Here is a 288,358-nt window from a genome sequence, read left to right as displayed (position 1 = left end):
TTGCCCATCTCCTAACTTTGGAAAAGGGGGAACACCACATCTGCTCTGAGCACATGTGTGCCAACATCTGAACCACACACCACCATATGTTCCACTGGTTGTTTCTCAAATCACTGCATTACTTCTCTATAAAAATCAGGAAATAGTTGGGAGCCTTGAAACAATGAGGGGTGTGAGTCAAGCCTTTATGTGTAAACAATTAGTTCTTGGCTTAGAAGACTCCTATCAGCCCTTACCTGACTTTTGCTGTTCCCTGTAGCTGCCCTGGTTTTGCTCTAATAATTTCAGCTTGTGCAGTTTGTGCGTTGTGGTTGAGCTTTGTTAAACCCAGAGTGCAGAGATCTGAGTCGCCGTGGCCTGATTAAGCAGCCACCATGTCCCACCCTTTTCCTTTTAACTCCATGCTTTCTCTGTGAACTTTTGGAAATGGGATCTGAGGGGTTTTTCCCCAAAGAATGAGAACAGAAGAATCTCAGTCATTGTGCTTCAGGACAGGGTGTCTAATACTGAAACAGTGGATGAACAAAGAGCGCTTGCTGGAGACCATTTGTCTCTTGAGAGCTGTGTTCATGTTACCTGACGTTGCTTACCCTGGAGCAGGAACTCTGCCACTATCACTGAAGCTACTGGCTCATCCTGGGTCCCTGTTCTTGGCCAGCCAGTCCTCTTTTCAGCTGTGGGAATTCCTCCTTTCTGCCACAGTGTGACAGCTATTAAATTGCACATTTTCTGCAGTCCTTGCTGTTTCAGGCTTGCTTTTGTTTGGCTCAAACAGAGCTACTCAGTTCAGAGGGGAAGATCATCTTACAGACAGCCCTTTAGCAGGGCTGATTTTGGGAAAGCTTCTTTGAGGATACATTTGGTGTGGAAGGTGTCAAGCTTTCTGGTTCCTTTGTGCATCTTGGAGAGTATACCCAAACAGTTCACAAATCCTGTCACCAGTAAAAAGCCTCCTTTGCAAATTGGAGTTGCTGAGTTTGACGATTGACAACCCCATTAAACTAGTCAGGACATTTTTCAAAGGTGCTTGTGTTCAGATGGGAAGAGAGGGATAGAGCTGCAAAAGGGCAGCTCAGACTTGCCCACAGGGAGTCAGAGAACAAACTTCTAACAGGTCTCCTTCTGGGGTATCTGCCCCAGTCCTCCCCTCCTGCCCAAGCTGGTTTTCATGGTGTGAGAGGCTCTGAGCTGGTTTGAGATCCCCTCCCGTCGCTGAAAGGTCCGTGCTGGCACTTGTGTCTGTATTTGGGGGAGTAGTTGAGATTCTGTGCTCTGTCCCCATGTAATGCAAACAGCTCTCTAATTAAAAGGCATATGGTGTGGAGCAGCCACAGGGGAGAAGCAACATTTACCTCTCCGATTGGTTCTCGTGCAGTTAATTTTCTTTCCTTTAATGCTTTGTCCTTGTGCGGATTTGTTTCCAGTCTTACACGAGGCATCAAAGAACAGCGGACAGTGTAAATTGGGCTATTGGATGAAGGTCGTTGCTATTTTTTTTTCCATTTTTTTTCAGGAGGCTTTAAGGTTTTAGGCTCCCAGTAGATTCCCCCATGGCTTCCCTTGGGCAGTGGAGCAAGAAGAAATAACCACCTTCCTCCAGTAAGGCAGACTAATGAGACCACTTCAAAATCTTACCAAACACAGACCTTTCTGTGGATGCAAAAGCCACCCACTGCTGCCTCTGTGGAATGTGTGCTGGATCAGATCCCCTCTTTGCAACCAGTAGCAGGGAAGCAGCTCTGTCAAAGGCCTCTAATCCTGCAGGCACAATTTCTATGTGAAAAGAGGCAAAAAGTATAAAAGATTGTCACAGAGTAATAGTACCAGATCATTTGGACATTGATACCTCCTTAAAAAGCTTATTGGAAACCACTGTTTTAATATGTGTGCTTCTGTATGTATTTGCTCTGGTGTTGAGGGAGGCATTTGGATAAAAAGTTGAGGAATTGTTCTGAAATTAGTATAGAGCTACGCAAAGAAAGCACACAGAGCAGTGGAAAGAGTGTTTTTTTCTTGGTCACCAATTCAATCTGTGCTGAAGGCCGAAAAGCATTCTTGTCCAGTTGATTCCTGGACCATATGAACTATATTGGTCATAATTTCGCAGATGTCAGGGTTTTTTTCAAGTTTTATGATGGGATTTGCTGCACATCTTCAAAAACGAGTTATTGGAAAGCTAAATCCCATCCTCCATATGTGCTTTTTCTCATCCCACAAATAGAGTTTGATTTGAAGATTTCCCTCTCCTCTTTGCTCCTTTAGCACTTTCTTTCAGGACGGCAAGGGGAATTTGCAGGGGTTCTGTGATCTCTGTGATTGAGCTAAGCCATTGATTCATCTGGCATTTGGCACTCAGGGATACTTGAGTAGAGAGCAGTGAAGTAAAGTGGGTTACAGACAAATGTCCCCAACAAACTGGTGTCCATCCCCCACCACAGAGCACTCTGTGGGTTGTTTTGTGTAATAAGAGAAAAGACATTAAAACAGCTGCAAAAAGAACCAGTTTCTGAAAAGGTAAATAAAATTGTTAGCTTGTTAAGCTTATTAACTCTAGCGAGACTCATTGGGGGATTTCTTGTCAGCTTCAATAGGAAGCTGAAAACAAGTTCTGAATAAATTCCGTGGTGCCTTGCACATGAAAGGCTTTGAAAGCACTTCAGTAATCTGGGATATCAGCAGTGACTCCTCTCCCTGCTGACTTGCAGCTGTTGGAGGCAGCGAGTTCTGCTCTTGCTTCGCTTGCTGAGCCCAGCTGGGGGAATTTCACAACTGTCCAGGGCGATGCGTGCCATGCGACAGCCCAGAGCTGGGGAAAGAACTTGGAATTTAAATGCTAGTCCTGATGTCAGGCTCCTAAATAAATACTGATAAAAAGTTTTTCTTGGGGCAGATTGAAGCCTCTGTCCTTCCTGTCGGCTGAGTGAAATTCCTCAGTTTGTTTTCCCTATGGATTGTCATTTTTCCTCTAACAGCAGCGGCACCAGCAGAACACAGAAGCAGTTCAGGAATGCGTCTTCCAAAGTGCTCTCGAAAGGAGAAAGATTTATGTGTAAGGAGCAGTGGCAGGCTGAGGGAAGAGGACAGGAATATTTATTCAAGCATTGTGAGTCTAAAGGGCTTTTGAGAGCTTGCAGGATGTTTGAGAGGAAAGATGCACCACATGTAAGGGCTGGATTCTGGACTCATCCCTTTTTCAGGCACTGATAGCACTGAACTGTAGAGAGACATCTTCAGCACAGTTGCAGGGCTCAGCCTTTGATAATACTCGAGTTTTGGGAGTCTCTGTAAAATATGGATTACACTATTGGTGCCTTCTCTAGGACTACATCCTTCCCAGATCCTGACTGCATGTGCAGGTATGAATGGAGCATGGAATTGTTCTGTTTGTTACTGCGAGGTGTTCACTCTCAAGGGAGCAGCTCTAATAGATTTTTTTTCCAGTGAGAGCTGCAGGCAATTCTGGATGATGCTAGGTGAATTGTAGGGGTTTATAGCAGCTTATTTTTTTTTTCCCCAGCAGGCAGCAGTGACAAGTTGTGTGTAAATGGACGGGTATCATTTATCCTCATCTGAAGGGAGTGCAAATCACCAACATAGGCAGCAGCTCACTGTAAATACAACAGATTGCCAAAGCTTTGGTGCTGCTGTTAAGGATTTCCCATAGGCCCACAGCAGGGGAGAAAAAGAGACAGTCAAAAAGCAATTTTTGCTGGGTTTTGAAGGCCAGTTCTTTCCTGATGCTACTGTGACAGTTGTGGCAGAGCACACCGTGTTCTGCTGCTCTTGCTGTCCTATGGGAGGGCTCTCACCCCCTTCCTGGAGTGTAACAAGTTCCTATTAAGATTTTTTTTTTGAACCCTGAAGCAGTTAAAGCAGTAGGGTGTCAGGAGCAGCATCCATAGCAAAGAGGATGGTCCCTGTGTGTTGATGGGTAAGGAGCGCACTGGTGTGTTAAAGCTCTGAGGTGCAGAATGTGGTTTCATGTGCCTCCCTGTGCACATTCCCTCCTCTGCTCTGCACAGTGACTGGCCACAGGATCTTCCAGAGTCTGGCCTTTCTCTCATCTAACTCTGCTTTTCTCCTCCCTTGGTATCTCTTCTCCTGGCATGGCAGGAGACTGCTGGAATTAGTAGCAATCCCAGTGAATGATGCTGCCTTCTCCTTTGTGGACATTGGGGATTTTTTTTCCTACTTCACACGTGGGTTCTCATCTCTGCCTGTGAGTAATTTTAATTGCAAATCTCCAGCTGTGCTAATTCTTCTGCTTTCCAGGTAAAGCAGCTCCGTGGAGCGTCGGTGCCCTGCAAGACATCATTCTGCTGTCGAGGGACCTGCTGAACCCATAACTGTGAAAGGGGAGGCTTTCATCTCTGCAGCATTACAACCAAACCAAGCCTCACCGCCTCGAGGTGCTGTTTGTACAGCAGGCTGTGGATCTTCTGACTAAAACAACACCATTTGGTTCCCTGGTGTCCCGACTCCTGCGTTGGAATGACCAGAGTTCCTCTTTGCAAACTGGGCTCTCTCGCTTTAGGAGGGCTGCATTGTCACCAAACCATGACAAAGTGCAGCTCCTTACAGTCTAAATAAGTTTTGCAGAAGGAGGAAGACAAGGAAGATTAAACCAAGCTGCCCCAGGGACTTATTTTCTAAAATCCTGATTCAACGCTTTGGTCACTGTTAAACTTCGGTCATTGTTAAACGGATCGTGTGTTTAAAAAAAAAATCAAGAAGTATTTTTGGGCCTTACAGAGGTGACTTAGGACTTAAGATGGTAAAATTGTAAGCCATGCTGAAATGCCACACTATGTTTGGTGTAGGGGTTTGGGTGGGAAGGGGTTGGGAGGTTGACTCATGTAGGAAAATTTCTTGACTTGCTACTGATCTTTTTTTTTTTTAACAACAATTGCACTAAGTTTTCATGATGACACTCTCATTGTCCCAAGGAGCTCTGATCAGATCAACTTCAGTAAGTGAGACCACAGGGAAATAGGAAGAATCAGGCATGCTCTAAACTACAACAATCTTGGATTAAAGAAGATATATTTTTGTAATTTTCTGCCCTTCCACTGGGAATAAAACCAGTGTTTTGTACTGTCCTGTGCTGACTGTAACTTGTCTACAATTCATTACCTTTTTCTAAGCAAAGTAAGTCTTCATGTGGAATGATTGGATTGCAGAGAGAACATGTTTTATTTTTCATGGAAGCTTCATGTAAGTGATCTTATTCTCTGTCAAACTGGAAGTTTTCCCTTACTACCTGCTCGACAAAGCTCATTTAACTCAAGGACTCATTTTTAGCCGTTGCTCCCTGCTGTGCTTTGTGCTGCAGAGGTCAGAGCTGTGGGATGACACTGTGGGAATTAGGTTGCTGCATCTGGAAAGGTCGGGTTTGGGAGACCACAGGCATCCAGGCATTCCAGGCCAGCAGTAGAAAGGGCAAACCTAACTGGGTTAGTTTCTTTACTTTGTGGTTTTCCTTTAGAGTAACCACAGATGAAGTTCAGACTTTACTGTTTAATGCACTCCTTAACACCTTCTATTTTGGGGTTTTAAGCTGGCTGGAACCTTGCTTTTCTTGGGGAGCACATATTTTCCAGTGGTTTTAGAATTGTCCCACTGTTTGCTTGACCCTCTCCCAGCCTTTCAGTTGCAATCCCTCAAGGAGACTGCAGTTTCTGGCAGAGCACCAGCCTTGCAGCAGGCTGCCACTTTAGGGACTTTTATCTTTTTTTTTTAAAGCCCTATTGAGATTTGAGGCTTGTTGAGAAACCAAACTGCTTTGTCATGACACCACGGCCTGTGCCAGTTCTGTGTGGTTCCCCTTGGCCCTTCAGTGAGTAAAAGGAGGTTAAGGGGGATTTTTTTTTTTCCCTTTCCAGCAGCCTTGTGCATTCATCCCAGCAGCTGCCATACCCCAGCTTGCTTTCCCTAGCTGTGACTCAGCAAAGGCTTTGCAGACAGCCAACTCAGCCTGGATGGAAAAATCCCAAAGCAGACTGTTGTGTTAATGTTAGTCATCAAGGCAATATCAAATGCTCTGTTATTTTCATTCATGGAATAGTTTGAGTCATTCTGTGCCACTGTTACCAAGCAATATTTGACTTGTCAGCTGTGAGGTGAGGATGGGCTGGGCAGGTTGTTCTGGCTGGTAGGAACCACAGGGAGCAGAGAGAGGAGCAGTGCTGCAGGTTGAGGTGAGGTCTGGAGCTTTTTCTCCAGCTCCGTAAAACAGGTTTCAGGCTCTAGGCTGGAAGCTCCAGAAGGAAATTCTGAGTTTCTTCAGGGCTGCAAGACTTTGAAGGCTGGGAATTGAATGTTTTGGGCAGACCAAGGCCTTTTGAAGTCAGAGAAGTGGCAATGCTGAGAGGAGAGAGGGAGGTTAAAAGCCTCTGTTGGCATTTGCGGAAGGAGGGGACGGGATGAGGTGGCTGCCCTGTCTGTGCAGGCACCATGGCAACGTGTTCATGCCCACTCTCCTGCCACGCTCATTAAACTGAGCATCAGGCACTCTCAGAGTGGGGGACAGGGAGTGAAACCACCTCTTTTCACAAAAGAAAGGCAAGACCAAGTTATGTAGGAGAGAGAGGAGAAGAAAAGATGTATGAAGGGCACTTCTCCCTTCTGAGGGCAAGTCAGTTCCTAAATCAGTTTTTCCAGCAGCTTCAGGTCACTTGCTGAGTTAGGCTGGCAAAGGCCTTCTGCTCCCCTTGTAGCTTAAAAAACAAAACAAAACAAACAAACAAACAAACAAATTCCACTCTTTTCACAACATGGCCAAATCTCAATGGTGGACAGGGACCATATATTTGAGATGTTGATGATGGAGGTGCTCAACAGCAGCTGGGATTTCCTGGCTTCTTGGGGAAGTCCCAAACTGTGTGCCATAAGCTGAAAAGTGCTTACAGGGAAGCAGCAGCTGCTTGGTGGAAGTAGAAGGTCAACCTGACCAGTTGCTCGTGGTCATGAAAATAATTCAAATGCTCCATCTGATACTCAGTTGCTGGTGCAAATGTGAGGCAATGTTTACCTCTACAAAACTTGCTGTATGTGATTTAAAGTGTCTGGTTAAATATTCTATAGCTATATTTAGTTAAGATTTTAAGAGCACTTGACGTGACTCATCTAATAGTATATATATATGAATATTTTTTTAATTGTAGAAATCAGTTTAAAACATAGCTTTAATAATTTGAACTGTTTGGTTCAGGTAGTTCTAGGAGTTCATCAGAGAAGAAATAGCCATTAACCACTACATGAGTTTTTTACCTTAACGTTCTGTGTATCTTACACTGCAGATTTAATCTGATTGTTACTGTAACGTGTCTTAGTATCTGCTGCTATTTTGTGTTGCGTAGTCAAACTTGCTTTGTTCAAGAGCATTTCAAAAGGCATATTTTTTTGTTACAGAAAATGAAAACAGAAATGTTATTACAGCTGTCTGCCTGTAGCTCACTTACTGCTTACAGAATCCACCAACTCCTGGCTGAGGCAAGCAGAGTATGTGAGTCAGAGGCTTTTCCCTTTCTGCGTGTGGAGGGAAAACCCTGCACAGAATTGCAGCTGCTTTACTCCAGCCACAGCCCTGTCACCAGAGATTCCACTTGAGCCAGAAATCAGTGTGCCATGCTTACCTGCAGAGCTAAGTACGCAGAGAGTTTTGTATTTGCATTTTTCCCCCCTTTTGTACTCTGGAAGCTGCAGAGATGACTGCAAACACTTGTTTAGCACACTGACTTTGTGATCCCCTAGTGTTTATCTTAAGGCCAAACTTACTTGTAAGAGTCTACAGGCACTAATGAAGCTTGAACACATAGACACTAATTAACTCTAACACTTGGTTTGTAACTGTTCCCTCTAATTCCGTGTACGTGGTGTAATCTCTGCAGGGTGATGGGCTGTGGTTTTTGTTAAAGATTTCCCCTTGTTAGATGAGTTTCTGCTGCTGCAGTTTGTGTGTGAGGAGGTATCAGGACCATGTGTTCAGTTTTGTGCAATTGCTTTGAAGTTTTTTTTAAAGAATTTGTCATTGTGACCAAAGCTTCTTTTTTAAGGAAAAATTGGTTGCATTTGAATGGACTTCATGTGTTTCAGTAGAAACTGCCATCATTAAAAATGTTCTTGAAATCCCTGTGCTGTATGTTATGTTTAAGGCAGAGATGGGAAAGGGATGTTGCTTTTTGGAGTGAGGTGGATGTCAGAACACCCGTGTGCCTCATTATGAGAGGGCTGCAAGTCCCTTTGTCCTGTGACTGAACCGGAGCCTGACAAGGGAGAAAACTGCTTTTAGCAGCATGGTAGAGGAATATTTTTAATCACACAAGGTTTCCATCAACCATCAGGGAGCTGGGCTTACTTCTGGGATCAAAAGGCAAACCTCTCTGCAATAGGGAAGGGATCTCAGTGCCTTTGGCTTTAGACTGTGTTTGGTACCTCAGAGCCCACAAACTGTAGCCCCGTTGTCCCAGACTCTGAGCACCCCTGGGCCAAGCCCTGTCCCCTCCCTGGGGTGGCCAGGTCACACCACAGCTCTTCAGCAGACTTCCTTCCCCTCCAGACTTGCTTGATAAAGGTGCCCATCTCTGAAGGAATTCTGCCTGGCTGCTTTCAGGGCCTGGCAAGATGCTGAAGTGCTGGGGATAAGGATCAGGGCAGGCTGAGGCTGCTTGTTCCGCACTTTGGCAGGTCTCAGAGGACTTTTCCTCCTGCATAGGAGAGCAGACACTCCTGGTCTCTGGAGCAGCTACAGGACAGACTGGTCCAGCACCCTGTGCATGGTTTAGCTCTGCCCCTGTCCTCTGCCACGTACCACATGATCTCTCTGCCTTCATGTCTTCATCTCTTCAGGAACAGTCTAAGAGTAATTCAGTGCTGCAGACAAGAGGCAGCTGCTGTCCCGCCTCTGCCTTTTGAATTATATCCTGCCAGCAAAGTGAAGCTCAATCTAATTCAAAATACCCCCAAAAATGCTGTCAGCCTCGAGCCAGCTGTTGAGCAGCTAAGCTGGTTTGTGTAGGAGCTGTAAGACCCCTCGAGGTAAGCCCTAGCCTAACGCTGGCTAAGCAGGACAGGCTGCTCTAAGCACAGGCTGCAGGAGTGAGGATGTGACAGAACAAAAGGCAGAGGCTGCCGCCGCGGGTGTCCTTACCTTCCTGATGGAGTCTCGAGTGGAAGATGAGCAAATGAGCTGTGGAAATGATGACCTAAGTAAGAGCTGAAGAGCTGAGTTGATGAAGGTGATTGCAGCTGAGGCTGTGTGAGGAAAGGGCAAGGCTTGGCTTAGCCCTTTCTGAATTGTGACATGGGGAAGCCCAAAGCTGCAACAAAGATTTTCTCAAGCAAGTCTTAATGCATTTTTTGTTTCCGAAATGGATCCCATTAAGGGGATGTTTCTGCAGTATCTAGAAGGGTTCTGCATGGACCAGAGGACAACACAGCTTCCACTCTCCCGTGGGTGGCTTTTACCACCCTCGTACAAGCTGCTGCTCTTATTAGCAAGTCTGTGTGCGGGAGTGAGGTTAAGTGAACAGAGCTAATTCACATTTAAAACCCTGGAAAAGGCAGGGGGGTGGTGTCTTCCTTGTGTCTCAGTGTCAGTGATCTTTGGGTGCCTTGATACTGACAACTGCAAAATTGTCAGCGGCGTGTGGCAAATGCTATCAGAGACGGGAACTGAACGCTGAGATGATTGGAATCATGCCTGACAACAAGCTCTATTAAGAGTATGAAACGGGAACAACTCTAATTGCTATAGACCGAGTAGTCTGTAACTAGGCTGCACAGAAACATTGAGGGTAGTTAATCTCCCTATCAGCTGGCAATTACCAATTTTGAAGAGGCCAGAAACTCTTCCAGCTCTGGTTTCAAACAGACACCCACTCCAGGCTGGCTCACTTCTCCCGTGGCCATTTGCTTCACAGCATGTTAGATGAGCCAAACATATTTCAAAACAATACTTCTAATTCATGGAAAACAACTCTTCAGCTCAAGAAAGCAGCATGGAAGGTGTGGCCATTGCTTATAACTCCAAGAGGCAAAGGGTGTTAAAAATCCAGATGCAGATTTTGATGGCTTAGGAGGCAGAAAGCTGGTTTCTAGGCTGCTCTCTCCCCTCATGCCGGTGTCTCCAGCCACCTTGTTCCCTCACTTGCCCCCACCTTGGGGGGCCAGCAGCACAGGGGAGCCCAGCTCCCTCCAGCTCCATGGGGAGAACCCACTTAGGCTGCATATGGACAAGGAAGGCAAAGGCAGGTCCTGAGGAGCTTGAGCAGCTGCTTCAAAGCTTCAACCAGCATGTTTAATCTCTGTCTTGGAAGATGTTACAATCCTAATTGCCAGTCCTGGCTTGAGAGCACGCTCGTGGTTGTTGCCTGTCTCTGCTCAATCCATCCTGCCCAGTGATGGAGGGAACCCACTGATGTGAGTGTGAAGCAAGGACAGGGACTCAGATTCCCTGGCCAGGGTTTCAGCTCTCATGTGCAGATGGGGACTGTTGGTTTGAAGGATGAGGAGGGATAAGGATTACATGACCTACTGCACTACCTCAGCCAGGGCGATTTATTTTAAGGTTTTTCTGTGAAGGGTAACACATCATCTGCTTAAAGCTCATCCTGATTCCTCCAAGCTTCTTGGAGTAGCTCTTTCAAGATAATTTAATTCAGTGTTGTTATTCTGTCATATCAACACCAGATACCAGTCTAGCAGCAGATACCTGCCCAGGTCCTTTACCAATTCCAAAAGCCAGATAGATGAACCAGTTTAAACATCTTCTCTGACCTGTGCTGAGCAGCACAGATCATCCTTGGGGACTCCTCTGCCGAGTCTAAATGCCAGTGAAATAACTGTGGTACAAATCCCTCTTACATCCAGATTGGAAAAAGACTCTCTCTGGGCTATAGGATCACAGAGGCCAACCTCCCCTCCAGACTGGCCCTGCTCACAGTGAATCCTCAGTGAGTTTCAGATGTGCATTTCTTGCCAGGGAAGTCTGTTAAAGGGGGCTGTGTTGATGTAGCTGGTCCTCATCAGCTCTGTTGCCAGCCCAGAATAACCACTGCCATGCTGCTGAGCAAAAATAAACACTTCGTCACCAATTCCTTGAAGCATCACTTCCAAATCCTTTGCCTCCCCCAGCTGTTTCCCCTCCATGGATTTCCAGACTGTCTGCACCCTGATGCAAACATATTTATCTGAAGAGAAGCTCTTCTTTACAGACACATCTCTCTCCCTCTGCCTTCAATTCATAAAGGTTTAAGCTCAGGTCAAGAACATTTGACATTTCCCCACTTCATTTTTGCCTGGCTGTCAGAAGAGTTGTCTCAGCTCCTTTTGGGCAGTGTCTGAAATTACCTGGCTCTCTCCATCTCCTTGCATAAGGACTTGCACATCACAGGTCCTGTGATGATTCTCAGGAAAACAGAAAAAACTCCATTCTGTTTAGGCCATGTCTCCTATTCCCTTTGCTGTGTATAACTGTTTTTGGGATCAGACCAGTTCCTCTTGCTGGTGGTGCAGCAATGCTTTCAGAGCTCAGCAGTAAATGCAAGGGTCCCTGCCCTTTTTCCCCTCCTGCCCCTTTTGCCATCAGCTTCCCATGGTATTTCTGCCTCTAAATTCCCAGTTTCCTGACTCCCACCTCCAACCGCTGTGCGTTACCTGCGGTACAGATTAACAACACCCTTCTGGATAAAGCTGTGGCAAAGGAGAAATAAATCTCTTTATTTTGGACTAACGAGGCAAAACATTGCTGCAGCAACCTACTGATGAGGATGGGTCTTGCTAGAAAGGCAGAGGTTATTCAGAGCAATGCTGAGATCCTCAGGAATTGCTATTTCCCACGTCCAACCCAATGGGCAAACACACAGAACTGGGTGAACTTTATAATGTCCCTTTCAACCCAAACCACTCTGTGATTCCGTGATTCAAGGTTCCAAGCTGAGCTCCTGTAGTGAAGAGGCAGGAATATTTAGGTGCTCTTAGCACTCCTGAAACTTGCTAAGCTTAAATAAAAGAATGGTCCCTGCTCAGGGTGCTCGCAGACAGGGCAAGGCTCTTGCTGAAGGGCTTGTGTTTAATGAGCTGTTCAAATGAAGGACACGCTCTGTCCCTCTGCCCGTACATAATGTTTTTAAAGTCACATATTTTCAGTGCATTGTTCATCGCTGTTCAAGGAAACAAATGATTTGCTTTTAACATAATCACTATCAGAAATAAGTTATTCAACGTTTACTGCTTGGAAGTTAAAAAGGGAGTCTGAATTTCTTTTGAGTTCCTGCCTCTTTTTTTTTATAATAGATATACAAGCTGCAGGGCACACTTTTATGCTCCTGTAGCCAAGATTTTATAGAATTGACTAATAATCTATTTTGCATATTTATAAACACTTTATTATTTATTAATGGTGCATTTCAGGAGTAAATTTATAATCCTGCCATGTGATCTCAGCCTTTTAGAGAAAAATGGTTGCTCGTGTCAAAGAGCTGGAAATTAGAGCTGGCATAACAAAGAAATGAGTGAGAATATCTCATTAGTGTGAGAGCAAACAGTCAGGAGCCTCTGCGAGGATGAATACACGCACACGGAGATGTCAAATGCAGAACACAGCACTCAAAATGTATCAATTCCTGCTCTGGTTGCTCTAAACCCAAAGAACACAGCACAACCCTTCAGTCCTGTAAAAGCACAGGCTCAGTACACCCAGTGCTCCCTGTCCAAGCTTCATTACTGCCCTTGGCCACGCCACCTCCAGGCATTTTGAGCTTCAGGATTTTGAAGATGTCCACCTTGGTGGGTTCAAGCCTGAAGATCAGATGCAGGTGACCAATCGCCTCCCTACGGCTGGAAGTGACAAATCCCTCACCCATTTCCAGTCTCAAATCCGGATGTCTCAGCCCCTCTCCACCCTGAGCGTTATCAAACCGCTCAGAGAGGGCTGCAAGGAGCAAACAAACACATGTACAAATGTAATTTCTGATACCAGCATTTCACTTAAAACCAAAACACCTGCTGTGTACTCAGAACAAATCCCCTGAGCTACTTTTTCTACCTTACCTGTCTCTAGGAAGCCCCTGGTCACCTGACCTCTTTGGTCAGGTGTGGAGCTCTGCTGGTCTCCACGAGCTCGTAGTTGACAAAACACTTCCTGACCACCTTGTACCACTTGCAGTGACTGCTCCCCTTGTGCTCTTTATCACTTTCTGGTCCTGACCCTTCCTCCCTCCAGTCCCCTCAGGTGACCAAACACCTGCCAAGTGCTGTCCTTTCTAAAGCTGCTCCTCGCACCCCAGTCACTATCCGTGGGGCCGGGTGCAGGAGGAAGCCCAGTGAAGAAGGCACAAGGCTGCAGATCCACACAGAGCTGGCAGCTTGTGTAATGACATAGCATTGGCCTGGAGGTTTCTTGCTTATTCAGATTCACCAAATCACATTTCTTTAAGTGCAAGGATGCCGAGGCTGCCCCAGTGCTTGGCCCGTGGCACCATGGCTGTGCTTCTGGGGAAACGTCATTTTTGGAACCCCCGTGTCCGCAACTTCACAATACAGAATCCTCCAGCAGCGTCAGTGGTGCTGTGTGCTTTTCCTACCCCTACAAGATGCTTTCTCCTGGCTCCTTCCAGCCATAAAATGAATGACACTTCCTTCCCCAGTGCCAGGCCAGGGTTATTCAGCCGTTTAACTGTGGCTGGGCTTGGAATCTCTGCACGGCTGGCTGGCTTTCCATCAGGCTGGGCTTGCAGCTTGTGCCAACCTGGGAAGACCTCTCAGAGCTCCATCCCTTATCCAGGGCTTCACCAGTCAGCTGGGCCATCACCACCATGCACAGAGGGCTGCAGAACCTAAAGCTCCCACAGCCTCAGGTCAAAAGCCTGAGAAGAGCATCTGTGTCTTTTCTCTCCAAAGCTGGCAAACAGGGAGTGTGCAGCGAGGTCTCTCCTGGTGAGGGAGAGGTGATTAATGAGTCTGGCTCATAAAAGCTGGGAAGGAGAACTGAGGAGACCTGCCAGGCTCTTCATCAGCAGAACAGGCAGCCGGGCACAAGGTGGGTCTGCTCCTGTCACGGGGAGCTGCTGTGCAATTTGCCCTGTGCCAGAGGCATCAAGGTGCTGCTGCTGCTCTGGGGCAAAAGCCTCGGAAAGGCGATGTTTCCTCTGCTCATTTTATTTTATTTTGTTTTTCTGAAAGGAACTCGGAGCGCTTGGAGTTTCCTTTGATAGGATTTTCAGAGGAAGCAGAGCAGACCGGCTGTGCCTCACCTTCTGATGGGGAGCAGGTGGGGAAGAACAGAAGTGGAGGGGAGAAGGTGAATGGAGCTGCTGTTTGGCAGATCTGAGTGTAGCAACGTGTCATTAATGCCATCTAATTGTTCCCTGCACCTCGAATAATGTGAAAAGCATTAGCAGTAATAGCAGCTCCGTTATGTTCCTGTTTTGATGTGCTGTCTGAAAAGGTGAAATCTGAGGAAGGACATGAGGAACGTGCAATTTTAGGCTTCCTTTGGTCTTTTGTTTTTGTGCAGGACCTGAAAATACTTCATTTCAGCCTATTGAGGGCTAATAAAAATGTGTGCAAACAGAGGAAACATTTATGGAGCTCACAAATATCCAATGTTCAGCAGGTGTGGGGTTAGTCAGTGGTTTAGGTGCTGCACTTTTGTACATCATGTCTGTGACCCTCCCAAAAAACATGAACTGCTAGGTCAGAAACCAAGAGCCCTTGTTCAGAGCTTTTATTTAGCAGAACTAATTCTACTGGCTTAGAAGCCTCATTGGGATGGAAGTAGAAGGTGCAGGGGAAACAGCCTGGCTTGAAGCACTGGGGGAAGGATCTGTTCCTGCTGTTGTGGAGGTCAGCCCAGCCCCTGGTGATGCGTGTGCAACGTGGCCAGTGCATTAAATCATCTGCCTCAATGGCTCCAGCTCTGTCCCCATCACACTCCACTGCCTGGCTCTCATCACTGGGGCTTTGGAAATGTGCTGTGGCACCTCCAAGCACACAGAGGATGTCACAGCTTGGTGTCATTCAGCCTGCATCAGGCTTTGGTGCAGCACATACTGACCACGAGGGAGGGAAGGAGGAAGGGTTCCTGCCAAAAATGCAGCTGGTTCAGCTGTGGCTCTGCTGTGCTGAGATGACACGAGGGTGGATTTCCTGTGCTGCCAGCTGCCAGCCAACAAGCCCGTATTTGTTATCAGTACATGGATGTGTTGTTTTGGTTTTTTGACTTTGCCCACCCAGCAGTATAAAGCCAGAAGGATGGACCCTGCTCCTGCTGCCACCAAGACAAGTGTGGAGCTTCCCCCACTGCTTGCAGGAATTCAGTGCCTCGTGTGCACAAAACAAACTGATTTTCCTTCCATTTGAGTGCACAGAGGGGAGACACCCAGGAGAGGTCTCGGGGGTGGTGGATGGGTGGTTGCACTGAAGGTATTCAGGTGCAATGCAGGAGTTTGTCACACCTCACCCTCTTCTCCTGCCCGAGGCAGCCTGCAGCCCACAACGTTCACCCTGTCACAGGGCATTTGCCATTGCTGCTGCCAGGAGATTTCCTGCCACTTGCTGGGGAGCAGGGGCTCACTGGGAAGGAAGAACTCAGCGTGGCAGCAGCCTGGAGCCATGGGAGGTGAGAAAATCCCCTTGCACATAAGGCAAGAGGCCAAGCTGCGATCTCACAGTTTGCTGAGACATGGTCTTAGCAATGACCTACATTTGTGCATGATCTGTGGGATGCAAACATGCTCGGGACATGATGGAAGAGCTGGGGAAGGGTTCTGGGAAGGCTCTGGGAGGCTGCGCTGGTCAGAGCCAGACCCTCAGGTTTGGGATCAGTGCTGCACCAAGTGTGCTGGTCTTGAACCACCCCAGGGTGCCTGGCCTGTTTTCCATCAGCCAACAACAGCGTGAAACCTGTGCCAGATATGGCTCTCCCTGGGCAGCCTCAGGAGGCTGTGGGAGGCAGGAAGAAACGAGGAGCATCGGTAGAGATTTGTCCAAAGCACCTCAGTCTTGAAATAAACAGTTCAGGAGAGAATTTGGGCTATTTCTGTCCCCCCAGCTGTTCAAGCTGTGCTGTGTCCTTGATGCCAGGCTATCCAGGATTTGGAGACATTCCCAGGGTGAACATCATTGCCCTTTCAGATGTTTTTGTGTCGCTGAAAGGCCACCAAGCACAGCTAGGAGACCTGGGTGGCTGCTGTGAGCTATCACAAGCCTTCCCCAGAGCATGTAGGCACCAGGAATGATGTTATTTTTCCCATGCCTTGTCTCCAGAGCATACAAGGATGATGCTTCTTCTTCTTTCCCTCTTTTGTCATGCCATTCCTCCTCCTTCAGATCTGTCTTTCATCTTTAGCTGGTGAAAGGAATTGCTAATAATAATCTAGGACCATTTAAAATATCCTCCCGAACTTAGAGAAAGTAACAGGCATGTGAGAGCTTTTCCTTTCTCCCTGTGCACAAAATCCAGTCAGTATGATTCATATTTTCTGGGTATCCTAGGTGTGGAGGTGATGTGAAGGATGGTGACAAGGTCTGAAAGGATCAGTGAAAGTGGCACTTTTGTGAAAGACAGATGAAGCATATGAAGAATTCCCTTATGCACAAAAAACACCTGACAGTTTCTTTTTCCTCACCTATGTGAAGAAAGAAGAAACCTGGAGTGAAGAACTTGCCTCCAGTGAAGACAACAGCAGGCGTGCTGCCAGTGGCAACCACGGCAGGACATTTTTGGGTGCACACAGTTGATCTGAGGGCTGGAGCAATTCTCCTGTGAGTACAGACTGAGGGTTGTTCAGCTTGGGGAAGAGAAGGCCCTGTGGAGACCTCATTGTGACCTTCCATACCTAACAGGGGCTTCTAAAAAAGAGCGAGACAGAGATTTTACAGAAGCAGATAGTGATAGGACAAGGGGGAACAGCTTTAAACGTTAAGAGGAGAGCTATAGATTAGATATTAGGAACAAATTCTTTATTGTGAGGCTGCTGAGGCCCTGGCACAGGGTTGTCCCATCCCTGGAAGTGTTCAAGGCAGGTTGGATGGGGCTGTGAGCGACCTGGTGTAGTGGAAGTTGTCCATGTCAGGGGGGTTGGAACAAGATGATCTTTAAGGTCCTTCCCAACCCAAACCATCCTGTGATTCTGGATTCCATAATCATTGCTGGAGCTGCTGCCTGCCCACGGCTCTGCCAGGGGTGCCCCTTCCTCTGCTCCTGCCAGCCCTATCCAACTCACTGGAAAGACAACAGGAGCGCTAAAATTCCTTTTGTTGTCCATCCTTCTCCTGCAGAGCATAAGTACAGCTAGTGCTGAGTGAGGAGGTGTTTTTGCAGAGTCCTGGGTTTGCTGTTGGCTCAGGCAGGGCCTCTCTGCAGCCATGTGTGCAGGACACACGTGGTCTGGGCAGCATCTGCTTGGGCACGGTCATAACTTCCCTCCTTGGACACCCAGGCAAAGCAGGGCACTCATGTGTGTATTCCAGACTCAACCTGAGGCTAGAAAACATCAACACTGGCGAAAGGGGCTTATTTGGAGCTGTGAATGTAGGTCGTGATGAAGAGCAGCGACCTACATTTGCCAGGTTTGAAACTGCAGAATAAAGAAAGTCACGGTCATCGATCCCCACAGCGTCCTGCTGCTGCCCCTGCCATGGGGAAAAGCAGCCTCAAAGGTCCAGAACAGCAGGGACATGGCCTGTTCTAGGGAAAACTGAGGTGCTCTGGGCTGCCCTGAAAGAATTACAGTTTGTAAGCCAGTACTGTGTTTGTGCTGAAAGGGCTGTGAGCACCCTGGAGCAGCCACGGGGTGAGGAACCTGGGGTGTTGGTGGGAGTTGTCCATCTCATCCCTTCAGCAACAACCAAGCCTCACTACAATGGGAAAAGATAAGTCTTGCCCTAGGCCAAGCTGGTTGTCTTTATCAGAACAAGGAAGTGAACCAGGATCTCTCCCTGAGGAACATGAGATGCTGAGTCCTGCTCCTCTCTCTGAATCACAGCTCTGTGTTTCCTCCCCACCTGTCTCTTCCATGTTCTGCCCTGCTGCTGCTTCTGCCACTCCTCAAGCTCTCAAGCATCCAAAAGTCAAAACACTGGCTTGAAAGGGTTTAAAAAATCCCAAGTGAGGCTTATTTTGTTTATTCATTAGTTCTTTATTGTGTTTTATATAATGTTGTCTCCTAATTATCTTGAGCATCTCAGTGGGCAGCTATTTACACACTTCTCTGCACACCCTACCACCTGCAAGGTCTTCTAGTCTGGGGTTTGGAAGTGAAAAATGAGCATGGACTCATACTCAGGAGCTAGAGCTGCAGAAAAAAGCACTCTTTGAAGGCACATGAGGCTCAGAGGAGGATCACAGTCTTCTGAAGAGGTGTGCTCAGGTTGTAAGGGCATCACATGAGAGCCAGAGCTATCCTGCCAAATGCATCCTCCTGGGGTGTGTTTGATGCTGGAGAGCCTGAGCACGCTGGATTCCAGGCTGTGTGGAGGTCAGGAGCCAGGGCACAAACAGTGTTCTGGCAGATTTGGGCAATTGGCAGCAGTTCTGTGTCCCCAGCAGCTTGAGCTGCTACCTCTGTGCAACCTGGGTAGTCTCATCAGGCTTTTCAGCGTTTGCAATTGCCAAAGCCTTAGCAGGGGATCAAGTGTTAGATCCCCTGTTCACCTGCCTTGACGTTAACTGAAGAATTATTAGTATGATAAACATTTAACTTTTTTTTTTAAGCCTTTGGTGCAGGACATTTTGTAGAATTTGACGGCAAATCCGGACCCCGTGGCTTCTGTCAAAATACTAAATACTGAATTCTCTGCTTGCCTCCCTTCTGACATCATTAATGATAATAATCATCCCCCACAGCTGCTAATCCTCTTTGCTGAACGCTCTGCCGAGAGCCGAGCTGAGTCTCCTCTGCCCTGCATATTCTGCAGTCATTTGTATCAATTTGATACGCCCGTGGAAACGACCTGGTGGGACTTCAGGCTGATGGAAAGGACCGTGGAAGATGCAGGGCAGCAGAGAGGAGCACTCACCGGCTAGGGATGGCTTAAGCAGTCAGTGAAGTTTAGTGGCCATGGAGTGGCTGCTGCCCCTCAGAGTGGGGCTGGCACAGCCACGTCCTGCTCTTCATGTGAGGAAAACCGCGGCAGGAAGCCACGAGCAAGGACGTCCCCAAATCCCACCTCAGCGTTCCAGGTGTTGTCCTGACTTGCTTTTATTTTTAACACGGGCAGAAATCGAGTCCGGTTGCTGTGCCAAGAACACACCCAACCAAAGGGAGCCTGCAGGAGATTGGCCTGACCCCCTGCCTGAGAAACCCATTTGTTTTTCACATCCATCTCCTCTTGATGTGCGGGCGCTAAGTCTCAGCTCATTTCACGCTCCCCGTTAAAATCACCTCTGAAATGATGGGTCCCCTCAGACTAACACTTGAAGCAGTGATTGCAGTGTCTCTGGGACAGCCTTTGCCACAGCCTCACATTCATCAAGCGGCAGTTTTGGTGCAAATTCAGCCTCACAGGAGAACGGCAGGACCTCAAATACTCCCTTGTACGACGGTAACAGGGAGCTTTTATTTCATGCTCTCCAACAATCTGTCTCCAAGAGCTTTAACAAGGTGGGCTAGTGTTTCTCTCTCCCTTTGGAAAATCAAGAGCTGCAGCAGATACTAAATTATGTCCTCAAGTTCACACATTTTAAGGGCTGCCTAGCACCACCAGGGAAATAATTCCCGTTAAATATACTTCTGATGAAATTTTCAATTCTGCGTGCCTGAAGTTTTCCATGGGAATTACATGAGTTTTGCAGATGTTCTTCACTGGGAAAAAAGTCAAGATGACCCAACCTGCACATTTCAGGTATGTTCATCCAACCTGTGAGCTGCCTTGTGGACCCCACAGCCCCAGAGAGAAGGAGAGGAGAACCCAGGATATGTTTGATCCGAACTGTGGTGCCAGTGGGGCTTTTCTTCAGCATGTTGGACATGTTGGACAGGCTGGAACTTTTTTAGTCAGTCCAAATTCCCCCTCCCTTATGTGTATTTGTGTCACTTTCTCATCTTTGAAATGTGTGGCTTTTGTCTCTGTTCCCCAAAAAGGCAAATGCTGAGACACTGTAGTGGAAATGCTCCTCTGCCTGGTGAGTGGGATGGGATTAAATTGTCACGGGGATGGAGCACACGGATTTTCCTGCTCACAGGTCCCCTGCCTCCTGCAACAAGTCTGTGCTGTAAAAAATTGCAAATTTCTGTCCTGTCTCAAGGTTTTGTACTTCCCACTCACTCAGCTTTGTGATAATTACTGAGATGTCCAAAGAGAAACAGCTTTTCCTTGTGGTCTGTAGAAGATCCCCAGTCTTAGTACTTTGGCACAGCCTTTCCCCATTTCTCCCTCTTGGTTTGTCACAGCCCTGAGACAAGGTCTACAAGGCTCCTACTTCCTTTTTTTTTTTTTTTTTCTTTTTTCCTTTATTAAATACCTCGTGCTCCTTGTATCAGCACACTGTAAAAACTAATCATAAATTATTAAAACTACAGCTGTCAAAATGAATGGCTGAAGTCCATTTTGGCAATGCCACGAAATATTATCCTAGCAGGCTTTGTGGGGGCAGTTGGATTTTTGTGTGCTGGCAGCCGGAGCCTGGCAGTGCCCTGCAATCAGCAATGAGTTCCCCCGTCATTAGCTCAAATCAGAGCAGCTCTGATGACAAGTCCATGGCAACTCCAAAAGCTGAGCAAGGTGCAGGCTGACCATCCTCGTGAGCCGAGCAGAATGGCTCCTTTTGTCCCAGTTTCTGAGCAGAGGAAGGGCACAGAGCACTTGTGTAACGCTGTGTTCAGATGGGTTGGCAGCAGGGAGGGGAGGGCCAGCACGTGGCTTTGGTCAGAGAAGCAGAAATTCCAGCAGGAGCCAGCAAACTCCTGGCGCCTGGACAGGGCTGGGGCTTCCACGTGTCCTGCAGACCACGGTCCCACAGTGCCCTTTCTTTGGGCTTCACTTCAGATCCACCTTCTCCTCATCTTCTCCTTCCAAAGCCAAGCTAGGGAGTTATTTTTCCTGCAAGTGAAAACAGGAACTGGACAGATCCAGCGGTGTGATGTGTGAAGCAGAGTTTCATCCATCCTACAGACCACAGGGCAGGGTGGGGCAATAGTTTCATTTTGGGTCTTGTTTAAAACTGCTGTGGGAGGCTCTGGTTGTCAGGGTCTCTGCTCCCACCAGTTCAGCAGCAAGAACAAGCTCATAAGATCTCCTGAAGCTCTGGTTTCTCTCCCAGCCATCAGGCTTACTCCCTGGCTTCTGCATGTCCTGACCCAGGAGCTGCAGCAGTGCAGGAGATGAAAGTGAACTGTGGGTGAGAGTGGGATGTGAGCTCCAGGTAAAAGCTGAGCTCTGCTAGAATGGGGGAAAGGGGTGCTGTGAGCCTGAAATAATTCTTTTTATGGGGCATGCTATTTGTGGGGTTTTTGAAGTCACAGATGTTGAACCTGAGATTATTTGGGATGCTCAGCTTTCATTAATGCAACAAAAGCTGTGAGTTTCTAGCCCTCATGGTTACAGGGGAAAAACTTGAAAAGAGACCCTGAAAACGAGAAAAAAAACATAGTAAAATTAAAAATAGATGGCATACAGGAAGACTCCCACAGGTATTACTTTAAAAGTATTCCCTGCCACTACCTTTCTCCCTGATCTGTGTTGGGTCACTCAAACCAAGCCACCCCTCCCCTGTAATGCCAAAAATGTTGTTATGTGCCAGCACTTGGCCAAACTACAGAGCAGCTGCTATCACTGGACTCCAAGCCGCATTTTTAAGTGCCTGGATTTGGCTGTGGAGATGACAGCACCCCCCTCCACGCCCCTGTTTTCCTTCTCTCTGGAGTGAGGATAATGGCATTGGCTCATTGTCACAAATCACACTGAGCCCTTCGTCTGAGGTGGGAGGGGACGTTTCTCAGAGAACCTCAGGCATTTTGGAAGCACAAATCTTGGAGAAAATCAGTTTGCAATTAGTCTTAGATGATTTTAGAAACTATTATTTCTCTGCTAGAGGGTGAGGTCTCATTCCTTACACGGAGTTATTACTTTCACTCCAGAGCAGGAGCTTTTCTTGCAAAGGTTTCCCCCAGTTCCTACCCAGCTGCTAAACAAGCCCTTCTCCAGGTCCTGGAGACCTGAGGCTGGACACACATTTCATGGATCCAGTGCCCTCATGGGAGGGATCTCTGGGCACTGCCGATGCTGCTGCCTCCTCAGCCAGGAGCTTTCCAATCACTGCTGCTCTTGGATTTCTCTCCCTTCGTGGATCTGGCTGAGCCCTGTGAGTGGCTTTTAAATGCCACCTCCCCTGGGACTTGTTAAAGTGCTTTATCAGTGCCCATCTTCCTCTGCAAGGATGACCTTTAACTCATCCCTGCTGTTGCTACCTGACTCAGATCACCTTGGAAGAAAGGTTGCCATGGCGATTTCATATTCAGCTCAGCCAAAAAAACCCCAGCTTCTGTATCTTATTAAATGCTGCCTTTTGAGGACCCTACACATGGAGAGCCAAGGCCAGGGGTTTTCTGCTTTCATTACAGCCAGGAGTTTGGTCACCAGGAGTTTCCCTGCCAGCCAGCCTGGCTGTTCCTCACCCCTTTGCCAAGCCAAATGGGTTGTTTGGGGTTTTTTGGGTTTGTTTTTTTTTCTTCCATGTTAGGTTATAAGCTGGGGGTTTGAAGCCATTAGTATTACTATGAAAACACTCCTCTGCAAAATGTCAATCTGCCTTTTCAAGGGGATTTTTCACCGCTCTAATCTCAAGCGCTCTGTCAAATGTCAGGAACGGATGTTTAATGAGGATCAGTTGGAAGCCTTAATTGGATGGGTATTCAATGGGCTTCCTTTTATTTTTGGTTGTTGTTTTATCCTTGGGACGCTGTTTTCACTGAGATCCTCATTAAATTTTAGAAGCTAATCTCCATTTAAACTACAAGCTCAGGGAACCATGGTCCTTGGGGGCTGCTGGGAGCCATGGCTGTTGTAGACTTTCACTGAATTCATCTGCAAGGCAGAGAGAAAACCCATCCAGAATGCTTCTGTGGGAGCAGTGAGGACCAGCTGGGGCTACAGGCAGTTCTGTTCTTCCAAAAATCTAAGTAACACACACATGGAGAAAACAGACTAAAGGCATCAAGGTCATGGAAGAGATGGAGAAAAAGCCCAGGATTGTTGTGGTGGCTGGCTCAGGGTTCCCTTCTCCACTGAGACATGAGGAAAGCTCACAGACATATCCAGATGCATTCACCTCCAGATGGATTGGGCATCCCAGCAGTAGGCAGCAAACCCCAGATCCTATCCAAGGCCATGGACAAACCCAAACCCTCATAATCCCATAAAAGCAGCCAGAGATGATGCCTGCAAGGCCTGCAGCCGCCTCTCTGGGCCTCATTAACTCCCTTCCATCCTGTTCCAGTGTTTTCCTGCTGTCACCTCTGTCAGAGGCAACAGGTGCTGCACAGTGAGATTTTAGTGTGCCTGTCACCAAGCACAAAATGCATCGTGCTCTGCCATTTCAGAAATTACAGCTGAAACTCCTCTGAGCCATCCAAAGATCATCCCAGCCCAAATCCAACATCTTCCTCATCCCACTTCCTGGCATGTGATCCTGCTCCCAATCCTCTGGCATGTACCATGCTTCTGGCAGACAGATGTACCTGATGGAGAAACAGCCACTTGGCAGATCCCCACGGCAGCGTGGAAGCCCTCCTGCTCTTCACTGTCTGTGCAGCACGTGCTTCCTGACAGGAAAACCTTTCCCAGAGGCTTTATTTCTCCGTGTGAACTCAGTGTCCCCAACTCCTTTACACGAACAATTGTTCTTTGATTTTCTTTCCCTCCCTACAAAACAATTTATAACAGCTGATTGTTAAAACATCCTGCTTTCCTCTCGTCGTGCTTTTATTGCGTTTTTAATTAAAACCGTGGGAAGACCATAAAAGACACATCACAGATGCGAGTGTTTCCATGCCCTGTTTCACATTAAACACCCATAAATACCCACACACCCCTCCAGCACCTCCCTGCCCCCTTTGGCCTGTGGCACATTCAGGGGTCCACGTTTTTACCAGCCCCTGTATCTTGGAGCTGGCTCCTATTCCAACACACATGCAACACCTTCCCTCCATCCCTAATTGCCTTTCATTTAACGCACGCAATTACCAAAATTGCTTCTTCCAAAAATAAACCACAGAATGTTCAGAGCTGCCTGGCTTCTCAGACGGTTTTTGGCCAGGAAATCTGTGCCCTCCCAGTCTCTCCTGGGAAGCCCAGGAGGAGGCTGGCATGCTTGTAAATCTGCCCTTTCCATAAAATCCCGAGGAAAGGTGCCGTGAAAGCTGTGCTCGAGGCAGGTGAGACGCACAGGTTACAAATCACAACGCCTGCCCAGTCATTTCTAGCCATTTGTTATGGTGTCTTAAGTCAGCAACCTCGACAACTCCCCTGGTCTCCAGCCAGGAATAAAAGTGCTGAAGGAAATCAGGCCACGGTAATTTCCCCAAACCCCAGAGCTAACACGCATGGCAATTAATTAATTTAGTGGAGAGAGGGGTTTTTTTTTCTGCTATGAGCTCTCCCAGGGGCTGTCACAATAGCCCATCCCCTTGGCGGTCATCCCATGGCTTTAATCATGTGTCCCACACGGTTCTGCAGGAAAATTCAGCAGAAATGTTTCCAGCATGGTGCCTGAAATTCAGCCTCTGAGGCCCATCTTTCAAAGCAGAAATGTGACCCGAAAAGTGGATGAAGTCGTGGTGATGCTGGGTTGCAAGTGCCTCTTGATTTCAGCGAGGTCAGGACAAGTCCCACCACACGCTGGCTTCTCAGTGCAAGAAACAGCACAGCATGCTAAGACTTGGAGTCTTTTGGGGCTAATGATTTGTTTTAAAAGAAAAGAAAACATCCAAGTCTGGAGCTTGTGGTTAATAAAGAGCTTGTAGGAGCAGGGTTCATTTTCCCTAGAGTTGTTTCAGTCATGGAAGAACTTCAAGAGTTCTTTCTCCAGCTTCCTTGAATTTGTCATTGAAAGTCGCCTGAATTATGCCTGCAAACATCTTTAAATCTGATCACAGATGGAGCATAAATGCCATGTTATTGAAGCTGAAGGACACAGCTTACTTTCTGGGGAATAATACATGGGAGGAAGCTGATACAGAATTACTAGGATGAATCTTGTTTTGTTTTCCTTTAACTATGTTTCCTTCAAAGCTTCCATCCACAGCACAATACTCACCCACCCCCGTAACTAATTCATTATTTTACAGCAAGTAAAATCAAACAGGAGACAAATGATTGTTGTTTAGTGCCATTAGTTTCAATGGCTTTGCACAATATTTGAGTCATTGGCTCTCATCTTGCTTTGGAGGAATCCCAAATCTGGATGAATCTATGCGCATTATAAACCATCCATGGGGCCAGGGCAGGCCTGCCTGACAGATGGAGGTCCATATGCTTTGGCTCTGCACCCATATGGAACACTAATATGCAGTCCAGGAACAGACCATGCCTCTTCTCCTCTTCCTAGCAATCTCCAGCCCAAAGTTGTTTCCAGACACAAGCCGAGTTAAGCAAGTTCATCTGGAAGCGCTGCAGCAAGACGCTACATGACTGATGGCCCAAGCACAACGTTTTCCTTGCTCTGTGGTTCCTGCCGAAGCCTAAATTGCAACATTTTCTAGAAAGTGGCGCGTGAGGCTTTCCAGAGCGCTGGTTAAAGACCTCATTACGCTGCTCTAATGTGCTTTAACCTTTGCTGTCTGGGTCGTGCGGGAACACCGAGTGCTCCGTCAGCCCTCCACGGGGCAGCTTCTCCAGGCAACCAAGCCAGCAAAGAGCTGAGGATATTTCACAATGCCCGGGAGGCTTTGTTTGCTGGAGGCACGGGGTTAGTGTCAGATGGCCTGCCACCATCTCAGCACAGAGGAACTTAAGTTTCATTGTTGGCAGCGTTCCTCCAGCAGAGCCCTGGGTTTGCTCTGGCCGGGCACTTTGAGAGGGGATGACGATCCCAGCTGCTTTTTGGCGTTCAAGGACAGTGATTTTTCCTAATCCATGCTCGAACTCTGTGCTTTTCTCCTGGATGCAATCAACAGATACTGCTCACTTCTATTTTGAGCATGAGAGCAGTAAATTCACTGCCTGCACTGTGCAGCCTCCAAGGAGTTTGGTATTTCCTTTAGGATCACATCTCCTTGACCATGCCTGGGGTCTGTCCTCCTCCTGCCTGGGCCTTCTTCAGGGGGCTGGAGATGGCTGAAGATTCCTTCATTAACCAAGCAGGAGATATTCCCATCCGTGTTGTTACTTCACATTTCTTCTCAGCTCACGCACGAGGTCTTGAAGGCATCGGACAGTGAGTGCTGATCCTGGTTCTTGTAGGGGCACGAGTAGATTTGCTTGGAGATGATGTTCAGCAGCCACAAGCATCTGCCTGCAGCTGGGCTGTGAAGGGAACCAGCCTGTGACAGCTTTGCTCATGCACTGGGTTAGGCTGGATGAACAGGAGTTCATCAAACAGGAATTATTCCAGCTAGAAAAGGAGCTTATTGCTGAATGCCTTGATATTGCTAATACTGGGAGAGAAGTCCATCCTCTTGGGTGGATGATGGTTTTTTTGGTTATCGTTCAGGCCTCTGTCCAAGGCCCTTCTCAGTCATTTCCTTGCCTACATGGGTGATGTGCAACCATCTGGGGGGCACAAGTAAGACATGGAGTCCATTCCCTGCTGCTGGTGGTGTCCACAGGGAGAAGATGACCCAACGCAGAAATTGGACATGAGCACTACTGGAGCTGCAGACAAGATTTGCCAGCTCAGAGGTGCTCAGTTGTTTTCACAGAGAAAAATAAGATTAGGGAGTAGTGAAGAAGAGGAAGGCTAGAAAGCTTTTGATGTGGTGAAAATGTGAGAAACATAAAAACTGAAGGAACCAAAAGAGCTGAAAAATGTATGATTTGACAAAGCATTACATTGGAGAACATGGTTATGTGCCTGGTTTCACCTCCTGACATTGTGGGGCACTCTGGAGGAAACCAAACAGCTTCCCTGTTGTCCCCTGTGGGTCTCTCAAAGCTTTAAGCTTTAATCTCCAGTTTCAAGCCTCTCTAGCATGAAATTGGATTGTTTAAATTTTGAAAAGGAGTAGTGGATAAAAAAACCCAATATCTATGTCATGATTTGTAGATGGTGCGACCTTTTTCAGACTATTTTGCACAAAATTAAAAATGAATTTGTTTTGGGATCAACTGAAATAATTTGTATCATTTGGGACTGTCTGAAGTGCTCGGTTCTATTCCCAATAAGTACCCAAAATGCAATGTAAAAACGCAAATAACTTTCATTACACCTTGAATACAAAATATTGTGTCTTTCTGGTTTGCAAGATGGGTGTCTCAAAAAAAAAAAAAAAATCCCTTTTTTTTCATAGGTCTAAGAAACTCCTCAGGCAGCTTGAAAAGAAATTAAAAGGTAATTTGAATCACAGTGACTATTTGCACTTTGCTCACTAATTCTCTGGGCTGTGACTGAAGCAGAGGTTTGGTTATTGACCTGCAGCAAGTCCTGGCTGGTGGAGAACGGGAAAAGGGACAAACTCCATTCCTGTCCTGTGAGGGTGGGAGGGAAGTGGTGCCTTGGGCAGCCCTGCCTGGGCAGGGTGGGGAGCAGCCAGGGGATGCTATGTGCAGCTCAGAGGAGCTGCTGAGACTCAAACCACCCCAGCCAGCTTTAAACAAGGCAGTGCAGGTATTAAATATAAAGGATGTTGGCAGCAGAGCCTGCAGACTCTGCAGTCTGACCAGAGGAGATGTGCTTGGTGTCAGGGCCAGATATGGGCATGATCTCCCCCAGGAGAGCAAGAGCCATGTCACTATATATATATATTTATATATATATATATTTATATATATATATATATGCATGCCAAAGTTGTGGCAGACTCCAAGGCTGGGATGTAACCCAGCAAACCATGGATAAAATGAAAAGACAGCTGGGCTTCTCACTGGTGTGGGGAGCAGGAAACACACAGCCCTTATCCCCAAGCTGCTGTACCCAGAAAATGCCCCAGAGGCACACGGTGAGGAGAACACTGGTTTGGCCAGAACCACCTCTGGCCATGCTGGGAAACTGCCTCAAACCCCGGGCTTCGCCAGTTGGAGACTCGAGTTTGCCTCTGTTTTTCAAGTTTAGGTCACTTCTTGCCCGCCAGAGGCCTTTTGGCACAAATGTGCCTAACCCATGGGAGGGAGCTCCCCATCCCAGAGCCACCAGCAGCACCAGTTTGGACCAGCCTCGCTGCTGGAGGGAGTGGTGGGATGGAGGAGGGAAGAGCAAGGGGAGCTGCTGCTGCTGCCATTCAGGACAGTCAACCACATTCGTGGTGCAGCACTGCACCTGCACCTCTCTGCCTAAGTAGCGTCAATACCCTCTTTTGTTTCGCTCTTGATGACAGAAGAGCCTTAATTGGGCATGAAGAAATCCATCAAGCAGCAGCCTGGTGCAGCCCCGGGTCCCCACAGCATCTGGCAGCTGCTGTGCTGCTCCAGGGCTGGCGGCTGCCCCAGAATAACCCAAATATCATCCACCCACCCCGAGCACTGCTGCAGGAGGCGAATCTGAATCTCTGCTCCTGCTGCTCGTGAACAGCACAAGGGCTTTACGGCTCGCTGGGGCTTGGTGGAGCCAGGTCCCATCTATTTGCTGGAAACTGAGATGATGAATTATGTTTCCACCTGAGGAGCTGCCCAGAGAACCAGACCAGGGGGCTTGACACAAAACACTAAAGCAAGGGGAAATTATTAGTTTTTTTTGGTTTTTTGGTTTTTTTTTTTGTGCATATAAACACAGCAGAGACCAGCCTGCATGGCAGCAAGGTGAAATGGGAGCTCAGCCAGGGATTTCAATAGCTGCAGGGTCTTGCTCATGGTTTAATGCATTTTTACAACCGGGGTGGAACAGGACCCATTCTGGGAATAGAAACATCACCAGCAATTTCATCCCCCTGAATAATTTGCCTAAAACTTGCATGTGCTTTGATGCAGCAGCTGCTTCAAGGGCACCAGAAAAAAAAAAAAAAAAAATCCCTTCTCCCATCCCCTTTCCACCCCCTGGCACACCCCTGTTTTGCTGCTGTAGCTTCAGCTCAGTAATATCTGTAGGCACAGTGAGAACATCCCAATGGCTTTGGATGTCTCCCTGGCACAGCACTGACATCCACCCCACGTGGGCAAGCAAGCCCAACCTTCCCCTCTCCTTCACCACCAAAAAGGGGTTCCAGGGTCTCCCCATTTAATCCCATGGCACTTCGTGGTTTTGCCTCCCCTCTTGCCCTTCTGTTCGATGAAAATACAGAATAAAAAATAAAACCCCTGCACATTTATTTCATTTCCTCTATTTTTATTTAAAAAGAAGGTTTGCTAACAGCAATCAGTACCATGGCCCAGCCCCCTCGATACAACAGCTGGCTTTAGCAGTGCCTGCAGCTCCAGCCCTGCTCTGTCCCTCCCCCGTGCTGGGGACAAACCTGGGAATTATCTGGCTTTAAGAACCACTCCCGAATCGTGGGAAGCTCCCTGGGATTGCAGATTACTCCCATCCTGCAGTTTTACTCTCTTAAACTGAGGTTCACAGCCAGGTTTAGCTTTATTGTGAAACTAAAGTCAAGTAAAAATAATACAAAAAGGGAAAAAAAAAAAAAAAGCTTAAAAAGCAGGTTTTAAAAAAAGAAAGACATGAAAGAAATAATTTTCTGGTGCTGGAAAGAAACATCCCCTCAGTGGCAGATTAGCCCACATTTATCCACTATAATGTTGCTTATACCTTAATCTTAGCCATCTTCATCTGACACTAATTAGCAGGCTGGAGGCTCCTATGGGTACAGTAGCTTCTACAGCCCAAAACATGAAAGTGAGCTCTTCTTTTTACCACTTGAAGCACTCAGCTTTTAAAGAGACAATGTCAAGTATTTCAGCCCCAAACTGCACATTTCTTAACTTAAAAAACACAGCAGCAGGAGGAGGCCCAAAGGTGATGATACCCAGCCATGGCAGCAGTGAAGTGCATGCCTGAGGTCTGCCTGTGCAGTGTTATTTACTCTCCCACAAATTAAACCCAAACAGCCCACGCTGAACCCTGGACTCACCTGAATTCTGGCACTGAGTGCTAATTAGGAGACAAACAGAACAGGCTACAGAGGCAGAAAATGAAACAGAATCATCAGATCAATCTAGTTGCTTCCTTCAAAACCCCCCAAAATCAGAGAAAAGCAAATGCGGTCATAAAAAATTCTTTATATTATGGGTTCTGCCTGGCAGAAAAAAAAATGAGAGAAAATGAAAAGATTATTTCTATGATGTTCATCACTAGGCAAGCATCCCATCAAGATCCATCTGACATCCTCTTTAACTGTTGGGAGTGAGAGCTAATTAGGGCTTGAAAGGGCTGGCAGAGTGGGACTCCAGGAATTCAGTGCTGTGTGCTGGTTCTTCAGGGAGAAACTGAAAATAAATTATTTAGACTTGAAAAAGTCCCTTGAAGTCCTGTGGTCTTTCTGCTTGGCTGGGTCTAGGCCTATCACCCATATTTTGGCAGTTTTTCGAGGGGGAAAGAAGGCAGGCTGCTTAGCAGGTAACAGTTGGGGATTAGAGGAATTAGAGCTGGATATACTCATGGTTTTCACGAGCCCTGACAGATGCTGAGTGTCTTTGTGACACAGTGAGACCACTCAATGCTAACGGTGCTGGTTTGTGGCAGCAAAGCTCCTTCCTGCCACGTTCCAGCAAAGGAAAGAAAAGGAAGAGAAATACACATTCAGCATCCTCCTCACCATCCCCCTGGCCCAGCGCTGATGCTCTCATTCTCTGGAGGCCCTCACATGTGTGAGTGTCACTGGGATCAGCTTAGCTCCGCTCCCTGCCGCCTCCCGGAGACCCAGCTGCAGCCCCGGGCGCTTCTCCTGCTCCGAAGGCCGTGCCCAGCCTGGCTCTCTGTGTTTGGATGGATCTGGGCACTGGTCCCTGAGGAGCAGGACCCGGGTCTGGAGAGCCTGGGCTGTGAGAGCCGCCAACAAACCTTCCCTGCCCACCCCGCTCCCTGCCCCTTCCCCTCCCCGCCACGAGCACGGGGCCAAGGACGCGCCTCGCCGCCCTTGGCCAAACGAACTAACTACCACCCTCGGACCAGTCACGACAAATGGCTCACGTTTACCCATCACCTAACATACCCTCAACAACCAAGGCCACCTCCACACCTTCCAGATGTAAGGCAAACCAACACCCTCCGAGTCCAGCAAGCCCCACGGCAAGGGGTCTTGCCCAGGCCGGTCGTGCGAGACGCTCCCGCACCTCTCCTGCCGCTCCCTTGGTGAACACCGAACAGTTATAATACTCAGGTCAATATATATAGGTACCACGTAGATATGTCTGCGTCGCTGTCCCGCGCGTTAACGAAGACGACCAAACCCCACCAGGCTCCTCTCGTCCTTTCTGCCCCCTCCCCTTCCTCCTGTGGCTGTGCAGGAACGCGGCCGGGGACCAGCCTACGTGGCCCCGTCGCACTCCCCCACAGTCAGCTTCAAGGCTCCTTGCTGGTGCAGCGTCTTTAAGGCTTTGAACTCCAAGGGCATGGTGTGCGGGCTGGCCTGCGAGGTGTAGCCGTACTTGAGGCTGTCGTAGTAGTGGTACTTGACCGGGTTCTGGTTCTGGTCCAGGGGAAAGGGCCAGAAGCCGTAGAGATAGATCTGGTTGCAGAAGCGGGTGGCCAGGGTGTACATGAGGAGGCCGGTGGTGGGACGCTTGATGTGCACCTTGTTGGTCAGCCAGTACCTGCAAAGGGACAGCGCAGCCTGTTATTCACCCCGCTCACCAAGCCCGTGTCCTGCGCGTTTTCCCTCGCCAGCCTCTGACTGAGGTGTCCTGGTGATTCAAAGCGAGAGGATTCTGACTGGCAGAGTTCTCCACGCCAAGGAAAAGCCTCTCTAGGGACTGCATCCCCCTGCTCTCTGCCGGTTACATCACACTTGTTGCCATGGCACTGAAGCATCTCATGCCTCGACAATCCTTTATGAAAAACAAATTGCTTGTAACAGTGGCCTTCGGTACTTCAGCCTACAATTATCCTCCAATCAACCCCGGAGATCAATACCACAGACCAAAGCATCCACATGTCAAGTAGACTCCAACAACCCCTCGAAGCAGACACAGTCAAACGCACGCTGATGACTTTCATTGATGAATGAAGGTTTTTACTCTGACAGCAAACACCACAGGGCTGAAAAAACATCTGCCTTGGAACAAAGGGTCACCAGGCTGAAAGAGCTAAAATGCACTGCTGAGTTCCCATTACACCCAGCGACTGCTGCCGTGATCCTGGACCAAGATACATCACCACACCCGGCAGCATGAGTCCTTCAGACACACAGTATGGCACACTGCAATGTAAAATGTGAGATACTGAGGTCAGCTGTGCTCCTGCCTGGGAAGAACGTTAGTTTTTGGGAGGGATGGCAAAAAGCACAGGGATGTAGGGATGTAGTGATGCACCAGCAGAAATGGTATCAGCCGTGGTATTTTGGGCTGCTGATAAAAAGTTATTGCAGCATCAACATCCTGTAAGAAGATGTTTCCAGTGCCCCATATTTATTGCAAAGGCAACTTATCTGGTTCTCTCAGCAGAAAAACACTGTCAGAAGAGCACAATCAGAAAGCAAAAGGTTTGGGGAGGAAGATGATATCCCCATCAGGCACAGTCCCTCCTCCCCCAGCAATGCCTGGTGCCAGCACTGCCCCAGAGCAGGCAGGGCTGGTGCAGGCAGCACATCCCACTGTGCCACAGCCTGTCTGAGCCCTTGGATTATTTTTAACAGATATTTCCAAGGGGCTGAGCACAGGTGAGTGACTGGCAGCACCTTGGACAAAAGGCACGAGGAAGCAGAGCAGAGCACGTGGCATTTCTGTGCTCTCACCAGATGTCTGGGTTCCTGAGCTGGGTCCTGCAGTCACAGTGGAGCCCCAGAAGTGTCTTGCTCCTCATCTGCACTTTCTGCTGGGCACCTGATGGTCTGGTGCTCAGACAGCAGGAACCCTTGGGAGAGCTGAGCCTTAATCCTGCAAATTAGCTTTTCACGAAAGCCATTCAAATTTAGCAACCAAGGCACAAAACGTGCTTGCTTGTTCTCAGCCAGATAAGAGAAAAAATTGACTTTTCTGGTGAATCAAATTCTGGAAGCACAGTGACTGCCTAGGCGTGTGCAGGAAGGGCACAGGGACAGTTTTTTGGGGTGGCACATCCAGGGGTGTTCAAGGGGGCTTTGGCAAAGGACAAATATGATATTTTGGGAAGGAAGTTTTTGCCTGGCTCATGCTGGCATCCAGCACGAAAAAGGAGCAGGAACCTGGTGGCAGTATCAGCGTTTTCTGTGCTTGCCCAGCCACAGGGCTGTGCTGTGGGGACCCAGCAGAGCTCGCTGCAGTGCCACTGCTCCCACAGGTAGGCATAAAGCAGCCTCCTTGATGAGTTTATGGGTAAGCACATTAGACCCCCTGCGTGCAGAGGGAAATGGGAGATTATCACAACCATTTAACGCTGTGAATTAGGGTATCCTCATGCAGCAGGGAAGCCACCTGGGAAGAACTGTCAAGTCATATTAACCAGCTGGCTTTGGGGGAGGACAACTGTCTGGGTTTGTCCTGCAGCTGCTTTAGCCTTAAAACTCTCCTTTCTATCAATTTACCAGCTGGAGTACACAGAAAAATACTGGTGACTTCTTGCCCTCCCAAAACACTAACTTCTGTGTTTTGTTGAGAGGCTGTAAATACTCTATGAACATCCAAGGACCCCGACAGCAAGATGAAGTGATTCTTGCACAGAGGCATGGGCCATTCATGTGACCACCAGTTTCCTGCATATTAACAATGGGAAAAATGACCTGGGTCAGACACTGAAGCACATGCTCTGCAAGCCAGCACACACAAAAAACCTGACCAATTCCAACAAGTGTGCATGAACATCCCAAAACAGCCTTACCACAACCAACCCAGTGTATCCCCCTCACCAAATGCAGCTAGTCGGCACTCACTTGATAATACTGGGGTAGGGAACACTGACAATTCATTTTTTTAATAGTGAAAATTAAACCCTGGCTCTTTTGTCTGTATTTCCCTTTGTTGCAAAAACCTCACTCATGCAGCATTATAAATTCTCAACACTTTGAGAGGGGGTGATGGACTCCAGGCTGTCCCAAACCACCCACACAAATGACATAACAATAACACATAATGCCCAATCCATAAAACAGGCCATGCCACAGCTCCTGCAATTTGTTTCCTGGACAGTGAAGGTGGGAAATCCTCTGATGAGGTCTGGGAAATACTTTTTAACAACTGGTTTGTGATGGGAGCGTCAGAGCTATGCAAGACCTTCCTCTTATCTCGCCCACCACTGTCCAGCTGAGACAGCAGCCACAACCCTGGTGCAGGAGTGAACAGCTGGGGATGGAAATAAAACCTAATTAATTCTGTAAATCCAAATGAGGTTGTCCGGGCGCACATAGGATGCTGTGTCAACAGCACACCTTTAATATGTGAGGTCCAGGATTTTAATTAGGAGGAAAGATAATCTCGAAGCAGGCAGTAATTATTTTTCGAATTGGCTACACCAATCACCATAACTATTAACTGCAACATTTTATGGAAAGAGACAGCAGTTAAAAGGGAAGAGCAAAGAGCAGTCCTGAAACCCAACACCTCTGTTCTCAGCGCTGTTCTCCCAGGGAGGACCTCCTTCAGAAGCTGGTGCTGTGTCTGTAAACAAACCCTCAGGTGTGGATGCAGCTCCCAAGATAGGCAGGAGCCTGAGCAGGATGTGGCTCACAACAGGAACCACGATGCTGTCAGGGAAAAATTGCCTGAGACAGCTCTGGTTTCAGATCTTGATAGTGACAGATGGAAAATGCCAATCAGATCTTCAAGGCCATCTTTTGTAAGGAGGCAGCCTAGACACAAACCCTAACACCTTCTAGAACTGAGACTTAAGAAGAACAGCTCAGAGAGTCTCACCTTACAGCTGGGAGGTGTGCTTCTGGTTGCTGCTCATCTCCTAACCCTCAACTGGAGATGATCAGAAGTCTCCTAAGCAGAGCTGCTGCCAGGTGCCTGACCATCAGTGAGTGCCTCTTGTGAGAGCCACAGGGAAAGGAACTGCTGTACTGGGACCTGGGAAAGAAACTGCTGTACTGGGAGCTTAAAGCCCACTGGGAATCCTCCAGGAGGCAACACTCTGAAGCTGCCCCTAGGAAGCCACAGCTGGCACCGGAGCCAGGGAAGGTGGCAGCCTCCCCACTGCACACCTGGAGCACACTCAGAGTGCTCATCCTCCCCCAGCATCACTGAATTTGGGGAGAAGAGCCTGGATCTGGGCTGGAATGCTAAGTGCAAAACTCCTCCCTGCAGGCAGCATTCAAGGACTGCTAGAGAGGGCAGGGTCCTGCTCTCTGCTTACCAACCACCTCCTGACATGCCTGAGAAAAACCTAAAAGAACTTGTACCCTCCCGGTAAGGGTTAACCCACAGGATAAAATTAACAGAAAATCCATTGCCCTGATGAAATGAATAAAAGACATAGGTCAATGAAGAAATCAAATTTCAGCAGTATCAGAGGCATTATTTCCTGATACAAATCAGAATAGCTGAAATAATGCAATTTCAGACTCTTTTAAAAGAGCTAATTCATAAAAGTGTGATATAAACACAAGCTGTTGTGGAGGTGCTAGTCCTCGACTGGCAGCAGTGTATTATCAGTGTGCCACACACATCCTGCTCCCAGTAAAACCAGACACAGATAACCAGAGCAAGTGACTGAATTTGGGGCAGGTGGGGACAGGACCTGCTGGTGCTGGCTGGGCACAGAACATACCCCAGTGCTGGGTGGATGGAGATGAAGTGCTGGAGCCCAGAGAACAACTGATGTCCTCCCATTCAGCTTCTTCCAGCCCTCTTCTGTCCAGTTTCCAGGATCGAGTTTCCTCTGTCACCTCCACCCGAAGAGCCAAGGGTAGAGCAATGAGAGCTCAGCTGGACAAGCAGGAGTGGGCATGTCCCCATCCAGGTGCTAACACTGACTCTAAAAACTGCATCTGGTGTCAGCTGGGCTTTATCCACAGGCTGGGCAAAGCCCAAACACCAAACCCAGCCTGCTTGTCTACACTGGATCCAGACTGTGTAGCCTGGTTCTGGTTTTGGTGAATTGGCACAAGCAAATCAACTCTGAGCCACAGATGAAAAACTCTTCTCCCCCAGATCTTGAGCTCTGTGATGCCTTTTCAAACATATATGGTACTCAACACCCTCAAGGTAAAGCATTTCCAAACAGACAAAACAGGAAAATAATTGAGAATAACCTTATTTCTTTCATCTTTCCTTTCTATGCCCCTTCACTTCTTTTGAAAAAGAAAAGACTACATCTTCTGGATTAAAAGGAACAAATTAACTCTCTTGGGCCCCTGGTGCAGACACCAGAGCTCGGGTTCAGTGTGCCTCAAGTGGAGAAGAGGTGAGGACAATAGCTCACACAAGGACTTTTTTGCAGGATATCCACTGATCTAACCCACACATGGCTTTATGGGGTGTTCACAGTTCCCCCTCACATCCCACTCCAGTCACACCCTTGTGAATGGATGTTTTCTGTCCCTACACCCTTGGGACACCTTTTTCCCTCACCTGAGTGCAGGACCACAGTCCTTAAGCCATTTCTTTAATGTTTAGGGGAAGGGCTTTAAGGCACAAGACCCCAGGGCAGGTATTTCATGAAACTCCCTAAGGGAGGAAGCAAGAAGCAGCTGGTTTAGAGACGTGGGTGATGCTGGCCTGACACTGCTGAGTCAAACTTGAGACAGAGGGTGAGAAAAGCTGGGCTGGGAGAGCCGTGAAAAGAAAAAGCAGGAGCCCAGGTTTGATGTGTTAGAGAAAAGCAGAGGCTGTGGAGGGATGAAAGAGTGCAGTCAAAGCATCTGCACACACGTCCTGTGTGGCTGCAAGTGGGGCAAAGGATGTTGGAATGGATGTGGCACAATGGGGACACGAGGAGAGGAGGGAGCAGGGGTGGCTTTCCACCACGAGGGTTCCACCGGGGCTGATGGATGGGGAAGGCATCGTGCCCTGAAACCTCACGTGAAGGCTCAGCCCTGTTTGGGCGTGAGGACCCAGGCAGGCACCCGAGGCAAAGCTAGGGATGAATGCACCCTGTGTCCTGTCAGGCTGCAGGTGTGAGTGCCCGTGGCGCCCTGCTGTCGCTGTCCTGGAGAGCGCACGCCAACCTCACGGCAGCTTGGGTGTTAAACCTCATGGGAGACCAAGCCAAGGAGGTGGAAGCTTTATTGATTTCTAATTTTTTTCTTTTCTCTCAAGAAGCCCTTAACAAAATCTTAGGGGACTGGAATTGGTTGCTGCCGAGAGACCCTTGTGATGGACAGTGAGAAATGCTGGGCCAGATCAGACAAAGTGAAACGTGTCCCTGAATTGGCTGCGAGGAGTGAGAGGCAAACCTCCAGACACAATTATTTTCCCTCTCTTCCTGCATTTCATGTTATTTCTCCAACGAAAGCTGCTTGGCAATAGGGATTACAAGGCTAACAGGAGGCACTAACAGGCAACTTATAAGGGGCTTGCTTGCTCCCCAGCCAGGTGGGGAGCACGGGGCTCGCCACAGGAATTGCTCAGGGCACGTTTTATGGAACTGCTGCGAAGTAAAGCACGAACACACCCTGGAACACACAGCACTGTCCCCAGGAATTGGCTCCCTGCCACCGAAGTGCCCCCCTGCTCAGCCCTGGCTTCCTTCTGAGCTCCTCCACTGGAATGCTGCAGGCTCTCTCCCCTCCTGGTGTGAGAAAAGCCTCGTCCTACTGCACCTATTACCCAGAATCAACAACAAAGAAAGCTATCAGCAAACATTTAAAGCACCCTCACAGCTAGAAAGGTGATGTCTTAAATGATGCTGTTAAGGACAACAAAACTAAACGCTTTTTACTTCTCTCAGCAACGCACCCTCCACAAATGCCCCAAAATGCACTGAAAATTATAGGAAAAACGCTCAATTGCCACTGAAATGCATTTTGGTTTAAGGGAAAGCAGAGCAGGACAATAAATACTGTGGTTCAAGGAGGAGTCAAGGGCTCACAAATGTGTTTTGCTAGTAGTGGAAAAAGAAAAGACAACGTTTTTGTGGCCAAATTGAAGCTGGCTGAGATGTCAGCCTTTGTAGAAAGTGCTATTCCTTGGAAAAAAAAATATAAAGGGGTGCCTTGGCTGAAAAACTTCCCCCATTTCTCATTTCTCTGTGACTTCCAAATCAACTCAGGGTAGATGATAAAAGGTAGTTTTATCCCAAAAGGGAGAAAGGGGAATGGGAAAAGGGACCTCTCTGCAACAGCAGCCCACAGGGATGTGCTGTGGGGCTTTGTGGATTATTCATTCTCTGCTGCACACCACATGCCACAAAAGGTATTTGTTTCACAAATCTCAGATTTGTCCAGCAAAAGCACAGTGCTATGAACCAGCACAGAGAGAGCTGGAGAAACAGAGGGTGTTGCTGGAGACCATACCCCTCATAAGTAAAAATATGGGATGATCATAGGAATTGGACAGTGACACAAAAGCTATTAGAATAAGTAAACTTCTAGTGATTCTGGTCCCTTTGACCTGAGGAAGGACTCCTTCACCCCAAACCACGTCATATCAATTACCTAGACAAGACAACCCTATCAGTACCTGAGAGACTTCCTACACAGCACCAAGAGCATCAGCCACCTCCCTCAGCTGTGCCCAGTTCACTCAACTCTGCCTGAATCACTCCCAGATCCACCCAAACCTGAGGAGGCAGCACCAAGGGAGGGGTTAACACTGACTCCAGCCCTCCCCCAGAACCGCACAGCCCTTTGCCCCTCAGGCCTGGGTGACCCCTCTGTGAGCTCCTGGGCCAGCACTGAAGTGCTCCCATCAGTTCTGGCTTTCTGAGGGGGTTGCAGCTTTCATTAGATTAATTGCTAATCAGTAGGCACCCTTGTCTCCTGCTGGTAAGTGTGAGAGCAGGAGGGCAGGACAGGCAGCAGCTCCCTGGCTCAGAGGGCAATCCCTGACCAGGACTGGCACTGGCCTCTGTGGGTATAATTGAATGAGTGCTGCCTCTGTGGTGCCAGGTGCCACCTCCTGCACTGCCCCAGCACGGTGACCAGCCCAAGGGACAGGATGGAGGTCTTGGCCGTGTTCCCAACCAGGACCTTGGAGTTTGCCATCAGCATCAGCCACGGGCTGGTGCCATTCATCCCCGACACCCCCAGCTCACTCCAGGCGCTTGCTGGTCTCACTGCTCGCACGCCTCTGAGCCCCAGGAGGTTTTGGGAAGCCCAAACCCACGTTCCTTGCACGAGAGCCCAGTGAAGTCCATGGTTACGTGAGAACACGAGCAAAAGGAAGACACTGCCCTAATCCATGGGGGAGAGCATGAACCCCTGGGCTTCTCCCCAGATCCCTGCCTCTCCTCCAGCCAGGCAGGTCCTGCCAGCCACAGGAGGTGGCTCCAACCCTGCCCTGCTGGAGCTGCACAGGGACAGCCAGCGTGGCCAGCCAGCCCAGCTGTGGCTGTGACACAGAAAGGCCAGGAAGGTGCTGTGAGCTGGAAGATAAGCTCAGCAGCTGAGCTTGTGGAGGCATCCTCCTCTCCCAAAGGAAAGCGATGCCTGACCCTTGCCAACTCCTCTGCAAAGCTTCCTATGGGAAGTTTCTGGCACTAGGAATGGTTGCCAGCACAGGATTAGAAGCCTGTTGATTTAGAGGGCTTATTACAGGAGCTTAATTCTATTTTGACAGATGAAAGTAAGTCAATTATAGCTAGAAATAGCTCTGAATTTGGGTTGTGGGATTTTTTTTTTTACTTCCTGTCTTCCCCTTCAGTGAGTTGTGGTATGATTTCCCTTCCCTTTCTTTACCTCAAAGCTGGTGTTTTCTGTGAGATGCCTCTCTGGCCCAGGGAAACCTCTAACTAAGGCATTTGGGGCAGATGTGGTACTTGCTCATTACTGCTGCCTGTGAAGCAACCATGGCATCACTCCACTCCTCCCAGCCCCCCCAAGGCTGCCCTGGAGCCCCTCCTTGGGCTTGCCCTGGCAGAAATGACCCCAAAACCTGTTCCCTACCTACCCCCAGCACTGACACACAACCTGAGCTGGGACAGGAAACACCCAGCAAGGACCAAGTGACCTGCAGAGCTCAGACTCAGACGTGTGCAGGAGGAGTGCTCAAAGAAATCAAGGAACATTAATGCTGAGGCTTAGAACTGGGAGCACCAGCTACACAAGGAAAGTCCCATCCTGTCAGTTTAACGGGGTCTAGCCAGGATCAGAGGACAACTACTGCCATAAGTCATCTCCAGCAAAAGTCACTGTCTGCCTGAACTCCCTAAATGCCTAAGGAATCATAACCTTCCTAGAAAAATAACACACAAAAGCAAGAGCCTACCCCATTCCCAAGTCATTTTCATGAAAATCTCACCCCTGGGGCTCCTTTTCTTTTACAACCTGCTCATCCCCACCACAACTGTGTCTCCTGTGCACCTGAAGATGCAAGCAGAGACCAGAAAGACCCTTTCCTTCCCTCAGAGTAAACCTGGTCACCACCACCTGGCCCTGTTCACCTGACCAGCAGGTCCAAACCACGTCACTCCCCTCCCAGCCAGGCTCACACACGAGCTCCCTGACTTGAGGAGCTGTGTCAGAATTGTGTCACTGAAGCACAGGGTGACAGATCTCATTGCCAGCTCAGCGCACACACGTCTCTCCAAGGAAAGCCATAACCACAGGCTTGGCAGTCACGGTGACACCCCAGGAAAGCCCCGGAGCCTTGGCTATTGCTAAAAGCCCTCACACTCACAGAGCACAGCGAGGAGCCCCTGTTCACAAGGTGCTCTCCAGCTCTCATCTAGGGACCATCCACCACCCCATCCCCATGGCGTGCAGAAGGAAACGACTGGTGCCGTTCTCCTCCAGCAGCGTGCAGCGCAGGGAGCACAGCAGGGAGGCGCTCACCCTCGGACGGCGTGCAGCAGGCGCAGCGAGGGGTAGGCAGTCCTGACGTTGATGTGGTGCTTCAGGATGAGCTCGTTCACCCACTCCACTCGCTCCTTGCCCCCCTTGGCCATGAAGGCCGGGATCCAGAGGATGCTGCCGTTGAGGCTGTGCAGGCGCTGCAGCAGCTTCTCCCTCCACGTCTCGTTCACCAGGTCCTCGAAGGCGCGCTGGATCACCGAGGGGTTCATCGTCACCAGGTCTGTCTTCATGCCCACGTCCTGAGAGTACTCCTGGACGGGGGCCAGGTTGCACCTGCAAAGGGAAGCACCCAACAGCCCCGTTCAGTGGCCTGGGAGAGGGCAGTGACAGGCACGAGGGGGGCGTGATGCCGAACGCCAGCGCGGGTGACGACGCGCCCATTCGCCCTCGCTTCTGGGAGGAAGAGGAGGGAGAATGACCCTCTGCAATAAGTTAGTGATGATGAGCCATCTCCATCTCAGGCCACCACCCCTCAGCATGGTGGCACGTGCACACGTGTCCCCCTGGGACAAGGCTAATGTCAGCCACAGCTGCGGCGTCTCGTGCGTGGTCTTCTGGTGCCGCTCAAAAATAACAGCAGCAGCACAGCTCCAGCCTCTGCTCCCATGGCAGATTTTAGACAGAACAGCCTTTTCCACTCGAGGAAAGCACTTGCCTCTTAATTCCAGCCCTGCTGGAGTAACATGATCCCAAAGGCCTTTTCTCCTCCTGGCCAGCCTCTGCGAGCAGCAGACCTGGTGGCACCAGTGGTGACACTAACACCAGCGGGAGGGGGATGCCAGGACATGATCTCCACAGGGCTCGGCTGTCTGGAGGCTGTGACCCTCAAAAAACACCTTTTTCTGTAGTGTTCACTGGTGCCTCCTCTCAGATTGTACATATGGAGCACGGGCCATGTACCCTGAGCTCCTGTGTCACACCAGCATGAGGGCTGAGGGCTGTGGGACAAACTGCCGACAAATCACCCTTGTTAGAGAGTGGTTTCTACAGCTCCTTGAGGGGGTAATCTGTGTCTGATGGGGGAATGCAGAGAGATGCTCCCCTAGCATCCTAAAAACCAGAGGGGACCCAAGTGTTTGCACACTGAGTGCTCTGCTGGGGTGTGTGACAGTGAAGTCACAGTATCTAACCAGCAGGAATTGCATCTTAACCATCTGCCTCGATAATCAGCCATTATTACTGTTTTCCCTACTTATAGATGGGGAAACTAAGGGAATGGTGGAAAGAAAATCCAGCTACTGGCATGGGGGCCCTTTGATTGACCCATCACAGGAGTGAATTCAGTAAAAATAAACATTGGATCTGTATCCTGGACACAGACCCAACCACTGGCCACTGCCAAACCTGCTGAAAAGGCTGCCTGGATGGAACAAACCTTCCTCAGGAAATGCAGGTTCCAGCAGTGGCTCAGACAACCTACAGTGGGAAGCGTGTCTGTGCCAGACCTGCACTAGCACATGGCTGGGGAGAAGTTGCTCAAAATTCCCATCCTCACATCCAAAGGAGCCTTTCTCCTGCCATTTCGCTGCCTGACACGAATGCCCCTCACTAAACTTCGCCAGAACCACAATAAGCAGCTTTTCCCTCTGCTCACTTGTGCTCCAGTTAAGGATAATGCTCTGTCCCCTGTGGAAAGGCTGGAGCTGCCAGCAGCCAGGCAGCTGGAGCAGCAGGGTTTGAGTGGGGGACAGAGGTGACATTATCCTCATTCCCACGTCACACCAGCACCGCCTCTGTGAGCTGCTGATGGATTGGGCTGTCCTCGTAATAGACTCACCAGAAAACAAATGTCTGCATGTACATAAATCATCTGTGGATTCCACAGCCTCCCAGCTAACAGGGGCTTTGGGCTGGGAGGGCAGGAGCTCCTCCTCTCCACTTCAGACACCTCCAGCAGTGAATCTGGTGTGTCCCAGCAGGGCTCAGGATGTGCTGCTGCACGTCCCTGGGGCAGTGCAGCTGCAGGGACAGCACTGGGGACACAGGGGACACAGGGGAGCGAGTGTCAGACCTGGACACGCACAAGGCGCCAGGGCATTGTGTGGTGCACCCTGTGCTCAAGGGCAGAAGTGATTTGGGGAAGAATCAGGCTTGTGAGAGCCCAGGAATGGGGTTTGCTTGCAGGAGGACAAAGCTGAGACAAGAGGAGGCTGGAGGCTGGCTAACGGCGCACCGTGAGAAGAGACAAGGTGCACTTGCAAGAGCATGTGCGGAGCACACAGAGGTGAGCAGAAGGGTTTGCAGCAGGACATCTGCACAGGTGAACTCTGGGTGCACGTGGGGAGCACACAGAGGTGAGCAGAAGGGTTTGCAGCAGGACATCTGCACGGGTGAACTCTGGGTGCACATGTGGAGCACACAGAGGTGAGCAGAAGGGTTTGCAGCAGGACATCTGCACGGGTGAACTCTGGGTGCCCGTGGGGCTGTGAGGCCGTGCTGCCCCAGCTGGGCAGGATTCCAGCCCCCTACCTTATGACGAAGCTGTGAGCGTCGATCTCGGGGCCACAGCCGCTGCTGAGCAGCACCCCCGAGTTGCCCACGATGGCACAGGTGGGGAACTGCTTGCCCTTGAGGGGAGAGGTGCGGGGCAGCAGCTCGTAGAGGTTCTGCGAGACGTTCATGGTGCTGTCCCTGTCAAACACGTAGTGGATGATGTCCCCCGGCTTCAGCGTCCCCTTCAGCACCGAAATGTCCTTCTCTGCATCCAGGAACTTCAAGATCTGCTTCCTGAGCACGGGGAAGAAAACAGCCTTATCAGGTGGGGTACAGAGGTAACCTGGGTCAGATGTAAGGTGAGCTCTTTCCCCCTGGCCAGCCCATCTGACCATGCTCCCCAGGCACAGTTTACAAAAGGACATCTCCATCTCAAAGCCTGCTGCCTCTCCACTCATCCCTGCCCGGGGCAGGCTACCACGGTCAGCCCACCATTAGTGAGGGTCCCTGAGTTTACCCAGGCAAGAAGCTCTGCTTCCCTCTGTGACCCATCACCTGCACACACAAATCCCACTTGGCCTGAAAAACAGGGGCTCAAGTGCTCCTTGTTTTGTTGTTGCCAGGCTCAGCTGGGAATTCATTTCCAAACGACTGCTTACAGATATGAAGCCTAGCTCAGTAGGAGATAAGTCTTTTTATTTCTTCCTTGACTTCTTTAGATGATACACGGAGGCAATTTGCCAGCTTGCACTGGAGAGGACCAAATCTGTCACTTCTCCTATAGGTAATTACCAGTACCTGATCTTCAAAGAGAGTGTCTGGTTGTGTCTCCATTTGGATGAGGCTGGTTTAATGTTGTGCTTAATGCTTTCATTACTTCTGTCAACAACAGCTGGAGACGAGGAATCATTTATTACTACTTCAGCTCTAGAGAAAAGAAAGTCGGGGAGAGGGAGACAGGATCAGTTAGCAACCCAATGGCACTTCTAATCACCGTCTTCAGCTCTGGCTGCTGGAATTCAAACTTCATCAGAAAAGCAAAATTGTACTTATTAGCTAAACAAGAAGTGAAAACCTGCTTAGTAGTCTGCTACACTCAAGCAGCCAGACAGAGATCCTTAAATACCCACTCGCTTCCACGAACACAGACTGACAGCCAGGCACAGCTCCACGGGAAACACGCTATCACACACCGAGCTGCAGGAAGGCATGAACAAAAACACACACAGTGACAGGCTGCCAGATGAGCACTTGCAGACAAGACACCCCAAAGCCCCCAAAATTCACTAAGAAACTTCCTAGCTAAGGTGACTGCCCTGTTTCCTCGTGGTCACATACGAACATCCCAAAGAGGAGCCAGCTCAGCTCCTGGAGAAGATTAAAATCCTCGCCAGAGAGGAGCCACCCTCTGTTCACCCAATGGAGAAGTTAATTCAGCTGAGCTGCTGGGTGCTGCTTGTGAGACTTGGCTGAGACCATCCTGTACTAAAGAGGGGCAGGCTGGCTCACTGGAAACTTTTTCCCTGCTTCGAATTGAGCACAAGGATTTCACCACCCACATCACCTGTTCCAGACCAAGAAACGAGCAGCAGCCAGATGCTGGAGATTGCTGAGACACCCCAGCATTTAATCCCTGCTCAAAGGAGCAAATCAGCCCCACCATTTCTGTGACATTTAAATCAAAATGCATGAATTGAAGGAGCCTCCAAATATTTGGTTCCTGCCAGCTGCCCTCCAAAAAGAAAAGCCAAGAATCTCATCAGAAAGCTGCGTGTGTATCTGCAGGCCCAAAAAAGCCTTCACACTTCAGAGCACTCTGAAAAATACACAGCCAAAGCACTCGCTATCAGCTAAAGGGAATCTCCCTCTCCACTGCAAAGGGCTTTTTCCAGCTGGGAAATGCTTTGTAAATAAATGCATTTATATAAAGCGTGTAAACCCCAACGAGGCAGCAGAGTGAGAGATGGGGCAGAGGTGGTAGCCCAGGCTCATGGATGAACATCCAGCTCCTGGGAACTTATCTCCAGCCCAGGGAAAGAGCTCCCCAGGACATGCTGTGGCTCACACTGTATAATGTTTCAAAAAGGCAAGGAAATGTGTTTATAAATGCTGGCTGCCAGTGTCCTGATGTGTGTGTGTACAGTACCTCTCCAGAGGCTGCCAGTCTGCTGGATTTGTTTGCTTCTTGCATTTTGCTGCATCACTCATGTCTTGGAAACCTTACCTAGAAGGTGTCAAAAATCGTAATTCTGGAAGTAGGGTAGAGCAATCCCAGGAATAACTACGGGTTTTTTTGTTTTGTTTTGTCCATTTTCTGTGCTTTGATCACAGGTGGTGACATCATCACAGAATGATATCACTCTTCCTTGCATGCTGGCACTAAGCTTTTCAAATGTGCCACTTGGCAATGCTGGGCTGACAGGGAATCATTGTAAAAATAACACAGAGAGACACTGAATGGGGCTGGGATGCCAGGGAATGACTCTGCCACGGAGGGATGTTACTGGAGTGCACTGCAATAAAACCGGAGTTGTGATCCCAAACACGGTGATCTCTCCTCTAATAGCATTTAAAACTATGGAAAATAGCAACTCTATCACTGACTTATTTTCACAATAAGTAACTCTTTCTCATCCTCTCAATCACCGCAACTTCCAGATCCTTGGTTATTTGCAAATGATTATTGCACTAAGCTGGAAGAAGGAGGGGGAGAAATGATTAAGAAAATGCAAAGCAAAAGTGAAAAGGAACAGATACATTTGCTAAATAAGAACAGCACTATCCAGCGAAGAGGAGAAGCAGATTAATAGCTGCCTTACAGCAAAAACAAATGAACACAAAATCTAATTTACAAACCTATTAGATTTGCTATGTAAGCTGTTCACAGCTGATCTGATTGTACCTCTGCCTCCAGAACTCCTGCAAGACAAAGGAAATGCATTATTTATAAATCCAGCTCCTTTCTGCCAAGCATTGTTCAACAGTGAAGAGATCCTGCTCCGAAGGGCTCCGAGCTGAGACACTGCCACGCTGCCCTGTCCCACCCCATGCAGAAGGGAGATGTCCTGATGCCTCTGAAGGGCTTCTCATCCCTTGTCACCACTGTCCTGCTGTGCCTGTGAAACCATTCCGGCCAAGAACAGCCTGAGCCACCCCAATTAACACCTGTGTGATCTAACCACCATCACAGACAGCTGCTCTGGCTGCCACGGCAGTGTGCGCCCTACAGCTGCAATAAATACATCTCCACTGCTCCTTATGAGACAGGTGTCAGCAGGGCACACAGAAGCTCTCCTCCATCTCCAGGCTGCCAATGGACTTCCCCTGTCCTTTTCAGGTAGGGACTGAATGATCTGCACAGGATTCCCACCACTGTCTTCACCTGGGATTTTAGTTGAGAACGTCCAAGGTCTCTACTGATTGAATGACCAGCCTTCTTGACTTGTGGAGACCTCAAAGTGTATCCTCTCCCAGCTCCCAGGGACCCAGGCCAGACCCAGAGCTCCATTCCAGCCCACTCCAATCCTGTGAGTGCCTTCAAGCCCCTTCTCCCCACCTTTGGTGTAACTTGGCTGAAGCTACAAGGCCAACAGTCACTCACATGCTGGAGCTGAGACCTCAAGTGACAGCTGTGTCACTCCCATGGCCTGACACCCCCATGCAAGGACAGATGCCAGACCAGTCTGACCAAGACCTGTGGGAATGAACAGCCAAGGCTTCCAGCACCTCTATGATGCTATGTTGAAGAAGAGGTTGCACCAAGTCCCTTCAGAAAACTGCACCATTCACACGAGCTGTGAATCCTCACTTAAATACAAGCAAGTATTGGTCTGCATCGAGCTGGCTGCAGAACTCCTTGATGTAGTTTACTGTTTTCAAAGGGGTCACAAAGAACAAGTCACCCACCCACCCATCACAGTCCCTTGTGATGCTCAAGGGAGCTGGGCTCCCATTCAGACACATTTTAACCACCACCTACTCATTGCTCTGTTTTATTTTTCCCATCGCACAGATATCCCAATGAGCACACTCATAAAGAGAACCAAATTCTCTTCCAGCAGAAATATTGCTACCCAGAAATATATACCTTAATGAAAACGTATCTCAGGAGGATGTATTTTTACCAGGTCTGAAAAATATCCCAAATGCATTAGACAGAAATGAAAGAGAAAAAGCGTGTGTGAGTGTGTTCGGTGCCATTAAAAAGGATTTTCAGACCTGTGGGATGCGACATAAATCCCCTCATTAGGCTGAGCACAGCCCTCAGCACCACGTAACATCAAACCCTTGGAAATACCACGATGGTTTTCCCTCTCCTCCCTCCTGCCAGACACCATCCATGGCCGAGTCAGGGCGATTCCTGCTCCGGCGCTCTCCTCTGTCCTCTGACAGACCTGAGAGTCTGTGAGCTGTTTCATTTTTTGGTGCATCAAGGGAACAGCAGGACTGGCTCATTCCTGGAGCCTACTGGCATTTAACAAGGCTCCACATTAATGGGGTTCACAGCAGGGTGTGGGAGCAGACTGGATTAGCGTGCAAACCACGCACCTGCTCAGAGATGTCTGCTCAGAAGGAGCCTTCCAAATGGGATTCACACTCCTTCACACTTGCTGTAGGACAGACAAAGCTTAGAGAAAGAAATGGGCTTTTTTTTTTTTTTTTTTCCCTGAATACGTGCTGGTTCACATGTGAAAGGAAAAAAAGGTAAATTAGGAAGTAGAGAAGAATATTCCCTAGGTGTTAGTTCCTACCTCATCCATGTTTTGTGGCTACAGCAGAAGGATTCAGAGCATCACACCGTATTATTCAAATGCATTTATCCAGTCTGGCTTTACATGCCCCCAAGCAACAGGTTCTGTGTGTCTCCTCCTGGAATTAAGGCAGGTGTTGGGGCTGGAGGTGCTGGATGTGAGGAAGACAAGTAGAGAGCACCTCTCCCAGCTGCCTGTGTGCAGCCTGGTGGGGAGGGGGACGGGCTGCCAGCTGAGAACCCCTCAAGGACAGCGTCAGGGGTTTCTCTTTCCCCCTCACACACTGCGAAAAGCACAAATATTGCAATGCAGACAGAGGCACGAAGGGTTCTGCTGTCATAAATGAACGTGGAGGGGGCAGCTTACTGGTGGAGGAGAGCAAGGCTCTGCTGACCATCTTCCCATGGCACTGGGATCACTGCTCTGCTGGCCAGCAGCAGACACGATGCTCTCGTGGACACCTGAGATGCTGGCAAAGACACTGCTCCCTGTGCCAGGCTTGTTTTCTCTCTCCAAGACAAGGGAGACTGCCCAAAGCTGGGACATGATACTTGGCTGAAGGTCTGAGCTGGTTCAGTGGATCTTGAAATGCTGGAAACTGTCAGTCTTTTGGTGCTTTGTCTGCCACACTTCAACTTCAGGACGTTTTCCCTACAATCTCCCTCTCCAGTGGAAGGCAAGGTGTGCTGTAGGATGCTGTGGGGTGTGTGGCCCTGCCCAGCCATCCTCCTCAGCTCTGCCCATGGTGGGTCCCAGCCAGACAAACCAGCTGCTCTAAACACTGCAGCTGAGCCAAGCACAGTATTTCCCAAGGTCTGACATACTCCATTACCAACAGGCAAGCCAGCACCCCTGTATGCCTTCACTTCCCCCACGTGGGAAGAGGAGAACATTTAGAAATGGAGGGTACTAATTAAGAAGCACATGTTAAAAAAAAAACAACAAAACCTCCCCAACAAACCGAAAAAACCCAGCCCATTTTATTATACCTTCCTGACCTGGAGTTTTAAATCCCTTTGCTTCCAAAGGCAAAGACCAACCTCGATTAAAACAGCAGAGATAGCATTGATTTTGAAAAGCTTTCTAGCGCTACACTGTGTTTGGACTGAATTGCCTTATTAATCTAGTTGTTATCAGTTTCATTGTATAGCCAGCTCCACAAAGTACCAACCTGCTTCCTAATCCTATTATTTACAAAACATTTTTCTTTGGGCTTCTGTTGGGATGTTTTCCAGTGATAAGTTGCATCTATACGTGCTAATGCCATCTTACTGACTTATGCCATCTTTTCTCATTCTCGCCGAGATTTTCAGCTGCCACTGCCACTATCTAAGATGTTATATAGGTCAAAACGTTCTGTGCTCAGATGTAAAGTGACACTGATTCATATATCAGAGGACGCAAAAGAAAAATTGCCTTATGGTTCAGGCCCAAATTTTCTTGGATGAATAATTTGTGACAAATCAGGTATGCAAAGACTCTTCCATTCACCCCCTGTGAATGGGGCTGTTTAGGAGCTTTTGCTTCCCTTTTCATCGTCTCCCTGCTCCTTAAATGCTTCTCTTAATTGTTGCTAGGTGAGTTTGGTCTCGCTTGGAGGCAGTTCCACACGTGAAATCAAAGCTGCTTTGACTGAACAAGTAGGTCACAGAGCCTCGTTGAGCGAGCGGATCTCTACGAGCAGGCTCCACGTGTCACACGTTCCCAGGCTCCCAGACTGGAAAATGTGTTTTCTGTGGGTGTTTTACAATGCCTGCCCACAAGTCCTGCTTTCCCCCAGCACCTGTGGCAGGAGATACACATGGGAAGCGGGCACGAGAAACGGGAGCTAACTGGAAATTTCAGCCGTACCCAACAGCCCGTTTCATAGCCCAAGGAATGATTTGGGTTGCAAAGGACCTTGAAGATCACCTCGTTCCAACCCTCCTGCATTTAACCACATTTGTGAAGCTCTTTCCTGGTGGAACAAAACCTCTGCCTCTTCCCGACCTTGGGCAACCCAAGCCTCCTTCTCCTCTTCTCCCGCCTCTACATAAAAGTTAGATGATAGTCCCTTGAGGGGTTATTAGGCTGAATTTATCCACCTGAATTCCCCAGGAAGAGAGTTCAGAGTGCCACAATTTTTACCTGAGGGGTTCAAAAGACTAACACCTACTAATTAGGTTTTCACAACCTGCTTTTATGTTAGGTACATTTTATGATCCTTGTTTTACAGCTGGGACACTGGGGGTGAAGTGGCTTGGCCCTTAACCAAAAAATGAGTTCCACAAGCCAGGAGCAGGCACTTTGAGCTTCCAGCAGACCTGTCCTCTTGAAAATGCTGCTCTTTACTTGCTGAGAGTGGATATGGCTCTTGCTGGGTGAGATCTGCAAAAGTTCCACTGGCCCAAGACGCAGAGGCAGCCAACACTCTCGTGAGATGGCTGCAGACTGTGCCCATTACGGCAATCTGTATCTATTTAAAAAAAAAAAAAAGATAATAATAAAAAATAATATAATAAAATAATAATTAAAAAATTATAAATCACCACCTCTATTTACTTTGCTTTTTAAGGACTGCTCTGATGTTTTCCTCAAGACCAGGACTGCTATTTTCTATCTGAAGAGCACATGAGCATGATGCCAGGCCTGGCTGGAGCCCACCCACCCACAATCACTGTGCAGGGGATGTGGAGTGGGATGTTCACAGCCCCTCTGCAGGTTCCTGCGTTGTGGCCAGAGACCCAGTCACCACAATTAACACTTCTAGGGGAAAGGATACTCTGCCCAGCCACTGGAAATAAAGATGTAGGCACCCCTCCTCCTCCCAAACTTTAGAGACTTGCTCCTGCTGATGCTCACAGTGCTGTGAAATGTGGATCAGGACACAGGCTTCAACCCTTCCTTTCCCCTTCACTGAAATTCAGGGTTTGTGTTGAGAGCAGCAGGACTCCAGGGCTTTTAGGGAAAATTTGTCACATTTCCAAGTTGTCTATGAAAGAGAAATAATTGGCTTCCAAATGCCAACCTGTCCAGCCCTACCATGCAGGGTGGACAAGCAAAGGTGTCCCAGGAGCCAGAAGTGAGAAGAAACTGAGCCCAGGATCTGACCTGGATTCCTTGGGGACAGTGTCCTGGTTTTTCATCAGTGTGGCTGAAAATATGGAAAAAGGACACATTCATTGATAAGTCCCCTTGAGGGCTTCTGACTAGACACTCAAGTGGTTACTGTGGATTTTAGGTCAAAATCCACCCATATCCATCAAATGTTCTGCTGCCCCTGGAGAGACAAACTCGAAGAGGAAGGGCTGGTTAGCCCCAAGGGTAAATCAATCTGCAAATCAGAAACAAAAGCCAGAGCCAGACGAGAAGTGACGGGATCAGAGTTGTATTTCTGAACCTTGAGATCCTGCACTCAAACAGTCCATTGTGCACTCTCCTGGCACTGCTCCCCGCTCCAGGAATGCTGCTTTTCCAGGCTCCAGCATCATCTCACCTTCCTGCATCCCATCTCATTAAATACTGGGGGAAGCTGGGACATCAGGCCCTTGCAGGCCATTCCTGTGACATTTCACCAGCTGCTTTGGAGGCTCTCTCTGGGATGTGGAGGAGACTGTGATGAAGGGAAGTGGTGGTTGCTGGGTGGTAGCTGTGGTACCCACACTCCCCAGGCAAGCAAGGGACTAATTGGGAAGACATTTCTAAAGCAGCTGTCTGCTAGGACAGAAGATCCTGCAATACATCGTGATGAGATGTTCGAAATCGCACTTCAGTGCGTTTAAAAAAATCTCACTTGAGTATATTGTCACAGCTTGGCAGCCCAAGTGTCAAAAACTTCCTAAATATCAGGTGCTACTTTTAGCAGTTCCAAGCTTAATTCTATCAAGTCATACAATCGCATTTGGGAAAGCGCGCCCGTATCACGGCTTTCAGAAACATCACCTGGCCCAGCTGGGGTCCCAGTGCACGTCTGGTACATGAGGAGCAGCCAGGCTGGCAGAACAGCATCTTCCAGCAAGCACCAGGGAGGCACCAGCCAGTGGCCTCACTGCTGCTCGTGGCACTTGGGAAGTGCAGCGCTGTCAGTCCCACGCAAAGCAGCCTCGTTAATTTGGTCACCTCTTCCCACAGCCCAATCCCACCTCCACGACATCACCCACCCTGCAGCCTCCTTCCCAGGGACCACAAGAGGATGGGAAGGGGAGGGGTGCTCAGCATCCCTGCCTGCCAGGTGGTGACAGTGGCTTCACATCAGCTCCTGAGTAACTGTGAGCGGGGTTTGACCCTGACATCTCTGCCTGGCTGCGAGTCACGGTGTGTAACCACTGCGAGTGTCTGCTGAGGACAGCAAGGAATGAAGACACATGGGACTGCAAAACAGGCATCTATTGCTTAATAAGGAACATGCCAATTAGTCTGAAACACTTATGAGACAAAGCCCATGACGAATCAGCAGGAACGGTGCAGCTCTCACAACGAATGGACACGAGGCGACGGCAGCCTGTCAGCAGGACACTGCTGGGGATCACTCTGCACTGGGGTCACCAAATCCCTGTCCCTGCCTTGAGCTCTGGGCCCAGCCCAGTATGAGCTTTATCTGAGCCAGAGAAGTGTCTCTGGCACCTGTGGAGTGTCAGCTCTCACATCCACGTGCATTTACCACAACATCAGCACGGCCTGACTCAATCACCTCAAGATGCTCTTGTTCTGTCATTGCTCTAAATACAAAATACTCATAGGGCTCAAATGTGAGACACTTCCCCTCTCCCCATCCCATGTACTGGCAGGACCTTATTCCCTCCTTCATCCTGAAAACACTCCTGGCATCAGCTCTTTTTCTCTGGCTGTGTAAATGAAATAGCCAGCAAAGAAACAGACATTGAGGCAGGCAAAAAGGATCCAGTGAGGGGCTTGGGACTGGGCTGTGTATCTGTGTATTTTGAATATATCAGTGTAATTTATTTTCTTTCTCTTCTTTCCCTTCTGGAAGGGAGGGGGTAAAAAACCCAAGAGTGCAGGGAAGATCTAGAAAGTAGCTGAGACAAAAGCCTCACTGCTTACAAAAATATGTCTACACTATATATTTGTCCTGAGATAATTTTTTCTGCTAGCAGAGCAGAGCTCTCAGGGAGCACAAACAGCAGAGCATCAGGCTTGCAGCAGACGCCAGAAATCCCAGTGGCTCCTGCAGCACCTTGGGTGCCACATACCTTGGGAAATGGTACAACATGAAACATTATCACATGGAGCTGTGGGTCCTTGGGCTCATCCTCCTACACCCCTCTCATCTCTTTTCCCAGTGTACCATACTGGAACACTGAAGGCCTCATGTGGCTTCTTCTTGCACTGGAAGCTGAGGACCTCTCCTGGGCAGAGACATCCTCCTGGGGCAGCTCTTCTGTTTGAGCATCCTCAAAATAACATCTGCTGCCCACACAAAGAGGGCTGGGAGTGCTTGGGTGAGAGCTACACCCCACAACCAGCAACAGAGCCATGCCAGCACCTTCACAGGGATGTAGATCCCAGATCACAATGCTGAGCTGCCAAATACTGGAAGTCCATGGTGGTTCCAGAGCTTGACCTCCTCTCTCCTCCCCGTCTCACAAAGCTACACCGTGGAAATCCAGGCAGCAGTAAGAAGTGTAATTACCCAGTGAGCAGCTGCTGGTGCCAGTTGAGTGTGCTTCTGGGTGCCTGAAAAGGTGCTGCAGATGCCTCATGACGATGCTTAACCTTTGCAGGAGAAACACGGCCCCTGCTGTAGCCGTTGGCTGAGAGCTGAGTGATATTCCTGAAGGGGCTGGCAAAGCCTGGCTGCCAGAACCATCCTTGGATTCAGAGCTGCCAGACACATGGGGGATCCCTGGAGCCCACTGGGATGCTGTTTGGCTGAGGATGCCTTGATAGAGCACTCCAAAACTGATAAAATGTGCTTTTCAAAGCAGCCCTGCCTATGGAGAGCACTGCACAGGGAGGGACAGCGTGCTCAGCCTGAAAACAGCGAGCCTGGGGTTTGTGTGCGTTCGGGATATTCCCAGAGGATTTCTGCATGCAATAACAAGGACCTGATCTGCAATAGCAAGAAGCATCCAGACTTAAGTTTGGAAGGAGCTCTCACCCCACACCACTGTCACTGCTCTGGCAGGTTTCAGCAGTGCCGTGCCCATTCCCTTGGATCAGTCCTTTCACTTCCCAATTGGAGCCAATTCTGCTGCTGTTGGTGAAGATGCATCTCCCAGACAAGGATTCACAGTGGAAACGTGAAGAAAAAGGAGCTGTAAAGATACTCTCCTTGATTCCTCTTCCTCTTTTCTTTCTTTTTCTATAGCATTGCAAGTGACTGAGAAGCTGACACCTGTCCGCTCTGCAGTGGTGTTTGTTGAAGGACACCTGAAACTCTGCACCTCCAGTGAATTTATTTTGCCAGGGAACTTCCTTGTTTCCTGAGGCAACTGGGGATGGAAGCCAGAGAAATGGCAAAATAATTATTGTCTAATGTTGTACTTTGGGCTTATTTCTTGCTGCTGAGCATGACCCAGGCCCAGGGAAAACAAATGTGGGAGGCAATTAGAAGAAGTCTGGTTTGGAACAACTTTGGTTTTTACAGCAACTGTGCCTGGTGTATTTAAATAGTGCTATTCTCGAGGCTGAAAAAGCAAAATACCTATAGAACATATAGGTTAAAAATATCCCTTAAGATCACCGAGTCCACCAGTCAACCCAAGACCGCCTAGTCCAGCATGAAACCATGCTCCTAAGAGCCACATCTACACAACTTTTAAATACCTCCAGGGATCATGACTCCACCACTTCCCTGGGCAGCCTGTGCCAACGTTTGTCAGACTCCTCAGCGACAAACTCCTTTCCTCAGTGACAAACTCCTTTCCTACCATCCAATCTAAACCTCCTCTGGTGTTAGTTGAGGCCATTTCCTCTTGTCTTAACATTAGGACAGCCTGAAAGCCCAAGGAGAGATAAAGGCACTCCTGTTAAATGCTTTCCCTGGAAGATCAAAAGCCCATTTGCCATGCCAGAGAAAACCCACCCCTCGAGTTCATCCATGCCTGGGGAAGGCTGGGGGGCTGCTGATGCCTGAGAACGGCTGGGAGGGGTGGTGGCAGCAGCAGGATCTGCCGTGTCACTGCTGGCCCTGGTCCCAGAGGAGCTGAATCTCTGAATTCCCCGTTAGCTGCTCAACAAGGCTTCGCTAAACGAGCCGACACTCGCAGCTCCTCGTTCTCTGCTGGGACAGAAAGGCTTCCTTTGCATTCCCCACTGGAATTGTGCACTTGAAGGGTGAGAGGTGGGACACAAAAAGCCCACCTGGGCAAAAAGGAAACGTGAAGCCCTGCTAGGAACTGCTTTACTGCCTTCATTGCTCTGGTCACATGAACTGGCCTGGCTACAGCAATACTGCACCCAAGAAGGGCTGGCTGGTGATTCGCAGCCTCCTACCACAGCTCTCCTCACCACCAAGGCCAGAAATTTCCTCCTTGGGGGTCTTGGAAGCTGCTGACAACCAGTACTGAACTGTGGAGTAACTTTTCAACAGATGTACTGGAAATCCCTCAGCACTGCTTCTCTTTTCTTGTTCCACTGGTTTGCTTGGGGGTCTGTGAGTGCTTTCCATCCTGCTGCTCCCAGCGCTCCCCTCAGGTACCACTGCTCCCACCACTCCCTCAGAGCTCAGCTTAAGGAAACAAGCTGTGGACATTTTCATCTCCCTCAGCCTGCTCCAGGCAGGAGCACAGGGGTTTGGGGATGTTTTTGTGGCAGCCTGCCCTGCCTCTGTAGGGCTGCAGGAGGTGAGGGAGTGTTTCATGGGGAGGAGAAGGAGCTCTGCAGCCAACCTGAAATCGGCTGCTTGTGCTCAGGTTATTGTCAGAAGAGCTGCAATCAAAGCCTACCCCGAGTATTTTCTTACTCAAATCAGTGCTCCAACACTGCTTTTATTTTCCAGCCTGACGTGTCACGGAGCTTTTATTAGAGCCCTGCCATACCCAAGGAGTACAAAGGTCTCCTTTGGCTCCATTTCCATGAATACTTCCAGGATGTCTGCAGGCTCCTGTCCTGCCGGGAGCTGTTCCTCCTCCAGCCCAACCTGGATAATTGTTGGCTTGTGCACACCCACCGCGTGAGCGCACAAAAGCGACTGCTGGCAGAATGCAGCACTTTCTCCGGCTAAACTTTCTGGTGGAGAGCAAGTCTTGGACTAACTCCGGGCTAGGTGCAGTAAATCACAGCCTGGAGGATGTAAGCAGGACATTTATACCCCGTGGACCATCCCTGGCAAGAAGCGTTACGACTCCAGCCCGCTCAGAGCAAGCGCAGCAGCTTCCATAAAGGACACAAAAATCTCTTTTCCCGAGCCTTTGAAAGGCAGGCGTTAGGAAAGGGCACAGGAGAGGGAAAAGTGGCAATTTACTGACAAGCTCCCCGGCAGGCAGGCCAGCAGTATCAGCGACTCCTATTCGTCACTTAGAGCGAGCAGAACATCATTCCTCCTGTAATCAGGATGGAGAGGCATGCGGCCCGGGCTAGCACGGAAAAGGTTGACTCGTATTAAGACCAACCCATTACCAAGCGTCAAGTGCTCCCTAAGATGGCTCAGACCTAATTCGAGGAGTCACCTGGTGGCAGCGGGTCACCAGCTCCCTCTACAGACAACCAGGACACAGCCGGACCCCTGCAGAACTGCAACAGCAGGCGCAGAGTAACAAAGAGAGTCCCCCGAAACCGGAGCAGAATTCTCCTCATCACCGGCAGTAATCATCCCCGTCGATGCCGAGTCCTTTGTTCCCCTCTGCGGGGACGGGTCCGTGCCCTGCCCTATCCCGGCGCGGATGAAGAAATGGCTGCGGTGGCATCAGCGCTCCCCAAGACAGACGGGAGCGCGTCTTTTGTTTCCTGCCAGCGAAACAAAGAGCGGGAGCGGTGCATGGAAACACAGGCGCCACCGGGCTGCAGGAAAAGTTCAGCAGCCCGGAACCAGCTGGCTGCTCGGAAACAAAGTGCCAGGACCATTCACACCGCGGCAATACTTCAACGGAGCGGCACACGCCGGCGAGCGGGGCGAGCGTGTCCCTGCCCGCCAGCATCCCGCCAGCATCCCGCCAGCATCCCGCCAGCATCCGCGAGCCGAGGCACACACCCGCAGGTGACACGTGCAGACAGCGACAAGGATGTGGCACCGGGAACAGCCCCGCACAGGGGTGGCTGCAGGGTGGGAGGAAAGGGCTAAGCAAGAGAGCTGCAGCACCAGGAGCGAGAAACTGCTGGATTCTCATCCTTGCCCCAACACCTCTTTGTTTCAGCATCTCCTGGCTGTGGGAGGTGGTATAAGGATGTCTAGAGGAGTGAGATGGGACTGCTTAAGGCACAAACATCTTTCTCAGAAGCCTCTGGCAGGCAGAGCAGTTCCAGCTGCCCTCGGCTCCTACCTCCCTTCGCCTGCGATACGGGGAACTTATTGTCCAGAGAAACAACATGGGTTCGGGTTTTTTTTTTTTTTTTTTTTTTTTTTTTTTTTGGTTTTTTTTTGTTTTTTTTTGTTTTGCCAGTATATTCTCTCTTACTTTTTACCTAATGAACATTTTGCGTTTTCTTTCTGAAATTTCTCAGCGTTTGTAGGTGAGAGAAATCGGTTCCTCCCCACTCCCACCCGTACGAGGCACGTTCTTCCAAAGACAATCCAAACCGCAGGCAGGGGGCAGGGTACGTGTAAAAGTGGGCAAGCTGTTTGCTCCTCACGATAATTAGAGAGTGTTTCGATGCCAAGGAAAAAGAAGAAAAGAGCTGCACCTGCCTACGTTTTCCAGCCCCCCTCGGTGCCACCAGCATGCCAGGGGACAGCTGGGCAGCTCCTTCCTTCCCTGCTGCACTGACCAAAGCGAGGGTGGTCTGGGGGCTGTGTGAAAGGAGGATGCTGAGCCACACAATACAACAGCCAAATATTCCTGATATGGGAGAAAGCTGCACAAATATACAGCATCTCCCAAACCTCTCACGGAGAGGAGCTGCTCCCTCCTGGACACACAGAGAGCTCCTGGAAAACTTTGGAAGGGTCTCTTCTCTACACTGCTGTGCACTTTTGCTGTCACACAGTTCTCTTTTACCTACAGGACCTGTTAACAGAAATGCTATTATGTGGCCCCCATGGCTGAAAACCCTCTACCATCCCCTGACCTGATGCAGACCAGGCACTCTCTTTTTCCATGTCACCACAGCAATACATTTCAGCCAGGTCAGAGCACTGTGCTCACCATTCCCGGCACCATGGCAGGACACAGGGATGAAGTGCCCACTGTGCCGGGTTTCTGTGCAGGGTGAGCAGAGTTTGGTCCCTTACTGCATTTGGGATGCAGGAGCTCATCAAACCCAAAACACTCCAGAGATACAATGGGTAAAAGTGTGTGGGCGAGGACAAAGCAAGAGAAAGGTTCAGTTTGCTTGACTACATGATTAAATTATATATAATTAATACAGCAGGGTCCCACCTTTGCTCTGTTTATATGGGAAGCACAGCTGATGTGGACACTGATCTGTGAGAGGTTTGGTGATCCCGTGTATCACAGGGCATGGGACACAGGACCCTCCTTCACCCCTGGGTGCAGGGTGCTCCTCTCCTCTGCCAGTTCCCTCCTGCCCTACCATTTCTGATGCTGTGTGGAACAAGCTGCTCGCTGTTCCTACAGAACTCATCTGACCCTGCTGCTGTCTCTGCCGCCGCACCGCTTGGCAGTACTTCCTTGGAGGAACTACAGCAACAAACTCAGATGCCAGGGTTTGGAGATAAGCAGCCAGCAAACAGCCAATTTCCATACAATGTACAGAAAAGAGAGGAGAAAAAAAGACACAATACTGGGAATCCCTAATGAATCAGGATGAAAAACAGGACAAGTAAGTAACAAAACAGAATAGATTTTCAATAAGGGCACAGCAAGTTCTAGTGGGTAGATCTAGCAGATAGGGGAGGAGAAAGAAGAAAGAACAGAAGCCGGAAAAGGAGAAGGGAAGAAAGCAAGGGGATCAGAGCAGCCTGTCCAATGGGGAGGATGCATCAGAAGACTTTAATTTCCTTTATTATTATATAGATAGTGCCAGCTCATTGCAGAGCAACAATTCATCTACCCTGGTAACCCACGGTCTGGAGCTGGATGTTTCTGGACAGGGCTACTGACCTTTAAGCACTTCTTGCCTGTGGTACCCAGCATAACATAACAATGAAACAATAAACAAACATCAGCGCATTTCATTTATCATCTCATAAAGGTGTTTGTTTTGGTGTAACACAGTGGACAAAGCCAAACTGGTCCCAAACGGAAAGACCTTTGTGTCATTTGGGTTCCCCGAGCGCACACCTCATTACTAAAATTATTTGTTTTTCCACAATGCTGTAGCAAGTTCCTCAAGTTAACGCAAACCCTCCTCTCTGCATTTCTTCCTCTCATCCCCTAAATTTCCAAGCAGACCTCAGAGATGGGTTTTATGGGGTGGGAAGGGTGTTGCTCCTCAGACTGATAGGCTGCTTTAGCCCCTGCCATCCACGGCACCTGCAGGTAAACACTGACCATGACAGTGATCAGTAAGGGGTGATCATGAAGCCCCTAATGCATCCCACAGGGACACACCGGTGGGTTAAGCTCTCTGCTCCATCACCCCAACTGAAATGATCCCTGCTCAATCTCTCCTATCCCACAGACTGGTCCCTTATCCACCTGCAGACTGGTCAGTTATCCATCACTCCCATCAGATGGTGCCCTCTCCACCACACCCATCTGGACCAGCAGTGGCACCCAAGCCCCCTGGGCTGCAACTTGCCCCAGCATCTCTGTCCAGCAGACCACTCACACCGATATCCCACTTAGGGACCTGCTCCATCTGTCCATCAGCACCTGAGCACTGCCCGTACTAAAATCCCTCTCTCCAGACCAGGATCTGCTCCAACATTTCTAATCAGACTGGTACCCACTCCAGCGTCCTTACCCAGACCTGTACCTGACAGAGCATCCCTGGACTGATACCTCAGCCTCTCTGAAAGGACCTCCACGTCTCTAACGGGAGCAGTACCTGCTCCAGCATCTCTGCCCGGACTGATACCTCAGCGTCCGTAAAGGGAGTGGTACCTGCTCCAGCATTCCCACCCGGACCGGTACCTCAGTGTCTGTAGCGGGGCGGTACCTGCTCTGGCATCCCTATCCGGACAGGTATCTCAGCACCCCTGAAGGGACCGGTACCTGCTCCAGCATCCCTACTCGGACCGCCACCACCGCGTCTCTAGCGGACAGCTTCTCGCAGCGCTGCCCGGCCCGGCGTGGCTGCCCCCCGGCCCCGTGCCCCATCCTGCCCCGTCCTGCCCGGGGCGGGTCGGTCCCGCCCGGGGCTGCCAGCGGCCCCGCGGAGCTGCGCGGGAGCGCAGCGCGCTCGCTTCCCACTCGGGCACGGCAAAAACCGGGAGAGCCGGAGACAAAGAAACTGTCCGGGCGCCCGCCCCCTCCGCCGCCGCCGCCGCCTCCTCCGCGGTCCCCGGCACCGCTCCGCTCCGCGCCCCCTTCCTCCGCGCGGGGCCGGGCCATTTACCCGCTCTCCTCCTCGATCTCCGAGATATCGGCGAAGATCAGGAAACCGACGAGCAGCGTGAGCAGCGCCAGCGTCCAGCCCCGGCACGGCAGCGGCATGGCTCCGGGGCTGGGCCGCTCCGCGCCGCTCCGCGGGGTGCGGAGCCCGGCGCCGCGTCCCGGCTCGGCGCCGCCGCCGCCCGGCGGGGCCGCTCCGCCCCTCGGCGCCCCCGGCCCGCCCCGCCGGCGCGGAGGGGAGGCTGCGGAGGGGGCGGGGAGGGGGCGCTCGGGGCGGGCTCGGCCCCGCCGCCTCCCGCCGCTAAAGTTTGCGGCGCGTCCCCGCGGCCCGCGCGTCCCGCAGCGGCCGCACCGCGGGGCGAGAGCGGGGGGCCGGGAGCCGCCGCCTCCGCCGCGCCCTGCGAGCCCCCTGCCAGCCCCCTGCGAGTCCCCCGCCAGCCCCCGCCAGCGGGCTGCGCTCCTCGCCGCCGTGCCGTCTCCTCCCCTGCGCCCACCGCGCGGTGCGGCGGGGTCGGTCCTGGCCGGGGAGGGGGTGGGCACGGCGCAGGCGGGGCGGCTTCTCCCCGAAAGGACAAAAACTGGCATAAAATCAGAGGACGGGAAGTCCCGCGCGCGGTGCCGGTGGCTGTACCTTCTCTTCCCTTGCGAGGGACGGGCAATAACAGAGCTCTTGGCATGGAGCGCACTCCGTCAAAAAAAGAAAAGAAAGGCGGAACAGCACATCGCACCCGGTTCTATTACTATCAATTGCTATTTTAGCGACAATGATTCCTTACACCCCTATAAATACTGGCCGTCATAACCGCACTGGTCCTGCCGTGTCTCTAGATCCCGTTGGAGTTTGAGCAGGCGGAATTTATTTAAGAACAAAACTGCAAGGCAGGTGTTCTGCTTCTGAGATGCTTGGCTGCATCTCAGCCACGTTGCAACCCCTGCAAACATCCTCCTGCAGGCTATTGGCACCCTTGAGTTTTGTTGTGGAGAGAAAAATCTGCAGTTTCTACACAGAAAGTGTGTGAAAGCTGCGAAAAAAACACAAAAGTACTGGCTGGACCAAAGAACCATCCAGAAACCACCAAGAGGTGCTTTCCCTGTATCCTGTTATCTGTTAGTCCAGTGACAGACATGGAGAGGAGTGGCTGGCTGTATCAGGGTTTAGGCAAGGCCAGCCTGGCAGAGCCAAATCCAAGCACAACTCTTTCAGACCAGAAAGTTGCTGAAGATCAGAATAGCTGGTGATATATGCACTGCCGAGCTGGAGAGGCACGCGGTAGATTTATAATGCAGCAGAGAGGAGCAGCACAGATGTGTTGAGAGCGAGAGATACTAATTGCTTACATATTTAAAACAGCATCTTTAGTCTGAATGGGAGGCACCATTAAGCAAAACAGAGCTATTAACTGGGGCCACTTGGAAAGCTGCCATTTTCCCTTCTGTGCACGGCTTTTTGCATCAATTCAGAAGTACAGTGTGATACCCTGCCAGTGTTGTGTGATTCCTGCCGAGGTGCCTTGCACCAGGGTGAAGCTGTCCATGTGTACAGGGATGCCTGACACCAGCATCGTGAATGGGAGGGCACAGTCGGCACAAGACTTTTTATCTGGATTAAATGGTGGAAGGAGCGTGTTATGGCCCATGTGCTTTCCTGGGGATTCTGAAACTCTTGCACAAAGAGGAGAACAAACAAATCACCATTACATTTATAAGTAAAAAATACAACGCAGGTGAGTCTGGTACAATTATACTGTAGTATATATGGCAAATTTACACTCCATTATACAGCTTTTATAATAGAGCATATTCAGGACCCTGGGGAGAAAGCAATTTTAGGTGGCGTAAGTAGCCCCATAATTTACCTTCTGCGTAAATCTGAGAAAAGCCTCATTTTCCTCCCGTTTTATTCATCTTGGGCTCCTTTTGCCCACCCCGTTCTGGAGTTTCACAGCGGTGTGACTGGCCTGAGGATGAGGAAAGAGGCTTTGAGGTGACCTTGCTGGTGCAGGGACTGACATTGGGGCTTCCCGAGATGCAGCGGGGCAGAGCACCAGGCAGTCCCCTGTGATTCGGGAGCACCACACCGCAGCTGGCTTCTCCTCCTACACGTCCTCGAGAATACAGATGGAGATATCTGCTCCTGCACTGTTTTCAGCTCCATCCCAGGTGGTGTTCCAGCCTCTTTTGTGTGATCTTTGTGTTTCGGTTGCCAATCACAGTGTCAACGTGCAAGAACAGAAATCTCGATGGAGGCTGAGGAATAAGTGGGGGGATCGTTCAGTGCACGGTGGGAGTTGGTTTGCCTGGACAAGGACTCTCAGGGGCAAGGGCATCCTATCTGCTGAGATGCTGCTTTTGCTGAGGAGTAGCTTTTCTTAAAAGACATGCTGGGATTTGGCTCTGCTCCTGTGTAAGTCAATGGAAATGCTGCTATTAACTGAAATAACTGAAAAAAATAAAAATCCTCCTTGCAGGGTGAGCTGAGAGTTAAGCTTGATGCCCTTCACTGGAGAGCTCCATTGCTAGAGGCTCACACAAAGAGCTCTGTGAATCCTCTACTTGGTGTCATCTGTTGCTTTATTCCTCTGAAAGATGTAGGTCAGAAAAAAAGGTCATTCTTTGGCTGATTGGGCTTCAGACACAGGGACCGGGACCTTGAAGTGGCAGCTGGTTTGAGGTGAGGAGGCAGCAAGCTGGATAGAAGATGCAGGAACTGTGCAGCTTGCTGAATTATTTTGTAATCAATTAACAAAGCTGTATAACACCACCAAGTGTGACTCTGCGACGAAAACCTCGAGATCTCATTGCACTGCTGAGGACTAAATTCTGCACAGTCAGAAGTCTTACTGCAGTGATAAGAGGAAATTAATATAATAATACTTACTACAGAGAGGACAGCTTACTCTGCATTCACTCCAAGTCCATCCTTTACAGCATCCTGGCCAGATTTGGGGGAGAAGCAGATAATGCACCCTGATAATGCACCGGTTTCTTGCATTGCTCTTTATCCCGAAGAACTGCAGACTGCTTTGGAGCAACTGCCATAGTTCCTCAAGTGTTAGTCATTCTGCACATTCAATTCACCACGAATCTTTACATGATTCAGCTTAAACAGGTGCATAAATGTTGCAGGATTGGGTCCATAAGCATCCACAGCCTCAATTTTATGTCTCATTTGTAAGATGGGTTGCAGGAAGATGAGAGCAAACTGTCGCAAATAGACTGTTGTGGTAGAGTAATATGTTCTAAAACAGAATAAAAGCTGATTATATCTTCTAGTTCCTAATAATTTGAGGAAGTAATTCTGTATCTGGAACATTTGCAGTAAATACAATAAGGTCTACTTAAAAAAAAAATAAAATGTTAGCTTTGCAGCTAAGGTAACTGCACCAGAACAATATTGCATTTTCGGCTTTGTAAGGAGAAGAGAAAAGAAACGGCATTTTTACATTTTCCTTTGGCCTTTGAGAAATATCAGGAATATGTAATAACCACACTCACCGGCAATAGCTCAGAGGATTCAGAGAATAAGAGTCAAACACCTGGGGACATTTACAAACAACTGGCAGAGAGGTGATGAATTTAAGATGCGGGTATGAAAGGCACAGAGAGTGCAAAAATAGTACATATTTAAAATGCTTTTAATCTGTGTGAGAGGCATCATTGAGGTGGGCAGTGACTCCTGAACAAGCAAAGGAGGGGCAGGGAGGATGACCCATGAAGTCCCTGCTACGCTGTGGCAAACGCTAGGACCTGGTGCAGCGAGAGGTCTCAGGGGGCCTTTCTCCATCAAATCCGTAATGCTGTAAAGCACACATAACCTTTATCGTACCTGTCAGCCAAAATGAGCAAAGTTTACAGCCCGTTTTATACAGCTGAGCCCTGCTCTGACGTGAGGAGGGGGCACAGGAGGCTGTGTTACCCAGGGCTGTCACGTTCCATCGCGTCGCTGCCGACACCGGCCCTGCCTCTCGCTGCTTTTGCCAGCGAAACCCTCCCACGAAAGAGAGGTGACTACCAAGGGCCATCAAGTGCCTTTTCCTCCCCAGCAGGTTCACTGGCAGGAAGGAAGGATGCTGATTCAGTAGGTTTGATGCCCTTCATCATCTCCTGAATGCTCTTGCTGGTCTCCATGCTGAGGAAGGGGTTGGAGGGTACCTCCCCAGCAGATGTGCTCGTGGATGGAGGGTGCTGGTCACCACCCAGCAGCTTCCAGAGCCTCCAGTCTCCTCACCCGGCTTCTTCTGCCCTTGGGTAAATGTTTTCCAGCTGGATCCTGGAGTGGCTACGTCCATTACTGGAGTGCAGTGACCTGCCTCCTGGAGGAGCTCCCAGACACTGGACAAGCTGTTTGTCCCAGGCTGGGGAATATGAATAGGGACGTTTTTATTATTATTATTATTTTTTAATCAGCAGAAAGCACTGAGTTGCAGTTGAAGCAGAGGAATTTAGGCCTGTCCTAAAGTCAGTGAATCTGAATTTTTCCACATTACAGGAGCCTATAACTTTCTGTGATCTGTCCCCTGTTGAAATGGATAAAGAAGCATCCCCTGCTCCTCATCTTCTTAGACAGGAAGGGAGAGGCTTAACATTCTTGGATGAGGAACCAAAACCCTCCTGATTTTCTCTTTTCAAGGATTTTTGCCATTGGAAGGAGGATGCCAAGTCTGTCATCTTCTTTGTACCCAGATTGGTGTAGCAGCAATAAGAAAGCTCTGTTGGTTCATAAGAAAGGGAGAAGAAAATTAAACTGTATTAATTTCAAGCTCTATTAGGATTTTAAGAAAGTAAAATCAATAGAAAAGGATGGGCTCAGTAGGGAATGTGACCTTATTTTCCCAGTGTATGAAGGGGAAGTGCACACAATAGAGAGATAAAAATACATCTACAAAACCAGATCAGTTTCTTTGATGTTGAAGAAAATAAGTTAAAATGCTTATGTGAACTTGCATCACTTGACTGGCATTTAGGAGAAGTGTCTTAAAGATAAAAAGAGCAAAACAAAAAAATCCCAAATCCATCAAAACATCCCCAAACCCCACCCCATCCATTAGTCCTTTCTATTTCTTTCTCTCCAGCACTAAATTGTAAAAATGGTGTGATCCGTGCAATGTTTCATCAAATATGACTCGCTGTTGTCAGAGCAAAATGTTTGATATAAAACAAGAATGATATTTCTTTTCTTTTTGGTCAGATAAGCTGGTTTGGATTAATAAAAATGCCACATTCACAATGATATCGATAATTTGCATGTGAGAAGCCTTCCACCTGGTAATGAAAACAATTTTTCAGTTTTGCCACCACTAGTCAGGAGAGATAAGGTCTGCCGTCCTCCCCCTTGCAATTAACCACAGGCACACACAAAAAAAAAAAAAAAAAAAAAAAAGAAGGAAAAGGGAGAAAAAAAGGGAAAAGGCAGAATATGTGTGATAATTGCAAATTGCCTGTTACCTGAACCCGATGCCAAGGAATTGATATTTCCACCTGCAGCTGCACAGCTTGCTCATTGCTACAGCCTGGCCTGCCACGCCGGGCACCTCCAGGGGGGGAAGGCAGCGCTGGGTATGCGTTTGCATCAAATTCGTACACCACGTTAATGGCATTTAGGGGAGAAAAGCCCACCCTAAAGCGAGTTTGCAGCCCCCCTTTTGTGGTTGGCGAGCCACTGGGTGGCAGTGCTGTGTGTGCACGGGTGTTTATGTCCACACACATAATGGGGGCCCCTCTTTCTGGGGGGTGTCCTGAACCTGGGTGTGTTTTGCTCATTCTCCGATGGGCTGTGATGCCCAGGGCAGAAGGCAGGAGAAGAAAGGTGTTTCAGCTCTGAGGAGCGTGGGCAGTAGCTGCATCTCCATGGGCCTGCCAAGGAGGTGTGAGTGCCCAAATGTCGCTCCCAGCGCTGGCGTTCCGCGCTGTCCAGGCTGTCCCAGCCTTTTCTTCAAACCTGCCCTGGCAGTGTTTGCCTTGCACGGTCACCAGAGGAACAAAGAAGCCTTTTGCTGGTAGCCATGGAACAGAAATGACACAAGAAACTCCTCCCTGTTCCCTGCTCTACCCTAACCCACGTTTCACCCTTTTTTTCCCCACCTCACAGAGAATTAACCCAGCAAAGCCATGTTTTCTGTGACTCAGAAGATGCCCGCGTTCTCAGTGTGTGTGAAGGATGCGCGTTTCTTGCACACAGCCAGCAACGATTTGAATTTAACAACACATCCCCCCGAGATAAGTCCAAACTGCTATGTAATTCTCACTTATAATTGTAGACTTGGAGTGGCTGTTAAACAGATACGGGGTTCAAATGCCAAACTGAGACCTCAGCGAGTTCTGAATTTTGTCTTTTATCTCTAATTAAAGCCGCTAAGACGTGGCATTTCTTTCAGGTTGTTTCTGCAGCACCTCCAGCACGGCGTTCCTGCATTTCATGGCCCTCGAAGCACAGGTCATATTTGACTCTAGTTCTGACCTGTTTCAGACTGACAGGTTTGATTAGTCTTGTCCTGTACTTGACAGAAAACCAATTACTCTCTACAGCTAAGTTGAGGGGGTAAATTCTCCCTAGTTTGGATAAACAACATCACGTGTAGGATGAAGGAACAAGCTGTGTATGAGCGCTGCAAGGTGTCAGAGGGGGTTTCTTGCAAGAAGAATTTGAGATTTCAGATTGTTCCCGCCTGTGAGAAGTCAGAGTGAAAAAGAAGGCTGCAGGTGACAACACAGGAATAGAAAAAGAAGGGGAAATCTTTATAACCCTCCTTTGGGCCATCTAAGACAGCAGTGTTACCCACTCAAAGATCTATCACCTTAGTGATGAGCACACCCGAAAAAAACCTTCAAGAAGGCTCTCTTGCTTTTTCCTCTCCCTCTTAGGGTGCTTTGGAAAATTATGATTGAAATATTTGCAAAATGTGCAGGTTACAACAGCAATTAAAACAACCAAAATAAGGGGGAAAAAAAAAAATCACATGCACACATGGTCCTTTGCAAATGAGAACTTTTCTGCCAGGAAAACACGAGATCTGACAATATGTTCCATTTAGCAAAGATGACAAAACCTAAAAGGGTAACATTAAGAATGTAACTTTTTCTTCTCTCCACCTCTTGCTAACAGCTAAAAAACTGCTGTGCAAAAGGCCTTTAATGTGAAGCCTCATTTCAGCTGTAGAAAGGCACTTGATTTCTGTAACTACTGTGACTGTCATTCTGCCCCTCATCAATAATAAATGCTTTTTTTTTTATTTTTTTTATTCTTCTCTTTTCTACTAATATTTCTCATCCTTCATGTCCTTTGTGGTGGGCAGAGCTGCCGAGGGAATTGCTTAGGATTTGAAATAAAGGGAATTTTGAAGGGGTAAAGTAGGGCAAAAGGGTTTCGCCTGAAGAACTCTAGCCAGAAGGTGCAGGGAGAGCATGGCCCCCAGGTTAGGTCCTCCTGTGAAGCAAGAACGGAACTTCTTGGCTAGAACTCACCTCTCGGTGGCCAACACCAAGGAAAAATCACTTACATTGATCCAAAAACACTCTTAAGGAATTGCAAACACTCCAATCACATTAGGAGCAGCCAGGACAGGACATTTTCAAGATCATCCTTCCCTTCTGGGTTCCAAAACTGAATTTTCGAATACCTGCTCCCGGCCCTGCAGCGCCACACGCTCGAAAAGCCCACCTCTGTGGGAATATTATTTGTCAGCTCACTGAGCACCTTCCCTGGGAGGGAAAACTTGAGTGCAGCTTGTGCCCAAATGTGATTTTTGCTCTGCTCTGGGATCATTAGTGTCCAGTGTGGTGAGGAATATGAATGATCTGCTGCAGGGTCACACCCAGCACACAGCGCCCGTGCGACGGGGGCTGCACGGAACGCTCCTTGCGGGTTGGAGTGCTCTGTACAAACACAGGAGGAGGAAGGAGAGAGAAAAAGAGCCTGTGTGGGGGAGAGAGGCCACAGGCATGCAACAGCCTCCCTGACCTAGTGATTTATTTATGGCAGTCCTAGAGGGGAAGAAGCCATGCAAAGATCATGAGCCTGCATGCTGCAGTGAGTGGTGTGTATGTGCTGGCATATATTTAGCAAGCAAGAGTACGAAGCACAAAGTCTACAGAGGGTGGGGAAAATGTTTCCACTCCTTGCAAGGTTTTTGAATTATTTGAGCCAAGCCAGGGGAGAGGTTTATTCGGAGGAGCACGAAAGATTTCCCTTGTTTCTTCCTATAAATAAATGACGAGTTGATTCTTGGGTTTGCTTCCTTGAAAGCCAGGGTGTTTCCTCTCCCAGCACACACCTCACTATGCCTCACTCTTGGGCTGACCAGCAACTTCAAAGGGCTCTGCAGGAATTTTGGGTGCTGGTAGTCCTCTCAGGTGTGTAAGAGAAAAGGCTCTGTCTGGGATGAGGTGCCTGAGAGGTATTTCACAGTGAGCTGCTGTCTCCGGGGTAGGTGAACAACGAAAGGAGCATTGCAGGGAATAGGCCTCCAGTACAGCAGAAAAAAAGCAGAATCTGTGTCAGCTGAAGCCAGTTGCAGTGTTCATTGGCCTGACAGATACCTGCTCTGGAAGGTTTATAAAGTACAGCACCAAGATTTACTCTGCACTCACTGGTGCTGCCTGGCACTGAGGACCTGCAGCCCTGGGGACGAGCCCATCACTGTGGCCACCACAAAGAGATGTTGTCAAAGTTGTACTCCTCCACTTCCCACTGGAGTGAGCCAGGATGGTGCAAGCACCAGTGGGACCTGGAGCAGCACAGCAGGGGCTGTGCTGTGCACGGGCAGAGCAGGGGGAGCACGAGGTGTCTAGCATTCATCAGAGCTTGCACATCACAAAATACTAAGCCCTAAATGAGAACACGGTGTCACTTTAGAGCTCCTGACTCTGTTGTCTAAATTAGACCTCATTAAAAATAGGATCTGAAACAAAAGCCTGTGACACCCTCTTTGGTTTCTGAATTAGCTCCTGCTTCAGCCTCGGGGATTTCAGAACCCTGGTGGCCTGAGCTCCTGGAGATGTGTGGGGACACACAGAGCACCTAGTGTCTCAGCTGCCTCTCCAGCAGTGTAAAGCTGAGGGTCTGATGACTTCAGAAAGGCTCCGAAGCATCATTTGGCTTATCCTGTGCAGGGCCAGGGCTTTGATGATCCCTGTGGGTTCCTCCCAACTCAGCATATTCTATGATTCCATCAGCATTGACTTGATTTGAGGAGCTGGATTTGATTACTCTAGGAGTGGACTTAATGCTTGGACTTGCATCTCAATCAAACTTGTCTGTCATTCATAGATTCTAGTGGAAAAAAATAATCTCCGTTTATATATGGGAATATAACAATCAATCAAACTTTATAGCTCCTGTTTCCATTCTAGCAGCTTATAACCACGTAATAAAAGCATATAATGAAAACATCATAAAAACACACAGTAAAAACACATTCACCATGCAAGTATTGCCATCTTAGCACATCCTGGATAGAAATGCTGGAGAATTCTTGAGGCTTCTGGTATGTACTAATAGCCTCCATAACACTACATCACACTCACCCTTCCCACTTGAGGAGAGCTCTCTATTTAAACAGCAGTGGTTATAGAGGATGCCTGTAAATGTTTGGATTCAGCAAATTAAGGACATGAAAGATCTCCAGAAGAATTTTGCTCTCCTGGCTTTACTAAGTGAGTTAGGAGATTCTATGAGAAAAGCCCCTTCAGCTGCTTTTGTTGTATTACAGCCCTTATTGGAAAAGCTGCGTGAGGTGGGTGTTGCATTAACACTCTTCTTCCCTGTGGTTTAAATTAAAGTTCATCTGCACAGGCACTCCTCTGCTTCACTTGAAGGACACAAACAGCTCATTCTGCCTCCCTGCTCCTTCTTCATTTCCCTGACAGTTTTCCATAAATCCTTGCTCTAGCAGAGCACGGTTTGCTCTCTGTGGAGGAGCCAACACCCTGATCCTGCAACAGGGAGATGATTCTGCACCCTATGAGAGGTGCTGGTCCCTGATAACTCTGCTTTGAGCCCAGACTGTTGTGATTCATCTCAGCTGACTCTCAGTGTGTGGCATTGAGGTACCAGTGGCAGGGCAGCAGCACTCTTGGAATTCTTCTCCCGCCCCGTGTAGCTGTAACTCCTTTATGTGGGGAAAGTTGCTGAGCTCAGAGCCCTGTGTGGCTTGCCCACTTGTCCCCTCACATATTTTGCAAGTTTCTCACAAAGTTGTTTCAGTGAGTGAATAAACCAGAAATTAGTCATCAAGCCTGTCACAGTGACTTTCTCCTTCCCTTCAGTAGTGCCAAAATAGTCACCTCTCACTTTAATAAGAGCCTCTTGAAATCTTCTCTCTTTCAAAGATTTTCATTTTGGTTTGAAGCGAGCATTACAGTGACACTGTGGACCTAATGGCTCAGCTACAGGTTGATTTTTGTACTTTTTTTTTTTTAAAGCCACAGATGTTACTGTAATATCTAAAACGACTGAACCTGTTTATCTTAGAGATTAAAGGCAATATAGCTCCCGGTTTCCCACAGCTGCTTATTTTGTGGCTTTGGGAAGCACTTTTTACTCACATGGCTTTGCTTTTTTCCTCCATTACTTCCCTCTCCTTTGTTTGCTTGACACTTTCATGCAGAGAAAGGGCAGAAACCCAAAGTGGGCAAATGTGATTTGATCACAGAGCTGGTAGGGGGCAGCTGGAGTCAATCACGCTGCCATGAGCGCTCTTGTGCGATCTGCTGGAGCTCGTCTGGGGAGAGCCCGCTGAAATGATGCCCTACAAAGATGCCAATCCAAAGCCTGTTATCCAGGGATACCTTTGCATGGACTCTGGATAGTGTGTCAGTATTCTCCCCTCTCATTTGCAGGTGTGTTAAAACCAGAGGTTGGTTTACCAAAAACTGCAGATTGACTCAGCTGCAGAGCAGGAATTCCTGACCCGAGTCCTTCAGTTCCTCTCATGAAACACAAAACCACCATCAGAGGCTTTTTTTTTTTTTTTCTTTTTTCCAAGTTCTCAGCCTCTTCAGAGATACACTAAATTAACCTGAACTCCCTTGGCTTCCCTTAATCTTACAAAAACACCAGACGCAAAGTAACTGCATTACAGATGAAGGCAGCAGAGCTGCCCCCCTCACCCCAGCGCAGGAGCTGGTCCCTGGGATTTTAACTGTTCCTTTATCTACTGAAAAGGAATGTTGAAAAGTTTAATTGGCATGTAATGAGATAACTATAACAAGTTAATTAGTTCTCAATTAAATTGCGTTTACCATACGTTCTGAATATGTTGTTAGCAATTAACGACACCTAATGAACTTGCAATAGCGACTGAGTTTGCCGTGATAAGGGAAATAATAATAATAATAGTAATGCTCACACGTGGTTTCATAGAGCACTAGAAGCAACAAATGATTTAATAAGTATGTGGTTAAATCACCATATCTTGTGCAGCCACTGGGAGGGAAACATCCAGGAAATTTATTCTGGCACGTCTAGCAGGGTCTGGGAGGAAACAATTGGCCTTTAGGATAGGTCATCTTGGCGAAAAAAATTCCCTGAGAGCTGTAAAAGAACTGCAGAGGAAAAGGGAAAGCAGAGCTGCAGGATAAGGTGGTTCAGTTTAGACATATAAGAAAGCATGACAGTTCTAGGATGGAGAAGGCTTTGAGCAACCTGGTTTAGTGAAAGGTGTCCCTGACCATGGGGGGTTGGAATGAGATGATCCTTAAGGTCCTTTCCAACTCATACCATTCTGTCGTTCTGTGGTGGTCTTATGACAAAGAAAGATACTAGCAAACAACTGGGATAAGTAGAAACCCCAGTGGGTGAGAGAAAAGGGTTAAATTCTTCTCCAAGATCACTTCAGCAGGTGAGTATATGGAGAGCAATTTGTCTCTGTGCTGCCAGTTAACCTCCCCTTAATGCTTTGTGCCATTAGAGTGTCACACTGAACAGGCATTAGAAGGAAAAAAAACCTACAAAGTAATTTACATTTTAATGAATTTTTAATTGAACCAAAATCTGTTGTTTCTGTTTAAAGATGCAGTGTTGACTTTGTGGTCTGTGCTGCTGAGAGCCAAGTGGGATCTTAATGTGATAAAAACAATGATAATGCTAAGCTTAATTAGGTTTGAAAGCATCCCTGGTAAAGTGGTGGGGAATAAAAACGTTACCTTGCCACATGGAAGCCAAGCAGCCAGGCTAGGGAGAGCCTGGACCACTTGGCCAGCCTGGCTGCCATGAAGGAAGAACCAGAGCTGCTCCTTCTTGCTTGTGTAAAGCTCAGCCTAGCGGGTTCACAGAGACAAACCTGACACAATAACGTTAGTTCCATCTTTTCCTGCCATTAGATCCAGCTTTAATGACTTGCAGGACCTCCTGGGGTTCCTCTAATCACCAACCCTTTCATAACAGAGTGTATCAAAGTGCCAGAGCCGGGCACACGTCACACTTTCCATGGCTGGCACTTGGAGGCGTGGGCTCTCATGCCCTTCCCTGTCCTGGAGCATCTCTCCAGCAAAACAAACATACCCTCCTCTATGCAGCCAGCCCACCTAGAGCTTGGGGACAAGGGAACTCCCTTGCACTTGGATTTAACCAAAAAAGCTCCCTGGTACTGAGGTGCACATGTTTGCTCTCTCTCTGTAATCCTGACACTTTAAGGCATTTTGTTGTGTTTTTAGTGTCTTGTACAGTGTGATTTGCCAAGTTGACCATGACACACACATACCCAAGGAGCTCAGTGAAATGGCAGCAAAGCAGCTTTTTAACACTAGTTGCACATCTTCTACTTTCATGTTTCCTCTGGCTGCCTCTGCTCCTGGGAGAATTGCTCTCTTCATAAGATGCTCACAGTTTTGCATAATTAAACCTTGGTTTTTATTAGTTATCATTTATTAGGTTATTGTTGATTTGGTTGTGGCATGAGCATAAGCTGAATACACCCCTTACCTCCACAGAGAGCCTGAGCACCTGACACTCTAACGAGCCCAAATAAAATCACAGCAATTGAAAACAAGCTATGGCAGCAGGTTTCAAAACCTGTTAAATTCACTTTGTGAGCTTTGTCTTCAATATCCTGCTGCTACTTACCGGGTCCGGCATTTTGCAGCAATTTGCTTCACTCTTGCTCTGTTATGACACTGAATTTATACTGCACAGGAGTCCCTAGCCTCAATGCTCAACTTTGAACTTTAGATTATATATCATGTTATTTTGGGCTTTTAAAAGTAACGTTTCCCTTGACCAATTTATTTCATACCTCCTACCATGTGCAGTAATTTGGTTCCCCGTTAGCATGGGCTGGAAGTATGTTCCTTTCTGAAGCGAGAAAGTTTGTCATTAAAAACATCATTGCACGCATAGTGAGTGCAGAAGAGTTAAGACAGAGACCTTGCACCTCATCACATGCCTGAAAACCTCCTTATTTCTAGTTGGAAGCAAGGAGCTTTCCACTGCTACATCTATTTTTCAACTGCTGTTTTCACTTTCAGAGGCATTAAACTCCAAGCTCACTTTCCCTACCTTGCTGCTGTATTTGAGCTGCTTCTCTCTGGAGCTCCACCACCTGAACAGAGCCACAGCACTCCTCACGTTGCCTTGGCTGGGGAAATTATCCCTGCCTGCCTTTCTGTGCCTTGGAGCAGCAGGAGCTGTCAGTGCAGGCTGCCGTTGCTGGGTGTGATCAGCAGAGCGGTCCAAGAATAGCCCTTGGTCCTGACAGGGCATAATCCCAGAATAGCTGGGATGTTAGGAGGTTAGTAGAAGGGGAAAGAAGTCACTGAGAATTTTGCCTTTCAAGCAGGGACACCAGGGCCCCCAAAGCCACAGGTACTGAGAGAGGTGAGGAACTGGGCACAGGACTCAGCAGCTCTTGCCCTCTCACATCACACTGGGGGTTCACCTGCCTGAGGGAGGTTAATGGGACCTCTCTGGGCAGGGGATACTGATGTATGTTACCTCCCCAAGAGCAGCTCTGGAAGGGGTCAGAGTGTTTCAGTGTGTTGTGATCTCTCTAAACTCTATTTTCATCTTGGCCACTGAGCAAGAGCAGCCTCAGAGCTGGAGGGCTGGGTGCAAACCTAGTCAGCAGAGCTGGGAAGCTCTCAGGGGACAGAGAGGGATGGAGGAGAGGCTTTTTCACTTGTTTTTCTGCTGTACTTGTACAGGAACTGTCCCTCTCTAGCCCATAAGAACTAATTATCTTGAAATCCAGGAAACAGCTGCTAAATGACAGAGATGTCTTTGCATTTATATGATGATCATTACTGGAGGGTGTGAACTCAGCTCCTGCAGATAAGCTTTAAGTGTGGGATGGTGCCACATCATTTTGTGTCTTCCTTCAGAAAGGGTCTTTCAACAAATTGTGTTCTCTTCTCCTCTCTTCTCCTCTCTTCTCTCTCCCTTGCTGTTGGATGTTAAATGTCAAGTCAGTTAAAAGTTTTTCTGTTTTTCCCTGAGAGTTGCAGGCACTTGAGGCCATCTGGAGATCCTGTGGCCCCAAGTGATGAGCCAGGCCAAGGGACCAGTGTCTCCCTTGCAGATTAACCTAAGTGTGTACCTGGCAGGTCCTGGTGAGCACCACAGCAGAGTCTCTGCTTTTGTGATGAGATTGAAAAAAAAAAAACCAAAAAAAAACCTAATTGCATATTTAGGTGACTGTGGCCCAGGTCTACAGAAAAGGCTTTTCTGAAGTGAAGCATGTTTCTGAGATTGCTTTTTTACCATAGCTTTATGTAAAATCTCTCTGCTTCTTCCCCACAGTTGAATCAGATCATTGATCTTGCACTGCAAGCTTTGCCTCTCCCTTTTCACCTCTTCCTGCCTCTGTTCCACACAGCCTGGTAATGATTCCGAGATACAAAAGCTCACTGCCTTCCTCATAATGAGTCCAATTCTGTCACAAAGCCTAATTTTGGGTACCTGGATGGAAAATATTGTCCAGATCCCACTTATGAAAATGGCTTTAATTCTGAAAGGAGGATGATTTTGCAGTTCTGTTTGGGAAAAATGAGGACAACAAAGGGAATTAGTGTGGAATGGTCTAGAAAAGATCCATTCCACATGCTGCAGGCCACAAAACACTCTTCATCTTCTTTATCTAACTTAATGTCTGCAGGAAAGAATAAGCTCATGATGCACTGTGCTGCAGGAGGTCTCCCACCCTCCTAAGCCAGCATGTGTGGAGGGAAAGATACCTGAAAGATGGGTTTATGTGAATGTTTCCGTGGTGGTTTAGGGTGTTGCCACCTCCTCAGAAGGGCACAAGGACCTGGGCCTCAGCTGCACCCGGGCAGGCTCTGGCATCCCTCTTCAAAGCCATTGCTATGTGTGAGAGAGACCTGCTGCAGAAGAGGCTGAGGTGCTGAGCTTTGGCAGAGGCAGCAGAACAGCCAGGGGCTGTGATGTCTTAAGCTGCTGCAGCAGGAATTCAGCTGGCAATGACCTCCAGGAGGTCCTAGTGAGTAGGTGCAGCACATCCATGTCCGGCAAGACTTAGGTCAATTGTGATAATTTTGTTCCCCAGCTCTGTAATGTGGTTTGGGCACAGAAAAGCTGTCTTTCTAAGTGGATTGATATAATTGACAGAAGCAGACATCAAAAATTCCTAGGAGACTACGAGTATGATCTTCTTTGAATGCAAATAGTTCCTAGCACAGCAGCCCTGACTTCGGTTAGGCCTAATGCAAATTAATAAGCAAAATAAATTGTATAATGGATGGAAGAACTTGAAAAAAAACACTTGAAGAAAGTAGAAGACATTTTTTGACAGCACATTGTCCAGGTTTTCACCAGGCTTCAGCTGCTCTTTGAATAATGAAAGAGATGAACAAGTGAAATACATATGCTTAAATCACAATCCTAATTGAAATACATTATGGTCAAACAGGGCATGTTCTACAGAGGTGGAGATCGGTGTGATAAAACCAGGCACAAGATGGAATAGTGCTTCAGAAGTGTTTAAAAGCTCTTCCCATTCCGAAGGAGTGGCTCACATTTGCAAAACATTTATTCAAGTCTCAGCTGAAAATAAATCCTTGAACGTAGCTACGCTACTGAGAGGTTGCACGGTGGCAGTGGCCTCTTTAATCATGGTCCCATTCAAGCCCTAATCAGGGCAGCATATGCAGGAATGAGTGGTAGGAGCTGAGAATTCACCTCCTCAGCAGGGGGAGATTGTCTGTGTGTCTTCTTTCTAATTAGAAGCTCTATTCAAATGTTAATCAGCAACACCATGATTAAGGAGGATTAAAGAGAACACTTGGCCATCACTTCACTGATGTGGCTAAAGAGGTTTTGGGTTGGTTTTTTTTTTTTTCTTTTTTTTTTTTTTTTTGTCTCTCTTGTAACAAATAAAGATGTTCTGCTCCTGGTGGAAGTCAGTGTTTTTTGACTTCACCTCAGCATCGAGGATGCTACCCCTTCTCCAGGATGCTGCCATGATGGGGGACAGCTGTTTCACTTCCAAGACCTTCTGCCAACCATCTGAGCCACGCTGGTCCTTGGTAAACGCTGCTGATGTTTGAGGAGTGATGAGGAACTCGGCCACCACAGCTGAGAGGAATCTGGGGAGTACTCAAAACAAAGATGACCTGAGAGAAGGTCACAGGAATAATCTCTCTGCTCTCCTGACTTTAGCTCTGAGCTCTCTCCTCGGTTATTCCAGTGCTTTAACACCCTTCTTATCCCACCTTCTCTGCCTATATGGGCTCCTAAATGGTTCTGTTTGGATTTTTCTTTAGAGAAAGGAAGAAAAATAATCACTGTCAGGGTAAGATGAAATCAAATGAATCTGAGACAAATGGGAGAAGTTGATGAAGGAATTGTCCTACACCTGATGGAAATGGGCATAATCCTGCAGGTGGAAGGACAAAACCACTGGAGATTACACCAGGATGACTCCAGACCAGACAGAAGAAGATGAACCACAGAAACAATGGGCACTTCTCCACTCCCAATTTCTCTGCTCTATTCAAAGGAAAAAGGTGCTACACGATTAGAGACCATGTCCTTCTCCAGCATCCTCTCCCGAGGTGCCTGCCTCACGTGCCATGCCTTGCCCAGTGATAACACGTCATTCCCAATGCCTTCCCATGCCCATAATTAGGAGAAACAAAAAGCCCTCTTGTGTTTGTTTCTTCTGAGGGATAAGCTCAGCTAACATAAAATGAAACCATTTGTCTAATGGTCTTGTATTTGGAAAAAAATCCCTTCAAAGAGACCGTGCTGGAACTGGCTATTCCTCCAAATACATGAAATGATTTAATTAAAGGTGACAAGTCGAACAGAAATTTTAGGGCATAGTGACCTCATTGTAAGTCTGTATTTTGCCTTTATGAAAAGTTAGCATCAGGTGAGGCTGCACTCCCAAATGAAATGTCATAACCAAGGTCCCAACACAAAAACCTTTCACAGAGATCCGAGGCTGGGGAAACTCCCTTCATTTACATATTTCAAGGGAAAAAAAAAAAAAAAAAACCAAAAAAACCAAACAAACCAAAACAAAAAACCAACAAGAAAGAAAAATTGAAAGCAATCAGCTCATTTCTGATGGAGAATTTGGATGCTGCCGCCTGCATCCATGCATAATCCTCAGCACAGCATTCATTAAGCCCTGATGATTCATGACTGGCTTCTCCAGCTGAGACACAGAATGGGTTCAGCCCTGAATTGCCCTCGCTGTCTGGAGGCATTTAACTCCAGGGGTGACAACGCAGATTGCTGTGAGTATTTTGAGGCAAAGTTAAGTGTTGACTTCAGCTGTGTTTCTGATAATACCAAAGCAGGCAAGCAGAAATTCAATCCTGCACTATATATTATATATGATATATGATTGTTTGGGGCAAAAAAACCCTACCAGGGTCTTTAATTCTTCTTGATGTTGTACAGGAAGGAAAAGTGGTGGCAACAATAGGCTGTGTGCTTGCAGAGTCCTTCCAGGCTGGATTCATTTTTAAAGTAAGCTTGAAGTTAGCTCAGAGCTGTCAGGGACTTCTGAAAATTAGGGGTTTTCAAAGCATCCAATTCCTATGTTGAGATGCTGTTTGCAGTCAATATCCAGCCCAAGTCTTCAAATATCATCCGAGCTTTCAGCACACCTGTAGTCACACTAATAGACATTCAGACCCCAGACACCACTGCTGAAAGGGTGACTCCTTGAACTGGAATGCTGTCCCATCTGAGATGGGCTGTAATCTTGGGAGGCAGGGCCAGATTTGATGTGCCCAGCACATGCAACAGCAGTAGTGGAGGTCCCATGGAACAGACAGCTGTATGAGCTACACAAACTCAGTGTACTGACCCATGGCAGCATCCCCATCCCTCCACTGTCACAGCTCACTGGGACCTGTGCCGGGTAGATTAAGCACGGCTAAATCAACCTGCCCACATGACAGCACAGCTACACTGAAAAATCTGGGAAGAACTGGAATTGTAGCAAAGTGTGCCAGAGGGAAGGTGAGTAGGAAACAGTTATTTGCTGTTCTTGCAGCAGAAGAACAAGGGATAATTATGCGAAACTCTGAAATTGCAGAGTCGAGCAAATGAGCATTTTGCACACATAGTTAAACTGAAATATACTGCCACAGGATAATGTGGGGGCCAAAAATATTCATGGCCAGAAAAACCTGTCAAGAGTCATTAAAAAGAAGAACTTAAACATTGCCTGGAGAAGCGCATACAGTACTAGAGCCTGAAGGTGAAAGGACACAGAGAGATGTTTTCTCTCTTCCGATACAAAAAGCTTCTGCTGCTGTTCATGGTTAGACAGAAACCAGAGTAAAGCTGGTGTTTGCTTCAGATGAGTACAGCCATTTTTATATCCTTATTAAAAAAAAACAACAAAAAAAACCCAAACCCAAAAAACTTCTGCTCATGGTTTTGTCCTTTCCAGGGAAGGTCAGGGACTTTATATCTTTTTTGACAGATTTTGGAAACTAATCAGATAATCAAATATGCCTTTGACTGATGCTGGACAAGGAGCCTCTTCTTGGCTGATAGCAATTCATCCCAGGAGTCCCTCCACAGCCTAATGGATTACCAGGACTCCCAAAGGTCATGTCCTACCAGCAGAGCCCTCCCAGGATAGATGAGCCCCACGTTAGCAATGCCACCCATGTCCTGACACAGCCAGGGCAGCCGTGCCTGCTTCTCCTCACACTCAGTCAGGGTGCCCGTTCCTGTCTCTCGGCCCGAGCCAGCAGACTGAGAGGAGCCTGTCTCAGCCTTGCAGCTGCCCAGGTCCCTGACATTTTACTGCTGTCACCGTGGCTGTGTCTAGGCAGCACAATTCAGCACTCTGCAGAGCTGTCTGAGCCAGCTTGGGTCAGGCAGCGTCTGCACTGTTGGCATCCGAGCTGCGGGCACGTGGAGCTCCCTGGTGCTTCCCACCATTATTTCTACCCACAGGGATACTCTGGTGTCTCTAGCACCTTTGTTTAATTTTAATCTCGTGGCAATGAGGCCCTACATCCCCTTTCTTATCTGAGACTGCAAAGAAGAACCAGTTGGTCTGAGCCATCTCTGCACATCTCACTGCTCTCCCCACCAGCCTGGGCAAGGTGAGCAAGGAGGCTGGCAGGACTGAGCACAGCAGGAGTGCACACTTACAGCTTCAGGGGTTGGCACAGATCAGGGGCAAAGCTCAGCAGGAGCCCTCAGCAGCCTGCAGGAGCCCTGCCAGCCTGTCTGGTGCCACGCTGGTCCCAGGCAGTCCACTGGGCGCTTTCTGGCCACATTAAAAGCCCATGCTTGGAGACACTGTGTCTGTGGCTTTGGTGAGTCGCAGCCTAGGACAGCCTCAGGTCCCTCCTTGTGTTCACTGTGGGCAGGAGTGAACCACTCACTAATGAGCTCCCTTTTCCCACTGAGGTTGAGGTCTCCTGGTGCCATTTAGCTTGGGACACCCAGCAGCTAACACTAGCACTTTCCTTAGGAAAGAGACTGGGAAAAGTTGAATTTCCTGTCTTCAGATCTTTTACTTAAAACATGGCTTTGCATCAGAACCTTTCCAGTGTTGGGCACTTTCATCTGGTAATAAAATTCTCCTAAAACATTTAAAATAAAAACATCACATAGTTACAAAACACCGAGGTTTTGATCTGAAATCATAACATTCCCACAAGATTAGTAACGTATTCATACTTTTCTTGCTCGCTTCTTTCAGCTAATAGTATCTCCAGAGGGGTTCTTCCAACATCACCTCTTTCTTGGCTTGCAAAGAAATAAAAATCCTGATTGATGATCTGCAGGCAGACGTGATGAGAGCATTCCAATCAGAGGCACAGCGCTGGTGCCTGAGTAATGGGTTTCCCACGCCCACAGGAGGCACACCACGTGCCAAGTGATGAGGTTGCTCTTCTAGCAGGCTAAATTCTGCACCATCAGATCAACATGAACAGCCACAAGTTCACGTCACTGGGCTAAAGAAAGCAAATAGATAAACTCAAAATACCTCCCTGCACTTGTCTTTCCTCTTGTTAACATCCAGGCGTGAGCAGCAGCCTGTTGCAGCAGGTCATTTGTTTTAAGATTGTATTTGGCTTGACAGGGAGTCTAGACAGAAGAGTACTCAGTTAATCTGTCAAATTCCCATTGCTCTTCCATGCATCGAGCAAATCTTGGATGAGCTGGTGCCTTGAAGGTGAAGCAGGGAGGAGAGGCAGAAGCTTCACTGCAGAGCAGCCTGGAGGAAAGGTCCTGGCAGACCATGCCAGGATTCCTCTGGAAGCAGGGGAGGAAGGAGCTCATTTTCCTCTGGAGCGGAGCTGAGGCCTGTCAGGGTGCCATGACCACAAAACCTTTCTCCAAATCATGAGTTAAAGGGCTGGTGAAGTTAAAGCTGCTCAGGCTGGTGTGAATGGATAGGTTGCTTTTTAGGGCAGCAGGATTTTGCTTTACAGAGGTTATAAAGGATATATCTGTGTAAGGCTCTGGGTCATAGCCCAGTGGAACACAAGCTGGGTCCCTTTACGGCTTGCAAAAATCAGCAGTAGGAGAAAACAGCTGCAGTTTTATTGTAGTGCCCTCCATGAGGCTATAATTCTCACATCCCAGGCTGATCTTTGCCACCCTCCTAGTGTAACAATTTTTGGCTTAACCTCTGCCATGAAGTGCTCACCACATGGCTGCTTGCTTTTAGAAACATCCATTGCCACAGTTTCAGACAGCTCTGATCAGCCAGCACAAACCTTTTTGGGGGTCACCAGGGAATCTGGATCCCCATGCCAAATGCATGGTTAAGAAACAGGCAGCCCACCAGGGAGAGTGGTTCCATTTTATGTCAGGCTCCTAACACTGAATCTGTGGTTCTTACAGCAGCAATAATCAGCCACAGAGCCTTGGAAAGACAGGCAGGCCAGGTTCATTTTAGATAAGGGAACTCTGAAAAATGACAGCGTGACAGACAACTGCACGAGGGAGAGCTCTTCACACAGTTAAGGCTTTGCTGACAAAATGCTGCAACTTCCCAGCAAGAGCTGCTCAGTTGGCTCCAGAGCTTCATCTGCTGGTGTTTCTCAGTTCACATCTTCCAGGTGGGACTCTTCTCCAAGCAAAAGGATACAGGGAGTAGAAGTTATGAGAAATGTGGCTATTTTGGGGTACAGAGCTCTGAAGGTCCTGGAAGTAAGGATGAGCATGCCCATGGCACTGTGAAATCTGCTTAGGGTTTGTATTTTCCTTTGTTGGAAGGTGCCAAGTGTACCTTCAGTGAGGTCAGGAGCAGGGTGTTCATCTACAAGCAGCCATCCTCCGTCTTCTCACCCCATTTCTCCCCACCATGCATAAAAATGTACAAAATTTTCTAAAAATTTTCAAAACCTGCTTCTGAGGGACCACGTAGTGTCCAAATCCCTGGAGGTTGGACAGGGTAGGGTCCAACAACTTTCTCCAGCTGCTCCAACTAAAGGGCAGCCTGCAAAAACTGCTGAGCACTGGGTCAAGACATGATGCTGGCTGAGAAGCCCACACCTCTGTCCTGCACGACCCTGGTCATCCTTCTCTGTGTGGGATCCAGAGCTGGTGTGTGCTACTGCACCCCTGAGGGAATGTGAGCAAAGGAGACCATGGAGGCAGCTCCAGACAAAGATTTTTGGCTGCCTCTCTGAACACTCCTCTGCCGATGAAATATTTATGATGACATGTTGCCTAGCAATGACCAGATTGCCCTGAACAGGCAGGAGATAAAATATACTATGGGATGTGGGAACTATGGGAGAGATTGTGAAGTGGGGGGGGGGAGGGGGGTGGGGAAGGGGAAAGAATCAAAATAAAACCAACTCCAAATGGGCACAGATTTTGCTGGACTTAGAACCTTTTACTAGTAAGAGATAAAAAAATTGCTTTTGCTCAGTGAAGAACTGCATTGGTCAGACTGATTTCACCAGCTAGGTAGAAGCTCACAGGGATAAAAGCAGGCAGTCAGGAAGCACTTAGCTGTTATGTAGCAAAATGGTTTATTTTTGTCACTGCTCGGCGATGTGTGTCCAGACAGCACTGTCCTGTGGTGTTTTCTTTCCTCTCCTTGTCAACGTGCCAAAGCTAATTAAAGTGAGCTGGGTCTATCTGTGAAGTGGGATTTACTGAAACAAACTGATCAGGAAGGCAAAAAATAGCATGTATTTTTGTCATTTGGAGGGAATTGGTTGGCTCGGAAAGAGGATGGATGGGAGAGCCGAGAGCTACCGCATGTCGTCTGTTTTGCCATCTGATTCTCCTCATTCATCCTGGTGTATATGCAGAGCACTCTCAGGTTGTTTTATTATTTTTTCACCTCCTGGATTTAACTCCATTTCCAGCAAGGTAGAGAGGCAACAGGTGGGCCAATAGTGTTTCTGAAAAACAACCACTTTAAAAAAAGCTGGTAGTGTGTTTGCTGTTTGGTGGTTCTCGGTGTAAAGAGGGGGGAAAGGGAAAGACATGAGTTCTTTTCCTGTGAAAAGAGATTGTCTTGCAACAGCATTCATTTGCTGGAGCCCTTGCAGAGGCCAGTTGTTAATAGATGGGCTGCATGAGCCTTCTCATTCAGTTTATCACCAGTCTTGCACAGAAAGAATCTGCTGCTTTCACGAGGGCAGTCAATCCAACCATCTCACATGTCTAGAGCAGTCCTGGTTGCTTTACCATCCATTGCCTGGCAGTCTTTATTTTTCCCAGATCCCTGTGGGGAAGGGATGGTTGCTTGCTCCATTTTGCAGATTCACAGAGGAGTGGTGCTCAAAGCTAGACGGGAACTTTTCATCACCCAGTCTAGCACAGATCGGGACATTTCATCACTGACCTCAATTCCTTGTGCATGACTGATATCATTCTTTCTCATAGCATCCCACTCCACCACCGAGCCATGGAGACTCTCTGAAGAACTTGATGCTTTTGGTAACCTCCTGGAAAACTGTTTAATTTCAAATCAGTGCATATCTAGCTGAAAAAGTATAAAACCTAAAGGGCAAAGATGGAAGTTTCAGGTAGGTGCTTGGTGGTATGCCAGGGAGGAATGTGGGCCCACTAGTGGGATTAACCTCTTAGCAGGGAAGTTGTGCTGAGAAATGGTCTCCAGAGGGGTCAGAAGAGCCCACATGTGACCCTCACTGTCATAATCGCTCTGGAAACACACCCCAAACAAATCCCCAAATGTATGGGAGGGACTTCCCTGCCCAGACCAGGCAAAGTGCTGATAGTGGGACCAGTGTTTCCCTCACCCAGGCACGCTCGTGAGCCCTGGGTCCAGCAGGCTCCTTCAAGCATTTTGTAAACAGCTTGAATTTCTGCACAGGCTCTGTGGAAGCTTTTTCAGCTTTGTCATTTTGACATTTCTCCTTTGCTGGGTTTGCCAGGCGGAGGTGACACAACATGCTCTAGTCGAGCTCCCAGCGCTGTCTCTGCACAAAGCAACCCCCAGGCACCTGCCTGGGCTGCAGCGGTGTTTGCCAAACTTGCAGTTTTTCCCCTCAGCTTTTATCCAAAGCAGACATTTAGCTGGGCTATTGTTCACTCCAGTGTTTGCACTTTGGGAAAAAATTCCCTTCCTCCAAGGTGGATGACCATTGTGGAGCTGCACAAAGGCATTGGGGTGTTTGTGCCATCCTTCCGCAGCAGATTTGGGGACAAATTTACCTCATTCCTCTCAGCTCCCACTAAGAGTCAGCTTGGGGAGAGCTAATTGCTGCCACCTTTAAGGGATAAACCAAGGGCTGTTTAACCTTTGACGAGTGAGCAGGTCTGGGAAATAAATTGAACAATCTTAAACACAACAAATCACACGCTCAAAAGGAAGCAGAATGTGACGGCAGGCCCATTGAGCTGCTGAGATGGAGGGGCGAGGGGCCAGAACGTGACCCTCTCTCCTCCATCCAGATAAAAAGCTGTCCATCAGAACGGGAGTTCAGGGGTGGGGCCATCCCAGATGGCACATCTGTGTCAGGAGCCAGGCTCATCTATTGCCATTGACGGGCTGTCAGCGCCGAGATATTCCCCTCGACACAGAATCAGATAGCGCCGAGTCAGAACCACGTCCTTCAAAGGCCTGCTCTTCCTGCCGATGCTATCGCTGTTATGAGCAGCTGGAAGTGTGAGATGCAGTGAGAAAGCACCAGCTCCCCTGGGTTCAGTGACTGGCTTGGCCAGTGATTTGCTGGATGCCCTTGGAAAAGCCAATTAAGTTTAGGCTGCCTTGGATTTCTCAGTTGTACGATCCAGAGCTGTACTTAAGCGTAATTAACTCATGACTTGACCGCAGTTTCGGGCATGTGGTTTGTAAGAGGGGAGGCGTGATGGTTAAAAATATCAGGATTTGAAAGTATTAATAGATTTTTAGGGCCTGAAGCAATGACTCTGTTAATTTATTTATGCAGCATTTGTTAAGCAGACCGCAGAACCTCCTCCAGCAATATCTACGCTGCTGGCAAGCCTGTGAGCCCTGCCTGTGCCTCTAAAGAGATGCCAAGTCTTGACTTAGACATCTCAAGTGACAGAGACTTAGTCACATCCGCAGGTCTGCTGTTGGAAGGCTTATTTACCTGCCTCTCTGACACACACCACATTGCCAGTCTGAGCATACCCTGGATGGGCTCCCGCTGTGATGGGATTAAAGAGCCGTAAATGTGAGCAATCTCTAACCCAAGTGGAAGGCTGCAGACGGTGACTGAGCGAGCTCTTTGCATTCTGGCGGATAAACTGAATAGATTAGGGTTTAAGCCACTCACAATAAAGAAGGTTTTCAAGGTCTTAAATCATTCTGGGAACTCTCTCCAATTTTCCCAGAACCTTTCTTTGAGTTTTAGATGCCCAAACTGAAGAAAAAAGCCAAACTCATCTCACTGACATTTCATTAAATGTAACATCTCAGCACTGCTTTTAATCTCTTTCCTTATTCATTCATGGCTCATATTTGTCCCTTTAGCTACAGCTTTGTGCTTGGAGTTTGTGTTCTAATGGTTTTCTACTGTGATGCCCTATTTCTATTCCAAGAGAGCTTTTGAACACTCTCAGAATACCTGTTTTACAACCTGAGCAATGTTTAGGCATAAGGAGAGGATGAATAACTTGATGTTTTGATCTAAGGTAATGTAACAAGTGCCCCAAAATCAGTCTGAGTTGGAGAGAGGGAGTCAAATTCACAGCTGGAGTTGTTCAACCAAGACTTGAAAGGATACCCTGGATGAAGACTGGAATTAAATTTCAAGGTGGTGTTTGCTCCTGGAGCACATCAAATCTGGCAATAATCTTATGAAATGTGGGTTTTATTGTGTGGTGGGGTTTTTCTTTTTCTTTTTCTTTTTCTTTTTCTTTTTCTTTTTCTTTTTCTTTTTCTTTTTCTTTTTCTTTTTCTTTTTCTTTTTCTTTTTCTTTTTCTTTTTCTTTTTCCTTTTCTTTTCCTTTTCCTTTTTCTTTTTTTCTTTTTCTTTTTCTTTTCCTTTTCCTTTTTCTTTTTCCTTCACTGTGGCTTTGAGCAAGAACCAATTCAGGGAATTACAGGGGAAATGCTGCAGACATTTATTCTCAACTTTCATTGCTGAAATGGTAATGCAAGGAAGATCCCTGACCTGAGAGAGTAAACCAAAATATAGCCAGAAGCAGATGAGTTTGGGATACCCAGAGAGGAGAGAAGATGGACAGGGAGAACTGAGTTTCACTGGTGTACATGCCACATCTGTTCTTTGCTGGCACCTTATTTAAGAAAGCCTTTGCAAGCTGCTGTGGGACCACAAATGACCTCCTGTCCATCCAACAAGGACCCATCTCAGGTGCATGGCTGTGGGGCCACAACATAAGAAATTACCAAAAGAACTCGGAGTCACCAGGCTGTAGAAGTTAGAAATAAAATGTGTGCATTAAAAAATAATTTAAAAAACCCTGATGCTTCAACATGATAAAGAAGTTATGGCTCCAAGGAGCATCCATCGGCAAAACTGTTGTCCATGGGGAAGATAGAAATCCAGAGAAGGAAAGCTAGAAAGAGCCAGGACAGTGGAAGAACAGATTGAGGAATGGATTCTGGAAAGAAATTCTGTGGTAATTGAAGGGTATTGGCAGGTAGAAAAAGGGGGTTTCACTAAATAGAATATAAATGATAAAAACTAAAATGCCAGGACTTGCTCTACTTAAACAAACAAACAAGCAAATAAACAAAAATGACAGCGTGATAGAGATGCTTGCAGAGAAATCTGCAGCTGAAAACTGCTTGCTTACATGAATGGCTAATTCCAATTAATAAATCCAAGTTAAGATTCCGTTTTCTTGTCCAGTGGATATATCAGGCTAAGTAGGATGGACAGTGAGGGAAGAGAGTGGGCAGAAAATAGAAAAAGAAGACAACATTCACTGAGTGTGAGGTGTCAGATGGACAGACCAGGGGGGCTACACCTCAAAACCACATTTGGGTGTTTGCTTTTGAAGTGAATAAATGGGAAATTGGGGAAATGGAGATAGAGAGATGAGAACGTCCAAAAAAGAAAAGATGGCTGAAAATCAGGAACTGAAATCAGTGGAAAGGGAAGCTGAAGGGAATAGGGACAGAATCCTGTTTGACAAACAGGGAAAGAAAGAGTGCTGGCAGAGGTGGAAGGGAGAAATTGTTGGCAAGGGTGAAAGGGAAGTTCCTCTGCAAAGTTTTGTACTCAAAAATCCTAATCAAAGATATAATGAAATGTTTCAACCTCTGTGAAAATCCCTGAGGAGCTTCATACAGCATTCAACTGCTGTGTTCAGATTAAAAAAACATCTTCTGGGAGGTTTTGTGTTGTATATTTGTGTCAGCTGGGACCGAGCTGGATGGAGCAGGACACGGCCATGATTTACTGTGCCTTACATTAATAGCATCAAATTATGCCTCTGTGGTTATTGGGGTGTATGGTGGAGCGTGTTTTACTCCTGGCAATAAATGTAGTGTTTGCCTTGGGATGTCAATCAATAAACTATCTGCCTTAATTGGTATCGATTTATTCATTCATTATAACACTGTACAATGAAAACCAACACTCCTGCGTCGTCACAGCCCCTGCAGCAACAGAGTTCTCGCCAAATCCATTTTGCACGGCCAAACTCAGCGTTTCAGATGGGGACAAGCCTCTGTGAAACTGGCAGTGACTCCAGCTCTCCCCTGGGACACCGAGGGGCTGCCCTCCGTCACTTCTGATTGCTACAGACAGGGGACTCATGTTCGGTTTTGCCTCTTCCACGATCTGCTGCTGAATGGGAAGAGAAAACCTCTCTCTTCTTTCTTTCTAGCTCAGTTCAGCAGTGGAGAACAGAGCTTTCCCTAAGTGGAAGTGTAAATGTGGATTCCCCGTGGGTTCCGAGGCACGTTTGAAGCCTGCAGAGATGCTCAGCGGTGCAGTGATTGGATTTGCTTAACAGTGGTGACAAAAGCTCCTCAAAGCAGCACTAAAACCTGCCCTGCACACAGGGCTGGGTGGCAGGGGCAGTGCTGGGAGGCTCACAGTGTCTTCCAAAAAGACACCTGGAGTCTGCTGTGCTGTCTGTACAAGGTGAGCGGGTTTCAGCTCAGTGAGATGCTGCCATTGTAACAATATCTCGTGTCTTTTGTCTGGGAGGAGGCAAAACACTCGAGTCAAAAGATAAACTCTGACATGGCTCAGAAGCTGCTGCAGAGGGGCAGAAGGGATGCAGCGGTGCATCCAGCCTGGAGAGCACAGGCTCAGGGCGGGGTGAGGAGAGGGCTGGTCTCTCCACTGATGGCTTGCTCTCTTTTAAGTTAAAAAATGATGACTGAAAAGCAGGAACTGTAAAATCAGTGGAAAGGTAACAGGGACAACAACCTGTATGACAACGGTGAAAGAAAAAGGGACTGATGGCAGAGGGGAGGGAGAATGGCTTCCAAGGGTTTTAGTTATAATGAATAAATAAATAAATCTGGTGGGTTTTTTTAATTTATATTTTTTTACTAATTCCATACTTTAAACAGTGCTCAGGATGCCATGCAGTCCCAGAACTTATGGCATGATATGACAGAGGAACCTCTTTTCCTGCCTCACTTGTAGCCTCAGTCATGGCTTTGTGCTTTGTTCTGGGGATGCCTCTCCCAGACAGGAATGTATGTGCTGGCAATTAGAGTTAGCACAGACAATTACACTTCTGGGGTTTCTCTCTCGTCTCACCTCATCTGAGCAAGTCAATTAATCTCCCTGCATCTCAGTTTCCCTGCCTGTGCAACAGATAATCATGTGGGCACCACCCAGCGTGGCTTAATCGAAGTGCTGGCATCTCCCCTGGCCGCAGAGCTACCGTGGATTCTTTATCTGAAGCCGAGTAAAACGCTGCTGTCTGGCTGGTCGTTACACCTGCCAAAGCACCAGCAGCCTCTGCCCACCCCTGGGATTCGCTGGGTCACCTCCCAGGACCTCCCTGCTGCGCCTCTGAGCTGTGGGAGACCCTGCTAAAAATAGCAGTGCTGACACTTCCGCTCTGGATGCTGCAGTTCATCTATTTTTCTTTTTTCAAGAGCTGATTTTACTGTCATTTCTTTTGGGGGAGAGAAAAAGAAAATGAGGGAGGGAGAGAAAGAAATCATTCAATTAGGGCTGAAAATAATGGCCCCATTAGGCGGTCGCTGCTGGATCAGGCAGGAGGGAGGTGAGCTGCAAAGTTCAAGTGTTGGGAGGGAGGGCGTGTGGGGTGTGAGGGAAAAAGTGACGTGAGAAGAGCAAGGCCACGAAGGGAAACAGCCCCAGAGTGAAGCTGGGGCTTGCCCAGGGCTGTGCACCGCAGACAGGAACAATGTCCATCTCTCCTGGGAGCACAGGCCACCCCAGATCACAAAACCTCCCCATATCTGCCCCACCCACACTGTTATTCCTCACAGCACCGCAGAACATCGATCTGAGCCTCTCATGCAGTGAGAAGCGACCCAGTTAGGTCCCAGGATGAAAATTTACCAATTAAACAACATTTCTACAGAGGGAATTGCTGCAGGCACGCTGTATCTCTTCAGGAGGAGATGTCCATTGGTGCTAAATGTGCTGGTGGCCCTGGCAATGGAGACACTGACCTGTTTGGAATGGGATGGAGAATCTTGATCCCATTTCAGTTATGCTACCAAACAGATAGTGGCTGTTAATTATTTTAGTCACTAATTCTTCATGTCACAATATAACCCATGATCCAGAGGGGAAAACTTTTGTACCCCATTACCATATCCCTTGCATCAACTAATGACTCCAAAGATAAACCTTTTTAAATTAATAGTAATTTCTACGTGCTTTGTGACAACTCTCTTTCCAGCACACAGTCTTTACAGGCTCCCTATTTTTATGCAGAAAATGTATTGTGTTAAAGCTTGGAGAGCTTTTTATTGGGTATTTTTGGTATGCAATGAGTGCTTTTCTGGCATTAATCCATTTTATGCCCACTTGGATTTTAAAGAGAGACTAAGTGGCTCTGACATGAGTAGAGGAGGGTGAGCAAATGGAAGAAAGCATAATTGGAGAAGATGAACTTTTCAAGGCTCAAAGAGGACTGTAAGAAGAACCACTCTAGAGTTTGGAGAATCTCCACATTTCCCAACAACTACGTACACCAAGAAAAAGGCTGCAGGTCTGCAGCTAGTGATGTGTACACAAGCAGCACATGGCAGCTGTGTCAGGCTGCAGCTCTTCTCTGGAAAATCCTTTGTGTTCAAAGTAAACATCTCCTTCCATACAATATGCCAGCCATCCTCCCAAGATTTCAAATTTTCATTTGAAAGCCACAGTTTTATTTATGGAAATTAATTTCTTCTCATAATTTATGGTTTAGGGGTGGGGAAAAGTTGGTTTACAATAAAGTAATGATAAAAACCACCCAAATTCCCACCTCTTCTCATTTTCTCATCCAGTTCCTGTTGGTCTGTGCTTATCCACGTTAAAGCACAATAGGAAGGATTCTTTTGGGTGGGGTTTGGCTTTTTACAATGCAACCCTAAAACAGCATTTGGAATTCAGGCTCTGACCTGTCTGAACGGGCACACGGAGCCTTCAGAACACTTTTTGTAACAGGCAGACAGGTGAAAGGGAGAAATCACAGGAGGATTCAAATGTCTCATAAAACGCAGGAACCAACCTGAGAGCTCACATGGTGCTGAAACAGATGGCATTCTGAGAGGTAATCTGTTTTCTCAATTTGGTGCTGTGGAAGGCACATAAACATTTCCTAAGGAGAAGATGACTCCTTGTCTTTTGATAAAAGGCACCTGCCCTCCATGCAGCCGCTACCTGAACAAGGACAAAGAGAGAGAAAACTGGGGGGGGGGGGGGGGGGGGGAATAAAAAAAACCCGTGTTGCGTTTTTCAAGTCTTTGTTGGAAAAAGAATGCAGAGAGGGTGAATATTCCTAATTATTATCTGAGCAGCATTCACAGACAGTAGCTTTGGGGAAGCCTGTGGCGGGTTAAGAGAGCACATCAGCAAGCACACACAAATGAGAGGGTACCTGCTCAAAGGAAAACAATGCATAAAACATCCTGCTTATGCAAATGTATGATGATGACATTACCAGGCACTGATTAGAAAATAAATCTGATTTGCTTAGGGCCCTTTTTATCAACAATCCCCTGTTTCTTAAAAGGCGTCTGGTGGCTGTAACCTTGGCTCATTCCTCCATATTTGGCTGTCCCCTGAGGTGAGGTCCAGTCACTTGGAAATTAGCAGAGGAAGGAAGGCTCCTGCTCGCAGGGTATTCTGCAAGTGAGGCTCCAGGCACGGCTGATGAACACTCCGGGGTGCTTTTTGTGCTTGCCACAGGAGAAATGACTATGCATCCTGTAGTCTGTTCCTGCTCCTAAGGATGCTCACACGTACCTCAATTCCTCTCCAGCCTCCCCCTGTGCGCCTAGTTATGCAGCAGAGGGACAAATACCAAAACAACTTATGGAGTAGGTTGGTTAGAAGTTCACTTCTTGCTGTGTTTACAAAGGTTTAGAACTTTTCTGCTTTCACTGCAGGGGCAGAGACATCAGGACATGGCAGGAACACTCCATCCATACGGGCTGCTGTTGTCCTGGACACCAAAAGCAGCACTGCATCCTTTGATGGCATTCATTGCTAGCAAGGTTTTTCTGGTAAACACTGGCCATTAGCACATCCTGCAAGTGCCTTTTCTAAGCCCATCTCTTCTTGGCATCCATGACCTGCAGACTGGTTCCTAGCTCCACAAATTGGCACCGGATCGCATTAACAGATGGCCTCGAGTACACGCGTGCCAGGACTCATTATGCACCACTTTTTTTTTTCTTATTTTTTAAGAGCTGTCTGTGGACTCTGTCCAAGTATATGGCAACATCTCTCACATCTGGGATCATGGTGATAGCTCCTTTCTTGTATAACAAAGGTGTCATGTGTGATGTGCTCCACAGTCCTCGCTCACACTCGAAGGGAGAGAGGCATGTGTCTGCTTGGAGTAAACAGCTGTGCATTCCTTTCGGGTAGCCGTGAGCTGCTGGCAGCCGACACAAAATGCAGCTGCTGGGATCCATCCAGTCCTCAGTGCACTCCCAGCCTCCACAGATCTTCCCAGCCAAAGAAAACCTCAAATGCTCCCCCAGCTGATATTCCTGTGGCAGCCACAGCACAGGGACAACAGGGCACGGAGAAGGAATTTTCTGGCGAACAGCAGCAGGTGGCCAGCAAAGCCCAAGGAAAGGGCAAGTGGAGCCTGGAATCTCCTTCCTCAGTGAGACTCAAAAGCTCTGTGGACACAATCCTGAGTGAAGTGCTCTTGGGGATCCTGCTTGAGCAGGCAGGTGGGACCAGGTGACCTCCAAGTCCCTTCCAGCCTTACCCATCCTGTGAATTTGTGATTTTACTGCTGGGGGTTCATTCCTGGGGCTGCCTCCATGGCAGAGCTGCTCGGGGAACTTCTTAGAGGTGGCAGCTAAAGGACACAGATACTGCAGCCACATCCTGATCCAACAAACTCTGGTTTTGAAGCTTTTAGCTTAGTTTGCATAACTTCAGGTCTGTGTTATTTACCTGATGGAGAAAGACTCATCCCTTTGTCTTCCTGAAGATCATCACGACTCTGCTGCCTCCCTTTTGTGTCAACCTCAATTTTTTTTTCCCCTTGGGAAAAATATGTTGTGCACTGATCGGTCAGTCACTTCTTCAGGGATATGGAATCTATAAAAAAGAAAAGCCTGGTTTTAAATGACTTGTCACACTAAACTGCTTCATTACCTCCAAAGTGAGATGAAATGCATTCTCTCTACGTATTATTTTTTCCCCCTACTTCTCAGTATTACTCTTCATTCATGGGAATGGTGTTTAGCTTGGAAGATTATAGACTGGTCATAACCAAAGAAAAGGAGAGAAAGATTTACTCCAATCATGTCAAAGGGACCGCAGTGAGTATTAGCTGATAAAGCATACCCAGGTCTCAGCAGCCCCTCACAGCCCGCCTGTGAATTTATCCGGCTTGATAAATGGGAGCAGTTTACTGAGCAGGCAGAAATTGATACTGGAGAGGTTTCTATCTGGAATGCTCTGTATAAATTACTGGATGCTTATCTGTGAGTAATTCCCTTGCATATGCTAACTGTCCAGACACTTAGAGCCTATGGCAAAGACATTAGATAACTTTCGATTCACAATTGCTGGGGGCAATCTTCAAACTAAATAAATAGTTCATCTCCTTCAGACCCAAGTGATATATCTGTTTCCTAGCACCACAAGTACTGGTCTAGAAATGGATACTTCAGCTACAATTTTTGAGCTGTCCTTCCTTTTTCTCTGTGCCTGCAATTTGTATCAGCACTTTATGTAATTTAGCAGCTGCTGCTCCTGCCTTGCCTATTTTATCCATCAGGTTTCTAATGTCCCTGTCCGGGTGTCTGTCAGGCAGATGGACAGTTAAAAAAATGATTTTTAATATTTCTCTCTCTTTTTTTTTTTTTTTTTTCCTCTTTTTGCCATACACGCTCTATTGAGGCCACAAACCACCCCAAGCACCTTCCTTTATTTGCCTGTTTGGCAATTTTGCCCACACCTCTTCCTTGCTACAAACTTATGTGCCGAGCTGAAAAGGAAATATTTTTCTACTGAGCTTTGCAGTCTTGAGAACAGAATTTATCTGAGCAAAAAGTGAGGCTGGGATGCAGGCAGGGTGAAAATCAAGCAGTCAGTACATAAAGACAAGAGCTTTTTCAGCGCTCAGACAGGTGAGTGACAAATATCATCCTTTTCTGATATAACTCCCCCACCCCACCTTAACACAGATATTGCATAGGGTTTGTTTGGCATCAGCCAAATTTATAGCTCTATTTTCTAGAAATAAAATCACTATCTCTGCCTGAAAGTCAGAGCAGATTTTTTTTTTTCCCTAAAGGAATTGCATTGGCACTCTGAGCCTGTCTTGCAGCCCAGTGCCAACCAAGTGTAAACGGACCAGGATGAGGAAATTCATTGCACAAAGTGGAAACTTCAGGCTGCTGAAAGGCTGCAGACAATGTACAGCAGCAGGTCTAAACCAGGTGGGTGGGAGCTGCTGCTTCTCCAGCCATCAAGAGCAAAGCCAGGGATTCCCATCCTGTTGTGATTCAGCTCCTGAGCCATGGAAACTTTCTGCCTCACTGTGAGATGAGCTGGAGCTGTGACCAGCACGTGGCCAAAAGGCGCAATGTGCTGGGAGATGAGACACATGGAACTGCTGTCCCTGCCTGGAGAGACACAGCCCTCCAGGGAGGACAAGCACAAGGCTCAGGGGTCCCAGCTGCTGCCTTTGGTTTGAATCTGCTGCTACACTTCAGTCAAAACCTGCACCTTCAGGCTGAGCTGCAATAAGTTAAACAGGATGGTCTGCACAAGCCTCCTCACCACAGCCACAAAATAAACTGGAAATTATTAAAACCTTAAGACACTCTTCACCCTGCAATATTCTTTGCTCTAACTTTTGCTGCCTAACAAGCTGTGCTGGTGAGTGCAGTTTCCCTTGGCACTTACCAGTGAAGCTGGCTCTGTTTGTGTGCTGGATTTGTATTTCTCAGCTCTGGAAGAGGTGCTGATCCCATGCCTCATTCTTGGCATTACCAGGGTCCCTGGCAGAAAGCTGTGCACAGATCCTTCCACAGGGGAATACTTCATTAATCAAGTGCTGACAGTCCTTCTCACTGGGATTTTTTCCCCCACATGATGGTCAAACACATCATTTTTGCTCCTGAAAGATGTTGCCTGCAATCCTGCACAGCACAGCTGCATCACACAGGCCTCAGCAGTGGCAGAGGGTCTGGAGCTCAGTCTGTACCTTTGGGGAAGGGAGCAGTGCCTCCCAACATGCAGCCAGGATCTCATACAGATGTAGAGACAGGGCTCATCTTTTGACAAGCTTCTTCCACCTTCTGGGTTTAACAGCTAGTGACAGCCCGTGTCTGCTGGTCAGAGCCCCTGTGAATGCTGTGCCACCATCTCAGCTTTGGCTGCCCTCTCTCTCAAAGCCAAAATTAACCCATCCTTCTCTCAGTTTTCCATGTGAAAGCAGCACTCAGCAGCTGTCCAGATCTGCAAGGCACAGCTAAATATCTGGAGTCCATACCCCCAGACAGAGGCATCACACCCCCAGGATGGGGTTATCCCAAGATTTTATATGGAAGCAAAACAACTCTCTCATTTTCAATGGCATCCCTGGTATTTTGCAATGTTTTTCTTGGCTGCCACAGCACATTGAGCTGATGCTATTGGAGAACTGTCAGAGCTGAATCCAGCTATGCCCAGTCCAAGCTCAGCACGTGCAGAGATGGCCCAGATTGTTTCTCCCCACATTCATTACGGTCAGTTACACTGATGCTCAGATTTACCTATTCACACAGATTTCTGAAACCCTTTGGAGGTTCCCTGCTATTCTGATGGCATTTGCCTGCCCAGAAGACCTGAGCTCTTCCCCCTCTCTCCAGCTGTGTTGTGAGCAGATGCACAGCTGGAGGGATGCCCAGCTGGGATGGGCACTGGAGGAGCTCAGCCCTCTTCAGCCTCTTGCCCACTGGTTCTTGCTCCTAAGAACCTGAAGGCAGATTTTACACCACAATTACTTTTTTTCATAAAAAGCTGATGTCATTGATTATTAAAGGTCAGTGAGAGGAAGAAATCTCTTTTCATTTGCCTCTTTAGCTGAAATCTGGGAGCTACTGCCCATCTGCCAGGGCAGTGCTGGAGATAAGCCCAAAGTCCAAACTCAGCAGCAAGCTACAACTCCTCTAGATCTGGCCAGAGCAAATAACCTCTCCTGCCACTGCTACATGCCCATGATTTGGGTCCAATAAACCTTTTGCTGCATGCCTGCAATGATTTGCACAAATTTCTTCAGATCCAGGGTCCAGCAAGTGCTCTGTGCAAAAGGGAACCGGGCACAAGTTTCTTTCTCTGTCTCAGCAGAAACATTTTCATTTCCATCTCACAGGAGAGAAAATCTAGATGCTATTTTTTCCTCCTCATGGCTTGTTGCAACAAGGACTCTCCCTACTACCTTTCCCAGAGGGGAGAAGAGTTGCCTTCATTTCTAAATTTAGATTTAATGAGTGCAAAATGAATAAGGCAGCAGGGGAACCTAATCTGGTTAGCAGAGCATCAGCAGAACGCACGAGATGCTTGAGTACAGCGTTGGGTTGTGACTTCCTGTGCTGATTCCACAGGAGCATTGGTTTTGTGGATAAACAGTCGGGTATGAATTCGGCAGGCAGTCCTTACTGCTGGGGATGAGAGCAGAGCTGAATTTGGCCCTGGGCAAACACACCTTCCTGCTGATCGTGCCACTTGGATGCTGTTTATGAAGAGAGAAGCAGCACAGGCTGGAATATATAAAGTTCTGTGTAAAAATCATCCCCTTGGCACAGCTTGCAGATGTACTTGGCTCCGAACAGGCAGCCTCTGGCTGTCTCTGCCATCGTCCTGCTCTCGGGGCTGGAGAGCCTGGGCTGCCTCTCTCCTCCACTCCTGGAGCACTACAGGAGCTCTGATCATCCACTAATCAAAGCAAAATTATTTGCTGCATTCATTCAACTCCAAGATCCCCCAAAACCCCTCTATCAACACACCTTAGTTTTGCTCCAGACCTGATTCTCCAAGTCCCTGTGGATACCCTTCACTCCTGACTTGCATTATCCTGATTATCCCTCCCATCCCTCGTGGCCCAAAAGGAGAGTGCTGCTGAGCTCAGCTCCCCTGCTTGGCTGCCCTGATCTGCTAAATATCTAAATGGGCAGGATGCCCTAACTCTTGCAGCTGAGATTCTCAGAAAATGTTTCTTCCAAGGATCCAAACATTACAGTCCCAAATTTCTTCTTGGGGTTCATTCTTGGGGAGTAGATCCATGGGGGGAGAAAAAAAAAATTAAAAAAAAAAAAAAAAATGCTACCAATGTAATCAAAGTAGCTTCACTGCCCAAAAGTACCAAGAAGAATGCGTGCACAGAGATAAAATATTCAGAATCTACTGCAGGGCATTTGAAGGCAGAATTAGCACCTGGCACTTGTCAGAAATGGCAGAGGATGGCTCATGATGTTAAATAATCAAGGCACTTGCTTTGGTCTCCTGTGAGAGCTGAAACTATCTTCAGAAACCATAAATTCTGCTAATCCTGTGCTGATGCTGCCTCTTTCTGTGGTGTCCTGGGGCTTCCTTGGAGGTCTGTGGACCAGAGACACATAAAGGATGCACAGACTGAATTTCAAAAGCATCTCCGCTGCCCCAACTTCCAGTGAAGTCATCTGAGGAGACTGCAATGCTCCAATCCTTTCCTAATTAGATCAGCAGTCTCATCACCTCCTGAGAGGGCTTGGTGTATCCTCTGGCTTTTAAAGGAATTCTGTATCAAAAGCAGAGATCTGAAAAATTGGAGCCTCCTCAAATACAGAAAGAAATGTAAAGAAAATAAAGAGCTTCCCCCATCACAATTTTGAATAATGACAGCTGGAGAAATAACACTTGTTTGTAAATAACCCATGACCCTTTTCATCCAAAGGAATCCTGGTAGCAAATTAATCAATGCTTTTCTCAAGGCATAGAGGGCATTAATAACATGCTTGGCCAGTTTTCTCACTTGAATTTTAACTTTTTCAAGGCTGTGACCACACATTCCCAGAAGAAGAAATAGATAACGTTATCTTTGGTTTCTCACTAATTTACAATGGGCTTGTTCTCAGGGAATGGAGCAGATATAATTTATTTTTATACACACTTTATTTCAGGGGATGAATGCAAACAAAGCACCATCAATTACTCAATCAAGCATGGAGGCAGCAAATCAGCTGGGTATGAACAACGAGGGTCAATTATCCCCCTATATAGGATATTTCTGCAGTATATAAATTAATCCAAAAGCATGGATTTGTGTTTCAGTGCTTTCACATTGCCTGGTATCACAGAGATATTTAATGTTCTTTTGTCATTGTTGGGATGAGGGTTCCTTTGTACAAATGGGTGTAAAGATGACCCTGGATCTGTCTTGAAGCATTTGCAGGTGAGCTGATAGGACGAGGGAAGGGTACCTGAGAAAAGGAATTGTTGTTATACCATTTTATGGGTGAACAGTGAAGGTCTAAGGAAACAAGGCTGAGTGGAAGTGTGTAAAGGTCTGAGAGGTGACTCCAGAGCTCCGGTCACACTGTGTGTCTTCCCAAGCAGATCTTCACCCCCGAAATTCAGTGAGCAGCTGGGAAACCGCAGCTTTGTCCTCTCCACCTCCAACAAAATGAATGGGATTAGAGATGCTCGGAGATAACAGTGGCCCAGAGGTCACCAGGGAGCCAAACCCTCTCATCTATAAACCCTGTGGGTGAGATCTGCACAAGCCAAAATGAGCAAACAATGGTGAAGTGTTTGTGAGGATTTATATAAATGATGCTTGAGTGTTTTCCTTGGGGATATTCCTGCCCTTTGCCACGAATCTTCATACAAATGGTGTTTTTGTGTGCAAGACCAATTGCACAAAGGAAAACGCTCAGAAATATGCATTTGAGTGAGGTTTCACTACAAAGAAATCTTTGTGGAGTATGAAAGTTTCAGTCCCTCAGAGAATGAATTGAGGAAACACAATCTAGGTAATACATTCTGCAAACCAGAAAATAGTAACAAAAGGCTGGCAAACAGCCAGGTGCCATAAAAATGAACTCGAGGACTAAGATACATCACAGACTGTGTTTGAATAAGGAACATTGTCATAAAAAACAAGCCTGCTCATTCATGAATAATACAGGACCAAGGGACAGGTCTGAATTTGTCATGTAAATTATTTACTGTAACTATGAAATGGCCACCTGTCTGGACTTGTTGCAGCATATGAAACACAGCCCATTAAATTTAAAAAAAAAAGGAAAATAGAAAGTTGGTTAAACTGAAGAGGAACTTCTTTGGTCCTGCAGAATGGGATGGAGGCCTGTCTGCCAAAGTCATTCTGATGATGAGACAGCAACTCCTAAAAACACAGCACCTTCACATCCAGCACTAGCATTTGTTAAAGATGGAATAAAATCTGCATTGTAAGAAGTCTAAAAGACATTTCTCTGGGTTCTGGCTACCCTTTTATCCCTCCCCCTGCCTGTTCCCACCACCTCACCTCAGTCAGCTCCTCCACGGTGACATGCAGCTCTGTGCAACCTGAGCTGGAAGACAACTGAGCTCTCAGGATTTCAGTGTGCTCTGTGGTTTCTTGGGGTGTTGTGGGGTTTTTTCCTTTTTTTTTTTTTTTTTTTTTTTTTTTTTTAAACCTGTTGCTCTATAAAGTGCTTCCAAAAAAAATCCCAGCAGATCAATAATGAACAAGAGTTACTTCAGAAAGGCACTCGGCATTCTTGTTTAAATAACCTCTTTTACTCCTCAATTGCCTTGTTTTTCTCAGGGTTGTCATAGAGAGGAAGGTATTGATGAGCTTGTGGTGTGTGAGGGAGCATGGATGAGAGCAAAGTAATTTATTCTGTTCTCAAAAGCATTTATTTTTGACCTCTTTATCTGGTGTGTGTAGCTACAGTGTCCCTCTGCTCCTTCATGTCGGTTTGGTCATTGGGAAGAGCATCCTGCAGCAGAGGCAGTGCACAGATTTGGTTAATGCCGCTGTGCCTGGGACCAGAGCAGTGTCTGTCATGTTTAATACATCCTGAGAAAGCAGACACCCTGTAGCAGGCAAGTCAATAGGTTGTTTAGTTATACAGAGCTTCCAGAACGCAAAACCTCATTTCCACCTCTCTAAAGAAAGGAAAGGTCTCAGGTGTCTGTGCATTAGATCTTAAAAATGTCCCATCAAAACACGGGCTGCTGCAAAGGTTGTTACCTTTAAAGAGAAACATCTTACTGAAATCAGCAAGGTCTCTGCTCTCTCCTATGAAAGAGGAGATGAATGAAAGCAGGCAGTAGGTTCTAAGACTGCTTTCCCCAGAAATAACCCAAAACTTTTCTTCCTGGTGCATTGCAGCCTTGTTTGCACTTAACTAGAAAACTGGAAAAGAACTAAAAGGTGAATGATGCCAGGCCAGGCTGTCTCTGAGTTTCAACCATCAAAAGGCTCCTTCAGCAGCAGTAGCATTATGGAAAGTCCAAGGCAGAATGTATTGATGTGGATCAAGAGTTACTTACAAACTCCAGCCCTTCTGGAAGCTGCACTCTTTGTTGAAGACTTTCCTCTGGATATTTTTTCCTGCCCTTGCAGAAACACACAGTTCTGTTTCCAACTCATACAACACACTTGCCCTCTTCACGACTCACAATTCCTCTGTTCACAGTGGAAGGCAGCACTGCCAGCAGAAGAGTTTTGACTGTAGCAGTATATTAACCAAACATCCTAATTAACTGTTTCACCCTTTTATTGTCTCACATCTCCGCTACTACTGGGCCTGCTGTGCTCTAACAATGCTCTAAAAAGTCTGACTTGTTTTTTCTCCCCTGGCTTTTAAACACCCTCGCAATTCCCTTCTGCAGCTTTGTGTAGAGATACACATGCAAAAACAAACAAACACACTTCTTGCAGATTCCTTCACCTTGCTCTGAACGCAGCCCCCAAAATGTGACTGCCCTGCATATTTCTAAAGCTTTAACCCAAGCTATGACCACATAAATACAGCTGCAGTGATACCAGGCAGCTAACACCAGTCATGGCAGTAAGAGCAGGGAAAGGAGGGATGGAAAAGGGAACCAGCTCAAATAATATTTTCTGAAAGATGATCCTAAATGTTATTAACCTGATTCTCCTCTGCCATCAAAATTACACCAAGGGATCTCCGGTTCAGTGAGATTCAGACCATGAAAGACCAACAAAATCCTTTTTGTTAACAAGCCCATAAACTAATGGCACTTGAAAAACTCAGCACACCAGGCTTTATGACCCGCAGTGAAACAGATTAGAAGTGATACGAAGGCGAAGAGAGCCCCCTAAAACCTTATTTTTGGTGAAAAAGAGTGTTCTTGTTCTGAGCAGGTTTTGTTTTGGTTTGCAGCTCAACACCCTCTTCTGCGTCTCCAGAGGCATTTGTTGTCCAGCAGCATGTTTCCACAACATTGGAAAAAAATAAGTCAAACACCATTTTGTAATTTCAACAAAGGCTGGGTTATCTTGTGGCTTCATACAGAAATCTAGATGTTTCTCAAGCTGCTCTGCTCCTTTCCAGGCACATTTGGAAGTTGTGTGGGTGTCAGCACTGGATGAATGCTGATTTCAGTGGGGAATTTGTACATGTCCTGAATGGAGAAGATGCTCTGTATACACCCAAGGCTTGTAGGAAAGGGTCTCCAGGATTTCAGGTGAAAGCATTCCTAATTAATCTAAGGAGAAGGGTCATTCAGCATGCTCTAAGGGTTGCCACAAAAACATCATCGTATCAATCATTCACATTATTGGCTCAGCAGTCCCTTTCCTCCTGCATATGAAGGGAGGGTTGGAGAGGTAAATTTAATCCCAGAAACCATCTCTAAGACAGAAAATCAGGATGAGGCTCCACTCCATCCCAAGCATTTCTTAGACCCCTGGATTTCTACTTGCTGAATTTCTGTACTCATCTGCTGCAGCAGCCTGAGTCCTCTGTTCACAGGCCACCCTGCAGCCTTTGGGGCGCATTCACTCCTCACTGCCATCCCAAGTCCACCTGAGAATAAGATAAAAAATCCCATCCCCTTTGCTCTCCCACCTCTCAGCAGAAACTTTCCTAACTTGCTGTATAATGAGGCCATTTTTATTCTCCCTGGAGCATCGGCTTCCCAGGCTCAAGGCCTTTAATGAAAACCTCAAATTCCTTTATTTAAGGCCAGCGAGGTGACTAATGGACTAAACAGCCTGAGAGGTGGAGGAAAGGCTCTGCAGAAAATCCCTGTGGCAGCCAGCAAGGTGCTTGTGCTGAGCTGATGTTCCCGACAGCCAGGCAGCCCACGGACCTCAGGCAGGGAGCAAACTCCCCTGAGCTGCACTTTGTTCTCCTCAAGCAGCTCTTTCACACCTACAAGGCCAGTAAAAACACCCTATTTCTACAGCTGCCCTTCAGCTTTATGGGTTTTCACTCCCAAAATGAGGAGTTTTGACGGAGAACTCTTCATTCTGAAAAACACAGGCTGTGGGACACGAGCAGGTTCAGCCCCTGAACGCGGCGCTCCCAGTCTGAGGATGAGCCCTGCTCAAGCACCTTCCCCTGCCAGGGAGGGAAGATGTAAATTTGCAAAAGAGCAGACACAAAGCCAATTTTAAAACCAACGCTGGCCTTGAGCTAACGGGACAAAAATGCACCATTAGCTTTGACTTTTAAATACATCAGTCATTCTCTCAAAGGCCGGATCAATGGAAAAAGGAAACTGAGTGATGGATAAACCTTTAATTGCTTAGAAGTAGGATTCATCCTCACACTGCCTGGCCAGAGCATGGCTTTCTGTGTGCTCCTGCATGCCCTCACAGCAGCTGTGCCTGCTCCCGTGTCCCAAGTGACCACCAGGCCACTCAGGCACTCCAAGTATTTTTCTGGTGGGGTCTGGATTGGCAAGAGGCATCTGTGAAAAGTTCCAGAAGGTTTATGTGCACTTGTGCCTCAAAACAGAACAAAACACTGAATTTCAGAATTTCCACAGAAGTGTACCATTAAGAAGAAAATCCTGCTTGAAGGAAATCAAAACATTTCATTTTGATAAAAAGCCCAAATACTCCAATTTATTTTGTATGCTGAGAAAACTCGAGCTGCAGTTTCCCAAAGAAAACTCTAAATGCTCCAATTTCAACAAGATATTGCGAGCTCATCAGCTTTTGTTTGAATGAAATAGCACTGAACGGAGACATTCCCACAAAAAGTCATAATTTGGAGGAAATTACATTCTTTTCCCCTCGCTGGGAATATTCTGACTGGCTGTATGTAGCAGTTTGGTTTTGCATTTTGCCTGCAGAGCCAAAGGCACTTGTGTGGAAGGACACCCATTTGTCACAGGAGTGACAGGAAAACAGAAACAAGAGATAAACACCTAACTTTGCTCTGCAATGAACAATGTGGGATCTGTCTCTCTTCTCTGGCTGACTGAAAAAGGCTCTTCAAAGATGGTTTGTGGCACAGAGTCACAATTCTAATGGTGTGTCTTATCCTTCGAACATTCTCCACTCTGGAGCACTGGATTGCTCTCTGCACTCACACACACAACCCAGGGCTGCTGCCAGCACAGGGAACACCCCAACACAAAACCAAAACAGCTCCTCCCAAGCCCTCACAACCCCTCCAGGCCGCTCAGCCAGCTCAGGAGCACACAGATCATCTAAAGGAGCTGAGCAGAGCTGGTGCAGAGCCTAGACCTGCAGAGCACATTGCCTGAACACCACAGCCTTCTCCACCTGGAGCTCCCCAGACTCCACCAGCAGTCACTGCCTTAGACCCAGCTCAGGACGGCCTTAGGAAGGCTCCCAGCATCACAACCTCCCTGGGATGGGCACCATAACATCAAGATCTACCCAAGGTCCTGGAACACCAAGGAGAACGATCAGAGAAGGATCAAAGGGGCAGGTAAAGTGATGCTATTGATGTGACCGAACTGTGAGTCCTTTCTAACAAAGCAGGGCTCACAGCACAGCTACGCACGGGCCCTGTTGCTAATTAGGGAGGGTTGAGCACTGACACATTAACCTCCCAGTCTCAAAACATTAACTTTACCAGGTGTAATATCTTCTAGGTGACATAAAGGTTAATAGTCTGCATCCACAGCAGAATTCAGCTCGGTAAATACCCAATTAACCGGATTCTGTCAGAGGCAGCAGCAAAAATGAAAGGTCTAGGATGGCTGAAGGGAGGCCCTGAAATGCTGGGTGTGATGTTCACCCACTGTGGGGGACAGTGGGGACCTGCCAGGAATGGCCAGAGGAGCAAGCAGGAACGATGCCTTCAGAGGCAGCTTACACAGACCTCAACACAACCACGAGCTGGGCTGAGGAAAAGCAATGAAGTGAAATAAACAGAAAGATTCTTTGTTGTCAACATTTAACAAAACATTTCTTTTTCCCAGACTTCCTCCCTCATTCCTCCTGAACTATTCTCCAAAGCTCCTGTTGTTGGAGAGTGAATTCAATGCAACAGTGGTTGGATTCAACTCGTGTGTAACAAAATTGTTTTTCTTTTTTTGTTTTCTGACTTTTAATCTTTGTTTTGCTCACTGCCTTTCAGAAAAGGGAATTGGAACAGGGAAGGATTAAAAAAGGAACAAACAAGGAATAAGTGAATATTCAACTCGGAACGCAATTGCCTTGTTTAGCACCATTTTGTAGAAACTCAGGAGAAAACTTCCCTTTGATACACCAAATTTGAAGCATTTAAAAATAAAGGGTCAAAGAAGTGATTACTTTTATTCTGAGCAGTACAGCAGCTGGAACAAGGGGAAGTGTGTGTCACTGAATCCTCAGGAATGTGTCACCCTCTGGGCCTGGTCCCAGGGCAGTGGGAGCATTGACGGAGATGGAGAAGCTGCTGCAGCTGCAGGGGCTGAGGGTGCATGGCAGGGTTCAGCCACTTCACTCAGCTGTTGCTATTTCAGCTAAAAGCTCTTTTTTTTTTTTTTTTTTTCCCTCCACAGCTGAACAGACACAAAGAGTGTGAGACACATTCATCACCACCGACACATCCAGCGTTTTCCTGCTCCAATCATGTTCCCTCGGAGCTCTTCCTCATTTTAGTGTCTTCCAGGTGTTCAAGTTCCTCCATTCTGCAAGAATTTAAGATGCTCTTGTTCTCTCTTTCCTTTCTTCATTCATTGAACTTCATTTTGCCCTTCCCCAAGACCTGCCTTACCTTCTCTGCCACAACCACTGCTTCACTGGACCTCCCCTCTGAAGGCACTGCACGTGCACAGAACACCTTCACCACCACTGCCATTTCTAGAAAACTTTCAACATCACCATCAGAACCTCCAACCTGAACTCTCAACCCTGCTTCTACTGAGACTGAGAACTTTCTGGAACAGTCAGAGCACCAGCCCAGCCAGCCAACCTGGGAGAACCAAAGAGATCATCCAGTGAGACAGGACAAGAATGAAAATAGTGGTTTTAATATCATTTACAGCAAACTTACAGTATGTATTTCACATCACATATTTCTAAACTGCTCATCTGGAAAATATAAGCTGCAAAAATACAGAACACAGTACTCAAAATATATCGAGCATGTGGCTTCTCTTTTTGTGTTTTTTTTTTTTTTTTTCTTTTTTTTTTTTTTTTTAAGTTAATTGTACAGTGAAACAATTCCTTTTCCAAACCAGGTTTTGGTTTATTTTGGAAGAGCTGCTAAACATCTGAAAAGTTACCAGCAGTCAAGTTACCAGCACAGTCCAAAGACTTTTCTGAGGACCACTCTCCCTTGGGCACTGCAGGAAAACAGTAATCCCCAGCCCAAGGAGGGGCAGAGGCACGTGGGCTCATCCAGGTCCCACACGGTGCTCCAGACTCTTTGTGGAGATGTTCTGTGCAGGAAGGACCTTCTCCACCACCCACAAATGCTGCTGTGCCCAGGTGACTGTGAGGGACAGCAGTGGTATGAAGGACAAACACCATGGACTGGTCTGGTACAGAGGCAGGTAAATACTCCTCCAGTGCTGTGGACCCTGCTCAGAACGCTGCAGGTGAGTTTCAAGCCACAAACTGCGCAGGGTGGTCTCGTCCTCCAGCAAGAAAATTAGCGGGGAAGCACCCTCCATGCACTGATGGAAGATTTCATCCACACACCACCTGCAAACACTTGTCAGAGAAGTCCTGAGCTTCTGAAGCCCGGAGAAACTCCCACCAACAACCCAGTTAAGAGATGCATCAGATTATGGAGGGCACACGGCAGGCCTGCCTTGTGAAAATGTATTATTTTCTTTATTTACACTATGGAGAAAGAGAAGGATGGATAAGGGAGGGGGTTAAGGAACAAAGTAGGTTCCTAATATTCTTATTAGCCAAAGCTCCAAGCCCCTCAATCTCTGCCAGAGACACAGAGGAGCCAGCTGGTCAAGAACAGAACTTCTTTCCCAATCTGCTTTGAATTTTAAGCTCTTGAATTTGCTCATCTGTAGCTGCCACTAAGGGCTGCCAGGGGCGGAGGATAACCAGGTTACACAGGCAGGGCACGTGCTGCTGGTCAACCTCGGCAGCAGGAAAACAAGCAAAGAGAGATGAGTTGCTGAAACCTTGCTGTTTCTCCACCATGAATGAGGCACGGCCAAGGACTGGCTGGGCAGTCTCTTCTGCTCACAAACCACACCAAGAGCTGCTCTCCTCCTGCCTGTGTGAACTGCCCCCACTCCCTCCCCTCTGATTTCACATGGTGCTCGTGTCTCACCTGCACAGGGCAAAAGGAATTTTAAAACAGCCTTACTGCAAACACGTCCTATCTAATGTCATTTATGCATTGCTAGCTCACACGGCTCCAAACGTCCCTGTGCCTGGAATGTGATATAAGTACATACAGCAGGGGAAAAAAAAATAAATTTCTGCAGACTGCATTTGACTTGTATCAAAATCCTAACAAACACCACATTTATTGTACTTTATTTACATGGTAGTCACGTATAATATAATACAATACAGCGTTCCATTTGCAGTGGTAGGCACTATGGGTTTTAAAATGTCACAGCTCTTCCCCTGCTCCAGCCCACCCCCTCCTCCCTATGGATGTGGGCACCAAGAGCTCCCTGTTGTGCGGTCCCAGCGCTGCTCCAGTTTCCCTCTGAGCCGGTTCTGGGATGGCTCCTTCCCAAAAGCAGGTGAGGGGAAGCTGCTTTCATGTGCTAACGTGGAGACTCCAAAACTCTGGTGGTCACGGACCACTGGCAGCCCTTAGCACTTGTCAGGGGCAGTCATGTGCAGCCTCCTTACCATGCTTTGCACCAAAACACTGTGAAGGCAAGGTGGGGCTGTAGCTGACCTACAGACCCCTAGCACAGGGAATAGGCCACCTGTGATCACAGAGCACCGTTTGGTCCTGCTGCAGTAAGACTTTAGGAAAACGGCTGTGAGTCTCCAAGAGGGCTCATCCCGCTCCTCTGATCGGGCAGGAAGTGTCACGGGTGAAGAACAGGGGTCATTTCTTCCTTTCAAGTTCACAGTTAAGAGTTGTGAGGCACCAAAAACGAAGCACTGTTTGCACTGAGGGGTAAATGCACTGGTGTTTGTGCGATGCCGTACTGCAAGAGGAAAGGGTTTTGGGGGCTGAGATATCCACGGCAGGGAAAATGCCTTTTGCTGTCCCACCCACGGGCAATTCATTTGGGAAGAACTGAGATATGTTAGGCCATATGCAAGTCTCTTGATGCCCGAGAGGTTTCTGCTTCCGATCCAAGAGCTGTGCAAACATCACAAATAAAATTTACACCACCTGCTTCACCTCAAAACCAATTCAGTTTTGTCTAGGTTCATACCCTTTTAGTGTTTGCTCTCAGTAATTACTCAAATGAGTGCTTTAACCAGTAGGAACACTAAGAGAGGTTGAGAATTTCAAGCATCTGTGAGAGAGTATTACTGGAAAGTAGACTGTGAGTTGGAAGCCAGCACACTGTGTGTCCAGCAGCGCTCAGCCCACTGGCACTGAGCAGGGATCCTCTTACTCAATTCCTATTCACATACTTTTGAACTAAATATTTCTACTGATGAGAAAATTTCAGCCTAGGGAACTCAAGGAGCAGAAATATCCCCTGTATCCAAAACAAACCCCTGTGTATGAACCACAAGAAAGCTTTTCCAACTTCTCCAGACCACAGATGATATGCAGAAACGACCTTGCAAATACATTGGAGGCATTTTCTTGGTTTTCTCAGCAATTTGCAAGGAAGAAATAAAAGTGAAAATTCATGTATGAAGTTGCTATAAATTATGTGCCAAGTTGCAGCTGACAAGTTTCTTATTGCTTCCTGCCATATGCAGACACCAACTTTGTGCAGAACTAAGTCCAGCATTAGAAACTGTTCAGGGCATGATAAATCTTTTCCTTCTTAGGGCTGGACACCCTGCTCTGCCACACTTAATCTGAATAAAGTGGGGGAAACATCACAAACTCATCCCACCCCAAAGACCCCATCCCTGGGGTCAACTCCATTCATCAAATAAATACAGACTGAAGCAAAGCTTTGACAAGCAAAACAACATGAATGCTACAAACATCCTGAAGTCCTGATCTTGCACCCATCTAAATGGATTGCTCTGTTCACATGGCTTCTCCTGAATTCGCTTTGTCATCTTGGGACCAAGAGATGCTAAAGCCAAGCAGCCAAGGCAAGACTGAAGCTGAAGGAAAAGCAGTCCATGTTCACACTCTGCCCCAGGAAACATCAGTATTGCTTCTGGGCAGGCACAGCTTCCTTCTGCTCCCCTGAATTTGGGGAACAGACAATGGCCAAAGATTTTACTTGGCATCACTAGTTAATAAAGAGGTACCTCATGTCTGAGAACTACTGAAAGGCCATTTTTCAGCAAAGCAATTGTATTAAGACTCATATTGGCTAGAAATGTCAATGGAATGATAGAAAACATAATTTGCAGCCTAGAAGTTACAGATTTAGGGGATATAAGCAGAACAAACGATAACATTTTGAACAGATGTAAAACTAAGTGAGACCTATTAGCATCCCATGCAAATTTAAATGCCTCTCAGTAATTTTGGACACCTTGTATTGCCTCGGTATTTCCAAGCTGTGCTTTGTCACTGGGGGAAGAACTGTGGCTAGAAAAAGGAAGCTGATGCAGAAAACACCCACAAACCAAGGGTCTGGTGGAGGTAGGGCTATCCAGGAGCACAGCAGGGTGGATAATCCCTTCAGAGACACCAAGTGGCTCAGTTACAGTGTCCTTTCCTCCTCAGATGAGTCTCAACCATCAGATAAGCGTGGCTGAATCTGGCTCACACCAAAGGTTCCCATCTTAATTAACTGCTGCCTGTGTTCCACCAACTGTATCCCGGCTGCCAACAAAACAGGTGAATCACAGCAGCAGTGTGGGATGCTGGGAGAGGCGAACCCAGATTCAGGTAAGAAATGCCAGAAATGCCTATTGCAAATGAGAGCAGGTCAGCATTATTGCTTGTAATCAGGGGTGCTCTGCCCTGTGCACAGGAAGCTTGTGAGCTTTGCACATATTAATCAGATCTAGAGAGAGAACAGCAACAAACCTGCTCCTGTCTGCAAACACAGCTCACATGAAATTAGGGGGACAAATGAGCACGGCTGCATTTAAAGGTAGAGCAGGAGTAAGTCTGGAATAAATCCTTGTGAATAAAGAAACAAAGCTGTTATCACATCAGTCCAGTGAAGCATTTGCATGTGTCTTTTATACTGACAATTCCCCACATCACCTGCCAAGAATAAAGCAAACATCACACCAAGATTGCCAAAGCCTGAAGAAAATACCAAGCCAAACACACCCAGCAATGACAAACTCTCACATGGCAGCAACAGCTGTGGCTGACTTGGGGGCTAAAGCTTCACAGTGCTGGTAGGCTTCAGGTTGTTGTGGGTTGGCTGTGGAGAGAAAGTGCTGGCTTGTGAGATGGAGTTGCCTTTCTGTGTCCCAGGACCTCATTTACTGAGGAAAAAATGCGAGTCTGTCTGAGACACAAAGGTGAACCTTAAGCACACTGCCTCCACTGCAATGTGACGAACATAAAACTCTGATGGGGATAGGAGGGAGTCCAAATCACATTCATTCTCTTAATTTTTTAATATATATATTTTATTTTTTTTCCCAGGGAAAAAGAAGTCAATGCATCTCAGCCATTTGGAAATACTCCAATCATTTTCCAAATGTCTGCAGACCATCAGTTCAATTTGGAAGCACTTTGAAATGTAGCTAAGTCAGATAATGGAAGCTAATTCCTCTCTGCATCTTTCCCTTCTCACCTTCTGAGCAAGGTGAGACCCAACCACGATTAACAGCAGCAGCAGCACCGAGGAGTTTAGTGCATCTCAGAGGGGAATGACAGAGGGAAGCTGTTAGCTGAATTGCCAGGAATGGAAGGTTTGTGATATTCAAGTGCTAATTCAAGTGATGGACTTTTTAGCTCCACTCTACATCCAAGATGTGCTGGACAAAGTCAGAAAAATTGATGATTTCTACACGTATTACAAGAAGGTTCTGGAAATACATCACCTTGTTAACAAGGATGCAGAGAAAATGATTCCAGTGTCATCTGCACCAATTTTAGATTGGGGTCCCCTTTTGATTCCACTGGGGCTATTCCAAAGTGAGATTTGTGCAAGGGAAAGGAAACCCCAACCTGAAGTCATGCAAGGCAACTGGTCAATCCCAGAGAGACTGCAGAATCTCAAGTAGTTTGTTTTTCCAAACATCCCATTCCTCGGCTGACAGCCACATGGGGAACACAGTGCTTGGAAACGCCAAAAGAACATTTCTGCGGAGACCAAGGCCTCAACAAACCCCTGAATTTCAATGCCCTGGAATACGAAGAAACAACTTCCACCATTGGATCTGGACCACACAGCTCAGACCATGCCCCTGTTTCTCTTCCTGGGAATGGGCATTTTTTTAACTCCATCCTTGTTTTTTAAGTTTCCTGCATGATTAAGGCAGTTGCAGGATGGAGGCGAAGTGCTGACAGGTGAAGGCCCAAAATGCAGTTTGGGAAGAAGGAGGATGTCTGACACTCTTCATTTGTTATTCTGTAACAAATATTGGGTTGCAGGCAAAAATGGCTTCTAGTTCTGAAATCAGAAAAAACCAAAATGCCTGCTGGTGTGGATGAAGGGTTTGGTCTGTGTATTTTTTTTAAACTAAAGCTCTGTTCTTAAATCTGTACCAAAGCGCTGACAGCAAAGCCCTTCACGATTCAGGAATTAGACCTAACCTTGGGAGGGAAAAAAAAAAAAGAAGAAAAAAAAAAAGAGTGGGATGGGGGGAAAGCTCTTCAAGCTTTTCAAATGTTCAATTATCGAAAGAAATAAAATAACAATCATGCAGGAATTTCAAGTTACAGCTTAAAAACAATGTAAGTAACCCCATTCAACTGCATCTCCCACACATACTAAGAGATCAAATGAAAATAGTAAAGAAAAATAAAAATGAAAATGTTTTGTGCCTTGGAATCCTGTTTCTATAACTCCGGTCAAGGGGGACTTTTGACTGTATCAACAAACCACAGCTCGTGAATGCTGGGAGTTTGTTTTACATCATATCAATCAGCATGCTATTCTCCTTCACCTTGGACTTTCAGAGGGGGAAATCATGAAATTGTGAAAGGGGTTATGAAATTTCAAGCAATCAGGCTTTTAGAAAGGTTCTATTCTGTGACATTTGTGTTCGAGTCTGAAAGTGTGTGTATAGTATAAAATTATGAGCTAACATTTGGAAAGACAGCATTCTAAGTAATAAATCTGCAGAATGAAGAGAACTGTACAGAATGATTTCAAAGGCTTATACTTGACAATTATATATATTTTATGAGACAGTTATGCACCCTGTGCCTTTTTTGAATTCATTGTTTTATGGATGCAGTATCTCTATTTTAGCAGATAGGATATACTAAACCAATGGAATGGTCTCAAAACCATCATTTACCACTCAGCGTAACAATGGCACTGCATAGCTTAAATTTTTTTTTTCCTTGAATTCCTTCATCAATCAAGTGATTCTTAACATGGCTGAAACTCAAAAATTAAATATCTGCAGTTACAATATTTGTTGAGTATTTGGCACAATGGAATTTATTTGATACACCCTTTTTTCCTGCCCTTATTGTTGTTGAACATGTAAATTCTGTGCATAAGTTGCAAACACACATGTAAAGTCAGTCAAATGGAAGCAATTTGATACTCCACACCCATGTTGCAAAGCCTGGACAAGAGCAAAGTCTGCTGAAAAGTTGCTGAACATGAGTGACAAGTTATCAACCCTCCATAATTCTGCCAGCTCTGGGGTGTCCACTGCAGCAACAGACAAAGACTTGGGGAAGATGAGCCCCTCTGCCACCTGCATGGAAGTGACATCCAGCATTTGACTCAACATGCCAGGTTACTCCTCTAAACATCCTCAAGTTCACAACAACTTCAAAATTCACACAATAAAGGAACTTTCAATTATGATGCTAACCCTTAAAGCCCTTCTGACATTTACTCCATTGGAAACAAGTCTGGTTCCTGGGGAAAAACTCATCAAATGCCACCAATTTGCATTGCTTCCCAGCAGGAATGTTTTGGAAAACAAAAATATGCATACAAAATAAGCCCGACCCCCACGCTTCTTGTGATCAGATCAAAGTTTCCCCATGGTTTTTGCAGGTTTAGGTAAGACTGCGCTGCAAGAGCCAAGCCAAATCTGCTCCTGCATGGATGCTTTGTGGGGAGCTGAAAGGAAGTTTGAGTTGCTCAGTGCTGGCCAGCCTCTGCTCCCATAACCCAGCCTTACAGAGGAATACTATTCCCACATACACAAACAAAATGTGGCATCCAAGAGAGATTATTACATCTTCCTCACACAGCTTCTGCTGAAAGTCAGCAGAATTTCTCAGGTGAAAAATAAAATACCAGTTGTGAGGGTTGAAGGATTAAGGTCAGTATTCCTCTCATCCTGTACACACACACACGCACGCACACACAGACACACTTTAAAGAAAATATCCACCACACAATTTCTAGATTGCAAATTATATATATATATATCTTTAAAAACTGGAGAGAACACAAACAGCCCCTCCACATATATATGTATTCACTGAGTCACATAGAATATGAAAAAACTATATTATGTAAATCATCATATTATCTATAATTCTCCAACTGACAATTGTTTTTATAGAGACACAGTGCATTCATTCTCTTTTTTAAAAACATATTATGTGTCTTCATTGGCTTGGTAGCATATTAGAATGAAGGCGTATGGATAAAAAATGCAGAGGATTAAACAAACCCCTTGAGTCACATAACGTTTGGGTGAATTAAACAGGATCCTTCCCCAAACTAGCATAAATAAATCCTCCTCATGGAAAAGTGTCAGTGATTTAAGGGTTAACATAGATTCGAAAATAATTTCAAAAAAACATCTTATTAGAGGAATACACAGATAAGTATTTGGAACTCATCCCCCTTTAAAAAATGACAGCACGTTTGGCAAGTGTGAGCGAATGTCTTGAACTCTACTGGCTTTGAGATCTGAGCGCGGTTATTCACAGACAGCCACGAAGCTGCAATCTGTGAATAAGCCTGGGCTGGAAGGACTTGGATACCCCTGACAGCATTGCTTGCCACCGGGAAGGTTTCCAGCAGCTTTCAAGGTATTTATCGTGCACTCGTGGCTGGTGACAGAGTGTGACTGCTGGAAGGGCTCCAGCACCGCTCCCTCTTTGCCACTGCACACGCAGCAGGCTGGAGCAGCACCCAGCTTGGCCAACCCTGCAGGGCCCCACATACCCTATCTCAACTGGGAAAAAAACCTATTGCTGTTATCACCTTGCTGTTATCAGCTTGCTTTCTCTATGCCTCCTCCCCAGGCCTATGCTGAACTCTCTGGTGAACCTCTGCAGATGCCCTCCTTGGAAGCTTGTACTGTCACCAAAGGGGCTGGTACCCAGCCACAAGGGTTCCTGCTTTCTCCATCACCCTGCAGGATGTCACAAGTGATCCCATTTAAAGATGCTGTTCTCAAGAATCCTGGCTGGGTCTGACTTTGAGAAAAAGACAAAAGTTTCCTGTGTTGCCGTTGCTGTTTTGCAGTTGTTTCTTCTTTCACTCGTGCTCTTTCTTTGTTTTTATTAAAAAGGACCCTTGTATTATTAATATAGTTCACCCCTCCACAGTCACTATAAAACAGACTCCATATTTTCACACCACTCATGATCTTCAAGGTTATAGATAAATTTTGTCCTATGTGGTTGGTTTTGGGGCACCGAGTCCCGCCCCAGATTGTCTAGGGTGAGAGTAGAGGCAAAAAACTCACTAGTGCTGAGACCACCTTCGTGGTTCTTGATGTATCTTTTATAGTTTTTCCTCAAGCACTGCCAGGTGGTTGTGTACAGGATGAATGCAAAGGACTTGAGGGCAATAGCAATGCTGACATACAGGTATCTGTAGACCACGTTGTCATACAGTGCACAGGCTCCTTGCTCGCCACAGAACGTGCTCCAGAACAGACATGTGGAGTCAATCCCGGCCCCGAAGATCAGTGGAGGTGGGATAAAACCTGCCAAAATAAGAGAGACAAATTATACTTTTATGATCTCTGTGATAAAGAGAGAGGACGTGACTGCAGTGAGTGGAAAGAGGGCACTTTATCAAGGCTAATAGTCCCAGCTGCAGCCTGTGATTCTAATTTTTGAAGTTCTAAATCAACCTGAATGAAGTTGGTGGATAAGCTTTTAGCTTGGACTTAACGTCTACAGAAGAGGTTCCTGCTGATATCAATATGCACCAAGGATTTTATTCAAGTTGGAGTGGCTTTTATTAAGCTTCTTGTTTGCCTAATGAGACTAAGTGGAGGGGCAAATGAAAGAGGAGGAGGACAGCCTTGCAGCTCACTCTGTATAAACTGGCAGCTGCACTTTAGGGTGTTCATCTGAAGGACCTCACAGCACACCAGTTCAGCACCTAAAATTGGCCTCAGCACTGAGATCCAGTTTTGGACTGTAGCCTGACATAGCAAAAGCTTTTCTCTGGATCTAAGGAAATGAAACAATAGCCTCTAATAGATGTCAAAGATGCCATCTGAAAAGAAGGAAAAATTTCAGAGCACCATTAAATGAAATATCACAGCAGGATTCTCCCACAGCCACTGCCGCTAACTACCGATGAGTGTTTCTCAATCGCAGTTTGCAGCAGAGCTGCAATCTTAAAGCACAGTAATCACTCCAATCTCATTTAACTAATAAAGGAAATGTTTTTCTTCTCTACTTTTCCCCATCCTATAGGGACACTGCAGCAACCCCCCGTTTCCCATTAGCCTGATGGTGATCAGGACATGCACATTCCGGCTCCGAGCTCCCCAGCCAGCACACGTGCACTGAGTGCGCAGCACTGGGAAGAAAATGGGAACATTCCACATAATGCAACCATTTCTCTACCTTCTGCTGTATTTGTGGGCAGAGGCTAGAAGCAGATAGAGCCTGAATAAACCCCTGATTGATAAAGCCACTGCTGTGGGTTAAGACAGCGAGCAAAGGAGAGCATTGCATCTACTGAAATCCAACAGCAGGCAGGCACGAAACCCCTCTGACAGTATCAATGCATCCGTAGGTGCTGTGATGCCTGAGACTCTATAAATACCTGTGAAAGCAGACACAAGGACTGCAGTTTTTAGACAGGAAAGTGTTTAATCTTGGATCCAGTTTCATCATTAACCTGGATTTCCAGGCTTAAAAAAGATACCTTCCTTCAGCTTGTCACGAGCGAAGTAGTGACATTCATGACATGTATCCTAAGACTACAAATAAATTGGTTGTCTTCACTGTTCCCTGTGGAAACGGAGATCTTTTTATTTTATTTTGTTGATGACTGGAGCTCTGCAGATTTTGTTTGATCTTCCTTATATGTTGATAAATGCAGGAATTAAGAAAGGCTATATGGGCTTTTGGTACTCATTTGAACCAGTCATTAATAGCACAAACGTAGTAAATAAAACCAGATGATAGAAAAGCATGACAATCTGTTTGTTAGAAATACTAGTTCCAGTCATCATATCTAAAAACCTGTCTATGTTCTGGAAAAAAATTATCAGCACCAGGTCTTTGTTCATGATTTCAGAGACTGGAAAATCCAGGCTGGGCTGGTTCTACTTCTAAGTTAAAACACGCTTTTTTAGTTGAAACCTGTGAACAACCACACACTCAACCCGGATTTTAAAAAATCAGCTGAGCTCTTGCCACAAACAAGGAAGAGGCTGTGCTGCTGCCTGCAGTTTGTGTGCCCAGTGCTGCTGGATGGCACCTCAGGGGTAACATCCAGACGTGGCAGTGACTGAGGAGCCACATTCTTTCTGGAGTAACAGAAAACCACATTTGGATCAAAATTTTGAGGTGTGAGTCCCTATTTGTTAACATGCTGAGAGATGTTGACACAAAGCTTTGGAGACGTGCACGCTGAACTTCAGAGAGAGCTGCCATCCCCACCTGCTGGCTTCAGCTGGCCTGCCTGGCGTCCACGGTAATTTGGCCTGGAAAGTGCTCCTTGTAAGACCTGAGGAAGGACCTGTTTCCCTTGAACTCCAAAGCTACTCCCATGTGAATGTAGCCACGTGGAAAAACCATCAGCAACCAGTGAGTATTTCATGTTGTTTTCAGCAGAGGAGAGGACAAGAGACTCACAGGAGCAAGCTGGTGCTCAGAACCTCTGAGACAAGGGAGCCAAGACGTTGCACTGCAGACCAGAAACTCCCCCTGAGAGTGAAACACTCTGGGGTTTTGCCATGTTAGAATAAGGGGCAAGCAACATGAGCTTGGGGGAAAAAAAAAATCTAAGGGAGTGCCCTGGTAAGCGGAGGCTCCTCTAGGATGCATGGTGAACACCACCCAGAAATGATGGATCCAGGACATTAAAGGTCTGAAATCCTTTGCTATTCCAGACAATCCCATTCTGAACCTCTGGCTCCAATGGCACTGCTTTACTCTCTTCTCTGGGAAGCTGCAGTAATGCTTTTATATGAAGACATTGTTAGGCTGCCCTCTCACAGCAGAATTCCTACGAAATGAGATAATATATGCAGGAGGATACCGGGAGAATTCAGTCATGTTTCATGTTATTACAGTGAATATTAAAAAGAGTCAATCATGTTCTACTTCTTACTGCAAAGTGTTGCAAAAATTCCTGCTTTATATATATGTATTTCATAGCAGAAACTGTAGGGCTGTATAAAAAAAGGTGCTTCTGTCTTACTGAAATCTATTAGCTATGATTGCACCTTCGGGTCTCATACCTCTTGCATTTAATTCTCTCTTTTGGTTCAAGAAGCAGCTATTATCACTGTCATCTTAAGTCAGAGCTTAAAGGTGAGCTGAAAAGCTTTTAAAATAAATCAGTAAAGCTATTCTCAAACCTCAGGTTGATAGAGGAACAATTTGGATACCCTTGCTTATATGGAAAAGTATTTTTCACTTCGCTTTTTGTGCGTTCCAGCTACATTGCTGATATGCTTCAGGATGTATTGTCTTATTTCATGGGAGTCCCTTAGTGACAGAGCAACACAGAAAGATTTGAGTTTAAATTCTCACTATGGTTTCTTTATCAGAATGAAAAAAAATCTGTTCAACTTAAGCATTCATGTCTGAGCCTGGTTTTAGAGGAATTCAGGATGCTGCTATCACAGGAGGCTTCTCTCTTTTGAAAGGAAAAAAAGAAAAGCTAAAAATCCCTCTCCCTAAGTATCTTTCCTTTGGAAACACCCCACAGCCATCCTCCTTGCACACTTGCCTGCTGACACTCCACATTCAGCTAGGCACAGCTGAAGTCAGGCCAAAACCCATGAGCAGCACGAGCAGCTAAGGAAAATGCTATGTTTGCAAGGCTTGAACCAGAGCTGACCTAGGTCATCCCAGAAACTTCCCTTTGAGTTATCTGCGCTCTGGGTAAGTTAACTTGATGGAGCTTTTTGTATGACTGCAGTTACTTCACCAAAACCAATGGACATCTAATTGGCTTTCTTGTAAACTGGTCTGGGAGCACCATTTCCTGTTCAGCTTATAGGGAATAAGGTGTTAAAAAATTAAGTAACTTATTCAAAGCAATGTCTGATACTGCTGGATTTTCAGTCCTTTACTTCCCAGTGTCTTGCTGTAGGCTAAGAGATGGCACTTTAGTCTCCAGCTCATTCCTTTGGGACCAAGGGAGCCATGCACGGAAGGTGCTTCCTGTGCCCTGCTGAAAAAAGTAAATTCCACTCCCACAACACGCAGAAACCCTGGGCATGAGATGGTCCCACATAATGATGGATCACAGGATTATGCCCTGAGTCACTGAGACTAATGAGCTGAAATTGAAGAGCTTTAAAACAGGAGCCACCTCTTCCAGAGGGAAAAAAACCACCCAGAAACAAGCAGCAGCCGGGTATGTTCCCTTTAATTCATACATTCCCTTTAACTCATACTGGTCCAGAGGAGGAGCCATATGGATTTTAATGGGATATTAACCCACAGGAGGAAACAAGGACTCAGCTTGTCTCATGTTCCCAGTTTCCTTTCTGAGACACCCAAAGGAAGGGGCAAACCCACCCTGTAACAGAGGTCCTGTCCCTCAAAGGAGGGTGAAAATCCCTATCCCTCTACTTCAACAAAATGCGATACAGCAGTAATTCCACAAGCTGCTGACACATTCATAACAGCTACAGAAGAGAAACTGGTTGTGTGGGACCACGGGAGAAAGTCATTTCTCATGCAACACTGCATTTTCTTCCATTAGCACAACACAAATAGCAGGAAAAGTGCCTTCAGGAGCCTTGATGTGACATCCCTCATGGAGAGGGCTTGGACCCCAGTGTGTCAGACCCACCCACAACAACGACAGCGCTACAGGGAGTAGAAACCAACTTCTGCATGTTAAAAAAAGTGTTCCATGGGGGAACAAAGGTTGGGAGGGAAGGACATATAACTTTTGCACTTACCTAGCAACCGGAGCAGCAGGAAAAGCACCCCCAGAGCGTAAGACTTGAGTTCAGGGCTCACGGTTCTGCAGGGAGGAGAGAGAGAGAGAGAGAAATCAATTCCTGTTGTTCTGCTTTGATTAACACACCCCATGGCCATTCTGTGCTGTCAGCCAGGATGCCACCAGCACTCTTCAAAAAGTCATTAATGGGACTTTTCTTCAGCCTTCTCCTGAACTGCCTACAGCCCCAAAAGTAATTGCATTGGTGATAGGTTCAGGAATTAGCCAAGTCATTAATAACAACAGCTAATGCTGTCATTGGATGGGGAAAAATGGAATTCCCATCTCATTAAATCATTGTTTACAAGCTCCCCATCATGTTTTCAAGGCTCCAGATGTTGAGAACTGGAGAGAGAGAAAACTTTTGGTTCTGAAACTCCCCAGATGACTGGGAACAAGAGAGGGAGGGAGGATGATGGTTCAGTCAGACTGTTGATTTAGTGAGGAAGTGCTCTACACTAGTTTTCAATCACATGACTTCAGCATGACACTTTTTTTAATCTTGGGAAGACAGTGTTTGCAGTGTCTTCTGCTATGAACACAGCCACTATGGCATTAAGAGTTATCTTTCAAAGGTGCTTTAAAAAAAACAACCATGGCAGGGGTGGTTCTCTGTATAAATACACTGGAGAGGCATCAGCCAAAACAGGTAAAACAGAACCTAACTTAGTTTTAAGTTAGAAGACACTTCTGATCACCTGCCCTCCTCTCACACATTCATGGGCCATGTAATACTACACCATGACTTCTGCATGAAGCCTGTGACCTTGGGATGAATTTCAGCAGTTTTCAGGCAGACCTCCACGCTTTATATAAAGCCTTTATGCCAGGAATTATATGATATTGGAAAAATGTTACAATGGTTAATGGCTTGGCTCAAATAGGATTCTACAGCTGGGTGGAAAATAAAGGAAACAGAGCACTAAAAGTTAATTTTAATGAAAAAATAGTTTATCACATGGAATATTCATAGTGGGCTTTCAATTGCTGGTGGTGTCCTTCCATCCACTTCTCTACATTTAAGACCAAAGTCAATCCCCATACCTTTTTAGGCTGGAGTAAAAATTGCCACTTGGAGAAATCTCCTTTTCTCCCTGACTACAGCAGAGGCCAAATGACTTGCTTAGACAAGACATTTAATTTGCAGACACTGAGTCCATTTTTAAATAACCATGGGAGCTGCCAGTGTCACTTGTCACTGCTCTGGACACCAGGGACACATTCATATGCCACAACCTTCTTTAGGCAATGGAAGATGGCAGTTGCAAGACAGCACGAGGTGGTAACTGGCTCAGAGCCCTCCACTGCACATTTGGAAGCTGTCAGTGGTTCTGAGTGAAGTCACAAATCCGGATGTGTGAATTGTTTATTTTCTACAGCTCTGAACTGAGTATGTTTAATCTTCCCTTTGCTTTTCTTATTCCCTAGTATTCTTCTTCCTGGCTGGTGCTGGGATTATCTCATTTGAAGGCAACACTCAGATGTCTCCATGCAGGATCCTAAAGGTGCTGGCAGCTTCCTTGAACAAAGAACTCTTCAAACTTCAAATTGCTTTTGTCACAATATTTATCATGAGGAATTTGATTTCCCTTTAGCTACCAGATATGCAAAGAGAGAAATGAACTAGTAGGTAGAATATCTCATTTTGTATCCTGCAGGGAGACATGCCCTCACAGAGCTGTTCTGTCCAAAATCCACTCAAGAGTGTGTTTCTAATACAGACCTTATTGATTGAGTTTTATTGGAATTTTCCAGGCAGCAGAATGGATCTGCTATTTATGCCTCTGGTTATTATTCTCAGTAAGTGACAGCTTGGACAGCTAAGTAATTCTGGATAAATATGGGCTTAGATATATATGTATATCATAAGGTGAAGTATTCCATATGTCTGGAAATAACACAAGGTCAGTTATGTGAATGAGCTACTTTTGCCCACCTATTCACATTGGTTTAACTCAGACATGTCCTTCAGACTTCCAAGTTCTTTATGTTCTTGGACTTGGTCCAGGGTGAAGGAAGTTAAACTCCAGTCAGGGAGGTATTCACCAAAGCTAGTCTTTGCCACAGCTTTTCATTTTCCCGTGGTTTCTATGGTCTCCAGACTATCTCAAAAGGTGAGCCTAGGCCTCTCTCTAAGCCATTACATGCTGAGAACATGGGGGGGCAATTCTGTCCCTCTCCTGATGCAGCTGCAACTTCCTTACTACCTTCATTGGAAACTGCACATCTGTATTTTCATGTTAATCCCAGAAGAACAACCCCTGCCACCATTCTCTGCAACATCCCTGCAGGAATCTTGTCCATTTGGGGGCTCAGTTTTACCTCACTCCACCAAAGGAGAGCTTGAGCAGCTCCTGTTTTCTCTCCAGCAGCTCCATGCTCCAGGCCCTGAACTGGGGCCATGCCATGGCCAAACCAGGAGCTGCTACCAAGTGAAAAACAGTGGCTCAGGGAGAAAATGGCTTGAATGGAGGTTCAGTTTGAAATCATGGGTGTGGGGACAGTGAGTTGAGTGCAAAAGGCAGAGGCCAGGAGCTGTGTGCGACCCACAGCTCCCCACTGTGCCCTAGGGTCCCTCCAGCCCTGAACACCCCAGCTGATGAGGATGGTGACCAAAGGCCTACCTGATGAGGATGGTGACCGATGGCCCTGCTTGGTGAGAATGATGACTCAAGGCCTACCTGATGAGGATGGTGACCGATGGCCCTGCTTGGTGAGAATGATGACTCAAGGCCTACCTGATGAGGTTGGTGACTGATGGCCCTGCTTGGTGAGGATGATGACTGAAGGCCTACCTGATGAGGATGGTGACCAAAGGCCTACCTGATGAGGTTGGTGACTGATGGCCCTGCTTGGTGAGGATGATGACTGAAGGCCTACCTGATGAGGATGGTGACCAAAGGCCTACCTGATGAAGATGGTGACTGAAGGCCCTGCTTGGTGAGGATGATGACTCAAGGCCTACCTGATGAGGATGATGACGGATGGCGTCTGCGCCATGGCCCCGATCATGCTGCAGACACACATCACGCACAGGAATGTCAGGAAGGCCTCTTCGCACCCAGGGCTGGGGCATTTGCCAGGAACCACGGTGGCGTTTTCGGCAGGGACCGAGGTGAGGCACGAACAGCCACTGAGGTTCTGCAGAGGAGCACAAGGAGTCAGAAGGGAGAGCTGTGATCCCCACCGCTGCCCTCTGCAACGGGGCTTGTCAGCAGCAACACCTAATCCTCTAATGGTCAATTAAGTAACTCCTAAGTGCTTGTTGGAGGGGGGTTTGGAAAGAATTTCAGGAGCGTCAGAGCTGTTGCCAGCAAGGGAAAGCTGTCCCTTGGCTTGTTTCTTTTCTTCTGTTCCTTTCAAGTCTCTCCCATAAATGTCACCGCAACAAAATTATTACTGAGTTCCATCTCTTTGGAGGAGAATAAAGAAACAATCTGTGTCTCTGTGACAAGGAAGATCCCCGCCATTACGGTTCTAATTACTTTCTTATTTACCTCCATCCTCTTGGCTGTTGCAATTAAACTGAGGCACATTAAATGCAGGTAAATCTGCAGCCCTGTTCTTGGCTGCAGGTTTGGGGTCTGCTTCCAGCACCTCCAACCCTGGGAAGGAGCCACCCACGATAGGTGCTGCAGCTCACCCAGAGGTGAACTACCACAGCCTGGCAGCACAGACGCTGCTGGACCTCAGAGCACTCCAGGGGTAATAAATGACATCTGGTTCAGAGAGATTTGTGTTGAGCTAAAAGCTCAAGTCAAGGGAGATAAACTTTACCAATACGTGATCAGAAGGAGGGTGGAATGACTGCATTTTGTTTTGATCTCTCCAGCAAGTGCAGGATGTGAAAAGAAGCTTTGTTTGCCAGTCACAGATTTAAGGATTTACTTTTTTTTCCTTATTTTCCAACTCGGCCTCCTGAATTTCTGAGTGGGGGATGTCAGTGCAATTAAGGCACACAATACTACCAAGAAATCCCTTAATGAATACAGGAAGAAACAGTCATTAATGATTCAAGGCTTGTCTTCACAAGCCCACTGGGTTTGCATGTCACATGTTTGTATGAGGAGTAACGTCATGAAATATAACATATTGAAAAGCAGCTCAATCTCCTCCCCTTTCCCTCTAACATGTGCAAGCAGAAATTCCTTTGCTTTTCGGCATAGGGGTCCCCTTAGGACCACAAAAAAGCACACTTTCTGGTTCACTGCCTCCAAAGATAAGGATCAGCAGGGATACTACTCCAGCCTTTCTGACACCAATCTCTTCCTTCTGCATAGGAGCCGAATCATTTTCTTCCCAACTAAGTGCACAGAAGGCTACAGAGACTGTGGTGCAGAACTCCAGGAAAGCTGAGCAGACATGCAGGTGCCTTTTCTGCTGGCAAGCAATAATTAACACAACAAATTCCTGTGCTGTGATTTAGAAGCTGACACCTGAAGGCTCCAGAATGGTGAAAATTAGCAACACTGAGGTGGTATTTGCACAGACAACAGGAATTTGTAGCTCCTGGCTCTTACTGCAGTGCATTGCTAGCCACAAGCCTGGACAAGGCCCTGTGGATCAAAACCCATGTAAGTCTGGAAAAGTATATACCTGTACTGGATAACTCTTGGATAAAATCCCACCACAGCAAACACGCAGAATTGGGTATTTATTTCCCATGGGTTCGCATCAAGGGACAGAAAGTACCTGTTTTGGGCAGTGGTGGGGCAGACTGTCCTCCCACCGGTGTGACTTTTTACAAATCACAAGGCAGATCCTACCTTCACCGCCCGAAAATTTGTCCCTCAATCCACTTTTTCGACCACTTCGCTTCAAGGTGCTGGCCAGAAGCAGTGAGAGTGGTTTGTATTAACTACATCAGCTTGCTTAGCACTGCACCTCATCCTTACCCAGGAGATCTTTGATCTTTTATTACTGAAACAGTATGCAACTCACAGACATCAAACAAGGAAACATCAAAGATGGAGTTATAACTTCGTCCTGTGGAGAGGCAATTTTTTGCTACCCAGGCCAAACTTCTATAGAACCCCTTGTCTGCAACCCCACTGCATTCAACCATTTGTTATCAAACCTTCTGCCCAGTAACCTGCACACCCAGATTTATGTGTGCCTGTGAGGCTACACAGATGCAGGGTTTACACCTTTTAACAGCATCCTGACTTTGGTGTGATTATCTATGAAAATAACCCATGTTTTTAATTACTCATTTTTTAAGCCCTGGCTCTGACAGGGAAGGGACAGGCTGGTACTGTGCCAGCACAGTAACTCCAGGCTGGAATTCATGTGTCTCCAGCCAAAATGCTGAGAGAGTCAATGGCATCAAACAAAAAAGATGCCCAACACGTGGTGTGCGAGGGTCACTCCAAGAAATGGCCAGAAAGAAAAGTTCTTGGGGGAGCCAGAGCTCTGTCTACCAGCACTGATATGGCTTTTTGGAAAAGTGCACCTCTGGAATCAGCTTAGTAAGAGAGAAGGAATGAAAAATAAAAAAAATAACTAGGCTACACATTGCTTTTACAAATTGTTCACAGAGGATACGTGAAGAGAAGCAGTCAGAAACATAAAATGTAGTAAAGTTAAATAAAGCATTCAGAAAATTTTATGTCCCAGTAAAAAGCAACCCTTGGCTCATCACAAGCACGTAACATTCACAAGACCCTCCAGACAGGTCATTACCTGGATTATGGGCTTAAAACTTGGTTTGGTAATTTGGCTTTGTCTCAAGGCCATTGCATGGCCAAACTAGTCCGTAATTCTTGATAATGCCCTTTCCAGCAGATGCTATTGCTTCACCAATTTTTGTTCAAAATGTTATTGCAAAAAAAACCCCACAAAACAAAGAGAAGAACCCCAAGGATGAAAATGAAAAGGCAAAATAAGAAGGAATGAGTAAGAGAGAGCATGAGGGAGAGTGAGTTTTCTGCCAAGAGGTTTGCTCTTGCAGAGCACAAGGTCAGGCAGCTGCAGACTGGAGGGGCAGAGCTGAATTTTCATTACCACACTCCTTCCAGAGGAGCCAGAGCTTTGTCCTGCACTGCACAGCGAAGAGATTGCTCCCAGGCTCCAGCCACAGACCAACACCAGCCGTACACTTGCTGAAGCCTTGGAGAGCTGGTGAGACAAAATTCTCTGTGCCTGAAGCAAGCTGATTTCTTATTAAAATCATCCTGCTGCCATCTCAGGTGTTGACTTAGTGGGAGGAAGAGGAAGAAGAAGACAGGAGGTAACACCTTCACGTGTCACACACTTGTAGGGCTGCTGAAAGCTCAAAACTGTGGTGTTTCAAAGGGATGCATCTCTGAGGCTGGAGAGGGAATGGAGAAGACAAGATGTTTAAGCAGGACAAGCTCACAGATGATCTGGGCAGGGAGATGCACTGCCCAGCAGCAAGTGTCTGCTCAGCAGCACTTCACATGTGCTTTGTCTCCAGGGCAGGAAGGAAGGTTTGGTATCTTCTCAAAGAGGAAGGATGAAGCCATGGAGGGAAAATTGCATGTGGAGAGCACTGATGTCCCTGTAGGCACAAACAGGCCCTGTGACCAGGCTCACCTCCTCCAGACTGCACACAGCAGTGATCACCATGCCTGGCACAGCCCCAGGCAGTGAGCAAGGATGCAGGAATCCCACCAGCCCCCACCCACAGGAGCAGCAGGTACTCATTTTCAGTGTAACCCAGAAGACATTAACATTTCAGCAAAAAATGAAAAAGCTGGCTTTTAAGATAGAGTTAAAAATTCCCCACATCTTTACAGAGGTAGTTTGGTTTTCTAAGGGACATAAACTTAGAGTGAACTGAAAAAAGCAGAATGTCTTTGGATGGAATCTCTGCTCCCCTGACAACTGCTCTTGCTGCTGCCTCAGAGCAAAGCAAGGAAAGAGAGAGAAGCAAGAGGAGTTAAAGGAAAGCTTAAACAAGGGTAAATAAAACCAGGATCTGCTCAAAACTGTCTAGGAACCAGATTCAGGAAAAGAGCAAGAGGAAAAAGACTAAAAGGGTTGGGCAGGGCAAACATGGGCAGATGGAGAAAAGGGGAGATGAGGAGCAGCAGGATAAAAGAGAAGCTGGTTCCTCAGCCGCCTGGGCTAGGAAACTCTTGGAGAGGATGTATTCTGCCACTGGACACCTGTGCAGATCTCCTGTCACATTCCTTGGTTGTGTGCTGAGGAGGAAGACCAGGGCAGGAGGCTGTGAGATCCCATCCTGATCTGTGGGTGACCCTGGCATCTGCTTCTGGAGAGAGTGGGCATTTATGGAACAGAGTGAAAAACAACAGGGGCTCAGGCCCACCAGAGGTGTGGTCAGCTTTTGGGGATGCAGCCACTGCTGGCTGTAGGTAGAGCTACTCTACCAGACATGCAGGAACCTCACTCACTGGAGCTCCCAGAACTGTTCCCACAGGTGAGAGGTCCCCAGGAAAGCCCACTCACCGTGCTGCTGCAGCCAGCAAAGCAGGCAGATAAGTATGTGACCCCGTCTGCCCCACACACTGGAGTGAAGGAATCAGTTTGGCATTCACAGTTGTTATTGCAGGGGGAATATGGGTCCAGAGATGAGGTTGGAGTTGAGCTGTAAGACAAAGAGAGAAAGAAATTAGTGGACAGTGTGATATCAGCCAGCTTTTTCAATTGTTGCCTCACAAAGGTGCCTTTGAGGGGGATAGTTACGGCAAACACATCACAAAAAAGCAGTGGGCAGGCTAGCTGGGTTCCAGCTCTAAGAAATTCAGGCTACAGCCTCTCCTTGGAGACTGAAATGCCATGGTTCCTTATCTCCCTGCAAAAGAGAATCGAACACAAGGCTTGGGCTGCCGTGTTAGCTCAACAAGAAGCCTCAAGGAAACACAAAGAGATGCTGTGGAGATTGTTCTGTGTTTTTCTGCAACACTGTATGGAGCTGACAAGCTGAAGGTGTCATCTAAAGAGTTGCCACTGCATACAGGAGCATTCAGGAGGAAAATACCAAATAGCTCTCTTCAAGTCCTGTGAGTGCAGGATGTAACAGGGTTAGATGGGCCTTATTTCTCACATTAAAATGGGCCCGCAGCCACAAACACTCTCTCTTCACCACATCTGCATTTCCAGGCATCTAAAACCTGGTTCTACAAATTCTCCTCAGGCACTTAAACCAATGTACAAAGCAGTGCATGTCCCTTACTGCCAGGACCCAATGCTACAGAGGTGCCAGTGGGCACAGACTCAGGTTTGGCACCTTTTGATTCAGTTTAACTGAATTTCAGATTTTAGTGAAACTCTGTTGTCATCTGCAGGTTCTCAACTCTCTCAGTGATGAACAGCATGGCAACATCCCAGACTAAGAGCCTGTACAACACTGCCTTCTCTATGCTGGCTCTATGGTTGCCTGAAGGCCAGCACTGCCTGTCAAGGACACTAACATGGATTTATGTTGGTAAAGCTCCCTGAAACTCTCTGTGGACTCACTTGTTTCCATAGGGAACAGTAACCCCTGCCACAGGTCCTGTGTCGCACCCCAGGAACAGGAACGACACGTAGCAAGCTGTGGACACCAGGTTCACCAGCATGGCCATCCTGATGGCTCCCAGAGCAGACAGGCTGAGCTTCTTCACCAACAGGCCACCCAGGAATATGCCCAGGCATGCACACGGGATTGCTGTCATCCCTGCAAGAGGAAAAACCAATCAGCAAGAGGCACGAGCACGGCCAAGTGAAGTACATTGTGACAGGGCTGAACTCTCCAGCAGCCAGATCTGTGCACTGGCATGAGGAAACCTTGCATGACCAACTGCTGGAGTAGCACCAAGCTGGGGCTGCCCAAAAAAAGGGAACAGATGCAAACAGGCACGCTGCCTTGCATGGAGGAAACAGGATCTTCTGCCAGTTCCCATCCATGCTGGAGGGAATGCCAGACTTGCTGAGATTGGCCCAGCCTGACCTAAGCAGCAGCAAATAAAGACAAGAATTTTCCGAGTTGTCTGGAGGCTTTGGATGAGCCCTGCTGGTGCAACTCACAGAAGCCTGATCTTCAGAGACTACGCAGGAGCAGCATTTGAAAATACGAAATCTCCCTATGAGAATTTTCTTTCACTGTGAAATGCAGAATGACTGCCAGAAGTGACTCCCTTTCCAGCACAGACAGAAATTACCACACTCTGCTTGTTTGAGGTCACTTCTGCTGCCAGATCTCACCTGCCTGAACTGTGCTTGGAAGATAATCCCAGCCCTGGCACTTCTAGACTCCCTTAAATGCTGTGTGAAAAATCTGATTATAACTTTGTTTAAACAAGTTGCTATGAGAAACACAGGCATCGAAGTCTCCTTTCCCACTGTCAGGTCAGAAGCAGGATGTGCCCTGGCTCATGGGTGATCCCCTCTTTGCTGGTCACCCAGCTGCACTCACATGCTGACTGCCCAACCAACTCCCACCCAACAGCTTTTCCCCTTTTCCCACTGGGTCAACAGTGAAGTTACTTCCCTTTTCCAAGCCTTTAATTTTCAGGGAAGATGGAATAGCCTAACAACTTTGAGACCTCTGGTCTTCTGTCAAATCGTATTAAAATTCACTAGCAAATTCCTGGGTCTCTGGGGGAGGCAGGGCTGACTGCAGGGGACTGTTTCTTTTGGAAAACTAGGCCAAAGCCAGAAGATATCGAGAGTTTAACAGGGAAATAAACATTTGTCAGGAGAGCAGCTTGCAAACTCCTTGTTATGATATGAAGATCCATCCATTTCCTGATGTCCCAGTTTTTGACAGATCACTGCCAGCTGCCCATCTGGCGAGCTGTGGTCGCAGATCATCCAAGATCAACTTGCAGATATCTTAATTGGGTGCTGCTGAGAGGAGGGCTGTCATAAACAAATGGCTGGGCCTGCCTGGGATGAGCAGCAGCAGAAAATAAATGAATATTCTGCCATCAGTGTCCTGACAGGGAACAAATGAACACTGAGAAATGTAGAACGTGAAATCACAGCAGCATGGAATGGTCAGAGAGAAGGGACATTTGAAAGACGACCAAGCTGCACTAACTCAGGTACTTAACTGCTCATTGCAATCTTGTCATTTCCAGGCCAAGGGGAAATCAGTGACTAACAAGAGAAACTGGGCTTCCTAACCCAGACTGAGATGGGCTGCAGAACTGTGGGGCACCAGAACCGTGAGACAAGCAGTTCAATGGGTCACACTATCACTTGGAGAGCAACAGCAGTCTTGGGCAATCAGAGGGCCCACTTCTGCTGCACCCAAGGCTCTCACAGACTCTCCTATCCTGGCTGTCCCATACTGCTTCCCACACAACAGGCTTGGCCACGGGGGAAGTGATGGCAGCAGGATGCAGCGGAGAGCACAGCCGAGGAGACAGGCTGCTGGAGCTCTGTTCTGGGCTCTGCAGCCATGGCACAGCTGAAGCCCAACCCTCTCACTCACAGACACATTTCCACACATCAGACAAGTCACTTTTTGGGCAGCCTAACCAGTGAGACTGGCAGCAGTTACCAGCCACGTTGAACACTTTTAAGTACCTTTGGACACTGGAGGTTTGTGTCCCCCCTGGTTACTCACCCAGGAGCTGGTTGGCAGATGAGGTGGTGAGGTTGAACTGCTGCTCCAGGTACTTCCCCAGGAAAGCAGCGAAGCCGGCCACCACGGCAATCTCCATGCAGGCTGCCAGGATGATGCAGGTGAACACGGGGTTGGAGAGCAGGTGCTTAGTCACTTTGGGGATCACTAGAAGAGAGGGAAAAGGGAGAGGTGTTTTTGTGTAGACTTTACTTGAGGTGCTGGAGGTGCCTTTCTCCTCTTCTGAAGGGTAAACACGTGGCTCTGGTTTCATAATCCCTTGGCTCCCCCCTTCCAAAACATCAGTGTCCTGAGTCTTCTCTCCTCCAAGCCCATCTCAATTTCTCACAAGCAAACAAGAGTTACCCTACAAAGGGAAATCTGGCTAATGAATCAGATCGCACGTTTTCTACTCCAGCGAACATTTTAATTATTGTCGAGATAACACAGCTTGAAGAGGAGAGCATCCCAGTACAGAGGAGAGCCTTGCATTGTCTCAATACCTGATGACTAATTTCTCCCTGAATCAAATGTGAAAATCATTAAGTTTGAAAATTACCTTGATGTAGTGTAGTGAAGCCTCAATGGACCCCTATTTGCATTTTGAAAATCCATCCCCCACATTCCCTGTGGTGTACCAGGGGCTGGCAGATGATGTTTCTCTGGTGCTGGCTTATGTTTTCCCTCAGGGATTTTTTTGCAGTGGCCTCAACAGAGAATGCACAGCTCTTCGTCAATGCTCTGCTTGGGTGCCCTTGGTTCTTTCTTGCGGACAGTGGGAAAAAAGGGTCATAATTAGGTTTGATGTAACCTTTTTGAAAGGGGTCACTCCACAGTTTCTGGTCTCTTTATATCAGAAACGTTTTTCCAAGCTGTATAAAATTCCTGCTTTCTGAAGATTTACTGAACATAATTAAAGGTACAAGAGGCATAGCAATTTTTAGCAGAACAGGGAAAAAAAAAAAGGCAAAAAGAGAAAAAAAATACTGTGTGGGAGGAATGGGGATGGGGGAATTCAGACATGGATACATTTCAGAAGCCACCTGCTGCTTCCTTCAGTTCTTTGGTGGCCACCTACAGAATTTCCCCTTCTTGCCAGAAAAAAATATAGAAAATGCAAAGGTAGACTTGGCAGTAGTGAGTCTGGAAAGCCATATTTAAGATATTAATGACTGCTGTGCCTCGGGAGCTCAGTTGTTCAAGATTAATGGATTCCTTGAGATGTAGCTTTGTGTCAATTTAAATCCAAAGACACTAAGGTCTAGCTTTAACTTTGTCTACCAAACAATAGTGATGATAGCCTGCCTTTTGCAGGAGGGAGTTAAAGATCACGGACATTTATTTCTGAAGTTGGCACCCAACCATCATGCACTACCAAGGTCAAAATCCATCTTCTGTGCTTGGGGAGGACAACAAAATATTTGCAGAGGTATTGCAGCATCTCACACAGGAGAGGAACCCCTCATAAGTGCCTTGTCTGGCAGTGCAGGGCTCCAAGTCACAGAATTTCATCACCTAAAAGGGCTACAGGAGAGCTCGAGAGGGACTTTTGACAAGGGTGTCTAGAGACAGGATGAGTAATGGCTTTAAACTGAAAGAGGAGGTATTACATTAGATATAAGGGAGAAATTCTTTACTGTGAGGGTGTGAGACATTGGAACAGGGTGCCCAGAGAAGCTGTGGATGCCCCTGGAAGTGTTCAAGGCCAGGCTGGATGGGGCTTTGAGCAACCTGGTCTAGTGGAAGGTGTCCCTGTCCATGGTGGGGTGTCTGACCACTGTCTACTGCAACAGGACCCTGTACCACCAGGCAGGTGTGACACAAAACCCAGTGCAAAGAGTGCAGAGACAACTCAAACAGTGTCTGGCAGCCTCCACCATCTCCTCAGCCAGGGCCAGCTCATTCTCTTTCATCTTCTAAGGGAAATGACAGGATGTTCCCTATAGAATTGAATATCCTTTCATCTTGCTACTGCCATTTGTTAAGATCAATCATTTGACACCAGCTGCTGCCTTATCTGCCTCAGTTCTTGGGGTAAAATACCTCTGGGAAAAAGGTAAAAAGTCAGCACTGAAGTTTAAGAAACTCTCAATAGACTAGAGTGACATGCTTTCAGCTGCCTGGCATATGGTGCTAGGTATAGAGTAGGAATAGAAATGCCTGATGAGGGAACACAGCAGCTACAGATGGTGCTTCTCCATTGGAGCCAACTCAGCAGGAGTCATGGTAAATGTTACCCTCCACCCTATGGGCCCAAAAGTTACCTGAACACTTTGGAGCGGCCCTTTGCAGCTATAAAGCCCAACTGAAGTCCATTTGCAAAGTGGGAAAAGTCTTTTGTAGCCCAAAGAGTCTCAAAAATCTACCTGGAGAACCCACAAGCTGCAGCAGACATGGCAGACAGACTCAGCCGCCCACTCCCAGAAGGATGAGCTCATTTAGCATCCTCATCCTGACGCACCCGATACGCTCCAGAAACGGCAGAAAAGCCATTCCCACTGCCCCGCCAAGGAGAGAGAACACAACACCTCTTTCCACTGCTGTAGTATTTTAACCCCAGCTCTTCAGACCATCCTGTTGGTCACAGGAACACCCACAGGCTGGGAGGGACCTGGGTGGATGTCCCAAAGCTCTCCAATAGCCCCCACCAACCCCTGACTTCCCAACTTTTCACACTCAAGCAACACCCGTGCCAAGGAGTCAAAACACCCTCCCTGTCTCCCTCTGTGGGGCCTCCGTGGATGACAGGCCAGGGGCTTGACAAATGCACACACTTATGTACACCAAGTAGCTTTGATTTGTCACTGCACATCGGGGAGTACCGGGGATAATTGGCAACCTCATTACATGAGGTTTAACTACTCTCCAGAAACGACAAACTATAATCATCACGTTGGTGCTTGAAATGAATTGTTTGGAACATTACAATCACCAAGGCCCCTGTTTCTGGTTGGAGCACCCTACAGAGACATGTTTTCAATTTGCAGTAAAGATGAAGAACACAGAAAGCAAAGTAATAAATTAGAGGGAGCTTTACAGCCCGGTCCACCTAGGACAGTGTGGTGAGGGAAAGGCAAAATGTAGTATTGAGCCAAAATACAACTTTCTCCTACCCATGTCAGCAGCAAGCCTCAGGTCTGAAGAGAAAACAAAAGGAAAAATCTCCACCTGGCTTGTGGGAAAAGGGGTGACGAAAACAGCACAGGCAGCAAGAATAAAACACATTCTGGAAAGAGGTAGCTCCTGTAAAAGATAATATGGAGTAAGGCAAGAGGTGCTGAAGATATCTCAGGTAAGTTTAGAATGCTGAAGTTTCATGGAAATTTATTATCATAAAGGATATGAAGGAAAAGGATGACACATAAATCAAAAAAGCCTTCCTGACAAGAAGCAAGCTTGAAGCAGCAGTAACACACTCAAGTATAGAAAGCAGGTCCTTCTAGTCCATCACCTTCCCTGCAGCAATCACCTTTACTCGAGAGGAGGACATAAACCTCCCTCACCTGTGGCACAGAACTCATGGAAAAGCATTTTTTGGAGACAGGCTCTGCCTGCCTTCAGCTGCTGCTCAGCTTTGACCCTGAGGTGTGTAGGCTGAAGGCCTTTCTGAATTTTTTTAATGGTGCTGACAACAAGAAACAGCCAAGAAAAATCTGACAATATCTGCACCCTTATGAAACACAAGCCAAAGGAAACTCTAAGACTTGACGGGACCTGATGACTTTTATGATCACCACCTTCTCACCTAAGGCTTGGATTTCTCAGCAGGACTTTTTAGCATTTGCAAGGGGACAAGACCCAAATCCAAAAAGGCATTAAAGTCTAAACCTGGGCCAAAGCCTCACCACTGCATTTGTGAATGAAGGTATAGATGGAGCTCTCTCCAAAACGTTGTCACTATCAGTCATGAGAAGCCAGGAGTTAAAAACTACTCGTTAGCCTTTAATCCTGCCCAATCCTGTGAACTCCCACTGAGGATTACAGGCTCCCCACGGTCCAGGCCATCCCTGCACAGCTGGGAGCTTTTGGCCTAGCACTGTGTCTGCTCCCAGACAACAGTTTTTGGGAGAGAAATCCTGGATTTAGAGTGGCTCCCTCCCTAGGTATTCAGCAGATTGGTACACGGAGCAGGACGGAACAGAACAGAAGACAGGGCAGCTGTCAGCTGTACATCCCAGCTCTCCTACACTCTTGAAAATGAAGCTGGAAAGAAACCAAAACGTTTCCAAATCTAGGGAATTTGCAGTTCTGAAATTCATTTAAATCCACAGTGAGTTTTCTTTTAATTCCTTGTGAATGAGCTTCTCTTTCCAAACCTGGAGGATTCCATATCAATTTCAAAGCTTTTAGGGTTTTAATCTCTCTTGCTAGACAGAGCAGCAGAACGTAACGAATTTCTGGTTTAAATCATTGCAAAACAGAATTCATTTAGGGCAGAATGTTTCAGAGGTGTTAAAAGATCATGCCGAGAAAGCATTTCGAATTAAAATTTCATCAGGACTGGCCGCTGAATTCAATAGATGTGACATTTCTGTGTGGGGGAAAAAAAAAAAAACAACGGTTTTAATGAACACGTCCAAGCACGTCCCAGAGCAGGTGGTGTGTCAGAGGCAGCGAGTGAGAGGGCAGATGCTGGACAGACTCGAGCAGAGAGCACAGGTGCCCTGACAGAGCCGAGCATCTTCTCTGGCCCCGAGGAGCAGAGAGGTCCCCAAGGCAGAGCAGAGGTAGGAACGCAAAGCTGTGCCCCCCTGAAGAGCAGGGACTGCCCAGCCCACACCTGAAGTGCTCTCAGAGACCACGCGGAGAGCACAGGGCTGGAACAACCCTGCCAGACAGGAGCAAAGAGCAATGGCAGCATTTATTCAGACTTCCACTGCTGTTAATGCTTCACTTCTCTGTGCTCCCAAATGGATTTGCTTTGCTGAACTGAAATACTAATCAGGCCAAGCGGTGCAGCATTCATGTGCCAGTTTGGCCAGGGAAGTGGCTCCCAGGACTGTCCCGAAGCTTTCCTGCCTGAGCTGCCATGCCCCTGTGCAGAGCCCCACACTGCCTCCATTGCCTTTGACTGCCTCTTCACCTCGTGCTGTTCAAAGGCACCACTTTCATTTCAAGTTTAGAGCTCCTCTTAAGACTGCTTCTTTCCTGGCATGAAAATACCCCATAGGAAGAGATGCTATGGCTCCCCAAAAGCTGGGCCCTCCCTCCTGCTCAGACTTTGACAGAGATACAAAAGATCAATACTTTGAGCATGATCCTTTTATATTAGTCCTGGCTTTTTCTGCACACTAAGGCTAGAGAAAGCCAAGGAATCTCAGCCAGCCCTCCATCTCACTGAATTTCAGCCGATATTGTGGTGTCTGGAGCATCCTCCCACGTGTCAGCCGTGCCGTGTCTCTAGCTGACAGCTATGGCCCAGCTCAGAGCACGTCCCCAGCTGACACTGCTCTGCTCCCTCTCTTGCCATGTCCTTTCTCTTGTGGAAGTCACTGCAAGGCTTGGAAAAAAATGTAAGAAAAAAAATAATAAAGCTCCTTCAGCAGCCAAAAAGGAGATGCAGTTCACCCTCTAAGGATGTGCTGTTGATACAGAGAGTGTTTGCATAATCAATGCAGAGAAACAGCTCTTCCTCCCCACACTTGCAGAAGGGATGGACAATCCATACCTCCATGCAGACACGGACTTACAGAAGGAACAGCCCTGCAGAGACAACACTTGCTAAAAATGAGTCAGAGTTATGGCCATACAAACCCCAAGGAGCATCTCCAGTCCCAACCCCCTGTAGAGGAAAACATTCTGCTGTTGTCCAGAAAAGCCGTGGTTGTCCCACCCCTGGAAGTGTTCAGGGCCAGAATGGATGGAACTCTGAACAAGTTGGTCTAGTGAAAGGTGTCCCTGCCCACGGCAGGAGTGTTGGAACTAGATCACCTTTAAGGTCCCTTCCAACTCATGCCATTTTATGATTCCATAGATTCTTTTCAGCATCACAAATTCATTCAGAATCCAAGGTCTTATTAGGACAGAAGACATGATTATGCATGCACATACATATTTTTAACCTTTGCATATAACTAAGAACCCTTTTTTCCCCAGGAAAATGCCTAAATAGTCTTAACTCTCTCCAAAGGAGAATCAACAAATTGATTAAGGATACCAGGACCAGCCACAAAGGAATGCATACTGATATTTCAGCTGCTAACGAAGATTAAACCATCACCTGGAACACTGCTCATCAGGAATGATGAGGTGTGCTTGCCTCACTTCAGCAGCACGACTCTTGACCACGTTCCGACTGTGACAACAGTAGCAGAGGACTTGAAAGGAGATGTCAGCTACCAACACCATGTCGTCTGTGACAGCCTCAAAGGAATAACTAAAAAGGTCATTCCTTGTCTTATTTGATGTGACGTAAATTTTATTTCAAAGTCCATCTACAAAGAGGCTCCTGGAATACTGACTGATCCAAAGTGGGGTTACCTGCAGTGAGAGGGCTAACGTGGAGGCCTGTGCTGCCTCCTGTTGTAATCAATACTTGAAGCATATGGATGTGGCAGTTTAATTTCTCTACTTCAATGAGCAACAGATGCTCAGTGAACCCCCCATGGCCTCCCTGTGTGCAAGATGCTCAGCACCATACTCAGGCTGAACTGCTGCCCCTCCATGCAGCAGGGATACGTCATATTCTTTCATTTTTCTGTATGAAAACCAGCAAACGTTTCCAGTGCCTACTCCAAAAGCTCAGTGCCCAGAAGCAGTCACTCTGATGTGTACACAACAAAAGCCACAGAACTATCCATTTGGACATATAATGGGAAAAGCCCATTCGATAGAAAATCCTTGCAACAAGAATGAAAAGATGAAGAAATTAATTTTACTGACTGAGTTTCAGACAATTTATCTCTTTACCTTTCTTCTGAATTTCCTCATCAAGTCAAAATTTCACATCTTTGACCTTCCCTTAATGAACAACCACATCTACTATTCAAGGCATTTTTATATATTTAGACAACACTTTTTTCCCCAAAGTCTCTTTTTCTTTCCCATCTGCACTTCATTCAACTCCCAATTAAGGTGACTGCATAGGGAGTAAGTGATTTTGTCCTCATTTATCTAAATGCATCAGGCAGTAATGAAACCTGCTCTGCCACAACAACAGGGAGTGGGAAGCAGCCAGCAGTGCTACAGAAACACCCTCTCAGATGAAGGATTTTCCAGTACAGCCTAGAGAAAGGGTATCTGCTCACACTCTCCCACAAAATGCTGGATCCTCAACAGACTTTAATTAGAGCCAGCTCCATTTCCATCACTGCAGGACATGATGTGAGGCTTTCTCTCTAATTTGCTACAAATCATGCTCTGCCCTGCCATTTTGCTGCTATTCTGGGCTGGTATCTCCCTCTTCCCATTTCAGTTTAAGAGCTGTGGTGATGCCCAGCACTCACTGCTTTGTATCTGGGATTGCACTAAGCTCAGGTGCTGGGGGCTCCCACTTTCTTTTAAGTGTCCTTGTGCTGGGGGCTCCCACTTTCTTTTAAGTGTCCTTGCTGGCTCGCTCTCCGTTTTAAGAGGCAGAGGGGAGCAGGACAGCACACTGGGGAGAAATTCACAAATTGCTCTGGCAGCTGTGCTCCCCTTCATTTTTTCACCAACTCTACAGGACTATCATGCATTTCTGAAGCTTCGCAGCTTAAAAAAAACCCAACCAACCAACCAAAACACCCCAAAGCTTTCAAGTAGAACCAAGTCTCTCTTTCAGAGGCGGGTAACGCCAGAGATAATTCATCAGAAGCTAGGGAGCGAAACATCAGGTTGCTGATTTCTCGGGTGGGTTTTGGTGGGACGGACAACCCGCCTCACCTCGTAGCTGCTGGAAGCAGGTGGTGCTGCTGTCCCCATCCAGCGGGTGCCGCAGGACGCCGTTGCTGGGCTTGGGCCGCTCGTAGTCCCTGTCGGGAAGCATGGCCTGCTCGCTCTCCCCGGCGCGCTCCGGCCGCGGCGGCAGCGACTGCGGGAAGCCGAACATCGGCAGGGACGAGAAGAAGAGTAAGGCACCGCAGAGCAGGAAGCCTCCCCACCACGCTCCGATCCACCGAGGGTCGTCCGGGGTTATGTCCAGCTTACCTGTTGGGGGGCAAACACGAGTCAGGGGTGAACGATCCCGTGGGGCTGCAAGGCGGTAGCTTTTGCTGGCTGGCGAGGGCCACGAGACACAAGGCAGGAGCCCACAGTGCACCCCAGGGCTGTAGCGTGTGAGCCACCAGTGCAGAGCGTCATCCATAGCCAAGAGATCCTCAGGATCAGCTCCCATCACCTATCTAAGAGGTGCTGCAACACCCTGTGATCAGAGCCTCTCCTCAATGTTTTTGGCTCTGCCAGCTCTAGGAAGCTGCTGTATACCAGCGTCCCCTGTGCTGGCACTGAGGTTTTGGGCATCCCTGTCCCAGTGCGTGACACACCCACGATGGCACAGACCTGCACAGAGAAGGACACTGCACCTCCAACCCTGCTTACCACCCTGTTTTCCCAGGAGCTCAATGCTCCCTCTGCTTTGAATTCACAGCCCTTTTCAGCAGGAGAGAGATTGGCATTTGGGCTTTAGGGGCAACTGTGACTGTATGGAGGGTGAAACAGTCCTAAATATTGGAAAAGAAACCCACCCAAAGCATCAAATGGGCTCAGGAAAGTACAGAAATAATCAGAAAAGGAAGAAAAGGAAAATAAAAGGCTACAGTATCCTGTAGGCCATCACTCAGCAGAGGTAAGGCCTAATAAGGGTCTGGAGTCAGTGTGGGGAAATACAAATAAACAGCAGGAGAGGAAAAACTGTTTTCCTAACAGTTGCCTTGCTGCCACAGTCACAAGGGTACCCAGTGCTGGAGCTGATTCCTGGGGGAAACCCAGGTCCACATGCCTGGAATAACAAGCTCCTCTGTTCATGGTGACTGTCTGGTTACTGCCACTCTGAAAAATCTGTCTCAAGTGAGGCAATCAAGTTGTCTCTCAAGCAGAGACAGGGAACTCTTTTCTCCTTAGGGAAAATAACACGTAGCTCTCAAATACAGATAAAGTTTGAAAAATAGTGTTGTGGAGGGACTGGATTCTTCTGCTGTTATTTCCTCCTGCCTGAAGTGCATTTTTATTTCAGGTTCTTGGGAACACAGCAGTGTGAAGAGTCAGGCAAATCAGTCTTCTTCATATTCCCTTCTTAAAATAGCTGCTGAGTGGCAGGCAGTGCAGCGGAATGCCCTGGCATCCCACACCTGCCCAAAACAGGGAGCAGGACAAGGCTCAACCCCCTGGAGCTTGTTCTCCTTGTGCCACCTCGAGCTGCAAGGCAGAGGGAGCTGCAAAGTGGAAATTCTTTCCCATACTGACCCAAACAGAGACGATGTGTGCCCCAGCTTTTGCATGACAGCGACTGACCATGGCCAAAGCCAGCTGGACCTGGAGCTGGGAGCACTGCACCCTCCCTGTAAAGTGGCTGAGCCACAGCTCTCCCAGGCTTCTCACAGTAACCTTCTACAGTTCCCTGTGGCTCAGCATTTGTCTGAGGCTTTTTGAGCACTAAATACTGAGCAATGTCTTATGTTAAAAATGGCCAGAAGATGCCAAATTAACTTTTTAGCTAGGTCAGCATCTTGCCTCTGATGGTAACCAGATGCAGCTGCCCAGAAAGCCTGCAAGAATAAAGTCAGCATATATTATTCTTGTGGCTCAGGGGCTTTCTAAGCTAGATTGGGTGTCATATTCATTTTTTTCATATATAAACTCGTCCAATTGCTTTAAAATCCATTTGGTGATTTTGAGCTCCTTATGGTGAGGAGTTCCACAGCTTTGCCTGCTGGGAGATAAAATATTTTCTTCTGTACATTCATTTTTTAGTGTAAATTATACTAAATGGTCAAACACCTAACAGGTTTCAAACAGCTCTTTTGCCAAACGGGGCTTTGGTAAAGCCAAGGAATGAAAAGGGGCCATGTGGTGTTTGACCAAACTGCAGCCAAATCTCTCAGCCATCCCAAAAGATACTTCTTTCTCATTCGATATTATTTACATTTCTTCAGCTGCCATGTGTGTGTGAGACCAAAAAAAAAGGCAGAAACAGTTTACCAGATTTGCACAATTCTGAGTCCTGCAAGGTTCAACACCATCCAAATGCGTTCTGTGACAACAGATTTGTAACACCACAGGGCTGAAACACACCCTCTAAGGGACAAAACCCCTGCGTAAGGGTCTGTGGGATCCGATGGTGATGAGAACTGTGGAAAAAGCATCTGAACAGCTGAGGGAAAGGAATGAAGCATCAGGTTTGCGCAGCCAGAGGGCCGGGAGCAGCAGAGAACAGCCTGTTACACGTTGCCCTCTCATGGCGAACAACACGCAGTGCAAGGCACCAATAAAAGAATTTGGTCTAAATGAACAAAAGGACGATTTGCAAACAATCTGCTTTAAACCGAGTGAAGTCAAGGTGGGCGATAATTATTTAACGCTTTGGAGAAAGGCAAAAACGCTGTGGGACTGATACTGCCCATCCAAGCAGGGTCATGGGCAGAAGGTGCTGGACATGGACCTTACTGGTGTGCTTCCACCAGAGCCTGGATGGTTCCCTCACACCCCGGGGAGGCAGCTCTCCAGATTTCACCCCATGCTCTGGACAGAGCTCCCCTGGCATGACAAAGTCTCAGTGCTATGTCAAGGTGTCCTTTAAAAGCAGGGATGAAACTCATCCCATAGTAGAAAACACAGAAGGGAACAAATTTCAACCATTACAAATCTGTTATTTATCAGAACAGAGCTGAAACTTTTTGACTCCCGGTCTTAAAACCCTTCTAAAAGTTTCCTGCTTTTGTTCTGATGATAAAAATTGAGTGCATTTAATTTGAAACCAAACCCAGTTCTCCTTACTTGTGTCAATGAAGACAGCATCCACATAGATTTTGGTACAGAAGGAGCCCAAGATAAATCCACAGGCTGGTCCAAATACCAGCATCGTAAACAGAATCCCTGCAAGGAGAGAGAAAAGAGAAGATTAGTACCAGGCTCTGGTTATTCATTGCAAGTTGTTCTGCTTGTCTGCTGTAAGACGGTATTACCTTAGTGATGCCAAATAGATAGGGACAGTCTCTGTGTGGAATGCTCCAGGCAAAAAAGCACCCTAAATGTGTTTTGCTTTTCCGTATCTCTTCAGGAAAGTGAACAGATGGAGGTGTGATAATGCTGAAGGATTTCTGTTGAGCTGAGAAGACAGTGTGGACATATGCTGCGTTCTGGTCAGCTGGCTGCTCTAAAAGATGTCTTACTCAGCACAAGGTGAGGCAGACCTGCCTTCTCCTCATGGGCAACTCTGTCTTTGGCACCTCCAGCTAAAATCCTGGTAGACAGAATTTTCAGACATTAAGGACAGCAAATCTATGAAATAATGTTGTCACAGTCCGCTGGATAAAGTCTCTTTACCGAAGCAGGAGCACTTTAGCACTTTTCCCAATCTGCGAAGCCCTGCTCCGCATCAGACACACATGGCAAATATTCATGCTATGTGGATCTTCCAGCCTCTCACAACTGCCTGTTCTTTCTGCAAAACCTGCATGAAATTGCCAGTGTAATGCCAGGAGAAGAGCTATTACGAGTAAATTACTTATTTGTTTCAATACAGTATTTAGAAGCATTTATTTTCACTCCCATTTTGGCCCTGAAACAGGAATGCTACAGGCACAGCGCCAGCTCTCAATTATCCAGGGCAGAAAGGCGGGGGGACACAAGGATAATCCAGAAAAAGAAGCAGTGAAGATAATACAAAACATTTGTAAATTAGACAATAAGAACATAGAAGGTGCTTTTGCATTTGGGATAACAACAACATTGGGGAAAAACAACAAAAAAGTCCCCCAAGGACCCTTGTAAATGGCTTTCTGAAGGGAGCAAGGAGAGACTGAGAGTGTGGAGCAGAGCAAGAGCCTGATTGTTCCCTCTGAGGCAAGGCATTGCTGATGGACCCGTGTGCCTGGAGAGGGGGGTACCCCAGCAGAGACGTGCCAGCATCAGTCTTGGTGTCACTGCACTTCAGAGATGGCCCACGAAGGAGCTCATTTGCATCTGGGTGCTTTGCTCGCTCTCCTAATCTCTCTGGGGGTGTTGCCTGGCATATCTGCATTTATAATGCATTTCATCACAGCTAACTCAGCCCTCAAGTTCCTTATCTGGAAACTTTTTGATTCCCAACTTCCCTCTCTGTGCATTTCTCAGGAGCTGGAGGAATGATCAGAGCTGCAAAAAATTCCCAGACCTCCATCCCCAAGGCGAACCGCACCTGCCAACAACGGCTTAGCCAAGCAGAATGGCCTGGTATGGTCAGAAACAACTTCACCTTCCTTTTTAAAATGCAGGCTGCAAACTAACTCCTCCAGGTTGTTGGCACTGGGACTTGGCTGGATTAATAACCAGGGACAAAGCAGAGGTGCTTCCAGCCAGCTGCTCACACAGAAACCCAGCGCGTTAAAGCCTTCACTGCTCTCACCTGCAGCAGCACAAGGGACAAGTGAAGGTGGTGGGAGGAAAAGAAGTGCCAGGTTGTACGAGCAGCAGTGAGGGGTCACTGCTGTCAGGGCAGCAGCAGGAGCTGCCAGACCCTGCCCAGTCTCTGCCAAGCTCTAAGCTGCAGCAATGGCACGCTGTCACAGCCCGTGCTGCCAGCTTAAATTAGTCCCCAGGGTCTGGGCCTGTGATGTCCCATGTCACAGGGGCACCAGCCATCTCCCCCCCTGCAGTCACCTTGTCCTGGGGGTGTTGGGTTTGTGCTCCACGATCCAGCAGTACATTGGGGGATTTGTGCTCCTCGAGCGACAGAGCTGCTTAGGAAGTCTGCGCCTTGCTCCTTTGGGGATCTATAAAACCTCAGAGGGGAGATCCCTGGCTACCTGCAGAAGCATTTCATGGGGTGTGAAATGAGGGGAGAGACAGGCTGGGAGGGCAGAAAAAAAGGGATTTCTTTTCCCAGCACACCTCAGCCTCATCTCCCCTCCTTCCCAGCCCCACTTGTGGCTATAAAGTTTCCAACAGGATTTTATAAAATATCCATGTCACTTTAATGGTCACTAGATGGCATCAGTGTTTGTCATTCAGCCCACAAGTGCCATGTGGAGCGGGCTGGGTGACAGTGCCGCTCATCCCTGCTCCAAAAACACGATGGTGTTCCTGGGGTCCTACAGCCCCATGGAGGCTGGCACTGACACAGTCACATATCTGCCCACAGATCTGCCATACACACACCCAGTCTGTGCCCCTTCCTTGTCTGAGTGCAGAAAATCACAGGGTTTAGGACAAACTGTTCTATAAATGCGAAGTTTTCTCAACTAAGTTGAGACAGCACCTAGCAGAGAGTGCCAGGGCTACTCCTGTGATGAATGAGACAGCATTCAAACACCTTTGAAAACTGAACATTAATTACAAATTTCAGTGTAAATATATATTGTCAAGCACATAAGGACATGCTGGGCCTCATATCAGCTGGAGCAATGACAAATGGAGCTATTCAGGCAGAAGGACAAGGGCCAGCCAGTTCTACCCTCTAGGCAACATCTTTGGATGCATCAGTGTTGGGTTGAGGAGGGATGGAAGTTTGTCCTTGATGATCCCCAAACCACAGAGTTGTCTGACCGTGTGTGTACAGGGAAAACCATAGAACTGGTGTTTGTTTCATGGAGCAAAGTGCAAGACAAAGAGCATGGAAAGAAATCATCCCTCTCCAAAAGCAAACAGGAAATATTTTCCCCCTTTCCAAAGGCAGAAGAGAGCAGAGATCGGTGGCTGGAGATCCAGCAGCAGCAGGGAGATGCTTGCAGAGAGAATTATCTCAGAAAAAGGCAAACGTCGAAAAAGCTGTAGCCAGGGCAGGTGCAGGCACAGGTGACAGAGGAACACTGCTCCTCCTCCCACTATTGCATCTCAAAACCACTTTGTCAGAAACAAGCCCTGTTCTCAGCTATTAAAATACCACATTTCATATCCTGATGGCTGAAGGAAGGCACGACTTGCTCTGCCATGTCCTCACTAGAGGGCAATGTGGGATAGAGCATCCACTGAAACACCTATCTAACATCTTACAAAAGCTATTAAATTATTATTCACCTCTAGGCTAGCTTAAAGAAAAAGCATGTTAATTGTGTTTTCTCTTTTTCTGTAGTTTGTTCTAAAATCAAGAAAACAACTGGTTCACCCCATACCCTTTTTTTAATTTTTTTTTTGAGACTCCCAACAAAATCCTAGGGTTGCAATAATAGTATTTTACACTTTAATTCACAAATCAAGCAGACTGTGGAATATCCCAAGGCATGGACTGCCACAGTGGATAGTCCAGGGTCTGTACAGAGCAGGACCATGCTCAAGAATCAATGGAGCATGCTGCTGGGCACAAAAAACAGGGGAATTAAGCAATGGGATAGAGCCTGTGGTTGAACATTTATGCGGAATTGAGGACACAAGGGGAAATTAGGCAAGTTTGAATTAGCTTAAGACATCCTTCCTCTTTTGAGAAATCCTGAGCAACTACTACCACCCCCGTTATTAGGAGAACACTTTCCACATCACCCACCCCGTCATGAAACCACAAAGCTGCTTCTCAGTAGAGAAGGAGGTCTTGCAAAAGCACTTTTCCCAGTGCTGGGGTTGCTGCTAAGAATTAAAATGTGCTAAATTTGTGGCTAGCTTTAATACCACTTGCTTGGGCTTTTCCCATGTTTGCCTCTAACTTTCAGATCAGTCTGCTTTGATGGAGGCAGAGGACACTGATACCAGGAGCCAACAGATCAAAGGTCCTATCCTGGCTCCACCAGGCTCTTGGGAAACTCCAATGACACCAGTAAAACCAGCCATCAGTACTGGAACTGAAATTTGATGGTACTTTAATTTTTAATCTCAGAGGTTTTTTGGGTTTTTTTTAAATTCTTACTAAATTATAGCAGTTCTTAGAAGTATTTCAGAGAAGAGAATTTTAAAAAAAAGCAACTCTTGGGACAATTCAAACACTTTCTTTGGTTACTCTCAAACACTTCCTTCCTGTTTGTGTCCTTTTAGAGCACAATAAAATCTTAGCTTGAAAACAGCTAACAATTTTCAGTTTACCTGCTCTACTCCCTTCATTTGTCTCCCTGCCTCCCAAAAAGGCAGGAAAAAAATAAAAAGGGAGCAAAGCAGGCTGCACTGAGAAATCAGAAACATTTTCCTCCCCATGTTTTCAAATGGAACAACTTGCCAAATCTACTTTGTCCTGTCAAATACCATTTTTCCAGAGCTGAGGAAAAGATTGGGACAGAGGTGAGTATTAGATCTGACATTTTGTGATGAGATTTTATCACTAGTAAGGCCCAAGACTGATAACGCAGTTTTCCATTAGAGCAAGGGGAAGGAGCAGCAGAGGCACCACATCTGTGGAGAGATGGTGGCACAGAGATGCCCTGAGTCAGGCAAAGTGCACAGAAACCAAATTGCAAAGACAGGGATAAAGGTTGTCGGTATTTCAGTAACAGAGAGCTGTCCCTTGGTGTTTCAAGTTGCTTTCCAGTAGCAACAGGATCCTGAAACATGAGCAAACCTGTGCTGTTCATAGGGTAAAACAGGTGAAGCATCAACTCAATCCCTGTCATGAATTAACTGGGTACAGTAACTGCCAGGAAAAGCCCTCCTGGCTGGAAATAAGGCATGGAGGGAGACACTGCAAGGCTTGCCAGTCCCAGCAAGGGGCAGCAAGAGGCGTCTCAGGTACACTTCACTGAGGAGTAAGAGCAGGTTCAGCAATCACGGGCTGAGGAAAAAGAACACGTGAGCAGCTAAAGAACACCAAGTCATTTCACTTCACAGCCTCAGCCTCACCAGGGGCTGAAGACATGAGGAAATTTATTTTGGAGAACTGCCAACATACTCCAGGCAAAGGTGAGCTGGGTAGGTGAGACAGGAGGAGCATCTCCCGAAGCAGGGCTGGCTATCAGAGCAGGAACCATCAGCAGTGACTCACACAGCACTTCCCAACCATGGGCAAACCCCAGCGTAGCAGAGGTTTGAATACTGATTTATTTAGCTACAGAGTTGTCACTGGTATCTCCTGGAGCCAAGGTGCTCCTACCTTGGCATTTCCATGAAATTAAAGAGTGTAGAAGATTATTCACCGTGCTCCTAAGGAGCAGCAAACCTTCAGAGAAATACCTCCTCCCCCTTGCAGCATCCCAAGGGACAGCTTTGGTGGGCAAAAAGCTGATCAGTTTGGAAGGTGAGGGAAATTGCTGCAAAATGTTGTCCTTGCATCAAGTAACTACATCCCTGAGGAGGAAGGGATCAGGGAGCTAAATGTGATCTCTCTCAGCAACTGGGTGGTTCAATGACCATCACAAACCACAAGTTTTGGGGTACGTGGGGGAAGGCACAGCACCGACCCCACCTGCCATGGTCCTGGGCGTGCTGCTGTGGTCACGAGACAGCATCTGGCCAGGAACATCACGCTCAGCCCCCTGCCTGTGCAGGAGCAAGCTCTTTCTAAAAGCACAAAGGGAACTGGCTTTGCAGAGCACGAGATAATCTCAAAACCCTGCTTGTCCCACATTTCCCGCTGCGTGGAGGGCTGGCAGGCCAATGTAAAGGGATTACTGGAATATCTTAATTCATGGGCTCTGTGACCTGCTCTTAAAGAGACACCAGCCCAGCACAGCCTGTGGGAGCTGAGGGCACCCTGGTACAGACCGGGGATGCTGCACCCTCCTGCACACCAGGGAGTGGCTCTCAAGGGTTTGGGACAAAGGTTCCATGCTCACACCTGGTGGGCAAAGCTCCCTGCTTCCGTGGGCTTTCTCTGACTTCTATCAGTTGATGTAACCTCAAAAATACACAGTAAGAGTGGAGAGAGGCTATTTCCTTCCCAGATGACTTCTTTCTACAGCAAAACCTGCTGGAGTGACCCAGCACTGCCCACACTCTCTCACAGACAGTGTGCCACGAGCTGCCCGTGCGCACAGGAGCGGAGGGATGCCTGCATGCCTGCTCAGCCCTCGGTCCCTCATTCCCAGCTTTGCTCATTTACCATGGAAAGACATAATTTTTCCTGCCACTCAGCTCCCTGACTACACAACCAGCTGCCCGTCACCACCTCCTGCTCCCTTACGGCTCCTGCCGACTCGCACCGGCTGTAGGAAAGGTGAAGGGGTGGTGTTGGACCGGCGGCGTGTTTTGATTTGTTCTGCCTCCTCAGAGCAACCACTGAAGCAAAGGGAATGTTCAAACAGGCTGGGCAGATGTTTCCAAGTGCCTGCAGCTGTTGATTAATGAGGAGCAACTTTGGGATAATTCACTTTAATGTTTAGTCTTTGTTCTGATGGGGATCAAAGCAGCTCCGGCCCTGTACTGGTGGGAGGTGGGGAGGAGTGAAGAGGCTGAGGGTTCATCCCATCTGTACAGTAGCACACACATTATTTATTAGTTCTGCCTTCAGGAGCTCAACACCAGCAGACCCATCAAACACTTATTTAGGGTTGCTCTGGTGATGCCAAAGACATGGACAGATGTCCTGGCAGTCCCAAGGCAGTGAGAGGCTGAAATCCCTGCTCAGCCATCCCCTTCCCATGGACCATTCACTGCATCTCGTTACTTTTCTACCTCTTAACAAAAGCTAGTCCCTCCTTGTGACGTGCTGCACGATGCACAAATACTATGCAGTGCTTTAATAATCAGGAACACCAATGTGTTAGAACAAACTGAATTTTAGTTCTGAGCTCTTCTCATGGATTCCACTGTTACAGCTCACTGCCTGCCTCTGTGTGTGCAACACAACACTTGGAGAAAGATCTGACAGCGCTGTCCCAGGACATTCTGTTTCTCACTGACAGATTTGCAGCTGCTTTTAGGCCAGCAGAGGAGCTCCAGAAAGCCTGCAAAGCAAAAGCACTGGATTGAATCTGACTTCTCCCATTTCCGTGCAACCGCTTGTGATACAAAAGCCATACAGGGGTTTAGTTCTTTCAGCCAGTGAAAGAAATTATTACAGAGTTTGAAATCAGGCAGCCTTGGACATCTCCTCAACTCCCCTCTCCTGTGATCAAGCCTTTCTATCAATATACCAAATCAGTTTCAGCAGCCTGTAAAATCTGCTCTTGCCCCATGAAGATCTGGGTTTTTAATGCAAGCTACTCACCACTGTATACAAATGCCTGCAGAATTACTTATTTACCCCCATGTTTAAAAGATTTAATAACTGCAGCTAAAGCTGATTGCGGAGTTTCATTTACTTACTTACAAGAGGCAATAAAAGCATGCACTCATGCTACAGATAGAAAAAACTTCTAATATGATTCTTCCAAAGGCTGAAGAGAGCCCATGGCAGTAGCCTTCCTCCTGCCTGCTGGAAAAGACTATCTCACTGCTCCAGTACAGTTTTTCTGCTAGACTATATTTAACATTCAGATGTTAATCCCTAAAGGGGTTGCTCGGACTTCAAAGTACCTCACATGGAGGCTTCTCCCCAGATTATCAGGGTCCATTTAAATATTGATTTCCATTGGAATTTGGGATTTCTCTAAGGAAATGTCTGCTGACTTAAAGATGAAATCTGTAAGCAGGCATTTTGCCTGCTGAACCACCCTGCATTTTCAATTATTACCAAGCCTTAGGTTTGTTTTATCAGCAAATCCCTGTCCCCAGCACTATCAAGGCTACATGTGAAAGGATCAATGTTATACCAACAACTGACAGTCCCAGGGGATACTGATGCACACACGGAATGTTTGCAGAGTGGCACAGAAGGGGACTGGACTTTTGCATTAGGACAAACTCAGCATCCAGCCCCAAATTTTCCATAATGACCAAGTGCACTTGCAGCCACTCAAAACACATTAATTAGCTGGTTTGTGCCCTCATTCTGATGAGTGCAGAAATAAGGAAAACCCAAGCCAAACAAAACCATCAAATCCCACCCCTGCCAAAGAAACCCCCCCAAAACAAAATATAATCCTGAATCAACCAAAAACCCAACCCAAAGCCCTATGTTTATTGGCTTTTAGGTTCCACCTTTATCCAGCTGCTGAAACAGGACCACCAAAAAGACGGCAGAGAGAAAAGCTATACAACCCTCAAAACAGTGTTTGTAAGCAAAAAAAAAAATTAAAGCAGCCAATTTGTGACCTCTGCAAGGTAAACTATAGGGATGTGCTCACTACAGAAGCCTTGGGATTAATTTGGTCACAGCAGTTAACACTGGGAACAAACTGTTCCCCAGCCCAGTTTTCCTCCCTACCCTCCCAGGCAGCGGAGGGACCTCTTGCTGCATTTCTCTCCTTGCTGATGGGAAGCTGGAGAAGAAATTTGCTTATGCTAATCAATCCCTGGCACCAGCCACACGAGAGCTAATCCACTGGCAATCTCCATCAGCCTCTGCATATTTAACCAAAGCAGGGAACACTCACAGAGGATTATGAACGCAGTGGCATTGTTGTAGCAGTGTTTTCCTACTTAAGCTGCGATCACTCCGATGCCTTGTCTCTTAATATTTACACACACTCTACACACAAACAGTGTGCAGAATCGCACCATTGCGTGCAAGCACCATGGTCAGACACTGCCTATGAAAACACAGGTGCCACACAGTGATTTAATGTATCTCCCCTAGTGCTGTCTCCACCCTCTTCCAAAATGCTCATCTTCATGCTGTTTATTTCTATAAACCACCATCTCTTCAGATAGGCATATTGCTTAATCCTCACAAAAGATTTGTCTCCTTCTGCAAAGGTTTTACAGGTAGCTGGACACGCATTGCAAGAGATTAGAGACTCAGGCTGAGTTACAGTTTCAGCAAAAGAAGCTTAACAGTCAATTTTTCTGCCACTTTCTGCAAAAAGGCAACAAAGAAACAAACAAAGTATGATCCCATGTTCTGTCCAGTCAGGTGCATCACAAAAAGCTGATGCTGAGCGATCTCTGAAAAATAAGGACAAGCCACTTGCTCCACCTATCCTGCTGGCTTATATTCCTGTCCCTGAAACTTGCTCGTTATCACATCAGAAGGAGTCAGCTCAGTTTAAGAAGTGGGTACAAGCACGTTCCTAACTATAGCGTGCAAATCCAGGGCAGGCTATTTCCACCCTGACGCACGAGCCCACGAGCCACGGACTCCACACCTCCAACACACGCTGCAAACACACCAGCTGTAGCCGCGGGTTTCCACCAGCAGTTTCCACCTTGCAAGCAATTTTTCCCTTGTGCTAATTACCTTGGGAGGCAGCCACCAAAGAGACCTTGGAAGGAAAACAGCCACTCGCTCCAGTGCCGAGCATGGTTTTTTGAAGGGCTGAAGGTGCACACCTTTGAGCTGCGCTCGTCTCCCCCCTGCTGTTAAACACAAACACCTGTTCCAACAAATCCACAACACCTCTGTAGCTACAGATGGGCAGATTTCCTTGTGTTATTGCCCAGGAATTGTGCTAACTGTAGGTTTCTATGGAAAAATATTTTTAGGGCACTTTTTTCTCTCTCTACCCAACTGCAACTCTGCTCTGAGTTTGCTGCCGGATGTCCTCTTTAATACTGGGTGCTTTTGATCCTACAGAGGAGTGCAGGGATTCATTAAAGATCTGCACAAAATTATTCCCAGCCCTCTCTCCCCTGCTCGGATGAGCTGTCCACCCTACCTGTGAGTACAGCCTCTGCTCAGCAGATATGAGAACCTTTTGAGGCTCTTGCACATTTTAACCTCCATCACTTGAATTCTGTACAAGTCAGCACCTCCTTACACTGTAAAATACGACAGAAAAACCCCCAAACCAACGGCTTGTGCAACTGAGGGTACAATGCGCTATTCACACATACGATTCTCACAGCCTGTGAAATGTGAACTTTAGCATTTGGAGGTTGGTGCAACACCACCTTCCTTTTTTATTTATGTATTTTCCATTGTGTACTAAGTTCAGAACAGACACAACATGTTCTTTTGAGGAAACAGCCGCCGGAACTGCCTCCCTCTCTCTCTCACCTCAGTCTTGGGGGTATCCCTTCCCATCACACATACCTTAAATGAGAATACTTTCAATTTCCAGCTGAGGCTTTATGTCAATACAGGCAGCTTGTTGCTTTTCTAAGCAATAATGAGTCAGGAAGAAAAGTTCAGCTCTTTCCTCCCTACTGGACCTCCTACATGTCTGTCTCACCATTTGAGAAACTCTTCCCTGCAAAATTCCCCACTGCTCCTTCCCACTTCTCACCTGACTGCGCAGAGGGCAACTGCTGCATTTCCAATCTTTTTCATGCCTCTAAAAGCATTTGCCATTTCTTCCTTGTGCTGACAGCTCCTGGGATTTCAAGACCTTTCCTCTTAGCAACATCCAGAAGGAAGGATTTTCCAGGGTTAGATGACACAGATTCATCCAGTCTGGTCACATAGGATGCTGGATACCCCAACAGCCCATAGCTCCCCAAAACCTGCTCCCCTCCCCGCTGATCAAGCTGTTATACACACATACACAAGTAATCCTCCATCCCAAACACAGCACCTGCTACAGAATGGGATGCTCTGAACAATGGGTGAAAAGTTCATATTCCTGCTGTTCAGGCATGTCCGTGCCAAGGAAACCCTCCCACTGCCCCACATCACCCCTGCTCCAGTGCTTCCAGCTCAGCTGATGGCTCCCTGGGAACATAAGCAATTCTAATTTATTCTTCTCCTTTTGTTCCATGTTTTCTCAAAAGGTCTTGGAGGAAAAACTCAGAACAATTAAAGAGCAACGCAATATATGGTTTGTTAATCTGTGAAGGAAAGCAGGAAGAAAAGAGTGTCCAAAGAGCAAGTTCCCTAAGAACTGCCAGGGCAGCTCCTGACCTCCCAAAAGCCGTCAGCAAAGCTTTCCCTTTTAGGAAAAGCGGTTTTCACACATTTTGAGATGTCTCTTCCAAGCTCCTTTGCTTGGCTGCTGTGCAGGTACAGACCGCGCTGCACAGTGGAAGATGACTCACAGGCAACTGGCACTGGGCAAGCCCATCCTAAATTTCTGAGGCAAGGAGAGGCCCGGGAATCACCAGTGACGTCAGGCAAGCTGCTGGGAAGCAGTGCTGGTAACAGTTATCTGCACCTACCATTTAGGAAAGTGCCGTGCTTTCCCCTGCACAATAGATTAAATCTACTCTGGTAATGGCTGAGCTGTCAGGAAGGAAAGGAAATTGAAATCAAAACTTGTGTTGTTCTGCTTCCTCATATTGCAACCACCATCAGAAAAAAGCATTTGCTCTTGACAATAGTCATTCTTTGCCCTGGCCCAAATCTCACTGAGGTTTAGGGGAACTCTTGCATTGATCTTAACTGGCTTTGGATCAAATCCACCATTTGCTTCTTAGAGCAGATAAATATTTGTTCTTACAGACATGTAGGGTGCTGGCCTGGGACCTGCCAGACGTGGCTTGACACAGGTATCTCACACCTCCTTTCCCATCCATCTCCTCCCTTTGAGGTACCTCGCTGCAGAGGCTGCTCAGCCCTTGGCCGTGCACAGGTTGTAGCTCCACCTGCTTCCTTTGGACACGGGCAGGAGTAGGCCAAGGTGTCCCCAAAGCATCTCTGGGGATCACTGTGGGAAATGCGGGGTTGAGGCTCTAGCTGTGCTTTTGTTTCATGGCATTGCTACTTCTCAACAAGCCCTATGTAAACTTCTCAGCAAGAGAAATCTGGGAAGTCTAAATATATATCATTTATGGGTGGTACAGTACCGTGCTCCCAACAAAACCTTTCAGGGCAGGCAGCGGGGGTGATCCAGTCTGACAACCCCCTCCAAATATCCCCCTCAATTACCCCATGTGGGGAAGTCTGAGGGATGCCAGCTGCCAGTCTGTTCTGGGGGATTGGGAGACTGGCTGGATGCAGGATAATCCCCCAATCTAAGATTACTCCCAGCAAAATTGTTTAGCAGCCGCTTGCACTATCAGCACAAACCCTGCAGACTGGATCCAGAGGACTATGCTCCTGAGAGAGTGTTATTCAGCATTTCATTCCTCATGCACAGCCCTCCCCCCTCTTGCCAAAACTACATGCCACATGGGTGTTTCCCTGAGGTTTCTTACAAAGTCAGAAGCTGTGGGGAGCTGCCAGCCTCTTCAGTGCTGCTTTCATAAGAATATTTTCTTTTGTGCCGAGGAGGACCCTGTCCCTGAAGAGTCTCTTTCTGCCCAGGGGAGAGAACAGCTGCTGCGATCATTATGGGCTTTGTCTCCCTTAATTAAGCATCCACAGCCACAGCTGAAAGATGAAACAAGGTCCTTTTCCAGCCCTCCAGGAAAAGGGCTGGATAGAAGCTCTGGGAGAAGACAGCACAGTAGACCTGGAATTGCCTTTAAAGTTAAGGAGTGAATTAAAAGCTGCTGAATATCCCATCTAAAATCCATCACATCAGAATGGCCCAGCTAAGGGTGTTTCATGGGAGGTCGCTCTTGCCTTAGAGAAGCAACCCCAGTTGGCCAAGTAGGATGAACATAAGAAGGTCCATGATGGCCTCTTATTACTAAAACAGATTATTCAAAATTGCTCCTATTACTCCTCCTCAGTGACTTTTCAGGAGCTGGTGTGTCTCTGCAAGGTCACTCATCTGCAGGTAACAGCTGTAAAGATAAATATCTGATTTCCACTTTGTTCAGAGATGTCCACCTCTGAATTTACTACTTTTTGATGGGCTTTATGTTTTCAAGAGGGTGAAGGTGTGGATTTGTTCTTTTTCTTTTGTTTGTTGGCTTGGTTTAAAAAAAAATAAAAATAATTATACAATCCTCTTAATTCCCTAATCTTCGGCTTTCAAGTGTCTTCTCTTTGTAAACATCCCTTTATCCTGGTTAGACAAAAATGAGGTTGCAATCAACCAAGTAACTGCAAGTATCTCTGAGTAGTATTTCTAAGAGTCATTTTGGTGCTGTCACTCCCACTAATCTCCAGTGCTGCTCTATTAATGAATTCATGGCAAATCTCTCATTTCTCTGACTGTTTATTACCCCAGTCCAGCAATCACCTCCTGGAAGACGTTAACCCTTAGGACTGCACAGGCAAATGAACTGCTCAAAAAATTAAACCAGTTTCAGACAACCACGCTATTCTGGCTGGATCTGAGCTGGACTCAGAGGTTTACAGAACTTGTTAGCACCCACATGCTGCTCATCTGGCCAGCTGAACTGTCAGTGCTGCCATTTCCAAGCTCAGTCCTGTGAAGCAATCCAAGAGACTCATACTTTCAAAATAATCCAGCTAAAAAAACTGCTGCAGGGAGGAATCCTAGAGAGTCTGTGACAGGAAGCTGGAAACAGCAATTTCCAAACCAGCAAACAGAGCTGCCTCTTTTATCGTCATTTCACAAGGTTTATCTCTACTGCAAAATCCTGGTTCACGGAATTGGTCAAAAAGCCTTTGACGGACCAGTGAGCCACTGGAAAAATGCAGTGGATGAAGCCAGGAGGCTTTATGAGACTGTGACTGCTTACCCTTACTTTAATTTTTGGGAGGGGGCAAAAAAAAAAAAAGATAGGACACTGAAAATTCTCCCCAGAAATTCAAAACGGATCACGTTATTTGGGGTGGAAGAAACACTGTCACTTCTACGCGATGAATTCTCAGAGTGCGTGACACAGAGCCAAATAAAAACCCCCGAAGAGTTAACAAAACCACGGATCTCCTGGACACTTTGTTCTGCAAACAGTCTGTGTGGAAGGTTTCAGAGCCTGCCCCTTTCCCTGTTTCCCTGCAGGCAGAGGGAGCCAGGCCCGGAGCCGCCAGCCCCCGCGGGACGCGCTTGGCCGGCCCCCACAGACCGCCACATGTTTCAGCTGGTGTGGCTTTGGACGACGATCTACTTTCATTATTTTTGGCAGAGTTTGTCGCATTCTTTTGGACAGTAATTACATTTTCCAGGGCAGGCTTCCTGCCAGAGCTCCAAACGATGACCAACAGGCCCTTTTTAACCACCTGCTATGATTCCAACCGTGATTAGTTATTAATGTGCTGTGGAAACCCACTGCAAGAACCACCCTTTCTGGTTATGTTACCAGGCTGGCTTCAGGGAGAAGGGAGGTTTGAAAGGAGAACAGGAAAATACCATAAGCAACAAAGACAGAAATTTGGAAGGTCTTAGAGAAACCATAGAGATTTTGTAAATGGTACATGAGTGGGGACCGGTTTTTAAGTGGGACTTGCTTTGTCCCCACTGTACCCACATCAGCTGGGATTGACCAGCTGTGATATGATCTGAGCAACTCAATGCTAATGATACTTAAAGATAGAAAGAAAACTCCTTGTAAAATCTGGGGTCTTTTTCACCCAACAAATATCAGGCTCCTATTTTCTTCTCGTGTTTCAGCTGACTCTGGGGGATGGGAGGTTTGAAAGCATTGGGTTTCTGCAGATGTATAGACACTGACTGCCTTCATCCAAAACCCACCAGTTTCATGGGCTCATTCGTATTTGACTGAGAGCAGGGGTTTTAAACACACTGAATTGTTATGACTGGCATGAATATGTGGTCCTGGAATAGCTCCTGTGCTAGATCCAAAGTAGCAGCAGCCTGGGCACAAATGTTGCCTGTATTTGTAGGTATTGTAGATGCTTATTATGGGATATCACAGAGAGATATCAAAGCACAGAAGTTCATCTGTGGGTTGGTAGGATGTAGCAAGTTCATCCTGGCAGGAAAAGTGGTCTTTCAGTCAGAAGAAAACCTGTAATTTCCTCCACCTTTTAATTTCTACCTTCTAATTTTTACCATCTCTTTGTTTCCAAAAAAAAAGCACTGATGGTTCAGTGGCACATGGGGATCAAGCCTTGCATGAGGACAAGTCACACTGCTCCTTGCTGAAGGGAAGTAAGAGGCTCCTGTCACTGCATATCACCCACATCAGGTATTTTCTTCATTAAACCACAGAGGACAGAAGATCGAGGCACCAAGAGGCTAAGGCATATGACCAAGGATATTCCCAGGGCTTTAGGGAATGAGGATCCTAATCTTATGCCTCTTTTCTCCTCAGCTGGTATCCAGAAATCCCCAGATTGCACATTAGATACTTTAAAATCTGCTGTGATGGATCCCTTCTCATAGTTTGTGCAGTCACCCATTGAAGCGTATGTCCTTCTCCTTTTAATAATCAAGTCTTAATTTTATTTTCACTCATCGAGCACAGAAACAAGTCAAGGGCTTGGCACACATCACAGGCACAAAGGACACAGGTGCCTGGCACCTTCTCAAAGCAGCAGTCCCGAAGAGAGTAATCACAATTACACTCAACAGGAATCGCTATTCTTCACAGGTACCAAATTTTAAACAAAACATGACCAACAACATTCCTGATGTCCTGCATAGCATCTAAAACACAAGAAAAATCCCTATTAAACCTGATTTAGTTCCACTTAAATGGCAGACTTCTTTGCAGACTTCATCATGAGTATATTGTCCAGGGTGTATCAAACTCTTTGACAACTCTCTCATTCTTTCAAAGCCATCGGGATTTCTCCAGCCAGGCTTTCCATGGCTTCCCTCCCAGCCTCTAAGGCTGCCAGGGCAGGTCTGCAGCTTCCCTCTGAGTAGATCTCAATAAAGCTACCCACAGGATCTTGATAAAAATTAATGTGAAACCCTTGTTGTATGCCACCAAATCTGCATCCTGCGGGGGATACAGGAAAACTGCTAACTCTGTTTTGTAATAAAGCCACACCAATGGAATGACCATCTCAGGGGAACATTCCACCTTTACTTTCACTCTATTCTTTTATAATATCACAGAGGTTTTTAGTAATAAAGCCAGCACTACATTTATGAGGATCCAGAGCAGACACACAGAAGGCACACTGCATTTATTGTGATGATTTCTGCTTTGCCAAGCAGGCAGATGTCTGCCAGAAAGCTCCCAGCTCTGCTCCTGCCAGTGTAACCTGAGCCGTGGGGAGGAGAAGGGGACTTAGTTTTTCACATTTTCCAGGTTTTGCTCCTTTTCTCAACTCTAAAAGCATTTGAAGTTAATTCTTCTCTTCACTTTTTTCCTTTACCTGATCAAATCCATGATTTAATAAGGAGATAAATATCTACAGACACCTTGAAGGTTCCTCAGTGCACAAGGAGTTGCCAAGAGAAGGAAAGCACACCACCACTCACAGCTTTAGAGGCTTAGATTGTTCTGTGGAAAATTTGGCAAAGGCACAGTAAAAAGAAAAGATTTTTCCATCCCTGTGAAAATAATTCTTTTACTCCAATGTCGAGAGAAATCATGAGCCCTTGTGATTTATTTTGCCAAAAGAAACATTCCCAAGTCACTCCACTGAAATTACAGAAACATTATATGTTGATAGAGGGGAAAAAATAACTACCTAGAGTTTGTTTCATCTCAGTACTACATTTATATAAAGAGATCTTTTGTCTCTGCCCAAATACATAATGTTGACAATCTTCTGTTGAATATTTGGATAAATTTGACGCAAAACACTTCAGTTTGAACGACTTTACCTTACAAGACACTTGCCACAGTGAGAAGTGTCCAGCAGACACAACCCAGCAATCACCCTTCAAGGTTCCCTCTGCAAACCTGACGTGTCTTGTTTTCCCAGCAGTAAGGCACAAGGATCACAAGGGGGTTACTGATCTGGAAGTGACCTTTATGAACATCCTTAAATATGAGGTTGTAGCAGAAAGTTCTCATCACTGCATCTTGGCAAGACTATGCACAAGACTGTAGCAGGGCATTTGTTTAAAGGAAATTACCTGGGCACTAAAGTCATAGAGTGTTTTCATCTCCAGTGACTAACTGAAGCCTTCAGGCAAATTATTACACCTTTGCACTTAGGAAAGATAAAAGTTTTCTTTGACACTAAATGACCATTAAGCATGTAATACTAATAGGGGACAGTAACCATTCAGACTGGTAATTGAAGTGTGTGCCATGAAGGACAGTTAGGAAATATGCAACTTTCACAGTCTAAATAGGTTAGAAACCATCTAGTTCATGACTTCAGTAAGTGTTATCACTGCTCTGCAGTATTATGGCAAAGCTGTTGGGTCACATATACTTTATCACCACAGTCTACGTAGGACTGCTCCTCCTGGCTTTTGCAAGGGGATTATTTTCAGGTGTCCAGATGTACAATCCTACTATGCAGAACTGAGCATTCATACTCATTGCTAGTACTGAACTAGTGAACAAGGGGAGAAAACGAAGATCGAGAAAAACATACTCGATGTTGCATGTGAAAATCACTACCCCTTTCAGTAGCAGCTGTAATACAAAAAGAGATGCGGACTGACACAGTCTGAAATTCAGAAACCCTTCTGGGGACACAGAGATCTATGATGCTGTTTACAAAGGATCCTTCATCCACCCTGAAGTGACAACACTACACAGGCACTGCTGCAAACAGTGTGTTTAATCCTGCCTTTTGAGTGCTCTCTAGCACTGATGCTGCTTTCTACACACTGCTGGGTAAGAAACGTGCTGCGACCTCCCAATCTGGCCATGGCACGCAGTGAACAGAGCCCTGTCCCCCAAACCACCACTTTGTGCCACTCCTCCTCCTCCTCCACAGCTCACAGAGGAAAGTGCCTGTGGTCCTGTCACAGCAAGAAAAGATAATGTGGAGGAAACCAGGTCACCTCTTGGTACACAGAGACAAGCTGTTCCACAAACCTTTATAGCCCTTTAATACTGGCATTTGAAGTAACTCTGGGCTAGCACAGAAGTGCTGGAGTTGAAGAGAGGTTTTAACGTGTTTGAAAGGGGGAAATGAGCTTGATGAGAGCCATGCTGCACACCCCAGAACAATACATACAGATGTCCTCAACTGCCGTTGAGATGGGCACAAAAAGCTCAGCCCTTTGCACGGGGGAGCTTGCTTTTGTTTCACTGTTTTCACAGCTTGTGTCATGGGTGATAATGAGACCTGAAAAACTCTCCAGATTGAACAACTCCACTTTCAAAGGGGATGCTGCTCACTCAGCACTTCCACAAAAAGCTCCCAGTGAGGAATACTTTCTTCATAACCTGCCAAAGGATGAAGAGACTACTTTAGCATTATTAGCCCAGGTATCAGAGTATTTATTCCTCATCTGCCTTCAGGAGATCACATCTCAATTGCTTCCCTTGCCAGAGAAGTACCTGCACTACTCCCTGTCTGATCCCAGATTTTACAAGTCACTATTCCTGAACTGGAACCAAGCCAAAGGTTTCCAAACTTCTCCCTAACTCATATCCTGGCTTAGGGTCTACATTTTATTGCTCAGAAAGCAAACCGGGGGGAAAATAAAGTAACGGCAGCAGTCAGAAAAATCACATTTGTTACACACCAGAAATCTACCCCTTTCACTAACAAGTGCTTCTCTCTCCACAGAGGTTCTCAGACACATCTACATAAGAGGCTTGACTGAGCTTAGCTCTCTGGAATATGTGTCACGCCAGACCCAAATCACAGCGCTGTGATGTCACGGCCAGCAGCAGCTCAATTCCCAAGACTTGCCTTTTTTGCACCAAAATAGCAGTTAAGCCTGAACAGGAAGTTCTGAAATATTCATAATGATGGAATTAGAGGTAACACTTAATCCTCATTACTCACTATTGGTATTTAGGCAGCATACTGTCTGGCTCATAAAAAATCCAGAGGCAGAAGGCAAAAGAAGTTAATATATGTGAAGAGGGTAGTGTCATCTCTGAAAAGTGACTCTGTGCTGCCTGTTGGCTCCATGTAATCTTTGTGGGCAGAGGCAATGCAAATTCCTTTCCCTTTACCTGTCATTGTAAGAAAAATTAGAGCTGGCATGAATAAAGAAGAGAGCAGAGAGTTCCATCACATTCTGATTGCAGCTACCTGGAGCCGTATTTGCAGTGGACAAGTCGCACCAAAACTCCCCGGACTATTTAAGAACTGTTTGGTGGGTGGTTCCCCATTCCTACACCACCAGGTCTGTCCAACAGCAGTAACAAATGTTGCTCTGAGGCTTAAGCCACAGATATTCCCTTTCAAGTGCAGCCGTGACCCCTCTTTTTTACTTCTCATTATGTCTTTTGTTAGCAGTCAGGGCAGCTGGCCGAGCCATCAGTGCACAGGAATCCCACCTCCCTCCAGTCAAGAGGAGCCAGATTAGCAAAGACCTGTTCATATGCTCAGTCACCTGGCTCATTTTGGTTTAGGGATGGATCAGAGGAACAACTCTGCCTGCTGGGATCAAGGGTCAGCATCTCCTAAATACCAGCCAGAGAAATAAGCTGCAGCTGACACAGTAGAGGCTAGAAAGGTCAGATCTCTGCAGCCTTGGTTTAGTAACAGCACTCATTTCAGGGACTGCACGTCCCACAGTCCTTGATCTCAGATTATTTGGGGAGAAAAAAGGTCAAAATATTGCCTTTCTCCCCTCTGAAGAAAGAACAAATGGAGAGCAAAATACCTACATTGCTTTCCATTGCTGGCCAACAGCAGAGGAGACAATACAAGCCAAGATTTCTGGGGTCTCCCCAGCACTCCATCACCAAACATCTCACACACTTTGTGCTGGGTACCATCCTGCTGGCATCTTTATCCTCCTGTGGGGAACATTTTCCCTCCATTTCTACAAGGACATGAAAGCAGCAGGCAAGCTGAGGGTACACCTGCCCCCATCACAGATTCCTTACCCTTCAGCCATGCTTTTCTCTCCCTCGCCTGGATGAAAGCTCCTGCTTCATCCCACTGCCATGACCAAGGCATCTATCTCACCACCACTCAACCCATTAAAGCCCCTAAAGAAAGGAGGCTGCTGCATTCTCCTAAAGCCAGCAAGTACCAGGGTTTTGAGCAGAAGCTTTGACTTCACCGTCTAAGTCGTCAGCAGGGTGAGGGAGAGAGGGGGCATCCACAAAGGCTCTGTACAAAAAAAAAAAGCCTAAAAATGGACTGTCAGCTAGTAAAGCTCTCCAAAGAACTGCAGGGAAAGCACTTTTCCTTCTTACCCTCAGGAGTATAAAGATTCATGTTTCAGTGCTGCCACTGTAAAGGAGGACACATTGGGTACCACCAGGTACTTCACAGGTTCTGCAAGTCATCTCAGAGATGGGGTGACAAAGGCACAAGCTCAGGACTGCCACCACAGACAGGGCTGTGACAAAGTTTTGACTGGAGCACAGCCACTCTAGCTGGCTTCCAGCCTGCCAGCACTTGTATCCCTGCACTTGCAGCCGGCCAAGGGTCAGAGGACTGATCTCCTAAGTGATGAAAGTAAAACCTGATTCTCAGCTTGTGAGTCCTGGCTTGCATTGGGAAAATTTAAAGGCAGTTCAGCTATCTGCCACATTGCAGAGCAGCCTCTGTCCTAAAATGACAGCTGATGTGGGTCAGTGCTCAGGTATCTCCATCTGGTAGTGAAATGCTCTACAGATGTGGGAGAGCAGACAGTGTGACAGCCCTCTGGTTTGTGCAGAGGATGCTGCAAGGTAGCAGAGAAAAAAGAAAAGGAGATTCACTCATCAGCACGTGAGACTGTCAAACCGTCAGAGCCTGTCTTCTCCACCACTGCATTCTGCCCGGTGGAGACAGAGATCTGTAAGTACAGAACGAAGCAGGAGTTTCACCTCTGACATTACAAAAAGAAAAAGAGCAAAAAGCCTGCTGCTTCCTCACAGCTCCTCTGGGCTGTCCCTGTTGTGTGGGCAGCAAAAGATGATTGCAGATTGCTAACAGTGGTCGCCACTGCTACCTTCAAAACTGCCATTTGCAAGTGATTAATTAATGCTGCCCGGGTACAGACTGTATTGTTAATTAAGCTAAGGGGGACTTTTCAAAAGCAATACTGGTGAGTGCTACACTGTGCTGGAAGGGCTGAACATGGTTGTCTTTCCCCTCCAGAAACAGGGAAAACAAACAAACAAGAAAAGTATAGACCTGAACAAAACGGGTCCTAGTACATTTTTAAACAGATCACATCCGGTTAATTTCAAATAAATGCTACGCAATTTAATTTCCAAGGCTAGAGGCAAGAAAAATACAGCCCTGCTGTGTTGTCTTCATCTGTCTTCTAATAAACTGATTAGAGCCCAACACGTTAAAAGCCCTGCGCACCATTATCTATTATTCAGGTCCCTAAAAGATGTTAATTAACCCGTATGTTCTGAGGAGCTCCATTGTAACACATACAATAGGGAGCCACATGGCTCAGTCAAAGCACGTGTTGCTCACTCGTTTTGACTTAATTACATGGGCATGATGCCAGGGTGGTACTGGAAGAAAAAATACAGTATGGCAGAGACAATGTCCAAGCAAACACGTCAGCTTACAGTTCATTATTTTGCCAGGAAAAACCCCAAATAAATTCACCTTTCTCTGTTCTTAGCAAGAAAAAAAAAAAAAACAAACCCGTGTAGCTTAGTCAGAACTAGGTTATGTCAGGCAAACCTGATATTAAACAAGACAAGTTTGGGTTCAAAAATCAGCACTCAAGAGTTGATCCTACCACAAAGAGGACCTGAAAGTAAGTTCTTTTTCGGTCAAAATGCAAACTAACAGCTAAAGGAACTGTGGAAGGAGATGAATGGGGTTTTGACTCAGCTCCTGGTCCCTAAGCCATTGAGAAATGAGTGGAAAGACTAAGAACAAGAAACCTCTGCATTAGCTCCTGCAGCCATGGCACATGCATGCCCATCACAGATAGTTTCTGGAGAAGATGCATTACTCAGACCCCCACCAAGCATATAAAATATAAAATCTTTCACAGGTTCATCACAAAATAAAGTCTTTCAGACTGTAGAGTTCAGCACACTTAAGTGATTCAATAATGCTCTTCTAAGGTGACAAAACTCTCTCTTCCCAACTGAAAGGTTTGGGAGTACATGATAACTGTAAAAATTATATTTCTGTTTGAACATGGTAAAATAACATGTATTTAACCAAAAACGCTGAGCCACAGCTGTTTGCACTGAAAATTGTATTTCTTCCTAAAATCCCCCGCTGAGGTACACACTCTGCATGGAAAACCTCAGGGCAACCTCTGAAAGCTGGCAAAGCTGTAAGCACTAAAACCAACGCAGTGCAAAGGGACACAATCAGCTGTAACGCTGCTCGATCCATCTCCAACACTGCAGAGCCAACATTCAACAGGACAGCATGTAGACACCCAACCTCCTGCAAGGCCTCAGGTACCTGAAGGGTGTTTTTTAAGCCCAGACCTCAAACAGAGAGGTGATCAATGCACATGGGGAAGCTGTCTGAACTGCTGGTGAGTGGTTCTCCAGCGGGGAGTCCTTGGTTTATGTGGTGGGCACTTGGTGCTGCACTGGTGGGAAAAGCACTGTGCTTAACATCCACACACTACATGGGTTAAAATACCTAACCTGTGAAACTGAGGTGATGGATATCAACATAAGCCACTACCAGGTGCAAACTGCTGCTTTGGGGCCAGCCTGATAATCAACAGATAAAACCTCACCCCACTCAACAGAATCAGAGGGGATGAAAGCCAGCACTTTGGACATTAATCTAACTCACCTCTGTCTTGCAAACCTCTCCCTTTTTCTTGTCTTATAGCACTTTCAAAAGAAAGTAAAAAGAAAAAAAACCTCAACAAAATCACAGACTTTTATAAAGCTTCAAGGATCACGGGCAGGTGAGGCTGCAAGAGAAGCACTGCAATGCCTGGCAGGAATGGATCCTCCTGCTGGGATGCACCCCAAACCCAAGGGTTTGGATAGGAGCACACCAAGCTCTTGTTGGAAGGGGTCACAAACAGCAGCTGGCCCTACATGAGCTCTCTACAGCCCAGCACCTGGCTCAGGGCTTGCTGATAAGGGCAGGACTTTGCTCTGGGGCAGGAACTGATGCTGTCCTCCGGGGCTTCTATGCTCTGTTTCCCTGCCATAAATCTAAGCCAGCTCCATAAATCTGCTAAGATAACTGCTGGTGGGAGCTAGGCAAACATATGCAATGGGGAGTTTGGAGGGAGCATACCTTTTGTTCATGTCCTGGTGCTGCTGGTATTTTTTTTTAAAGCTGTTTCAGAGCTGCTCCATGTGCCAAGCACTTGTGATTTCAGCCAGCATAACCACCCAGCCACTGGGAGCATGTTACCTTGTGCCATACAAGACCTTTGTGATGGAGTTTCTCGCGTCTGTGGCGTTGGGATTTTGTCCTTAATTGCAGAAGGACAATTTGTTCCTTGTTCTCAGGAAGATGGAACTTGAAGACATGACAAAATTTGTATTAGAATTTAATGTTAAATGAAAAATCTGCAAAGGTTACTTAACTCAAACTGTCCTTAAACCCTTGTGTGCTCTAGAGAACCAAATATCAGGGTCAAGTTATCCCATGTGTATTTACCACAGATCTCACTCTTTCCTGACATACATAGAAATTTGGAGAGGAGCAGTCAATTTGAGGTTCTCTTCCCACTTATCCTACTGAATCAAAGATTTCTTTACCTGTTCAGCTCCTGCCTTCTCTAAGACAGATGAGGAGCTCTCCCTTGTGCTTGCTCTGAAGTCTGAGCAGTGGAGCCTTTAGAGGCAGACCACTGGACTGATGATGGGTTTGACCCCTCCTTTTTAAAAAATAAAAGTGAAAAAAGCAAACAGAAGAAATCAGTGGTTGCTGAAGGAGCTACTCAGCAACACAGAAAGCTCCCATCCAAGGTTTATTCTGCTGGCAGAACTGTGAACGTGGAGCAGGTTCCATGAAGGGAAGGGAATGCACCAGCAGGATTTTATCCTATCTTATGCTGACCCTTCTGCACATCCACCCAGCAACTCCTATTGCTGACAACGGCAGTGTTTTTATGGCCACCCCCTATCAATGCAGATACCATTAATATGTCTGTGTCTATCAGTGTAAGTAATAGCACAGTGTTAATTGAATGGCTGAGTGTTCATTTCATCACACATTAACACTGCAAAAAGTTATATAATTCAGTTCCCAGGGAACATTTTACCATGCACTATAAACTACCTCAAGAAAAAAGAAGGCCAAGACAAAGCAAACCAGCTCCTAGCAGCTTCTCCCCTCTTGGAGGGCTGTTATTTAATCAGCTTTTATTTCCATTATTTATCATGTGGAAGCAATGGTGCCGTTTCAGTGGCTGTAGCTTAAAATGTAATAAAATATGGTTGTGACACAACAATACCTGGATCCTTCAGCCAAATCCCGCATTTCAGTGTCAGGATGTACAAAATATTAATCATCTGATGCAGCTGCTGCCGTCTTTGTGAACAGAGCATATATTTCACTGCACCCTGGCACGTCTCTTCTCCTGAGGGCTTTTATTAAAAAGAGCCTGTGAGTTACTGAACCATTAAGGTTTCCAAGCCAGAAATTTGACCCAATATCCAGGTTTATAATGCTCTTGGAAAATATTTAAATCAACAAGCAGACCCAGACCCTTAAATCACAGCAAAAGAACACCTGACACCCCATTATACAACAAATCTTTTTTAAGAAGAGGCGGCTGATAAAGCTTAGCTCCTGGCATCATTATTTGCAATGTTTTATAACCAAGGAGGCCAGGTTCCTACTTAGGGATTAGGTCACCAGACAGAGTCAGAAAACATTAGAGCTGACAAACTCCTTCTTAGACTTCATCTTTGAGTCATGAGTCTTGCAGCGCTTTAATTAAGCGCTTTAATTAATTTAATTTAATAATAATTAATTAATTTAATTAATTAATATTAGCACAATGCAACTGGGCAGTAGAAACAATGCTTTGCTTGGAGGGGAGCACTGAAGAGCACTCTGACGAGGATGATGATGATGACGATGACCATGCACTTGGCTGGGTCGAGGCTCTGCTCTTGCCTGGCACAGCAGTAGAGGCTCAAGAGATGTGGCTCCAGCTCCTTGGAGCACTGCAGCTTTTGGACAATGGTCATGTGTCTGCTCAGCCCAGACTTTTAGAAATAGGAGTGCAGAAACACAAAGTAGGATCAGAACATTTCTTTTGGTGTCAGTGTGACTTCTGATGAGACTGGGTCGTTGAAGAAGAGCTACTTCAGCCATTATATCCAATTACAAAAGGAATCAGCATCTAAAAATAAAGCTTCATGTGACTGAACTATGTTAAAGGCAGATAATTCACAATCAAATAGAAGAGGCCAACTTTCCCAACGTGTTGAGTCTGCATCTCTGCTGGGATGTCACTGAAATGCATCACTAACGTGGGAGGCGCATGCAAAGGACAACATCCACAGCTCCTGAGGGATGATACAACTATACAGGAACCTCACTCTTGGAGACTTTGAAAACAAAGAACTCCACAGCACTTCTGTAATTACTGCTGCTGAACAGAACTTGTCTGCTTTGAACTGACCAGAATAACTAACCCATGAACTGGTCAAATATCTGCCACCTCACTCCAGCATCCTCCCTGCTTACACATATAAATGATATATCCATAGATACTCCATCCTCCAAGGACCAAGAAACATGCTCAGAGGCAAATCCACCTGAAACACAAACCACCCCCTGTCAATGCCTGAGTCTTCCCACAGGCTCCACACTCAGCCCTCTGGCTCTGAAAAAAGTCCACTGTCCCTCCTGAGGAGGATGTCTCAGGGCCACCCTATGTACCAACTTAAGTGGACACTGCCAAGCCAAACTTCCTGGTGGAAGTCCGGAGCAAAATACCTTTAGAACAAGAAGGTGGGAAACTGGGTGCAAGACTGCACAGCCAGCAATGGGCAGAGCCTCAACGCTTGCTTGATATATGCAAACATGCCAAAGATCAGACGTGGATTTGAAGCACTTGGAATTGCAAAGCTGGATTGAAGTCTCAAAAATAATCTTCTTCGTGGTACATCTTGTTCTTCCTATTTCTGAATGTGATGGAAACACTGCAAGAACAGCCTCTGCCATCACAGAGCAGAATATTGTATTCCCAGGCCGCGCCGCAACAGAAAAGCAGAAGTGAATGGAGCAGAAAAAAGCATAACACTTTGGCATTATCACCCTCAGAAACACTCTTTTTTCTTTTCCTAGTATGCCATTTGAAAGTGTTTTACACCCATTTTATCCTCAGAGAACTTCTCTTGAGGACAATTTCACAGAAAGGACCTAAAAGTGAAATCAGATTTGAGAAATTCATCCATGTTGGGGTGGATACCCCACCTCTTCTTCAGCAAAGTGTGGATGCAATTTATCTGTGCAAAACCAAGAGAAAGGGCAGGGAGGACAAGAGGAAGAGATCCAGTCCAGCTGAAGGAGGGGCATGAAACACATTAGGAAGAGCAGAACAGCATCAGCACTGATGGGGTATCATGGACTGATGGAGCAGTTCTTGCTCAAGGAGCACAAATTTAAAAGCTGCCTTTACAGGATCATTATCTTACATCCTCCCTCTCTTGCTTTCAGCAAGACTCCTTTCATTCTTCTGCACCTCCTTCTGACACACAACTCTTACACACCCTGCTCTGTCTTCATCCCATCTCTTCAGATCCCAACACTCAAAGTTGCTCATTGCATCACACTTGCAGTGTTAGCCAGACTTCCAGGAGCTTACAAGAGGGATTCAATAGCACCCAGCAGACAGGGACTTGCGGGAAATCAGCAACTTCTTCACACAGGCCCGATTCAGGGTAATTACTAATCACACATTCATTACAGATGCAACCTTTTCTGACCGAATTCTCAACAGGCAACATCTGCCTGCCTGCAAAAATATGCAACATTGTACCGCGACTCTTGTATGTGTAAAAGGACTCGTTATGTACAAAAATCTCCCCTTTCGGTCAGAAATCTTTCCACAGCTTGGATGGGTTTTGCCAGTCTGTGCCTTCAATCCTCTGCCAACAGTCAAGGAACTTGCATTACGTGTCACTGTAACTCCTCGTGCCCATGGGCTGTCCTGTCCCACACTTTACTGCTTACCAAAAACTTGCCCTTATAGTCTGTGGGATGCTCCTTCCTGGGCCTAAAAAGCAGAAGTGTCAGGGCTGTTTCTGAGGTTGAAAGCTTTTGAAGGTAGGGCAGAAGCAGGGGAGGGCTGCGTAACATCTGCTCCTTTCTATTCCTCTGCAAACATCGCACAGCTCCAGCCAGGCTGCTCTGTGCTAACTACCTGCTAATCCAAATTTGCTCACTGCTCACAGGTTGGCCACCTCCTCCAAGATCTGTACTAAGGGATATTAAAAGAAAGATGAAACTAATGTGTAGCTGTTTTGTCAGCGGTTAACATGGAACAATTAACACAACGTTCGTGTTCCATAGCAGGCAACAAGCTCTTAACAAAGTGATGTTGTACAGAAGGCTCCTGCAGAACACAGCTGGGAGCAGAGCTGAGAGCTCGGAAGCACTCCTGGTTAAAAATAGGACATGGTGCATGGAAGAGGTAGGAATTGTAACTTCCAAAAATAGTCTTCCCTATAAGGATGCTTTTTACCTTGCTCGCACATCACACGTGTATCAGACCTCTCAGCAAGTACCAGCTGTTGTATCAGGATTTTTGCCTGGTCCTAACTCATTATCTCAGAAACATGAAATCCTCACAAATAATAATAAAAAAAAAATAAAAAAAAAGAAAGAAAAAGAAATTACCATAATGACTCATTCTGAGAACTACATTCACAAACGCTCCCTTCCCCCTGCCAGGAGACACATTCCAGGACCATGTGAGCAAGGAAACACAGTGGCAGTCTCCAAACAACACGGCCTCTGCTTATTTAACAATTTTGGCGAGCCTGTTTCCTGATTCAGTGCTTCTGATTTGCAGCAACAGAAGCGAGAGATTACAGAGCAGGTTTGTGTGGAGGCTGGGATAAATGTAGGTCGACCACACTGAATTTCCTACGAGGTGCAGGAGAGCGGTGTTGTCACACCATAATGGTCTCCAGCTGTTATGCCACCAAAATACACAGCTAACATTTAAAATACACACATATCGTGCTTAAAAGCATGCACAAAGCTGGCTCATCTGACAGCAGCTCTGCTGGGCAGAGTCACTAACACAGGACTGGGTATTTATGGAAAGCACAGAGAGCAATCACTGGGCGACAGTGTTTACATGGGGCTGATTCTGCCCTGGAAGCACCTCAGCTAAATCAGACTGAGATGAGCAGGATTAAATTAAATGATTCTCCAAATTCCTGCCTTCCTCTATTGCGCTGCCAGCATCCCTGCTAAACTTGATGTTAATGCACATCATCAGTTATTCCACAGGAGCAAGGGAAGCCCAATCTGCACTGCTGGGCAGGGAGAAAGAGAAGGGAATGTGACCCGGCACACACAGCATGGAATTAGCAAGGGAGCTGCTGTTCTCAGCCCTGCCACTTGCCCATCCCTGCACAAGGAAACCGGCCTTTTTGTGCTCTGATTTCCCAATCTCCAAAGCCAGGCTTCTCTGTTGAGATCTTTCAGATCCATGAATGTCCAAGAGCTAGACTGGTTTCTAAAATGAGGGCAGCAAAGCCTCAGGGCCAATAAAGATGCAAGGACCAAGCAAAATGCGTGAGTCGGTGGATTTCCTCCAGTTTTTCACTTGCCCACAGTTACCAACGAGCCATGATGCTGGCAGGCTGCCACAGGACTCTGACAGCAACTGCTAAAAATTATGGGTTTGGTTTTCCCTTGGTTTGGGCATAATGAAATAAGAGCACTGAATGTATCCATCTATTTGTAAGCCAGTGCCATAACCAGCAGCATCTGACAAAAGTGCCAGGCACCACAGATTTCCAAAAGTAAAAGCTGCCCCAGTCTGGACTGCCCAAAGGATATTGACTTTCCCTCAGTGGGCTCCACAGCCCTGACCACAAGACAGGTGGGATTCCAGAAAATACAAGGTATAAAGGCCACCAGAATTAGTGTCTTTCAAAACATAGCTCCAAAGACTTTTTATAGGTACTTTGATTTAGCCTTTGGCAGAATAGGAAGGAAAGACAAATATAAGCATTTCTTTCCCTCCTACCTCCTGGGCTGGCTATATTTATACTGCCACACAGATTGCTGACAGGTTGGTTCAAATGTCTTCGTAGGAATAACCTGAAAAAAGCCTCAATTTTCTCAACAGCCTCCTTCAAGCAACGAACAAAGATAAACTACGTACATGCAGTGATACAGCTGCTGTGTAACCAGGACTCGAGGTCTGCACTCATGGTAGACCAGAAATGCATTTGCACTATTTGTTCCTCCCACATGAGCCCTAGGAGGCAGCTCAGGAAAAGATCACCTGGTAGAACTTGCCTCAGGGGTTTTCTTTTCAGCTTTAGCATTTTACACGGTGGAATGGCCTGGGAGCAGCTTCAGACACAAGCTTGTCTACATGTTAATGACAGAACACTGAAAGGAAAAGCACGGGCAAAGCTGATTTATGATGAGCAGCTTTCCTCCTGCGCAGTGTCCCGGCTCCCCAGTGACCTGTCTGGCAAAGCACTTTCTAGAACTTTAAGTTGCAACTCTCTCCAGGAGCTCAAAGGCTCTTCAGGAACAACAAATAGTGGAGGTCTGAGGAAGACCTCTGCAATTGAGCTTGCTTCTTGCATTATGTTGGAAAAAACCCCAGAGCTATCAACTCTGTGTGGGAGGAGACATTTAATAATTCCTTTTTCCTGAATAATAAGCTGGAAGAATCAGAGGGAATTTTTGTTGGCCAAAACATATAATTACTTGTTCCTGGGATAGGGGTGTAACTGAGGGCCCATGTTTGTATCTGGAGACTGAAAAACCGAGCAGGTGTACTGTACAGGTTGTACCGTACCTGTGGGCACAAACACCTACTGCATCTCATCAGATCCAAGGCAGAAGTGACTATAAGGCACCAACACCCAGCAGAGTGTAGAAAGCAGCAAGAAGATTTCTGAATTTCATTTGTCTTAGTTACAGAAACAGGCAGGTGTTTTGGCAAGCAGCTGTGGTGCCATGCAAATCTGTGGCCTCCCCACATGTCCAAAAGAACTGAAAGAAAGGAATTCATTAAAGGATACGGTGACACTCCTTTGATGCTTCCTAAGCTACGCTGTCTGCCTCTGTACAACTGAGTCATACTCACAAAGGAAACTCTTCTTAAGTTTATTTCTCCTCTAATTTGCATCTTGTTTTCTTGCTCCTCTTTTGTGAGTTGTGCTTTGAAAGCACATTTCCCTGCCAGCAGCAGAGCAGAGCAGAGCCGGGAGGCGAGAAAGCTCCCTCCCACCACTGCAAGGATTCCTTGCTGGCTGCCTACGTGTCTCCCATCGCTGGGCTGACCCTGCCCATGGGTGGGCAGGGGGAGCTCCCTCTCAGAGCTCACCCACTCCCCACCTGCGAGGGCTCTGGAGAGAGCTGCGCTCCCTGTGCTGCGCCACAACGCTCGGAGGTAGACTGTGCTTCATCAGAAGGACAAAAATAGAGATGCTTGCTGTCGATCGACACGCACCTCATCGCTGTGGGTGTGTGCTCCTCTGCTTTCCTCAGCCTGGCTTCCAGGAGTGTGGCTGGACTAGAGCAGACTCTGCAGCTGGCTGAGACTGCTACTCTGAGCTCGACTGTCTGACCATGACAGAGCACTACATTCTTGGGCCACAGTCCCTGCATCTGATTGGAAAAAAAATAATACATTTATTAGTCAAGGCATTTAGTGAGTAAGGGCAGTGAGGTACAGGACTATGATAAAGTGTTCCATTTATCTAACATCCTTTATACAGCGTGAAAGTGCTTCCACCACGAATTCCAACACCTCTCTAAGCCAGAGGTTTCATTTTTGCTCTTTCCAAGGGGCCATGTTGCAGCACTGAGGGTAACAGGGTGATCCCACTCTACACCTCAATCCTCGCACTTGTGACTGTGGCCTGATAGGATGTGGTTCGAAACACATTTATTGTTTTCTGAAGGGATTTTAAATGCAACATACATCTCATGCTGATGAATTTCAGAGGAAAAAATGCAATGGACAGGCACAATTTTTCAATATCTCTACAACTGCAAGCCAACTACTTGAACCTAGAACTCATTTTTATAGGAAAAACCTATGAAAACAACCAGAAGATCATGACAGAAAAATATTTCAGTCCTACTGTGTGCAGAGCCAGTTATGCCCAGCAGGACTGACTACTCTGACCTTCACACCTCTCCTTCAAGGGGCAGCATGTGGGCTGGACAGAGCTGTGTCCACCTCTCCAAGTTCAGGGGTGACCCTAGAACTCAGTAAAACTGACAACTCCAAAATTATGCCAAGTTTTTAGCCTGCAAAAGACAGCTTTATCCAGTTCCTCAAATCCCATTAATGGCTCCTTGATTATAATCTGTTTATCTAACTCCAAATACAGGGAGGAAAAAAAAGAAAAAAAAGAAAAAAGAAAAAAAAAGATTTAAAGAAAAAAAATAGAAGATTTCAAGGTCAAAATGTTGTGTTTAATTTTTTCATGAATAATGCAATGGCAGCAGTATGACATTGTGCCTTCTGCCCCCATTGTGATTTCTCAATCATCAGAATTCTAAAGGTGTTTTTCCATCTCTCCCCAACATTCATAGGTAGATACTTGACAATTCAGTAAACTAAACTGAAATGAAGGCTCAACAGAGCACAAAATTTGAGGCTAGTTGGATCCTTTGAACCAGATCATTACGATATTTTGGGTCAGTGAGTAGGAAAACAAGTTGGGATAGTAAAATGTCAAAGTGTAAAACTGTCGGAAAAAAAAGAGATGTCAGAAACAATATACTCTCATTCCTCCCTGAAGATGACTCTGTCTGTGATACAATACCAAAATTATTTTACACACCAGAGATCCATGAAGTCCTGTCAGCTGGAATGGCAGCAACTGATATCTCGCCCTGGAGTGTGCACACTGAGCTTCATCACTCCTGATCTCGTGCTTCAAGAACTGACTCTGACCATGAAATTTTACTGGTAGCACAAAAAAAATTCTTCAATAAAGCTAAGCTGATCGTCTTGCACAGCTGAGAAAAGGAGATGTATTTATTTTCATCATTTTATCTCCTCAGAGATAAAACTAGGACTTCAGAAAAAGATGCAAACGTCAAATCACAGATCTTATACGTGGTAAGTTGAAACTTACAGTATTTCCATTAGCTAGGAAAGACAGAACTGCAAGGAATTTGATGAGCATTCAAGACTTGCAACAATCTATTTTATTTTCTTAAACCAAAATGCACTATAGAACCTACTGTGTCATTGCTAGAAATATTCTTGTTAAACCCTTTAGGATAAATTGGCACTCACTCATGTGTTTAAATCAATGACAAGAGATAGAAACACCTGAAGCAAAGCATGAGCACTGTGAAATAAGTTGGATGAAGTTTCTCCAATTAGACAGCGCTGGGATTCAACAATTAACTTCAGCCACTCGTTGTGTGAAGTACCTGGTGTAACCTCGCTGGAAAAGAGCAAATAATCTGCAAGTGGAGCAAGAATGTGTCCCTTGACAAACAGTTATGAGTACATATAATATGAGGGGAAAAGACAGCTTGAAGACTTGGAGCCTCAGAAAAATCACAGATTTCAGAACATGATCATCAATAAACACCAGGGATCATGATCATCCCATGGCTATTAATGGATTTATGTAAAAATGCCTATGAAGGGCTCCTGCCACAGCCCTGTGTGCCAATCCCACCACAGCTTAACTGGAGTCTTTGCAGAAAGCTTAGTGTCAATGCCAGAATAAATCTGAAGAAATGCAAAGTTTGAGTCTGCCCTGGGATGCCCACAGAAGGACCAGAGAGAGGAACATCAGCAGCTGCACTGGAGATGGAGAGAAGGACACTCTTCAGGTCAGACAATGTGGCACCCACGAGCATTAAACTAATTTCAAATAGTTTAAAATGACGGCTGTAAGTTAGCATCCATTTTCTTCTGCACATTGACTACTGAAATGAGTAATCCCGTTCTCCAGCTCCCAGGAGAAAGCCAGGACAAATAGACTTTGTCAATCACAATATATCATTCTGCAGCCCCAGCTTCCCTAGAGAACCTCAGCACACTAGTCATTTACTGGACTGGATGGGCTCTGAGCATACACACTGTTGAAAACCATCTTGCATATAACCCTGAGAGGGCAGTTGTAATAAATATTTCCAAACTCTCATTTCTGTGGTTCCATTTCATGTATTTCTGTTAAAAAGATAAAAGGTAAGAGAACAAGTGGAGTTAAAATAGCCACTTGCAGGCAATGCCTAGCATTATCCATCCAGGTCAAGGATCTTGGAACATAAATACAATGCAGCAGAGGCTACAAAGCAATGGACTTGATTGTTTTCAAGTGCGTCTATCTCTCTCTAGGAGAACTGTCTTCACATAAGCCCTGGAAATGCAGTGCCCTCAATCAGCAGAAGCAGTCTTTGAATGAATCTGCTGAATTTAATCTCGGATCTACAAGTCTGAGCTTTTCTCATGCTTATTCCCTCATCAGAGAAGTTACTCAGAAGGAGAGACCAGCAAAGGAAATTATCAAATATTTTCTGCTGAAGTGATGCCTTGGAGATGACCTCCACCCCAGGTGTGATCACACAGCCTGTCACCCCCTCACGGTGCCAACCAAAGTGATGCCTTCCCAAGAACAGAAACACCAGGTATGTATCTGGCAGTCTCACAGGCCACTTAACTAAGAGAAAGACCAAAAACCAAGTAATCAAGCAGGGATGAGTCAGCTGCTGCTTGCAGGTAGCTCACAGGGAACAACTTGGCCAATTCTAATATTTATTGTATATATAATACTACTGTATTTCCAAAGAGCTTAAACAAATGGAAAAAACTACCTTTTCACCCCAATTAATTTTGAAGTTGGGGAACTCACTGTCAAGTAATGAGAGCCAAAAGTTTAGATGGATTAAGGAAGCAATTGGACAAAATAAGAAATCCCTCCTCCTGCCAAGTAACGCAGCAGACAGGAGAGAGCAGGGTTTCACTTCCCCCACTATGAGATGGAGCAAAAGGCATTTCAAGGAGGAGTTAACAAGCACATCAAACCACCAGCATGCAAAATCACAGCCCTGTGAGTACAGGAATTTGTAGAGACAGACACACAGTTTATATAACCCAAGTGTACTCTGTTGCTTTTTATTTGGCCCATGGATTTTCCATCATGGAGCAGCTCTTGTGCAGCCACAGAAATGTGACAGCACGCACAAGGTGTGCTCCTCCTGGTGACCAAGCTTGCATTGATGGCATTGAGTCACAGGTTTGCTGATATTCATTATGACAGGCACTAGAGGACCCCAGCAAGCCCCCAGACAGCTTTTGGAAATAAAGAAGCACTAGTAATTTTGCACAAACATATACAGGGTGAGCTACATTGTCACAAAACAAAGCAGTAGCACAACAACCACAACCTGGATCCCAGTCCAAGGATGCTCAATCCAGTAATTTAGACATGAAAGCCCTTGAAGTGGATTCTGGCTGCAGCCACCGTGCTTAGAAGCTCTTTTCTTTGTCATTCCCCTCTAATCAAATGTTTTACTTTGCAGAGACAAATTACATTCCTAGCTTTTATTTACTCAGGAACTGCTGTGACCAAACAAACAGCTCCAACACTCTTCTGTCAGGTTTGAAATGCTGATGGTCAAATAACACAAGGGCTGATTCATCTTTCAAACACATCACCTCCTTGCAATTGCCCGACTGCTTTTCACACACCAAGGAACGGCTGGCTTAGGGTCTGTTATTCACAACAAACAGGATTCCTTCGAGTGACTTTCCCATACGTTCACAGTTGTCCCACACCATTATATATAGGCTCTTCTCGACTCTCATTGTGCAGGGGAAGGTATGGAAGTCATACATCAACAGGCAGCATCTCTATAAAACAGTGGAACAGGGATAGATAGGTCCAAACACCTCTCCTGTCATCACCTGCACAAGATGCTGGAGAAGCCTCTTTTTGCTCCCAGCCACAGCCACACTGGAGTCAGACCACAAATGACAACAAAGCGGGTGAAAACCAGGCTACGAGCTGCCCAAAGCTTCCCCATATCTTATTTAATTTAAAAGAAGTTTTCCTATAAAAAGGTAGGAACTAATTTCATTACTTTTTTCCCACATAAAAACTTTTTAAGAGACAAAAAGTAACTATCAAGAAATTTGAGAGGGGAAGAGAGACTGCAAAAAAGCTGTTTAAGTGGCAGAAAAAAACCTCAGATTATTCCCTTCCTACTGCCATTGTGGGAGCACAATGCAATTCACTGGGAGGCCTCCGTCACACAGACTGGCTGCTCATAACCGCTATTAAGAACATCCAAGCTCATGGCTCCTCTTTCTGTCCCAAGTGCTCCTTCCACTACAGAGGATGAAGCTGATGCACAAAGACCTGGATAGATGTCTTTGTTCCAGCTATTGAGCGGACAAAAAAAATCAGAGCCAGTAATTGGTGCTGGCAGCTGGCACAAATGTAACTTCAATTTTGAGATGTGGACTGTGTAAGACAACCTGAATCTCCATCCCGAATCCAAACCACTGCAAAGAATGCACATCAGAGAAGCTGTGGCTCAGCATATTATCTTAAACTTCTGCATGTGGAAAAAAATAATAAAGGGAGTTCAGCACTAATTCTTTTCATTGTTAGAAGTCAGTGCAGACCATATGTGATCCAACTTTCTGGACTCAAGACAGCCACCTGGCACCGAAGCACTGCACTCAATTAGTGTGATGGATTGATTTCTCCAAGAGGCCAAATTAATGCAAAGCATTAGTGTTATCCAGCTTGTATCAGCATCTCACAGTTCACAGAGCAGGTGACACCAGCCTGGCAACACTATGAAGAGACAGGGAAAATGTGCATCCCTAATGTGGCCAGCTGGTCAAGGCCACAGCCAGGATTTGAGGGAACCTCAGGAGGCTGTCACAGGACCTCTGCTCAGGTAGGAAACTTCACTCAGCCCTTGATGTCAGCAACCCTGACTGCAACCTGCTAGCAAATCTTTTCATTACCCTTTCTCTTCGCCCTGTAAACCCCAGGCCTTACCTCACACTTCAACATCTTGCCAAAAAGGACTTTTCTCCTTCTGCCATTTATGCACAGACAACACATTTCTCTGCTTCTCATCCTTATTATATGCAGCCTTGGGGTCCCATGTTTTGTTCACACAAGAAATGCCTTCTGCAGAGAAGGCAACTGGCTGAATTCATCTGCCAAACCTTTGCAACAGCAGGAACATGGATCACACTGAGTCCCCTGGCAGGTCACAAAGCCTTTTCAAGCTAGAAGCAGGCAAAGAGCTCTTCAGGAACTCTCACTATAAGCAAAAATAGCTCTGGAAACCCAACTGCTGTAACAGACTCAACAGCTACAGCTTCAAAACTTCGGCAGAATTTTACTTTTCCATAAAGCTAAGAGAGCATTTATTTCTTTTTCTTTGTGAAGTCAAAAGTGGGAGCAAGCCACACGAAAAGGAGGCAAGGCAGTACAGTGGAGCTCTCATCTCTGCTCAAGTTTGTGGGCACTGCTACAAAAAACTTCACTGTATAATAGACTTTTCTTGTGGTATTTTGGCTGCTGCAGCCCCAGCTGGAGTACAAACATGTACTGAAAGCCAAGGAAGCAAAGAATAATGAAAATAAATCATTATTTTTTAAAAGCTGAAAAAAAAAAATCAATTTGAATACGGCATTTGCGTTTATTTTAATTTAAAGCTATGACAACTGCACCAGCAAACTTATTACAGCCTCTCCACAAATAGACTGGTTCAGGGCAACACCAAATGTTAAATTATGACCAAAGACCTCCAAAACTGCAGGTGCTAAACACATACTCAGCGAGTCCAGGTCATGTTTAAGAGTAAAGCCCTACTGAAATAGCTATAATTCAAAGCAATAACACAGATTTCTAAAGAACATCAATAAAAATATACTTGTTCTGGTTTTGATTACACATTGGGTCAAATCAGCAGGCACAGTAGCACTGAGGTTTTTACAATAACTGATGCTGCAAACTATACAGCAAAGAGGCATTTTGCTCCCACCTGTGAGCTCTGGTGTGATTTTGTAGCTAGCAGAGCATCAGAACAGACAGTGCAGGAAGCAGCTTGGTCCTTTTGGAGGAAATTACTTGGTATCTTATTACAAGAATCAGTTCAAGGCTAAATTAATATTTGTATCAAAAGCCTCATTTACTGATAGACTGGTATTTTTTTCCCCATATTATCTTTAGGGCACAAGAAAAAGAAGGAAAAATGAGAACTAAATAAAATAGGATTTCACAAGTAGAATAATTTACTCAGGCAAATATATTGAGAGACACCCTATTAACAGAATGGTTTAGCAAGACCAGTCATGCATTGATCACCAAGCCAAGCAGAACAATCCCTAACATCCATTGTCTGAGGATACATGGCAGGGGAGGGGAATAAGCATCACTTAGAAATGGAAAGGGAAAAAGAATTGATGGTTTTGTAACTGAGATAAACACGAGGAAGGAAACATCTACAAATTCATGCTTGGGTAAATATCACCAAGGCTTCTAACTGCCATGTTTCCCCCTTCCTTCTCCTCTTCCCTGAGATGCTTGCTAAAAAGGAATTTACAACCTCCTTGCAGAGCTTTGTTGTAAAGTGGGTCCTTAGTTTCCTCTTTTTAGGTTCCTTCTGAGAGCCTTGGCCTAGGGCACATTGGAGCAGCACCTCACTGACACCTGTTGCTCTGGCTCCCTTCTCAAGCTTGCCAAGAGACATCAACTGGACTAGCAAATGCAAATGGGAAGGGGCAACCTCCAGGTACAAACTCCATGGTATCCCTTTTGTAGGTAAAAGTAATAAAAACAGCCTGTGTGCAAACTCCAGTCCCTGCCTTTTTATGTTCTGGTAACACCTGGCCCCTTCTGCTCATCCTTTGTTCTCTGGCAAAACGGAAAACAGAAGCTTATCAGCAGAGATCATAAACTAGAAGGCTTTCATCTCCTGGAAAGTGTGCACACCAAGAACAGTCATGACCGAAAACCCAGCGATGACTGTTTGCAGAGCACTGACAGGAAAACCCGCGTTCAGCCTTCCCCACAGCACCACCTGCAGAAACCTCTCTCTCAGATGCCAACTCTGCAGCTCCCAGCCTGCCATCTCCAGTATCCCATCTCTGCTTGGCACTAACAAGATGCCCACAGCTCCCAAGCAGGGATTATTCATAGGAGAGGCAGCTCCCTTCTTCACTTGAGTCCCACCATCACTGCCCAGTGCAGATGCCACCTCCCAGAAACAGTCTGAGGGCACTGTGGTGATTCCCACTCTCAGAGGTAAAGACTGAATTAAAACTGGGGTCTGGAGACAGGACTTGAGTTAAGCTCTCAAAGCAGTTGGGTGCCTGCGCACAGGATTGGGAGAGTGCTGCTCAACAGCCAGCATCAGGAGCAGGACAAACAGCAACCACGAGCACTGAAGTGAAGACAGATGGACAGAAAAGCTGTGGTCAAGCCTGTGGAGAGTGTTAGTGGGGAGTGATGGGAGTGCCAGATGGTTACACAGCAAAGTTTTGCCCTCTGCTGTGGATAACAGCATTGCCCTCTGAGCAGCTCCACTGTCAGTGCAAAATCCACTCTTGTTCGGGGTCTTTCTGATGAATATTTGCACCCTGGCCCTCTCACAATGGTGCCATATAACGATGCACAAACCCAACTGCTGCCATGGCCACAGGGAGGAGAGGCTTTCAGCCACCCACAAATGAAGTGTTTGTCTTGCAGTTTAGATCTAAATAACTTGCCCTGCTGACTCTGGTATTCTAAAGACTCTGTCAATTGCCTCAGTGAGAAGTCAGGTGCCTGATTCCTATGGATGAGAAAGGTTTCCCTCCATGTATCTGTGTATACAAGCATGGTATGATCCAGGAAGCCTAAAACAACTGCCTTAAGCAGTCAGAGGCAGACTGTCTGATGACTTTGATACTGAATTTTTTGGAGGTAATAGGAAAACCTCTGTTTGAGTTTTAAGTCACAGTGATCCTGAGGAATAACTGGAGAAATGGTCCAGTCAGACCAAACTTACAAAGCCGTACATATGGAGTCACAAGAACAACTCCCCCCAAACAACAGGATCTGTGATACAAAAATATCATCCCTTTGTCCTGCCCTATCCCACCCAAGGCCAAACTCAGCCTCTGGTATTGAGGACAACAGAACAAGGGCTCTCGCCTCGATGCACACAAATTTGGGCTGCCATGTAAGTCAAAATCCCAGAATCAACCCACTGCACAACTCGTGCATCATTTAAAAATACTAGTGATTCAAAAAAGCAAGTTCAGTATGTGAAGAAAAATATTTGCAGCGAGTCAGTGGTGAATAAATATATCACTGGTCCTCGTGCACAAAGGAAATGTTATTCCCACCTTGCAATTCTCCAGCACAAGAATTCCCACAGCTTCATCCCCCCTTTGCTGGGAAAGGACAGAACAGCACGTTAAAATGGGCTGCTGCTCACAAAAATCTCAGGCAGAGCTTCCAGCTTCTATGCCCAAATTCATGCACTGGTGACACCACAGCCACGTGGGACTTATAAAATTACAGCTCTAAGATCACAGCACCAGTGATGATATAAATAGGTGGTGATGCACAGATGACGACAAAGATGAAGGGTCAGGGATTTATGGTCTGTCAGGTGTTGCATGAGCAGATGGTGGCCAAGAGCAGCAAAGAAGCCCACAGCCATACCAGACAGCTTTGCTTCATTCATATCTCAAGCTCCACATCTGCTGTAAGAGTTTCCACTTCCTGAGTAGCTTCCCAGAATTGGCAGGGTGGTATTTCCTGTCCACACTATGCAGAGAAGAAGCTGCTGCCTGAGCTCAGACACAGCAGAAAGGACGTGTCTGGACCCCAGGACGCGCTCTGAAGTCCAGTGCTGTGCAGTGACCTACATCAACCAGCCTAGCCACAGAGGCAGGCTGCTTACAGCTAAATGAAAGGCCTAAAAACTTGAAGATTTGGAGGATTACAAGGGAGATGAGGCTGAGTCAGGTCCTAATCCTAAGTATTTGCCTGAGTTTGTGTGCTAAAATGAGATCTCTGTGACACTTCGTACTGCAAGTTTTCTAGTTTGAATTTGTTCCCAACCTTGCAGCATTTGCCACCTCAGCCTCTTTTCTTACCATAAATTTCAGCACTGGAAGATGACACATCACTGGAAGACTAAGCAGTATGAGTAGAACACCCTGGTTTGGTCATTTGGATTCAGTGTTATCTTGAGATAAGAGACCTGAACACACAAATCCTCCTTTTCCCTGCTGCTTTGACAACAGTGCTCCTTCATGCTAAAAGTCAAAGCAACAAAAATCCCCTACTGCTGAGAAAGGTATAAAAAAAGGTGACTTTTTCTCATCATCTTCTCGACTAGGTACATGTGGAAACATCTTAATGAGCTAAAACAGGACCTTGAGCTGTATTCCAGAGGTGCTGGCAGGATACTGACTGCACAAAACATGTAGAAATGGATGCAGCACTGCATGGCATAATCAGTCCTGCCTGATACCAGGCAGTGATCAAACAGCCCTCAGACTAACAAAATTTATTTCAATATCTTAATTAGACACTTTGTCCCTCTGTTTAGTCCCACCTATAAAACAGGACACGCAAATTCAAGTCAGCAGCATGGAAAGAGGAGGAGGAAGCTCAGGGGAGGAAGGAAGACTACACTCAGCCATAAGCTGCCCAACTAAGGACAAGAAATTTAGAAGTGTGAATTTCAGTTTAAGCATCCTATTTCCATTACATTTTCATAGGAAAAGAAATATCCATGCTCTAAAGGTTCAATTACTGACAGGACAGCATGAACATAGGAAAAAACGCCTCAGATTTCCAGAAAAGTCAGGAAACCTTAACTATGGTTTAAAAACTAATCCGCTGCCACCGCATTGTTAAGACCCTGATGAAACTTGTACAGGGCTTTAAGGCTTTCAAGGGAAAATTTAGACAGAGCACTAGCATTTCATGGATCAGACAATCCAATTTAAGGGTTTGCCTATGCTAGAAGTTCACTGCTTTTACTTGCCTGCGGTGGTGAGTGGCATCCTGCTCAGCCAGGCACATGCTTCAATATGGGTGCAGTTGTGCATGTAATAGTAACTGCATTTGTAGGGCTTGTTTGCTTTTTTAGGTAAAATAAACCATTCCAAATAAGACAGTGTTCCCCTCAGCCCAGCACTGGGAAAACCACGGGTACAAAAATAAAATCTCACCTCTGACAACATGGTTTTTGATCAGTCTGTGTTTTCTAGCAGGCCATATCTGAACACTTGCAGAGACAGGAGGTGAGCAGAAAACCAGGAGAGATGATAAAACACCTCCTTTCCAATTTGCATGGATTTACTAGTGCCCCAGCAGTGATGTTTCACAGCGTATTTCCCCCCAGGAAAAGAGGAAATGCGCTGATATCCCACTATCATTTCCACCCTGTGCCGTATCACCTCCAAATTAGCTCTACATGGAAATAAACTCTCTCCCAAAGCAAATAAAAATTTTCCTCACAGCACAGTAAGTTTTCTTCCAGCTCAAGACTCTCTAATCTTAAATACAAACTTGCTCCCTTTACACCAATTTCTTAACATTTATGGTGCGACCCCCAGGCACAAAACAGGCTTCCTGATAACACCAACTCCTCATGCAGCTTTGAACCTTGGTCAGGATGTCACATTAGCAGAGCCCCAGCCAATGATTTATTTGAGCCATTTTCACATGAGAAAACTTGGTTTCTCATGGTGCAAACCAAAAGGCACAGTTTCAAGTCTTGAAACACAGGTTTGGAAATATTTTTTTAATTGTTCCTGTATTTTCCCCAAGATGCCTTCAGAACAAGCAATATCATCTTTTCCAGTCTGACACAATGTCCTGCTCAGAAACGTCAAACGAAAAGAAAAATTCAAAAGTAAATAAACCTTCAAAAAGATAACCTTCGGTTTAGTATTAGGAACCTGCTTTTTCCATCTCATCTCCCACCAAGACACAGATTCATTCTGGACGATGAAACAGCATCCTCCTGCTGACTCCCTGCTCTATCCATTCGGTTGCACTATCCTCTGCAGTTTGAGGTTTTGTGTGCTTGGTGTGTGTTGGAGTCCAGCCTCCCTCCCCTGCTGTTCCCACTGCAGCACGAGGGTGCCAACGCTCAAGGAGAAGACAGAAATGCTGGATGGCACTGCCTAGCCCAAATGCACATCTAAAAATGCACAACTGAAAAATATTCTATTAGCCAACAAGGTTTCTGTGCTGGAGCTGTTTAGCTTACTAGTCTCCCTCTCCAAACACACTCACACTATTTCTTTTGCCTGCTGTGGTTTCTTGGATCCATGCAAACCATTCCTGCCCTTCCCCAGGAAAACCCAGGCAGCAGGCAACACATAACCTTCAGAGTTCCATCCTGCTCGGCTTTCTTCCTTGTTGTTGAACTGCTCTGTGTGTTTGTGGGATCCAGAACACCCTTCTCATTAAATAACATAATTAGCTGTTTGGATCTGCGGCACTCTGATTAGTCTGCAGCGTAACAACGCAGATCAGGGAGCACACAGTTTGCAGTCGATGAGGGTGTGGGGACACAGCTCAGTCTCAGGGCAAGCTCAAGGACTGAAAAAGCATCCAAGCTTCCTGAGCATCCAAATCTTGCCTGTGCCACAGAGCTGGATTCACACACTGCTGGCCAGGTAGCACAAACATGGGCTGGGACAAAGGAGAGCCCAGGCCCCCACAGGATTCAATGGGCTAATTCAAAGTTTACACAACTAGAGCTCTGTTCAAGTCTAAACTTCCTTTTGTGGCTTCTCCTTCCACCCCACCTGCTTTTGGGTAAGTGCAATTCTTCTTATCTAGATACCCATTTCTACATGGGGTTTCATCAGGCTGGTGGATGAGGTTTCCCTATCCTCTGCAACCTGCTGGAGTGGGGAACTGAAGTGGCACATGAATAACAGACACTCAGGAGAGGGGAAAAAACATCAGAAAACCAAGCCAAGGCTCACTTAGCCTGTTTGGGGGTTTTTGTATTATTGAAGTAGGTTTTCATTAGCTGATAAACACTCTGACAGTGTGATTACTCCAAGAGAAATCATCACGCAGAACAAATCAGTACATCCACAAGGCTGTCTCCATTCTCCAGCCTCCACAGGGACCACTTCTCCCATCGATAAACGTAGAGGGAAAGGAGATGTTAATTCTTCCTAGTAATACTCTGCCTTTCATCTGAGATTTTCAAAGCACTCAACACTGGGCATTTGTTTTGTAAATATTTAGAGGACCCAAGAGAGTGGAGGCCTCATTAGGAAATTGATACAGACAAAGCAGCAGCATCATCCCTGCGCTGAAGACTATGGTCTGACCAGGCTGGACAGACCAGGTGCATCAGAGGAAATGAAGGCAAAGGAATCTGTATGCTATTATCCACTGAGATGATTAGGAAGCCAATTCTGCTGCTCTGAGCCTCAGTCTTACTCACTGGATCAGACTGAACATCACAGCCAAGCTCCCCACACCAGAGGCAGAATACCCCCACAAAACAGACAGGAGAGGCCAAAGGAACTCTGGTTTCCAGGAAGCACAGGAAGTCAAAGAACAGACATTTTTTTCCTTGGCCTCTAAAGAAAGTGCCCAGATATCTCCTGGATAAGCCATGGCTCAAATACCCATGCAGAGACAGCTCCACCATAAATGCCAGGAAGAAATGTGTGGAGAAGCATATATGTGAATAAGAGCCACTTCTCTTTTCCATTGCAGTGTTCCCTCCCAAAGGAGAATGTCGTGTATATTACTTACATCTATAAATAATTTATGTGTCTGAATGAAAGAAGGCAAGGTCTCACAAATTTAGGTACCATATGCCTTCATTCACATATTTATGTATAGAAATATATATATATATGCACGCACAACACTCTGCTGTCCTGGAACTTGGATTTCTGCAGACAGCTCATTTCTCTCCCCTCTCCTCTCCTCCTTTGCAGGATCACAGTAATGAAGTTAGGCCTGGCAACATTAGTGAAGCACTTATTTAATCCACCCTTTCAAATTCAACTGATATCTGCCCAGATAATATCAAGAGAGCAGCTGAGGCCCCTTTGTCAGCAGCCTTGAAGGAGTCATAAGCAAGGAGATAATAAGAAATCTTATTACCAGCTTGGAGAAAAAGAGAAAATAGGGATTTGGAAGAGACATATAAGCCAAAATTGACCCTAGGCAAATGAATGTGAGTAACGCTTTCAAATGCAGTACATCAGGAGAGCCCTAAAATAGGATTTTAAATGTGTACAATGCACCCAACCAATTAAAAAGGCGTTTTATCAGAAGCTGGCCAGCTCTGTCCCTGCCAGGACACAGAAGCAAATTTTTATCCTCAGCTAAAAACATATAATGTACCTTTTTGTTTCACCTCCAGGGCATGAATTTTCTTTTGTTCTCTCCCCTTCTGCAGTATTACTGAACAAAAATGGCATTCTTGGTTTATATATCTCCTCAGAAACACAGAAACTCTTTGCATATATCTGGAGCTGCCACCTAAATCTCAAAATTCATCCCAGATGTTGGTTGCAGTTACAGGATGTTTTTGAAACAAGCAATCTTGAAGAGCAGTAGCACTACATACTTGCCTGCAAAGTAATTGAAGTTACTTTATTTCTTGGAATTTCTTAAGAACCAGAGACACGGCATATTTTTATGAATTATTTATCTAGTATTTCTCACAGAATAGTGTTTTTTGGCAAATCTTGACCACTGTTTATACTTGAAGCTGGGCATCACTTTGAAAAATACAAGAAGTTTTGCAGCCCTGCGAAGAAGAGACAGCCACAAGAAGGAATCACAAAGTGGTCACCTGATCTGACCACCAGAATGACCTGCACAACCCCTTCTGCTAACTATTACGTCTGAAGCAGTGATTGCTTCACCTCTGTTCTCTTCCCCTCAAACAGGGCTGGTGCTCCAGGATCCATCTCCCCACTGCAGACCATGGCTTCACACATCCAGGATGGGAGAGGAACTGGTGAAGGCACAGGGACCCCTCACCACTGCATCCCCACAGCCAAGGCTAAGCAATGCTTTGAGGAAAACATTTCCACTGAGGCGAGCCTGAAAAGCCAAAGGGAGAAGCTGATGGCCTGTTACTAACAACAGATGGCTCTCAGTAGTGGATCTTCAGGGGAAATTGTATCATTTCCCAGTTTGGGGGCTTGGAAACCTGAGACACCATGGAGGTGAGGTGGCTTGCCAAGGGGCACTCGCAGTGACTCTGCTATTTCTGATTTATTAATAACTCCATCTACACCGACTCAGCTGGAAAATATGATGGCCTCTAAAGGCAGATGAAAGCTGGTTTATGGCCCAGAAAGGTAATGTCAGTTGAGCATATTTCTAAGCCTGTTTCTAAAACTAAAGTTATAGCTAAGCACTCATATACTACAGCTGATCTCCACCCAGAAGATAAAGTCTGTTGTGCTATGCAGGGTGTCCCATCAGAGGCAGAAACAATTGCTTGTTTCAGTTAGATTTTTAACCTCAAAAGAATAAAGCAGCATTTTAAGTTGACCCAAATACTTGGCTTCACATGACCTATTTCTGAGTACGATAACTGCACAGACATCATTTACAGGTCACCGAAGAGTGACGTGCAGGGAGGAGCACAGCAGCTGCACAGCAGCCCAGAACCCAGACAGAAATATCCTCCCCTTGTGCCTGACCACTGACAATATGAAGCCTCCCCATCACCACTGATTTTAGTGCAGAATGGACATTTCCAACTGTTTCATTACTTGCAGATCAAACATACAGTTAGGACACGGATCCATCTGACCCACTGGCTTGGATCTGACAATTCTCCACAAGCTTGGGACATATTCACTTGTAGAACTTCAGCCTAGCCTTATCAATTCTCCTTTTGGTTGAATCTAACACAATAAAAGGTTAAGCAAAGCGGCCCCCTCCGCTGCTCTGACAAAGACCAACTACAAGCAGTAATGGCTGCAAGGAGCACAGCTCCCTCCTGCCCTTCCATCTGCCCATCCAGGGGAAGGAGAGGACTGCTGAAAGTGAGGATGGATCTTTTCTGCATCAGGTTTGGCATTTAAACAACAAAGGGGTCAAATTTGTAAAAGATTTGCAAACAAATTTGCAATGGACTGAGACTTTAGGTCTACTAAGCAATGCAGACGCAGCATACGCTGTTGCAACAGGGTCCTTATAGGGACTTCTGTGCAACCCACACTGTTCCAACTCCTGCACCAGCTCTACCCGTGTGGTCACGTCTCTGCCCAAATACTGGGCTGGCTTAGTTCAGCTCCGTGCCTAATCAAAATTGAAAGCCTCTCAGAACGACTGCGGTCTGCCAAGACTTCAAAGGAAAGGTTAGTTAAACTGCAGGACTACCTGCAGACCCAGAGGAAGGAGATTTTCTTTTACTGTCGTAACTGGAAGTCAGTGCCTGCCTGTCACAGCAGGAATATGTGCAAGGAGCTCTTTTACCTCCCCACGTTCTGCCCAGCACTGGGGAGTTATCCCTCCCTCCAGATACATATCCCTAGCAGTCCTCTCCCACAGCTGCTGTGACAACAAGGCACTTCTACAGCCCTGAGGATCTGCTTCTCCTTTTGAGTCTCTACAGCTCGGAAGCACCAGCTTTAATTGCTGATAGTACTGGTGGATGTCCTCCCTCTTCACACACCCATCCCCAGACCATGCCTCACAGTCCCCAGTAAGCACCTCAGAAGATGGGATCAAGGGGAAGGGAGAAGTGCAGCACTCCTCCAGCAATCATATTTGTGTCCTGCAAGTGGATGCTTTCGAATGGTATTTGAGAAGTTACTGACACGTTCTGACATTCTTTTACTGACATCTAAAGATACAAACAGATGCAGCCTGGCTTTCATGGACATCACTTCACTCCATGGGCATCAGATCCCAAAGGCAGGTGACGTTTGAGCACAATCCAGTGTAGACAGCAGGTGCCACAAGCCTCCCATGTTCTTCTGCAAGATTCCTGCCCTCCTGACTTCGCACATCCATGCCTTCCACAGAAATTCACCACATACTCATCCTAACTGCAGCCTCCCTGACCAACTCCAAATTAAATCTAATAATCATCTCTTGCCTAAATGTGATTATTGTCCATGAGTTGCAGGAAACAGGGAACATTCTATAAAGCTGAGATCAGGGCCAGCCTTGATAGAACTTGACAGAAATCATCTCTGGAAATAAGTATAGTGAAAACAGAGGCTCCATAACAGGGTAAAACAGCCTTTCCAAAGCTCTAAGCCTCTGTCCCACATTTTGCCCAGCTGGTATAAAGCCCTATATACTACACTAGGAGTAAGATGACAGGTAGCAGTTTTATCCAAAAAGCTTTAGATGCATGATAAAGCCAACGCAGGAGATAAAGACAGGAAGACAAGACAAAGCACAGGGAAAAGTAACAGATCAGCCACCACATCAAAGAAGCAGCCCAGCCACACTTTTGAGACCAAGGATCCTCGGTCATGCACAGTGCATAGATTGCAAACCCATGCTGGTGCCACTGGGGCATCCAGGGAAGCCCACTGAATATCTGATGCCAAGGAAGACCCTGAGCAGCTGCACATTCTATCCTTGTCAATGGGAACATTTGGGAATTCCTGCCATGGAATGAGAAGTGAGCACCTTCATCTACACAGAAGGCACTTGGCCTTACTCTCATGGCCTCCAGAGCTCTTCAGAGCTGTCCAGGGAAGAATGCCATTGAAAAAAGGAAAATAAACATCAGCTTTTTCTGTTCTGGAGTGTGGTTGTTTGCATAGCTGAAGTATTTTTGGCCGTATATATGTACCTCAAGTTCAGTTTCGACAATTAGAGAACTCACTTTTACATCCGGACTGACCCTGCATTTTCAGGAAGGGTTATGTTAGTTTTGGCTATAACGTACTGATTATCAGCTGTTTATTGCACAAGTGTGGACAACTATCCTACTTCCCTAATTTATCACTAGATCCCTGGGAAAAGCAAGCTTGCTTTTAGAGCAGGAAAGGAGACATACAGTAGCACTGTCATTACACAGAGGAGAACTGGTCAGAGTTAAGCTGGGCAGTCTCTCCAGAAGCTTGAGTACAGTAGAGGTGCCTGGAAACGAAGCAAGGAGGGGCTGGGTTTTCTGTGCAACAGCTGGGAAAAAATGCTACAAGCTTCTTTTCAAGGCCAGCCCTCATTTAACTGAAAAGATTAGAACAAAATCAAACAGTAAGCCACTCTCAAACTGACAGAGCTGGAGGACAACACATGCAAGCAAGCAGCCTGTGTACAAAAATAAGACAGCTGAAGAAGCAATGGCTGTATTTTTCCTCCTAGAAAGCAGTCTGGGGAGTAAGACATAGCTTGGCTCTGCAAAACTTTGGAGAATATAATCTCCCACTTGATCAGCATCCTTTCCCACACTTTTCCATAGCAGACTTAAAGAGGAGCTTTCAGAGGATTGCTGTGACACTACAGGGAGGCAGCACGACAGAAAGGCTCCAGCCTGGATGGCAGAATCCCCCCAGCTCCCACCCCACAGCCCAGCCGGCCCTCCTACGTGTGAAACCAAACTGGCTGGCAGCTCTGCACAGGCTTGTAGGAAGCTAAGGAGATAAAAAAAAATTCCATTTATAAAACACCCTGCTTAGGGAGAGCTACAGCATCTTACGGTTTGACAGAGTAACTGATTAAGCTCAGGCAGGACGCAGGAATTGTGCTCCAATCTCATCCTCCGTGCCAGTGCTACAAAGACAGAATTAAAAGCAGCAAATATGACTGCCCTGCCTCTTTGGCAAGAAGGATGCCTGGGTGGTGGACTGTGCCACTAACTCATCTGGCACCAGGGAATGTGGCTCTTGGGCAGATGACAACAGGACAGGCACTGACTGCTCCCTCCTCCCCAGGGCAGGGTCGCAGCTGTAGGACCACAGACAGCCCAGTGAAAGGCAGAGCATCCTTCTGCTGCTGCCTGGAGCAAATGAGCTGAAGGATCAGGTTTAAAACATGGACCTCAATAAGAACTTTTTGGACCTTGTCCCACTTTTATAGGTCTTCCAAATCACATCAAGTGCCACATCTCTGGTATCAAGGAAGTGCCACATGTTGAAGCACTTCAGGGTTTTTTGCCTTGACTGCAAGTAGAAAACACATGGATAAACTGAATACCAGTCATTGCCATGCCCATTAAAGCATTTGACAGTATCCTAAATGAGAGCACTTCACCGCCACAAATAAAACCTTCACTGAACACAGGAAATGCCCAGCCACAGCCCATGACAAACAATTGGCAGCTGTGGTTTGACAGACATTTCCATCTTATTAGCAACTCTGGCTTTTACCTCTTTGAAAATATTACTCAAAACCTGTAAAGTAACACCCTGTAAAGTTTCACAAACAGGGAAAGCCTAATTGAAATAATTCAGCCAGGGCCTTGGAGGAACAGTGCATCAACTGGAATAGAATCCCAGCAATTCTTCTCTAACTCTCCTCCCCACATATGAGCTCGCTCCTACTTCGTTGCTGAGGACACAATAACAATTAATTTTTGCACCACAAAAACATAGCTGTTTTTGCCGACAGAGTTCCCATTCTGCAAACTATATCATTGCAGTAGGAAGGCAAAGGAAAATATCCAGGGAAAAATTAAACAGATTCTACCAAATGCCTTCATCCCCCTACAAAGAGCAGATGTTAAAACCTTCAAGTAGTGTCAAAATATCTCTCTCAAAAGTGGCAGGTTTTGAATGGCTTGGTAATTAAAAACTCTGAAGATTGTTGGCTTTAGTTCAGCACACTTCACATTCACAGAAAGCCTTATTTCTTCCCTCCACAGTGCCAGATATTGATGTGCCGAGATATTTAAAAAGCCAGCCAGCCACCAACTTCCATGAGAAAATGACAAAAAAATCCAGCAGTGCTAAAATCCCAACATCTGCAGAGTCTGTTCACATATCATCAGTCTGCCTGGGTAATAAAGAGACAGAAGTTTGGAAAAATCACACAACCAGTGTTCACACCTTGCAGGTGAGGGGAAGGTTTCTCCCTGTGGGCACCAAACAAAGAGCAGAGGGAACCCAAGCAGGACATGGAAACAACCAAACCTCAATCAATCAGGAGCCAGGTACTGCCCAGGAGGAGCTCTGTTTGGAACATCCTGAATAGGAGGCTCCAGAGCTGTCACAATTTGGCCAAACTCCATCACTATTTTAAGAGGAGATCTGTGTATATTCCTCACAGGATATACAGAGCATACTGAAACATGCAAACTCCCCCATAAACATGCTATAGATCAAGGACAAAACCAAGTCCTTCCTTAACACCAAAAAATGTTTTCCACACAAAAGCCATGTTATTAATTACAATTTTTTCCTTAAGTGGCTCACACGAAGGGTTAGTCATACACCTCCCATTGACTCTAATGAGAGCCGTATGGTTAGAACAGCAACAGCTTTTCCCAGAACATGGTGGGTGGAAGCAAATTCTATTTCAATAGGCCAAGAGTAGTGAGAAAGACAGAAAACCAGGAAAAAAAAAAAAAAAATCCCCCTGCATGTTTGGAAGGGGATGAGATCTGGCATATGTGTTCTCTGCCTCATTTTAGGGACCTGAAATGCATCTTCAAATTAGTTCTTAAAGCTTTGCAACAAGACAATAAAGTAATTTTCAGAAGAGATGCTGACCTGCTCCTTCCTTTAGGATGAACAACTTCTACACTGAAAGGACAACACCAAGATACAAGCATGGAAGCTGAAAATAGATCTTGGGTTTGAAAAATATCTCACAGAAAATTATAGACACTGCCAGTGGTTCAAGGCTGGCATATCTAGATTACCAGAGCCAGCAAGAAAAAATAGAAAGGCTTCTCCAAAGAACCACCACATTTCAAGCTAACTTGAATTCTGAAATGGAAACTCACCCCCTCGAACCTATACTTAGAAAGAAAATCCCTAAAAAGTACAGTCTGAGATTTCATTTAGGAAAACTGAAAACAATCTTGTAACTGAGGATTTTCAAAACACTTCTGAAGCTCCTTAAAATGCCCAAAGCTCAGCTGTTTGCAAGCTGACAAGCTGGGTAACAGACATGAGAACCGGGTTCTGAAGGGTATTTTAAAGCAGAGGAGCCTCCCGTGGTACACACCTTTGAAGAGGGACACAGGAGCCCTACAAATCCCACCTCCAGAGCAGCACACACCGTGTGAGCCTGGAAACACAGGCTGCTGTACGGCATGAAGAGAGTTCAACTTCGAGCTTCCTTTTTTTTTTTGACAGTTCTGTTATTCCATGTGGCCTATTAAGAGTAACCTTAATATCTGTATAATGTTTTAAAACTCTGCCCAAACATCAGTTAATCCTCTTAACAAATTTGTGAGGTAAGCAAATGAGTATTATCATTTCCATTTCAAGGATGACAAAGCTAAAACACATAAAGGAAGTTCAAGTCACCATTTCCAAGCGAGCCGGTGAACAGAATGAATGAATGAATGAGTGAACAGAGCATCCTGAAAGTTCAAAAGAGATCTCTTCCTCCAAACAATCTTATCACTTGCAAGTGTGGTTAGATATTCAGATTCTTGAAGGAGCAGGACATGCACACCTTCATGCAGAAGGTGGTACCTGACACTCATCTTCATGTGGGACGTAAATTCTGCTTGGATTTGATGGCCTTAAGCAAGAAGCTGCTTGGTGAGTACAGCCAGAGGTGAGTCCTGGGATACTGCTTCCAAGAAATAATGAAAATTATTCCAACAAGCACCACCTTAATGGCTCACCCCTTAAAAACCAAAGCTCCTATCTGTTGATACACCAGTTATAGCTGGGGTGGGATGTTTGAATCCCCCCCAGCACTGCTCTTCAGGACAGACTCCAGTGGTTCCTTCTCCCCAGGGCAGGGGAGGAAGAATTTGCCTATTGCTGTACACAGCGGAGGTGGTCACCAATCTTGTTCTCCTGTCTGGTTTGTTTTGAATATATTTGTAAGGGCACTGAAGTAATTGAGCTGGGCATTTTATTGTCTTGCTCTTATAAATCCAAATAAACACCACACCCGCTAGAAAAATTGATTAGTTATTAAAAACATGAGCAAACAAGAATTTACTTTCTTTTTTTTGTTTGTTTTCAAGACCTCAAAACATGTCCAGAAGTCCTTAATGCCTGAACAGATAAAACCTCAAAATGAACAGCACACCAGAGGCAGCATAGGCTAATTGATAAGAGCCAAAACCCTTTGGTACAGAGTATACAGAACTGTGAAACAGGTTTGACCGTGGGCCAAGTTGTGTTTCCTGAGCTGGTGTGTGATTATCCAGCATGACTTTGCATTATAGCACAAGGGCACGGGTGTGAGCTACGAGAGAGCGCTGCAGAAAATCACAGGTGAAGAGCCAAAGGCTAAGCATCTTCCACAGAGAAAAAAACCCGCTCCATTTAAAGTACATGAAGCTTTAAGTTAGACCAGAGTTTTTTACTGTGGTGACAGGGGGGAGAAGAGTAACTTAATTGTGGCTGATTTCTGCTAAGTAAGAACCTAGTACCTTATATGCTTTTGCTGCTGAAATAGAAACAGATTATATATCTTAAATTGATGACACTGACATTTATCTTGAGAGTCAAGACGCAAAGTAACAAACACTGATTTGCTGTCAGAAGCACACAGAGCAAGACCTAGATTTTCATAAATCTCAGCTGTTGCTCAGGCAACAGCCACTTTTAAATAGCTCCCATGCAGAGAGCATTTCCACAAACCCAGCCTGTGGCATCTCTGACTCAGTTTACTCGCTGCAAGCAGGGATGGGATCCTCAGGGTGAGAGAAAGCAGCAAGTGCTCCACAGTCCCCGAGCGAAGAAAGCCTCCCTGGGGCCGCTGTAAAAGCACCCCAAGGAAAAAAGCTTTGCTGTTCAGTGTGTGAGCAAGGAAGGCCTGGATCAGGTCTGCTCCCCTCCCCAGAAGGAGGGATGATGTGGCAGGGCTGCAGGGAGGCTCTGCCCTGTGGCTGTACAGTTTCCTGCAGTTGTCAAAGCGCCACAGACCAGCCCTGCCAACTACAACAGCTGACAGACAAGCAAAAGTTCCTCCTGAACCCTGAGGCTACAGAGACCCTAGAAAACAGCTACCAGGCAGGAGGAGAGCTTGCATTTCCAATTCCCTGTCTCTCCCTTTACTGGAGTGCAGCCTTTCTGTCCTGCAAACACATTAGCTTGGCTATTTAATTTTCCTGCCTGCAATTCTCACTGCCCATGGGGAAGCAGCTCCTTTCCTGCCAGCCCGATTCCACTCATCTGATCCTTTTGTTTCAGCTCTTTATGACTGTCTGCGTGGGAAGGAGAGCTCAGTAAATGAGCACTAAGTGTGTTATTCTCAGATTTTTCTTTATATTTTGTAGCAAGGTGGCACACGTACATCAGCATGTTTTCACTTTTCTTGCTGAGTAGTTTGGACAAGAGCCTCAGAGTTCTCTGGGATGGAAACCTGGTAGCAAAACTCTGTTTCAGCCTGCTCTGCTCCTAGAGCATAAAGTTGAATTTCTTCCCATTTAAGCATTGTACCCGAAAAAGGGTATTTATTGTAATAACCCTTAATGCTCACTGTATATAGTGGCTTGCTTTGCTCTGCTTACTGTAACAACAAAACTCTCCCATGTTTATTTCTTTCCTCTGATCAAATAGCAATGCAGGTTTCCAGACTTGGGCACCATTCAAATCTGTATTCTCTACTAGTCAGGAAAAGGTGCATTAAGAGCTGAAAGGGGTAATAGGGCATAAATGATTTCTAGGTGGAAAGTCCCACTGGTCTGTACAAAACACAGACAAGATTGGAAACTGTGTGACCTTATATAAGAGCTGTAATTTCAAAAAATGGAACAAGATCTCTAAATAACGTTTGCAGAAGAAAAAGGAATCGCAATCAAAAAAGGACTGAGTGTCCCTCTTGCCACAGGTGAGACTGCAATAGGCTTGCAAAGCAGGCAAGGCTGAGGCCAGGAGACAGAAGGAGAAAGGGATTTAAATGTGGAGCCAAAGCAAAAATACCCAGCAAATGTTGCTTTGATGTGCCTGTGCAGCAACACTCCAGTTACTTGGAGTGACCCTATGGAAGCAGCCCAGCAGCAAAGAGGGTTATGGGGAGATGCTCTGCCCAGATTGTCACAGAAATGCAGGGGATTTTATCAGGTTAGAAAAAGCAGAGGACAGTGCACAACAGTAAAGCAGCAGCCTCCCTGCTGACCCCAGAGAGGTAAAAAAGCAGAAAGGCGGGAGGGTTTAGCTGAAATTAAATAGACAGTGGATTAGTATGGGATTTTTATCCTTGACCTGGCTTTCTCTCTCACAGACAGCTTACACCCAAACACACTGGCTAAAGAGAAACTGGCAGACAAGTCATACAGTTTTGCTCTGGCACAATCAGAGGAAGGAAGAAAGTTATCCATGCTTTACTGTACACAAGGTAAAATTAGTTTCCTGCAGTTATGAAAAAGCTTTTCCTTCCTCCTTTCCCCAAAACACCTAGCAGTACTCAGTGCAGCAAAACCAAGTCCTGGACAAGTTTTCTTCCACCTCCTCAGGAACAAAGAGGAAACTAAGCAAATTTTTCTTTTTTCTTTTTAAATTCATATCTTCCACACATCCAAGAATTACATCTGAAAACAAAGAGCTGCAGAAAGTGCCATGAAGGATTCTCTTCTTCTCAGCCACTTCAGAAACATGCACATGAATCAGAAATGAGCCCTAGGAAGTTTGCTGCCATCCTTTCATTCACAACAGGAGGCTTTCCCTTCCCCAGCCCCTTTTCAGAGACAGAAGCTGCCTCAATAACCACTTCATTCTACACTCCAGGATGAGACACTGTGGGCAGGAGTTGCCTTTCAGTTAAACCCCCGTCCGGAGCGTTTGCTGCATTTATCCTCGCAGCAGAGCCTGCAGCCCACCCTGTGCTGGCAGCCTGTGCCAGCAAAGCTTGCCTAAAATAGTTGTGTGTCTTACCAACTCCAAACCAGTTCTGCTTCAAGTGCCTCAGAGACAGCAGCTACTTCAAAACTTCTCCAGAGAAGGCTAAACTTGCAAGGCCAAGCGATAACTTTGGGGGTTTTTTTAAGCTGCAGCATACAAGAAATCCTCAGGCAGTACTCCTTTTCCTTCCCCCACCCCAATGCCACGCTGGCTCTGCATCCCAGCAGATAAGGTTGGGATAAGGACAAGGCTGGAGCAATCCCAATGCTGCTGTGTTCTGCAGCAGTCACCTCAGCACCTGTTTGGAACCCCAGGGACCAGGAAGGCTTTGATGTCCCCGTCTCACCAGGCACAGCAAACTCGTGCAGCCAGAGTAAGAGGTGGCACTAGGGCAGCCTTGGGAGGCAAGGCTCTCCATCTCCAGCACCACAGGGCTGGCAGATGGTGACATTTCTGCACCTTGAAGGATGATGAAGGTGAGAGGAACAGCAGCAGCAAGGCAGCCCTTCCATCCCATGACTAAAGATACACCTCATTAACTGCTGTGCAGTGAACTGAGATTGTCCCCTTTCTTAATGTCTTTAATTCTGAAACAAACCCCAGGAAACTCCTTGCTGCTGCCTTGGAATGTTCCAAGCAAACACAACTTTGACATACTTCCTTTTGAAGCTTTTTTCCTCCCCTTACTTTTAACCCTTGAAATACTGATTCTCTACTCAGTAAGAGTGCTTGATCTTGCACATATCCCCAGCTACAGTCCTTCCTTATCCCCAGGCACTGTGCTCCCAATCAGTTTGAAGCTCCCCGAGCGTTTCTGGGATGTTCTCAAAGAACAGTGCAAAACTAAGGTGTGACCTGAATCTTTGGACAGGGTGTTCCCTGAGCAAGCTACACCTGCCTTTCCTGAGAATTTGAAAGTAAGGATGACTTTGCTACTCTCTCACAAATCCCCAGCCAGTATTTTATTTTAGTGGACTTAAATTGCTCTGGCACACAATGCAGCTGAAGGAAAAATGCTCCCCTGAGCAGCTTGTTTAAAAGCAGAATAATCTTGTGTAGCTCCTCAGGATGGATCACTGGGAGCTGTGACTCTGTGATGTTAACAACCCATCCCAAGATGACATGTGTAATCCTTTGGCTCTAAAACAAAAGCAGACTGAAGCGCAAAGGAGACGTTCTCCTTCAGGTTCTGTCATCCTCTGCAAACACAGTCCAGGAAATGTTTTACTCACTTCTGCACTGCAAACACCTCTAAGAGGAAGCGAAGCAGTAGCCTAAAATCCCACAGAAGCATCCTAGTGTGACTCTGAGGGCAAAACATGGCTCTAACACTTCTGACAGGGGAGAGAGAACTGCACAAGTGCTCATCTTTAGGGCTGTCCCCGAAGCAACGAACTGCTGGAACAGCTGAGCTTTCTGGGGTCAGAGGAGGAAATTTCAGTCCTTAAGCATTCCTGCTTATGTGAGTCAGATGGTCTTGAAGCAATCTGTGTACACATGTGCATTTTCACACGCAGCCCCTTGCCCACACGTTGATGAGCAGCAGCACGTTCTGTCCTTCCTCCAGTTCTTTAATGCCAACACTGTGACTGCAGTTCAGCCCTGTAAAAAAGAGGAAGCTCTTACAAAGCAGGGGGGAATCGATACGTGACAACTATAATTCTCTGCTCGATAATTACACAGAATTTACACTGCTGAGTAGGCTCCCTCCATTGATTTTTACAAAAATATTTACTGCAGCAGGAATACAGGAGTAAGGCTAAGTTTTGAGGCTCTGTCTTTTCAGTGCATTGATTTCAAAATAATAGCCAATTTCATACCGAACAATGCTTTAATACCTTCATTCAGAGGCACACCTCCACGCAGACCATGCCTCTGCCTACAGCATTTTTCTCCCTCTCCATTTCTCTTCTTTTGTTCAAAAATCCCAGTTTAACAACTCTTAAGTACTTATCACAGTCTCAGTAAGAAATGAGTCATGTTGTAGAAGGCCTTGGGTCCAACAAGAAAAGACAACACCCCTGGAATCCTGTCAACCAACTCCACCCAATGACACGACTGAGGGGCTGTGAAGAACTGCTAGAATGTCTCAGCGCTAGACAATGTTCAGGCTGTTAATTCCACTGTCACAAGAAAAACAAACAAATCCATCCTGATACCCAAGAAATCTCTCAGACTCTGTTCTGCAAAACTTGAGGAACGAGGAGGGGAATTAAGAAGGGAAGAAATCATCGTGATGTCACCACCCAACTCCAGAGCAAACCTGTATTATATCAAATGTGAACATCTGGCAATCCAGCTTTAGAAACAACAGAAAAGAACAGGACTGGAAAAGACAGACAAGAACAAGACAAGGGAAGCAGAACTATGGAATGGAAATATGGGAGGAGAGAACCACTGCTTTGGGAACTTAAGATGAAGACAAGAGATGACCAAATTGTGTGGAAGAGATGAACAAAACATTGCGATTCTGTCAGGGCTTGTGGGTACCCAGGCAGAAGCTGTAAAAGAAAACGAAAAAGAAGAATATAGTTTGTGGAACTTGCTGCTGCAAGATATTGCAAGGTCTGAAATACAAGTCAGCCTAAATTCAAGTTAGATGAATTTGGGAAGTACAGACTCACTTAATACGGCAGCGGTCCAGGTGGAACCTCTAAAACCAAACCACTGAAGAGCCAGAACTGGTTTCAGATACCCAGGAAAGGATCATCCTGCCTTTGTTCCAGACTTGAGCATTCTTTGCTGGTTACTGTTGTGAGACAGGGTGCAGAACAAGAGGGACTCTGGCCACAGCTGAACTGTTGTCAGTACCAAAGGGCAGTCCAGAAGCACCAGAGAAAGATAGATACAAACTCCCCTCATTTTAAAGGAATAAAATCACCATTTAATTACTTTCTTGTTGTTGATGCTGTCCAGAGGGGAAAAACAAGATGACCCAAGAATCTATGACTCCTTTTCCACAAAACGCTGGTGCGCAGCAGCTTCTGTGGACTCAGTAAAAGGCACTGCCCTTTGTCTTTAAACTTAGAAATGAAAGTTCAAACTCTTCAAACCAAGAGTAAAGGTTGGGACCCAAACTAATAAATCCCTCTGGGGTATACGGATGAAGGGTAGGTAGCTATATGGAACTCTCTATTTTCCTTTTCACTGCAATCAATTTAACTTTCTAATTTTTCATGTAACGTAAAGAAACTGTGCTTTATTTTCATGAAAAAAACAAAGAGAGAAGGTCAATACTGTTTAAAAAGTCTCACTTCTCTTGGTTTTCTCTCCTGAGAACACTGATGCTACTAAAGCACCACGGATTTCCTAAGAATGACTCATTATCTAAGTAATGAAAGATTAAGTTTTTCTTTCCCCCTCCTTAAACTTCTGCAAGAGAGGGTTTTTCAGGGGCATGATCAGGGTGACTCACTGCAGAGGGCACAGGGGCCACAGCTGCTGGTGCAGCCTTCCCATCTTAGAAACCCCTTCCAGGTGCTTTGCAGAGCTGTGCAATGATAAATGGCAGATTAGCATCTGACATGCTAGATGAGAGCTTGTAATTACCAGCAAAGTGGAAAGGCAGAGGCAAATAATTGCCTCTCTTCCAGGAGACAAACATTAGAAAGGTTTATTGAGCAGTGTTTCTTGGGGTGGCAGTGGCCCCCTTCAACACCTTCTGTAAACCCTTCTTCAATATTCCCCGTGCAGGGGCCACTCCAAAGCCACAAGATAAACCGTCACAGGAGCAGGGAAAGAACAGTAAGAGGAATAAAACCTGGATCCAGGCTACAGAGTAATAAATATTTATTGCCTTTCCTCTCTGCACGTTGTGGAAACAGATGCAAAATGAAGTTCAGTGACTTGTGGGAAGCGAGCCAAACCCAGCTTTGCTGCTGCTGCAAACAAGCAGAATCACAGGAACTGGTTACCTTGCTAGTGGTGCACAATCTGTCTGTCCGTTCAGGACCTCCTAATCTCCAACATCCCTGCTCCACTCCACATGCGCCAGTCCCCCCCCAGTCCCACATGCTTGGGAACAGCGGATCCCTCTGCCAGGCAGGACAACACACTGACAAGTGGTCCTCTGAAGCACTGGGATATGGCTGCTTAGTCTTTTAAGTATGGCAGAGACACAAGAGCTGTTGCTGCTTTGTCAGAAAGCCAAAATTTTAATAGCTTCTTTTGTCCGAGGCCCAAACATCATCTCCTCTTCTCATGTGATGAGAACCTTTCTTTGTACCTTCACTCAGCATCTTCAACGAAGCCTGTTTCATTCTCTCAGATCTTTTTCAGCACAACTGTGCACTAAGGAAACTGTTTGTTCTCTTGTCTCACTGCCAGAAGCATGCAAATACTACCGAAAGCCACACAGAAAAAAAACACAACTGAGTTTTATTTGCTGGCTTTCATATTTTTTTCCTAGATTAAAGGCAAGTCCCACCATCCAACATGCAGCTAAAAAAAGAAAGGCAACTACAATGGATAGGGAAGTGCATAAAGACCAAATGTTGTCACAAAGTTTAAATACAATAATCCCAAAAGCAAACTTGTCTCATATTCAGTAAGATGGCTTCAAAGGGATGGGTGGGAGTACTGATTTCCATTCTTTCTTAGTGGATTTTGGGTCTTCTGTGTAGTCACTTCAAAACTACTACTTCCATCTAGTATCTTAAGTTCATACAGGCTCCTACCTCATGGGGCCACACAGAGGCACAAATGGTTATTTCCAATTGCTCAGCTGATGATGCATTAGGCAGGGATTGAGTCTGGAAAACTCTTTGTGAACAGCTCAGGCTTTGAACAACCCATTCATCAACAGCAGGGTGAAGCTCAGACAAACCCCACAAAGCAGACGGGGAGAGGGAGAAGGATCCTCCTCCTGTGTGGTTATTCTAAACAGTCTCACTAAGAGACCCTCAGGGAACAAGAATTTTGATGTTTCCTCAAAGCAAGAACAGGTGAGGAGACAAAAGAAGCTATCTAAAAATTATTCAGGATGCATTTCTTTCTTTAAATAAGTGGCTGAAGCACGCCACAGGTTACCAGCGGGTATCAGAGAAGCATGAAATGTGAAGTGGTTCAAGGAAAGAGAGAAAAACCTGGGGCAGGGCTTGGCAGTGCAGACACCAAGCAGGTCCCTGGGCTGGAGAGGAGGAAAAGCTGAACACACTGACTTACAAAAGTCTGCAGGTACTGTGGGAGCAGCAGGTGAGACAGGTCAGTGCAGTTCCACACGTTCACAAAAAGCCTCTGCAAACAGCAGCACCTGCCAGACGGAGGGAGCTGCTGCTCTGTCCTCACACACACTCTGCCCACCACTGTTCCCTAATGCAGTTTGCCCTTTTTACCCCCTCCTCCGTGTCTCTAACATCTCCAGTTGACTTAAAAAGCTATTTTCTTTTTGTGGAAATATGAAAGCTCTCCATTATTCAGCACTTATTCCACATGGATGAAGGTCGATGGCCTCCTTAAAGAGGTTTCCCGCAGTGTGTAACATTAATAGCTGCACCAAGATGAAATTAATTTCATTTTCTGAGATCTTGCTTTTGACACTGAACAAAGTGCGTGGGATGGGAAGGAACAGCAGTAACAACTCCTTGCATTCCACCCTCAAGGGGAATTACACCTCAGGCACCGGGACTAAACCCCACAGACCACTTCTGCCCCCTCCTCCAGGGCATGCAAAGGGCTCTGGGGTGAACTGGTCAGCCCCAAATCCCAAACTCCTGAATAATTGTAAGCTACAGCCACGACCCTTATGTAAATGACATTCACAACACGTGAGCAAGTTGGCAGAAGTCTTGAGGAAGTCTTAAAAATGCTTAGGAGATTAATGAGGTTAATTACTAGGTAAAAATATAATTTAGTCATTAGAAATAAAACAGAAGAAACAAACTGTCCACTTAAAAGAGGGGGAAATGAAAATAAATTGCAGTGACTGGTATCAGGTCCCTCTGCTCTCATTAAGTAAAGTTGCCATTTCCCATGATATGCCCAGTCTCAAGGGCTGGATCCTAAAACCTGCATCTCTGATGACCATGTGCAAGAAAGAAAGAAAAAAGAGCTGACCATCACATCCCCCCTAATACAGGTCTCACTGAATGTTTACAGCACTCAGAGCCCTCTGCCAAATCAATCCATACCAGCCTTAATCCTTTAAACAACTGACCTGAATCTGGATGTTTCTGACTGAACAAGACATGGTGACACCACCAGGTCTGCTGGGAGTCCTGGTGGGATGGGACATCCCCCATTAGCCATCCCCAGAAAAACACTCAGCCAGAAAAACACAGAGCCAGACCCTTACTGAGGAGCCCCTCTCCAGGAAGGCAAAGACAAAACCACCAAGCCTATGAGGCTGAACACAAAACACACTCGGGGTAAAAAAGGAGAGAGTTTGGCAGCAGGGAGCTGCAAAGGAGAGAAGACTGAGCCAAAGCAATGTAAAGATTAAGAGGAAGGGGGAGATTAAGCACTGCTTTGACCTGCCTGTTTTACTATGAATAAAGAAAGGGTACAAGGAAATACAACACCAGTGCCCTGCTTTACGCTGCGCTGACCTGCCCCTGTTTAGGTCACCAGCATCAGATGGTACAAACAGCCCAAAGGAGATTTGCCATCACGGTGTAAAAATCATGCCATTTAGAAACCCTGGAATTAAATTGACTTTGCCATTCAACGGCAAGCACAGAAGGAAGATAAATAAAAAGCCAGTGGGTTAAAAGTCAGGATCTCCCTCAGTGCTGTGAACACAGTTTGATTTTAGCTGTGCTGCACAGCTCGAAGACTAAAGCTTAAGCCGTGATATTAAGGTTCATACGGCTGAGAAGATATTGGCATTTGGGCAGACGTCAGCAGTTCTTTCAAGCGAGTTACAGATACCAAGGGCTGGAAAGTCAGAAGCATTTCTGCTGTGTAAAACGTGGCATGCCAAGATATTTATTCTGTTGCAAATGATGCTCCACATGAACCTTGAAAGACGGCTTCTCACAGCTGAAAAACAAGACACCCCATCTTCCACACACGCAGGTTTCACCCCAGGTACACTGACGCTCCTGCCGTCTGCTCCCCCACTCTGTGCCCCCTCACACAGCACTTGGGACTTGCACAGGATCCCAAATTCCTTACACCATGTGGCTCCAGGGAGAAAAAATACAGGAAAATGCCTCTACATTAGTTATACTAAGGCTTGTGAGCACAGACTGGGTGATGAGTGCATTCTACTAGCACTGAATACAAATCAGAGGCAACACACAACCACGGATCGCCTGGTAAGTGATCAGCTCGTGTTTGCACTCCCTGGAAAGGGCTTCTTCCTTCTGGAAGGGCACGTGGAGGAAGCAGGACGGGATAAGGGCAGCCCAGGACATGCTGCCCACTGCAGAGCTCCCAGCAGGAATGCTGCCAGTTCCCACGGCCGGCGAGAGTGCTGCCCGCAGCGGCTCAGCTTTAGGGACCTGGGCACGCCAGGACCCTGCGGGCCAGAGCTGCCCAAACGAGCTTCCTTTTAACCTCACTGAAAATAACAGCCTTTGTAGCTCATGGCCAAATATTAAATGTCACTTTCATACTCCTTTTCAAGCTTGGACACAAGTGTTTGTTTTTTCAGGGAACGCTCCAGAAAGCCTCAGCCTTCTGCACAGATGGGTACAGCCAAGATCTAGAGAACAATCCACCAGAACTGATGAGACTTGATTTTTCCTCCTTATGAAATTATTGTATCTGTGACTTTTCTGAATATAAAAGGTTACAGTTAAAACTTTGGATAATGAAAGCAGAAGTTGACTTTCAGTTAAAAAAAGAAAACCTAACCCAGAATGTTGCAATTACTGCTGCCACACAAAAAGCCTACTAAAAGCATCCCTCTATCCAGAAATTATTATTCATGTTAAATATCTGACTAGTTAGATTCATTTTTTGCAATGCTTGTTTTATTGGGTTTTCTTCCTTTCTTAAATAAACTCCCTACAATTTGCTGCTAGAAAACCCTGAAACAGTGGAAATAAAAGGGAGCCAGTGCATCCTGTTAAGGTTTAAGGTTTAAGAAGTATAGAAGTATCCATAAGAAGTATAGATAAACAGGAGGGAAGAGCTCAGCCAACAGGATTTTGGCCCCATGGAATGGATGTCGTATGTTTGGGAAACACTTTTTGCCTTCTTGCCATGATTCCGGATACCACAGAAGGCAGAAGATAAAGGCACAGCTCCTGCCCCAGGTGCTCAGGCTGGATGTGCAAGGACACAATCACTATTACCTCCACTGCACATTAAGCTCTGCGTCACCCTTGAAATTGGTCAGGGCCAGAAGGCACCGACGTACCTTCAGTTCATTAATTATTTTTTCTGCTCTCTACAGAAATTACACTAAAAGTAAAAAAGAGCATTTTAATTTCCCTCGAAGAAACTTGGAAAATTATCACTGCAATATAACTTTGGCATTCTGATTTTTTTTTAAGTCATCACAACTTCCCCTGAAGGGTTAGTGAACTTGCTGTCTGTCAACAGAGATTTACTTGGTTAACAGCTGTATGCAAGTGGAATTAGACCTTCACCACCATTTCTAGAGCATCCTGGGTATATGCACAGCATTGCACAAATGAAGAACTGCACCAGACAAATAACAGGTCGCCCATCCAAAAGGGCTTACATTAATTATGTTAATCCAGTAGAGACAGAGGAGTGTGATTAAACAGTCTCTACTGCCTGGGATTTGGCTGTTATCCAGCGGTAATCCTGCACAATCTGTGTTTGAAGTGTGCGTGGAAGCAGTATACTCTAACCACCTATATTCAAAATCAAAGCCAGCGACTTGTGCAGACAATGGCATCCCTAGATGCAGGAGCAGTTCCTGGAGAGCACCATCTCCAGAGATGAGCCCCAAGCCCCCAAGCACAGCTCCAGAGCAGCCAGTCTCTCCCTCGACTGCTGTGAACTTAAAGGCACTGGGGACCTGAAGTTAGGCACTAACTGTAATTAAACCCAAAAGCCTCATTAAGGAAGAGCAGAAGGAGACACCAGAAACAAACCTGGTGCCAAACCCTAACATGCAGCTGTTTCCTGCGCACCTGATAGGGAAGGAAGACTCAGCTACACGGGCCCTCCCTGCAGTCACTAGAGGTTAGATTTGAACTCCCTCTCCCAGAGAGGGGAATCTCTGAAGAGGAGGTGGCTCAACCTTCTGATGCACAGAGGAGTCTGTTAAACAGCAATTGAAGCGTCAGCTCCAAATCTCCCCTTTCTTTCAGCTGTAACAGCAGTTATGAACATAACTGGCTGAAAAAGGGATACTGATTCCTGTGCAGCAACACAGCCTGGGGCATCAGTGGAGCTGCAACACACAGCTTCTACCAGACCACGTTTGTGACCAGCACAAAAGGAACAGTCCCTTCAGGCAACTGAAGCCACTCGGTGCTGAACAGACAGGTTGTGACTAAGATGCCCATAACTGGAGGCAGTCAGCCTCAATGACCAATACTGGACCTCCTGCTTCTCTTGCAGTGCCTTCCTGCAGACAAGGAGCAGAAGGTGCAGACCCTGCAGAACAGAGACTGTGCCTGCTCTGTGCCAGCTCCCCACGGCAGCAGCACACCAGCCTTGCCCCAGTGATGCCACCAAGCACACTCAGTGTCCCCAGAGGTATTGATGGTGGCATGTGGTGTGACACAGCCCAGACTCTGCTCCTGCAGCAAAAGGTTATCTCAGCTTCTGGCCCAGCTGGCAGTGGACCCTGCTGATATTCTATCCACCTGCTGTAACCAGAGCCCAGCTTATTTATTCACTCCGTCTCTGACAGGCTGTCTCCCATCCAGAGGCATCTCCAGGGAAAAGAAGCAAAAGCCCCAAGTCACTGTTTGCAGACACAGGGAGCTCAGCCTACCCACCCAGGAACCTTCTGCAGCCCATTCAGTCCTGAAAATCACCTTTGGCAGGTAGGCAGCAGTTCTGTGGTACATAGCACAGCTCCAGAGGGAAGCTGGCAGCAAAAACAATGAATCATCTGCTGAACTTTAACTTGTGACAGTGTGAGCGTGGACTGTGCTGTGCTGGATACAGCTCCGAAGGCTGCAAGGAGCAGAAGCAGAGGCACAACTTCTGGGATGTGAAGTGGGAAAGGTCTGCTTCCAAACATCAAAACCCACTTCTACACTCATGACTGACAGGGAAGCAAAACCTAAAATCTAAAGAGATCCACTTAAACCAATTCCATTCCTTCCTCCTGCATCCCTCTGAGACAGAACATCTGCGGGATACTGTGGGAAAATCAAGACACTCTGAGAACAAAGGCTGAGGTCCCAATCCTCCTTTTCCCCACTTCTCACAACAGAAAATGACAAGTGAAAACGCAGGTCTGGAGAAATGCTGTTTCCAAGTCTCCTGGACAGAAAACTGAGGTATCTTCAGCATACATACTCACAAAAGATGACAAACAAGTCTACAAGTTATTTCTAAATTCTCAGTCTCATTTGCCAGCTGAGATGCTACAGACAGCAAGTAATCTCTCTGTCTCAGCAGGGGAGACAGGACAGACATCTGTAGACAATGCAAAGAAATGATGCTCAGGAAGGAATCAAAGAATCAATCCTTGGGAAGTGCCTGAACAACAAAGTGCAGATCACTGTTACACAAGTCTGGTTTGCAATGTTCCTTTCATAGTATTGTAGAAAAATGCACTCATACAAGTAGGGAATCATGTCAAAATGTACCTGTTCTACTACTGATTTTGTGGTGGATAAACTCACTGCAATCATAAAACCCCCAAAGTTATGGGTTTGCTGTACCTGTCACTCCCACAACCTCAACTCAAAGTGCTCTTTGATGATCTGCTGACAACTCACTCGTTCAAGGTTAGCATTTAGTTTGAAAAGCTCAACATCCCCAGCATGAAAAACAACAATGTTTTCCTTGGGTCAGCAAAACAGGGCAAATGCAGCTTTTATTTTTCACCCTAACCCTAGCTGGGAGAGGCATGGCTCACATTCAAAGGCACAAGTACTCTCTGCCACACGGCTGGGAATGAGTTTTGCTCTGTAGCTCTATAACATCATCCAATTCTCAGCTGGAGGTTTTCCAGTTAATAAAACGGCCATATGGGGCATTAAAAAAAAAAAAAAAAAAAAAAAAAAAAAAAACCACAACCCACAAAAAACCAAAAGCATCTCCCTCCTTCACAACCTTCAGTCTCAAAAATCCCTCAAAAAAAAAAAAAGTAAAGCAGCACCCAGCAGTACTCCTGACATCCAAGAGCATCTCTTTCTCTTCTCACAACTCTTTTACCCAGCGAAAGCGCTGTCAGCACCTCAGAGCGGTGTGCTGCGGGCAGAAGACAAATAATGATGGGTTGGAGGCAGCAATTGGCATTTCAGTAAACACTGGGTCCCTCTCTGGGAACAAGGCTTCTGGCACACTCGCTTCCGCTCCTGACACCACCCACACTCACCATGAAAACACACTGGTTATTCACAAACCAAGCTGGCTTTGGAGAGCTGTGAGCACGCTGTGCTTGGGGAACAACACACCGATACCCTCGTGAATGGCGCAACAGTTGTGACCCAGAAAGGCAACGCTCAGCACAGACTCCACTTCAGACACCTGACTCCCTCCCAGGCAGGTGTTGATTATTTTAAGACCCTGAATTTTAACAAAAAAAAAAAAAAAAAAAAAAAAAAAAATTGGGAGTCTTTGGATATGAGGATCCAGGTTTCTGTGGACTTAACGGAGACAGCACATACAGTGTTTCTCTTGTATTGGCTGAGCTCTTGTCTTAACTCTGGTTGCTTCAATACCTGCCCAAACATCCCCCCACCAGCTTTAATATGCTGCTGCTCACATCAACACTCCACCTCCTTCTCGCCACCATCCTTATTCCTGCCTCTGCTGAATGCTCAAGCAGATTTCCCAAATCCTTACCCCATCCTAAGCCACCTCCAACAGCTCCCCAGTGCACTGTAGATTTGATTTCCAAGTGCCTTCCTGGGCTGCAGTAAGCAGCAAGGACTTTCTCGAGCATAGCCTTAGCCAGCCCTACAACTCCTTCCTCTGCTCCTCTGGCTCAGCTCTAGAATTTACTGCCCCTCCAGGGCTAATAAAACCCAAATTTGCTGATTTTAAGGCACAGAGCAAGTCTCATCTGTTTACTCAGACTTGGAATACCACAGGACAGCGAGACTAATTTATTCAGAAAGCTTCACTCAGCTGCTCTCATCTCCACATTACCACAGTTTTGGGAGGGTGCAGAATGTGAGATGAACTCAGGGAGCCACACAAGGGAGCATTTTACACGATAATGCTGGAGAGCAGCACAGCTGCATTTTCACTTCTCTTGTTTATCCGAAATTTTCACTTCAACAGGTCTTTTACGCATCGGCAAAACCCATTTAAGACTGTGTTTTTCACCTAACAGGACTGCCTGTCCTGATTCTTGCCAGCTGTGCCTTATCTCCCCCGCCACAAAGCACTTTCTCACCAGTCCAAGGAATTCCATGTGCACTGCTATCTGCAGTGGGATGTTGCAAGACCGAGGTGATGGCACGACTGCTAATTCAGCAGATTTTTGATAGGCAGGTGCCACTTCTAAGATAGCTTTACTCCTAGAGAAGTTTTGTGCCCACTTTGCTACCTTCACAGCCTTAGAGCCAAAATCCTAAACATCCAATCAAGAAAAGCAACAATCTTGGGAAGAAAAATGCACAACCTAACTCGGAGACAAGAAAAGCCACAGGGAACTCTGGAATTCGATACCGATTTTGTTGCGCAGGCTGTAAGCGAGCTTCAAAGGTGACTGGACAAGTCTGGGATGTGTATTCTTCTGCTGTTGGTTCCCAGGAATAAGTTACAAAAGACTGAGGTGCCTGACTGGCCTCAAAATGCTTCTTGTAGCTCAGCAACCAGTACCACAGGACGGTTTGTGCTGGAGGAGACCTTAAATCCCAACACCCCTGCCAGAGGCAGGGACACCTTCCACCAGACCAGGCTGCTCAGAGCCCCATCCAGCCTGGCCCTGAAGACTTCCAGGGACTGGGCATCCACCAGCTCTCTGTGCAACCTGTGCCTCACCACCCTCACAGTCAGCCTTTTTTCCCTAATATCTAATCTAAACCTACTCCCAGTTTGAAGACATTTGCCCTTGTCCTGTCACTACATGCTCTTGTAAATAGTCTCTCTCCACTATGCAAAGACAGTGCTGGTCTCAATTTAATCATCCAGCTCTTGGAGGCAAGTTAAACATAGTTTGAAGAGGTGGAGCAGGCTAGTTCGAGCAGACAAAAAGGCAGGATGTATAATTCCTCCCTCACTGAAAAGAAAGGAATGTTTGCACCCATGGAAGACACATTGCTTTGCAGGAATGTAGTGAAATGCTTTAGTTCTCAGAGCAATTACAGAGCACTGGAGTCAGAATTCCTGGGGTCTATTCTCACCCTCTTACTAACTTGTTTTATAACCCTTGAGACATTGCTGAGTAGGAGTATTTGCTTAACCTAAGCTTAATTTAAGTTTTGCTCCTACTTATAAATCAAGTACCTCCAGGACTCCAAGCTCCTAATGAGGTGGGGCATACAATTACAGAAGAGACTGTTTCCATTTGATAGGGAAGTCTCACCAACACATGAAGTGAAGCAAGGTTTGAAGGGACAAGGACAAAATGTTATTTTTGCAGATCAGGTGACAACTGGGAAACAAAATGCAAATATTCTTGAGTATGATTAGTCACACTGGTCAGAACAAGATCCACCAAGCATGAACATGTGTGTATTAAACAGGTGTTATCTCTCTCTACAAACCTCTTACCCTCTGGCATTTGTGGGAAACTCTTCACAGAACCCTTACCCAGAACCACTGCAAATAATTGTTTCCTGCAATGCTGCTTCCTGTGGTTTACAACACAGCGTGCTTGCGTCCCACCAGTACCACAGCAGCACATTTACAGAGGACATGAAGATGTGCATGGAGACAAAACACAAGTGCAGTAAAACATCTGCAAGTACACCTGCATTCCAGGAGTGTGAGTTTTTATATAAACTACTGAAAACACACACACATCTCTATACCATAAAACCAACAAGAGCCCAGAATGAACAGAAAGCTCAGAGGGAACTGACAGCTCAGGCCAGTAAAGCATTAATCCATGCTCAAGACACCTCAGAAGCACGGCCAGTGGACTTTGTAGTTCACTTCTTGCATGCTACGACCCCTTCAATCTCTAACCCCAGCACACAGTTTATAACTGTCTGCTGAGAAAAAGCTCTCTGTAACAAGTCTTATTCTTTTGATGATCAGTCTGATTGAATTAGGACATCCATATGTTGGAGCTGATGGCTAACAAGATAGAGGTAGTTTTTCATCACATGGGTAATTGGTCTCTGCAGCATTTACTAACACAGCAAAGTTGTCCCAGTTGTCTTTTTCTCCCCTGTAATATTATTTCTTTCAAACTCCAATAAGCAGTGTCGCTGTCTTGTACAAACAGTTACAGTGGGACTGGTTTGTCGAACACTGAGGGCAGGAATGTACAGAATACACAGGGAAAAAGTGAGGAAAGCAGAGGGACACAGACAGGAAAGAACTGGCGCACAGAGCATCCTGCACTTCTACCAGTTTGAACACTTGAATGTTCACTATTGCTTTAATCTGCTGCCTTTAGCCAGATCCTGCTCCTTGTCACAGACACAGCTTTGTTTGGCTGCACTCAAGAGCTCTGAGGTATTAAGTCAAAGAGCAAAGTCACATGTTGTTAACTTCTATCCAAGAAACTAAATCTCACAATTTAATTGGTTAATAAAGGACTGAATTTGGATAGTCTCCTCCGTACAAAATCCCTATTACTGAAATCAAAAAGGGGCTTAGTGGGAGCAGGCCTCTGTCTTAGGAAAAGCCAAATACCTCATTAGCAGCGTAGTTAATGGAATGGCCATACCCTGGCAAAAAGCAATCTGATAAAAGACTGAGTCCTTTCAAAAGAGCAAAGTTTGAAGAAGCAATTTTGGGAGCTTTGAACCAAAAAACCAACTTTGAACCAAATAACCAAATTTTGAGAAACCAAAGCCAGAAATTGTCCAAAGTCAAGGAGATAGTGCGTCGCTTAACAACCCCAGATTTATGCAAACTTGTCATTTATGCAAAACAAATCCATAAAGTTATGAACTTCCAACATTCACCAAACCAAGGAAGAGCTTCCACTCCACTGGCTGCTCAGATGACCACAAAGGATACCGAGGAGTTTTATTTTTGTTTTACAAGGTACCCATCACTTGTGGCCACAGTTTTTCCTCCAGGCTGGTGCAGGAGAGGTCATCAGATGCTTGTAGTTAGTGAGGCTGCACTGATGCCCCCAGAGCAGCTCTGTCCCAAGTCCCACACTGCTGGGCCATCTCACCCTCACAGGGCTTGTCAGGACAGGACAAGGGATAAAGGTTTTAAACTCCTACAGGGTCAATTCTGACTAGATATACAGAAGAAATGTATTATGAGGAGGGCTATGAAACAGTGGCACATGCAACATTGACAAAGAGGTGGTGGAGTGCCCTGCACAGTCACCAGTGCCCAGCAGAGCCAGGATAAAACCACACTTGAACAGCTTTAGCAGCTGAGTGCTCCTGGGCTCTGTGGGTCAACAGAGGTGCACATTTGTGCCATGGCACTGCTTGGGACTTTGCAAAAGCAAACACTTTTAGGAGGCTACTCAAACAGCACTTATTTGGCACCCAAAGGGTGTGTCAGCTTGCCCAGAGCCCAGCTCAGACCTGCAGCAGCTTCTCCAAAGTGCAAGAAAAGTTGGTTGAGCACCTCACTCAAGCACAGGAAAGGCAGTTGTGAAAGAGGGAAAGCAGGAACTTGTGTGCAAGAGCTCTGCATTCTCCTATACGCTCAAACAAGCACCTTGTCTGGCAGATAAGCCACTAACACCCAGCCAGCAGCCCTGAACTGCGCTGGCAAAGGGGAAAATTCTGTGCCTTGTGCCACCAGAGGAAACAGAGCCCCGGCTGTCCTCAGTGGCAGCCTATAAACTGCAACCAAAACATCCGGACACTCCTTATGTGCAACAAGTTGGGGAGCCTCGGTCAAGTTCCCAGGGGAAGGGCCAAGATTGGCACACACCTCTCCTGCTTGTCCCATCAAGGAGGCACAATACAGCCTTCAGCTTTTGCCATGGGCAACTCACCACCTCCCAATCTATTTAATTAATTTTATCAACCTTAGGACTCTGCATTTGTGCCATTTAAATGGCAAGGGCAGTTCACCAGAGAGGCTGCCCCAGGAATGATGTACCTTACTAGGCTCTCCCAGCTGATGACTATTTAAAATACACTACAGAAAAAACCCACCACGCTCAACAAATGGAGTGATTTTTACAAGACATCAGCAAATCCCAATTAAGGCAAAAAATCAGCTGCAGAGTACACAGAGAGCACAGAGAAGCATGGAAACAGCTCCCACCCTCAATATGCTTTCACACAAAGTCATTTGGTTGGGCCCAAGCTTTATTTACTCAGCTCATAACAACAGCAAAAAAAAAAAAAAAAAAAAAAGCTATTAGCAGAAGGTTAAAGTAGCTGAAACAATTGCTGTAAAATAATGGAGCCCACAGCAGTTACGATTTCGTGCATATATTTATTTAATTGAATAAATACATCCATTCAACTACTGCTTTTCTCAACAGCCTTCCTGCCTGCAGTGGGAAAGGTTATTCCCATTAATTGATTATTGTTACTGCTCTAATACACCCTACACACTTGTTTGTTTCCATTTAATTTTCCGGGGTATTACCACTAGCACTGTAAAAGGGGACACACGTAACGGAGCCAGCCCCGCTGACACACAGCAAATGAGAACAGCCCTCCCTCCCCAAAGGGACATCATTATAAAAGGCTGCAGGTTACCGCCGGATCAGCGGGTTAATATCGGCATATCCACGTGAAGCCATGGAATTTCATCTCATCACAGCTGGTCCACGGGGAAGACAGCCCAGTGAATCTGATGCAAAGACACCTTCCAGTAATGAACAGGCATCACAGCCCTGGCGCTGGCAGCGGCGCTCCTCGGAGCTCAGCGCTAACAGCGCGCCTTTCTCAGCCCATGGCAGAGCGTGACGGCAAGGAAAGGCTCTCCAAACCACCCGTAGGAGGATGCATTTGCCGAACAAAAGCGTTACAGAATTCCGTCTTCAGGCTAAAAATATTGCACACCTATAAAACTGCCTGTAGCAGCAAGGAGAAAAGCAATTCCCGCTGCTGTGCCCACGTGGGGGTGGACAAACCCACCAGGCAGCTGATGGGTATGGAGTGGGCACACAGTAAATACAACAGATAGGAGTCAGCTCCAATCCACTGCAAAAGACCTCATAAAACAGGCTTTAAAAGGAAAAAGGGTAAGGAATGCACAAGGCTGGCAGGGCCTGAGGTGGTGAGCTCAGAGAAACATGTTCCAGCAAGAAGGGCTAATGTGAATAAAGTACCCGTGTTGCTCGCAGACCACAAACAACCACAAAAGGAATTAGAGTGGCCATGTGGGAAATGCTGTGAGGAGTGAAAAGATAAGCAGCCAGGACGACCAGAGCTGTACAGACCTCTCAGGTGGGTCCTGAAGGCCCTCCAATCAATACATATCAACAGACAGCCTCAAAAGGCTGATGGTATGACCTGTATGCTACCAACACACAACTATTCCACTTCTTGTGGTTTAGAAATGTAGGTTCAGACATACAAGTCAAGAAATTTGAGAGCTTTGGAAAGGACAAGAGTGATCAAAATACATTCATCCTCCATGTAAGAGACTTTTCACCAGGTAGGGACAAAACCAGCAAACTTCGAACATACAAAATGTTGACTCAAACTCTGATTTCAGCAGCTTATGCTGATAACTTGCATTAACTCACCAGCACAGATACTAATTCTCAGATTTAATTCTTGTCAGCTGAGAAAATATTTCTGTTTCTCCAAAGCACAATGGCTGCTATCATTTTGACTGACGTAAGCTACCAAAAATGATTTTTCAAATGGACAAATTTATCCCTGGAGACAGCAAGATTCCAATTAGGGCACGTTTGTCTTCCTCTGCAGCAAATCCTGAGCTGGTGCTTAAAGCAAGAGAGAAGGCACCAGAAGCGAGAGTGAGCTTTCCCTCTGTCATCACAAAACAAAAAGTGCTTCTACACACTTGATGCAAAACAACCCCACACTAAGACAAAGCCAGCAGCTGCAATGCAGGGTCCCGTCCTTGTAACAGGGTCAGTTAGGGTAGATGTGGTAAGAACACACCATTCTGTTGAGTTCTCCTCTTACACCAAGGGTAAAACCAAAATATACACAGAAAAGGCCAAACAGATACGACAGAAAAAAGCAGCTAAACAGACACATCCAGCAGAGCTGACTTATCCATTTTTCCATTCCTCTATCCTGTCATGAAACAGACCAAGGACAGCTCTATGGCCCAGAGGATGCTGTGCTCAGATACACCCTTGCACACCAGTAACTCAGGAGCACTCATCACTCCTCAGCACATACTCCTTTAGGCCATTTTTCATGTTACTGCAATTCAGCAAGGAGCTCCAAGTCATTGGGCCTGAACATGTGTGGTATGTGCCCACGATGCCAAACACAAAGGCAGCTTCAAAAAATGCAAAGAAAAACTCTGAAATGCACTGAAGATCAGCAAGGCATTCTTCTGAATGAGCCTCACAATCTGGCAGGGCTCCTTCCAACATCAATATCAATTTCCTCCATCAACAGGAGAGAGAATAATAGCAACTTCCTCTGTTTAATACAGCCTTTAATTGTCCCAGAGCAAATACCGGCTCCCAGAGGCTATTCATTCTGCTCTGTAGGTAACCGTGTCCTACACGAGATGCAAGAACTTTTATCAGCAAATGTTAAATGCAGCAGGAAGGCCAGAAGGTGTGTCTCAGGACTGTTAAAAGCATTAACCAACCACATCACTGCACTGGCTCTAATGGAACTCACAAAGCACTCCTGGGAGCAGCACAGGCACTCCAGTGACCAGAAAACACTTGCAAGCTTCTGCTTATCTGAGAGACAGCAAATCTATAAAATCACTATCAGATCAGGGCTTTTTCCCCCTCTTTGTATCAGCTCCATGATGCCTCTGATCTCCCTCCTAATGACAAAGTCCTCACTGATTTCAAGAGAACTCAGCAAGACTGAGCAGAAAAAGAACTAAAAAAAGAAATGCCAAGTGAGTCATTAGTGGGTAGAGAAAAGAACCGTATAGTAAGTAGTCTTCAACTTTTACTCCTTTAAAATAAACAGTGCCACAAACTGAAGGAATCCTTTGACACTAGTGAAGATGGAGCAGTAACAAGCCTTGCATAGTCTATAGGAATGATGAATTCTTCCACTCAAAGGAGTTAATTATGCCAGATGCCAATAAGCACACAGGCAAAATTAATCTGCTTGCTTGGAAACCTCTAAATAGGAGTTCCAATATTAAATACAAGATCAGACTCAGGGAGAAGCAAGCAAACCAGCACCAAACCAGAACATTTTCCCCAATTTCAAACAGCTAAGAAAATTCCTTTATTTTTTCCATCTTTTGGCTGCTACTGCCAGCATTACAACCTTTGAGTCAAGTAGGTGCTCAGATGCTGAAACAGGAGGAGAGTTTCTTCCCCATCATTAGGTTTATTTGACCAGCAACCTGTCCAAGTGAAAGATGTCCCTACCCATAGCAGGGGGTAGGAGCTGGATGATCTCTGAGGTGCCTTCCAACCCAAACTCTTCTATGACTCTATGATTAACCAGAGCAGGAATGGTGCCATGGTCTTTCTAACTGTGCTGCAGCACAAATACGTTACCTTTGGAACATACTTTGGTGTGCACTTTCACACACTCATCTCTTTGATTCATTTTGCCCTGGGTTACCAAAACACAGCCCATTTTCCCAGGCCTGGTTACTACAGCAACAGAATCTTTTTGAGTTTGGTAGCAACACATTGTAGGCACCAAAAAAAAATCTGCTGTTAGATCAAGAAACACGAAGCTGCAAGTCAGCAGCCCGTGCAGAGAAATATTCCTGTAGTATCTCACCTCTGCCTCTCCAATTAAGAATCTCTAAGAATCCCCACATCCTTGGCAGAGCACAAGCCTGAGCAACCTCCGACTTCAAAGGATGCAAAACAGAGGTGCAGTACCCACAACCTCCTGCGTGCCCGCCACTGCAGAGAAACCACAGGAGAAATCTGATGGGCTCCACAGCCACAGGAATATTACACTCCACAGATGCCATTAGTTCCACTAATGATTAAAGCCAAAGCATCACTTTAAACTCCATATGGTATCACATCTGCATTCTTCTGCACACACAAGCATTAACACACAAAAAAAAGGTCTGGGCGCATGCTCTTGGGGTTTGGGATTTTTTTCATATAACCGGAGAAGCTGTCTTGTATTGTTTCACTGCAAAATGACCATATTAGATATGATATTATTACTTCACTTAACTTTCATCCAACTCAGAAGGTTAAAAAAGACTCTTTTGGTGCACACAGTTATTTCTATCTAATTCACTACCTTGAGACACAAGGATTTTTACTGCAGAGGTGAACAATAACTAGTCCGTAGCTGTCAGGTTGAGAGACTGTTTCTAACCCTCAGCTACAGTCCAGCCCAATGCAGCACACACGGACTGAACACAAGCAATACACTAAGGACAGCATAAACTGGTCAATCTGATCATTTCTCAGCACTAGCTAGTCATTCTACAAAGTTCAGCCAGATTATTATCACTGTTATTCATCAGTTCCTACCCTGAGAGAACGAGCTATGCCAGATTTGCCCCTAATTTCAACTAAGGGAACCTACCCAAAAACATTTCATCTGGTCACACACAGCCCCCACTGAGTGAGTGTGCTATTATGAGAAAGCAAACTGATATAAATATAGCACAATGACAGTATCCACTCTGCAGTTATTTCCTCTGCGAAACAGAGCAGAATGAAGTGGGTAAGCTGCTCAGCCAGCTTTCTTCTAAGGCCACTGAAAACTGCATTGATGACATCAACAAAAATAATCAGTTAAAGGCAAATCTGAGCAAGTAATTCTCAAACAACATTTAAACCACGCAATTTGACCTCCTCTCAAGTATTCACCAACATAAGATGACATTTCCACTTGTTTCTTCTCCATTTATATTCATTCATGGGATAGATTTTTTTTTCTGGTAGCTTTTATTTTCACCAGCCAAACTGATTGCAAGTTGATAGGTGAATTAATCATCCAATATCTGAAACTCTACTTGTGATGGATAGGCTAGGACAGGGCAGAAATTAAACTTCATTGCTGGTTGAGTGTGCAATACACAGGCACTCCTCTGTAATCCACAATCCAGATGTAGAAATCCAGGTTATGATTTCCATAGCTAAAGCCAGAAAGCAAACAACCCCAAAATGCTTGGGGTTTTGTGGTGGGTTTTTGGTCTGTTTTTTTGTTGTTGTTGTTGTTTGTATTTAAACTCCACATGTAGTAACAAATATGGTTAGACAACATCCTTATCTCTGCAGAAAAAAAAAAAAAAGACAGCATATAGTAAGCAGAAAAAAATTTTCTGGAAATATTTTCCCAGCTAGAGTTGAACTGCCAACTTTAAACACGTTATTTTAGCATACAAGATGAATGTAGCTCAGGAAGAAGAAGAATCACTCTTCCTAATCCTCCTCTCATGCACCCTCCTCCAGCCTGTTCTCAAGACATGAAGCATTGCTTTAAAAATGCCCACGGAACAGACTGAAAGAAGTTGCTGCTCCTCTATATAGTTATTTTTAATAGATAATCTTAGAATCACTCTTAATTCCAGCTCATCATTTATGGTGTTGGCACAGTTGTTCCAGTGAATTCGGTCTCATTATTCACCTTTGGGTTGTACAGTATCTTGTATTTTATGCCTCATCCTTCTTTGGCCAGTGGATCCCTCACAAACACTTACAGAACCAAGTGAAGATGAATAATGACCCAAGGACAAAGCTAAATGCTGAAATACTACGATTTTATGGCCAGCTACAGAAAAGCAGGGACATGTTTTGAATACACAGAAGAAGCTCTAAGTGAAGCAGCAATACATCCAAGAATGCCACGCTGTTTAGTGACTTTCCACCAGGCTTCTGCACTATCCAAAGACATTAAACAGCACTCAGAAAGTCAGCAGGACTGCTCAGCTTTGCTGTCAATGGCCACACTCAGCTTGGAAACTTGATAAAAATGTCTTTGGGAAAAAAAAAAAAAAACCAAACAGGAACAGGATCACCCAATCAGTTGAAAGTCACATCAAGGTGAGGATGATGGGACAGGTGCACATTTTTGGTTACCAGGATTACACTAACAAGTGCAGAAGGATCTCATTAATGGTAGCATGCACTCCACTGATTTATTCCGTTGGAGCAGCTTACCTAGTGACAAGTCCTGCAGAAAGGAATGGGCCAAGCTACATTTTTTCAAAGAAAACTTCACTAACAACATCGCCTTTAAACCTGCTTGCTGGGAGGGGGGAACTACTGCTGAAATCCATAAGCACTTTACACCGGTGACTGAGATGTTTCACTGAAGAATCAAAGGCAAATTTCACAGCTTAACCATCTGAAAGAATTTTGCAACATGATCACCAGAACCTTGAGTTCTACTTCAGGCTCTCTGTCTCTCAAAATAGACCCCACCAGCTTCCACATCCCATTCCGTTACAGGGATCAACTATCAAGGGTCCTGCCACAGCATCCTGGGTCACAGCACCTACTCTGTAACTGGCACTTCCTTGCTAAAATGTGACAATGGTACTGACAACACGTGTGTCCTCTCAGTCTCAGACTGCAGTGATCACTCAGACACGTGCTTTGGAAAAGGAAGAGAACTAGGGTATCATGCGGGGGAAGAAAAAAAAAAAAATCAATCATCATCACACACACCACTTGAAAATTCTTCAGCTAAAACTGAGCCATAAGCCACTACCAATATAAGAATTTAAAGCAATCTGGGCAAACACAAAAGAAGGAATGAACATCTGCCCAATCCTCATGGCTGTCAACCTTTACCACTGCTACAATATAAGCAAACCTACTGTGTTTCCCTGCTGCTTGATGCAGAGACCCATGCCAAGTTACTTTCACAAGCACAGCAGCACATGGAGAAGAGGCCTTGAGGCATCCCTTCCACTGGCATCAAACAGAGAACAAGAGCCAGATGCCAGCCCACAAACGGAAAGCCCACAAGTGAGGAGAAGTTCAGAGCGCCTTACCTATGTACAGGGAGGAATCTTTCCGCCTCACGTGGTCATCGATGTAGGAAACTCCCAGGGGCTGGACAGGGGTAGCACCAATGCCCAGGAGGACCTGTGCCCCGATGAGCAGCAAGTACATCATGTTGGTAGCAGTCCTATTCCTGCAGATAAGGTCCGGGTCTGGTCTCTCATCGCTGGTGGACCCGTTCACAGCACACACATCCCTCCCTTCAGCTCCCCAGCGTATCTCTCCCGATTCGTACTCGTACTGGTGGGTCAGAAATTCAGGCAAGGCAGAAAGGAGGGCCCCCAAGGCCATGACTATCCCTCCACATCCTATCAAGCGTGGCCGGTGTCCTCGGGCTCCGAAGTAGCTCACGAAGAGGATGAGGGCCAGGTTGCCAATCTCGAAGCTGCTGGCGATGACGCCCACGTCAGCACTCTGGAGGTTGAATCGCCGCTCCAAGGTGGTTAAAACACTCACCTGCAACAGAGAAATCCAGAGAAAATTACATTCCATGCCTTCCATTCTCCCCATATGTACTGCTAAAGTGTACATTTCCTTGACTTTTCCTTGGAGCTGAAACCAGACCCACCAAGGACATCCAAATCACAGTACAGTAGCTGACCTCCAAGCACGACCTGACTGTCCAAATACAGCCACACCAGCAGGTCCTAACACCAAGTGACATTTCACAGCCTACCACCTGTCCGAGCACATGTCACTTCCGAATTCCTGTGCCCATCAGTGTGCATTTTGGATGCCTGCAGACATCCATGATTCCATGATTCATTAGTCTGATTTGGGCTCCCTTTCTATTTGAAGGCACAACCTTCACGGTGCACTGTCCCACGGAACCAAGGCACAAACCACACTGAGCTTCACATCCTGCCAGGCACCCAGCCTTTCCCTTTGAATGAACTGCAGTTAGGGATCAGCAGAAAACCCTGCAGATTCTTTGCTTGTACACCGGCATGCACTGAGAGACAGTGATGTACAAACAGGCAGTTTAGCTGCCATTGAATGCTTTTACTCAAGTATATAAATAAAATGCTGATCAAAGGGTTTAAACTGTTTGTGGATTAGTTAATGACTGGGATCGTCACAGGGTATTTTTGAGAAGACAGGCCAATTAAGGTTTACATAGAAGACTTAAATCCACCATGAAGAAGGCATGATTTAACAAATTGTGGGTATTTAACACTAAGAAGAGAGAAGCACGTGAATAGTCTCCAAATATTTAACATTGCTGCAAAAAGGAATGACCTGTTCTTTGAATTCAAAATGGATGGGACAAGAAGCGACAAGTTTAAACTGCAGCAGAGATGATTCAGGTTAGATACAAGGTGGGGAGAAACCAGATTTTACTGGTAGGGATTGTGAGGCACTGAAATATGCTGCCTGGAAAGGCTGCAGAGGTCTTTAACAGAACACCGACCAGCATCTGTCAGGAAAGACACAGGTATGACTGATCTTGCCATGGGGCAGGAAAATGAACAAGATCATCTCTTGAGAGCTCTTCCAATCTTGATTACATGGTGCAGTGAAACACAACGTGGATTTTCTTCAACAGTCACAGCACTGATCAGAGCATGAAGAATGAACCATTAAGTACCTCACTTGCTGTCAGCCCCACTCAAGGGAGAAAACACAGTATTCTCATGTCTATGGCAGCGTCCCTCTTCTACAGTAAAAAAGCAACAAAAGAAATCTTGAACGTGTCACAGAAATGTCAAAAACTTTTATCTTGAATAAGAAACTCTCTAGTTTTTCAGACTGCAAAAGATGAAGGTATTAAAGGTTGTCCTAAAAGAGGCAGGTTTCTCTATTCCAAAAAATATGTGATAAAGACCTCAGAGCAGAAGGTAGCCCCTGGATAGAATAAAAATAGCCTCCCACTGGAGGCACTGAAAATCTTTGCTGATAAACCTCACAAAGCAGGAGCCAGCCTGACCGACTTTAAAGTATTCTGACAGCAGTTCTTCTCCAGAGGCAGTTTGCCTCTGCTAGGGTACACCAGGGCACAGTTGGACAAAGACAGCCCCATCGGCAACAAAATGGAAAATGGAAACAACCCACTCCTGCTGCTTTGCATAAGCAAAAGCTCCCAAACATGACTGTGATGTGGCCAAGTCAGATCCCCAAAACTGGACTGTGTTCTCATACAGGCAAGTTACATTTTATACTACCACCAATGTAATCCTCCTCAACTAAAGAGCGAAGAGCTGAGGAAGGCAAGGAGAAAAGAAGCCTAAAAATCAAACCCTATGAAAAAAGGCAGTGCAAGAGCAGTAACTCTTCCCATGCCAAAGCCAGATGTGCATGTCAGAGGGAGAGGAGCTTGCCTGCAACACCAGGTGCAGGTCCCCGGTGGGATGGAACAGCTCCGTGACCCAGGAGGGACAATGATGTCCTCTGTGCGAGGGCACAGCAAAGCCTGTCCCTGCTCCAGCAGCCTCGAGCCGTGCTGGAGCTGACATTCCACAGGGACACTGCTGCTCCCAGCCCTCTGTGGGAGCTGAGCAGGCCAGCACATGCACTGCTGGAAAACATCATGCTGGTGTTTTCAGAGCAAGGCACGTCAAGGAGGGGGGATACGGAATCAGGGACTTACCCATGGGAGAGAGAACCACGGAATGGTTTGGATTAGAAAGGACCTTAAAGATATCTGTAGTTCCAAATCTTCTGCCATGTATAAGGATTTATCATCTGTGGTTTTATTGCAAGGTGTGGTCTAATGGGGCTGGTGTTGAGGGTTCCATGAACATCAATTTTGATAGACTGGGGAATCTCTCCAGGATCAATATATAGCTCTAAGCATGCAAAATTATGTCTGTGGTGCTCATTTCTGAGCTGTACCTAGATGGGAAACTCATGATTACTCATTACAGCTGTGTAAACTGAGGTAGAGAGCCAGCTATTAATGAGACAAGTACAGTCAACAAAATTAATTTCTGATGGAATAATTTAGGCTGGAAGATTGAAAGCCAACAGAAGTGATTTCCCAACTGGTAATAACTAGCTTTGGAAGTCTCCCACATTTCGACCTGGCTGCCAATTTTAGGCTTTTACCATACAAATATGTAAGCAGCTAGAAAGCAGGATGGTGTTTAGACACATGTGGGTGCCAGATCTCAAAATGGTCAGCTTTTGGACAACTGGGTTTCAGATACAAAAAACTGCACCATTTCTAGGTGCAATTCACAGTGACAGAGACAATAAATCGGTGACAAACCAGGGAACTAAAACCAGAGTCCCAATTCTCATTCCACTCTTATCCCAGTGGGACTTCAGCCATTCTTTTCCTTTTTACAAAAGCTAACCCAGCCACAGTAGGGAAAAAGAGTCTCACCATCCCCTTATACTTTCCCCTTTACTTTGGGGAAAAGACTGAAACAAAAGCAGGAGGGGGACAACAACACAGGGCAAATTCCAACTCTCTTGATAAAAGCTGGCAGTTCTCCTTATTCCTCTGGCCAGACCACACTGCATTTCCCAGTTTGCTCCTTCTGGCTGTAGCAGTGCTACCCAGTCTGCCAGCCCACAGAGCTACCAGCTCTGCCTTTGCTAAGTGGGTTATGAGGAGCGGAGGGTATGGTGAAAGAACAAATCCATCACACCAGCCTTGAGCATCCAGAAGAAAATAGCATCCAAGTACAAAATGCTGAGAACAGCATCAGCAGAATCTGGCAAAACTGACAGTCAGAGCAGAGGGAAAAAAAAATAAAAATAGGGCTGGGAAATAAACTGTCAACATGCAGATTCTTAGCCAGAGAACAACAGGAACACAACTGCATTTTATCCAGGGTGGCTGCAGCCCAGTCAGCACAGCCCAAACTCTTACTGTGACATTGGCTGTGACCTTACGAAGACCAACTACAAAATCAGCATTAGCACAGCAGACATGTTACTTGCATTTATGCAAAATAAACTCCTGCCCATGGCTAAAATCATTCCCCCACCCTCCATGCTCCACTTTCATGGGACTTCCTGCACATAAGGTTCAACCTGACTAACCTTACAGTTTCTGTGCAGGATGTTCCCCGTGTCCTTGTAACTGTGGGATAAAAACACTGTATTGCCCGTATTTCCCTTCACAATCCTGTTCCCCAGCAGATCAACCATCAGCAGTCCCAGACACTAACTCTGTTTATCCAGAGTTACATAAAATGTTGTAAAAGACACCACAGGTCCCAGTAAAATACTGATGTCACATGAAAAGGCTGCGAGGATTATAAAAAGTCCCTGTGTGCTGATGCCAGGTTGATCACTCTAGAGCACAGCCCACGTGGATGCTGTTTAAGGGCAGCGAGGTTGGCCATGGCATGGTGCAGCAGCACAGCAGCTTCAGATGGACAACCTCCTGCTAAAACACAGCAGGGAAACACCAGGAGCCCACAGCTGTGAAGCTGCTACTTCCTGACTCCTGTCAGCTTACACAGCTGTTTAGTCAGGGATGGAAAGATTCGACTAAGAGGGTATTTAGTTAAAAAAAGCTTCTAACCCAAGATCAAAACAGTTACCAGGAAGCAAAGACAGCACCCAGTAAAACTCATGCAGACAAGACAGAGCAGATGATGCAGTCTGACCCCAAGAAATCACTGGTGTGAAAACCACCCACAGGACCAGAGGTCCAGCGCAGGCACAAGGACAGAGGAAGGCCAGCACTCTAACCACGGCACATGCCAGCACCCAGGAAAATGGGAACAGCACTCAAACTACAGCTTCCTATGGCAATGTGCCTGCCTGCCACCCTTATGTGCTCACATCAGTCCCTCAGCAGGTCACTGGGGCTCTGACCAGTCAGTACTTTAACTGCAGCACTGTACTCAGCCTTCTCTTGTGCCAGCTTTGCTGCCTTCTTCAATGACTCCCATTTCACCTACTCCAGACATCTCCCACCCAGTTTTCAACAGCAGCTCCACTAAGATGTAGCTCTTACACAGATCAGCTGTGTGGTTGTTCTTTCTCCACAAGTTCACGCTCCTCCAGACTGGGTCTATACCAGCTCACTCAATGGGACCACTGAAAACTACACCAGTGTGGGCACCTGCACACGCTGCCCATGCAGAAAGCAGGCTGGGCATCCAGAAAAGGCCATGTAACTCAGCCTTCTAGCTTTGTGTGAACACACTGCAACATACAACAGCTAGGAGTGATCAAAACTTGTAGCGTGCCTGCCCTGTCTCCTTCTCTCACTGAGCCACAGCAGGCTGCACACACACATTTGGATCAGATGACTGACATCAAACAGGTCTGGGCTAAAGGGGCCTCCTAACACCACCCTAAAACACCCTTCAGTGATTGAAAAAGGAAAATGTCTCATATAATGCACACAGTGATAAATGACTCACATCAAACAAAAAGAAGAAATCAATCACCACCTTAAAATTTTCCAGCCAAAGTAATTGGTATTGCAACTTTTGTAACTAAATCCACGGAAGCTTATGCCATGCCACTCTGGACTTATTTCAATAATACATGCTCACATTCATCATTCCTGTCTGTCCCAAGTCTACAGACCTCGGCCTTTCTGAATCAAGGTAAATTTGTTTTCTCTATAGGCTGTTTATTTTATATTAGTGCTCAGCAAAAATACAATCCACAGACCTCCTTCACCCTATTGCCCCACTTTATCACTAAGAAATGAACTGAAGGCTGGGAGCACCATAATGGAGTCAGAGACAGTACACTGAAAATGAATATCATATTGTTCGTATCTCCAATGATCAAGTCATATTCACCCACAGAGTCTACAGTTAAATTCATTGTATTAATAATACCGGGTTATATATAGAAAACACATTGACTTTGTGCCTGAAGGGCCTTTTCAAAAGGCCTCTTTTTAATGTAAAATACATTTTCTCGGTTATGTGGTAAGAGATCGGACTTGAAGAGACATGTCTGCTGTGCTACAGGGTGTAAAATAATTGCCTGGCAACTACGTTCCCAAAGGAAAACAAACGCAAACCATCTCCCACAGTCTCCATTACAGAGCTGGGGAACACAAGGTTCCTTCAAGAGCCAAAGGGACCTTGCCAGAAGTGCCACTCCTTCCAGGTGCCTCCACCCACTTCTTCAGGTGTCACCTCATCCTGTCTTCCAGCAGCTGTGCAGGACAGGGCAGATGTGATCCCATTGCTGAACAGCTCTGCTCCTGTAGAGCTGGTCCCCAGGGGCTCAGTCACCTCCTTCCCACGGCCACCAGGATCAGGCTACAAGGCCAAGGGAGTGATGCTGATCCTCTGCTCTGACATCTTCCTGCTCCACAATTCCAGCACTGAGATGGATCGCTTGTGGTTGAGGCAAACTTTTAGAAAGGCAGCCACTTCCTTGGATTTTGCCCACTCCCTCCCCATCGGATGGCTGGGAACAGGGCAACAACCTTAATACTCTTTGTGCAAACCCAGGCTCCTCACCCCACTGAAGTAGTGAGGTCATCAGGACCTCCTTTCTCAGGCTGCTGATCACTTGTTTGAACACCTTCCCTGGTCCAGTGAAGTCAGTCAAAACTTAAAATACATTTTCACTGCAGATGCCAACACCTGTGCTGGCTTTGGACGCACAAACATAAGGGAAAGCAAAAAAAAAAAAAAAAAAAAAAAAAAGAAAAGGTGATGATACCAACACACCCAAGCTGGCTCTGCTCACAGTCTGGAAATCATCTCTGCATAGAAATTTGCATCCATATGACAGGGATAATAGATGCCACAGCTGAACCCCTGCTGAAAGTAAGGTGTTATTAGCTTGGCTCTTGCTGCATGTGCCTGTGCTGTTTCTAGGCCAGCACTCGAAAAACCTGCAAGCTACTGTACTGGTGCCATGAGGAGTTTGCAGCTTGGATCTGTGCCTCACTGGTGTGAAAAATTCATTTTACATTCTAGTGACCAACTCTGAGGTTACTGACACAGCCCAAATTAAACATATGTTCAAGGTCAGGATTTTCAGGGCCTGAGAAGAGAGGATATTGCACCATGCAGCAAGAGAACCAGCACATCACACTCCTAGCTGAGGCGAGGCACACATTTTTGGCAACCTTCTTCTCTCTGGCATCAAGCAGAAAACTATCTTGCCATGTCTTGTAGCCCACTGTGCATCTCCTCTCCACATTTCAGCAGCCACAGCATCCTGTGCCACTGGCCCTCGGCCAGCACAAGGCACAAAACAAGAGTAGCTGGGCAGCTTCTGCAGGGCTTCACAGCTGTGCCACAAACACAGCGATGCTCCAGGCTGCTGCACACTGCAAACAGAGCAAAGAGCACTCAGCACCCACAGAAGATATCCTGTCTGGTCAGGAGCTGATACATCAGTGCAAAGCCACAGTTTGTTTCAAAATAGCTTAAACCAGAAAGAAGCCACGTGCCTCTGAAGGGTAAACGTGCGTTTTCCACTACTCTGGCGACCAAATAAAAACCTAACCTCTAACCCAGGCACTCAGTGCAGCAAACAGCAATGCAGGCAGGGCTGTCAAAGCCTTCCTCAAATGCTCCCTATGGATCCTGCACGGGACACAGTGGGCTGACCCCCTTTCCCTGCTCCCCTGAGGAAGGCAAGGCGCAGTGCCCCACTTACAGCGCTGTGAACAAGAAGATCACTGGGGTGTTATTTGCAGCTACCCCCTCACGTTCATCATGGAAAGTCAGCCTGAGTCACCAGCAGCTCAAAGCAGACCCAGGTACAGAGCCAGGCTTTTTCTGTTGCTCTGAAACAGATGCACGCCACAGCCAAAATCTAGGTTTTCAACCTTTTAAAGCCCCAACCTGCAGTGATATTATAATCACAGTGTCCACACAAAGCTTTCTGCCTCTAAGTCTGCTGTTCCATGCTGACCTCACCGTGTGAGAGCAGGTGGTATTTTAGTCCCTGACAATGCATCTACATAAAAACACCCAGTGCCAGAATCCATTTTTAGCACAAACTTTCCTTGAGTAGCACACTTACAACCAAGCCAGGAGATATTTGAATCCATACTTATTTTTAAATGTTATGTCATTTTCGCTGGCAGCCAAATAACACATCATAAACATGCAAAGAAGCACAAACCTCAACCCCGTAGCTGCATTTCTGCATGATTTAAAAACTGTAGCACAGAACAGCACTGCCGGCACATTTCAGACCTGGAAGATGAAGAATTCCATGTGGAATAAGTGCACAGCAGCAGGGGCTGGTGAGCAGGGGCAGCCAATCTCTCTGTCAAAGTAAACAGCCCAGGGAAAGCTGCTGGAACATCTTTGACATATTCAGAGATGGATCTTTTTTTTTTTTTTTTTTTTTTCCCCGTGGCCAGCAAGTAGGTGTACAAAGCCAGATGAAGAGGAATTCAAAGTGTATAATTTAAATGTAGGCTCCTACAGCATTCCTGGCCACATACAGAACTGGCAGCAAAATTCATACATGGGTCTGAAACTCTGCAAACTGGGCACCATTAAGCTGTGTTCCAGCTGAGAGGATTCATGTCACTAGAAGACTCGTACCAGGAAAAAAAAACCCCTTCCTATATACTATAGCACATGGACTATGTACTACCACTGCAAAGACACAATTCACAAGCAGCACCCTCCCTTCTCCACCCCCACAGCTGAATGCAGGTTTGCTTGTTCATCTAATAAAACACTTCCTAACACAACACTTCCACGCCTGCAGAGAAGGCTTTCTACTATAAACAGGGCACTTACCACGCAGAAACCGTAATGGAAGCCTGACGAGGAAACCTGTCACGCAAGGGGCTTCGTGTTATCTTAATTTATTATCAAGAGCTGAACACAGGGCTAAGGGCTGCACCCAAGTCTTGCCACAGTGCAGATGAAGCAGCAAGGCCTGTGGAGCTGGTTGCTGGAGCATTCCCAGCTGCCAGGCATGAACCAGGGCAGAAGTGACACTGGGCAGGACACTCTGAGGCAGTATTAATAAAAGCTTTGAAGAAAGCTGAATTCACTTTTCATGGCTGGGGGACAACAGTGATTATATAAAGGCTATATACTGGGAGAGGAGCTTTTCTCACAAGTCCTACTACTTTTCTCCTCTTTTGCTCTGGCTCTGCTGCTATCTCTTCTGCTCTACTCCCTATCCAGCAGAAAGGATGCCTGGCTGCAGCAAATGGGAACTCGGCTTAGGGGGAAGTTTGATGCTTTTCTCATCAGCCAGCACATTGAATGCTTTAATTTAGTAATTAAATTGGGACATGGGAAGCCATTTAAAAGGGAAACGATAAAATGGCCACATTGTACTGTCATTCCCCAGCATTTTATAAGAACTCATAAAAGGAACACTGAATTACTGCAAACTTCTGCACGTGGAATTGGGGTCTCTTTAGCACCTAACTAGCAACACCCCAAGCTTGCCCCAGGGCCACATGTGCTGCTTGCTTATCCCCACCTCACACCCTGCAGCCCACACAAGGCCTGTCCGTGTCATCCTACTTATTTGCTAAGTAACACCCTCCTACAAAGCTGTTCACAAACCACTCATTTCTCCTTTCACGTTGTCTCTGCGCAGTGCCAAGGGTACAAACAGGAGCCGTGTGCTGGCTGCTGCCAAATGTCCCACTAAAGGGAGAGGCAGGCTGGGAGGTGAGCAAGGAGGGCACGGTGTGAACAGGCAAGTCATGGTTTGAAGGTAATCTTAAACCTATTTACTGTAGAATCACCAGACCCTGAAAAATGTTCATGAGCACACAGAAGGAAAGCAAAAGTTCCCATCTCTTCTATCTACCTATCGGAGTCTGATATGAGCAAAAGCACAATAGGAGAGGGGTTCCCACAGAGGATCGCTGCTCCTAGGGACACACCAAATTCTGGGAGGAATCCATCATTCAGGCACTAGAGAGCGGGAATGGGTTTGCATTCAGCATTCAACACAAAGCCAGAGACAACCACTAACTAATGGTTACTGCAGCCAACACGAGCTCCTCTTCTCTCCTTGAACTTTCCCAATTCTCTCAACCTCCACAGCCATTTCAAATCCCATGTTTTCATCTCCTTCATGTTCTTCACTCATCCTTTGTAGACAATTTCTACGTGAAGTTAATTCTCTTTATACTCAGCTTCTCCCTGGTTCCTGCCTCCCCAAGGTACTAGTTACAATACAGTTTATTAGCCAGGCACATAACATTTAGACTCTAATTTTGTCCAGCTTTAAAGGAAGCTAGACACCACTGAGACAGTCCACTGCAGTCAGTAACAGGGAAGGATATTTTTCAAAAGCACTTTAGTGGCTTTGGAACAAGAGTCCCATTTTCAAAGAGACACTTGGAGTAAGTCACTTCTGTCAATGACAGGATGGCTCAGAAAACATCCTTGAAAATAACACCCTCAGGCTCTTTAAAATCCATCACTTACCAAAGTGCATAAAGCAGACTCTTACTGTGAAGCCCCAAGTAGTTTTTTCCAGTGAAGCCTCAAACAGCAAAAGGCTAAATGTTTCAGCCTTGACATTTCAGGCAGGTGTGAAGGAAACAGGGATACCATTCAGCAACAAGGCTCCATAATCACAGGCAGGATAGCACAAAATTGTCACCCCATTAATTAATTTCGTTCAGCCCATTATGGTAACTGCTGGAGCCCTGGTTCAGGGGCCAAGTTTGGGGGCCTCTTTCACCCCAGTAACCATCACTGGAGCAGCTCAGTGCCCTACACCACAAGATGACCATGGAACCTGAAAATAACACAGCCAGCATGTTTGCTGATTGAGGGAGAAAGCCCAAAGAAGGCCAGGAGATGTCCATGACACAGCCAGGAAATGAGCCCTGGTCTGCACCTTCACCACAAAATACAAATAGTAGTTGTTCCTCAACCAGCAAGCGTTACCCCATGGGCTAAGCTGTCCTCTCCCAAGTCTGCCACATGTCACATTGTCCAAATGAGAATAAATTCAGATTTCTTTGGGCACAAGTATTAGTCTTGACTGATGAAGGGAGTCAGTTTGGACACGACAGGTCTGGAAAGCCAGCTGCAAAGTAAGAGCTTGGCTTGGAAACATTACCCACATGTGGCAGGAATGTTCCTCTGTTCCTGCCAAGATGCCACCATCAAGAGAATCTACCCTGCCAGTATTGGTTCAGAGGAATCAAATTGCTGTTCCCCCATCATTTAATCTCTCACTTGCTTGAAAAGTTGGGGCAAGGAGGAGGTCAGGGAAATACACAGTGACAGGACTCCTGGAAACACTCCACGAACTTAATATTTTGTGACACTCTCTGGATACCAAGAGTTCTGAACACAATCGGGGTGCTGAAAATCAAATTCAAAGTGTCTGAATCTATGCACTACAGGGGGCAAATAAAGAAGAACCCAAATGTCACTTCAGTTTCATTTGCACTTCCAGTGTAGAAAAGCTCTGTGCACCTCTTAAAGATCCCACTCCTTGAAGCCTCAATGCCTAACAAAAAAGACTTGATCGACTTGTAACTTGAGTACAAGTATTGGAGTAACCAGACACACTCCATGTCAAAAGGCCTGGTTAGCTAAACCAGAAAACCACATTTTGCCTCAAGCTATTTGTTGAACATTTTTGTCCATTTTGGCCAACCACTCCCCCAAACTGTAATGCAAACTCAGAGCAGGTCAGTTTGAACATGGAGACACAGAAGTATTAAGCTGGAAACATTGTAAGAGAGCCTGGGGAAAAAACTTCCATGCACGAGACCATACAACCTTATACCAAATCCCAGAAAGAACTCTGCATCCAAATCTACCTTCCAGCTGTCGCCCTGCTAACCAATTGCTCACTGGATACCTGCCCACAGATACCAAAGATGCAGCCTATTAATGTGGGAGTATCTGGAAAGCTTAGATAACAAGGGACCCTGGGCACTGTTCAGGGATAGACTTCAAAAGTTTGCAATCCGAAAACACAGAGAACTGATTCTAGAGGCTGCATCCAGCATTTCCCAAGAGTCATTACATACAACTACAGTAATTCATTAGGGATCTATTTAAATAAGAAGGCAAAATAAAAACTCTGGCAAAAAGCTTGTCCAGCACTGAATTAGGCTGAATAATTCAAATCAATAAATGTTATCTTAAATAAGGGAGGCTGCATCATAAGGCCCAAATGCTTCCACAAGAAACAGCAAGAAATTTCAAACTTCTGCCTCCTTGCTAAAGGAAGAGCAAGAACTAAGATTAAGAGCAACACAGTAGCCTTGGTGCACCCTAACCTATGGAAAACACTGAACTTCTGTACAGGGCCAGCATCTGAAAAAGCTGGTGCAGTTGTGCCAAATGACACAGCAAAGCCACAAAACCGTGCCTCTAGCACATGGCTTGCTGGTGTGGCTTAACTTCAATAGCCATCAAATAACTCCCAAGCTGATTTTGGAATCCATTCATTCACACAGTGATTTGTCAATGCAGAAGCGGCCTCAATTAAGCAAATCAGTTCATGGAAGTTTATCTAGCTCCATGGAATACTTGAATACCTTCAGTGTTTGCTCTCAAGCTCTCTGAAGCTGGTAGGTCTGAATCCCAAAGACTGTGGGAAAGCTTTTCAGTAACCCTAAGCAGCTCCCTTGAGCTACAATTTTTTAGTAGTATTAAACACCATAGACTACAGAAAGAGAAATAACAAAACCCCAAACACAACCTAGACTGGCACCTTGGCTGCACTGTGACCCAAAGGCTGAAGCAGCCGTGTGGCTTTGGTATCGCATTTGGATATCAAAACCAGAAACTTGTGGTCCAAGCACTCCTCTCTGGACCAAAGCTGGAGAACACAAGAGAAGGCAGGTTCCTGCAGGAACACAGCTGAGCTCAGTGGGCACTGCTTGCACTGAGCACCTTGGATGAGACCATCTAGAGGACCACCCCAACAGCCATCGCTGCCCTTCACAAACAAGCACCCCTAGACAAGGCATCCCTTCAGCTGAAGCTCCTGTCCCTCAGCCAGCAGCTGCACTGACTTCAGACATAAGGACCTGCATTATAACTAGCCATAGGCAGCAGGAAACAAAGTGTGCATCTGATGTAGAGGCTGAAAGGCCCATTGTAATTAACCACTCTCAGCCCTGTACGCTGGACAAGACAAAAACAAAACCCACAGTTTTCCTTTGCTGGTAAGCCCTAAAAACACTGCCCACTATTTCTCATAAAGGGCCTGTACATCCAGCACTTTCTCCATCACAAGCTAGAGCATTTGGCATAGGCTGTGGGAAGGTTAATTCCCACAAAAATCACATTTTACGGACAATGCCTGCAGGACAGAAAGAACACCACCATGTCACACAGAGACACTTCTCCTTGGGCTGAACCTTGGTGTCCAGTGGGACACCACAAAAACCAGTGACTGATCACCAGGTGCAGTAAGGACCCAAGCACAGGGAAAACCATTTACCCAAAGGAAGCCAAAATTTCTGCCAAGAGCACGTCAGTGCTCAGACATGGTTAATGGTTTACTTCAGCTCACAGCAAGGGTGGATGCTCTCCCAGCAGAGCACGGTGAGGATCTGGAAGAGACATACTCCCAGAGAGCCATGGGGGAAAAAAAAAAAAAAAAAGGGGTGGGATGGGGGGAATATGGTGTTTAGATTTTTGGCTTAGTTTTAAACATCAAAATCTATTTTAATTGGCAATTAAAATTTTCACAGGTCAAGACTGTTTTATCCCTGACAGTAATTGCTTTATCTCAACCCACAAGCTTTTTCACCTCATTTTCTGCCACCAGTGTGTTGATGAGGGAGTGAGAGAGAAGCTGGGTGGGGATCTGGCTGCAGACCAAGGTTAACACACCACAACATCTCACCAAGCAAGGTGAACACCCTTTAACAAGAAAAGAGTTAAAGCCTGAAGAATAACGTGGACAAAATAGCTTTCCTAAATCACAACAATTACAGTTCTTCTTGCAGCTCAGTGAGATGACGAGAAGCAAGCTGTAGGACTGAAAAACTGAAAGCCTTAAGTTCTTCCTCTTTAAAAATTAAACCTTAGTTATACACTGTTATTTTTCTGTTGTTTCCAAATTACTGGGTAAGAAAGGATGCATCCCTAATTCTGCACCACAATGCATCATCATAAAACACTCAGACCATGTCAGGATCAGAAGTGAGCATGTTTCCAGCAGATGAAACTCATTAGCAGGGCACAAGAAGCAGCAGGACACCACTGGGGGCATTTCCCTTTCATGTTTTTCAAAACCATTCTCTTTCAGTCAGTATTTTAGCTTCTCTCTTGGAAAGTTTTAAATGCTTGCCCTCTTCTCTCTTGGCCTTTCCCAGCACAGACAGACACACAGGCACACACACCTCTGGTATTTTTCGGAGGCACAGGGACTTGCCCTGCTGCTGTTCCAAGGAAGGCACATGCCTGTCCTCCTGCATCCCCCTTCAGACTCCTTTCAAGCCAAACCGTGAGGTTCAGTCCACATTCCAGCACCAAAACGCTCCCAAGCAAATCTCCGCTCTCCCGCTAATGATGTGCCAAACTATGTTTGCATGAAGCTGAGAAGTGCAAAGAGGTAGCGACTATTTCATATCCTCCTTTTCAGAAATAAGAAACAAGAACTCCAGACAATCTTTCTGCAGCCCTTCCTGGTAAAGTTCCACCAGAGAAAACAAATACCATTCATTGTTTAACAGAACAGGTTGCAAAACTATTAAGTTATGATGTTTTCTCACTCCCTGTTATTCTTTTGGAGAACAAAAGGGATGAAATAAATCCGAAACTACAGAAAACTCAGAACTCTGTCCTGCTGTGGTAAACAGGCCCACCACTGCTATCCTCTGGCCATGCTGTTTGAACATTAGGTGCTCCTGCCAGCTGAGAGCACAAAAAGCTCCATCTAATACACGTTCCAAGAAGACTACAAGGAAAAAACACCAACTTTTCACCTTAAACATAAACTTATAGAGTAATTCCTCTGTTTTAGGAATGCAGAGGACACCACTACCTGTCACCCTCCACTGTAAAGCAATTCTACATTGTTTCATGCAGTTCTGCAGGTATTAAAATGTTAGGTATCACCCTAAAATACACACATTTCAAGGCTGTTTCTTCTATATTGACACAAACCCAATGCTGATTTCAGCCAAAAGTATTTCAGTGGGGGACCAAAAAAAACAACAAAGAACTATGCCATAAATATACCACTATTTGTCTTTGAAAATGAAAAGTGAAACATTTCTGAAAAGTTTCTGTATTCTTCCACACCCACACCACAAATCTCTTCTCAACAGCCGAGCTTTCTTTCAGTTTCCTTATGGCAGAGTCTGTAGTTGCCTTTAAAAAAAAACAACAGCTAAAGAAAATAATGGATTCAGACATAAACATCAAAGCACAAAAAATACCCCCTGCCATAGTTACTTCAGAACCTGGGTGAGTCATGAAGACCTCAATGCAACTGAATTATCCAGGTTCTGCCAAAAACTTCACTGTCATTTGATGGATCACCATAAAACTAAACTATAAGTCTTTTTTCACTTTCAGTAAACTAAGAAATTATTAATTATACCAGCGAACAGCATGGTAGGTGTTTCAAAAGGTTAAATATTAAAAAGAAGCCAATTCCAGCAATCCTTGCCCAGGAAACAGATGTAGCATGGAATAACAACGCCTGTGCTCCCACACCAGCCCTCGCAGCCACTTATCTAAGAGCCACTGTGCCTGCAAACACCCAGAAATCATCCAAGTGATAGCTGCAGACACCAGGATGGTGTTAAAAAAAAATACAGGGAAATCAACTGGCTCCTTGGTGAGGTTTCAAAAGACTACTATGAACAGAGAGGCAACAGAGGGGAAAAAACAGAAACCAAAGCAAATTCCTTTTCTTCTTGAAAATAACAATGACGATAAACATTCAAGGAAACCAGAAATAAATACTTTGCTTTTACACTGGAGTCATCTTAAATAACTGACTGTGTTCAGGCACTGCTGCAACAGAAGCTCAGTAAAAGATCTTCAACACAGTGGGCACTGTGCAATAGCAGGAGAGGGCTGCCTGCCTCACTTCAGCAAGGAATACTCAAGTGGCAAAATGCTGAAGCACATCAAGTCAAGAATAAGGCTGGGGAAAAAAAAAAAAGTTGCTAACTGGAAAGCTTAGAAAATCTGATTTTAATTCTGAGATGTTTCCTAGTTTGCTGAGTGAGAAGAGGCAGATCCAGACCTGTGCTCTAAGTCTTTGCCTCTATGATTACAACTGCATACCTGTTTATAATTTATTTGTCACTGGGGCAGGTTAAAAAGAACATTCCTCTCCCCCATCCCCTCAAACAGAAACAGCTCTGAACACTACAGAATGCCTCCCCTAACAGGGCAGAGCCCTCCCAGCTCTGATGGGAGGAGTGACAGCCACTCCAGGAGCTTCCTCAACAGCCTGCAATCACTATTGATCCTATTGACAGTGTATGGAGCAGGGCAGCGTGAAATCTCTACTCAGTGGAGCAGCCACCAGTATTTGCTTTACACTGCCTACCTGCAAAAAGAGCATTTAGTGGTTGTTCCAAGGTGACCTGGAGACGGGACTCTTGGGGTTCTAGTCCTGGTTTTGCTGCAGAGCTGTAATGAAGCCTTGTAAATCAGTATCTGTGGCCCATTTTTCTGTGCAACAGGAAAAATTAAGTCTTCCAAACTTCACTACAGCACTTAAAGGGGTTACTACACAAAGTACTATCACGTTTATTTAAACTGCTTGGGATGATGCTTAAAATACAACACTTGTAGTTTCATCTGGTGTTGATCAGGAGACAAAGCTACCCTAATTCATCCAAGGTGTCACCTCACCCACTAAATTGCTTGCCATTGTTTGATCTTCCTGTGAAGGAATTGCAGGAGACTGAGGAGTCTACAAGTAAGGATTATAATACATAGAGGACAAATTCTTCTTGATGAATTGCAGAATAACCCTTCTGAAGCCATAAATTTACACTGCTGTAGCAGGACAGAAGTTGGCTTTTAGTCCTTTACAATATCCTGAAAGTAAGGGAAAAGAAAACCTGATAGAGACCCCTCTCTGGGAAACAGGGAGTATCTGCTCTGCCTTGCAGGGGAGGGGAGGGATCACAATTCCACTGAGCTCTCTCTGGGCCAGGGGCTATATGACCACTAAAAAAGTCACACTGCATGAAGCACAAATGGCACAGCCCTTCAGACCAGTGCATTCTCTGCTCTAATTCAAGATCCCTTTAACCCTCAGCTGCAGGAATACTGCAGGCCATTAAACCACACTGCAAGAGCTAGAGGGATTCTGGAAGCAAAGGCTGGTCAGAATAAATGAGATGTTGGTTTTACGATGGACTGTAGCATTTCTAACCGTTCTTTCTTTCAGGGCTTACTAACATCACTTGGCCCTTACAGAGAAATGGAAGAACTGCCAAACTTTCTGCTAAAAAATAATAAAAACACTAAAATCAATTAGTCCACATTTAGACATCAAGCGCATTTTGCCTTTAAATTCATTTGAGCAAGAAGACATCAGATTGTTAAGATGCAAATTGCACAAAATACATGATGTAAGAGATAAGCATGTTACCTCTACACTGCTTCTATCAGTAGTAGCAGATTAAAAAAACCACAACTTTTTCCTAATCAACACATATATGCCAGTTACAAGTTTTCTTGGTACTCAAAAATCCACACTTGGATTGGAATTTATTTCTATAACTTAAAGTTTTTTATGTTAATGTGTCCATGCCACATTCCCGATGCATACCCCACAGGAGCCTGAAAGCATCAGAACCCAGAGATGGATCTGGTTTCTGCTCCACCCTGCAGTCAGAGACCCAAAACAAATATCAAAAGGCTTCTTCAAGAAGAAGTCTGAATGTAGTCAAAAGATCTACTTTAGAATAACTTTCTGTGCAACTCAGCTGCAGAACAGACAATATTCTCTAATGGGAAAGGCACACTAGAAGCAACTTACCAGAAATAACATTGCCAGCAAAGATATATAAAGCGAAAATGAACGGTAAGCAATAATCAGCCAATGCTTGGCAATATTCATCCCTACTAAAATGGTTTTTTTCACTCTGTGGGCTTCTTCCCCTTTAACTGCCCCAGTGACAAATAATTACAAATATTACATCTAATTTATTACTAAGCACAGCTGAGGATGGAGAAAAAAAAAAGACAGCAGTATTTTCAAACTGATTCTTATTCTAGGAAAACAAATACTTTATTAAAAACAATAATAAATTAAAAAGGAAAAACTGCTCTTGTAGTTAAGTCTGCTCTTTCCTAAGCCATTCAGGCTCTGCTGCTGCCAACCAAATACTTTATCAACAGCTTCAGAAACAGAATCAAGCTCTTAATCTCTGCCTCAGTTTCCCCACCTGTGACACTTCTCCCACCCCATCCGTTCAGACTGCAAATACACAGAGGCAAATTCTATTGTGCAGCACCAAGGACAACAGAAAGCTCTGAAGCCCTGCAGTATTCCAAAAACTGACTTTAGTGACATCCTCCATGCAGGCCTTGCCAGATTTCAAGGAGGGTTTGATCAGGTCTGTAGCACAGAACACAGACTTGTATTTGTTGTATTTAACATAGGAGAAGAATGAGTTGCACAAACAACTTAAAAAATCCAAGAGCCAAATTCTGCTGTTAAGCCCTCAGCACCCAGCTGCTCATCACATAGGACCCCTGTTTCTGTTTGCTCCACCAGGAACCCTTTGGTGATTAACTTCTGTATTTATCTTTGATACTTGTCTTATTCCTGAAGATGGAATTTCAAGATTTTCATTGATATCTGAAACCCCAGCAGCAATAAAACCGGCACAGAAGGAGCCTGTCTCAGAGACCACATGCATACACACACACTCTCACCTGGACTCACACAGCACTAATTTTACTGCAGACACTTAGTTAAAAGAGTTTTTGCAGGCTGCAGTCAAACACTGCTGTATGGGCAAAGCCCTCCCCAGGAAGTTAAGCGCGGCTCAAAAGTTTTCATTCAGCAAAACAAGAAACAATTTGGCATTCATTCCCACGCAAACACCAATGCACCCTCCTTGGGAGGGACCAATTATTTTCCTTTCCATCCCATGCTCAGGCCAGTCATCCTCTATCACTTGATAAAACACATGAATAGCTGCATTCAAAGCTGCAGCAAACAGAGACAGCTCAGTCAAGCTCTGTAAAAACAGCTCCCCAGAGCACACCACAGAACTGGTTCCCAACGCGCTTCCCATATGCACGCCCTTTATCTAAAGGAGCCCGTGACTTTGGCAGATGTTGGATGCTTGCAACTAGGTCAGTTTGAACCAGAGCGAGTCGAGGCTAAAGGGTAGGGAGAGAAATTAAACTGCGCTCCTGCTCCACAAACTGGCTGTCAAAGCGAGAGCTCTTTGCCTTCTGCTCGAGCAATGATTTCACCACTGGCTAGGCAGAAGATTTGACTGGCAGGGTGATGAAATGCCTCAGCGATGAACCGTCAGGAGCACTTGGAACGTTATTACCAGTGAAAATATTCCAAAATATAGTGCACGTAGGAATTCACGGGGAGGGAGGTAGACAGGCAGGAAAGTGCTGCCAAGGTATGTGAATCAGCCTTATCGAAATCCTCATCTCTGCACGGCTGGCATGACTGATCACACTGCTGCATCCACCCGAAAGACACAAGGCTCCAGCTGGAGAACACAGGCTCCAGCCCTTCCCTCCTGGTGCCAACTGCACCAGTCACCCTCAGCTCTTCAATCCACTGCCCAGCGCTGCAGGAGAGCGACTGCAGGTGGAAATCAGCTGGGCTTTTAGAAGTTGCCGAGAAAATCCTGAGTAACTTCTGCAGCAGGAATGCCTGCAGACTACCAGCAGCATTTTCCCCACTGCCACCGCAGTTGCTGGGAAATTCAAGTTTCCAAAAGCACGCAGGAGTAATTAGATGAAGCCAAATAAATGTGTACACAAAACCTTACACGAATATGCAAATAATAGGGTGTATTCAAGCAGCCCCAGAAATTAAAGCAGCAGCGCAGGCTTGTATTTGCATAAACTATGCAGGATATGGCACCAAGTAATTTTGGAACATGTGCATTTTGCAAACAGCAAGCATAATAATAGACAAATATTTTGGAACGTGACATTGATCAAATACTCCCTAAAACTTCACATGAAGAACCTCAGAGACACCGCACTATTTAAACACAGACATCTACTGCTGGCTTCCTGGGGTATTTTCACTGCTGAGTTCTGTGGGAAAAGAATTGGACTTTATATAGATTTTTATCAGCATTTATTATTTATAAAGCCCTGTTGGCAAGCACGATGCTTTATGAACAAATAAAAGTGAATGATCCGTGCTTAAAAACCACATTATGAATGAATGTATACTTCGTACATATATTCAAGGTGTTGCTGCTAGTCTATTGCACAGTGAACATGGAAAAGAGGAGGTTTGTTACATCTCTAAAAAGAAATAACAGCCACTTCTAAATGTCCTGACATGAAAACCAAGCCCAATCCAATCTGAGCTCTTCAATCACTCCTGAGAAGCCAAGCCCCTGGCTTGTTTTCTTAACAAGCTGAGCTTCTGCCCTCATGGGTCTCCCTGTGCAGAATGAGGCAAAATCTGAGGAAACCAACTTGTCGCCGTATAAGGCAAAAAAAGGTTTCTCTTCCTGAGTTACAAATAACTAGGGAAAGTCACACATGTGGCCAAGGAAAGCAGAAGTATGAATACAGAACTCCCTCACTGCCGACTGGCTAAAATTAGTAGCTTATTAAACTGCCCAGAACTACACACTGTGCCTGTCCTATGCAGCATCTCCCTATTTGTCTGTCTTTCTGTTTGCTCTCCACTTCGTCTCGCCCGCTAATTTGTCCCTCGGGGAGCAGCCCAGCACCGAGCCCCACTCATCCCAGAGGCCTGAGCAAATGAATATCCACTTGCAGCTACACTCGGGCAACTCTGCAGTGCCTCCAGAGATTCCACCCCATGGCAGCACCTGAGGACAGCGCTTGGTCCCACGGGACACCCGGTAAAACGATTAAGTGCTCCATGCTTTTCACCAAGCATCTTCGCTGCTCCTGCTCTCACTCGCCTGCAGCACCTGTGAGCGCAGGGCTGGGCAGATTTGCTCTAAGCACAGATTCACCCAGCAGTGACAGTTCCACATTTGCATCTGTTCATTGTATGAAGAGCGTCATGGTATTTGCAATGACGGCAGATAAATTATACAGGGAACAGAGAAACACTTGCCCACTGCAGCTGGGCCACTGCTTATGCATGCTAGGGATTGTTTTGGGTTTAGTTTGCTTTTTTTTCTTTCCCCCCACCGCCCCAGTTGTCTGTTACTGCCTGTGGATCCCGCTGGCCATGGGGAACACTGTCATGCTGCTCAGGACATAGACCGGGAGGAAGGCAGAGAGAAGAGACAGCAGCACCTCAGTCGAGTTCATCCCTTGGAGGGGGGAGGACTCGAGGAATTGCAGTGCTCATTTCCAGACGGTGGGGCTGGGGTGTGTGAAACACTCCAAAGGAGCAGCAACACTACTCCGGTACAAAGCATGCCCCAGGAGTTGGGGAAAACAGGGAAAGAAACGCTAAACTGGTGAGATGTGAGCAGTGCAAAGGAGTTCGAGGAAAACGCCACACCAGACACTAATGGTGCTGATCCTACGCTCAAACACCCCAGCAAAGCGCACTGATACACAGTCCTCCAGCAGATCCATGCTTTCCTGCCACACCGGTGCCCACTGGGTGACATCACCCGTGGGCTCCTCCTCGGATATTACTGTGAGGAAGGATTATCCTACACTCATTCACACCGACAGCTCATTTTGCAAGTAGCTCATCAGAAACAATATATTTACTTACTAAGGTGTTACTCACATAAAACAGGCATGTTCCTTTCAGGCTCCTACAAATTAAGTTACATCCACATATACTCACCTAGGGTATAGAACTACCAAATTTATCTCATCAGATGTGATGCAGTTTCCTTTGGAATTACAACTATGTTTCAAACTAAACTTATGTTTTATTATATGGAGATGAATTCTAACTTCCATCTCGCATTAACAGGGAATATTAACCACGGTTTAGTCACATACCTTGAAAAATTATAGATCACGTTGAGTACAAATTTGCATAAGTAGTTTGAACATGTGAGAGAAGCAATGCTAAATACTGAACACAAGTACCAAATGCAGAGTTCTTACATTTACTGAGAATATATTATGTGTATGGCCTCAAAAAGCCTCAGAGATTACGAATACATTCCTTTTCCATGGAAACGATAATTCTCAAATCCAGCAAGCTATTTTGAGAAATTTAAATCAACTATACACTTACATCTGCTGGAAGCAGAACATTTCCACAGGCTGTACACTTCAAGGCACAAGCACAGCCGTATGGACATCTTCCCAACTCTTCTACTACACTTCTACCTCTGACACCACATCTCACTATGCAGATTTAGCGCTGAAGTCTCATTTGGATTGTTCTGTACCCAACACCCGGACTTTCGGGGCTGCTGCGCTTTGCACCGCTGCATCACTTAAGAGGATGAGGGAAAAGCGGTAACGCGGGAGGCACGAAATAAATGCCCCGCTAGCTTCTGCCGGTTTTTATTGCGTGTGAAGCCGAAAGGCTGGCGCTGGAGCCGAGCGCCCGGCCGGGCGGCGACCCGCGCTGGTGCCAGCCCGCCCCGGGCACGGCCGCGCTCCGGGCGCTCGGGAGTCCCGCGGAGCGGCGGCACAAGTTGGGCGGCAGCGGGTGGGTGACCCCTCGGCACTGCTGAGTCATTTCAGCCGCCGAACCACGCCGGGCTGCCCTGACCACCCCCCCGGGCCGGGGGCTGCCCGCAGAGCCGCCCCGGCACCGGGGAAACTTCCCCTGCGCTCCGCCGCGCACCCCGCCCGCGGCTCAGCCCCGCCGGCGCGGGGGGCTGCGGGCCGGCCGCACTCACCAGGTAGGCTCCCACCGTGCCCTGGGCCAGCATCAGGGCGCACTCGGACACCAGGAAGAGCTGGATGCTGGAGAAGCAGGAGACCTTCCTCCGCCGCCTGCGCTGCCGCGGCGCGCCGGCCCCCGGGAGCTCGCCGCCGCCGCCGCCGCCCGCCGAGCCCCGCTTCCCCGGCATCCTCCCGGGCACCGCCGCTCCGCCGCCGCGGGATGGCGGGCCCCGCGGCTGCTCCGCGCCTTCCTCCTCCGCCTCCTCCTCCTCGTCCTCGGGGTGCCAATCACAGCGGCAACCCGCGGCTGCCTCTCCGCCCGCGGGCTGCTGCCATGGCCAGCTCGCAGCCGCCTCCTCCGCCGCCTCCTCGCTTCTCCCCTCCCCTCGCCCCGCCGCGCTCCCTCTCTCCACCGGCTCCGCGCAGGCCGAATCCGCGTCCCCGGCGGCGAGGGGCGGGGAACGCGCGGGGCCGGGGCCGGGGCCGGGGCCGGCGGAGGCTCCGCGGCGGCGGCAGGCGGGGCGGCCCCGTCCCGGGCTGAGGGCAGGGCGGGGGGAGCGCCCGCCCCGAGCCCGCTGCCCCGCGCCTGCGGCCGCGCACCCGCGATCCGAGGGAGCGGGGATGCTCCCGCGCGGCGCTGCCAGCCGGGATTCTCCCCGCGGCTTGAGGGCAGCGTGCCCCCTCATCGGCCCTCCCGGCCACTCCGTGCCGGTGTGTGTCCCCTGTTCCATGCACTTGTAGGGGCCCCTTTTCAAAGAGAAACGGAGGCCGCAGGAGAATTGAACGTAAGAAGGAAGGAGCGGCGGGAGGTGGCTTGCGTCGCGCTGCCGCTGCCACGTGCGCCAGCCTCGGCCGTGCTTCGTGTCCCTGCCACCTGCCTGCCGTGGTGCCCTTTGTGGTCAGCCCCACCTCGAGTTCGAATTTCAAGAGATATCTTCCGTTAAAAACCACTAATCTTCACTTCTACTATTACGGATCACGTTCCTTGCCGGCGTAATTGCAAAACCTGATCTGTTTCGCTCTTCACATGTACATTTCTAGTTAATTTCTGGATCCACGCTGGGGGCTGCTGTTTTGCTTCCTTGTGTTATTAAACTCCGAGTTGCGTGGAACTTTAAATCTGTGATCCATTTAGTACTGGGATACCCATGGCCTTTGAGAGGAAGAATTTTCTGTGGAAACACCGGTTACATTTTTCAAAAATACCCCGTGATTTGCATCCTAAATTTAATTTTCAAAGGTAGTTGAGGCCTTGAAGTTTCTGAACGCCTCAGAAGATGTCTTTGAAAATGGAATTTAAGACCACTCTAATTTTCAGGGCTAAACCAGTCAGCCCCAGGAAGTCAAGAGAACTGATATTTTGAACGAGCCCTCTTTTCTTCCCGTACTCTTTTGAAGTTTCTTCTCCCAAAATATTATCGCCTCTTGGGGGCTTTTTATTTTGTCCTGTTTTTACGTGAGTAGCCTTATTAAACGCGATGCTGAAAAATCTCTGAGCAGCGTCTCCACCAGGCTGATGAATCTTTACCTAGACCAGCTCCTGCACATTGCGGAACTGCAAACCGTCGCTGGAAAGAAAATGGAGAGACCTGGCACACTCATTTGCTGCCCTTTGCTCATCAGCTGCCAACAGCTCCCTCCCATGCTGAACTTTGTCTTGCCACAGCTTTTCCAGCAGGTCTGGGCCACATCAATGGGTGTCAATAGTCCGGGCCACCTCAGGGACACGTCTCTAATATTAATGGCCTGAGGCATCGTTAGCAAATAATTAGTGAGGAGAACAGTCTGGTGCTTGTAGATGAGTGGTCTTCATTTTAATGAGATACAGATCAGTCCTCCAGACATTGCAAGCCTCACAAGATGCACATTAGAAGCTGCCTGAGGCCTCAGCTGCCAAGGATTTTGCATGAGGCCATGAGAAACTGGCTCTTCCATACAGATTTCTGCCAGTTCATAAGGTGCTTGTTTTCCCTCCTGAAAAAAACTGGTTCTTCCACCAAAGAAACCCCAAAAAGGCAAGTTTTCTGGAAATCTCATTAGACAACCAAAGTGCTCATCTCCTTTCTAAAATGTTTATTTCGGCACCTCTTCTATAAAAATCCTGAAGTTGGGAAGTTGGCAAGGTCTATGTCTCTAGATGGGTAAATTCACAGATTAATTCAATTAGCGTGACTAGACAGATGCTTTGCTCCAGGTGGATGCTGCAGTGCATTATAAACAGGATGGACAAGTTCACAGACTTTTAAATAGGTGAAACCATAGTGTTGTCTCTTAAAATACTTGAACATACAGAGTTATGCTATGGGAAGTCTTAAGATTTCCTGAAAAAAGCCAAAACATGTCCAACAGAACCAATACACATTTTTGGGTCATGCTGGTCTTTCCAGTCATCTTTTGCCTGCTCTAGGTTAGATGCTAAAGGCAGCAAAACTCTGAGAACTCATCTAACTCACCAAGTATATATCTGGAGGCAGAAGTAAACTCCTGCATGTGTGACTGCAGTTACCAATATTCAAGCTGACATTTTAAAGCTCTTGAGAATATATATATATATGAAATATATGCAAATGACATCTTGTGCCTTGATCACGTCTTCGACATCCTGTTGGAAGAGTTTGTCCAGGCTGATACACTGCTTGTCTTTCACAAGGAAAACAGCTGCTAGAAAAATTTGACTCTAATACTAATTATCGGAAACATCTGGTTGCTTGGTTTATTGCAGCAGAATACAATTTTCGGTTCAGTTTCTGTCCAGAAGAGACAGAATGCCTGGATTTTTTTTCCTCTTATTTATGTTGTATACTCACACTTATTTCCTCAAGAAAAATTCCTCCTGGGTTGCACTACAGAAAGAAAGAATGAGGGTCTTGCATCTCCACTGAAGTACACTGGTAGATGTGAGCTTGCTTTTTACCACCTCTAAACAGACCACATTCCTGAGAGATCTCAGTAGAATGCTTCAGGGATGGGCAAGTGACCTGGTTGGATTTAATAGTTAATTATTGCTATATCCAAACAGCTTTTCTGACCTAAATTTATTCAGCTTTAACTACTAATTTGTGGAATACTAATGTACTTGGATTATCATTAGCCTAGAATAAGAAATTACTCTATAGCTAGAATAGTCCCTTCTCCTCAGGGCTCAGCAGTTTTGCCAGCGCAGTTCTCAGCTGTTTTCACAACCAAAGCAAGCATTTCCCCCCACAGTAATGTGTACTAAAACATCTTGCAGATACCTTGTCAGGTTTCTATAAACACTCCGACATTCATTGCTGGGAAGGCAGCGTGCTGCCCTAGATGAGGGTGGGCACTCCAATCTTAAACAAGCCAGCTCTCCTGAGACCATCTCACTACATCTTGTCTCTGGACATCTCCTTGCTGAGTACCTCTGGGTTTGTGTCAGTGTTCACGTCTGGGTAACCCTAGCAGAAATGATGCCTTAAGTTTTAGTTTTTCAGAGTCTGTGCTGCCTAAGTGCGTAGTTCTGAGCCTCATATTAAGTGTGAGCTTACTAACACTATAAGAGACCTTAGTCTCTTCACAGAGTAGGTAGACAAAACAAATCATTTTCCTGGTGAACACCAAGGATGAGTGCAAGTTTCAGGCCCAAAAGCATAAACAGTGGGAGACTGAAGAGAGAAAACAAGAAGGATGAGACTTCACAGCCTGAAGCTGTAATTGGACAATCAAACCCCAATATGCAAATGGAATTTTCTTAATCCATCACTATGCTGAAGCAATTTCTGCTTTAGTTCACTTTTCCCCTCTCCTGTTCATGGTTAATATTGCTCCAAATTAGGTGTGTAATCATGATACTAGGCAGGCATAACTTTATGGATCCGTGTGTAGAGTCATTGCCTGTGGTGTATGGGGTGTGTGGCACTGAAGGACTGAGAGAGAGCTGTGTCGGGTGAGGACCTGAACTTAGTGAAGTACTTGACTGGTATCTTACACCTCAAGGGGCAAAAGTGCAAAGTGAAAATCTAAGCTTGGCCATCAGCAGTGTGGGTAACAGGAGAAGGATCAGGAGAGGATGATTTCCCTTCAGCAGGGCTGGTGGAAACCACGCCTGTGAAATGTGCCAGCAGCGGCAGCTGAGCTGTATCGTTAGGCATCTCTACCGCTGCCATTGGAATCGTATTCCCAACCCTTCCAGACATATTTTAGAGTCCAGGGAGCTAATGTGCGCTTCACCCAGTACAGCCACACTGGAGCACTGTACCCATTCCTGCTGAGGATGTAGCAGGGAAAACCAAAAACAGGTGCCAAGAGAAAACGATGGTCTTACAGAAGACCTGTGATATGTTTAAAAAAAAAAAAAAATCCAACCAAAGCAGTGCTGCAACCATAACTATTGACTTCTGCCACCAAAACTGCTCTGGATATTCTCTACAGGGTGACTGCACTTCGCTGCTCTCCTTTCCACTGCTGTAGGTCAGGAGCAGCTATCGCAGCCTGACACTCATCCAAGTCTCTGCATCCTCACCCCTGCCCATGGCTGTGGTTTTAGACAGGTGTTTGTGCAGTGTTGGGGCTGCTCTCCTGCCCCGTGGCCCTGGGTTCCTGCCCGGCTGTAAATCGCTGCTAATCTGAGATAATTGCAAGGGTGACAAACATCATCGTGAGAGCCGCCCTCGGGGCAAGCTTGCCTCAGTCTGCCTTGTTGTTCTACCCCTTGCTCTGGCAGGGAAGATGCTCTCACCTGGTTACCAGGATGTCACAGCGCTGCATTAGGTACAGGGAAAAAAAAAATGTCCCTAAGAGGTTTGCATTCCGCTCCGTTCAAAATCCCACCAGTGAAGTTAAAAATCAGGCTCTGCTGTCTCAGATACCAGTCTCAGACTACACCCATTTGGGTTTCTTTCCAGGACAGTGTATATCCCTGTTCGGGCCAGTTTTCATTTGCTTTAAGCTATTTGGATGAAAGGAGAGCTCATGTGCTGCCAAAACAGATTTGCATGTAACGTAAATCATATCCCCTTGGCACCAGATCTGCACCCCTGACTGGTCCTGCTTGGTGCATTTGTCTGAGGGAAGGCTTACATAATAAGAAAATGAGGAATAACTTCAGATATGTTCAAAGTACAAAGAAGAGAATGTAAATAGATGTGAGATCCCAGGGCTTTAGCCAAGAGGCTTTTCCTTGGGATGGCTGTGAAATTATGTTTCGTGATTCTCCGGTGCAAAACCCTGCGGACCAGCTGGCACAGGAGGGGGGAGACAGGAAGGGAATTTAATCACCCAAGGGTGGAGAATGGGGGTATAAGCGTGCCCATCAGCCAAGGGTGTATGGCAGTGTAAAGAGAACTGAGACTGGGGCAGCTTGTGGATGTATCAGCAGCTGTCATTTCCAAGATACCATGACACTAACAGTTTTAAAGCAATTTCTTTCTATAAACACTTCTGACTTTACTGCCTTGCTATTTTGAGTCTTGCTGGAGACTTGGACTCATTAAAAAGGCATTTCCTTCAGACAAGCAGATTAGATAGCTGTTCCTTCCCCCACATGATGAAAGGATGGAGAGCACCTCACTGAAGCTAAAAAAATGCAGAAAATTAGGACACATTAGTTTAAGAAGAGGTCAAAGTTCACCTTGAAATCGCCACCTCTAAAAAGAGTTGAAAAAGGGAGATTTCTAAATGCAAGAATTGGGTGTCTTGTCTACAATCCACATTGCATAAACCTGGCTCCTAACCTCTAATTATGGTTTCCCAAATAAATGAGACTTGGATCTGAAGGCAGCTCAGTAATCTCTAGTGCCATTGAGTCCATGAGACCTGAGGGGATGCGATGCTTTTACAGCAGAGCTAGGCACCCAGCAGCATCATGGTCTAAATGGAAATCCGAATGACTTTTGAATTAAAGCAATGTCATTTAGCAAACACAGTATAATTGTAGAGTACCTGCAAATATTGACATCAGCCTAACGCCTCATTTAGTGGGAAAGTTAATTTGCAGAATCAGAAAATGAAAAGTAAATTACTGGACAATAGACTGCTGCTTTCCTGACTATTAATCAGCATCTCATAAAGCAATGCTTGTCCAAACTGTAAGTCAATATAAATATTTAATTTCTTTATTGTAAGGATGAGACCTTGAAACTCTAATTCTAGAAGATAATTCTATTTAGTCAGAAAAAAAAAGGAATGTCATCTGTATTTTATACATCGATGTGCACTTGTGAAACAACTAAGGTACTCACAGTAGTAACACCTTATTACAAGTGTTCTGCTTTCCTGTCACTGTCGCACTCTGGAAAATACTCTTGGCCAGACCTGTCCATGGCTGATGATGCATCAGAAGGCAATGTTCCTTAGAGTCTGTAAGAATTCCTCTTCCAGGTGGCGGGGTAACACGAGGAGCGATGGTGACATCTTTTGTGTAGGAATTTACACCCATCTCACCTGCTGGTGACACACGGACACTTCTGCCCAACTCTGACCATTAATATTAGTGAGTCAGCCCAAAGTTCATTGCTGTGATTTCATTTTGACCCCTTACTTTGGGTTTTAGATTTTTTTTTTTGGTGTTAGCTGGACACAATTTGCTCCTTCTACATGTCCACCATGTAAGTAGCTTCCTTTAACATGAAATGTAGCAGAGCTTTTATATGAAATTTTGTGAAATGATTTGGACCAGGGTATCTATAAACACTTTGTAAGCAAGTGGAATTCTACCCAGACACTGAACAGTTGTCCCCAGACAGTTCTTGCTAGATAACAACTTGATGGACCCAGTACTTGTAAATCAGACTGTCTCCTTAATAAAGAAGTTGTTTACAGTGATGCTCAATGGCATCTTGAAATCCAGCCATGGGTGCATGGGCTGACTTCCCCTGGAGCTTTTTATTTACTGTCCATGACCACATTCTCAGTGGATCTTGCAGCTTGGCATGAACACTTTCAATCAAACACTGCTTGCTTTCAGCCCAGTCATATTTTTTTTTCTCTAGACATAATGTTGAGCATTGTATTTGTCTCATGATACTAGTTTCCTGGGTTTATTGAAATGGCTGTTGTATCTCTTTGCAGAATCGTTTTTATGAACATCTCTGAGCTGGTAAAAACCTGGCTTAGGGCTTTTCTGGATTAGCTGTTTCTTCCCAATGGAAGAGAGTGTCCTGTGTGATTCTGTGGTGTACCTGTAGTACCAGGGTCTCTCTAAGACACACTGTAGTCACAGATGAAGTGAGCCGCTGTGAAGGGTGTTCCGTCTCTCAGGCTGAGGTAAAGGTGTTCATGGCAGAGTGGGGAGCTGAATAATTACAGTTAATAATTAAAATAGCGGCCTATGCTGTCCATGGGAGGATCTAGGCAATCAGCAAACACAAAGTAGGACAGTACAGACAGAAAAGGGATGAACTTCCCTGATGGCATTGTCATGTTGTGGAACAGCTCCTTTAAGCAAAACCAGCTCCCATAAACCAGCCTTTTTTTTTTTTTTTTTTTTTTTTTTTTTTTTTTTTTTTTTTTTTTTTTTTTTTTTTGGCCAGAACTGAGTTCTCTCACTCCTTCAACTGATGCTTGACCCCAGTTCAATTCAATAGGTTCATCTTAGGAGCAGCTAACAGTGTTGTTGGGTGTTACCTTATATACTTATGTAATTTCAGTTGGGTGAGCATGATGTAAAAGAACACCCTTTTGTCACCTTAGCTATCCCAATGCCTCTGGGTGCCATAAGGTCAGTCACAATCTTTTTTGGCTGGACACATAACCCTGAGCTGAGTTGTAATCTTTTATGTTCATGTTGATAAGCAACAATGTGCCTTTGAAAAATGGCAGCAATATGAGTGTATAGTGAGCATTTTGGCCAAAATTAAATGTTTTTCTTCTGTCTGGTACTCTGCTGTAATAGCCTGTTGTAATTGAGTTTCAGCATTCTTGACAACATTTGGTCCTCAAAGGTTTGCACACAGGCTAAGGGAAGCAAGTAGGAACTTCAAGAATGGAATTGAATTTTTTTAAAAAACTTGTTTTGTTGGGGATTTAGTGGTTTATTGTGCTTTATTGGTTCAAGCTTTTAGAATGAAGAGAATCCCTAAATTATTTCATGTCTATGTGAAACAGAAATGTCTATAACAGCCTCTTGTAGTACCTAATGTCTGAGTACACAAAGTGATATTTAAGGCAATGCTCATCTGATATAAAGACTCAGCTGTGAGGGCAACCTTTACTGGAGTCACTGCAGAAGACCTTGCAGAGCATTCCTGAGGGTCTGCAGGCAAACTTTATCCAGAGAGCACCAGAGTCTTGCTGCATCTTTTCATCCCTGTGGTCCTAGAGGCTGAACTTCCCTTTTTGACAGATCCTTACAGTGTTTGGTACGAAGGAGTGTAATATCTCTGAAGCAATGACAAAAATGCAGGACGGAGGAATGCAGGGGAGAGAGGAGTTGTTGACCTCACTGGAACTTAGCTAAGTCAGTGAAAGATAAGGGGAATTCACTTGCTCTTGGCCTGACGTCCAACATGAAAACAGGGCAATGCAATGGATGGTCAAAGAATAAAACCAAGTTATTTGACAGTGCCTCAGTAAGGTAGCAAAGAGTTGCTCTACTTGACCTTGAAATAAGCAAGGAAAAAAAGTCTGATTCATTTACTTACTGTCAAGCAAAGAGAGCCCATATTTTGGTTGACGTAACAGAACAACTCTCCTGTAAAAAAAAAAAAAGTCAGGGTGTGGGAAAGGAAGGTGTCATTAAAGGAGCTTTGTGAGCTTGATATCTTGATGCTTCTCAAATGCAGCCTCGCCTGATGCTAATTCTAGAGTGTTCAGTAAGCATGGAGAAAATGGAGCAACAAGGAGAGGCAAAGCCTGACAGGTTCTTAACAGTGTTGCATTCCTGCTCCATTTTTCAATGCTATTTTAAAAAGAAAATAATTGGGTTACAGGAAATATCCTGAAAGCTCTCACATGAATGTTTGCTGTTTGGGTAGAGTGGCCTGCAGGTGAGCCCTCAGCAGTTATTTCTCATTGAGAAAAAGACACAATTTCTATCTCCTACATTTTTGTGGTGGGAAGGGCTGTCCACGATCCAAGAGTGGCATTCTGCTAATGCTGAGGGTACAGTAGTGGAGGTTTGGATGCTAATTGTTATCTCACAGCAGAGAATGGGATGGCTAGTTCAAATGGATTGAAAAATAGATAATCTGTCACTACTCATTTAAATGTGCTCCCCTTCTAGATCAAGAAACTAATTCTGGCCTTTTAAATTTATGGTGGGACATCAAGAGATGGGATTCATTCTGTCACTAAAATTGTTCATCTTCCCAGAGGAGATCCATATGTACTTATCCAGGCAAGTTGCAGACAGGACCTAATCTAGAGAAACACATGACCCTGAGATGTTGTTTTCAGGGATATTCCCTAGAGCTCAGTGGGATCTGGTGCCATAAAGACACCAGAACCCTTATTGACACCACAGGGATGGGAGCCCTAACAACAAACACTTGAAACTATCATTCAGGATCTACCTTTGCACCTACACCTTCGCTCCCTTTCTGACTTTCAAAGTCTCTTTTCTGAGAGAAACATCCTAACTGTCAATTATGAAGGGTATGTTTGGCTGCATAATTAGGATGAAGGACAGTTGTTCAGAAGGCAACTATTATTTTTATTTTTCTTTGGTAATATAAAACTCTCCTGTGAATCAATCATAAATGTCTCTCCAGTGATTTATGACCAGTGTGGGAAAGCTGAGAGATGGCTTGAATGCAGATTTTGTTATAAATTTTTTCCTTGAATTTTTGTCTCAAATGCAATAATTTACTATTATTAATAGTCTGTGCACATCACATTGAAGCAAAATGGAGCATGGCACCTTAAGACAACCAGTATACTCAACAAAATTTCCTTGCATAACTTCCTCCATGTAGATGTGTATAATTAATTTTTTGACAATAAGGATCTTGATTCTGTCCTTTCATACAAAATTAAAAATGCCTTTCTGGAACAGAGAACTGAAGTAGTGCATCTACTGAGAGGATGAGATTTGAGGTCTTTACAGAAGATATGGCTTTTTAAATATTCAATTTCATTGAGTTACATAAATTGCGGCAGCACCCACCTGGTCTGTTGTGGACTGAAGTTCTGGAGGTGCTGCTTTCTCCTGAACAAAGGCTCAGTCTCAGCTCTCCTCTATGTGGAGATTGTTTTACCACCTGGATAAGACAATATGATAATGATTATTCATGAGAGTGATTGTCACTCCAAGTCATTCCATGGTATCAACATGCCTTTTCTCAATCTAGCTGAACAGACCCTCCATGAACATTGCCGTTGTTGGCTTGAGAAAAGCTCATTATCAGAGCTGATCAAGAGAGATGCTTCAACCACAATAAATACACATATTTCTGTGAAACTCAGCTTTTTATGTTGTTTTTTATTAAAAGCAGTATGTTTTGATTACTGGATCTTCTATTAGAATTCTCCTTTCAGTAAGTAAAAATTACAATGACAATTTTAATAACTTTATCTATAATTTTCTCTCTGTTTTTCTGGAAAGGTCAATAAAAGTGTAAAAAATGTGTCCATTTTATGTTTCAAAATGAAAACAGACACTTCAACATATCTGTCAAATTGCTTTCTCTATCTTGATTATTTAGCCATCAGAATGTATCTTACATCTCCTTCTGTGCTATGAATTAGCCCGATACCACCGACATTACCACAGTTTTCACATCCTACTGAGCTTTTTGTGGGTTTAGGTTTCCTAATAGAAGCATTAGAGGGACACATTTACATGTTGGCTCTGATTTATGAGTAGCTTTTATTTGTGGGGAGATTAAATTGTGGTAGGTTTGGTCTGTTCGGGTTTCCTCGATGGCCTCTGATTAGTTTTAATACAGGTAACCCTCACAGTAAATCAAGTGTCTCAGCTGATCTACAGCAAAGTGAAGCTGTGACTCATTACCTGGTAGAGCTGCCTTTCCTCAGACTGTAACTCATTAAACTGAGGGAGTTATTTACGATCCTTGCAGCCACCCTAGCTGATGGTGTCATTTATGAAACCCGGATGATCCATATGGAATGTGAAATATTTGATGGTTTGTAGATAACTCGTTAAGGTTGAACAAATTCAAAGTATGCTTTTCCCCGAGGAAAGCTCATCTGGGTGATGAATGTGGACATCACTGGGCTCCAGGGGTCACCTGGAAGCACAAGGAATGTCCCCTGCCTCTGCCCAAGGTTGATGTACATAAGGTTTTCATGGAAACTTGTTTATTCTGTGACCTGCAAAGTGTAATGAAGAAAGGATTTCTTCCCGAGTCAAACGTGTGAGTCCTACAGAGACAGCACACGAAGAGACTTCAAGCTGGAATTGTCAGGAGCACTGTTGAAAGAAAAAAAGTTCTTGGAAGCTTGGAAGCATGGCTAATGCAAGCCTGAGGGCATGCATGACTCTAGACACTGCCCAGTGCTTGCAGAACATCTGAGCCCAGGCCTAAGGACCCGATTTACAGCAGCACTTGGGTCTGTTTGTCATCTCTCTGTTATTCAGCATCTGCAATATATTTCTTTATCCTTCTTTCTTTCTGTCACTCTTTGGTGTCCATGCTAATGAAGTATCAGTGCTCACCATCACTCCTTGAATTCATTCACTATCCTGCCATTCTTGAAAACTCATGGCTGCATCATCGTGTTGACACTTCAGCAGCAACACCACCCCCCAAACCCCTCTGTGTCCACCAGCCAGCTGGACCCTCTCTCCTGAGCAACCAGGCAGCCATTCCAGGAGGGTCCTGGCCATCCTCTTTGAAATATGTTTTATTGTCCCTTGGACACCAGTCTGTCACTCGGATGGCAAGCAATCTGAGACAAGGGCTGCTGCACTCATGCTTTCTGTTAAGTGGCTAATGCACGGGGGAGGCAGAGGGGGATATTAAATAATAATGACAATAAAAATACATCTGATAGAGTTCTGTTCCACTTTAGCACTAAATGGAAAGCTGAAAGCCTCCCTGTGGATCTTTTCCATCTCCTGCACCAATGGTTGTAACAGATGCATCAGTTTAAATTTATGACTTGCATGACAAACAAGACTGATACATGTGTTTGGAAAATCTGTGCCCAACTGACATGTTTTGATTAGGTGCAAATGATGACACTGCTGTGTCTGTAATGTAGCTTATAAAGGGCATAGATGTGGTCCACTTTTTTAGTTGCAGCAAGAAAACATAAATCTGTCAATGTGATGTCTGTCCTTTACCTCCAACTTTATGAAAACCTTATGAAATAAAAATAAAGCAATGAACAAAAGAACTTTCTTCTGTGGTTTTAAAAATACCTACAAAAAGAAGAATTTGTAAAACCCAAAAGAGGAATGAGGAAACACTGGAGATGAAAATCACTGATCCATTTAAGCATAGATGAAATGATTTTACAATGTACTGGAAAGGAATATTAAACAGATACAAGCTATTAATTTTCACTGGGAGCTTGAGTAGCACCTAAGGTTCAGGTTAACCCTTCACAGTGGGGAGGATCAATCACAGCTTCTTACTCGTCTGAGTGGATGTTGATACAGCTCATGTAATAACTGCAAAATGTTTTGAGTGGATGATAATGTTTATAGAAGGGAAGGATAGTTTGGAAGGTGAAAAGAGTTCAAAGATTACAAGGAAAGCTAGCAAATGGTAAAATTACCATGGAAAACTTTGATCCCTTTCATTTCTTTCTTACAAGGAGAGGACATTGAGGAGTGAGACTGTTCTCAATGAAAAATAGTTTCTGCTATCATGGCCTCTCATGGGAGCAGAAACCTTCCAGCTCACAGGTCAGCTGTTTATGTTACAAACTCCCTGTGGGCTGGGCTCTCCTGGCCATTTTTAATGTCTATGTGTTTGAGAGTATTTGAGCTTCTTCCATCTTGACCATGACAAACATGAAGCTTTTAGAGGACTTCACAATGTCAATGGCTCATCCCTCATGTTGAGGTTCAAGCTCTCGGCTCATTGCACTTAGAGGGGAATGAGGTTGCTGGAAAAAGCCATGCAAGCAGTTAATGTGAGGAATTTCAGCCTTGATACCTCTGTTCTGAGCGCTCCTTCACCTAAAACAGAGCATTTACCACCTCTCAGCTTCCTATGCAGCCAAATTTTTGTCCTTGTCCTTAAAAAAAACCCCAACATTAAACTGTACAACAAATCACTACACTTGTCCACAGGGAACAGTAAATGCCACTCTACTCATACCTTACTTCTTCAACCATCCTATTACCAGTGCTGGAAATAATGATGTGGAGACCTCTATATCAGCGTTTTCTGTCATGATTAAGGCTATGCCAGTCACCATAAAGGTCACCATATGATAGACCACAGGCCTCCACCAGCCAGTGTGACTAACACGTTAAATATTGGATTGCAGCTTGGTCAAGTGACTGGTGTAGTGTGAGAAATGAAATCAATACTCATTCTGGTGAGAAATGATAGAAATGAGCATTCACCGTCAGCCACCTTCAGATGGCTGCGAGTCTAGAATGCCATATTTTCATGTTTATAACCTAGATGTTGCCTTAAAAATTACCCTGAAACTCAGCAGTAGTCGTGACATTGAGCACTTACTCCTTCAAGCCTTTATTCAACTTTATCAATATTCTAGATTTTTGAAGCAGCAGTCTTCTCTGTGGAGGTCTTGACCCATCCTGCCCCAGCCATGAGGGAGGGACCTGTTCTGCCAGGCACCAATTCCAACAGAAATAATTATACTAGGGAAGATTCAGCTTGTTCTGCCTGGAGAAAAAAAAAAAAAAAAAAAAAAATATATATATATATATATATATATACACACACACACAACAAAACTGTTGTAGCTGTTTCAAGGGGATTTATTTTGTCCCTCATGAGAGAAATATTCCAGGTACAGTTCAGAATCATCTTCTCTAAAGAAGCATTGAAGCTGTAGTCATGAATATTGGAGTGTGTTTTATGTGCAACCTTCTGGTCTTCAGAGCAAAAAGAAGTGCTTCAGCTCTTTTAGCATGTCTGCTCCTTGAATATCTGTTTTCCAGGTCAGTCTTAAAAGCAGCCTGTTTCTTACAAGAGCAAATCCAATATTGAAGTTGTTAAGTCCAGGCATCTGCTTAAAACTTGGCCCTGTCTGAAAAATAATTAATAATAAGAAATAAAATTGTGTTTGTGTAACCTTTCTGTTGAAGAAGCCACTAATTGGTACAGAAGTCAGTGCAAAGAAGACTCGGAAGAGGCATTGATTACAAATCCCGCTGGGATATGGCTCGCTAAAGGTCAATCACTCCTTCTATTAATTGCTTTAAAAATAAGGCTTGGAGAAAGCTGCATGTGAAATAATGGTGGGGTTTTGGCAATCCCTGCTGTAAGCTATGTCAGTGTTTCCATTGGTTTCAGGAGGAGGAAGTTGTTCCCTGGCTTGGATGGGCCCTTTTATTCCACCTGGGTTTGTCTTTAATTGGCTGGTGAAGAGGTGAGCGTGGCAAAGAAGTGCCAAAACCACAGGTCTTGTTACTGACTGCGGTACTGAGAGCACATTCATTTCAAACACCTCAAAAAGTGCAGGAGAGAAAATTAAGTCTGGGTATGTTTCATTTCTCCAGGCAATTTTTCTTCCTGGGTTACACAAATCTATTCTTTTCGGTTGTTTAATACAAAAAGTCACAGAGTGTAATTCTTAAAACGAGCAGTGGGAAATGCAACAGCCTGACAAGAAATTACATGTCTTATTTATCTCCACTGCAGTTGCTCCTGCAGGAGCTGGGTGCTGGTGGAATGTATTGCATTGGAGCATGTGCCTCTGATGCTGTCAGGGGTATTTCCCCCAGCTCTGCAGCAGTTTCCTCCCCACTGGAAGTCCTGAAGGTGAATGCAAACCCAGGTCCGAATTAACCTATGAATCTTGCCGTGGACTGATGCCCCTCTGCGCCCTTGCTGTTAATGCTGAGGCAGAAATGAGGCAGGTCAGGCAGAACTGGAGCTCTGTGGGTGGCCTCCTGACTGTAGGAAAAATTAAATCAAAGCTCAAGGAAGAGTTATCCCTGGGGAAGAGGGTTGGTGCTTACAAGTTTTCTCTGTAGATGCCTGAAAAACTGCACAGTGCACAGCCCCAGCACAATGAAATAGAGATGAAAATAGATAAGGCAAGAGGAAATAATGTTTTTAGTACATTTATTTCATAGAAGTGGCAGTATAAAATCAGATCCTGTTTAACCAGATTGGATTTTTTCTGTGCAATGATTTAATGGCATGCTGATGTACTGATAGCATTTGCCGTCAGTTTAGTTAAATGCTGGTACATGGTGCTCCAGTCCTACAAAAATTCACTTTTCACACATAGCTATCCAAGGGCATCAAGGCTCTTCTGAGATGGATGGCTTCTTCTTTTGAAGACCCTAACTACTATTTTGATCAGCACAGTGTAAAAAACCTGAAGGGAATTTAAATTCGATTTTTTTTTTTTTTTTTCCCATTTTGCTGTCATTATGTATATTGGGAGAAAGGGGAATGAGCAAATAATGAACAATATTACAATTTTACCTTTATAGGGTTTGACTTATGTACGGCAACTGGGCCAACAGATGCTGAAAGCAATTTGATGTACAAAAGTATGAAATAACTGATCTGGAGAGAAGGATTAAAGTGGGGTGTGGGTATAAATTGAACATGGATCATGAAAAGTGTATTGGACTATTATGGGAAATCACTGCAGCCTGAGTACAGATGCTGCAAAAGAGCAAATCAAACTGCACTGGCACAGCAATAGAACCAAAGGTGAGAAAAAGGAAAGGTGAGAGCCTCATTGTTTTAGTCCTTTGTCTGTTGTGCAGGCTTTGGTCTGCTGGAAGGAGAGGGTGGCCTCGAGGAAGCGGTGCTGAAGGATCTGGTGGGGAGCAGAAAGTTCACAGGGGCTGGGCCAATTTGCATGGCAAACTGCAGGGTGATGTGCTGATTTGAGAGAAACACCTTTAAGGGAGGGCTCCATCAGGGAACTGCATTCCTTAAACTAGCTCTGAACAAGACAGAACACCTTATTAGTGTTGACAAAAGGGCCTGGATGAGGCAAAAAGACCAGGCTGCCTCTTCTGAAGCATAATGCAAGCACAAAATAAGTAAAATGAGGACACACGTTTGAGAGTACTTAATGGGAAGCACCAAGTTTTTTAGTTGATAATAGCCACTTAATCAAACAGCCTTATGTAAAGCCCTTCTAATCCTAGCTCATCAGCAGAAGCTGTGCATCGCTGGGGTATTCCCAGGAGAGAAGAATCGTTTGGCTGACAAGGAAGACTAAAAGCAGGAAATTCACGCAGTGCTCCTGTTCCTGCTGCTCAGTGTCGAAGGGAATGTGTGCCCCAGACAGGGGTGCATTGGTTGGGATCCCCAAGGAAGCGCTCTCCAAGCTGGGCTGGGCATGGCACACACCAAAGTGACTGCACAAATTTGGGAGTCGCATCCTGCATCCCTGCTCTGCCCTGTGCTCTGTGCAGCAGGACAGCCCAGCCTGGATGTGCCTCTGGCATGGCCACATCAACCCAGCTAACACATCTCTGTTAAAAAAGGTGTTCACCTGCTTCAGGTGGATGTTGTGAGGAGCTGACTGGGATAGCAATACACTCCCCAGTCCCTCCCCGTTTTTAGGAAAGAATGCCTCCCGGTGTCCCCTTACCTGTGCATGGGACTGCAGAGCTGACAGCAAAATACAGGCTCTGTATTTTGGCATCTTTTGCTGTGATCCAGGGGGAGAATCTGGGGGGCTACCACTGGACAAATTCATACAGAAGGATCCCTGAAGGATTCCCCAGAAGGGAAAGGGAAAGTCTGTGGGATACAGAGTTGCTGAAGTAGGTCACTGTTGCTCTGTGTTCAACAAATGATAAATTGAATATGCTGCACCAAAAAGCCATGACCAACCCATCTGTCTAAACCCAGAAATACTCTTGTTTTCACTGTAAAGCTCTTCTAACACAACTGTGGCACCGTGGAGTGCCACTGATCTGAACTTCCATGGCATTGCCTTCCTATCTGGGGAAGATAAGAGCATATGGCAGCTCTGGACCAGCAGGACATCCCAGTTTTCCTTCTTCCCTAGCTGGCTAAATTGCTTTTGGCTGGACATGAGGATTTCTTTAGTTCATTTCCCACCCATAACCGAGCAAATCAACTCGTTTACACTTAGAGCTCCCATTAGCAGAACTGATGGAGAGGTGTGAGGAAGTTCTTGTTTGCTTTTTCATCCACTTAGTCACACAGTCCAAAACCAAATTAAACCTTCACCCTAGAAATTTCCTATTGTGAGAAATGTCCTATTGTGAGAGGCACTTAATTCCTGCAAGGCTCTTGGGGTGCTGAGGAGTCAGAACTGCACAGCCTGAAGGGCTGAAGCACAGTAAAACCCTGACTTTGGGATTTAATGGCAGGAATAGAAAATAAGAGTGTTGGAGAAAATCAGTTTAGAGGAAGTAAAAATGGATATGGCAAAAAAATAGTTTTCTTCAGCTTTGGATGCTTTACCATTATAAACTTTTCTGTCTGTTGAAAAATCACTTCTAGGTCAATTTTTCAGTAAAAATTCCTGTCTCAGCATGAAGGGTCCAGTCTTTTCAGCTTGAAAACATATTCCTACAACTGGCATGTCTGCACTGAAATATGTTGTTTTAAAAATGTGTACATGAAATTTAATACATAAAAGCTGCTTCACTCACTTTTTCCAGTCTGTACTGTTAGCCTAAGTCAGCTCATGTGTATTGTCTCACTCCCTTTGAACGGCTATATTTTAGGGAAAATTTCTTGCAGAAAATAAATCAGCTGGATCCTTCTCTGGAGCCCCTAAATTGTGAGGTTCCAATTTTGTTTTGTCTTCATTTTCATTTCCTTGTTTTGCAAATTTTGGGGCTGGTAGACTGGAGAAATTTTCTAACTTGTTTGACCATTTCTTGCTCTTCCTCCTCTCCCCCTGTCCCACAGATGATCTCCACTCCCCCAAATCCCAGAACCTGCCCCATCTGGAAAGAATGCATCAGTCTGGAGCACAGGCCAGCAATATATAACACAGGAGCAGGAGTAAAGTTATGGTAATTAAGGTGGAGTCCTGAAGGGATAGGATAGTGTTAGTTAGCTTTGAAAGAAATTGTAAGAGTATGCTCAGACCTTATTAGCAGATATTCCCTGGGTGGAGAATATGCAAGATACCTGAAGAGTTAAGCTGAAAAAGAAAAGCTTCAGCAAGGGCTACATGGGTCTTAGGAAGGACAAAGAAGGATTTAATTTACAGTTAGTCTGGTGAGACTTTTCTGTTGGAGAGATTCTTCCTGCTCTCTTTGCTCTCAGGGCAGGAGCATGCCAGCTCCCCATCCCTGTCTGTGATACATACAGACCATGACAAGTACGAGCCAGGCAATGATGTGCAGGACAGAAATTCCACTGTTGTCACTGAACTGAGGCTGAGGTGCCTACACCAACAGAGAAAACCTGCTGCATGGTGCCACAGAAGGTACTGGAAGAAATTTGAATGATTTTATGTAAAGCATCTGAAATGAAGCAGCAGGGAAAGGCTGATGACCCAGTGTCCAGCAGACCAGGACTCGTAGCAGAGAAAAGATACTGACAGTTGTTCCATTGGATGTGCAGTGTCTTCTGGCTCTCAATTAATTTCTGTCCCTTCATTCTGAATTTGGAAGACAAAATAGGATGTAGCCCAGCAGTTCTTGATCCCATGTCTTCCTTCCCCTGGGGAGGTGCTGAGGGGGATCCAGTGGCAGCAAAGCCGTGTGGATGTGCTGCAGACCCTGAGCAAACAGCCAGTCCCTCCCTCCCCAGCCCCAGGGAAGGACTGCAGTGTCCTGAGCTGGCCTTGCTGCCTGGGCACAGCTCAAGCCTCTCAGCATGGACCGTGTGGATGCTTCTTTAGCTCTCTTTTTGTGCTGGGACTGACAATGCCCTTTTCCCCAGTGCGAGTGCCACCCTGTTACAGCAATGCCACATGTGCCAGTCCCGGGGGAGAGGCTGGGCACACGCTGGGCAAGCAACAACCAGTGTTCATCCCCAAAACGCGGAGGCAGGGGGAACAGAGGAGAAGATGTGACCTCAGCAGATGCTCGAGAAGGAGAGGGGGAGGATGTGCACTGCAACGAACCAAAGTTAGCACAAAAGAGAAAGTGTTAGCCTCGTCACGGTAACAAATGCATTCAGATCTGGAGTGGGGGCTGACAGCAGCTCTGCTCTCCCAAACGCCTCGGCACGCTGCCCTTGAGCTCTTCCCTTCAATTCACCGCACCTCAGCGCTGCCTCCTGTGCGAGCACACAGACCTCTCCTCCTCCCTGAGCCTCTGAGTGTGCATCCCCACCTGTTCTGGTCCTGCTTCAGAGCAAACCGCACTCCTGGAGCATTCTGCATCTTCGCAGCACTGCACAAACACCAACACATATCACCTCACCAGGCCAGCAAATGCTCTTTGACAGAAATTTGTATCATGCAATTTTAGTAGGAAAGGTTGAAAGAAGGTGGTGCTGGCCCAGTGCTCTTGCTGGCAGAAAGCCAAATCAAGTGTGGAAAATCCAAGCTGGGTATAATGAGAGGAGAGGATTTTGTGCCCTGTCGCACTGTTGGTGCAAGAATTCTGGTTAATAGTTAAGAGCTGCTTATGCAGTGTTTCTTTTTGTCCGTAGACAATGTCTTGCCAAATGTGACTGATAAAAAATACAGTAAAACCCCCACAATTTTTTACTTGTATTCAGTACCAATAAAATAGTCTACAGTCCTACATGACCATACTCCCTGATGTCAACACAGATGAAGCACCTGTCTTCCAGAAGAAACAACATGTTGTCAAATCTGTCACCTTTAGCAAACAGAGCAGCCTTTTTTTTCCCCCTGCTGTCTCATCTCTAAAGTACCTTTTGCCTGAATGACTCCAGTTTTGATGATTAACCAGCCCATTTTCAAACACCTAGAAAATGCCTTTCCCAATCAGGGAAGGATCTGGATATTAACTCCAGCAGCATTGTGCTCAAACACAGACCCATTACTGGTGTTTGTTAATCATCTGGGGAGACAGTGTCTGCAAACAACTGTGCATGGACTCTTTACGGGTTTATAGCTTCTGTACCTTCAGTGAAAGGCAAAATCAGTGTTCATTGATACATGAAGTCTTCAGGCTTCATTTTGGAGTTTTCTGCTGCAGCATAACAAGATGTACTGAAAGCACTCTTGTGTGCTCTGCTGTACCTCCTCAAACTCCTCTTCTCTGGCAGATCAGATGGATGGGGGGCTGCAGCCATTTGCATTTTTAAATAAAGTCAAACACTGTAAAGTGGAGCTTGGCTTTCTACAGCAGTTTGCTGAGCAGTTGGATTTGGTTGTATTTTGAGAGGCTTGAACTCTGCTCCAGTCTGTTGCTGTCTCTTTCCTGAGCACACTCTCTAGTGCTCTAATAAATATTAAAACCATGCTTGGGTCTTTTCTTCAGCTGAAACTTGGATTTAGCTGAAATCTGGCAGAATCTGACCCAAAGGTTTGGCAGAATCACAGAATGGTCATTGGAAGGACCCTGAAAGACCATCTGGTTGTAACCTCCATGCCATGGGCAGGGACCTTCCACCAGACCCATCAAGCCTGGAGGTAGTTTGGGGTCAGGTTAGGGGCAGATATGTAGGTATAAGGATGTGCAGACAGAATTATCTCAAGAACCTTCAGAAGCTCTGCAAGAAGCAAACAGAAAATCATAATTAAATGAAGCCAGCAAACAAGTGCTAAATTCGAAGAAATCTGAATAAATGTATCCACAGGGGTGCATACATTTTTTTTAGGGAAAAGCCATGTAACTGGAGTGATGTTCCTACCCTTTTCTTTTAACCCCATATTGTTTTTCAGCTACAACCAGAAATGATCCTCCCCCTTCCCCAGGCTGAATTCAATTTCCCACCATGTCAGCAGCTGGTACCTCCTCAGCACTCACAGAGACATTTTGGGCACTGCCAAGACTATTCGCATTGCCAGAGGAAGGATTCTTATCCACTGAATCGATGTCAAACTCATCTGTCCTTCCAATTTTCTGAGCACTTTACCTCTGCCTGTGTCTGAGGAAATGGGAACTATTTAGTGGCAACGTGGCACAATCTCTACACCATTGCTGCAGGTTTTGTGTGCTCTAGGTTGGAGTCACCTGAATGGGAACCTGAAAGAGATGCAATAGGTGTTTCAGATTGTTGATGCATGAATTTTGAGCTGGTGAAGTACAGAAAACCACCCTCTCTGTCTGGAAATGTAGGGACAGTCACAAAGGTTAAAAATTCTATAGTGGCATCATTTGGGCTCGAGTTATAAAACAACTACAGTGGTAGAGGTGTGTGTGGAAATTTTTCAGGTGACCTCAGTGAAGTTTGCATAAGTTCCCTTTCTAGTAATGCTTTATCCAAACACATCCTCACGCATGCTACACAAATCCTGGCAGTTGGCCTGCTGAGTGGAGAGGGCTGAACACATGGCAGGCACCATGTGTGTGCAGTGTACTTTGCCCCAAGCTGCTTGAAATCCCAAAGATTTCCAGAGACTTGCGAATGTTACACTAGGTTGGCCATTTCCACCCTATACAGTAATTCGAATTTTCTCTCCAACTTCTGCCACTATTTTTAAAAAAGCCTGGAGCAGCCCCTATCTATAAATACTCTGCTTCTACACCAATATTTGAAATTCCAGCTGATCAAATTCTGTCTGTTATGCCACTGTTTTATTATGTATTAATGCTTTTTTTCATTTCATTTCAGCACTTCACCATCTCATTTCTTTCCCTTCTTGTTATTGCTAGGTGGCTCTTGCTAGGACACACTCAGACTACGGAGATTTATGGAAGAAACCTGTGTTTTTCCCAAACCAAGAGTCCTGTAGCTCACAGCCTGCAGCGTTTCCAGGATGTGAAATAACACAGTCAGCAGGACAACATGTCAGTCACTAGCACAAGCCAAAAATAGCACGTGTAAGGCCAAACTCAAATGGTGCTCTTAGAGCAGATGTTTAAAAGCTTCTGCACAAGCTCTAGGTTTGTTAGCCAGCCTGGACCAACTGCAAAAGGCCCCTGGGAAGTATTAAAACTCTTGGCTAGTACACACACTTCTCTGTTGGAGGCACTGGAGGTAAGTTTTACTTAAAAATGAAAGTAGTAACCTGGGCTGAAGTCTTGCTCAGAGATCTCCTGAGCCAGAGATCCTGGCACCATTCCTGATGTGGGCCAAATGCTCATTAAGTGCAATAGGAGTTTGATCTCAGAAAAGGCTAAGCGGGGGCATTTATGGCCCAAGAGAATCTTGTCTTAAGGAGGATGGGGTAGAAAAAACTGCTTGAGAAATGGAAAAATTCCATAAGTAAGAATAACAGATGGGAGATTTTACAGGTGCAAAAGAAAATGAAAAAACATATGAAGAAAGACCTCAGGATTCCTGGTTGTGGTAACCCCAGTGGCAGCACTCAGCACACGGCAATCCCAGACCCACTTTGCATCCATTCCAACAACTATGGGAGCACCAGATCCTGACACATTCTCTGCAGTCAACAGGCAATAATCAATGACTTTGTCTTTTTTCCCATTCCCCCTACCTGGTTTTCTAACAAGTCCTGATGAACTTTTACTGTTTCTGCCATACTTTTGTTCTGTGCGTTCTCTGGCTACAACACTTCGTCTTTGGCTTGTTACCATGGCAAGGAGGTGCCCTTCTGTGTCATTCACAGTGAGAAACCAGAGGCCCTAATACTCCACATAACATTTTTATAGCCTAATGTGTGAAAACATGAGCTCATCGGGAAGCAGAAAGCCAGCATTCACCCTGAGCCACGGATGATTTCCTCAGTCAGGAAACCTTTGGCCAGGCTGCACCATTTTTTTTTTTTTTTTTTTTTTCCTTTTTTTCATCATTACAAGAAAAAAAAAAAAATACCATTGAAGCTTTTCCCAAATGCCAGATTCTACAAATAACAGGCTGGGAGTTATTAGAAGTCTCATTAGTCTCCATGCCCTCCTTCCCACATGTGTGAAGACCAGCACGTTATAAAAAGGGTTAGTTGGACTCAACAGTGAATGAACAATTTAACTGGGTGAAGAACAGAGCAGAAATAGATTGGGATAATATGGTGGAGGAAAGCAAAATGAATTTATTTTCCCCAGCCTTAGCTGAAATTAGATGAGTGCATGGATTGGATATCCGCTGAGAGAAACCCCATGGTAGTGTTTGATCTTGATCCCATGAAGAACAAGTTGTTTTTTTTGGTTTTTTTTTCTGAATACTAACAACCACTGTAGTATTGGAAATTTGACCCAAATATATAAAATTATTTTTTTATTCTCTCTGGCATATGTGAGAGCTCTACCATGGGTAGATCAGAGAAAGCAGGGTATTGTGGAAATATTTTCTTGCAGAATAAGGCAAGTGAGAAATGATCACTGTTGTGTCTGAAAAGATCAGGTTAAGTGCTGGAACAGAAATCCACTGAGGAATTAATTTGTAGACTTTGCAGAGAGTAAGGAAATTAAATCTAGCTAAATGAGTTATTCATATTTTTTTCCCTTAACAGTAGTAAGCATTAAATCTTGAATTGGGAATACAGGGAGGCACTGACACACCATCACTGTGTTAACTGGCTCATTCATGCTGGAGAGCGAGGCTGTGGGTAACAAGGAGCCTTCATTAACCGCTGATCTAAAGAGGAAGCAATTTTAGTCAGCCTGTACCTTTTCCAGGCACTCCTGGGGGTGTAGTTTGTTTGAACTGGGAGGGATGTCCTGGGAGGCCTGGTGGTCTCTCTCCTGAGGGTGTCAATTCTAGGAGCACTGTCTAAGGATTGTACTCTTCCCAATATGTTGGCTCTAGGTTCCCGTCATCACCTGAGCTACCTACATTGTTCTGATTGGTTTGGCACCTGGAAAAAACTGCTTTCAGGAAGGAGGAACCAGCAGTACAATGTGGTGCAGCTGGTGTCATCCTAGGAGTGAGAAAGAAGGCTGGCAGAAAACAAAATTTTGACCTATATAGAGCAGCGATCCATCTGTCCAGGGAAATATCTCTATATTTCCTAGAGTCAGCTTCTTCCCTTGCTTTACCTGTTGGTGTTCTGACAGAAATTTTCAGTGTTTTTACTGTAAGGATACTTTTCTCCCTGATAGAACTCTTTTCCCCAAATTTATTTCTCAAAACATGCTTCTAGGGAAGGCTTTGCCCCCCCAAACTTGCCATTCTCATATGGTTTTCAGCAGCCTCCTGGAAACTCCCTTAAGGCTGTCTTGCTCAGTCGTTGCATTGCCTTCCTGGCTAGTTTTATCCGTTTTGGTTTTGGGTTTTTTTTTTCCCATTCAGCTGCTTGCAATTCACATGAACTATTGTGTTAATAAACAGACCTTTCCCTTCACCAACCAGGCAAACATATGGGGTATGAAGCAATAAATGACAAAGCAGCTCCACATCTTTTATACTGTCATTGGTCTTCATGTCTTGCAGGAGAGGAATTTTATCCAGCTGGTTTCATCATGGTTGAGTGATCTTTAGTGTTAAATGCAGGGCAAAAGCTAAAGATCACGGCACCGGAATCCTTTGTACGCAACATTACAAATGACTCTCCTGCAAATGGAACGAAATGTCAGAAGATCATATCAAATAAATGAAGATATCACCACAACTACTCATGTGGAGCATAATGTCCCAGACCTTCTCTCCACTATTTCAAAAGCACTCACATTTCAAAAGAATGGGGATTTCTTTTCTCTTCCTCATAGGGGAAGCTGACGCTGTAGAACTGAAAACACGATTGTGGCGCATGCTGCGTGAGAAGCAGCCACTTGCTGCCTTGGAAACCTTGAAAAGGCCGTGTCTCCGATTCTAGTTTCTCTTTCTCTCCCCCTCTAATTATGTAAGCCCCACTCATTTAGGTTTGGACTCAGCCTGCTTTTCCTCCTAGTATCCATTACACCATTAGGCTGTTGCAGTGACAGAGTGACCCAATGGGAGGGTAAAAATACCTCGTGGGTTAATGGAGGAAGCAGGATGTTTTCCCTGGATGAGCATGGTGGTAAGGGGGATACAATGGAAGGCATGCTCCCGTGGTGGTGCCTGTGCTACAGCAGCAGCCTCCCCTTCCAACATCACGGGGGCTGAGCTGATAATTTAAATGTAATTGGGCACCTCTGATTCCGTTTAATGGGGCTCCTGATAAATGACTCTCCTGCCTAATTGGTACAGTTACCATAGGAGGGCTTGGCCCAAAGTGTGAAGCAATGCAGGCCCCTAACTCCCACTGAAATCAATTACACTGAAATCAATGAGAGTTAAACAGCTGAGCAGCTTTTAAAATCTGGCCCTTGGTGCCCCCCAGGGCTATAATTTATCAAAACACCAAATAAATGGCATGCCTGGTTTATTTCAATGGGTGTGATTGGTTTATGGGAGTTGTTACTGGAAACCCCCCAGCTTTTAATACATGTCACCTGTTATTTTTCCAGAATTTCAGTCTGTTGATGCAAAAGTACAAAGCAAATGTACTTGAGTTTGACTCTGTTCCAGGAAGGCTATCAGGTGGAATCCAGTATATCTTTTGGTTTTGACCATGCTGAGGAAGGGGATAGAGGATTAGACAGATTTCTGCTCTCATCCCATGCAGCCACTTGTGCAAGTTCTTATCAGGGCAATTGATTTGAGGAAAAAACTCTGCAGTCTTTGCCTGTCAAAATTCTCCTGAACGTCACTGGGCATAAAATCAGAAGTGACCTTGAGCATGGAGGCTTTTCTGCACATTGCAGTGCTGTGAAATTCTCTGCACACAAAACCAGGAGACTGCCACAAGTGCTTCATTCTTTAAAAGATAATTCAATTAGGGTGTTCTGGTGCTTGCTGGTATGATCTTATTGCTCTGCTACAGCTTCTAAGCAGGGTACCTTATCTCTTATTAACTGTTGTGAAGTGCTTCACTGTTCTGCATTTTGGAGTAGCACCAGATACTAAACTGAGTCTCAGTCCCTACATCCCTGAGAAATGGAGAGTTTCACCAGGACTGCTACTGAAAGGATATTTTCTTCTGCAGGCGTCAGTATTTAGGAGCATCCTGCAGTGAGTGGGATGTCAATTAAATCTGATGTATGTCCCAACATTGTAATACACAACCATTGTGTTTGATAGGCTAATCGTGGGACATTTCAGTACATTTTCTGTCTACCCTTGTATTTCCTATGCGTGTTGATCCTTTGGTTTCAGGGTCTTCTCAGAAGTGTGGGTTGAGAGGAAATTGGAAATTCTCTTTCCTGATGTGAAGGGAGGGGTGCAGCATGCCAGGTGGCCTTGGAGGGTGACTGTCCGAACTCACATTTTAGACTCCCAGAACCTCCGGGATGACAGAAATGTTATTTATAGACTCTGATGAATGAACTGAATTTCGTTGTTTACAAGGATGCCTTGTAACCTGTCAAACCAGATGTCAAGTGTCAGCCTTTCAGAGTGTGACAAATAATTTCCATTCTGAGATGGCTTTATGTTGCTGGTTAGATTGTTGATGGGCCATCAAAGACATCGAAGACACCAGATTCTGGCATCTGTTCTTGATGACAATATGTAAATTCTTCAATGATCTACATATTGGCTCAAGGACTGACTTTGCTCTTTCCTGCTCAGAATAGCAGTATTTCCTCACCCCTCCAGAGAACAATATGTTTCTCACTTTTTTTTTTTTTTTTTTTTTTTTTTTTTTTTTTTTTTTTTTGGTGGTGTTGCAGCTTGGACAAAAGGCTTGAAGGTGTGAAAGAAAAGTAGCAACACAAAGTTGCATCACTCATTCCCAGCATAACTCTTGTTGGAAGTGTTTGTATTGTCCTGGTTCGAGATGCCAGCGTGCGCTCGAGTTTGTCACATCGTGTGACACGATCTGCTCACAGCTGTCCTGCCAGGGGGAAACCAGGCTTTTTCTCTTCTCAATACCCCAAATTTTTTTTAACTTGTGCCAACCACATAGTTTGCTCCAGCCTAGAGCAAGGCACTAAGGAGACAGTGTGGTTAGTCCTGAGGACCGGCTCAAATGCCAGGCTGAAGCCCCAGCTGCAATGAATGAGTCTTACATTTCCCAAAATACTGGTTGGATGGAGGGCAGATAAAGGTACAAGTAGTCTCTAGGTGTATTGCTTGAAAAACCAGAATGCCTCACTCCGTGTGAGGAAAGATATGGGTCCTTGGAAAAGACACTCCAGCCTCTTTGGAAATCACACTTTGAGTTCCTCCTGAAATACTCTGTGCTGCTGCCAAGAGCTGAGATCACAATTCACCTGGCTTTATTTTCTCAGAGGTGCCGAAAGTGGCTCATTTTAAACAACAGCAATGTATGGTTGGACTCACGTGCTTTTCTTTCTTTCCTTCTCTACCCTGTATTCCTTCATGCTTCCATGAGGTGACAGGCATGGTCTTCCACGTAATTAGTTCTGCTACTCCACAAACTGATCTAGGTCACACTTCCAGTACCAGCAGCTGAGAGGTATCCATGAGTATCTTGCCTATTAATGATATTACACTTCCATGAAGTTCCTTCTGATCTCCCCCACCTGTACTTATGACAGACCCCATGTGGTGCCTTCTCTCATCTCCTTTTCTTTGCTCCTAAACTGATGCATTCCTGACACTGGGAAATGTCTTGGTGAATTTCTATATTTCCTAGAATGACCTTGTTGGCATTTTGACCAGAGTATGTGAGAGACCTGAAATGCTTGCAACCTTGTAAAAATGAAGTTAATAAATATGCAAATCAATCTATGTTTATTTATAGCCTGGCAGAACTCAAACACCCAGATTCCAGCCAAAAACTGTGCTATCTATGGTCCCAAATGGCTTAAAACATCAGAATTTCAAACACCAGGAGGAGATGAACATGTACAAGAAGGACCTCTTTTGTTTATTTTTTTTTAACAACTGAATTACCCATAATTTTCTCCCTTTAATTTTTCTACTTACAGGTTTACAAACCATTTAGGGACACACTATTAATTACACAGAGGTCACTCAATATAAGAAGCTGTATCTGCATTCCTCTCCATGGCAGTTCACAGAAGCTCCACTCAGGTGGGAGTGGAGCCCATGTTAAAGGTGCTGCCATGAGAGACATTATGTATGTATGAATTTATTTAATTCTTTATTATAAAATATGCCTGGATCAAAGGATTACACCAAGGAGTGAAATCAAATCAGCTTAAAAAAGGGAAAAGCAAGAAGTCTCAAAATGAGTGCAACCCAGCCCTTTCAGATCCTGTTTATTTACTTTTCATTTTGGGTGGTATTTCTTTCATTCCCTATCAATCATGCCAGCTATTGATATTTTTTTCTGTCAGACTCTAGCAGTATCAGACTGACTGACACTATCTGTCTATTGACTGCCTCGGTTTTCAACCTTTTTGGATTTGCAGCCCCCCTGAGCATTTTCCAACAGAGGAATTTAAGCCAACTGACATGGATCATTAGCCTGAGTTACTCTTCATGAACCTGTCAGAAGTAAACTAGAAACCTCAGAAGCCTTAGGTGGATAAGGCTGACTGTATAGGATAGATATTTACATAACACCATTGATGTCTCAGGTATAATCAGTCTCTAGCTGGATGAAATAATTGATAAGAAACCAGGCAGAAAATGCAGAATGAAATTGTTCTAGGCATTAAGAAGCCAGATCCATACGTGGGTCCATTTTCTGTCTCTCTGGGATGAGACAGAGTTTCTGAGGGGGCCTTCACCCACTCAGGAGGACAGCTGTGATCCAGGCATCGTTTGCATGCTGGGTGGGTGGATAAGGATTAGGACAGCCCTTGCAATCTCTTGCAGGCTTGGGAGATATAGGAGACTCCAGCTTGGGTGGATCCAGTCTCTATATTGAGTACTTACCTCTCGGGCTCCGTTATACTTTATTTAGCACCTGAAATCATGTTGGAGACATATTCTCTTGGGTCCCTCACTGGAAACTAATTATACTCTCATAAGCCTGCTAATTTAGTGTGTGCTTCCAGCCACTCCAGGCAGGCACCGCCTGATGTGCAAGTTATGACTTGCATAACACTTGGGGACTTAATTTTCAGAGGTACCTTTGTACCATGAAAATCAGCAAGACACCTCATATTGCTCTTTTTTGTCTTCACCTCATTGCTCAAATAAATACAAGAAAACTATGTAGTCACATGTAGAGGCTCAACATTTCTACATTTCTCAAATGTCAGACAGATTTTCCGCCTCTGCTAGACTGAAGAGCTTTTTTTTCAGTCAAAACCTACAAGCCAAAACTTCAAGGGAGATCACATCCAGCAATTTGATATGAGTTCTTCCCAGTCAAGAAGTTCAAGGGCACGTGGATATATGAAGTTGTATTGGTTTAATTGACAGTTTAACCTAGTTTTATCAAACTAATTATGGTTTCTGTGAAGGTTCACTTTTCCTCTATTTCGTTTAAGATTAAATTGCTAAGTATTGCTGACTTAGGCTGGAATATGATAAAACAATTTCTAAGCAGAAAAACTATCTTGATATGGTAGGAAAGAGCACTGCAACTTATATCTGTCTTGGTTACACTATAGTAATTTGTGTGTAGACTGATCCTGGGAAGTTTAAGAGCCATTCCTTTGTGTGTACCATGCCCCAGTGATGAAAGAGGAAAGTCGCCGTCCGCTCATGTTCCAAATGTTCTTATGAGATGTTAATGAAGCATTTCATCCTTTAATGGGACCACTGGGATTGCAGTTGTCTATATTTTATTTTAAATGCTGTTCATTTTCCAGGGATCAATACCTAGTTCCTAGAAAAGATACAAAAAATTCCAGTAATGTAAGGGAGAGAATTACTGTGCACCTTGAGGGCTGATATGTTAGTAATGAAATCTCCTCTGCAGTGTGAGCCAATTTTAAATTCTCCACAACACTGAACTTCCTTTTCAAGATGCAGAGCAGAAAGAAAAATCATGTCATGTAGCAAATATCAAGACAGAAGGGGGGCCCAGTAGCTTATCACATATGTGTTTGGGACTCAATCAGTCAATAATAACTCAGCTTCCGTGCTCTGGCAAGTGAGATAAAAAATCCAGTGCACAAGGCAATCTGAGGGACCACTAATATCTCAGAAAGTGATGCCAGGATTTGTTGCCACCTACTCTGGTTGATCTTCTCCAGAAGGGACTTTGTGTTTAATAGAAGCAGCAAGCATACTAGACAAAAGATTTTTTTCTTGGCAAGATCTTGCTTTGGTCACTTGGAATCCAGTTTCCATTACTTCAGGGCTTGGCATGAACAAAAGCTGCAGAACTTAAATGGTTTACAATCCATTTGTTTCATTTTTAAAAAATGCTTATATATTTTCTGTGCTGTAGTAGTCTGGTTTTAATTGTCTGGATATCTTTTAGTACAAGAGGCTCACATGGAAAATTTTTATCCAACAGAAACAGCTATAAGAACAGATCCAAAAAGTGCTGTGGGAAAAGCCACGTTTTCCATGTGTCATTGCTGAGTCCTGTCCCCAAACCAGGTTCATGTCAATCATCTGGCGCTGTGAACTTTCCAGTGTCATATAGCAAATGTGCTTTCCTTTTCCTACCTCAAACCATCTGGAAAAGCTGTTCCCAGCTGCTGTGTAAAACATAGTAGGAGAGGCTGTGAATTTTCAGAAATACTTTTTTCCCTGTGCTACTTTTGGCTGGAGCAAAGTTTGTTTTCTTCCCAGTAGCCAGTATAGGGCTGTTTTGGATTTCTGCTGTTGGTAACTCAGAGGTTTTTTTTCTTGCTGAGTGGTGCTTACACACAGCCAAGGCCTTTTTCTTCTCCTCACCCCACCAGGGAGCAGGACTGGGGCACGAGAAGCTGGGAGGGGACACATCCAGGACAGCTGACCCCAAGTGACCCAAGGGATATCGCAGACCATGTAGAGTCATGGTCAGTGTATAGAGCTGGGGAAAGAAGGAGGAAGGAAGGGACATTCAAGGTGGTGGTGTTTGTATCCCCACATCATCATTACATGTGATGGAGCCCTGCACTCCTGAGGATGGCTGAATATTTGCCAGCCCTTGGGAACTGGAAAGTGAATTCCTTGTTTTGCTTTTTATTTGCATGCACAGCTTCTGATTGACCTATTTACCTGCCTTCATCTCAATCCACAAGTTTTCTCACTTTTCCCTCTTTTAGTTCTCTCTTCAATCCCACTGGGTGGAAGCAAGAGGCTATGTGGGGCTTAGTTGCCATTTGGGGTTAAACCACAGCATTCCCCATCAAATATTTTCCAATTCAGCAATAAAGAAGCACCTCAATCTGCTGTAATTCCCATGCACATCCACAAGGTATCCAAACAAACCTTCCTTACCAGCCGTGTCCAAACCGTGCCTGGTTTTTTGTAGGGCTGGCTCCTCAGGAGGCCTTCTGGCAGCCCTGGTAATGCTTTGCTTGGCAGCAGCTCTATTTTAGATTTCTTTTTATTAAAAATTATGGCACATACCCCAGAACGAGAATTTCAGCCTCTAAATTATGGTGCTGCACTGATGTGGTGGCTGCGTTTTTTTCTAACTCCTGTAATAGGATCCTTGTACGTGTGGTTGGTAGCATTTCTTTTTTTTTTGTAAAGATTTTCCCCAATCATTTGAGATTTCAGAATTGAACACGTGATTTTCCTGCACTGGTCTTTTTTTTTTATTTTGGTATTACTAAGAGCCTGATTGTAGTTGACAATATGCTGGATGCTGCTCCACATACAGCATGACAGGAGAGCTTGTAAGATGTGAAATGAAACTACATGGGCATGGAAATACAGCAGAGATATGGTCTGCTCCTCTCTGCTGGAATTAGAAATAACGTGGGTTTGATAACCTGAAAGGAATCCTGTTCCCCTTATTTCTGGATGACAAATGAAATAATGGTGTTCTCTCTAGTGTTCTAGAAGCCTCAGCTTTGATCCTACCAAGCTGAGCTCATGGTGACAACCTGTCATTCAGGAGAGAAAGGTAGGTCTGTGAATTGTGGTCATGAGGGCACATGGGCTTGGATGCAGTCCAGGGTACAAAAGGTGGAAGTGAGAAAATCTAAGACAGGTTTAGTATGATCTCATCCCTGCCTTCTCCAAAAAAGACAGAGTCCCACTGCAGGTCAGTGCTCTGCATCATTTTCCCTCTCCCTTACTCCTAAGCAAGGTGAGCTCTGTTTCCACTTCCCTGCAGGAGAAGATGCAATACAGAATCTCTTTTAGGCCCAGAGATGGTTTCTCATTGTTGTCTGTGAAAATCAGATGATTTGTGCTCCATTGTAATGGAAATAGCAGAGCGGTGGCTCCAGCAGCCATCCAAGCCCAAGAGGAGAGCTGGCAAGTTCCCCCTGACATTTCCAAAACGACTTGCTGTATTTTCACTGCTAAATGATGCTATGGACAGGAGCCCTGAGACCATTCTTCCTGTCACTCCCAGGGACGGGCAATTAATCACTAGTGATTAGAGGATTTTTCCTAGCCAATAATTGCAAGGCAATTAAGTTTGGGGAGGGGAGAGCAGAGTGGCAGCATGGATGGCTGTGCAGAAGGGGACTGTCAGCCCCTGGCAGTGTTAAACTGTTCCACATCACCTGCAAATTTCAGTTACCAGAGCATATTTTGATACAGGGTAATTATGCTTCCACCTCAGTTTTCATCCCTTTCATTTGTCACTTCCATTGAGTGTCAGGCATTATGTGTCACGGTTCAGAAAGACTTGAGAAATCCATTAAAAGCTTCCACAAAGAGAGCAATTTTTCAGACAAATGTACGATGAAGAAACTGGTCTCCTCTGATGATTAATTCCAGTAACCATTCATCAAATCAGGTGCCTGGCTTTGCAGTAGGGTAAGAGCATTAAGAGCTGTGATGAGTAAGGTCTTCTAGCCCTGAACCTCTGAACTAAATACATCAGCAAACTCCCAGGCAGCAGCTAGCAGAAATACAACATTAGTTTTCGTCACTGTACTGTTAAAACATGTATTTCCACTGGCAGGCTGCAACTGCCAACCCTTCATAAATCTTTCCACGGACCCAGTGCCGTAAGCACCACTGGTTTGCTCTAATCCCTTGGATTGTTGTAATCTTTCATCCTCATGGGGATTCCAGTGACCCCACACCCAGACTGTGCCTGGCTGATGTCAGTGGGAGTTTTGGACGAAAACACTGGAGAGGTTTAGTCAACCAGATATGTGGCCATGCTGTGATAACTTCAAGCTGTATTTAGGTACTGGTGGTGAGTGTTTAATCCACTCCCAGAACAGAGATCAGGGGTTTGTTGCAGTCACTCTTGAGCAGAGCTGGTTCAGCAGCTCAGGCTGTGCTTTGCACTGGAGAACAGCACTGGTTCCATGCTTTGTCTGTCACCAGCAGCACGGTGACCCCCCAGCATCCAAACAGAAATTCTCCTCCTTGAAGTGTCACTTGTCTCTCTCTACTGGAGTTAATTCTGTGCTGCAGAAAGGGGTGCCCCAGATTTCCAGCTCAGAGTATCTGTTCAGTCAGGGCTCTGTGTATTTATCATAGGAGCAGGAGAATGGACTTTTTGACTCTGGCTGGGTTGAGTGATCTGTTTGATGAAATGTTTTGAGTACATGTGCTGTAGGGTTTTCTCCCTTTCAGTCTTCTTCCCTGAAAAAGGAGCCACAGGGAATGAGGAATCCTGCCAGCCTCTACTCCTGCCCTGATCCCACATAAGCCAAATTCCCCTTGAAGTTATACCTGGGTGATTCCATTGAAATTAATAAGATTTTTACAGTGTGATCAAGAAGAAAACTTGTAATGCAAGTTTTTTTAAGATACACTTACTTTGTTCTCTTTTTTTGCTGGCAAAATTTGTATTTAGAATATTCTCCTTCCTGCTCTCTTGTGGGTGTACCTCTTGTGAAACTTTCCATTGTTGGAAATGCCTGTAAAGAAAAGACAAAAAGAGATAAGCTGAATTGCTTTTTTTTTTTTTTTAGTCCTTAGAAATTTCCTCCGCAGAGGAGCTTGCAAGAATTGGAGAGAGAACATGAGATTTTAATGCTGCCTTTAGCCATAGGTAATTATAAAGTCAAGGTATGGCTGCCTTTAGGGTATCAGCCTAAAAATGAATGGCATTTCTATCAGAGTAGAAAAAGGAATGTTAACTGTTCCCTAGTGATGGGGGCCCAAGATAGAGAGAAATTAAATGATGTGCTCCTCATTTCACAGCTATGAACACACACACACATGATCACAGAGAGCTCTGGACACCAAGCCATGGATTAGAACATGGGCCACTGGCAAGGCTTTATTTGTGGTTAGTCAGCTGCTACGGGGAATAAGCCAAAATACCCATTTCCATCCAGAAGACTGTAGGAAGCCAGTGTTAATCTTGAGCTAAATTGCTGTATTTGATCTCTAACTGTGAAGAAAGGTTTTGACATCATGTTAATCTAAACCACCTCACCAGCAGAAGGCACCTTGCACAGGGACTGTGTGGACATTAGAGCCCAGCAGAGCCAAAACCCCAGCAATTGCTGGGAAGTTGATTGTAACAACAGCAGCAGGACTCTCCTCATCCAGATTCTCACATGGGACCCTGCATGGCTTTGCTGAAGGCTGCAATGTGGCAATCACACTGTTATCAGAGCCTAAGATAACCAAGCATGGCAGAGGGAAGAAGAAAGCTATTACTCATGAAACAAACCAGCAGTGACAGGGAAGTTGCACACCCTGTTACATTCCCATACTCGTCAGATAACTTCTCTTTCTTACTTTTAATTTTACCTCAGAGCTTTACAGATAAGCGCACAATACTGAAAATTGTTCAGTTAATTTAGAATAAAATTTTTATTTCACCAACCTGCCACCAAGTCTTGGAACTATAACCATGCAGCAAAGTCAATCTTTCTTTGCTGTCTAGAGTTCTAAAGAACTACAAACCACAGGTAATCATCAGCCTTCTTGATGTTTATTTTTAACTGAAAAAAGGAAGATAGTGCTTTCAGGAAAAGCAAACTCCGCCTCCTTCCTTAAAATGTCGTGCCAATGTCTTTCTTCTACTTCTCAATATTAATCTCTCTCTAAAAAGCAAGATTAATTTCTGAGGATCTAAGGGTATTTTCTCCATAGTCTGACCTGAATTTGGCACTGTATTTAATAGATCAAGCTCAATACAGAGCAAAACCATCTCATTTTTCATGGAAGTTTATCCTTTCTTCTCAGCACAGTAGAGCATATCTTTTTTGCAGCTGAACCATGTCAGGCTTTATCCTGAGACTTCTCTCACTAAGAAAGTTTGCCTCTGGCTGTCTTGTTTGCTTTCTTGTTGACTTGTTCTTTGTTCTTCTGTGAACACAACTCTTCATACTCCTTGTTCTTCATCTGTGAAATCGTCTTTAAAGAAACTGAATTAAGAGGACATTAACACAGTCCAGTCAAGTGCACCACGTGTAGGAGGTGCCCAAGTTCAGCTTGCCTAAGCAATCCTAATTCAGTCCCTTATACATGTGTTCCTTTTTCTACAACCTGTAACTCTCTGTTCAATATTTCAGTGGATCTCCAGGGAGGGCCCCATCTCAGGCTGAGGCTGGCAATCTGTGCCAGGAGAGCAGAGCTAACTGGAAAATGACAAATGTTTGCTGATGGACCTCTGATGATGGTAGTGATCCTAGATCCCTGCCATCTTCTAGGATGACCAATTTATTTAGGCTGACTCAGGTAATTAAATGCATGAGTAAATTTTTCCTCACTCAGCCTCTATTTTTTCCTCATGCGACTGCAGATCTGTGAATTTCCCTTGCATTGAGCTGTCCCAGGATTACCTATTTTCTTTGCTCAGGAAGCACCAAGTTAAGTCAACTGAATATTTGGTTTCTTTGCAAAGTCACAAAGGGGACCTGTCCTTCACAATATCAGTAGGTATTCCCTCACAAGGATGGAAAATGTCCTACCGCACTTGGGAGACGCTGCATGAGCAGACCAAAAGATCAGTATTTGAGGCGAGGAAGACAGTCAGTGAGTCCATGCCAAATGCTTTTGGCAGATTAGCTCTTGCTTTGAGGAACACAGCCTGAACACTTTCCTGTAAGATCAGGAAAGCAGTGCCATGATCATAAAATATAACCTGGCTGCTTCTCAGTTTAACAGCTCTCTTTCCACCCTAGGCACAGACACTGCCTTCATTTCAAAGATGGTCAGTCAACAGGGATATGGCCTCAGTTCCAGCAAGTGGACATTGCTGGGATGGCACCCTCAGGACTGTGCCCACTCTGTTCCAAGTTCCAGTCCAGAGCTGGAAGAATTTCCTCAAGGAGGAGGAGAAATATTCACCTTCAACCTCTCCAGAGCGTTAGTGGCATAGCAGTGTGCACACCTGTGGGACCTGGGTACATCCCTCTGCCAAGAGCTGCTCGACCCCTCCTTTCCTTACTGTGCATCACAGAACTTTGCCCACTGATTTGCAGCAAACTGAGGAGAGTGGCAGAGAGAAGCTCCCCAGAGCTGCCAACCCACGAGCAGCCCCTTGCTCTGCCTCCCACCAGCCATGCACACACCAAGGACATCCCTCAGACACTGCTGGGTGAATCAGAGAAGGAAGATGCTTGAGAAGAAAAACCCTATAAACAGTTTACAGGAATTAAAAAAAAAAAAAAAAAAAGGGAACTCAGCTCTTCAAATAAAATAGCCACCTTAGAGAATAAAATTGTTCATTAATTTATTTCAGGTTAAGCCTCTGTACAAGTTTATGCACTTATTTTGCCTCACGGAATCATTTCAAGCACCATCAGTTCCCAACTAACTAAGGAGGTACATTTCTAGCAGTGCTGGGAAGTTCCTCCCAGCTGCACCAGAGGGTTCACAAACCATCACTGACCTTACACTGCAGGCCCTGCTCACATCCAGTACTTCTGCTACTCCTCAGCTCCTGACCATTTTCCTTTCCTGCTGCTGTTGTGCTCTCCTCCAGAGGTACCAGAGCAACCATGGGCAGCAGGTCGGAGCTGAAGTGCTCTGGAGAGACCAGCAGAGGTGATTGGCAGATTGGGCTTGAGAGTCCCAGCCTGGAGGAAGCTCCTTTCAAAGCCCCCCTGTGCCCACTCACCGTGAACACCCCGCAGACTCCCTGGCTTCTTGGTGACAAGAAAAACTGATGAGAACAGGGCTCAGGTCCTTCCTTCTCCCTTGGGAAGTCACTGCCTGGTTCTTACAACCAGATGGACTTCAACATCCTGACACTTCCCTTCCAGCGAAGAAAAACTCTTGATATACAAAATCCCCGCACCAGGGTTTTGAGAACAATTTCCAATAAAATAAATCAAAAATAGAGGGAAATTTCCAACTGATAAAATTAGCCCAGCCTGTCAGCGCTGCTGCCCTAAAACAATCAGTCATACCTGGGAGCTAAGCTCCCATGAAAGGCAATTGCAGCTCAGTGTTGGTAATGCCTTTTGTCACTGCAGTATGTCTTTGAGGTACCTCCGGCCCCACTACGGCTGGTTTAACATAATCTCTTCTGATAGCAAAGAGGAGTTTTAGCTGTAGTCAAAAAGGCTTGACAGTGTTGCTTTCATCTTGGTACCGTCCATGCTAAGGATATAAGCAGAAAAACATCACTAAGAAACAATGCATCAGCTGGGCTTGTGCTGTCACAAAAAATTCAAAGAAGACATTACGGCTTTCTGATGACACTGTCATTAAATCCAGCTACCCTGGAGCATGATTGGTGCACACGGATCACCGTGAGGATAACAAAATGAACTTGCAAAAGCTACTCTTTGAGTAATTCTGAGTCATCACTGATTATCTGGCGCATGATCAAGGAAGGAAACAAGCAAAGCCACGTACTCCGCCAGGCTCAGGCTTAGTGTGACTATGCTGTCCTCAGAACTGACTTACAATGGCCACACATCAAGAAAGAATTTGGATTAGCACTTTGAGGAATTAGTGTTTGCCAAAAGAAACAAAGTAAAAAGTGAGAAAGGCCCTGTTTTGATTCATTTTGTGATGTGACATTTTATGAGTTCTCTCAGAAGCAGTTTGGTGTTTGACATCTGATGCCTTCTAAATATGTCCCCGTTTGTGGCATGTTCAGAGAAAACCTGTAATCAGCACAACCTCTTTGATGCAACACAATGAGATCTGACTGTAGCAATAAATCATAACTCATCCTATTCTATTCTCATTGATTTTGGTGGAATAAAGGTTTTGCCCAAAGGAATAAAACCACATGAATACTTTGTTAGCGTCTCATCATCTCTTTCTCAATTCATTATTACTTTGTTTTCTCCTTTGATGACTGGTCATGGAAAGTAATTCAGTAAATAATTCTGGTGAAGGATTCATGTTGTTCTTATTATATGTGAGAAAACTATTTGTGATGCATCTGCAAGGAGATCAGCATGGGTTTTAAATCTTACCAGATTTGTAGACAACGGGATACTGGCTTTATCTCCCAATTGGCTGAGAAATATGTATAATTTTTTACTTTCAGGTACAAATATTTCCATCTGCATCAAAATTTACTTGCTTGATGGCTCCATGTGCATTCAGTGCTCCAGGGATACAGACCATGGAACAGCATAGCATTTTCTATTAACTCTTTCTGGTTATCTTTAGCTTGACCCTGCCATCCCTGTCACAACTCTATTCACATATATTTCAGGGAACAGTTGAGGAAATATCAGGGTCCAATAACAGAATTTTGCTTCCAAAATCAATTTCACAGCAGTGAAGAGTGATGCAGCTGGCTGAGCTAGAAGTGATGGCTGCCACAGTAAACCAACTTTAATTTCTTCCACAGTTTCTTTTTTCACTTTACTGGACTTAATACTCTGGCACAGAAAGACAGATTATTGGGAAACAGGCTCAGGTGACCAATGAGAATGTGGAATGTGTTTGATTAAGTTTCTATTTAAGGAGGGGTATTATTTGGGAAATTGAGTCTCACTCCTTGTTAGAGACTGATTCTAGCTTATCAGCTAAAGAGGTTTAAGTAACATTTCAACTACACAGCTGGAAGTGGTAGAATAACCCTCGATTTTAAAGGAATAATTATTGCATCCAGCTTAGACTTAAAAATGGAGAAAAAGCGACTTGGAGGGCACAGCAAAGGAAATCTCATTTTGTTTTTAATTTGAAAGCAGCAAGGAGAAAACATGTTGTCATGTGGCTGTCAGTGGGATCCTGACACCTGAATCAGAAAGACTTCAAACACTGGCACAAAGCAGCAGCACCAGGTCTGTGCAAACTCGTGTCTCCTGGGTGGGGAAGGGAAGAAGAGGCATCTGGTACTTCCCTCTGCCCATTTCCTACAGCCTGCCACAAACCCCCTTCTCCCCTGGTCAAGACAGAGGCCATGAAATTCAAAGAAAATGAAAAGGTGAGCATTGCATCTTTGCTTATCGGTTGTCACCCCAGATCTGGACCACGGGGAAGTCTCCATCAGGGTGAAATCTGTCTCTCAGAGCCTGTGATCCATCAGGGAGTACTGACACAAGGAACAGACTAAAAGTATCCCATTTAGCCCAGGTATTAAGCTGTGGGTGAGAGGTTAAGAGGAACATTTTTAAAGCAGAGGAGAAGAATTAGGGATGGAACTTCTGTTGACATTAGGTCCCACACACTGCTTTGAAAATTTACCACCTGAGAGCTACCTTAAATCTATAATGCAGTAATGGTATTAAACGAGGCGGTGACATTAAAGCACTGGCTTAAATCTTGGATTTCCATAATGCTACAAAATGGGACGATAGCAAATCTAGTACTTGGTGGTGATTAATTATGTGAGAGGGATATGCTGGACTGGCCAGCACTGTCATAGGCAAACTGCTTATTAAAAGGTTATGATCTGTTCTTTTCCTTCCTAAATGCCTCTTAAATGCTCCATAGGCTCCATCTGAATAGGTAGAGGGTATCTTGAGGAGGTCACTTGCAGGGAAGTGTTCCCCGGTAAAGCAGGACCAATCTTCCCTATACCCACAGGAATCAAATGCTGTTTTCATAAAGTAGAGAAGACCTGCTAAATTCTTTCAATTCTTTAGAAAAAGTTGTGTTCTTTTTCCCTGAGAAATGCAGGGAAGATTGGCTTGAAGCTTCTGAGAAGCTTAATGAACCATGGCAATGCCTGTAGCTTTTTAACATTTGAAAACTTTTGTTGCTAATTAACTTCATTAATAGTACTTAGAGGCACAGTGGCCAATATTTACCGAGCACTGGCGTTACTGCAAAGCACTACTGGAGCCAGTGGCTCAGCAAATAGATTCCCTGCAGAAAACTACAGAGCTGAACTCATCGTGGTCAAATTGTTTCTCCTCTGCATATATATATATATATATATATATATATATATATATATATATATAAACATCATTGATGATGTTGTTTAAAAAAACCCCACAGTGGTGTTAAATGGATTGACAGAACTTCCTAATCCTGCTGGGGCTGTTACTGAGAGCTGCATTTCCACACGGAATTCACAGAGTGCAGAGGGAGATCGCTGCAGGATCGTGGCATTGGACTGGCAGGGCAGGACAGGGCAGGACAGGGCTGGACAGGGCTGGGCAGGGCTGGGCAGGGCAGGACAGAGCTGGGCAGGGCAGGACAGGGCTGGGCAGGGCTGGGCAGGGCTGGGCAGGGCAGGACAGGGCAGGACAGGGCTGGGCAGGGCAAGACAGAGCTGGGCAGGGCAGGGCTGGGCAGGGCTGGGCAGGGCAGGACAGGGCAGGACAGAGCTGGGCAGGGCAAGACAGAGCTGGGCAGGGCAGGGCTGGGCAGGGCAGGACAGAGCTGGGCAGGGCAAGACAGAGCTGGGCAGGGCAGGGCTGGGCAGGGCTGGGCAGGGCAGGACAGGGCTGGGCAGGGCAGGACAGGGCAGGACAGGGCTGGGCAGGGCAGGACAGGGCAGGACAGGGCTGGGCAGGGCTGGGCAGGGCAGGACAGGGCAGTCCTGCCTCCCCAGGGACCCTCAGTGCTCAGAGGAAGATGCTGCAGAAGCATCCCTTTCTAAGTAAGCCCCCAGACTGGTGCTTGGTGGCACTGAGGGACGTGGGAAGTCCATGGGTGGTCACTGAGTGTGACCCCTAGGCACAGTGGGATGGGGGGGGCGGTTTAATGAGACGACCCTGACCAAAACCTACTGCTTCCCTGCTCAGCTGAAAAGGGAGGTGCACCAGACTCACTTTGACCTGACAAAGTGACAGAAAAGGCAGAGAGGTTTCTTGGGCACAGCTGTCTGAAGTCCAGCTAATTGGACATCACTGCAGCAGCTAACTCATCTGAAAAACTCCAGAATTGTGTAGATGTCACAGGAAAAGTAGCTGGACTTACTCCTTGAAAAGATTTTCACAAACTTTTTCCTCCTTTTGTTTGTTTGTTTGTTTGCTTGCTTGCTTGTTTGTTTTATTTTGTTTTAAGTCTTTCATAACCTCTTTTATTTACAGTGCATCCTTCAGGGGACACTGTTGAGCTATGCACTATAAATCTAAAATATATACATCTAGGTTGGCATATATATGGAAACAGATTAGTCTCCTTGACTTATATTTCTAGTCAGTCTGTCCAGATTACTGTGCTCTACCAAGGGAAATCTTCTGAGCTGAAAAATACTTAAACTATGTTTTGGTTTTGGTGTTTTTTTTTTTTTTTTTTTTTTTTTTTTTTTTTTTTTTTTTTTTTTAATATCACAAGAGCATTGCTCTTGGTATGATGGTTCCTAGATGCTTCTCTCCAGCCCTTTTGGCTTTTACTGCACTGACAGGATTTGAGTAGATTCTGAAAACTGCTGGGAAAAGAATTGCTGAAGGCCCCAGGAATATAATCTTTTCCTTCTGGCTTTGCTATCAAAGCAAATTAATTGCTTTTCTCTCTCTCCTTTTTTTTTTTTTTTTTTTTTTTGCTTTCTTTCTTTCTTTCTTTCTTTCTTTCTTTTTTTTTTTTTTTTTTTTTTTTTTGGCATGAGAGCACAAATCCCAGGGATTGTTGAGATGGTGAGGGCAACTGGAAAAGGAGGAACACTTTATCAGGCAATGGCTGCACAAGAAGGTTTTTTAATTTTTTCTGATCTCCATGCTAACATCTACAACACCAGATCCTCTTAGGTTTTATACCAAAAGGGGTCTCTCTCAGGAATTGATCCCCTGGTGTATTATATTCTGGATGGCTGAATTCCCCTTAGGAAGTTAAGATTTGTACTCTTATTGCCCATGAGGATGGGATGTAGGAGAAAGCTGGAAAGACAGGGGAAAACATCCTGATGGATGACAAGGTTTGGGGCATTGCTGAGGGTCCCTGGGTGCTGATCTGGAGGAGCTTGGCTCAGTCCCTCAGTCTCACGTGTCCTCTGAAGATGATAATCTGTGCCTGCAAGGCCATGTCAGCACTTCCCAAGGTCCCTTAACACTCCCTGCCACTGTAGCTGGGATCATGTTCTCTCTGCAAGAGAAGCAGGATACGCCTGTGCATAACTGGAAGGTTGGATCTCCAGGCAGCAATAAACCTCCAACGTTTGCAATGGGTATAAACAATTTTTTTCTTTTTTTTTTCTGGCTATTGTGAAAAGCCGGAAGTGTTTCATATTTTTCTTTTCTTCTGCCCGTGAGAAATACATTAACTAATAACTTAAACCCCACGGTGCATGCTGGTAGTTTCTCAGACAAGAAGGGAAGGATCAGTATTAAATACAGTTTAAAATAATCTAAGAGGTGTGTGGAAGGAAGACAGGATCAAAGCAAATGACAGTAAAGTATTGAAACGGACTACAAAAAGGACTAAAGGAGAGTCCTTATACAAAAACCAAAAGGAGGAAACATTTGAACTGCCATGCTGGGGCCCAATTCTGCTCCTGCCTGGTTATCACCACCCAAATTGCCAACGTGATTCTGCAATACTCTGCACAAGGCACCTCCTTTCTCTGTGCCCAGTGGTGCTGCAGACTCTGCTGTGAGCAGGATGGGACCGCAGCTGTCAATGGGAAATGAAAAAGAGACGAGTTGCTGCAATCCCAGGGCTTGGAAATGTGCCTGATGCAAACATCAGCGAGACGTTTGGTGCACTCCTAAGGCTTTTCTGTCACTGGCCAACCTCTGTGTGCTGTGAGCAGGTCTAAGGCTTTGGAATGGTTTAGCCATCTCTAAAGGGCTGTAGGGGTTTTATCCACTTCATCTCTCTAAGCCTTTAGTGCCAAATCCTCGTCCCTTGTAAGTCTCCAACAAAATCACCAGTAGTTTCAATGGGTGCAGGATCGGGTCCCTGGAGCACTTTAAGTAATTTAAACCACTCTAAATCCTCGAAGCAGCTTAAGTGATAAGCTACTTGTTCCAGAGTTTTCAGCTTGCAGACCCGCCTTGTAAAATACTCCAGGCAGCTCATCGTGCACTTGGCTGTGAGCACACACAAAGACGCATTGCTTTGGAGCACAGAGATGACGTGGTGAGACCTCGCTAGCAAACTCTCAAAGTATTTTACTTTTAGAGAAAGTGGGACTTTGGTTGTTTTTTAAACGTAGTCAATAACTTCCAACAGCCACCAGAGGAGATGCTGTTCCCTGTGCTCAGGCAGGAGAGGTAGTGCCAAAGGCTCTGGAGCCAGACCCTGCTGGTGATGCCTTTTGCCGCTGCACTCCCAACCACTCTTTGTGATATCAGGAGCACCAGAGGCTCTTTAATGTACCCTGCTTTTGGATGATGATTGGAAAATAGGATAAACTTGGGAAACACTTCATGGAGACCTTTCTGTGTAAAAGTCCCTTTGCATGACAGATCGTGTCAGGAAACCTGTGTCCCTCAAACCAAGTGACCTGGAAGTTTCCAAGTGAAAAACACCCTGAAAAGCTCCCTGAGCCTTTGGTAACAGCATTGGTGTGAGAGATGAGGGAGAGACTTCCCTCTCCTCCCAGCACAGGTGTTTGTGGGCCAGGGTGAGGTGTTGCTGCAGGAGGGAGGCTGGGTCCTGAATCTGCTGCCACCCACAGCCAAGGGTTTCTGTTTTCCCCAGGATTGGCTGTACTTGCAACACCTCTTCCATCTTGTGGGTTAGGAGGGAAACCAGGACCCTCCAGGCTGTTCTCGTGGTGCATGGGGAGTTATCAGCCCTAATTATTAATGTTTATCTGAACGAGTGTCCTCACTTCCAAATTAAGTTGACATCAAGTAGATGGTGGTAGAACTGGATGTCTTGGTGGGAGACAAGAACTTTGGCAGTCCAAAGTGGTGGCATTTGTAAGCCAATACTTTTCACCTTGTGGGGAAAAGCACTGGTGCTCCTAAACCCTAATTCTGTCATGGATGACACCTCCTTCTCTTTGGCTCAGAGCTCTAAGGGAGGAGCAGCTTTTCCTGAAACTCACAGGGGAGGAGGGAGAGGGCACCAGCCAGACACAAAGCCACAAACTTTCTAAAATCTGATGATAAACTTGTGTCTGCACGTTAGAGAAAGGTGTGAATCAGAAAGTTTGCCCTTTTCTCCAAGCCCTGGGAGAGGCAGGGGCCGAGCACTGAGAGGGAAAAAGATATTCCATCCGCAGCCACTTTGGAAGTCCTTAGCAGATCAAGCAGCATTTGGACAGCACTGCTGCAAACAAGTAAGTGTCTCTAAAGGGAAAGGGAGGTAGAGGAGCCAGACAAAAATTTCACTGCATTCCCATCCTTTCATTTGCATGACAGCACCTGGTTCACACTTGTTTTTTCATCTTTTTTTTTTTTTTTTTTTTTTTTTGCAGATCTGCAAATCAAGGCAGCTGTGGCCAGGCCTAGTCAAGGGGATATTTTAGGGAACTTATTAAGTCTTGCTGAAATCACAGCAGTTTGCTACTTAGGGCATAATGAAAGAGCCTGAGATGTTGTCTGAGACTTTAGCCAAGCTGTCTCCCTGGAGATGGATGTTTTCCCTCCCTGCAGAGGATTCGGTGTTCCTGCAGTAACGTGGGAGGCTCTGATGGTGCCCAGCTCACATCTTAGCTCCAGGAGCAGATACAAAGGCTGCAGCTCTCCAGTGGCTACCACAGCATGAAATCTTTGCTAGCTCTGCTGTTCAGCACCATTCCTGCACACCATTCAGTAGTTCTGCTGTCTTCTAGCCCATCTCTCCTCCACTGCTGGTCCAACCTCCTTTCTTCCTCTGACTCCTACTCACTTGAAGACACTAGAAAATTACCTTCCAATCTTACACATTGCTCTGCTGCCCGTCTTTTCCCTTTCCTCTTTCCTTCCCATCATACTCATCACTCTCTGCCTTCCTGCTCTCCTGTTTTCATCAGCCTCTCCCATTCAAACTCTCTTGGGTGTCTAGATGAATATCCTACACTGAATTACAGCTGCAGACCAGAGCCCAAAACACCTGGGTTTGATTCCTGCCAGTGTTCGTGAACCTTTGTGACTCAACCTCTTTCTCATGCTCCTTCCTCATCCATGAGCTAAAGCTGGTAAAAATATAAATAGGGGCCATGTGTTCCTTGGGTTCAGGGCACAATATAAATCCAGGGTATGATTGCTGTTAACCTCTTCTGTGAGAAACTGAACTGGCCAAATTTTCTGGTGGAGGCCACTGGCTGCCCTTCTTGGCTGTAGCATGCCATTTTTCCTGAATTTATTCCCCTCTTTTCCCTCCCAGGCTGTGATGTGCTTGGCACAGGAGCTGCAATCCATGCAATATTATTATTAGGCAATAAACAGTGTCCATGAATGATTTAAACACAGGCAGAGCTGCTGGTATTGATTTTTCTTAAGCTCTATAAAGAATTGCATGGAGTTTGTTTTTTTTTAATGGGAATTATTAGGTCATCCATGGGGGAATCTTCAAAAGTACCCCTCTGCAACAAGGCAAATAGTGAAGCTTTTGATTTGCAGAGGCTCTTTTGGGGCTCCATGCCCTGGGCTGCCTCTGGCAGCAGCACTGGGAGGGACAAGGCACTGGCTCTGGGGGTGTAATTTCTCTAATTTCCCCCTATAATGAAAACAAAACTGCTGCCTTGCTGGGGGGAGCAGAGAGTAAAGCCTGCAGAGGGGCTGAGGAACAGACTGTGCAGACACTGATCGATGCTGTAATATTGTCTGCTCTTCTCCCTGGAGTTTCATGTGCTGAACAGCTTCTGGCAGAGTCCTTCCTCCTCTCCTGCCTGCTTTCCAGGCCCAGTGATCTCTCTCCTTCCCTTTCTCACTTTCTTCCTGTCCTCTCAAACCATCCCTGCTGGCCTGATGTCTCCAGCCCTCCACTTTCCAATTCTCACGTCCTATTTCTACATCTCATTAGTCCTTCAGGACAGAGAACATCTACTTGACCTTCCCTAACAAGCCAGCCTACAGTGGTGGACTTTGCTCTGGGTGAGGAGCACTCACAGCTCTTCATCTCATGCTGTTCACCAGGTGCCTTCCACCCTTCAAGCTCACAACCTTTCAGGAGGTGAAAAACCTCCACCAAAAACTGGTAACAAGCAGGCTGGTTGGGGGAGGCTTTTAACCACCGCTGTTACCTCTGTAGCACTTGTCTTAATGGGGTACCTCTTACCCTCTCACTCTTGTCCCTAAAGTCTAATAAAATAACAAGAAATCCACTTTGCATTCAGATGTTCTCTGTTCAGATTAATTTACAGGTTGGGTTGGTTTTTTTTTTTTTTTTTTTTTTTTTTTTTTTTTCATTGCAGAAAAATGCCTAAGGTGTATATGGGAATTGGATCCCCAACCCTTATTAAAAGTCAAGAGAACTGGTGTCTAAGAGTGGTTCATGTCTTTGAAACTCTCTCCTTTTGATTTCAGGAGAAGGCAAAACTGAGTGTGTCCTCCTGCATTGAAATGTCTTGG

The 288,358-nt window shown here is 46.0% G+C and overlaps 3 protein-coding genes across 4 annotated transcripts in view; 1 reads left to right on the top strand and 2 right to left on the bottom strand.

Annotated features, from left to right (window-relative positions):
* Positions 1 to 8,124, top strand: part of FAM174B (family with sequence similarity 174 member B) — a 16,440-nt gene extending 8,316 nt beyond the window's left edge. The window contains exon 3 of the mRNA XM_040077616.2: positions 4,273 to 8,124. Coding sequence (XP_039933550.1) covers positions 4,273 to 4,276 — 4 coding nt within the window. The 3' untranslated portion in view covers positions 4,277 to 8,124. The remainder of the gene's footprint in view (positions 1 to 4,272) is intronic.
* A 21,272-nt stretch (positions 8,125 to 29,396) lies between these two features.
* ST8SIA2 (ST8 alpha-N-acetyl-neuraminide alpha-2,8-sialyltransferase 2) lies at positions 29,397 to 61,054 on the bottom strand. Its single transcript, XM_040077762.2, has 6 exons — positions 60,854 to 61,054; positions 46,401 to 46,463; positions 44,343 to 44,471; positions 43,581 to 43,838; positions 41,091 to 41,384; positions 29,397 to 31,839 (listed from the first exon to the last, which is right to left on the bottom strand). The coding sequence occupies exons 1-6, from the start codon at positions 60,949 to 60,951 to the stop codon at positions 31,554 to 31,556; spliced, it is 1,128 nt and encodes a 375-aa protein (XP_039933696.1). The 5' UTR covers positions 60,952 to 61,054; the 3' UTR covers positions 29,397 to 31,553.
* A 49,381-nt stretch (positions 61,055 to 110,435) lies between these two features.
* On the bottom strand, positions 110,436 to 241,841 carry SLCO3A1 (solute carrier organic anion transporter family member 3A1). 2 transcript variants are annotated; one of them, XM_040077330.2, is made up of 10 exons: positions 241,662 to 241,841; positions 218,845 to 219,310; positions 140,771 to 140,869; positions 137,723 to 137,986; positions 129,866 to 130,030; positions 127,771 to 127,969; positions 126,760 to 126,898; positions 122,291 to 122,466; positions 119,285 to 119,349; positions 110,436 to 114,880 (listed from the first exon to the last, which is right to left on the bottom strand). In XM_040077330.2, exons 1-10 carry the CDS (start codon positions 241,833 to 241,835, stop codon positions 114,501 to 114,503), a joined length of 2,127 nt encoding a protein of 708 aa, XP_039933264.1. In that variant the 5' UTR covers positions 241,836 to 241,841; the 3' UTR covers positions 110,436 to 114,500. The 2 variants fall into 2 exon arrangements, with proteins under 2 accessions (XP_039933264.1, XP_039933263.1); XM_040077329.2 differs by lacking the exon at positions 241,662 to 241,841 and adding an exon at positions 235,232 to 235,412.
* Positions 241,842 to 288,358: the final 46,517 nt, after the last annotated feature.

Source organism: Hirundo rustica, chromosome 13 (genome assembly GCF_015227805.2).
Source record: "Hirundo rustica isolate bHirRus1 chromosome 13, bHirRus1.pri.v3, whole genome shotgun sequence".
In the NCBI taxonomy this organism is placed as follows: Eukaryota; Metazoa; Chordata; class Aves; order Passeriformes; family Hirundinidae; genus Hirundo; species Hirundo rustica.
Note: the sequence above shows the minus strand (reverse complement) of the source record. Positions and strands in the feature narration are given on the sequence as shown.

What these genes read in the sequence shown, in the direction of transcription:
- ST8SIA2 (XM_040077762.2), bottom strand. Translation starts at nt 60,951, where the DNA reads ATGCCGCTGCCGTGCCGGGGCTGGACGCTGGCGCTGCTCACGCTGCTC. An exon ending in GAGATCGAGGAGGAGAGCGG is followed by an intron (nt 46,464 to 60,853) that starts GTAAATGGCCCG and finishes TTTGTCTTGCAG; the next exon opens with GAGTTCTGGAGGCAGAGGTA. An exon ending in CTGCTGCACGCCGTCCGAGG is followed by an intron (nt 31,840 to 41,090) that starts GTGAGCGCCTCC and finishes GTCCCTTTGCAG; the next exon opens with GTACTGGCTGACCAACAAGG.
- SLCO3A1 (XM_040077330.2), bottom strand. Translation starts at nt 241,835, where the DNA reads ATGCCGGGGAAGCGGGGCTCGGCGGGCGGCGGCGGCGGCGGCGAGCTC. An exon ending in TGCTGTCTTCATTGACACAA is followed by an intron (nt 137,987 to 140,770) that starts GTAAGGAGAACT and finishes GCCCCCCAACAG; the next exon opens with GTAAGCTGGACATAACCCCG. An exon ending in TCCGTCATCATCCTCATCAG is followed by an intron (nt 119,350 to 122,290) that starts GTAGGCCTTGAG and finishes TCCTCCCTGCAG; the next exon opens with AACCGTGAGCCCTGAACTCA.